At 41.6% G+C, this 288,358-nt stretch overlaps 1 protein-coding gene and 1 long non-coding RNA gene across 27 annotated transcripts; both read right to left on the bottom strand.

Moving 5' to 3' along the window:
- Positions 1–67,070: 67,070 nt before the first annotated feature.
- ELAVL2 (ELAV like RNA binding protein 2) lies at positions 67,071–215,372 on the bottom strand. 25 transcript variants are annotated; one of them, XR_005600711.1, is made up of 10 exons: positions 211,867–211,984; positions 201,872–201,990; positions 139,178–139,293; positions 136,560–136,803; positions 106,573–106,676; positions 79,936–80,089; positions 76,277–76,502; positions 74,957–75,076; positions 70,285–70,323; positions 69,699–69,783 (listed from the first exon to the last, which is right to left on the bottom strand). XR_005600711.1 is itself a non-coding variant. In XM_039545423.1 (9 exons), exons 3-9 carry the CDS (start codon positions 139,253–139,255, stop codon positions 69,453–69,455), a joined length of 1,176 nt encoding a protein of 391 aa, XP_039401357.1. In that variant the 5' UTR covers positions 139,256–139,293; positions 201,872–201,990; positions 215,227–215,372; the 3' UTR covers positions 67,071–69,452. The 25 variants fall into 25 exon arrangements, 24 of the variants coding, with proteins under 24 accessions (XP_039401357.1, XP_039401371.1, XP_039401368.1 ...); XM_039545423.1 differs by lacking the exons at positions 74,957–75,076; positions 211,867–211,984 and adding an exon at positions 215,227–215,372 and having other exon boundaries at positions 67,071–69,783; XM_039545437.1 differs by lacking the exon at positions 74,957–75,076 and having other exon boundaries at positions 67,071–69,780; positions 136,560–136,800; positions 139,203–139,293.
- Positions 215,373–224,636: 9,264 nt separating this feature from the next.
- On the bottom strand, positions 224,637–240,694 carry LOC120408467. Of its 2 annotated transcripts, none has more exons than XR_005600713.1 (4): positions 236,742–236,770; positions 233,652–233,781; positions 233,151–233,259; positions 224,637–225,092 (listed from the first exon to the last, which is right to left on the bottom strand). It is a non-coding gene; the product is annotated as an uncharacterized LOC120408467 (long non-coding RNA). The 2 variants fall into 2 exon arrangements; XR_005600712.1 differs by lacking the exon at positions 236,742–236,770 and adding an exon at positions 240,560–240,694 and having other exon boundaries at positions 224,654–225,092.
- Positions 240,695–288,358: the final 47,664 nt, after the last annotated feature.

The following is a 288,358-nucleotide window of genomic DNA, read 5'->3' on the forward strand; positions in this document are numbered from 1 at the left end:
GTGCTACATGTGGTATATACACATAGTAAGTGTGAGTCCCTACCTTGAAGGGCTTATAATCTAATCTAAACAGACAAGTCAAGCATAAGATAGGAGGAAAAACGACACACAGCAGAGAAGGACTGTTCCAAGGCCACGTCTATACTTACCCGCCGGGTCGACGCGGCGAGTTCGACTTCTTGAGTCGAAACTATCGTATCGCCTGATCTATATCGATAGTTCGCGAACTAGCGAAACTCCGAACTCCGTACTCCACCGCCGCAGGAGGAGTTGCCGAGTCGACCTTGGAGCGCGCGAGTTCGCTTCCGCGCGTCTGTGGGATCAGTCATTCCAACTAGGTAGTTCCAGCTTCAGCTTCCGTTCACGAGCTGAATTACGCGTTCGAAGTTCGGACCAGTGTGGAAAGGTGGTGCCAAGATCACAGACCACACAGGGAATAGAACCCAAGTACCCTAACTCCCACTCCAATGCCCTTTTCACTGCCTTATTAAACTCTAGGCTTTTTCTGTATGGGAAGGAAAGGCAGTGTGAAGAAGCTAAAAATAATACTGCATGATGGGAAAAGTGTGCATGCACACATGCCTTCACACTTTGCTGTCTAGACACTCCAATCACAAATAGTGCATTTCACTACTATATTAATAAAATATGCACTTACCAGGTAGGGTGACCAGATGTCCCAATTTTATAGGGACAGTTCTGATATTTGGGGCTTTTTCCTATAAAGGCACCTATTACACATACATCTGATTTTTCATATTTGCTAGCTGGCTACCTTATTACCTGAACACTTCAAAATCACTTTGCAAACATTAGGCAAACTTCACATTATGAGCCAACTTATCTGTACTTATTTAACAGAGAAATGAACTGAAGCAGAGAGATTATGGGATTTACCAAAGGCCACACAATGAGTCAGTGGCAAAATCAATAGTAAACCCCAGGAAATGAGTTCCCAGTTCCTGTAACCAGTAGACCCAATTGCCTCAAAATGGGAAATCACTTTCTATGGTTGGAATTTTCCAGCTTCAACTATGAAGCAGCCCAACATGAAGTTACCAAGGGCCAGTTTTTAACTACTTGGAAACCAAATGAAAAGAGCAGAAAAATCTCTTTCGTTATTGCAGAAGATATCTAGGTTGAGTGAAGCAGAACACTGGTAGGATATTAGGTGACTTAAGGCAATTTGGCCCTAATCACCAAATTATTCTTCTTAAAGTAGGAGGAACACACTGAGGATATTTCTGCTTTAAATATTGTATTACTGGGTGGAATTTTGAAGCTTATTGACTGTTAATGTAGCATTAAAACAAACATTGATGCATCTGATTAACAGCAACACAGACTAATCATTTTTGTTTTAAAGGCTCACTAGCATTAATGCATATAATACTCCTCCCACCACTGGCTTTTTGGTCCCCTTTGTAATGCTAAATATCAATGCCAGTTTTTGAATTGTGACTCTTTAACTAGAAAGAGACAGCTGATGTTGTAGCTTGCCATGGTAAAATATAAGAGCCTGAGTTCCTCGAGTCATAGACCTTTTTATTCAGCCAATAACTGGGTAGATCTAGACCAGATCTACTCCACAACATGCTATAAAAACTCCACAGCGCCCAAGCTGTACCACGACACCTGTTTTTCTGTATATAAAAGCCAGGGCCAGCATGGGGGGGTATCAAGGGCAACTGCCCGGAGTGGCAGGGCCCCACACCAAAGGGGGTACCACAAAGCTAAGTTGCTCAGGCTTTGGCTTCAGCCTCGGGTGGTGGCGCTCAGTGCCCCGGGCTGCAGTTCCGTGTGGCGGAACTTCAGCTTTCTGCCCTGGGCTCTAGTGAGTCCATGCTTGGCAGACCCCTTGAAACCTGCTTGCGGCTGCCCAGGGGGCCCCAGACCCCTGGTTCAGAACCACTGATCTAGACTAAGTTGGGACCCAGATTATAAACAAACACATACAGGTCACCAAGAAGTAGGGAATACTGAGAGTATATATAGAAACCAACTCTTCCTTTTCTTACCTTGTGTTTACTTCAATGCCTGGAGGTCTATTATGGCAAAATTAAGTTGTGATTGTAGTTCAACTTACCATCAAAATGTTTAAACAAGATTTTACAGTTATGTACTTTCTATATCTATGAAATATATTGTACCAGCTTTTCCACATCATTCTCTCTATCTGCATACACATTGAAGCAATATTCCATGCACTAAAAAAAATTTGTAATGCACCTTTGACCACCTGCAATCGCCCGAATATCCGTCTCCTCTCCCCAAAACTTAAACACTTCAAACCCCAAGCTGCTGAAAACAGTTGAAAGACAGAGACAGAAAAGAAAGTCAGCTTGTCACTGAAATGTTGTTTCCTCCTTTTCCTAAAACATGGAGAATCCCCCTCAAAAAATAAATCACTCTTGTCCAAAACCCAAGGATGGGCAAAACTCCATTCTAGGCTAGTGACATCTTTTGTATACATATAGGTCATGACTATGGGTATGTCTACACCACAAAATTAGGTCGAATTTATATAAGTTTTTTTAGAAATCGTTTTTATACAGTTGATTGTGTGTGTCCCCACACAAAGTCCTCTAAGTGCATTAAGTCGGCGGACTGTGTCCACAGTACCGAGGCTAGTGTCAATTTCCGGAGCATTGCACTGTGGGCAGCTGTGGGTAGCTATCCCACAATTCCCGTGGTCTCTGCTGCCCATTGGAATTCTGGGTTGAGATCCCAATGCTTGATGGGCAAACACAATGTTGTGGGTGGTTCAGGGTACATATCAGGCCCCCCTCTCCCTTCCTCCGTGAAAGCAACGGCAGACAATCGTTTCGCGCCTTTTTTCCTGGGTTACCCGAGCAGATGCCATACCACGACAAGCATGGAGCCTGCTCAGCTCACCATCACCATACGTCTCCTGGGTGCTGGCAGATGTGGGACTGCATTGCTACACAGCAGCAGCTCATTGCCTTTTGGCAGCAGATGGTGCATTACGATCGGTAGCCATTGTCATATTCCTGGGTGCTCTTTTAGCCGACCTCGGTGAGGTCGTTCAGGGGCACCAGGGCAGACATGGGAGTAACTCAGCCAGGCCATTCTCATCTTCTGCCGAGCACCCAGGAGATGACGATGGCTAGCAATCGTACTGCAGCATCTTCTGGCGAGCAGCCAGGGGATGATGATGGCTAGCATTCGTACTGCACCACCTGCTGCCAGCTTAAGATGTAAAAGATAGATGGAGTGCTTCAAAACAAGAAATTGACCAGGCAATGTGCACATCATGCTGATGAGCTCTGCATGGTCACCTGTGCTGATCAGCTTGCCATGCTGTCCAAACAGGAAATGAAATTCACAAGTTTGTGGGCCTTTTCCTGTCATAGAATCATAGAATCTCAGGGTTGGAAGGGACCTCAGGAGGTCATCTAGTCCAACCCCCTGCTCAAAACAGGACCAAACCCAACTAAATCATCCCAGCCAGGGCTCTGTCAAGCCTGACCTTAAAAACCTCTAAGGAAGGAGATTCCACTACCTCCCTAGGTAACCCATTCCAGTTCTTCACCACCCTACTAGTGAAAAAGTTTTTCCTAATATCCAACCTAAACCTCCCCCACTGCAACTTGAGACCATTACTCCTTGTTCTGTCATCTTCTACCACTGAGAACAGTCTAGATCCATCCTCTTTGGAACCCCCTTTCAGGTAGTTGAAAGCAGCTATCAAATCCCCCCTCATTCTTCTCTTCTGCAGACTAAACAATCCCAGTTCCCTCAGCCTCTCCTCATAAGTCATGTGTTCCAGCCCCCTAATCATTTTTGTTGCCCTCCGCTGGACTCTCTTCAATTTATCCACATCCTTCTTGTAGTGTGGGGCCCAAAACTGGACACAGTACTCCAAATGAGGCCTCACCAGTGCTCAGTAGAGGGGAATGATGACATCCCTCGATCTGCTGGAAATGCCCCTACTTATACAACCCAAAATGCCGTTAGCCTTCTTGGCAACAAGGGCACACTGTTGACTCATATTCAGCTTTTTGTCCACCATAACCCCTAGGTCCTTTTCTGCAGAACTGCTGCCCAGCCATTCGGTCCCTAGTCTGTAGCAGTGCATGGGATTCTTCCGTCCCAAGTGCAGGACTCTGCATTTGCCCTTGTTGAACCTCATCATATTTCTTTTGGCCCAATCCTCTAATTTGTCTAGGTCCCTCTGTATCCTATCCCTACTCTCCAGCGTATCAACCACTCCTCCCAGTTTAGTGTCATCTGCAAACTTGCTGAGGATGCAGTCCACGCCATCCTCCAGATCGTTAATGAAGATATTGAATAAAACCAGCCCCAGCACCGACCCTTGGGGCACTCCACTTGATACCGGCTGCCAACTAGACAAGGAACCATTGATCACTACCCGTTGAGCCCGACCGTCTAGCCAGTTTTCTATCCACCTTACCGTCCATTCACCCAGCCCATACTTCTATAACTTGCTGGCAAGAATACTGTGGGAGACTGTATCAAAAGCTTTGCTAAAGTCCAGAAATAGCACATCCACTGCTTTCCCCTCATCCACTGAGCCGGTTATCTCATCATAGAAGGCAATTAGATTAGTCAGGCATGACTTGCTCTTGGTGAATCCATGCTGACTGTTCCTGATCACTTTCCCCTCCTTTAAGTGGTTCAGAATTGATTCCTTGAGGACCTGTTCCATGATTTTTCCAGGGACTGAGGTGAGACTGACTGGCCTGTAGTTCCCTGGATCTTCCTTCTTCCCTTTTTTAAAGATGGGCACTACATTAGCCTTTTTCCAGTCATCCAGGACCTCCCCCGATCGCCATGATTTTTCAAAGATAATGGCCAATGGCTCTGCAATCTCATCGGCCAACTCCTTTAGCACCCTCGGATGCAGCGCATCCGGCCCCATGTTTTTTCTCGTCCAGCTTTTCTAAATAGTCCCAAACTAATTCTTTCCCCACAGAGAGCTGGTCACCTCCTCCCCATACCATGCTGCAGAGTGCAGCTGTCTGGGAGCTGACCCTGTCTGTGAAGACAGAGGCAAAAAAAGCATTGAGTACACTAGCTTTCTCCACATCCTCTGTCACTAGGTTCCCTCCCTCATTCAGCAAGGGGCCCACACTTTCCTTGACTTTCTTCTTGTTGCTAACATACCTGAAGAAACCCTTCTTGTTACTCCTAACATCTCCGGCTAGCTGCAACTCCAAGTGTGATTTGGCCTTCCTAATTTCACTCCTGCATGCCTGAGCAATACTTTTATACTCCTCCCTGGTTATTTGTCCAATCTTCCACTTCTTATAAGCTGTTTTTTTGTGTTTAAGACGAGCAAGGATTTCACTGTTGAGCCAAGCTGGTCGCCTGCTATATTTACTTTTCTTCCTACACATCGGGATGGTTTGTTCCTGCAACCTCAATAAGGTTTCTTTAAAATACAGCCAGCTTTCCTCAACTCCTTTCCCCATCATGTTATTCTCCCAGGGGACCTTGCCCATCAGTTCCATGAGGGAGTCGAAGTCTGCTTTTCTGAAGTCCAGGGTCTCTGTTCTACTGCTTTCCTTTTTTCCATGTGTCAGGATCCTGAACTCAACCATCCTATGGTCACTGCCTCCCAGGTTCCCATCCACTATTGCTTCCTCTACTATTTCTTCCCTGTTTGTGAGCAGCAGGTCAAGAAGAGCTTTTCCCCTAGTTGGTTCCTCCAGCACTTGCACCAGGAAATTGTCCCCTACACTTTCCAGAAACTTCCTGGATTGTCTGTGCACCGCTGTATTGCTCTCCCAGCAGATATTGGGGTGATTAAAGTCACCCATGAGAACCAGGGCCTGTGATCTAGCAACTTCTGCTGGAAGAAAGCCTCGTCCACCTCATCCCCCTGGTCCGGTGGTCTGTAGCAGACTCCCACCACGACATCACCCTTGTTGTTCATACTTCTAAGTTTAATCCAGAGACTCTCAGGTTTTTCTGCAGTTTCATACTGGAGCTCTGAGCAGTCATACTGCTCTCTTACATACAACGCAACTCCCCCACCTTTTCTGCCCTGCCTATCCTTCCTGAACAGCTTATATCCATCCATGACAGTACTCCAATCATGTGAGTTATCCCACCAAGTCTCTGTTATTCCAATTACATAATAATTCCTTGTCTGTGCCAGGACTTCAAGTTCTCCCTGCTTGTTCCCCAGGCTTCTTGCATTTGTGTATAGCCACTTGAGATAACTCGCTGATTGTCCCACTTTCTCAGTCTGAGACAGGAGTCCTCCCCTCTTGCAGTCTCCTGCTTGTGCTTCCTCCCGGAATCCCACTTCCCCACTTACCTCAGGGCTTTGGTCTCCTTCCCCCGGTGAACTTAGTTTAAAGCCCTCCTCACTAGGTTAGCCAGCCTGCTTGCAAAGATACTCTTCCCTCTCTTCGTGAGGTGGAGCCCGTCTCTGCCTACCAATCCTTCTTGGAAGACCATCCCATGGTCAAAGAATCCAAACCCTTTTCTCCAACACCATCTGCGTAGCCATTCGTTGATTTCCACGATTCGACGGTCTACCTGGCCAGTGCATTTGAGTTGAGAGTGCTGTCCAGAGCGGTCACAATGGAGCACTCTGGGATAGCTCCCGGAGGCCAATACCATCAAATTGCGTCCACACTACCCCAAATTCAATCCGGCAAGGCCGTTTTCAGTGCTAATCCCCTCGGAGGTGGAGTAAAGAAATCGATTTAAAGAGCCCTTTAAATTAAAAAAAGGGCTTCGTCGTGTGGACGGGTCCGGGCTTAAATCAAGGTAACGCCGCTAAATTCAACCTAAAATCATACTGTAGACCAGGCACATGACTATGTCATATCTATTATGTATGTGTGGCAAGGCTTGAAATAGGACTGCGCTGCGTCCGAGGGTGCTAAAGGAGTTGGCCGATGAGATTGCAAAGCCATTATTCTCTGAAAAAAATGGCGATCGGGGAGGGTCTGATGACTGGAAAAAAAAATAATGGTGTTACAGCCATTGGAAAGAGGAAATTTCCATCATCCCAATAGGACACACAGCGCTCGCTTCTTCCTCCAAAAGTGCCCGAGACAATAGACTTTAAAATAACTTTTAGCTAATTAAATTAGGTTCTAAAAAGTAGGCCATTTTTAGAACCCTAAACAGTTAACACTTGACACCTCAGGTAGAAAAAGACAAGATATAGTTTTATCTAATGTATATTTATATATAGCTGTATATAATTTATATACACAGACACAAAATTGAATTAGCAGCAAGGGAATTTGGAATGCTCCATCATTTATCTATTGCAGGGGTCGGCAATCTTTTAGAAGTGGTGTGCCGAGTCTTCATGTAATCACTTTAATTTAAGGTTTTGCGTGCCAGTAATACATTTTAACGTTTTTTGAAGGTCTCTTTCTATAAGTGTATAATATATAACTGAACTATTGTTGTATGTAAAGTAAATAAGGTTTTTAATTTTAAATGAAGCTTCTTAAATATTTTAAACTAAAATGCAGAGCCCCTCGGGCTGGTGGCCAAGACCTGGGCAGCGTGAGTGCCACTGAAAATCAGTTCACGTGCCGCCTTTGGCACGCGTGCCGTAGGTTGCCTACCCCTGACCTATTGTGATGGTAGTCTCCTGTCTTTCCTTGATGTTATTTTAACATCTCATTTTATAGTAAGAGTATGTGTTAGCCACTTAATATTTTCTCATGCAAAAGTTATTTTCTTGCACACTCAGCCTGCATTGTAACTGCAGAATTCTGTCTCTGTACATTATCAAAATCTCCTTTTCAGCAGATTCTTGCTCATCATGCTTCATGTGGCTTGTACGATACCTGGCAAATAAATATCTTCATGTTAGTTCAATAAAATAATTGCAGTCTTTAAAACAAGTCTGCAAAACTAACTCGTCATAGTGACAGAATTCTATTTAGTAGTGGCGAGAAAAAATAGACTAAGCCAACAATGAGGTAAACAGGAAATGAAGATAAAGCTGCCCTCTTGCTAAAGAATACAATTTTATTCAACCAGAAAGGAATGTTTCATTACCCTAGTTAACTGAATTTACATTTACCTTTTGTAAGACTTATGTTTTCCCTAGCTACTCAATTTAGTTCACTAGATGTGAGATAACTGAACTCTTGATTCCTTAAAAATCTTTTTTATGGAAACATACAGGACTATCTTCAGGGATTTCAGTGATTTATTCTTTGAGCTTTTAATCTGTCTTTTCTTAGCTAGGTTTGGTTCAAAGAAGGCTGCAAAAAAAGGTTTATGCCAATTTAGCAAGAGGAGAAAATGAGTTACTACCAGCTGCATCAAGATAGACTATAATAGCTCCACATGAACTTCTGTGAGATCAGAGGCAAGTGCTACACTGTTGATCAAATAAGATCTGAGCTTTTCATACGCACTCAGAGGTGCTAGCTCTAGCTACACCTATCTTTTACACAACACTTAAAAATAAATAAATAGAAGTGAGTGTGCTGCTTATTAAGATTTCAGAGTTGATGTGTTGGATGTGAAGATTACAAGTCAGGAAAGAGAAACAAGAGTAATAAATCTTAAAGTGAGGCACTAGATTTTTTTTTTAAATTGCTAACAAATGAAAGTCTCACTTCATATGTTTAGTTACCGTGGCTTGTCTAAGGGATTCTGGTTTCATCAAGAAGATGGAAGGTAATCATCCCTGCATGACAGTCACCTGATAATTGCAACAATCTATATAACAAAATATAGGCGATCAGAAAATTACAAAATATAATTCTTAAAAATGAGACCAATTTAGCATAATCTATTTACATAATTTAGATTAAATAAGAAAATAATATATATGTTTGCTGCTAAGTTTAAAAGAAAGTCAAACGACTGACCTGGTAGAAGTCACGGGCCAAGCACCTAGAACCAGAGGTCTGTTGAAATACTAAACTAGTTTTTGACAGCATAGCCCCTTCTGCAGTGGCAGAGAGAATATTTCTTTATTTAGTCAATTAGTTCAGTTCAATAACTAGTTCATTCAAAGTTAAGAAAACACTGGGAACTGAAAAAGCAGGAAAGCTTGCTTTCCTGTTTTATCCATAATTAAGAACTAGGTGTGAGAATGAGATCTACTAGTTCTAAAACTTTAAAGAATATGGTGCTCAGAAAATCAGTTCAATTCACTAAATGCAGATAATACTTCCTCTGTTTAATAAACCAGTTAGTTTCAAATACAAGATGTGTTTTGGGTAGTTTTATTGAATTAATATAAAACCAATTGAAAAGCTCTGTTTTGTGCATTTTTAATTAAAATCAATTTTCCATCCAAACAGAGCTTGAGACACATCACAAAGAAAAAATAAAAAAATGCATCCTTTGCCATTTTGTAACATATTAAAAATGTAAACGTTAAGATTCTGAATAAATGTAAGTTATGCTATATAATTGCTTAAATAAATGGATATAGAGAAAGTGTATCATCCTGGTTAATAAAAAGGGGCACCAAATTTAGTGCTAAGCCTATATTTAGTTGTAAATCAACATGTTTTAATGGTTACCAATCAATGTCAATCAACCTTTCTTTACGAAAAAGATTAAAAAAGTAAAAATTTAAATAATTGATTTCAATCTTGTTTTACATCAAGGTTTTCTGCTTGCTGATTTAAATCATGATTAATATTGGTAATTTGAGTCAATCCACCCCATTCTGAAGTAAATATTTTTCTGACTATTTAAAGTTCTATATTGGCAAAAATACCTAGCGAAAGTTGCAAACAAATGACTAAATAAATCCATTGCTTTACATATTCCATATTCAATTTACAGATGCAATGCACTCTGAAAGCATTCAACATATTTATATTTCTGTCATGGAACCAGCCACCATCAAAATCCGCAATTCATTTTAATTATTTCATACAAATTAAAATGCATCATTGAACCAGTAGCTGGATGAATTATCAGGTCAAGCAGCTAATATATCGTTAAATTTTATGGTTAATTCAAAATTATTATAGATCATAAATATTCATGATTAAACTGTGCCAGTTAATTTTCAAGCATAACCATGGATACAAACAAGACAAAATTTGTGAGTATTTATGGACAAACACCTACATGATTACACTAGCATTGTTGGGACCATTCAGGTAAACAGTACGTGATGAGATTGGCTTTACAAAAATGCGACCAAGAAAAATTTTTTTTTAAAAAGGACCTTACATTTAATGTACAAAAAGATACCTTTACATAAGGCATGTGTCACCTAACAATTAAATTCAGCGTATGTAGGAACACCACATCAGCAAAATACTGAGGAAAAAAACAAAAGCCACACATCAGAAAACAAACATACTCCCTGTCCAAATCCCTTTACCGTCAGCTCTCCCCAGAATCTCTGACATAAATATGGCTTTTGCATTGTGCCCAGAAGGTTAGACTTGGCCTATTTGGGGCAATGCAGGGGGAGCTGCAGAAGCCTCACAACACACCCTGACCATAGCCTTTTATAGTGAGTTGGTGGTGGGGCAAGTTAATTTGAATGCCTCTGCTGACCACAACAATGGTAGTGTGGCATGGTCAAAAAGGCTCTCTTAGGTAGGTATTATGGCTTTGATTTTCCAAGCAGTCCAAAGGAGTTAGGTACCCAATTACTGCAGACTTTCAACAATAGTTGAACAACTATTTCCCTTGATCCCATTTGAAAACCCAGTCTAAAAATCTGGCTCAAAGTCAGGTCAAACTAATGCATGAGTTTGAGTTAAGTGTGAGAGACTCTGGTTCTGAACAGTGTTTTATCTCCCATATTTATATAGTCTCTCTCTTTTGTATCAAGTGCTTTGTAGATCACAGAAGGGCAGAAAAACATCTTACCTACTGACATGCAGCCACAACAGATCATAACAATAAATAATACAGAGTAAACATTATCAGCCGTAAACAGTTATGCTTAATTCTTAGGTTGAAAAGTTTAAAAGTCAGTAAGTTGAAATGCAATTGCTCTCTCAAGTTATTTCCTACTAAGATTCATCTCTAGATTTATTTAACACTTACTTAAAATTCTACTCTTTTCAGCATCTGGCAGACTGCAGACATTGGGTCTAATTTAATCAGAAGAGCACAGCTCAGCTTCAGGCCAAGATGGCACTTGGTGGGGGAAGCTGAGAGCTTTCACACGTTTGTTTAAAAAAAAAAGTACATCTGTTCCATTCTGCCCTTGAACTTTAAATCTTTCCCAGTATTATTCAGGGCTCCATTGGCAAAGTGCTGGCAGTTTACACAGAAGTAACACAGGGGTTAATTGGAGTATAGGATTCTTAACTGTGCATCCCAGACACATTTCCCTTCTTAAAAAATTGTATGTGCTGTAACTGGCAAAAGATATTCTTTAAAAAGAAGTGTCCTTCATGTCAAACACACAGCTTGGGTAAGTTCTAATTTAATTAATCATAACTTCAGAGATCAACCATCAAGAATAGTAGCTTTTGAGGACTGCCCTCCTGCATTAGTTCAGAAGGCTGTTATTGGCTAGAGCACCATTACCTAATCTGTCAAAAAAAAAAAAAAAAAAAAGATTTCCCAGAAATGTGGAAACATCTTCCCACATTGCAATGAGTATCGTAGGACCAATTTGTTCATTTTCCAGTCATTGAACAAGTTCAGCACATCCACAGGTGTGCTGAACAGAGATGAGTTCTGCATTTCCTTTTCAGCTGTTCACATGTAAAACTCTTCAATGAAAAACAAGCTCAGGCACAACTTTTTGTATTTAAGTGCCATTTTTTAAGGTGATACAGACTAAAGGGAAAAGAAGCACTCTGGAAGCTCTTCAATATGACAAACTACTAAGAATGAGCCATTTCACTTATTGATTCATTTGAAAACGTAAAACATACTGTGGAAAACACCAGCAATTGAAAAAGAAGAATTGCTGTACTTGTAAATCAAATTCATTCCACTTAAGTGCTCCATTATCTCCCAGTTGTGCAAAAATTGAAAAGAAAAGTTACTGCTTTTAAAGACTAATTTGAATCTGGACCTTTCAGCAGTATGCTCAATGATTTATAACACTGATTGAGTTCAAGTTCTTACAGCTTTGAATGCCAGAAAGTCATTTCACCCCTTTCTAATACTGGAACAACTGGGATAGTGTTTTTTAAAGTAATGGGAGAAACACTTAGTTCCATGATAGCATAATGTCTCCTGTAAGCCTGGAGAAAGCTGATTTTGCATTACATACAGTGCAGTAAGCTTATATAGGAGATTTATATGGAACACAAGAAAATGGATTACAGCAAGATAAAGAATTAATAGCATGGAGGGATTCTAGAGGCAAGCCACAACAGTGATTCAGGTAGATACTGGAACACCAACACAAAATAAATTAATGTTGTGCAACTTACCACAGCACAATCCCCCCACTCTCTCCCTTTTCCCCCCTACCTCTGTATGTGAACTGAATAGCGATATTTAATATTTTGAAACCTAGAATTAACATTAGCAAAGCCAATAGGTTAAAATTGATTTAAATTATTAAAATACGATGCTACAAAAATTAAGAGGGATTTTTAGTTACTCTTAGTAGTATTAACTTAGGACATTTAAATTACAATCCTTCTGTAACTGACGCATGCATATTCTTTAAAAGGGTATAATCATCTGGATGTGAGATACATGGATTTATGCCTTTAAAAAATTAAGTATGGCTTACAGTTGGCACTCCCTATGCATAATATTTTAATAGCAAGATTAGATATCTATGTTAAAGTATTAACAGCCTTTTGTTGCACTAATGCAATTTTGCTAAAAGCCAACCCTCTCAAAGTTTCCAGTTTTTCCTAGATTTGATTTTCCACCATGACATGCTACACAGTATACAAAAGCAAACACATTTTCTTCTTCTAGATTCCTACAATGAGGCCACAACTCTGCTGCCATGAGTTACAATTCACCACCACAAAACAGACTATAAAAACTACAGACGCTAGACTGACATATCATGGAAGAAAACCAGCAACAAACAACACTCCTCAACTTACATAATACACTTCACCAAGGACACAGATACTATGGTATGCCCCTCTTCACCAGTATCTTGAGTACAATTACAAGTGAGATTGTTTGCTTTTTTAAAGCAACTTCCAAGCACCTTTTGGCTTCAACGGCATCAGAAAGGTCACAAAGACCAGTCTACTGGTATCTTAAAATTTGCTGGCTAAAACCAGATTTTAGGGTTTTAAATTTTTTTGTGCATGGACAAACTTTTTTATTCTGCCAAAAGTGTTTAGGATCAAGGGCTAGATGTGGAGTTTCCTTTTCCCAAATGGATTGGTTTGTTTCTGAGTTTATCATCTGCTTCCACTAATTTCCCCTCTCCCTTCAGAAAACTATTTCTAATTTATATTACTCAGAAGGGAAGAAACACCACCACTGTCTACGATAAAAATATATTAAGGGCAGGTTAATCTGTTTACATTTTTCCTTCTTGCCTGCATGCAATACGGCAGAGATGTCTACCATAACTGACTATAGCAATAACATTGTAAAACCTTGAAGTTGATCCATAAGAAAGACTTCCCTAGAAATACTGCATTCATCTATAGCAAATACTGTTTTCAGTGGCTGTGTAATGCACATATGTAAATATATTCTATTCTAGGCTTCCACGTCTATTTGAGATGCATCATACACTGCCTTCTACATCATGTGCCCTTCTGGCTTTTTCCTGCATGTTACTTTTTGTACCATCACTAGACAGCTTTATATCCATTTTCAGGACACAACTTGAATATTAAAAATTCCACAATACCAAGACTGCAGTTTCTCCCACACATCATACTCCACCAAAAGACATTTATGTGAGGATACTATTAAACATCTCAAAGAATGCAAGTCTTCCCAAGTACTTTCTTTAGGTTGAGATCTAGGTAACTTCAAGTTTGTTTGTGTGACAGGAGGACTGATCTTGTAAGTTTCTGGGACACAAGATAACGTCATGACTAATCTTTGCATTTCAACTACTGAGCAAGATCTGCGGTGTGAATTTTTAATCACAGCTATGACAACAAAGGACATCCTGGAATGAGACAGTTACAGTTGAAGGTAATCTTATCCTCCTGGTCAAAGAAGGGAAAAACTAACGTAAGCTATTAAATACCATATTATTTCAAACCATACATGTTTTAAATACATCTTGGGCCAATTATATTCATATACACAAATATAAAAAGTTAAAATACCACAGTACATCCTTATAATGGAAAGTTAACTTCAACCCTAGCTGTAGACAGATTGCAATCCTATAATACTGTACATTTACAGGAAGTGGGAATAAAAATGTCAAAGTCCGTTATTGTAGAGATCCTGTGAGAAAGTTCATCAGGGCTACTGTCCTTCAACTCCCAATTTGATACAAGGTCCTCTCACAAAGAGCATCTCCCTCGTCCGAGACGTCAGCTGCCCCTCCCAACATGATCCTTTCACTAGACAGGTCAAGCTCTTAAATACAGAGCTACAGATGGGATTATATACCCTGCATCAAAGTACACCAATGTCCTCAGGCATCTTGATCTGAGGCATTTTGAACTGAAAAAAGGTAGTATATTTTATTTATTTTGAGAACTAAAAAATACAATTATATGTTTCATTTCTTTTTTTTAGGCTGACTACTCTTATTGAACCACCACTGAGAATAAGAGGAGTGCTAAGTGTCTTCTTAGTGTATAAATAGCTGAGCCAAAGAGACTAACAATAGGGCTTTGCCATTGCAAAGCACAGCAAGACAAACAAGGGAAGCTGAGGGTTTTCACTGAACTCCTTGTCATCACTAAGTCTGGATTTCCTAATAAGCAATTCATTTTGCATGAAAATTAGGAAATCTCAGCTTCTTGCTAGCCAGGAGTTGCAAAGAACGAAAGCAGCAATTGTGGAGATGCCAGTAAACATGCCGAGAAAGCAATGGAAAATGGTAGATTTAAGAGAGAATTCCAATCTACATGCAAAAAAACCCCAGAAACCAAACCTAAAAACCAAAACTACCTCCTTGGCAAGGAAGTAGATTTTGTGTTATTAAATAGTGCAAAGAAACAGAAAAATGCAAAAAGTTAAAGAGAAAATGGTTTTCCTCCCCTACATATACAGCACTGCCAGCTTAAAACCTACCACAGTCAATTCATGGACAGAACAGGAACTTCATACATTTATTGCATCTAATCCCATCTCCTCCTAAAAACCAACCATTATTTATTCCCTGATCTGCATTTCTGATCAGTTCTCTATATTAGCATGCTACTGTACAGACAGAATCATCTCTCATCTGGAGAGGAAGTATTCTACAGTAGCTTATTTTGCCAGGGGGAAAGACTTGCTGAAGAGGGATTCAAGCTGCTTTTCAACTATATGTCAACATTTAAGGAATGATACTGCAGCAGATTGACAAACATGCCCACCTTCACTGAGACTAAAAACAGAGCAAAAATGGTTATAGTGCAATTACTGCTGACCAACAAGATGACCCAGTGTATTTACAGGAAAATATCTACTGGTTATCCAAAGTTAACAAAAATCAACTAGAAGACAGTGTTTCACATAACAGAGTAAATGAAATTTCTATAAATATATCATCTGCAAACCTCTCCCCAATTTACCTTCCTACAGCAAAGGGAATAATGAATTGCTCTGTAAAATGGAGCAACAGAGTAGAGAGAAATAGCTTTATTAGCATCTCTTTTTAAATTGCCACTTAAAAGCATAATTTAGCTTCCTGGTGCACTATCATTCATGCCACTGGCTAAAGCACAGGTCTGGGAATCAGGAGACCTTGGGTCTATTCTCTGAAGTGCCACTTCCTGTATGATCTTGAGCAACTTCTTTAGCCTCCTCTGTGCATGAGCTCCCTATTAAACAGATGGAGATAAGTTGATTAATAGATTTCAAGGCCAGAAGGGACTATTGTGATCATCTCTTCTGACCTCCTGTACATATCACAGGCCATCAAACTTCCCTCAAATAATTCTCAGGATATCTTTCAGGAACACATCCGATCTTGATTTAGAAATTGCTCATGAATGAGAATCCACCACAGCTTTTGGTAAATAGACCCGATGGTTAATTATTCTCACTGTTAAAATTTACATCTTATTTTCAGTCTGAATTTGTCTAGCTTCAACTTCCAGCCATTGGACTGTGTTATACCCTTCTCTGCCCGATTGGGGAGACCATTATGAGATATTTGTTCCCCACATAGGTACTTATAGACATCAGCTGGTATGCCATCAGGACCTGGTGGTTTATTGTTCTTCATTTGTTTAGTTGCTTTGCAGATATCCTCAGGCATTGGTGGGTTGGAAAGAGAGTTTTCCAAATTGTGTGCTGAGGGATGGAGTCGATGGTGTTGTCAATCGTGGTTGATTCTCGATTTAGAAGCTTTTGGTCCTGTTCCTTCCAATGCTCTGATTGATGTGTCATCTTTAAGAAGGGTACTACCATCTTTAGACCTCAGAGGTGCGAGGCCACATGAGCTTGGTCTGTACAGGGTCTTTGTCTCTCAAAAAAAGCTCCACAAATCATATCTGTCAGCAAATGTTTGGATTTCTTTTGCTTTGTCCTCCCACCACTTGTTGTTCATTTCTCTGATCCTCCTTTGAACTTCAGCTTTGAACTGATGGAAAGAACTTGGTTTTGCTAGTCACAGAAAGCTTCTCTCTTCTGGTCCAGAAGGGCTGTAATCTCCATGTTGTCGTCAAAACAGTCCTGATGATGGCAGGTAGCAAGGCTGCTTCAACACTTGTGTTGTCATTTCCAGGTGTGCGTATATGGCCAGCTTTTCACTGAGGAGTGTTTGGAAGTTCTCTTGGTGCAATGAGGATTAAAGTCGTTGGATGTTGTATTGCTGTCTGTGTGATTTGGATTGCTTTCTGTGTTTTTGGTGCTATCCTGATGGACATGACTGACCTCACCAGGTGGTGGTTAGTCCAGCAATTGTCAACTCCTCTCAAGACACGGGTGAAAGAGGCCTGCACGCAAGTAGTTTAATGGGCGGGAGCTGATGTGCACCAGTTGCAACACAAATCTTGGCAGAAGAGGCACCTGTGTCCCGTAGCAAGGAGATGCAAGATGACCGGGTTTTCTCCTCCGTTGCAGCCTTCGTCCGCCTTTGCAGCTGTTGAGATGTGATCCTGCTTCATCCGCCTATTCTGCCACTGATGTTTTATCCTGGGTTGTGTTGTGCTAGGCTGCACTTTGCCTGGTACCTCACCTTCAACCTTACCACCATGGGTGACCCTACCAGGAGTACAAGACTCCAGATGGCATCACTCTTAGGGTCTTAAGTATATGCAAGCTTCTCCACCACCTCAAGAGAAGTACTGAAAGTGTGGGGAGAAACACTAACAAGCTTCACTTGCTGCTACTCAAAATCTGGCGCACTGAAGAAATCCCTGCTGTCTTACGTAATGCTAACATCAGCACCATTTTCAAAAAGGGAGACAAGGTGACTGGGGCAACTACCAAGGCATTGCCTTCCTCTCCATCGCTGGAAAGATTCTTGCTAGAATCTCAATGAATTGCATGCTCCCTCTTGCAGAGGAAGTACTTCCAGAGTCCCAGTGCGGCTTCAGACTATCTCAAGGCACATCCGACAGAATTCACTGTGCCAGTCTTGCCTTTGGCAGACTGTCTCACTGGGTGTTCAACAATCATAACATCAGAACACACACTAGACTGAGTTTATAAAGCGGTGGTAATCCCAACTCTCCTCTACAGCTGCAACACTTGCGTGACCAACATAAAACACCTGAAAAACGTAGAATGCCAGCACCAGCACTTTCTTCGGAAGATCCTCAACATGAAGGAGGATCATGGTGCTCATGTCAGTGTCCTCACAGAGGCTGATAACTTCAGTGTTGAGGCTCTGATTATCTAGCACCAGCTGAGGTGGGGCGGGCATTGTGTGTGCATGCCTGATGTATGCTTACCAAAACAACTGCTGGATGTCCACCTCATCAAAAGAAAAAGGAAATGGGGAGGCCAGAAGAAACGCTTTAAAAACACACCCTCAAGATAATCATCAAGAGATGTGGCATCAACACCACACACTGGGAGACAGCAGCCCAGGATAGGGATAATTGGTGAAGACTTGTCACAGAGGGAACATCCACTTTTGAGGAAAATCGCCTTGCCCTGGTCACAGAAAAACTCCAGAAAAGAAAGGAAAGACAACTGTCACTCAGCAATCATCGTCCAACCTTGTCTTCCCACACCACTTGCGATGTCTGCCAACAAGCCTGTGGCTCAGGAATCGGACTCCTCAGTCACCAAAGAACTCATGAAAAATAAAACCTGCGAAAGATCATCCTCAACCTTGAGGGATCACCGGCAACAACTTATGGATTGTACTCCACTCTGTCTGTTACAGCTCCATTTTGTTTATTAAAGCTGTCCCCTTACTCCATTTTGTTCTTGTTCTCCTCTGTGGCCACCCCTCCCTGGCTGTTAAGTTGTTTACCAGGGCCTCTGCCCTTCTCAAAGGGAGGGCCCCTTAAGTTGTTTAACAAAAGCCATTGCCCTTCTCAAAGGGTTGGCCACTTGTGCTAAGTGGGACCACTGCCCTGTTCAAAGGGTTAGTCCTGTTATCACCTTGTTAAAACCTGGGCTTGGTGTAGGGTAGGCAATGTCCAGAGCTGCAAGACCTATCGTGTTTTTAAGATCCTGGGCATGAGTCATACCTCTGGGCTCAGGACTAGTCCAAACATGTCTTGGTGGCTGCCTGCAGTTTTTTTTTTCTCTGCCTTCTCTCCTACCTGTAAGAGGGGGAGCCAATCAGAGTTACTGGCGGGAAGCTGCCAGGGTTTGCCTTTATAAACAGACATTTTTTGAACAGACTTCAGAAAGGTTCTTGCATTGCTGCCTGGTCTGATCAACCAGGGGTTCTGGGGGTCCTTTCTCCGCTCTCGTTTTATTTTTGAGCGTACCCCCGTTTTTGAACCCCCCCCCCACGAAGAACGAATTGCTGCCTGAGAGATCTCCTGATTATCAAGATTGTACCGAGCCTTCTGATGTGCTTGCTGTTTCTGCCTCTGCTGCTGCCTTGTGGGATGGTAAGAATCCCTCTGTGAAACTTTCTGTACTTTTATTTTATTATTTTAGCTGGTGGCTCTGTCTCCCCAGCACACAGACTCAAGCTAAACCTTGGTCTGTGTTTTAAAACCTCTCTCAAACTCTGTGGCACTCTGCCACTAGAAGTAAGTTGGTGCTGCTGCTAAGCTCTGCTTCTGTGGGCTTTGCCCTGTACTCACGGTTTTCAGCTGTATCCACTGCTGCAGCCACCTCCCTTGGCTTCCTTGGGAGCTGTATTCTGGGCACATACCACTCTGCCCTCTGTAACTTCCCCATAGCATAAGGTGCACCATAGGTTTTGTTTTTTCTTTCTTAGTTTGATAAGTCATAGTTTGTTAAGATTGTAAAGCTTGTAAGTCTCACCTGCCTTGCTATAGTTCGTTGTTTTGTTGCTCCATATAAGCTGCTTGTCATTTTATATAAGTTTGATTAAGTTAGAAGATAGATACGGTTTTTGCTGCCTTTTCCCCCACGTCTGCATCACCCTCTGAACTTCCCCGAAGTCCTTGCTGCTTAAACTTACAGACTGCTTGTTCTCTGTGTCTTCCTAGCCTGCTTGTTCTCTGTGTGTCTGTGTCTCTGTGCTCCTACTGCCAAACCTCAATTGTATTGCTGAAGTCTAGCACAAAACCCCATTGGTTACTTTTTCCTCTCTGATACACCTCACATTCTACATTTACACCACTGTGACACATTTTACCTAAAATTGTTATTTAACATATTTTTCCATAACTGTTAGTTGGTTATATGCTGCTGTGACACACTTTTTACATAGAAATCGCTAGCTACCTGTTACAATTATACCTCAGTGTTAACTGATTACCCACTGTATTGTATCCTACTGTGTTGTACCCCACTATTGAACCCCCCTTACTGTTCACCAAAAAGGAACCCCTCCCCAATTGTCTACCTTAACAACCCCATACCCCTCACTATTGAATTTTCCCTGTTTTTGTATTTTCTTAATAAAGTTTATTTTGCACCCCACCCGTGTGGTAATTGCTCCCCAAGATCCCATATACCTGCTGGCAGGGACACACTCACCCCTTATAACCTTTTCTTTGTTCAGCTAAATAGATTGAGCTCCTTGAATCTATCACTTTAAAGGCATGTTTTGCGTTCGTTTAATGATTCCTGTGGCTCTTCTCTGAACCCTTTGAATTTATCAACATCTCTACTCCTACTCAAAATTCCCTACTTTATTCATCTAAGTATTGCAGTAGCCGTTTTGGCCACAGCATTGTGCTGGGAGCTCAGGATCAACTCATTATAGTGTGCCCCTTCATGTAAATATGGTCTGTGTTCTTTGTTCTTAGATGTATACATTTAGCCATATTAAAAATACAGCCTTTGCTTGCACCTTACTTACAATCAATCCAGATTGCTCTGTATCAGTGACCTCTCCTCTTCATTATTTACCAGTCCCCCAATTTGTGCATCATCTGCAAACCATCAGTGATGATTTGATGTTTTCTTCCAGATCCTTAATAATGTTAAGTAGTGCAGGGCCAAGAACCGATCTCTGTGGGACTCCATTAGAAACACAGCCATTTGATAATGATTCACCATTTACAATTACATTTTGAGACTTCTCAGTTAGCCAATTTTTAATCCATTTAATATGTGCTATATTGATTTTATATCTTTCTAGTTTTTAAAAAAATCAAAACGTCCTGGGGTACCAAGCCAAAGCTTTACCAGAAGTCTAAATATATTAGATCAGCACTATTACCTTTATCAACCAAACTCGTAATCTCATTAAAAAAAATCAACCCAGTTTGACAGGATCTATTTCCTATTAGCATAATTATATTACTCCTGCTTTAATTTATTAATCAAGTTCTGTGTTAAATCGCTCCATTATCTTGCCTAGAAACAACATCAGACTGACAGGCCTATAGTTACCCGAGTCATCCTGTTTACCCTTCTTAAATATTGGCACAACCTTAGCTTTCTTCCAGGCTCCTGGAACTTCCCTGGAATTCCAAGACTCATTGAAGAAAAAAAAAAATCAACATTAACAGCTGAGTGAGCTCCTCAGCCAGCTCTTTAAAACTTTTGATTACAAGTTGTCCAGACCTGCTGACAATGTCAAACTTTAATAGATGCTGTTTAACATCCTCCTTAGATGCTAGTGGAATGGAAATGCAGTAAACCCTCATTATAATGTCCTTTCCAATAGCAAACCTTGGGCTACACTGAATGTGGTCTCTGGATCCCACATCCAGCCCCGCCCACTGTGGTGGGGGACAGAGAGTTCCTCCAGCTCTGGGGCTGCAGTGGGGGCAGAGAGGCTCCTCCAAGCACTCTGCCCCCGGCTGCAGCCCCAGGGTCAGAGGACTTGGTCCCCCCCCCCTCACTGTAATGAACCCCTGGCTATACCAAACAAATGGCTTGGACCCCTAGGGGTTCGTTATAGTGAGGGTGTAATTTTGTGTTATATGACGACTACATCTTCTGTTTTCTTCCTAAAAACAGAACAGAAATAGTTATTGAACACTTTTGACTTCGAATTATTAATAATCAGCAGTTTCAATCTAATAACGGACCAATACTATTGCTAGGGTTTTTTTGTTCCTAATATTCTTAAAAAAATTCCTTCCTAACTCTGCTTGCCATAGATTTCTACTTGTGTCCCTTCGCTTGCCATATCAATTTTCTATAATTCCTAGCTTCTGAATTATATTACTATCAGTTTCCCCTTCGTGTGTGTGAGTGAGAGAAAGAAAATATACCTTCCTTCACTTTCCCTCTAAACCAGTTAAATAAAAAACCAACCCAATATAGCCTCCTTCCTCAATTATAGCTGTGACATTGCACTCTATAGGATTTTATAAATATATGCTAATGAGTGAACATAATGCAACTGGAATATGCTTCATGCAAGAGGTCTCTTGCAAGGTATTATTACAAAGTTTATAATCTACTGAGTGATCATCCCATTTGTATAAAGGCACCACTCTTGTATCTGAAATTAGAAATATGAAATACAACTCTGAGGGCCTATTGTAATTATGCAAAGTGTGGGCCATTAATAGTGGTTTGGAATCTTGATGACTCCCCTTACCCAGGACAATTGACTGCAGATGGATCTGTTTTACCTGTAAGTCTTCCTGTATACCTGTGTGCTGGCAAGGGGGCAATGAAGTCTTGCAGTGACATGTGATCATGTCACCTGAACTGGAATCCATCTTTAACCTGGTGTCTTTCCATTGAGAAGAGGGGGTGGGAACCCAGAGAGGGACAAAGGATTCCCACCTTATGCAAAAGATATATAAATGGGTAGAACAGAACAAAGGGAGCAGCCATCATGAAGAATCCCCTAGCTACCACCTGAGCTGGAACAAGATCTGTACCAGGGGAAAGAATTGTGCCCAGGCCTGGAAGGTGTCCAGTCTGAGGGAAGAAAAAACAAAAAACACACAAAAAAACTTACTGAAGCATCTCTGAGGGTGAGATTATCTGTATTCAGTTTGATTAGACATAGATTTGCGTGTTTGATTTTATTTTGCCTGGTGACTGACTTTGTTCTGTCTGTTACTATTTGGAAGCACTTAAATCCTACTTTCTGTATTTAATAAAATCACATTTTACTAATTAACCCAGATTATTTATTAATACCTGGGGGGGGGGGGGCAAACAGCTGTGCATCTCTCTCTATCAATGTTATAGAGAGTGAACAATTTATGAGTTTACCCTGTGTAAGCTTTAGACAGGGTAAAACGGATTTATTTGGGGTTTGGACCCCATCGGGAGTTGGGCCTCTGAGACAGGAACACTTCTGTAAGATGCTTTCAGGTAAACCTGCAGCTGTTAGGGGAGGTGATTCAGACCTGGGTCTGGGTTTGCAGCCAGCTAGCAGGTCTGGCTTAAACCAGGCAGGGCACTGAATTCCCACACTGGCAGGAAAGCACGGGCAGAGGTAGTTTTGGCACGTCAGGTGGCAGAGTCCCAGGGGGGTTTCTGTGATCCAACCCATCACAAAGGCTCTTGGAACATCTAGTAACATATTAAAAATTCCCAATTATCATTACCATTTAATTCAGGTGTGATTTCAAAGCACTTTGAGATCTTGACTGGCAAGCATTTAAGGAAGACCAATAATTCCATTATATAATCTGTTTTATGCCCTTTTACACCCCTCTCTTACCATAAAAAGACTTATTTGGCTGATTTGTTGACAAAACTGGCAACCTGAAAACAGTTTGAGGAAAAACTAGTTTATTTTCCTATTTCTATGAGTAACAATAATGCAGCTTGTATCACTAGGACTGGCGATCCTTCCCTCTGAATGCTTTGTAGCGACAGACGCACTGTTAAATCGAGGTTAAGTGTAAGAAACAGTCAGCTAATCTTTACTTCACACAATTCTGGTGCTATATCCATTTCTGACTGACAAAGTAACAGCTGCACACATTCAGTAACTACTGCATTTCATACAACAGCTTGCTTTCAAAGCTTCTCTTAAAAATACCATTATACATCCATGAATATATACCATACTATCTGTGGGTTTAAAAAAAGGTTTTAAGCATATGTAAAATATTTTTTTCCCTGCTCCATAGGGCACAACCTAAGCAACACACACAAAAATCTAACAGGTTAAAGGCCATGTAAAAAGAGTGCCAAACTTTAAAATCTCTTAAACACCTATTTTTACATAGAGAGCATATTCAGACAATATAAGTAAATACTAGAGCTGGTAGAAATATGGGAACATTTTTCATGAAGATTTACATAGAAATAGTGTTCCTGTTTCCCATTCAAAAGTTTCAAAACTTAAGTTTTTTGGCCAGCTTTTGTGTGCGCGCGTACACAAATCGAGAGCCCCACTAAAAATTGGTTTTGGTAATATAGGTAGAACTGATTAACAATAGGTGTTAAAGTGGTTATCGGTTCTATTTATATTACTAAAAACTATTTTTAGTAGGGCTGTCAATCATAGTTAACTCATGTGATTAACTAACAAAATTAATCTATCGCAGTTTTAATCATTCTGTTAAACAGACTATCAATTGAAAGTAAATATTTTTCACCTCATACAAGTACTGTAGTGCAGTCTATCGTGAAATGGCAACTTTCAAATGTAGATTTTGTGTTACATGACTGCACTCAGAAACAAAACAAAATGTAAAACTTTATAACCTACAAGCTCACTCAGTCCTATTTCTTGTTCAGCCAATCACTAAGACAAACAAGTTTGCTTACCTTTATGGGAGATAATACTGCTTGCTTCTTATTTACAATGTCACCAGACAGTGAGAATAGGAATTCACATGGCACTTTTGTAGCTGGCGTTGCAAGGTATTTAAATGCCAGATATGTTAAACATTCATATGACCTTTCACACTTTGGCCACCATTCCAGAGGACATGCTTCCATGCTGATGCTCATTTTAAAATAAAAGTGTTATTACATTTGTGACTGAACTCCTTGAGGGAGAATTGTGCATCTCCTGCTCCCTTTTACCCGCATATATTTCATGTTATAGCAGTCTCGGATGATTCCCCAGCACATACTGTTCGTTTTAAGAACACTTTCACAGCAGATCTAACAAAAGGCAAAGAAGGCACCAATGAGATTTCTAAAGATAGCTCCAGCACTTGACCCAAGGTTTAAGAAACTGAAGTGCCTTCTAAAATCTGAGAGGGATGAGGTATAGAGCATGCTTTCAGAAGTCTTAAAAGAGCAATACTGTGATGCAGAAACACAGAACCCAAGCCACCAAAAAAGAAAATCAAACCTTCTACTGGTGGCTTCTGACTCAGATGATGAAAATGAACACGCATCAGTGCGCAATGTTTTGGATTGTTATCGAGCAGAACCCATCATCAGCATGGACATGAGTCCTCTGGAATGGTGGTTGAAGCATGAAAGGACAGATGAATCTTTAGCACATCTGGCATGTAAATATCTTGCAACGCCAGCTACAACAATGCCATGCGAATGCCTGTTCTCACTTTTTGGTGACGTTGTAATTAAGTGGGCAGCATTATCTCCCGTAAATGTAAACAAACTTGTTTGTCTGAGCGATTGGCTGAACAAGAAGTAGGACTGAGTGGACTTGTAGGCTCTAAAGTTTTACATTGTTTTATTTTTGAATGCAGTTATTCTTTTGTACATAATTCTACATTTGTAAGTTCAACTTTCATGATAAAGAAATTGCATTACAGTACTTGTATTAGGTGAACTGAAAAATACTATTTCTTTTGTTTACTGTGCAAATATTTGTGATAAATATTAAGCAAGCAGTATATACTTTGTAATTGAAATCAATATTTTTGAAAATAGACAACATCCAACATATTTAAATAAATGGTATTTTATTATTGTTTAACAACGCAATTAATTGTGCGATTAAATTTTTTTAATCGCTTCACAGCCCTAATTTTTAGTGACATTAAGGCTGTATCTGGACACACTCCATACCATGAACATATGAAATAAGTTATACAGAACTCTTTCCTTCTTTCTACCTTCATGCCTCCAATGCTGTAGATAGCTCACTCCATAAAGCTTCCATAAAGCTTTCACTTCTACCTCCAGATGCCAGACCTCAATACCTCAGCTTATCAAACTTGCACTCTAAACACACAACCTTAGCAATGACCTTTGTTTTTGAAAAAAATTAGATTTAAAAAAACAAGACAAAGGCTCGAGGTGACAACTTAATTAACCATAGAATAAATACAATTGAAATAAGTCTCAGCAGCATTTAAATGAGTTCTGCAGTAACTCTTCCAGCCAGATATCTACCCCTTTATCATGAAAAAAAGCATACCTTTTGACTTCTCCAGTTACCCTATCAAACAAGTGTCCATAGCAGTGCCCTGGAAGTCACTGAATCTGGGCTATTTCAGACCACATTTTCACATGAACTATATCAGCAGATCAATATATGTGACTGTCGCATTTTCCATGCATTTGAGAAGTTATTCTGCTCACTCATACATAGCTGATATTCTAAGAAACAAAACATGAGGAGCAAGCAACAATATGAACAAAAGAACAGATCCTATAGTGCTTTAGATTACTTGCACAAAAGTTTATGTTGTGCGTTTTGACATTTTAAAGAGATATTTTAAAAAGAAAGGTTAAAAACTAATCAAACTGAAATCTGTAATGCAACCTTCATAATTGTGAGCTACTACTCCACCATAACATATAACCACACACACCACCTATTGTAAAAGTAACAATTTATATTATACAAAAGAACTTAAATAGTGAAGAGTACATTGAATTTTTAATTTGGTTTACTTCTTGCATGTCCTTCTGCTCGGACAATGAAGACGACTATGCTAGTTTCACCCATGTTTGTATTTTCTGCAATGGCAGGGTTGCGGGTAGCACAGAATGTATTTAAACAAATCAAAATTTCCATTGGAATAAAAAACAAATTGGGACTTTTTTTTAGTCTTTGCCCCAAAATTTTGGGGCAGTGTGTGTTGACTAGGTCTTTAAAAAAGCACAGATAAAGGTCTCTCCACATGCACACTTTTAACCTTGTATAACAAGTGGACATATGGACACGTTTTGGTTTCCTATAACAAATCCAGTTCCCCCCTACCTCGCATGCATAGATAGGACAACTCAAAATAGGAATGAGTAAGTCACTTACTTTGTAGTAACTGGAGGTTCTTTGAGATGTGTGGTCCTTATCTGTATTCTATTGTGGGTGTGCATGCACACTCCATGCACCTAGAGTCAGAAAATTCTTGCAAGCAGCGTCTGTTGCTCTATGCATGCACTCTTGCTTTCTTTTACACCCTCAGTCTGAGGCACAAAGGGCAGAGAGGACTGCCCGCGCCTCTAGCTTTTTTTTTGTTGTGGGGAAGGGGTTGTCAATCTTAGAATGATCTGATGCAGAGGGGAAGAAGGGTAGGTAATGGAATACAGATAAGGACCATACATCTTGAAGAAACTCCTGTTATTACAAGTAACTTACTCCTGCTCTTCGAGTGCTGGCCTGTATGTGTAGTCACCCACAGTGGAATAACACACAGTACTCAAGTTGGAGAAGGGTGAGAGGATGCAGGCAGTAGAGCCATTTGATGAGTCAGTGGAAGAGTCCTCTACTAGAGCATAATGTCTTACTATTGTGTGGATTGAACGCCGTGCAGCTGCCTTGAAAATGTGAAGTAGAGGTACTTCCTGAAGCGGCGCCACTGATGTCATTTGTAGCATGAGCCCTTACCACAGCTTCAGAGCAGAGGTTTTATGTATTTTTGTGTTGAATATTTCAGTCACTAGAAAAACACTGAAGTGTTATGATCAAACCTATCTTGACCCTGCAATCAGTTCTGCATAGGCTGATGTCCTGAGCCCACAAGGAAACCCCTGGACTTTAAACAGAACTCTGTAAAGAGTCGAGAGAGCAGCCTGTGTGAAGTTCATCTACGTCTAAACGACATGTTATGTAAGGTGGTTCTTGAAACAAAAAATACACTGTGTATTATTCAAGCCTAGTTTGTTTGAACTAAAAGAAGGGTGATTAGGGGTTGCCTGAGCAGCACTGCCAATCCCAAGGTTCAAAGAAGTCATGTCAGCACCAATCTACACCACACATCCCAGACACAAAAATTACAATTTCCATAGCTGGGTCCTGAGCACTTTTGGTTTCTGCTACACTTCCTACAAATTGTTAATGGGGAAGAAATTGTTGACACATACCTTATTCCTTTCTCTTCCTGCTTTCTGACTAATAAGAACCCAACTTCCCCAGTCAGGGCAAACTTAACTGGCACCACATTGCTGTATCAATTTGCTCCCCACAGAATGACCCTATGAAAACAGCCTTTGGTAGTCAGATATTTTCAAGAGTCAGGAAATAAGGTTGGGGTCAGGGAGAGGCTAACTAGGTCATATGCTATGCCTCTGGTGTTTCAGCAACTGAACTCTAAGCCGGATACCCAATAATTGCATTTTCTTGTCTTTTGCAATTATTTTCCTCCTCTCACTTGGTGCATTTGACTAATTTTGTCATAAGAAAAAGCACTGGACAGAGTTGCCTTTTAAATGGCCTCTTCTTCCCCACCAGGGAAATAGATGTCGTCTCTTTTCAAAACACCCTCCACAAATATAAAGGAGGGGGGTGAGAGGGATACAGCATCTTGGTAAAATGAAAATTTTCAGATTAACATATTTTGAATCCTCCTCTCACCCCACCATTTTTCTTCTCTTTCTAGGGTTAATAAATGTTTGAAGTAAATGTTAATAAATGTTTGAAATTGTTTCTTGTTTTGGTAGTACAAGCAAAAATTAAGCTTCTGGCAACAGAACTCCAAAGTCTTATTAATGTTGTGGCAGTACAAAAATGGAGTAACTTAAAAACTACAACATCCTAAACCCCTATTATAGCCCTGTAACAGGGCACTACTGGTCTGCACCAAGAACTTGCGGCTTTTAGAGAGGTATATATATTGTTATACACACAAGCATATATCTACTCATTAGCCAGAAAAAGTTTGTTAGGATTCTGATTTTCATGTTCTATAGCATAACATTGTCAACAAAGTGAATAACCACATTATGTTATCAGCATTAGGCTCCTTCTGGACACAGATTCAACAATGCATTGTTTGAACTGTAGCTTTATACTGCTCTTTTGGAAAAGCAAATTCAGACGTCATTTTATAACAGTGGCATCTTTGTAATAGCTATTATAGTGTCCTGAACCAGAGTCAGCTTTTACTTCTATATCAATGAAAATATTCCTGTTTCAATATGGAAATTTGGTATAGTTCCAGATGTTTTAAATAAACTACCATAAATCTGAACTTCTGGAACTTGGTGTGGACTCTGATCTGCAAAAAAATTTAGGAGAATTATAAATATCAATGGGTGACCATCTCTTTAATATATCAGGGAGTACATAACTCCAAAAGAAGGGCAGGATCTTTACAACACTGATTAAGAAATTAGAACAGATTTAGGAATTGTTCAAAGCATGAAATCTCATGGCTGGGCAAAATTGCATTTGTCAAAATGAATCTCAACTTTAATAATTTTTCTCTTCCAAATGCTATCAGTCCTTCTCCCAGGGAAGCTTCTTGATGATTGGGAATCTATGATAAACAGATTCATTTGGGGACACAAGCAGCCAAGAATCAAACTGGGTACCCTAGAAAGCCTTGGCAACTAATGCCCACAGTTTACAACACTGAATTCAAGGCTAAAAAAACCAAAACAAACCTCTTGGAAGCTTTAAGATCTGGGCACATATCAGTATTAAAAGATAGTCAATTATTCAGAGACGCTACAATCAGATTTGAAGAGATTTAATAGCTTGCAAAAGATATTAAAATGCCACTGTACCAATACCTTCAATTGAGAACATTTTCAACTCAACCTTCTTAGAAAGATAAAACTTAGAAAGTTGACAGACTGAAAAACTACTACTCATCACACCTATGAAACACAAGGGTCTGATTTCCATCAGATATAAAATTTTAAATAATTATTTGGAAGAAAAGACCACATTCATTAAAAGTGAAATGTAGGCTTGGGTATAGAAAAGTATCAGGAACACTGGCCCATGTACCTCAGTACGCACACTCAAAAAAATAAAATGTTATAATCCTTGGCCAGTGGTACCTACCCCACTGTCCACTCTTTGCCTAACATTAACATCTATGGTTTAGGGACGTGAAAATGCTGGAAAAAGACTAATAAAACAGACTAATTTCTTCACATATATGTGGACCTGTCCAAAAGTTAGGAACTCCATTTAGGAGAAGATGGATTGCCAGCTGTCAGATAGCCCATTGGTGTTTTTCGTTTAATTTGCCTGAAAATTCTGCATCATATAAAACCCACAAAAGAATGGATTATCCATCTGTTAGTTGCAGCAGGATCGCAGTTGCAAGTTGATAGGAAAAAAAAGCCACATGACTTCCTAAATCAACTGACTAGTTCCAAAAAGTATGGGAAATACTAGCATTAGAAAAGCCATCAAATCAGAATTCTACAGGGAAGAAGGAAAAAGTATGCTTATCTAGAAACCTAGTAGAATTTGCTGGGAAAGAATCATCCGCTGCCACAAAACCTGAGAGGACTGAAGACTTTCTTTGAATATTAAGGATGGGAAAAATATGTTCATTTGATATCTTGCTACTTGGCCACCATCCTAAATTTGCACATTTCTGAAAACCAGTTTATGTACCTGAACTTGTATTCTATTTTTTTTTTATTCTTTGTGGAACTGTAAAATTTAGTTATAAGAATGTTTTTGTGACAATTTATTGGATCTGTTAATAAAAAATTCAAATAATTCCCTCTTCTACATCTTCCCCATATTCTACTTTTTTGGCCATTTACATAGGAACTGGTCTGTTTGGACCAAATTCTGCATTCAGACAAAGGAATATATTGCACACTGATTTTAAATGGAGTTATATGAGCACAGCTGATAGCCAGGTATTAGCGATGATTTTATATATATAAATCTCTAATAACTGGCTCTCAGGCTTTTATTTACACACACACACACACACACACACACACAACAGACAAAGCATGAAGTCATGTTTTCTAGACATTCTGTAACTAGTAAGCAAAAACCATGCATGCTCCTCAGTGCTAGACATCTCCCACCTCTGAATTATTGAAACAATCAATAGTTTTTAAAATGCAAAACAGACACGGCACGCTTGTCAAACACCATACAGCACAAATGTGGTCATGAAATGACCCTTTATTTGTCACTTAGATGTAACCTTTGCATACTTTTCTGGTGTGCGTTCTCATTTAATAATGGATGAGAAAAGCTGGGTCAGAAAACAGAAATGTCTAACAGTTTTTGAGTTTCAATTCCTGGCTTTCACGCATCCCTCATTTTTGAGGCTGAACAAGTTGACAGGTTCTACTAAGAAACTAAAGCAATTTTTTTCTTTTCTTGAAATAAGGAAGATGTTGGTCCCTGAGCATGTTTCGCTGAATATATGAAGCAAACACACATTTGTCACATTCAGTGTCAACATCTGTTGCACAAGGTCAAAAAAAAGTTAAATGCAACAGACACCCAAAGCATCCACATTCCCTCTTAGTTCACGCACCCGCCCTTCCATTCCCTCCCTCTTTCCTCACAAAGGCTTGAGATTCACAGCTGAAAAATGATTTTAAGCACAGATTAGGTGTACCCTTCATCCTTTTAGGTTACAATAAATCAGTTCTGTTCAGGCAACAATGCAGTCCCACCTCAGTTATTGCTTTCCCCCCCCCTTCAATAAAATACCTAGAAGAACTTGGAGTTAAAAAAAAGAGGTGTTTATATACTGTGTAAGAAATATCTTTGGTGCCACTTTGTAATTAAAAAATGTGTCCCTAAATGACTTTGCAAGTATATGAACCTCTGCAGTCTCCATGTCTCTGAACAGATGCGTATGAGGCTCAGACTATTCAAGGATAACCAGCAGGCTTCTGCTCAGATTCTCTCTCCCTCTCTCTATAGATAGAAAGGAAATCTGAGCAGATATATTGGGGGGCGGGGGGGACGGGTAGAGGGGGTAGAAAAGAACTTCAGGAAGTAACAGGTGATCAGTTTTTGGACAGTAGTTTCTTAGGTAGTTATATTCATCTCCCCAATTATGGCAGGAAACTGTTCACATGCTCCAATTTGTGCTGTGAGAGAGAAAATGGGTGGCTTATGGGAACCATAATTTCTAGCACAGCATGGATATGAAATCAGAGTTTAAGATCAGAAGGGACCACCAAATCTACTCTGACCACCTGTATATCACAGGACACCAGCACTACCCAGCATCCAGACACTAAACCCAACAATGGAAATGAGACCAGGTAAATGAGATCCATCAGAGACTAGACAATGATGTGCCACAGGCAGAGAATAGGACTACCAACAGATCACAAACTTGGTTTCTACTATCCCAGGCCTTTCCGTGGTTCACACAATTATGCCCAGAAACTAGTTGGACAAATATCTGAAAAGCAAGCAAAGCTTTGAATGGCTTAAAGCTATGAAGATCAGCAGCTAGAACAGCGGTGGGGCAAACGTTTTGGCCCGAGGGCCACATTGGGGAATAGAAATTGTATGGCAGGCCATGAATGCTCACAAAATTGGGGTTGGGGTGCGGGAAGGGGTGCAGGTTCCATTGAGGGTGCAGGCTCTGGGGTGGGGCTGGGATCGAGGGGTTCGGAGAGCGGGCGGGGGGATCAGGGCTGAGGCAGGGGGTTGGGCATGGGGAGAGGCTCAGGGGTGCTTACCTCAAATGGCTCCCAGAAGCAGTGGCATGTTCCTTCTCCAGCTCCTACACGGTGGCATGAACAGGCGGCTCTGCACGCTGCCCCATCCGCCGGCACTGCCCCTGAAGCTCCCATTGGAGCGCTTAGGAGCTGGAGCGGGGCCATGCCGTGGCTTCTAGGAGCTGCATGGTGCAGCCCCTGACCCTGGCTCCCCAGCAGGAACTCACAGGCTGTAGTTTGCCCACTCCTGAGCTAGAAGGCTAGAGAACAAAAGCTTTGCTGACAATTTTCTCAACACGAAGAATGCTTTATGCACAGGTGACTCTGCTTGCGACTATCATTCGTTGTGCACAAGTGAAGTATTGCACTCTATGACTCCTTGCCTTCACGCTCAGCTGCTGAAGTCATTCCTCAAGGAAAGCAAGAAGAGAACAGGAAATGACCTTCTACACCCTTCACCTTTAAAAAAAAACCACCTGAACAAAAAACTATTTCAGAAAGTTCTGGAAGAACATTGCCTTTTTTCCCTGTTGTTCACGGCAAAGCGTGCTATGCCGACCTTTTAACTCGTGCTGAATGCACAGCACTGGAACCTTAACTAATAGAAAAGCTAATAAGATTTTGATATAGACAAATGAATCTATATGTTGAAGCTAGACAAATTCAGACTGGAAGTCAGACCTACATTTTTAACCTTGAGTTATTAACCATCGGAACAATTTACCAAGGGTCTTAATTTAAAAATTCAGTGATGGAGAATTCACCAAGATTGGATGTTCTTCTAAAAGATAGGCTCTGGGAATATTTTGGGGGAAGTTTTAGGGCCTCTGCTGTACAGGAGAGCAGACTAGATGACTGCCGTGGTTCTTGTGGCCTCGGAATACATGAATTTAAGCACCTTGGAACCAGGCTATAAGAGGGGGCGCATTGTTTTAAAAAAAGCCTGTTTGATCAATGATCTGAAAGGCCCAGAAATGTGTTTGTACCATCCTCCAATTGTGCCTTCCAGAATCTTCCCTGGCTGTCCCTTGGGTACGTTTCAGAAATGGAGCACCATTTGGATCACATCAGTGAAAACTGCTGTAGACCTTCCTTTAAGAACATCTATTTGGGCTTAAAGCCCTTGGGTTTGGTCTGACAGTTTAGTTTATAGCAGAGAGAGCTGGAAAATTGGTGTTTTTCCCTGAGAAAAGTTCAACTTTTTGTCAAAAGAACAAAGTTTTTAGCTGATGTTAATGGGAGTTGAGACAAAATCACCTAGTCTTGCTTTGAAAAATTCAGTCTACATCTAACTACATTAAATCCACAGATATGAAGTGTCTTGCTTAACCAATTACCAGTCACAGGTATGTCATTCCTTCTGCTGAGTGTTGATACTTTGTTTTCTTGTTATACACCATACCCATTTTACAGATTACTCTTCACTCTTAGGAATTGTCTGGCACAATGAAGGAGAAATGTTGAAAGATATAAACCATGGTATTACTTTTGGATATTAAAATAAGTTGCTGAAAAGGAGAGATCCATAGTAAGAGCAAATAATGAAATAAAATCCTTGAAATGAATCAAACTGAAAAAGCCTCCGATAAGAAAAGGATTATGGAAATGCGTTATACATCATTGCCATCTGCTGGATACCAACGGAAGCAATAAAGAAACATGAAATTTAAGGGCCCACTTGGCACATGTTCAATAGGAATTAAAAGGTGGCCCTCTCCAATAAGCCCTGAAACTAGGGTATACAGTAGTAACTGAGGTCACCATGTGCTAAAGAGAGCTGACTGAACCCAACACAAAAAGCGGCAGAATCCTAAATGCGACCAACACCCAGACTAACTGTGTGGCAAGAACTCGCCTCAACCCAGCAATAAGAAGAAATTATATTAAAGTAAAGAAAGAAATACAAACAACTGTAGGTTATCTTGGTAAGTCTATACTCTGAGACCTCAAGTAATCATATTTTGGATTTCAACTCCTTTATAAGTCCGAGCAAATTGCCCTAAGAGATTGAAAATAATTGTTTTAAGCAATTGCTTTTAATATTCTGCTCTTGTCCATTTTGGACCAATCTATTCAAAGAGATGCAACAACACTCTTCAAAGTACCTGAAAGACAAATGAACCCTTGCAAGTGTGATAAATGTGTTAAGTGCTAAAAAAAATTAAGACTTGTTGATCTTAAATAAATGTAATAAGAAATCTTGGTAATTTGCATTGTTCTTTGATATAACTCATTACCAAAATTAGATATGCTGTTTGGCAGAGTCTGATGGTATCACCCTCTGTTGCGTGAAAAGGAAGGTTATACTTGACTTCCACAGTTCTTGATGGTGAACATTTACAGTGATACACACTATCTCTGCCCTTTAAAAATACATCAGAGCATCTAGATAAAGCGGAAGTACTGACTTCTACAAAGAAAAAAGCCCTAAAGTGTTTGATGTTTAATAAACAAATTATGCTAGCAAGGACTCTCCCTGCAATATATATATGTTAAGAAGAAAGCTTTGAGCAGGAATGAGAGACTGTGTGTCTGATTCTGAATGTGACTGCTACATCTGTTAACAGTGCATTTGGTTAGTCTCCCTTTGTCACTTTTCTGAAATACTGAGAAAGAAATGCAGATCCTTTGGGCAAATGAAAGAGAGGTGCAAATGAAAATCACACCTTCCTGTCTCATTTTGGTATCACTTCTTGTCTGGATAAACAACACAGTCTCACTTGCCTATTCATGGCAAGTAGCCACAGTTAACACTTATGTTAGGGATCAATCACAACAAATTACAGTTAAGTTTCACACTGCACCATATGGAGGCAGACTTCAGCATAGGAGGAAAAGGAAAAGGACCTCAGCTATGTTATGGATTTGGATCAAACAGGTTGGTTATTTTTTGGAATAGGGTCTCTTCCCCCCATTCCTATCATGAGCAACTGTGGTGTGGAGAAGAATCTCTAGCAGTGGTGCTTTATCATTTGTGACAGCTTATTGTAGATTGTTATGATCCAAGAAGAGAGCCTACTACTTTTAAAAAGGGTAGATTCAGTTGGCAATAAATTAAACAAACAAAGCACTTGCAAGCTGGAGAGCTCGAAGTAAGAGGTTTGTATTTAAAGTGGGCAATCACATTTAAAACACTTCGCCTTGTATGTATATTAGTGGGTTAATGAAATGCCATATCCCCAAGAGAACTCTGACCCTGAGGTCATCATAGCACCCCATTTTGGACAGCACACGAGACATTCATCTTGAGACACCACATGGCAAGATGTGTGCTTAATGAAGCAGACATACATATGCACAGACTTGATGTGCTAAATGCCCAGCTATGAATTCAATACTTACTATAACTAAAAGCATGAAAAAATTGATTTCAACATTACATATTACTATTTACAAAGCCATGTCTAAATATCTTGTGAATATTTAGCCTGTATATTGTTATTTGCAAACCTCATGCTACATAATTAAACAATAATTTTCAGAGCACATTGGTATTCAAAAGATATTTTGAAAACCCCCACTATTACTGAACTGCCAAATTTTAGTTTGTGTTTGGAGTGAGCATATCTATATACAATGCCCCTGTATATGCCAAAGAACACACATACTTAACTTGAGAGGCACAAAAATTTGTGGTTATGATGTAGGTCAGCGGCGCTCTAATTTAAGGTTTCGCGTTCCAGTAATACATTAACATTTTTAGGAGGGCTCTTTCTATAAGTCTATAATATATAACTAAACTATTGTTGTATGTAAAGTAAATAAGGTTTTTTAAATGTTTAGAAAGCTTCATTTAAAATTAAATTAAAATGCAGAGCCCCCCAGACCGGTGGCCAGGACCTGGGCAGTGTGAGTACCACTGAAAAATCAGCTCGCGTGCCGCCTTTGGCACGCGTGCCATAGGTTGCCTACCCCTGATGTAGATACTTGTTAATCAATTACATTCTAGCAGAGTAATCCTTAGTATTTCAGAGCACCTCATTCATGCTTCGTAGAAAGCTAGTCAATGTGCTTCATACAAGCCTGATAGCAACATTTCTCATTTATAACATATGAAGGAAATGGTTCTTACTTGCAATTTAGATTTCTGTTTTTCATTGTCACCCATCTGGACGGACTGGTTTTAGATCAGTCCAATAGACCAAGCAGGCAGCAACATCAATGACGATGACTCCAATTGTTCTCCAAGTTCTTGCTTGATGTTTTGGGCTTCAATAGAGGAATAGGGAATAAGAAAGAGTTGCAGTAGACTATGCATAGGTAAGAAGAGTGTATTAATCAAGGTATGAAACACTCTGTAGAGATACCCTTCCTCTTAAGGTAACATTAACAAATGTATTAACTTCTGCAAAATCTCCAGTTTAAGAGAAAAAGGGATAAAGTTGTTGTAAAGCTAAAAACCACCCATAGTGAAGCTTTATTCTATGTAGCTAAAGTACAGGAAAAAAATTGTACCTTCAGTTCAGATGGAAGTAATTTGAGCAACCAGCTTTACACTGTAGCATAGTGCAGACCATAGAGGGCCAATTTGCTTAAGGCTTCAGCTACTTCCTTGAGAATCCAAACGTAGGCTTATTAGAGTTAAAAAAAAATCCCATCCTATAATATTCAGAAGAGGCAGAGGAGTAACTCCCAGGATGACTTGAATATCTCCCTCTGGCCAGGAGACCAAAGCCACTGATCATTCCAAAGGAACAAGCCTTTGAACCACGTTAACAAGAAAGGTGCAGAAGCAACCAGTGCCCAGCTTACACTGCTCGAACACAAATTGAAATGCTGCCCACCAAAGAGCGATTGAAACGCTAGTGCTATATTTGCTCCTTTTGTGCTGGGCTGTGTGGAGCAGGCTATGTGCTGATTCATCCTGACAAAGCACTGTTGTGACAATCATCCACCCTCTCCTATCACAAACACATGCCCGTTCTGGACTCTCAGTTTACAGCCCATACATCTTTAGGACTAAACACCCCAGCTGGCATGGAATAAGAATGTGGGGCAGATGGGTCACAAAACGTTGCACACTGAATCTTGAGTTAAATGTTGGCAAGTCCCCTGGGCCCTTTATAACCTCACCTGACCCTTCAATCACTGGCAGCTCCTGATGCTTGGTCTCTCCTGGGGGTGCCAAAAATGCAGAGACAGAAAGACAGGAAAAACAATTAAAAGTGAGGAGCAGAGGCCACTTAAGACTAAGGGGGGTTCCAAAAAAGCAGTAGCTACCACATCATTCCATTCACTCTGTATGGCACCTTGTCCAGCCTGGAACAGGCTCAAGGGGCCAATCACTTGTCAATAAGATGAGAGGAGCCACAGCACCACACTGGTCATGTCTCCTCTTGTGGCACAATATTCTTGTATGATCCTGCAATGCTGAAAGTCCTCTGCCACAGGGATAGGAGGAGAAACCGTACCAAAGGACACAGTGTCTCTAGTAAGGGAAGTCCCAGCAGCAAAGGGGACTTGCGGGAAGTGGATGATTAATGATGTGGGACTTTCCTTCTTGCTTTTATGACAACATGGCCTAAAGTGATAACAGCTGCTTGCTGTTCTCAAAGATCATAAGTGGATCGTAGAGAACAGGCCCAAGAGAAGGGCTGCCAAATCTTGGCTCAGCAAGAGGAACCGCATCACGATCTGGTGGGATTTCTTGTCCACCTACACCTGCAGATATGACCCTGGACTGAGGGTGACAAATGCTATTGCTGGGAGCTCATCTGCACACTTTATCCACAATGAGACAACATCAATGGGCTGGACATGGAGGCATCATCTGGACCAAAAAATGATATGAGAATGGTAAATGCAGCAGAAAAAGGGGGCACAGTCATCACGTTTATAATTAATGTTTGTTGAAAGGAAAAGTATGCTAGACAACTTACAAAGCATTTACCAAATAAGGAATTGCAAAGGACAGTAAAGAACTATATTTAAATAGAGGCATGAGGGAATGTTTTAGAAATTTAGCTAAATACAATTTGTAAGATAAGTTCATGGAGGATGGGTCCATCAATGGCTATTAACCAGGATGGGCAGGAATGGTGTCCCTAGCTTCTGTATGCCAGAAGCTGGGAATGGGTGACAGGGGATGGATCACTCGATTACCTGTTCTGTTCATTCCCTCTAGGGCACATGGTATTGGCCACTGTTGAAAGACAGGATACCAGACTAGATGGACCTTTGGTCTGACTCAATAGGGCCGTTCTTATGTTCTTCGGGATCAATTTTGTTTTCTGTCATGAGAAGGGAATTGTAGTAAATAGCAGAGGTAACTAGAAACAAGCATTTCTATTTGCTGCATTTGTGTTTTGCATGTCCAGATGGGTTTTATCTTTTCAAACACACTTTTTGGAGTATCCAGAAAAACAAGGATTTTTTTTTTAAATTTTGTCAAGTCTAATTGCTGTTGGCACCTTTATTACTCTAGCCAATTTGCTGACAAAACTTGGGGTCTTTCTTTCAGATACTTGTGATGCAGAACTTCCTAAGTGGGTGAAAGAAGAAAGGATCCACTTATTCCCCCAACTCTCTTTAGTTTTCTCCTTTTAAGCAATGAGGATCAGTTCTCCAACCATGATTTCTCCAAAGAGTGCATACCAAAGCAAAGCGTACTTGATTGATAGCTGTCCTCTGATATTTTTTTCCTATTTAATCATCAGCTTTACAAAAAGAGCCCTGCTCCCTGCAAAGGGAACTCTGCTCGGAGCACAGTACAGGATGTGAAAGCCACAAGTCCCTGTGTGTACACACGAGCCTGCATATTTTATATTGTATGGGGAGCTGATGGTGCCCCTTAATTAAGGTTGCCCAAAAATTGTGTTAAGATCTTGTTTTCAGTTACATGCAGCCTTGCCAAACATTCAGCTGTTTGGGCTGAAATTTTCCATGCCAAGTGTCTGCCTCATGCTGAATTATTATTATTATTATTTTGGGGGTAGGGGGGAGGAAGGTTCCATCGAAAATGGCTCCAGCTGTTTCCAAGAACAAGTTTAGGAAAAATACATTCTTTGCCCATGTTAAAATCCTTACAAACTTTTCACTGAAAAGCTCTTGAGCCCCCATGCTTTGGACTAGGAACTTGAAATTTGATGGCGATGGTGTTGTGTGTGGGAGAGGATCCAGAATTTGCCTTTTGCAGTTCCTGGGAAAATTTGCTCAAATTTGTCTAAGTTATAAAAGACCCAAAAAAGGGTCTCAGTTTGGATATGCTCAGTAGAGACTTTTTTTTTTTTTAAAACAAAGAGTTCAGAAGCTAAATTCTCCAAAGATTCCGTCTATACTGAGAAGGCTCCATCCCCTCACAGCAATTCTGTTCTGAGTAGACTGCATGTGCACCATCCTCACAGAGCAACTGGGCATAAGCCATCCTGGTGCACAAGGGCTCAGGAGGACTTTTCCTTCAATTTCTACTCCCAGCAATGCGGGGCAGGCACCAGAGTGAGATAACAGTGTTTCTTTGTTCTCAAGGTTCCTGTTGCTGATGCCCAGGCAGTAGGGAGGGTTAGGAAGAAGCTAGGGTTGCAAGGCAGGGCAGACAAGTCTAACTGCTAGAACACCCCGCCCCCCACGGAACCTGGAGTTGAACTTATAATTCTCTGCTTCCAGTAAATAGCTGTGAAACTCAACATGCATCATTCTCCCTCTAGTGATTGGCCTGTGGAAGATAGCCTACTACTTCAGGTTTGGTTTTTTTAAAATAAACAAATGAAATTACTTTAGTGCTCTTTTAAAGTAATTTTTTAATGTTACAAAGTTAAGCATTCACATGAGAAAATGTTAGAATTAATTCAGCTCCACTGAGCATATGAATTATGATAGTCTAATTATATGATCAGACTTGTTTTTTCAGGACGCCTGCCTCATTCACTGTAAAGGAGGGACCTATTCTGGGGATGAATCAGGGCTCTAAGGAAGGAGGATGTTGGTTGTAGGACTCCTGCCTTATTTACTGAAGAAGTTGGATGGCGTGTAGTGAACAAGGCAAGGGATCACAGTCCTATGAGTAAGGCAGTTGAACGCTAGCCTGGCGATGGTGAATAGTGGTATGAGCAGTGTTCTGCTTTGGGTCAGTAAATTGAGGTTAGATTAGATTGGCAGAGTGGCACTGGCGGTGTTGTACAAGTAGGCGTGAAGCACAGAACCACTTCCTCACTGTTATACAAATACCGTACATACCTTTTTTATTGGTAAGAGAATTTTAAAGGTATTAGCCATTTCGGCAGTGTTCCACATTCTCCACACAGAGAATATCTGCTTAAATAGGAACAGTTTGCTTACTGACTAAGAGAAGCAAACACCGCAAACTGTGACCAATCCAGATTAATTATTCCCCCCACCCCCCTTCCCTGCCCAAATGCTAGTAAATTGTGGTGGTTAAAGTGCGAGATGTCTTTGTAGAATAGGGAGATTATTATTTTTCCAATACTTTAAAGGAGGGAGGAGGCCTTCATAGAAAGTGAACCCACCTGATAATCCTCCTTAGCATTTTGGTAAAAAAAAACCAATAGGCAGAGAGTAATCCTAGGAAGATTTACACTGCAGTCATCGCCATACATTCAAAATAGGCCGTGTCCCCCATCCTGTCCCACAAAACCAAGCGTATGTCTTCTAATAGATTGTCATTAAAGGATTTGACCTTGCATCTAAACTTCCTCTCTGCCCCTCTCTCCCCAGTGCCTCCTGAGGCCATGAAACAGCTGATCTGGAGTAGGCGCAGGGAGAGATCAACATATTCCATGTCCTCTGAATATAGGCTGAGGGTAGGGTGATCTGATTTTTAATGCACCAGTTCCAGAGATTGACCGCTTCTGCTTCTGAATTTGTTCCCCCTTGTTTGCTGCTGTGGAAGATGGTGGTGCTGTTGTCTGACGTGATCAGGACATGAGATAGAATGAGTGGAAGGATGAATTTACACGCGTTCTTTACTGCTTGAAGTTCCAGAATATTGAGGTGCATACTGAATTCTCAAATATCCACATCTCTTGGCTGGGACTATCAGGATAAGGTTCATGGAGTGACAGATCAGTGAGCATACAGACTGTAGCCATGTCTGAAGGCAACGAAGGTGAAGTCTCATGAAGGGGGTCATGTAAATGCATGAGGCCATGTGGCCAAGTACAGACAAACAAGTCTTGGCTGGTACACAACAGTTTGTGATGTGAGCTATGACGACATTCATTGCCTGAAATTTGTCTGTGGGCAGGTATGGCCCATGCCATGATGGAGTTTAAGGTAGCCCTGAAGAAGTCCAAAAATTACTTGCTATGGAGGATCAACTTCCCAGTGTTGACGCTGACTCCCAGTGAAGAAAGAAGGCTGAGTAACAGAGATTGAGGTGTGGGCTTCCTGGTTGGACCTATTGGCTAGGAGCTAGTCAAAGTATGGAAAAACAAGGAGACCATAATGCCTGATGTGAGCCACTACTATGGAAAATACTTTGGTGAAGACTCTAGGAGTGACAGCCATCCCAGAGGGTAGTACACTGTATTGGAAATAGAGGGGCCCACTGTAAACCTGAGAAACCTTCTGTGGGTGGAGTGAATATTGACATGGAAGCAAGCATCCTTCATATAGAGAGCCACGAACCACATGCCTTTTCCTAAGCATGGAATTATGACTACCAGTGTGACCACGCAAAACTTGAGTTTGTAGATGAAGTGACTGAGGACATGGAGGTTGAGGATTGGTCCCAACTGCCTTTCTTCTTGGGTACTAGGAAGTAAATCGGGTAGAACCCTGTTCCTTGATATTCCACAGGAATGTGTTCTATTGCTCCTTATCATAATAAAAAGAGTTCACCTCTTGGGGGAGAATACTGTTGTGAGAGTGGTCCCTGAATGGGGACAGGGAGGGCGGTCTTGGATGAGGTAGCATTACAAACTCAATTGTATAGCCATGGAGGATGAGATTCAGCACCCATTTGTTGGTTATCACACTCCAAGTGCGGAAAAAGAATGGTAAACCACTCCCAAATGGAGCTGAAGGATTGGGAGGTGTCAGGGTCAGTAGCTGGCAGCTCTCGAGCTTAAATCAAAAAAATCTCTTAGGTTGTGCTTGGGTTTGAGATGCTGAAGCCTGAGGGGAGGGAACCCAGGGAAGCAAAACCTTCGGTGTTTGTGTGGCAGTTCTTATGGTCACTGTTGATAAGTGTGGAAACCTGTACCTCGGGCAGTGGAACTTAAGTTTCAGGGCAGGTTTGTAAATGCTCAACGAGTGAAGAGTAGCCCTGGAGTCTTAGTGTATGCAAAGACTCGTATGTCTTCTCGTTGAAGAGTTGGGATTCATCAAAAGGGAGGTTCTCAGGGGTGTTCTGGACATCTAGGAAAACCAGAAGCATGAAGCCAAGACACTCTTTGCATCAGGATGGCTGTAGCTAGAATCAGCCATGGTCACTGTGGATAGGAGGGCAGTTCTGGCTATTAGTTTCCCTTACTTGACAAGGGTCTCAAAGCAGGTAGGGTCTGGCTATGGGTGACTATTAGCAAATTCCTTGGATTTAGTGTAATTCAGGAACTCATGTTGAGCCAACAGTGCTTGATAATTGGCAATCCTGAATTATAAATTGAAGGAAGAGAAGACTTTTCTCCCCAGTATATCTACATGCTTCCCTTCCTTATCCGCAGGTGTAGATAAAGGGTATTATTGCTTAGCCATCTCTGCAGCAGCCTGAACTTCTAGTGACTTCAGAGCTTGGAGAACAGGAATTCCGAACCTTTGGCCAGGACCTAGTAGAGTCTCTCTGCTCTTTTAGGGGTGGTGGTACATGTGATGGGGTGTGCTACGCTGTCCTGGCTGGCTCCAGTATGACTTTGCTGATCCGTAGTGCTATTTTTGTTAGTCACGAAGTGTGAAGAATGTCCAGAAGCTTATACTGAGAGTTCTGGATCTCTTCCAGTGGGGTTTGTAGTTCCCCTGCAATTCTCCATGAAAGATCTTGAAATTGAAGTCTTCTGGTGAGGAAGGGCATGATGCAGTAACAGCTTTGTCCAGCAATGAGGATGGGAATGTAGCACGTTCCGGTGGGACCGCTGGAACTGGGATATAAAATTCTTCCTCCGCTATCAGCTCTGTGGACGTACTTGAGGGATCCCTTGGGGGAAGTGGGGAAAGCAAGTTGCAACTCCCTTGTGGTCTGGGTAGGCTCCAAAGGAGGATACTGAAATATTGGGGTTCTGGGCGCAACAAGTAGGATCAACAGGAGGTCATGAAGGCCCCCATGGCATGGCTACTAGTGGCTCTGGAGAGCAGGGCCGGCCTTAGGGGGTGGGCCACTTGGTCAACCGCCCAGTGGTCAAGGGGGTGCAGAAGTGCATGCTTCAGGTGTAGTATCAGAAACTGCTCCTGGATGGCAGGGGGTGCTGCATGGGGGGGCACCCAGATTTCTCCCTGCTTCCTCCTGGGAGAGGACCTGGTGGGGGTGGGGAGAAGTGGAGCGGTGACACACAGAAACTGCTTAACCCCCACCAATGTTCCTCCATGCTCTCCGAGGGGTCTGTGAGGAGGGGAGTGAGGAACTATGCCCATGGGGGCCAAGGACACCAAAATACAAGTTTGCCCATGGTGCCATTTTCCCTAAGGCCAAGAGGGTGAGTAAGTAGGAGTTCATATGGGCTTGTCAGTCTCCATTATAGTACATAGAAGCAGTTCTTCTCCAAGCTCTGATTCGTTGGAACAGGAACAGGCAGAGACTGGTTCCAATGGTGGTTCCATCGGAGATGATGGAGAGGTGTATAAAACATTAGAGAGGGGTGATGGACCCCATACCATAGGCATATCCTGTGGCATGAATAGGAGTTCCCTGGAAGTGGAGGGACCTGATGGAGAAGGAGACTCTGGATACAGCAAGGTAAAGATGTCTTGGGGTGCAGCCACAGATCCAGATCTCTCTGGTGCAGAGGGCACTCTTCCCCACCCCCACTCGCTGGTACTGGCGCTGAAGTCTTCCCCTGTGCAGGAGGGTCTCTGGCACCCTGAGACTGCAATACTGACAGTTTGCTGCCTGGAACCACTGGATCCCACTATTTATGGGTCCTCTTCTCAGGCCTGTGGGCCTTAGAACGAACTACTTCACCTTGGGCCGAGTTGGTGGAGGGAAATATCCAGTTTCTTGGACTTGGAGGAAGACTTAGTCCCATACATATGGGAGTGCTTCCTAATCTCCTGACTGGGCCGCACCAGGGGGCCTGTGAGAGTGGTTCCACCAGCACGGGAACTGGACACAGTAGCAGCAGGAAGCGTGCATCTCACTGAATCAGCCTGGTGTACAGAGGGGTTCCCCGACCTGAGTCTGACTGTGGTCTCGTGGCCATTTCCATGAGATACTTCCAGAGATGAAATGCTCAGCATTCTCAGGTACGGCTGGGGAAGAACTGATAGATACTGCACTTAACTGCAATGTGAGCTTCTCCCAGGCAGAGGCAGCATTGGTGGTTGTTGCTGGTAAGAGGCAGAGTTTGAAACCTGGAGTTCTGGGCATACTGGGGGAGAGTAAGGAGGGGCGTAGAACAGGGAAAATACCCAAACTCTATTCTACCTGTAGAAATTAGACAACTACTAAAACTAGGAAAAAAAATAAAATTATTAAAACTGCAGATAAAACTATTTACAATTGTAATTATTAGAATTGTGTCAGAGACAAGGACACTACACTAAAGGTTCCAACCCGGACCACACGGCGGTAAGAAAGAACTAGAGATTTAGTCAGTCCTCCCCACATTTTATCACCTTGAACAGAAGCACTAGGGGAGTCAGGACGCATGCATGGACCAACTGAAACAACTTTCAAATTCTCTGATTCCAGACACACAGTGGGATACAATAGGGACCATCACTCAAAGAGAACCTGTATAACTACACTATTTTAGAACACAATACATTTGCTTTGCATTTTATGAAAATACCACATGCGAATATGCTGTACTGTAGATTGTAATAGCTTAATTTCCAAGATAATGTGTGCTTTCACTTACGCTGTATTCTCTGTGGATTCCCCCCCCACACACACAATGTGCAGCAAGAAACTCATGATGAGATGTTAAACAATTATAGACTTTGAGCAACTGTAGATCTTCTCCGCTCTTCACACACTAACTTCCAAATGTGTTTCTCTAAAAGGCAAAATCACTTCTTGCTGTGATCACAGCCTGTTTTAAAGTATACATTAATATTTCTGTAGCTTATTAAAGCAATGCTTTATAAAATGTTTAACATTTAACAGTGTTAGAACGTCCACACTTTATGAATGTTTAATTTCAAGATAAAGGAGCACTGAATCACAACAGACATGACAGCACCCAGACTTACCAGTCCGTGTATGTGGAAACTAGGACTCTTGAAAGATACACAAAAAGTAAAATTAACCAACCCATTTCAATACAACTCTCATGCATTTTTGATAGAAAGTGGAAAATGCTCATTTTTGGAGCATTACATTTTTGGTTCCTTGGTGCTTTATCTACCATGACCTTTCCCAATTGTGTACACTTGCCTCGTTCCATCCTTTTGTGGAGTTTAATAAATACTTCATAGAATGTAAGAGAATAGATTTTATGGGAACATATTCATCTCAATAAGCTTTAGTCATTTTCTCTATCCAGATAAAGATGCCAGAAGATAAGCCATTTGACTTAAGTGTAGCTTCAAAATAGGAAAGTTACTGTAATTGCCTTGTTGGAAGAAAAAGAGGATGAAACTGATCACAAGTTTGAACTTATTATTTTTGCTGATGGACGACTATTGAGTGATTGGTTGTTATTAAGGTCCCCCCCATCCCAATCAGTTTATAGCTATATAAGTATTTTGGTTGGGGGTTAATAGATCTGTAGCCTCTGGGATGGAAAACATTGAATATTTTTTAAAATAACTGATTTAAGTGGGACTTTTCCCAAGATGATCTCACTAAAAGACAACGTAAATCAAACCTGACTGGACCGAGGTCATGACTCTAAGATAGGCTGCACACCTGAGAGGTGCTACAAGGTTGCTTAAGTGAAGTTTCTTAGTTATCAGTCAAGGGTAAGGCTGAGAAGCTTCTCTTTTTGGGACAAGACGACATTTAAGGGAAGACTCTCCTAGACTGATCACATTGTGGAGAGGAAGACAAGATACTGACAAAGAGGTCACTCTCCAATCTCTGACCAGTCTCTCCTTGCATCTGAAGAACTACTCCTAACAAGAAATGTTGTGCCAGCAAACCACCGCCATCTGGCCTGTTTGACTACAATTCCAGCTGTTACTCGATAGGAGTCCAGAAGACTGCAAGAGCTAAAGATTTTGCAGACTCCTTCTGATCTTATGTAGCTTCCTCCCCCCCACCCCTTTTTTTTTTTTTTTAAATACAAAGGCTGGGATGTCTCCCAGTTCATTTAGTTTTAGGCCATGAAAGTGAAAGTGTGGCTGTGGACATATGTGAGTGTTAGCACCCATGAAGTCCATATGGGAAAGGTTCCCAAAAGACGCACTCCCCAGATTTAAATAGCCCTAAACACCATCTTATAAAATTACTCATTGTATTCTGTGTTCTATATCTAAAAGTCCTAAGGGACAGATTTTCACCTGTAATTTCTGGTAAATAAAAGTTGTCGAACTTATACTTATCAAGACTGCACTGTTAAAATTTGCATTATAATAGCTGTGGTGAGTTGGGCAGTGGGAAGAAAGGATTAACCACTACACAGGAATTGTTATAGAAGAAGGGTATTTATAACTGGCTTTGAGGTTTTGGTCCAGACTTTGGATAATAACTTGGTTTCAGTATTAAGTTCCTTGACCAGCTTCAAGTTATACATTCAACTGACTCTGCTAAAGTTGTTTGGTTGGGATTTGTAACCAAATGAACAGCTACCTTCTTAAAATGTATAAGGATTATTTTTTGTACTAGTTTGAGGATTTAATTCTCATCGAATATTGAGCCTAATTTGTTGCTTTCATAGGTGCACTGCTTGATTCTTAGTGTAGTTTAACAATAGCAACAAAGCTTGGGTGTTTGTTTTTTAAAAGTATTTTTATAAAATTTTCAATATCTTTTTTTTTATGTCACGTTTCTTGCAGTAAACAATGTGGGTCCAGATCCTTTGAGGATCTGGGTGGATACTGAAAAGTACTCAGCTCCTCCTAGTTAGCCTCTGGTTCTCAGAGAAAGTGACAGATGTATTTCGCTGTGTTCTTATTCTGGATGGTGACATTTCAGACTTTGCTATGTGTGATATGAAAAAGTTACAATATTATAACTCACTCTCTTGTTTGGTGGAATTCCTTTTCCATTTTTTTTCTTTGAGTGTTAATAGGGAAATAAATTTCAGAGCATTTCGAGAAATAGATGGGGAAGGACACTTTGTAACTCAGATGTTTCTTCTTTGAGATAGCATGCATGGGGGCTAATTTTTACTTTTAGCTCACAGGGGTCTACCGTCGCCTCTGTCATTCCTTCAATATCTCATACACTAGTTTATTTCACTGCAAAAGTGATATGGTGGTTATTGTAAGTAAAACCTAGCACTTGTACATTACTTTCAAATCATTCAGTAAGTCTCAATATCCCAGAGAAGCAGAGAAATAAATAACACCCCCATTTTACAAATGGGCAAACTAGAGCAGAAGTTAAGGTGATTTGGGCAAGACCGAGGGGAGTTCATATCAGGAAACCAATCGCACCCAGTCAGAAGAACTTCCTCCCTTCAGCTAGCAGCGTGGCGTCACACAGCTACTGGTCTTGAGGGTTCAAAGCAACTCTAATTCTTCCCAGGGATTGAGGTGTGATCCCTCCTCACTGTTCCAGTCCCCTTGGGACCACGATCTTAGCCACTGAAACAGGATTCAGGAAACTCCAGGAATATGATTGACCCTGATGACCCTCAGGATCACCAGTCAGTCAAGGAGTATTTGCCTTGGGACTGGAACCACAAGAACAGAACAAAACAGAGGCCTCCATGGTTTCTTTTTTCTTCCAGAAGAAGATATTTGTGGAGCCTGACAGGACTTTATGTAACTATGCAATCATATTGCATATGGCAGTCTGTCCACATAAGATCAGGCTGCTTTATCACTCCCGGTAGGTGGAACCCCAAAGGTGAGTTAGTGATCATTTCAATATGAAAAGTTTCCATCGAAAGATGCAGGCTGACTGATTTGACAGGGACTCCATTTACCCTCTTCTAACTCTTGGAAAGGGTAACCTGTAATTTTTTCCCCATCCACTATTCACTCCCCTTTCTCTGCCCACAACCTATCGAGAACTTAGCACTTTAGTTGCACAATTTTTTAAAGTAACTTGTTAAAAGTCTTGTGACTAAAATAAAGTAACCTGCATAAGGGAGTCTGCATCCTGACTCTCATAACTAGCAGGAAGTTAAGCTTCACAAATAATCTTTTCTTCCACTATTTGGCTTGTGGGTGCAAAATTGGAACATTATCCCTGCCTACAATGAAGTTAACAAAAAGGACAGATTTATACTCAGTATTGCAATCGCAGTAAAAATTAGTTGACTATACTGAACTCTTATAAGCCCTTTTGAAATGGAACAGTCTAAATATAAGAAATCTTACTGATGTAAGAAAAAACATTAAGTAAAATTGATTAACCCACTTACAGGGAAGAGGATATTGACAAGTGAGTGTGAGCAAGCATTTCCATTGTTTGCTCTATTTTCACTGAATTTGTGCTCAAAAGCACTAATCAGGATTGGGGCTCTCTCTGATCAACTGAATTTGAGCATCTTGTAACATTTAAACTGAAAAGTGGAAAAATTGTTTTCCATGCCACTTCAGTTGTGAGCTGCAAATTCTCCTCTGCTGTGCCGCATGAAAAAGCAGGTCATACACAAGGTTCATATTTCCCTTCACATGAAAGGGGAACTTTTCCTACCCACCAATGGGTTTTGTGCAGGTGCCTGTTCATCAGTCTAGTTGCTTGGCTTCCTTCTGATGTCTTTCCCCAAACACAGACCTGTTCCCACTGAGCGCTCCCCCTCTTGCTGCTAGCTTCAAACTCCCAAGTCAAATGTCTTCCATAAATCTTGAAGACACAACTAAACTCAGGTTAAGCATTTCACTATTCAAACAATTCTATATACAATTTACACTGATTAGAAATTGGCCTGATGTATTTCTCAGATTATTAAATAGAAAGTCTGTGGAAAAGGGAAACAGTTTACAGTTGAGAGAAAAAAAATCCTTTCTAATCTGTTCCATTCAATGCTCTAACCAGGGGGCTTTAAGTAGCAGTGCTCCCTGGCCTGTATAACGGAGGCAGAACGTGACAGCTTTTAGCCCAGGCCTGCCAAAGATGTGTCTGTATCTGCAAACATTGTCAAGATTAATTTCAGGTAAAGCATATTATGGAACTTCAAGTGATGCTTTACCCTAATGCAGCAGCAGCAGTCCTCTCTGCCCAGGAGATAAAGTCTACGTGCTCCCCCTTCTGTTAGCCATGAATCTTGTAGAGAAGAACAGCTTTGAAGATCTGAGAGAGGCTGTCCTTAACTTATCTTCATGGTAGGAAAAGGGCCATCAGGCAGACCTTGGAACCAAAATAAACAGACCAAAGTTGTGGCCAGAAAACTGTTAATTATAATATTGTCTGCCATTAGCCTAGCTCTAAACTTGAGGGTCACATTACAAACAAAGGCAGGAGACTTAAAAACAATTTTCTCCATCTATGGGAGAGTCAAATCCTTAATATAATATTGCAGCTAGATTAGGAAAGTTTGAGAGGCACAAGAACACAAGACCAGACTCCAAATCTAAGAGCTTTGACAGCTACCTTGTATTGCTTATATATATGTTCATACTGCAACAGACAGGAATTCACACTAGTTCAATATCCTGTCTCTGAAAGTGACCAGGACCAGATGCTTCAGAAGAGGGTTTAAGAAACCTTGCAGGCAGGCAGTTTAGTAACCTTCTCACAAGAAAACTTTTCTCTTGAACCCAATAATTAGTTTATGCCCAGAAGCGTGAGCATTTAGATCACTTACAATAGTAAAGAATTTTTAAAAATTTGTAACTTATCTATTTAAAATAAACCATTCTTTTTTAAAGCCTGCTAATATCTTGGCCTCATGGTATCTTGTGGCAAGGACTTCCACAGGCTTACCAGTGCACTACAGAAAGGATTTCTTTTTCTGGTTTTAAATATGCTCCTTTCAATTTTATTGAATGCCCCCTTAATCATGCATCATGACAAGAATTAATAAAGTAAATAATTTGTCCTATTCTTTAAGTCAGATGCATAAATATATTGATATCTGGCATATGGCAGCCAAAGGATACAGTCAATTCTAGGATATATTACTTGCTAGCTTTAACTGAATGAAGGTTTGTACAGATTGATGACCCTAGACAAGGATAATTTTTGCCTGGCTGTTTTCAGACTATACCTTTGTCAATTTTTTTTTGGAAGGGGAAGAACATATTGGCTCAAATTAGCTGTGGGCATTATTCACTAGATGCTTTGCTCTGATCAAGCTTTGCTTTTTTATTATTCCATTCCTTCTTATGCCCCTCAGTTCTGGAAGAGGTTTCTCTAGGCCTTAGTCCCTTGTTTAATAATGGTACCATTTGAAATGCTCTCTTCGGAACTTCTTCCTTTCCTGAGGAGGTTGCTCTTGCCTCTTTGTATTGGCTTGACTTTGAGCTTATGGAGGGAACTGTAGATCCTGGATAATTTGTAGGCATCTGCTGGGGCTGGGTTGCTTTAGAAGGGGAAGCTCTGGATGTGTCTTTTGCTATCTTAAACTTCAGGGTGCAATGTCCATTGGGAACGTAATGGTTTTTTACCTCTCTTGATGAAGCCATATTCCCTTTGGATCTGCTTGACAGATTTAGGGGGCTGAGAAGAGAAAGAACTAGTAGGTCTAAGGGAATTGAGTCAGCTAGTCCAGGAAATACAAATTGGAAGAACAGCTGTTGGGCCTGAGTGGAGTGGGGGCTGAGACACATGCCTACTAAAGGAAGAGGGAGTAAGGTGGATTCGATTGCCCCAGTTCTCTTCCTGGACAGCTGGAGCTGCTGTGCACTCTGCCTGCTTAACTGGGGGAGGATGTGATGGGTGCAAAGTCCCCCATAAGCACAGACAAGAGGAGAAGGCAGCCTCAGTGCCAATAGGCCTTACAGCAGAAGGCAACATTAGTTAGGAGAACAGGGGAAGGGGGATGGGAAATCTCTATTCACCAAGGAAAAGGAGACAGAATGGACATTGGGGAGTTAAAGCAGCTACAGAGGGAGGCATGTGGTTGTATGGCCTCTGGAGAAGTTATCAGAAAGAAGCCCCTTTGTCAGGCCAGCAAAAGCAAAAGTTGCACACACAAAAAACCATAAGAATTAGTCAAATGATCTATATTCCACATATACTAATATTACCAAGGAGATTATTCAACACAACCCCCAGCTGTTCACCAGAAAATTAACATGCAAAGTGACAAATTAAAGAAACATACAGGAGACTTATTGAGCAAACAGCTTAGTGTCTTGCAAAGAATCACTGGGCAGAGGGAGAGGAGGCTGTTCTCTGAATAAAGCCACACAGATAAGCCATTACAGCACACTGCTGTGTGACATGAATTCTGCTTCAACAAGTATAAACAAGGTGTTCAAATGATTTCGAGGATACTGAGCCAATGACCACACTAAGTATTTCATTTCAAGTGCACCCTCTGATTGCCAAGAGCCTCACTGATGTAGAATACTCCAAAGAATTACCCATTTAAACAACTCCGATAGAATCTAAATGCACACGAGGCTTTTTTGTGATCTCTGCTGGAGTTTATAGTATCTAACAGCTGCGACTATGACTGTTCTAGCTAATTGCTCCCAGCAACAAAAAGAATAAACAATCACTACAGGAAGGAGACACTTTGCCAGTGAAATATTAATGCATTTTTGAGCAGCCAGAGTTTGTCTCAAGTCTTGGTTAAAGTTACACTAATGGTAAAAAGTTTGCAAGTGAAAAGAAATTCCATCTGAATGGCAATCTGTCCTTATCTTGGGGTTTAATACTGCTTCTTACAGGGGAAACCTCTTTGAAGGTGGCGGCTTTGCAGTGTCTGTGGACTCTATTTGCCTGATCTCTGGAAGCTTGTTCCAGATCCGCAGAACGCTTTATCCTCCGCTCAAGGGCTGTGTTCTGAACTTGGATCTGAACTGTCCCAAGCAAGGAGCGCTGCCATTGTGATGGTTCACAGATGGAAATTTGGTCTTTAATGTAGCTGGGCTTTCATCCATTAGTTGCTTTAGCCCCTTAAACAGGCATTGGAATATGACAGAACTCCAGTGGAGAGTCTTGAGCACAGGCCTGATGTGCTCATGGCAACCTAAGCCATAGGGAAGGTGACAGCCACATTCTGTACTAGCTGTACGTGCTTCACATAAAGTGAATCACTGTAAATAAAGTCTGGAGGTCACAAATGCACTGAGGCAGGAGCTGGGAAGTGGCTCTGTCAGGGACAGACATCATGCAATGGTCTGTATGGTGGAGGAGAGGACACCTTGCCTCCCTTCCCTGCTCACAGGGGAAGAATGAAATAAGTGAGGGACACTGCAGCTTCAGATGTCTATTGTTGTGTTTTTTGTCCTGTGCATGATTGAGAGTATAAAAGTGTCACACCCTGCAAAGGATGCGTGCATGTGCGGATTGCTCCACAAAAGCTACATGCCCCTGAGAAAATTAAACTGTAAACCAGAAGCTTCACCCCTTTGGGATAGAGTTCCAGAAAATGGCTGTGCAAGAAACTGGGGCATATCCCAGTACTCGGGGTCAGCACTAGCAGCAGAGACCTTGGGCAGGTGGGCTGGAAAGCCCCATTTCCAGGTAGAGATTTGTGACTGAGAACAGTGCCCAGGAAATATGCCAGAGAGAGGCCAAGTGGAGGAACCAGTGCTATAGCCTGCAGAGGGTCTAGAGGATAGCCCAGGGGATCCAGAGCACAGAAGCTAGGATTCCCCTCACAGCAGTCTTAGTGGGTGGCCAGGAAGGAGAGCTTGCCAGGATCCCTGAGAGATGCTACCTGGTCATCCAAGCTTGGTGAAGAATCAGATATGATCTCATGACTTTACACCACTTTCAGGAATGGAGGCTGGAGGCCTTCAATGGAAGGTGGCGATGTCTTTGCTAGTTCTTTCAAAAGTTTCCCCTTTCCAACCAGCAGCACTTCAGTCTTGTTTTAATTCAGCTTGAGTCAGCTGTTCAACCAAGAGCTAATTTCTGGTAGGCAGTCTGACACTTTGGTAGTGGCAGTGGTTGCATCATTTGAGAATGAGTGTCATCGGCATAGTGTTTGTAGCTAAATCCCTGGCATCTTGCTGTCTCTGAGTGAGCGCATGTAAACACTGAGGACAAGATGGCATTACATGGATCCCTGACTGACCATACAAGATGAGGGTCTTCAGAGAAGAGGAGCAGTTACATATCACCACTCTGAGTTGATCAATGGTGATTACAGTTTTGTACTAAGTTACTGATGTCTTGATCTCGTATTTTTGTGGATTTTCCTCATAGGACAAGTTGAAAACCTAAAGAATCGAGTGGTCTGCGGAACAGACCAGCTTTGGTTGGTAGGCTCCAATCTGTGCCTGTATGAGGTGGTAGTCTCACCAGATCCTTTGTTTCTGAAGGGTACCAATTGCTTAATATCATCATATATTAAATAGCACATTTTAAATGCATTTTCCCTACCACCAGATATTAAAGGGCTTTGGGGGAGAATTTTGCTATACGCATTTCATAAAAAATCCACTTTATCCCAACAGCCTGAAAGGCAAAATGTCTTTGCATATTAGGCTGTGTAGTGGAAATGGGCATTGTGATTTCTGAGTGCATATAGGGTTTCATTAAAGTCTCCTAAAATATTAGCACATGCCAAGCGAGCATGCTCAGCTGTTATTTCACTGTACTCAAAGCCTACTTTGTGCTTTATAGAACCTATATACAAGAGCCATGTTTTAAAAATACACTCCATCTCCTAAATCAGTGGTTCTCAGACTTTTGTACTGGTGACCCCTTTCACATACCAAGCCCCTGAGTGCGACCCCCTCCCCTTATAAGTGAAAAACGCTAATAAATTTACCACCATTATAAATGCTGGAGACAAAGCAGGGTTTGGGGTGGAGCCTGACAGCTAGCGACCATGTAATAACCTCGTGATACCCTGAGGGGTCCTGACCCTCAGTTTGAGAACCCCTGTCCTAAATCCTTTAGTCCCAGAAATAAATGACCTATTTTCAAAGGAGCTAGCATCTTCCACAGACTTTAATACATTTACCAGCTAAACGTCAGACATGGCAAAACATGCGAAAGTAAACAAAAGTGGGATGCGTGAGAACACACGATTACCCTATTCAGTCATGTACACTATTATGGTTATATCAAGAGTTAGCAACCTTTATATTTAGGTTGCCTGACACTCCTTTATAAGAGATTCCTTTGGTATTTTGAGCAGCTCACATTCTATTGTTTGCAGCAGGCCTTTGAAATATATTAGAAAGGAAGTTGGGCATAGGTGACAACGGAGGAAAGGAGAGAGCTGGGCCAGGACCAGTTTCCTCCTATTTCTCCACTGGACTCGGCATACGACACCAGCAGCCCCACGTTCTGGAGTAACAGTAGAGCTATCCAGATGGCAACAGTTCCATTCTGCAGCAACCTTTGAGATTTCAAAAAGTTTGTTTTCTTTCCACCATGGAACGAAATCAAACCTTTTGAAATATTTTTGCAAAAATAGAAGTCTGTCTGTAGACTGGTGGTTAGGGCACTGGCCAGAGATAAGGAAGACCCAGTTTCATATGTGATGAACAGTGTTCATCATAGATCACTCCAAGTGAGGGACTTGCAACTTCAGTAACCAATACTATTTTTGTATATGATTATAGACACACACACACACACACTTTACAACAGCTTAAAAAAAAAATTAACTCACAAAAAGTCCCTACCTTCAAACTCTCAAAAAGGCCTTAATCCAGTTCAGTCAAGTTTTTAATGCTAACTACTCTTGCTATATCCTTGTCTTGTTCACTTGCATTTTTCCCCTCACCCATGAATAGGAAAAAGTAGTTCCCCACAGTCTGTCATACAATTGCTAAAGTGCTTTTGCTCAAACTTCCCTAGCATGCCAAGAAAAGGCTACATTAAAATCATGAAGCATAAAATTAGTTGCCTTACCTACGATCTTATCACTCTGTCACTGAAATCCACTGAGCAGTTCGTAGATTGACTTAACTTTTTCCACCTTCCCCATGTCAGCCACGAAAATGGATTATTTTTTCACCTGGTGAATTGTACCTGTTTCTCTATTGCCAGAGAAAAGAATGAGAGGTCTAGACAGAAGAAAAACCAAGTTAGACCTTGAAACTTCAGCTGAACATACTCCCCCCAAAAAAGATAGTGAAATAAACAGATTCACCATCTCCTCTCATATAACTATGGAAGAGGAGTGTGACGCTTTGGAAAGGATGCAAAGTTCCCATAAACACACCCATAGAGCACCAGATTTCTTCCACAATTTAGTTCTGTGCAAGTGGTATTCACCACCCTGACCACATGTGGTGCATATAATTGTTTTTCTAGGCTGAGAGTTTATGACAAAAAAGGTAAAGGAAACAGACTGCCTGGAGTGGAAGGCTGTATGTCTCTTGGGGAATGAAGCTGAAAGTTACGTAAGACACAGCATCAGGAAACAAGTGGAAGGTACGGCTGGCATCATGGAAAAAGTGACTGACCTCCAAGACACCAGTAATGGCCAAAAAGAGGGCAAAAAATGGTAGTTAGAAAATACAAGCACACTTCTCTAACCCCAGTGGCCAGAAAATTGATTCAGCATAAACATATAGTATAGTACTAAATTGATACTAAGGGACAATGGAGCATCCGATTTGGAAGTGGGGGGGGGTGTCTTTCAATGATGCTGCTTTAAAAGACATGCATGAAGCAGCAGACCAGAAGTGAAATGATACGACACCTAGCAATGAGACAGGCACTTTCAGGAAGACAAACCATCATGAAAACAGTCTGGTAGGAAGTCCAGTATTTTTGAAAATAACTGCAGCAAGATCATCATCTTCATACAGCAATACTACCAGGTTCCTAAACCCTGCTACAAACCAACTATTAATGGTTTTCTGGATTTGAGAACTAAGTCAGTACAGAGAGTAACCACGTACCAGGAGATGACAGACACCTGGCCGCATAGAATCCAAACAACGGTGTCCAGTCTGGGTTTGTCAAGGGGCCCTGATGAATGAGGTCCTGAGAGAGAGACTGTGCAGTACCATAATGGGCATGTGATACTGGCATCTATTTAGGAAATCAAGGGTAGTCGAGCCAGTAAAGGCTAAGGATTAATTAAGTTTGATCCTGGCTGATCTTTTTGGGGGACTCTGGCTATAAAGAACCAGCTGGGAAAACAAGAGCATTGACTCCTAAAAGTCTATGGTTGTCAATTCTAAGAGCAGAATTTGGTTCTTTTTTGGGCTGGATTACAAACAGGTCCACTTGGGGAAGGAATCACACTTCAGTGCTATCTAACTGAAGATTTGTTAATACAGATGGTTGCAAAACAGGATAATTTCACATAAAAGTTTCATCCCCTTTTCCCTCCAAATCCAAAAATCAAAGTTCAGAACATTTCTACCAGCTCTATTTGTGAAAACTCTCAACCAGTTTACAGCAGCTGAGCCAGTTTGCCTGGCTGCTGATCCTGAAGGAGATACATGTACATAAGAATGGTCACACTGGGTCAGACCAAATGTCCATCTAACCAGTATCCGATCTTCCAACAGTGGCCAATGCCAAGTGCCCCAGAGGGAATGAACAGAACAGGGAATAAAGTGATCCATCCCATCCCTCATTCCCTGCTTCTGGCAAACAGAAGCTAGGGACACTATCCCTGCCCATCCTGCCTAATAGCCATTGATGGACCTATCCTCCATGAAGTTATCTAGTTCTTTTTTTAACCTCTGGCAAAGGAGTTCCACGGGTTGACTGTGTGTTGTGTGAAGAAATACTACTTTGTTTTAAACCTGCTGCCTATTCATTTCATTTGGTGATCCCTAGTTCTTGTATTATGAGAAGTAGTAAACAGCACTTCCTTATCTACTTTCTCTACACCAGTTATGATTTTATAGACCTCTATCATATCCCCCCTTAGCGGTCTCTTTTCCAAGCTGAAAAGTCCCCATCTTATTAATCTCTCCTCATACAGAAGCCATTCCATACCCCTAATCATTTTTGTTGATTTTTTTGAGCTGGGGCGACCACATTTGCACACAGTATTCAAGATGTGGGTGCACCATGGATTTATATAGAGGCAACATGATATTTTCTGCCCTATTATCTATCCCTTTCTTAATTATCCCCAGCATTCTGTTTGCTTTTTTGACTGCCGCTGCACATTGAGTGGATGTTTTCAGAGAACTATCCACAATGACTCCAAGATCTTTCTTGAGTGGTAACAGCTAATGAGACCCCCATCATTTGATATGTATAGTTGGGTTTATGTTTTCCAATGTGCATTACTTTGCATTTATCAACATTAAATTTCATTTGCCATTTTGTTGCCCAGTCACTCAGTTTTGAGAGATCTTTTTGTAGCTCTTCACAGTCTGCCTGGGTTTTAACAATCCTTAGTAATTTTGTATCATCTGCAAATTGCCACCTCACTGTTTACCCCTTTTTCCAGATCAGACCCCTGGGGGACACCACTATTTACCTCTCTCCGTTCTGAAAACTTACCATTTATACCTACCCTTTGTTTCCTATCTTTTAACCAGTTACCAATCCATGAGAGCATCTTCCCTCTTATTCCTTCCAGCATTAATGGTCCTATCTACAGGCAAAAGCTTCATTTTTTTTTTAAATCAGGAAGTTTGGGAAAAGGTAGTCAATCATTGATTAAGGGACTGTTTCTGCAACACCACCACTCATGCTGATCAGCTGATGGCAGTGGTGTACTGATGCCCAGGGATGGTATCAAGGAACTGCTTGAGGAAAAAACCTGAATGCTATCAAATAGCTTCAGGCAATACTATGAGGCCAAATGAAAGATTCCCTGAGATGGGATAAAGAGCTATTTCTTGGCTTAGAAGAGATGAAGTCTCCATCTTGACATGAATTTTGTACACAGAGGTAGAGAAGATGGACACAAAGCTCTGGATCTTTTCATCTTTGTGAATCTGAAATAAAAACAGTTTTCTTTAGGCAGAATCACATTTACTCTAAGGGAAAGGATATTTGCTAGTCATCCAGAAACTGATCTTTTCACACAGCCCTGAAGGACAGGAAAGGAAGGAAATACTAGAGGGGTTAGCTTTTGAAAGCCTGTGAGAAGGCATTGTACCAGAATCCAAAGAACAACTGTCTTAAATGGTACCAGTCCAGTTTAAAAAGTTATTGAGCTTTTGTTCCTCTGGTGGACCTCATCCAACACTGTCTTACAGAAAACCCTCTCTGTGGCAGCCCTCAAAATCTCGTGCTGGGAAAGGATATTCTGGTGGATGAGAGAATGAAAGAACACCACAGGTGGATTTGGTACTTAGATCTGGAGTGGTGCCAAAGTGACTGGAAGCTTTTGAGTATCTTGACAAAGAATGGTTGGACATCTTATCAAAGTCTAAACCAGACAGTCTTTGTTCTGAATTCAGATAGACACCATTTCTACATATTTCTTTGAGACAGAACACTGAAGAGAAGATGGATAATCTGGTTGACAACACAAGAGGCCGAAGCAGAAAGCCAATGCCACTTTGATAGAATCCATCTCCTTTTTAATCTCCCCATTTTGATCCCTATGGAATCTTCTGAAAGTAAAAGAAGAATCTAACTCTAATCCATTTTCACTTGATATGGATATCATCCAAGCCTTCACAGCATATGAAGAAAAGGAAGAAGATTCAAAGCCCCTTTTAAAAAATTTTTTTATCTTCCACCCCATAAAATCCTTTGTCAGACCAACTCTGTCAATTGAGATCAACATTTTTAGTGCCTGAGTGAGATCAATTCTGATCAAGATGAAGGAAGGATGAGTCAAACTTTTGTGACAGAACAGAACTTGGTGGCTTATTGAAAATGGACATGGTGTGGTTACATAGACCCAATTGATGGACTTCGTCATGATTGGACCACTAAGTCAGTGATTTTCTCAAGCATGCAGGGAAAAACTGATCTGCATTTCCTATGCCTCAACTTATGGGGATCCTGGGCAGGGAAAAGTTTGGTTGCTGGTTCAGTTATCTTGAGGAGGAGTGGGTCAATTTTATTGAGACCTTTGTCTTCATTAGGAAAGAATTGACCCTAATCATCTAATTCTGAGTGTTTGTCACTGGAGGAAAGTTCCTCTTCACAAGCGAAGGATGGTGGTGAACACTTCTCAAACACAGGGGAGTTCTCTGAAGAGGTCAGGTTTTCTTGGGGTGGAGAGGGCATTTGGAGCCCGTCAGCTGAGAATCCTAGAACGGCAGGAGAGCTTTGTCCTTGATACATAGGCAGCAGGGTGAGGAAGAGCTGTCCGAAGAGGTGGAGGACCCCCCACAACTAAGCACATCTGCATGGTTTGGATTTGCAGGAAACTAACCAAAGAGTAAGCCAGTGCAGTTGAAGGTACATGAGCTATTGAAATAGTTGATTACTTGTGGAGAACTGTCACTGAGCAGGAATATCCTGGAGGAAACTCTGAGCAGCAGTCTGGGAGGAGACACCAAGGTTCTGATGCAAAGGCCCTCCCCAGAGCTCTGTAGCAACAGGAACCAGCTAATATGACCGCCTGAGGTAATCCCCACAGAGCCCTCATTTATTTTCACACTGAATAACTTGAAGCTTGCTGGAGCCAAGAAAGAGCAAGAGATACAACCAGGGAAAGTGGAATTCAATCAGGTACCTGTTGACTAAAAGCCACAAAAAGAAAGGCATCCTAACAGACATGGATGCTTCAAGATTTTGACTTCAATCTAAAAAGAGCTCCACACCAAAAGTCATCCATGCAAAGCTCTGGATTCATGCATTTAAAAAACTGAAGTTTCTCTAGGTGCTTACACTATAAATCAAAAGCAGCAGCATTTCTTCCACACCTATGTCCTACCACACTTTATCTAATTACTAGTCAACAGACCAATACAATTTAAAAACTCCTGGCTACTTGCTGGGAGTTTTTAAATTGACAGTCATCTCATCCTCTGCTCTCCACCAATGCCCCCTCAAACAGACTGGCTTTGTACCACACCCACAAGGTCAGAGACTTGTGCAGTTTCAGATGGGGGCATGAGGAGAGCATTCCAAAGGGGTCCTCTGGCTTTTCTACAAAGGTAAATCCAGTTCAAGTGCCCTTTCCTGATCTCAACTACAGTTGTGTTTCACGACGCAAGGAGAGATTTCTCAGGTGGGAAGGTCCCAAGCTACTGCATTTAGGACTTTTAGGTCAAAGCCAACATACCTTTAATTCCACTTGCTAGCCAGAAAATAGTGCAGAACCTGGAAAGAAGATTTAATGTGCTCACTTCAAGAAACCACAAGTTATAATCTCTGAATTGACTCAGGTGTAGCCTCATGTACAGTACATTGCAGTAGTCCATCTGAGAGGTTGGAAAGGAGAATTATGATGGTATTGTCTTTGTCCAAGAATGGGCTCCTGTCTAGATGCAGGAAAATAAGGCAGTCTTGGTCATTGCTGCCATGTGATCATCCATCAGCTAATAAGCGTGTAGCCAAACTTGTACAAAACCTCTCAAGACACATTTTCAAGCCCTCAACCCAGCCCACCACCACCTCAAGATTATCTGGCTTGAGCTTTCATCATGCCCCAATTGCACCTGGACACTGGGAAGTACATCTGCAGGTACTCTCTGGATTGGAGGAGATGGAGCTAAAATGCTGGTATCACTAATACATTGCATTATCAGCATTCTGAGAACACTTCAGTGGGAAGGCATAGGCTGAACTCTAATGGCCTCATACACACATTCAATAGAAAAGGGTGACTACGTGGAGCTTTGTGGCACCCCACGTTACCCCATAACACCCTCTGGATCTTCCTGTAACAAAAGGCCAAAGTTACAGAGTACAACCCAATCCACTCCCAACATGAACAGCAAAGCGCATCAATACCAGATCATTGCTCATGGTATTGAAGGCAGCTGAGAGACCAAACAATCTCAGGGCTTCTCTACGCAGTGCAGCAATGCACAGCAGAGGCATGTAATTGTAGAGCACTCTAAACTATTGTGCCTTAAGTGCCCCGTGTAGAAACTGCAGATGCCATCTAAACAGTTCAGAGTGCGCATTAAACAGTACTGTTTCAAATGAGACTACATCAATGTGCAATAGGTACCTTTTAAAATGCACCAGCAGGGTCTACATGGGGCCAGTTAACAGTGCAACAATTTAGAGTACTCTAAAATTTACACCCTCTGATGGGCACTGCTGCATCATGTTGACAAGCCTGCATTATGTAGCTTAATTTTTGTCTCACTACACTATGAAGTTTCATACAAGTGTTCCAGCACCAGTACAAGTGCATACACACCAGATCCTGGCAATTTCTACATCATGTCAATCTTTGCTCTGAGCAGTGTAAAACAGCAAGATCTCAAATATTGCCTTGCGTTTCTAGGTTTATTTAAAATTTACTGCCAGACAACATTTTGGTAGCTTCTGTCAAATAAACATATGTTTGGTTTTAGTTCAATTCTTAGCAGACCCGTGTCAACAACAACTGACCTGGACCAACTTGCTAAGCAGGTGGGCATCTGCACTATGGGTGGATTGTTTCTTGGGCATCAGCACCTTTGCATTGCTCATAACTCCCTACAGTCTGCTCAATGTGAAGCACGTTGTGAAGGGGTATTACTTTTACTGGAGAGGAATTGTGGGAGAAACTGAGGGACTAAGGTGGGGCGGGGGGGAGATGGAGTGAGATTTTGAAGGGAGAGAAAAGAGGGACGTAACACAATATAGTTAAAGGAAGAGGAACGACGCAATAGAGAATAGTGAGAGGTGCAATAGGCATTACATTGAAAACACAGGAGAGAGATCCACCAAGATCAAAGACGGGGATTGGGGGGGGAGAGAAAGGAATGAACATGGAGTGCAGAGTAAGGTTACAACAGCAAGTGAAACAGTTAAAATTTTCCAAAGATAAATGTATCATCATTGGAAGCAATTTCCTATATGTACTGGGTTTTAAATTGCAAGAACTGAGGACATGCCTTCAGAATCTATCACATCACACCAAAGGGCACGGATTTTCAGACACTTCCCTGGGAAGGAACACCCAGAACCCACCTTCAAGAGTTCTAGCTCTTTGATCCTCAACAATTGACAGCAAAGTGGACAGGGCATGCACGAGAGACAGGTTCTAGTCCCAGCTCAGCCACTGACCCGCAATATGATGTTTGCAAGTCACTTCCATTCTTTATGCCTCTTTTTCCCCCCACAACTTACCTCACTGTCTACTTAGTTTGCAAGTTCTTTGGGTCAGGAACTGCCTCTTACTATGTGTTTACACAATACATAGTACAATGGGGCCTCTACTTGGTTGGGGCCTTTAGGTGTGATCTTAAAACCAGGAACATTATCTGTGAGGAAGCTTAAACTGACACTCTTTGGCAGATAAAGTGCTTCCCTTTCAGCGGGATCAGCCCATCACATTTTACAACAGTGAACTAAATATTTTTTAAACTAACTTCAGAAGTAAAGTTTGTCTGTACTTTGTTTATACCTATGTGAAAAAATAGCCAAGGGGAAAAAAAACCCTCAAATTTCTATTTTGGAGATACTAGAAAGTTCTGCAACAAGGCTGAGGTTGTGGAAACAAAGGTGGATACTGCAGTTCTTTGTAGTAAATTTGAAACATAGATCAGTTTGAGAAAGCAACTGATCCAACCAGGTCTCTGGAGTAAAACTTTTCAGGCAGAAAATACAAGCTGTCAAATAGGATACACAAGCAGCCTGAAGTGAAGGATGTAACTAAACTGTTTTAGTCCACCAGAATAGTGCCAATGTTAATCAAGGACAGAAAAATAAACAGTCTGCCACTTGCCTTTCACTGACCACACTTCGCAACTGCGTATCACAGCACAAAGAAATTTAACATTCTAATAAAAGAAAGCTGCTCCTTCCTCAACCCTACAGCACATGTAATTTTTAAAAGCATGTTTGGAATGATTTTTGTCTTTAAAAAATGAGTCAGAATGAAGATCACAAGGAGTAATGAGCCAATCTTAGTCTATTCTTTTAAAATATTGGTTTAAATTATTATAGGGCAAACCTCAGCAGCCACACACATGAAAATTGTCTTGGGAAAAAGCACAAGACTTCAGCAGATAAGTGATGTGCCTAACCTTAAGCCTGTACTTATGTTTCTTTAAAATAATTTAAACATAAGCATGTTCTTGTCTCAATTTAGACTATATAATATTGTAACTGAATCAGTAAAAAAAATCACTTCAGATTATAAACAGGCCAGACAAGCTAAATATAAATTTAAGCATTCTTTTTAAGCCACACTGGTCTTGTCCTTGATAGGAACAAAAGGAGTTTGGTCTTAATTCCCATCACAAACTGGAAAGTCAGTAAACTGTGATGTTGACTAAAGTTACATGAGACCACATCATTTACGTTCGGTTGTGAACTGATGTAATGCATATGAATTACAGAACTCCGTTGGGCCAGATTAAAATCAAATACAACTATAGAAAATTGACGAGTATCAGGGGGAAGGAAGAGAAGAGGACAGGAAGTCATGAAAAGTGGAAGTACCAGATACAGAAAAGGAAGTCAGTTACTTTCTATTCTCAGAGTAGTAGGCCACACTAACATAGATGTTGTAGTAATAGTTACCAGAAAAGCAGCAACAAGATCCCAGCAGGTTTGATAGTGTTAGTCTAGATCTTAACAACATTGTCAAAAATGAACGAATGCAAAAAGAGCTGCCATCTTGAAGTCATCAGTAATTTATATTTATTGGATTTTACACAGTTCCAACTCGTTACTGTTAGTAGTAATAAAATTCTAGTTATTTTTGGTAAAAGCTATTCACTCTGAACGGAGAAAAAAATAGCACCTTACCACGTACTTTTAAGCACAAGTCCCAGGAAGGTGACGCCAGGAACAACTAAAATCTATGGAACAAAACAGTAGAGTGGGAAATAGGACAAGTTATTCAGATTTGATTTATCTTAACTGTAGGATTCATTCCATGCATTACCACAATGCAGTCTACAGTGAACACTCCACATATGAAGCAGTGTGTTTTCATGATTAATCTTCTGTCAGCAGCCATGAAATATCACACTGGAAGCAGTCAGATATCATCTTGGTCATTCATTAAACAGGCTGAAACAAAGGATTATTTTTTCAAATGAGCTTAATGAGGAATTCAAGGCAAAAATTAAGTTCTCTTGTAGTTCTGAGAGCTCTGTTTATTAGCAAGTTCCAGGTGATTTGTTTTATATTCTGGTATGGTTATTGGTCCAGCTACAAAAGGTGCTACTAAATAAGTCTGGCAAGGACAGCACCTCACACTGGAAATAAGTATATAATTTTAGCCCTGAAGGAGTTGGAACCTCATTTCTGGCAAGTGGCTTTAGTTTAGAACTTGATTTAGATTCTCTCTCATGATAGAACAAGTAAAACTGTGGCAATTTTATTGTTAAATGCCATTAGTTTATTGCTTTTCAACTCAGTGAAAAAGTGGTAACAAATGTTGTACATCAACACTATTTCTAAATATTCATAATCTATTTCAGAGCATAATCTAATATGAAAAGCATGTCCCAAAAACACGGCTTAAAGATTCTCAACTTCTCCAGCACATTGGTAATAGGAGACAGCTTTCCATTCCTAGGTCATCATTTCAATCCTATAGCTGTTTGGCAGTCTATATGAAATGCATTTATAGTCTCAATCTAGTTCCTAATAGACAGGCACCCACATTACAAGAAGTTACGCTCAGTTAGCCATCTGAGAAAACAAATGCTTGCTTACCACTGGAAGCAATACTCTTCCAGACTAGAGCTTTGGAATAGAGATGGTAAGTTTGTCCCGCTGCTGGCAACTTGTTTCAAACATCTATATGAGACTGCACATGTCAATCACCAGCAATTAATCTGCATTTCTTATAAGTACTAAATCCATTCTGTAAGTCTCCAAATGTTTTCCTGGATCTGACATTTTAATTATAATTGTAATTTAATTTTAATTTTTCATATTGCAAATTCATGAACAAGGAGAGATTTACCAGGTGTCTGCAACAGAGAGTCTAGCATAAAGTGCTGGCATAAAGTGCTGAATAGATACACAAACTATATTTGTCAGGTATATTTAATAAATATTATACTTCAAAAGTTACTGCCCCCCAACTTTATCCACAAAACAATTTTTGCATCTCCCATCCTATTTCTCATCTATTACAAAACCCATTTCTGTATAACCTCACATAGAACTTTTAAATTTGTTTAATCCAGTTATTAACACTGCTAATCAGAAATGCATTGCTGTGAACTTCTGAATGTGTTTGCCCAAACGAAACATTCTTCTGTAAAACTGCATTTATAACAACTGCACAACTGGTTGTGTTCCCAATTGCAAACTTGCTTGTGTACATAGCCCTTGGAAATACAAGTATATAGTATTAAAACAGGTATTCGTATAAATATATTTCACATTATTTATATATAGTTTAACCTACGCAATAGCTTCATTTAAAAATATTGGTTGGAGTGGAATATAGAATGAGTATTGAAGTTATCTTCCAATGAAAGCATGTAACTTGAAACCATAGGTTTTCCTTTCCCCTAGTGTGAAGATTTGTCCCTGCTGGGACTTGAACTCAAAAAAGCAGCAACTCAACCACTTGAGGTTAAAAAAATAAAATTAAAAAAAAAAAATCTCTCTATTTGCTTTCAGGCCTAGAAGCTCTTGCATCCTCTTTTCAGGCCTCCAGCCACTAAAGGATAGGATTATTACATGAAAGTCAGTGTGTACACATTATTTTAGCTATAGCAGATTAAAGCTTTTTCTGACACTGCAGTTATGGATTAATGTACACAGATGCCATCTACTAATATCTATACCTAACTCTTCCCCCACCACACCACACCCCCACTTGAACACACAGAATATCAAAGCAGCAGCATATTAAGAACTCATGCCATATGGTTATGCATCTCAAACACAATGAGAGTAAGTGGAAAACCCAGGTGAAAGCAATTTAGGAATCTAGTATGAAAAAGAACTGCAATGATAGGAAATTTCTGATGCTCTATTACAGATGTTGGATGTTCAGGGAATGGAAGTGAACAAAATCAGTGAGATTAGGAGAGAGGGGAAGAACTTTAAATACTAATTGGGAACTGTCTCCACAACACATACACTAACAAGAATGGTGGATGAATTAGAAATGTATAGCCCTGGTTTTGGATACAGGGGATAAGAAGATTAATACTGTAAAATAATCACTAAAATGACACTGCCTCTACATGGTAAACTTAGTTTCTTTTCAGGGTTGCACTTATCCAATGTGTGCTTTTGAAATGACATTGATTTAAGCTATCAGCTTGCTACTATATATATATATATATATATATATTTATTTATTTGTTTTTTACAGACTGGGCTGAGTTCTGTCCTCATTTACACCAGCACAAGCTAAGAATAACTCCAGTAAAACCAATGGAGTGATTCTGGATTTACAGAGAGCAGTATTTGGCTCAACTGTTTTCACCCCTTGCTGAACAACCTGTTCACTAGAGGAAAACCTTTCACCCAATGAGAAAGCATAGCCGTTAAAGCAGAGAGAAAAAGTTAAAAATCTGCTCATCAGACTGTCTTCCCTTCAACTTTGTTTATTGATGTACTGAACATGAAAAAGTACAAAGGATCCAAACACAAAAGAAAACATGTACAGCCTCTTAAATACTAAACAGAATATATTTTCTATTCCAACAGATGTGAAGTAATACTGTACAACTTCAAATAAATACCAGCCTTACATTTTATTAAGTGCTCTGATAAACACTGTAAAGTGAAGCCCAATTTACATGCCTTCTCATCAATGCCTTTGTTTGCTACAGTAGTATAGGAAAGAAGCATGTAGCTACTGTTTTCCCCATATTGGAAACTTTATTTTCTAAAGTATATACAAGTTTTAATGCAGAGGATTAGCTTCAACAATCTAAGTGCACCTAAGAATGAGAGAGTGCTCAGGAAGTCAATTGAGTTTTGAATAGCATTGAGTGGGTCAGCATGAAAACTCGCTTATTCACTTTAGCGCGCGCTTCACAGTATATGTACTGTACTATACTGAAAATTTATAACTACAGTCTAAAAGAATAAGAACCAAAAGCAACTGCAAAGATAATGTACAACTATGTTATGCATAGCACATTGCTTGTTCTAAGGGGAAGCATATGAGCATCTCAGTTTATACAAAAAGCAGGACGTAACTATACCGTATAGTTGTCAGTGCATCCTGGTGAAGGCATTATAGCCCTCAGCTTTTTAAAAAATTTATTATAAGCTAGATGCTAATCAGAAAATATTTTGTATTTTTTCTTAAATTTCTTCAATACATGGTAAAGACTTATTTCCCCAAATAGTGATTTAAGCATCATACAAAGTTAAATTTAATAGTATACAGGTATTTATGATTTTTGTATGAAAAATGTAAGGAAATTTGTTCAAATCCTATGGTTATACTCATTTTTACCACAAACATATTTATAAACAAAAATGTAGCATCACCATAAACAGCTGAAGCTAGACTATCTACAGACAAAATTAGCAACAAATCTGATGCACTGTAAATTCAAGTCCTCAGGACAATGAAAATGAATAAGCAGACCTCAAGTAACAATGTTAATGCCATTTACAAAGGAAAAAACTCATACGAAAACATTCAAAATCTGAACATCACTTGGCAATGTAAGTCAAAAATAAACCAAAACCAAAATTAGCTGAAAGGTTCATAAACGCAAGGTCTTATTTACATTACACAAAGCTCAGGTGTTAGCCTTGAACGTAACTTTCAAAATACTTTCAAATATATCCAACTCAGACTGCTTTTGCTGATTTGCTGCAGTGCAAACCATGTGCAACGTCTTTTCTTAAGACAAAACAATTCTTCAAACAATACTGCAAGTACATCACTAAACACCATGAGCTCTATCTGAAGGGAATTCTTTAGGAAGAACAGATTTTTTTCCCCCATCTCTCGGTAATTTAAATTTCTTGCCTGCTCATATATTTTTTTTTAAATTTTCATTTGTTTCAAAATCACAAATTAATGTGAGCCACCTATCACATAATAACCAGGATGATCAGAGATTTCACTGATGATTACAAAAATGAAACCAACAGTGTTTCCCATTGATTCTACTTCTTAATACAAAGGTCTCAAAAGTATTTCTACATCATAAATCTTTCTAAATTTTCCCCCAACCATTGCAAATTTCCTGGTAAGTTTTAAAAGCTCACTAGGTGTCATATGAAGAGATTTCTCAAAGTATTCAAGTCAAAATATTTGTTCCAGGACCAGTAAAAAGTTTCTCCAAATTTTTCTTTTTTATAAAAATAGAAGCTTTTTTTAAACCCACATCAAAGAGGCTCTTATCTCTTTGGCAAGGTACTGCTTTACGAAAAGTTCTCCAGTATTCTTACAATAAGCTTTTATTATAATGTACCCCCCATCCCCAACCCAAATCATAATTACAAAATAAATACTGTTTATAACTTTATAAATAAAATGTAAACTTCAAAATACTTTTCTTGAACAGACAAAACAGCAATGCATTAAATGTAAATTAAACACAAAGCTAATTAGGAAAACAACATAAAACAACCAAGTTAGGGATTACAACACAAAGCCTCAATATTTACTCACAGGTTCAAGGCAGTTATGTAAAAAGAAAAGAAACTTCTTCCCTTAGCTGAAACATTTTAAAAGGTCCACCTTCTTCAAAGAAGGCAATAGAATGCATTGTGACAGGTAAAAACCCTGTACCTCTTGTCCATATTCAAACATAAAAGATATTTAAGAAGTTTTAATTCAAATACTAGCAATAAAAAAATCTCACATATTCTTAGGATGCTAAGTAGTCATTTTATCCCCATTTCAACACTGACTTACAAAGACATTTACTAATGTATAAAGTTTCTCTTAACTTGCCTTTGTTGTATAGTTTTCATATATAAATGGATTGAGGATAACTCATTAGGCTTTGTGCGTTTTGTTTGTTTTAAAGGAGACCTGCAAGACTCTGTCCCCAAGACGGTATCCATTCAGACTGGCTATTGCCATGGCTGCCTCATCATAGTTTGTCATAGTCACAAATCCAAAACCTTTGCACTTGTTTGTGTTAAAGTCACGGATGACCTTCACATTGGTTACTGCTCCGAAGGGTCCAAACATTTGCCACAGAATGCTCTCATCTGCATCAGGTGCCAAATTGTACACAAAAATGCACCATCCTGTTCCTGCATGTCCAGGGATATTAATTCCGGCCAAACTGGTCATTCCATCAATGGTCATTGGTGAAAACCTACTAAACAATGTGGGAAACAAAGAATCAAGAATAAGAATAAAAGAGGGGCTGTTTACAGTCAGTTCCCCCCAAAGCTATTTTTTAAAGCAAATATAAACTATTCGCAGTTTGCATGAACATTCCAACCAAATTAAATTTAACACTGTAAGTTGCATTCAAAGTGTACAGAGACTATGCACAATGCTGAATGGCACTACACAAGTGAGGAACAGTGTCTGGCTAGAAGAAATAAACATTTAAAAAAAGAAAAAACCATGCCAAAAACTTGAGGATTAATGATAAAAAAATCAAGAGGAATTCCATGGAATAGATACAAGAGGTTTTCCCTTTAGTGAACGATGGACTGAAATGAAAACAGTTTCAGTTGAACATCTCGACATGCAAAAGGAACCCAACATAAACCTTAAAAGGAAAAAAAGTATTTACAATACTCCAAAATACTTTCTCTAAGGAACTAGTTTGTTGGAAAGTTATTATCAACCTAATATGATTCTTTATTACCTCTTTACTCCATAAGCCATATTGAGCAGATTGTCCAACCTGCAAAACATTTAGCAAAGTATTCAGTCTCTGGATTTTCTCCTATTCTTCTAAGGAAACTCAGTATCTTATTGCCAGTTTCCTTGAACTGTATTCCACAGAATGTGTATGCGAAGTCTGAAAGCTGCTAAGAACTGTGACATATCTTACCATACATGACGGGGTTACTGCACACATGCTCTCATTTCCATCAGGTAGTCATGTGTGGAAACAAGTTTCCAGTCTCCAGATTAGTGTAGAAAGTTAAGCAGTCACCAATGACCACAAGCTCACAGGAGTTCTCCAGAAAAATCAGCTTTCATATAAGATTCAGCTCTTAATTGAGAGACACTGATACTATGTTGATGGGGAGCACAGACGTACCCAGACCAGTGTATATTTCTCTATTATTGACCGTTGTTAGAAGACTTCTCAAATTGTAGAAATAAAAACATGAGAATATTGAACAATTTTAATTCCACTGTTCTTGTCTTACCGAAAATTTATTTCCAATGTAGTAAGGCAGACTTGCTATTAGCTTTATAATTTTTCCCCAGAATTGTTAAGTAGCTGTGTTAATTCCTTCTTGCCCAGCTGCAAGTCTTTTGATAAGTGGAATGCAACAAATGCAAGGATGCCAGAGCATCCTTGAAGATTTAAACTTATGAATTAACTAACCAACCATGTGTTTCTCAAACAGTGAGGCTCCATGGAGAGACTCCGACTTCCTTCTAGGAAAACTCATGCATGCCAAGGGGGAAAAAAAACCCAGAACATTCCCTCTCTTACTTTACAGTTTAGGACGCTACAAAATATGAATTGCCTGTACATTCAGTAAAAAGGGAATGGTCTATTTTTATGCTGAGAGAGATGTTAAAAAAATCAGCGAACAAGAAAAAAAATAAGTAGCTGTCCTAGTTCACATTAGGAAATCCATGCACAGTGCACTCTTTTTAATAAGATGACCAAAAGATATGCTTATATTGCGAAGTGCCTGAATAATGCTTATAATTCAGGCAGAAAGGCAATATAATGTTTGTATCAACATCTCATTGAACACCTATTTAAAGGGAGGATGAAGGTAGGGTAACTACCCTCAAAGGGCAAAGTGAGGTTTCCCCTCCCAATGTACATTCAATAATTTTTCTCTGAGACTGTCAATGAGCACCATTTATGAAGGTGTTTTGTGATGGGATCATATCCAATAGAACATGGATTGCGATCACCAAAGCATGTCGCGCTACTGAACATTCATATTGCAACTTTTCAGTATCTACTCACTTGAGTTGATTGAACCAGTAATCTAAACGTGAAATCTCATACTTAATCTAGAGAGTCATTTATTCTGGACACAGGGTATTGTATTTGAGCTGCCATAAGAAAAAAAATGGGAGTCCCAAAGAAACCTACCCCATCAGCGCTGTTCCTGAATAGTAAAACATCTGAAATACTATCATGTATGTTATATAGTTTTCTGAAAACTTTAGAAAAATCAGTATACTCCAAGCTTCTTCTCTGCAATACACGGAGCTATGATCTTCCTAGAATATATTAGTCAAACTACTTCTAAGAAAGATTACTACAAATGCAAAACTTTGTCCGTTTAATATTTTTTCTGTAATAAAACCAACTTAGTACAGCAGTTGAAAAACAACAGCAGGTATGTCCTAGTAGGTATTATAATGGGAAAGAAAAGGAGGCTCGTTGCTTGCTGTAACTCAAAGCTAAACTCAGAACTGAACAAATAAAATTAAATATTTTCTAATTATGAAGACTAGATCCAAGTCCCCTTCGAAAATAATAAATTTCACTATTACGTCACCGCAGTTTGATTTCCTATTTCCAACTTTCAGTAACTCAGAAATTCTGATCAGCAAACATTGCTGTACATTTATATAGTTTTCTGAAGCACAAAACAGAATGAGTAGCATAATTAAAACATTTATTTTAATTTCAAACAAAGCTACAGCCACTTCTGGTGAGGATAGGCTTTTTAACATGCAATATGCTAGAGAGCTTGTTTTTTGCCCACTCAGTACTTACCCAAGAACCACTGGTCATGAACTAGCATTTTGTGATCATGGTTGCTTTAATTTATGACTGGCACTCCAGTAAAACCAAAGGACACAACAATTAAGTACTTTATATTTATTAGTGTCCCTTCCCCACTCATACTTCCTGTACAATACACTTCTCCCACCCCTTTATCATACTGTGAATTCTTTTAAAATGAACTTACAAAACCACCAAGACAAGTTTTCCAAACATGGGCACCTAAACAGTTTAAATTTCAGAAGCATTTGACACTCACCTCCTATGTATTTCTACTGAGAGCTGAAAGTGCTCAGCACATCTGAAACCCAGAACCACTTATTTGGGTGCCTTAAACTTAGGTACAAAAGTTAAAAACTGCTCTAAACCTTTAAAAAAGAAGTCAATCTATTTAGGCAGAATTTTAATCTGATATTTAATGTTGATGGAATTTTTCCATGACAGTGGTCCCCAACCTATTTGTGGCCAGTAGCACATTCATGTTTTCAGAAGAGTGTGGCGGGCGCCAGCAATTACTCACATACAGGGCCGGCTCCAAGCACCAGTGGAGCAAGCATGTGCCTGGGGCAGCACATGCTACAGGGCGGCATTCCATCCATTCTGCAGAGTCAGAGTGGTTTTATTTGTTTTTTGGTGTCAGTTCTGGGCAGTGCAGAGAGAAGCTGGAGAGAAGCCGCGAGGACAGAGAACACTGGCGCCCGCAGTCTGCAGCCCCAGAGTACTCTGTCCCCAGCGGGCGCGAGGCCGCGGCTTCTCTCCAGCTTAAGCTGTGGCCCTGCGCCTGCCAGGGACTGAGAATACCGACACCCGCAGTCTGCAGCCCCGGAGAAACCAGAGAGAAGCTGCAGCACCGTGCCTGCCAGGGACCAAGAACACCAGCGCCAGCAGCTTGCAATCCTGGAGTTCTCTGTCCCCGGCAGGCGTGGGGCACACATAAATGCCCCTGCGGGCGCCATGGCACCCACAGGCACCACGATGGGGACCACTGTTCTATGATAACGAAGTTAACAACAAATTTAAGGTCAACCCTCAGTAGGCATCACCTCACTGAAGGAAAGAAATTTACCACATAAGGTCTGCTCTACATTCAGATGTTGTACTGGTATAACTACATAGGCTAAAAACATCACACGTTTTAGCCAATATAGATATATTGTTATAATTGTGTTCATACTAGGGGGCTGTATTATATGCATGAATAACCAGTATAAAGGTAGCTTATACCAGTGTAGCTTATTCTCCTTCCTGCGCAGGAAAGAAGCCACACTGTTTAAGCACATTTATACCAGTATAACTGTATCCACCTGAGTGGGTTTGTACCAGTATAGTTATACAGCTGTAGTTACAGCAGTATTACTTGTTTGTGCAGACATGGCCGAAGTAAGGCTTCATGCACTGGTGAGCTTCACTTAAACTGAGTTACAGGCCCTGGATTCTACAGTGCTCCAGTGCACCAGACTGGAAATTCAGTGAGAGTTTCAGATTAAATTTAAAAACAAAGGGACAAGATTTTCAAGAGTGATTTTGGATGCCTTGATTTCTGGGTACTCAACAGAACAGTTCAGAAGGGCCTGATAATAATCAGTACAACAGAATATCCCTTGTGTTCTTCAATTTGAAATATAATTAAAATTTTATGTTGGCCATACATTTTCAGCATACTACCAAATTGTTTATCAAAAACCATGCAACTGTACAGCAGAAGCTATTTGAGGGAAGTTTATGAGAGATATTGGGGATTATGGAACCAACATATTAGCTAGATGTTTTTCGTGAAGTAATCAACAAATGAAATAAGAAGAGCTTATATAGTACAATAATGTCTGCTATACAACTCTAAGATGTATAGAATGGATGTAAAAATTATGACAGCTTAAAAGTTAACACCCTTTTGACAAGACAGCATGTTCTGGAGGAATGAGTCAGAAGGCCCCAAATTCTAACCCTGCCTCTGCCATTGATTCACTGTGTGTCCTTTAGCCAGTAATTTCACTTTTCTGCCTCACCTTCCCCACCTGTAAAAATGGGGAAGACCGTACTTCTCCATCTAACTCAGAGCTTGAGATTCAATTAGTATCCATACAGTGTTTTGAACACAATTACAAAAAAAAAATACTATGCCTTATGGTTGGGTATGATAGGAATTAATATTTCCCTCACAGCAGTGGTTTCAGGCTGCTTTCAGACACCAGCAGACATCACTGCATCTGTTTGCACTCTTTCTGCAACCATATCAACTAGGAAGATTATTTTATATTAAACCTGCAAAATTATGTTCCAGGGTATCAGAACAGGATAAATTCCATAGCTGTGGAACACATGGGGTCCTTTAGGGAATAGTAATGCTGGCATATCCCTATTATTCACATAACTAGATTAAAAGACTGGGACAGACACCATGATCGCTATTCAAAAGCTAGCACTTACAGATACTACACCATAGTATTAGAGATACCTCAGTTATAATTGCTATAATAAGAAAATAGACTTTTTAATGAAAAAAAATGTACCTAAAATAAGAATGACTCGGGACTTTGATGGCCAATCTTACCAGAAGGTGCTGAATGCCACAAGACAGAGGCCTTGACAGCAAGTTATTTACCTCTGTTTTCGGGTCCGCAAAACAACTCCCCCATGATCTTACTTCAGCACAGTGCATTCTGGGATGTGTCGTCTTAGCAGTGCAATTTCCACTCCTGCAGTCAGCACTGGAGCAGGCAGTCTGCATATGGAAAAAGGGCAAGTCTATTTTTATTCAATATTCAGCGGTTTTCTGCAGCTTAGTAATCTTTTTATACCCTAGTTAAGGAAATCCACTGAATACTGAATTAAACCAGTTACCCTTTCCCCTAAGACAGACTGCCTGGTCAGCACTGGAGCATTACTGGGCAGGGGGGCACTTCATGTCACCAGCACCAAATACCAAGAGGTTGTGGAGCTGTATGACTGTAGTCACTGGTGAGCTGCTTAGCGGAGATGTAAATAAACGTTTAGAATGTCTGCCAAAAATGCGGTCTGTTTGTTTGGGCATTCAGCCTTCTAGTGAGTGTGGCCAGCTTGCAGCTTTTGTAACTGTGTGCACACTTTTCAAGGATCTATCAGCTGGTCCAGTTTTTACTTAGCAAGAACAAAGACTGTTTTTACTGTATATTTAAGCTTTCAATGTTTAATGCATGCTAGTCACACACCCCAGAAAAAAAAAAAGGGCAAAAAAATCACTGAAAGAAAAAAACCATTGGGTTTATGAATGTAGATAATACAGTATTTGTTTCACTCTCTTCTCACCATCTGTCCTTTTCGATACACTAAATATCACCGAGAAACATTTATGGCTGTAAACTCAAAAGCATGGGGGAAAAAAGATCCACAAAAGTACACACCACGCAAGATGTGGCTACATTTTCAGAATGGAAGTGTAGGGTCAAACAAGGAGATGTATGGCGTGCAGAATTTAGATCTCTAACTAGAAACAAAAAAGGTAAGTGAAAAGGTAGGATAGGGGTTGTGTTTTGGCTGTGGCACACCATATGGCCAAGGAAGAAATTAAATTGTCTAAACCAACATTAATTGAATTGACTTGCTTATGAAGTCAATAGTACTCTTAAGAAATTAAAGTAATTTTAAAAATCATGGCTCTCTACCCATGCCTGCTTGGGAAAAATATCCTGGCTTAACACTAAATGTTGCTAATTAAATAGTTTACTAGATATTTAGACTCTGGTCTGGTTAGATGGCAGTGATTTTTTTTTAAATTGTTCTGCACCATGCATTTGAAAGACTTTCAAAACTATGAAGTCTCTTATGAAGGGCGGGGAGGGGGATCACTTCAGGAGGAGAATGGGGCAGGAGGAAACAAATGGGCAGGCCCATGGGAATTCCAGAATTCAATGGTTCAGCCATAAACGTAACATATTTGACTTACCTAAAGCGTTGAGCCTGCTGAGCTAGAGGTCCTGGATACCTTCTGTTTGGAGACTGATACAGCTGGGAAAGGATGGCCTGATTGGTTTTTTGGCTTGGATTGTTAGCAAACTTCACGGTGATTGGCTCTGTGGCACCTGGAGGCTTCTGCCCATTCAAACCTTTGATAGCTTCTTCTGCTTCGATCCGCTTGTCAAATCGGATGAATCCTACACCTCTTGATACCCCTGCATTGGATGAAAGAAGACACGTTGATTGATTAATTCAGGAGACTTGTAGGAATGCCCAACATTAGTAAGATTAAATGTAGATTTACAGGTTATTATAAACAAGGAACTTCCAGCAGCAGAGATTCAGTTCTGGCAACAAGTACAAAATGTGACTTTTCTAATATTACCCAATCCAATCCTATCAATTACAAATACAACAGGCCACACAGTACACCTGAGCCAGTTTGTATGCAACGGAGATTGGGGAGGGGAAAGGGAATTCTAGCTGTGACAGGATTCAAGCCGTTGGGGGAGGGGGAAATCAGAAGTAATGTTAGTTGATTCTAGACCAGGGCGGGCAAACTTTTTGGCCTGAGGGCCACATCGGGTTTCCGAAATTGTATGGAGGGCTGGTTAAGGGAGGCTGTGCCTCCCCAAACAGCCAGGTGTGGCCTGGCCCCCCCACCCCCTATCCAACCCCCCCGCTTCTTGCCCCTGACAGCGCCCCCAGGACTCCTGTCCCATCCACCCCAACCTCCTCTTACCTGTCCCCTGACCACCCTCAGAACCCCCACCACATCCAACCCCTCCTCTCATTCCTAACTGCCCCCCGGGACCCCTGCCCCATCCAACCACCCCTTCTCCCTGTCCCCTGATGGCCCCCCACCAACCTATCCAACCCCCACGCCTTCTTGACTGCCCCCCCGGGACCGCTACCCCCATTCAACCTCCCTTTTCCCTGCCCCAACCCCTATCCACACCCCTGACCATCACCAGCCCCACCCCAAACTCCCCTGCCCTCTAACCACCACCCCTTACTGCGCTGCCTGGAGCAGCGGTGGTTGGCGGCAATACAGACATGCCACCCAGAGCAGGAGGACAGGCAGCTGCGCTGCCTGACAGGAGCCAGCCACGCCACTGCACAGCACAGAGCAGCGGGTCAACCCGGGCTCTGCAGCTATGCTGCCCCAGGAGCTCGCAGCCCTGCCACCCAGAGCATTGCACCAGAGTGAGCTGAGGCTGCGGGGGCGAGGAAACCACAGGGGAGGGCCATGGCTAGCCTCTCGGGCCAGGAGCTCAGGGGATGGGCAGGAGGGTCCCGCAGGCCGGATGTGGTCCGCGGGCTGGGGTTTGCCCACCTCTGTTCTAGACTTATCTTTACCTGGCACTTTGAAGAAGACTTCAGAACCAGCCATACAGTAGACTAGATAAGGAGCAAAAGACTAAACTATTTTTTAATTAAAATACTTGTAGTAATGTCCCCCCACTTCCTGCCAGGGTGCACTGGAGAAAGGATGCCTACAATCATTGTGCCATGTTCAAGACTGAAGTACAGGTTCTGGGTTGCAAACAATGGGAATTTCTGCTATTTTAATTTTCAGAGTTCACGTTCCTATAAACTTGATGCATGATTTCAATATTTCACTGCACAGCATTTTATCTCCCTCAACAAAAGCCTATTTTCAGCTTTGCTTGTCTATAGATTATTTAAGATATATTGTGGAAGGGAGGTGGCGAAATGGAAACATTTGGTGCAGGCAGGAAGCAAGGCGGATACTAATAGTAAAAAAAGAGGGGGAAGGTCTAAGGAGCACATTAAACCTCAAACAAGTGGCTTAAAATGAATTTAGTTTACTTGAACAAATTAACGTGAATGGGAGGAAAACGGCAATTAATCATAGGCCTATTGCATTTTGTTTCATCAGAGAAAGGACAAGAAAAAGTTAGAAGTTTACCCACAAGCTTTTTCTGAAATTATTTTTAAAAGGAAAAAATATTCTATTAACAATCAGTGACAACTTAACATCAAAATGACAAGGAACAAGAGTAAGGAAGTTTAAAGAGCGGAATGTCACAGGCTCAACTTTGCATTTATCTGTCAGTTTGTGTCACAACATTATTATTCATATAATTTTGAATCTAACTCTTCCCTTTACCTTTAGAATAGTGTGAAAAAAATACTTAGAAGGCTGCATAATACTTCTCTAGGATGAAAAACAGTTTACATTAATTCTTATGAGAATGTGTATTTAGGGTCTACACCCTAAATACAGTGGGAAGAACTACACACTGTATATTTATAAATTTTACAAGTCTATTCACCTGTTTGTTTTGGTACCAGATCATACATGCTATTTGCACATGAATACTCATGAGAAATTTAACAAGTATTTTATTTAGTGGATTGTTTTTAGGGCTTGGGACTGGGAAACTGCATATTCTAATTCTGGCTCTACCACAAAATTCACTTGGGCAGATCACAACATGCATCTCTCAGTTTTTCCAGCTACAGAATACCTACATGCAATTGCTCACTAATTATTGATAAGTTTGCACACACTATTATACATAAAACATACTAAATTTGGTGTTAGAACTTTGTTGAAAGCGTGAGTTTACTTTTATTTTACAGCTAACTTTATATCCTGTTTAGAGAACAAATTAGAAAGGTCAAAAATGTTTCTCCCCCACGATTTGGTCAAACTACTCTGACATTATAGTTGGAATTTCCATCCATCAAACTGACATTATGGGGGTTAGTGGGATTAGAAAGGAAAAACAGACTTGAAATAGACAGGGGAATGGAAGGGACTAAAAGGATTGAGAGGAGAATCCTTTTCTATGCCCCAGCCCTTGTTGTACATTGTTTAATTACAGTCCATGAAAACATCACCTTTTTAATTTGATATTTGTTGCCAGCCTTTACAAAACAACTTTGGTGTAGGCAGAAGATAGACTACTACCGAAATTCAAGTCAGCCAGTTGAACTGTCATGAGTATACAGAAAAATTACACATACTGTCCAAATCAGACGAGTAAAAAGATGCCATTGGACATTTTGTGGCATCCAGCCTGTATCAGAGGCACATGCAAAAAAAAAAAGTATCTAACCTACCAGAGTTCCCAGTTTGCTTTTAGCCTGTGCTAGCACTGCTAAGTACAGAATTTACCTGCTCCTAAGGATCTCGAATTCATATTCTTCTATGTGCCCATAACAGATGATGCAACCTTGAAAACAGTCTTAACAGCAATTACCAGTTCGGGTCTTGTGTAATCCTAGCCTGAGAGAACTAGCTGTGCATTACTGCATAAAATTTTGCTTTTTATAAAAAGATTGTTTATTAGCATTTTATAAGGAGCATGGGGACTATTTTCACACAGCAGCTTGGAAATGAAGATTATAGCAGCTGTAAATTTATTACAAGCCATGAAACAGGCTTCAAACCTGCACCTTCAGGGTAGAAATGACTCAGGCTGGCTCACTACACTCCACAATCTATTTTTGTCCATGCATATTTATGAACAATTCCAGCAGAAAATTGTATTTTCTGGCCCACATATACCTTTGATATGTTCTGGAGGCAAGTCTGCTGCCTTGGAAGGTGGAATATTTCACAACCTGCCAGTCTGAGAAAGTGAAAGAGGCAGTGCAGAGCAGCTGCCTACTTACCAGTGACTTGGTCAACTAGAATACGAGAAGTAATAATGCGTCCGTATTGAGAAAAGAGCTGCTCCAGTTCCTTCTGGGTCATTGTTTTTGGAAGTCCACTGACGTACAAATTTGCATCTCTGATAGAAGCTGAACTTGGTCGCGCATAGGAAACCTTGGGAAAGGGAGGGTAATTCATTTAAAAAAAACCTACTCAGACCATGATTGAAATGGGACAAAAAAAATTGTGCCTCCCACTTATTCAAATGACTACCAGGTAATTACAAAAATACTGCTCAGTGAGCTAAAATTTATTTCAAATGTTGCCTTAAGTGTCAAACAATCAAAAGAACACCACAAGGCAAAGGAATAGGATTTACTGAGTACCTCAAGCTAGTTAAGTTGTAATTTAAAGCCATATTCCAGAGCAAGGGAAAAAAGTTGTGTGTGAATGGACACTTAAGCCAGCTGTTGGAATAAAAAGTGCTCTTTTGACACTAGTTTAAGCCCTTTTCTGATGAGATTAAAACAGAAAAATATCCTATCAGAAAAATCTGTTCTATTTTTATCCATTCATTTCAATCTCCCTACACACTAAAAATGCAAGAATTAAAGTTAGCTTTGAGATCAATGTCATACATGCCTTAAGAAAAGCAATCCAACACATTAGCAGCTTTTCTACTCCAGTACTGAGAGTGTTGTCCTGTTCCTCTTGCACATTTGTCTGACTCCCCCAAATAAAATACGGCACTTATCTGCGAGGTGAGATTCCCCGAGGCACTTAAGACAGGAGTCATTGGGATCTCCTGTTGGCATCGGCTTGTGACAGGCCGAGCACGGTTTGAAACCCGGTGAACCGGGCATGGGCCCCGGCACCGGGTGCGGGGAAGGGGATAATCCCCGAACCCCTCTAACTATATACACTATGTTATGAACTAATAAAATTAACTACAACTATAGAAATTTGAACTATACACAAGAATTAACGAGAGAACTACGAGTAGCTAGGGAAGTGGAGATCAGCTAAGCTGCACTCCACTGTTCCAACGACCGACACGGGCGGTAAGAAGGAACTGAAGGGCCATTGTGTCAGCAGGGGTATATATTCGGCGCCATGGCGGCACCACTCTAGGGGGCGACCCAGCCAACCCACCAAATGTTGCTAGGGTAAAAAGCTTCCGACGAGCGTGCACACGGCGCACACACACCTAATTGGAATCGATATGAGCAAGCACTCGAAGAACTACTCTATTTTTAAGGATAAGTAGCCAGGGTGGGTGTATGCCATGCTAGTTTTTTTGCACATTTTGAAACAATGCTAAGGTCCCACAACCAAATCTGACTGATAGTCTAAGTTCTCCAGATTCTCGGACATCAGATATTGGGAAATTCTAGCCAGTAGTACTTTAAGAAGGACTACTCAAGACACCGAGCTATAATGGGGGATAAACATTTCTGCCAAGGTTTTCAGGACTATGGCCTAAAAATCAGGCTCCTAAATCCTTAAGCCCTTAAAGCAGCAGCCTGATTTCCCAACATGCTAAGCATCCAGCGCTCCCACTGAAGTCAACATAGCTGAACTGTCACTTTTATCGCCAAAAATCACATTAAAAATCAAAAGTCTCTACAAACAGGGGACGAGGGGCAGAATGTATCATTTGACATCTTTCCATTTATACTGGCTACAGAGGTTACATTTTATCAGTCTTGATGATCATTTCTCCCCACACCCCTTATCTGGCATTTATCCAATCCAAAAGAACTTTATTTCCATACAGCCCAGGATCTCTGTGACAAGACTACAAACACAGCTACTCATTAGGTATCATAAATCAATGATTTTTAAAGTGCCCACTAGGAGCTAGACTACAAGGGAGACTTTAAGTAACACTACCAGCACCTCAGTCAACCAGAAGTAAACAAACAGTATTCTCATTTTGGCATATAGAAAACGATCACATTTTGCCAGCTAGCTGGAACCGGCAGCAGTAAAGATTAACTTTTATTAAAATCAAAACAAAACATTTCACTGATACTTTGGTCAGTTACTACATACCACCAAATGAAACAGTTTGCCCATTTGCATTGGTGAGGGCAAGCCTGCGAGCAGAAGTTTGTGCACCTTAAAAGCAGAGTTTGTTAAATTCTAGCATTAGCTTTCCATTCTTGTCACCCAATAACCTCCATAGTGATAAAAATCTCTATGGCAGTGGTTCTCAAACTTTTTTTCGTGGTCCACTTGAAAATTGCTGAGGTTCTCGGCAGACCACTTAACGATCTTTCCAAATGTTGTTTGTAGCGTTAGCTAACTATTGTAAAGCGCTTTGGATAAAAATGCAATATTAAAAAAAACCCTTAATAACTAGCTTTTTTTGTTCTACAAATAAAAGCACACAACTCCTATTTTAATATCAGTAGTCTACCTTTCTAATGCGATGGATGTGCCCTCTCTGCACTGCCGCAGCAGCCCCCAAGCTGGGGCTGGGAAGGAGGAGGGTCTCCCCTGCCACAGCAACCACAGAGGTGGGGCTGGGAAGAGAGGGCCATCTTTCCACAGAAACCAAAGCTCTGGAGCTGGGAAAAGTTGCCTCTTTCTCTGGCCGTCACAATCCTGCATGTCCCAAATCCCCCCCACCCCCTCTTCTCACCCCACTGCCCCCTCCCACCTACCCAATATTCTCCCCAAGGCCACCACCTCACCTTACATGTACGTCTTCTCCAGGCACCTAATTAGTGGAGCCACGCCTGCACGGCTCCACTAATTAAGTGGCTGGCCCTTTATTTTCTCATGTGCAGCAGCTCAGACGTGCACCTTAGATGGAACTATCCACGGGCCACCTGAATGGAGCTCGCAGATCACTGGTGGTCCATGGACCACAGTTTGAGAACCTCTGACCTATCGTATGTCCATGTAGGACTACTTTCAAGCATCTCCTACTGCACCGAGTATTTATTGCTAGACATTTCACATGGGGAAAATGTCTAGAATGTCTGTAGTCCTGTAACCTGTGCTAGTAAGGTAATCGAAAGGCATCAAGGCTACAGTAGTAAAAATTGATTATGATCATGTCACAGCATTAGGTAAGGTCGGTTATCCACGGCGTAGGTAGAAATTTTACCAAACCAGTTTACAAATGATTTAAACTAGACCAACAAAAGAGTAGAGATGAGAAAAGTTGGGGTAACAGGCACTTCAGGCACAGATTGTTCATATCATACATTGCAGAATTCTTGTTTCTTAACAGCCCCACATAGGGCAGATGAAAAATTTAAGAAGTTGCTATGGAAAGTTAGTGTATCAATATGAGTGGAACAGAATTACAGATAGGAACTAAGCTGTACAAGAGTCAACTTTATATCCATTTTAGAGGAATGGAGGTATGGTTTTTATTTTGGGGTGAGAAGGACACGACTGAAGTATCCTTTTGCCATATTTACGGCACCAACCATTCACTGCCTCAGATGCATAACTGCCGAGCTGGGGACAGTTATTATAATTCGTAACTGAAGAAATCTGTGACAAAAGGCACTGGACTGTGAACCCAGATACCCTAATTCCATTCTTAGCCTTACTGTAGATTTACTGACAACTTTGGCAAGTCACTTGTTTTCTCTGTTCTGTAACTGGAGAGTGGGGACACTAGAAGGATGTGAGGGGAAAAAAAGAAGAAGTGTTTGTGAAGCGCTCAGATACTAACTACTGAGATGTGGGCCACGCAAGCAGAGTCCTGTGTTTCCTGCAGCCACAGAATTTGCTGTGAAATTCACTACTTCAGAAGCTCAGCGTTCATTAAAAAAATTTCTAGCTCTCATGGTAACACAAAGAGTGACCCAGGCATAAGCTATTAGAGGGCTGGGTTCTGGAGGTTGTAGAGCGGCTGGAAGAATAGCTCGTAGGGGACACATTTTTTGGCTCCCGAGGACAGCGTTATATTCGGTAGAGATGTACTACAATACTAGACATATACAGAGATGTTCTATCCAAAGTAGCGGCTCCATACCAAATTTAAAACTACAGGTGAAAAACAAATTTTGTCTCTCGCCTGCATTGGATCCATTGCTCTAGACAGACACTAGCACTCAAAGGAAGTAGCAAGCAGTGACACATCCATACACTATGTAGGGAAAGAGTAATAAAATAGTCTAACACAAGATAAGTCACTACAAATAAAGGAAAGAGGTGACTGAAGGTCAGATAACATCTCCCACCAAGATGTTTCTACAAACCATAATTAGCCCAACATTTATAAATATGTTGTTAAGTCTATTCAATTAGCTTTGAATTCCAGATATTTCTCTGTCTCTATAAATAGACATTATTTAATTGTTTATCTACTGCCTGATCCACAGAGAATGGCAATTCAATTTTGTACTGCTTAAAAAAAAATTATGCATTGAAGACCAGGCAGCACTTTTGCACGTACACTTAACAGAGCTGATATTTCTCCACCCAAGACACTGCACAGTGCCTGAATGAGGGAGTTTGTATTCCGATTTGTTTGTAGGCTCTGGCGAAAAGCAGAATGGCATTATTGGTTCCAAAACAAAAAATAAAATCACTAATAGCAGTCTTAAGGCAATGGCATCCCTGCTTGCTACCTCCATGGTAATCATGGGAGGGGATGCAACTCGGCCTCAGATGCTAGAACTGCCTTTGGCTGACACCTCTCTCTTCTCTCAACATCCTCAATTCACATTGCTGTACATTAGGAGGCAACCGAGCGGCTGGGTACAGGAGCAGGTCAACTACAGAACACTATGGGGGAGGAATAAACACTGGGTGACTAGTAAGGCGGATTTCTAATGCTAAAGGCATCTGTTTCAAGCCTACACTTCATGCTTCCCAAGTGTGAGAAAAAATGGGAGGTAAACTAGTTTAATAGGAGAAAGGAATCCATACACAAGGCTCAGAGAGGGAAGAGGAGATATGCTCTCTGCCATGAAAGCAGACATACCAGGGAAGCTGTGGATGTTTAGGCAACATGGCAGCAAGATGATTTTTCAGTTAAAATAAAACCATGTCTGTCTCATTCAACTGAATTGGGTAGAAATACACATTATTTCTGTGCAGAGCAATGGCACCAATTCAGAATAAGGTTTCACTCCCGTTCTTAAAGAAACACAGGACCCTAGTTCTCTTTTATCCTCCCTACCAGCAAGACAAAACCACCACAAAGGAGTCATACACCAAGACCCATAGGACAATATGCCCTGTTTGTTACATATCTCAGATGCATTTTTTTGTAACAAGAAAACCTATAGTTACATTTCTAAAAAGTACTTCCCTCTTTCATCTATCCTTTCCTCGTTTCCCTTCACATTACAGTAGAAAACTATTAAACATCTGCCAAAGTACAGTATCTCTCTTTTTCTGCACCTTTTTGTCTGACAGAGGCCTGGTCTACACTGGCGGGGACAGGGTGTGTGTGTGGGGGGGGAACCAATCTAAGTTATGCAACTTCAGCTACGTGAATAACGTAGCTGAAGTCGACACTTAGATCTACTTACTGTGGTGTCTTCACTGTTGAAGTCGATAGCTGATGCTCCCCCCCTCGATTTATCGCGTCTAGACTAGACATGATAAATCAACCCCCGCTGGATCGATTGCTGCCCATCGATCCAGCGGGTAATGTAGACAAGCCCAGAGACTGACTAGTGAAAGTGTGTTCTTCCATGCTCAACTGGTGGACCATTACTTTTCTATTTGTGCTCTGTGGTTGAACCCTGGAATACAGGTTTTGTTTGAGGGGAGGAGAGAAGAGAGGGGTGGATACAAATTTTAATCAAAACTCAAATTCACATAAACAAACGTAAGTATCCTTTTCACTGGATTAGCAGGACTAATGCAACCCCTTTCATATAAACTGTTTGGGAAAGAGTTGAATTGCATAGAGGTCTTGTTTCACCTGTAATTCTTACAAGCTGGCTTCACTGCAAAAGTGAAGAGCATTTGGGCCATAAACAGCTATCAAAACTGAAAAAACCTGAATGACACGTCCCCCTTCATCTAACCAATTATTAACAGAAAGCTACACAGGAGAGAGCAGCAGTGAAATGCGATCTTGTATCAGACTACCGACAGAAATAGTGTTTAATGCTTAAAGTGTGCAACATTAGTGATCTATTCACAGAAGTCAAAGGAGTCATGTTAAGGGGAAAGAGCAAGAGTGTTAAAAAAAGGAAGGAAGGAAGGAAAGGACAGGAAGCTCAATTATAATAGAAAATTCCTAGTAACATTATGCCAAACTGATAATTTATGCTTAACAAAACTAGTGCTCCTAAAGAAAAATTCAAGACTGTCAGAGAAAAATAGAAGGGACTGGTATCTACAGATGGCCCAACTCCATTGCAAGAGGCATTTGCTTACTTGGGGATTGCTAATTAGTTTCTAAACCCTCCTGACACACAAAATCCACAGAAACTGGTTGCTTTACCTACGGTATGGTAACTAAAGTACAGTGTCTCCTATTCTTTATTCCCACCCTGCATCTCTTCTCCAGGCTTTCGTTAGTACAGTAATTATTTAACTATGATTCTATATGCAGTCCATTCGTGCAATCTATATGCATTGAATTAACAGCTAAAAAAATTACTTTCACAGCTATTTCAACAGGTGAATATTTAATGGCTAAAGATCAAGGTTATGCAATGTCAAAACCGCTCAGCACACAATCTAGAGTTGAGAGGCAGCCAGAAAGCCTACAATTTTAATATTTAAAGATGATACACATAATACAACACTCAACACATTGCTACTCTGGAGACACCAATTTAAAAACAGTTTTTACTGGAATTTTCCATTATCCTACAAACTGCAGCGTAAACAGTAAAGACAGTGCCTCTTAGAAAAGCAGCTCTGAAACAGTGGCTAAGGAAAGACAGCAGCGCTATGTATTTTTACCTACTTTTTTAAAATACTAACTCTCCAAATCTCAGTGACCAATGAAGAAATTTATACTTTTCTTAAAAATAATCCATTACTAGATTTCAGCTTTTTGTCCTCTATCACAAATTACTGCTGAAAAAAGAACATTGTCTCCACAAATGAAGAATTTCCACCAGTTCCTTGGCACCAGTAATTACCACAGCATACATCTCAGTGCTGTGGTAATCTATGGCAAGTCCATATTTTCGGGGGGCGAGGGAAGAGTAGTTTATCACCTGAAGACACTTTTAGAAGCGTTTCTTAGAATCAACAGGGATTCCTTTTACTTTTAAAACTTCTTTGCAATTTCACTTCTTTAAAATTGACACTCTTGGATCCTGTGGTGGCACAATTTATTTAAAATAACAAATGTATATCCATCAGTCTGAAGACACAAATTGACTCCAGACTGAAATTTCTCATAGATGGTATCTGTTTAGGAATAATTGCGAATTGACTTTGAAAATAGGGACAGGTACATGCTTTAGAGACGATGACAAAAGAAGCAGATTAATCAAAACAAAGGGGTTGAGCATTTCTGCAAGCCACACAGATATTTTATGAACTCCCCTTTCTATGCCAGCTCAACAGAAGGCAAAGAAATATTATTTAATATGGTTACACTGTGGTTTTCAAATGCTATTCTTATGACAGATTCTTTTGGTTCAGATTAGGAGTACTTAACCGCTTGGATACCAGGAGTCAAGAACTCTTCCTCTGGGACTTTACTACCAGTAATGAGATGCTGTAGCACTAAGCAGAGAGAAATTCAAATCCCAATTGCCATTAAACAATTTAATATCCTCAGAACTGGAAATGATGATGAAGTTTGCTGCAATTCCATTATGAATGAGCAAGTCCTCCCTGCCGCCCACCTGAATTTTAAAAGTTGTGTTTTCCAGCATTCTATTTGCTTTAAGCCAGTGGTTTTCAACCTTTTTTCCATTTGCGGACTCCTAAAAAAATTTTAAATGGCAGTGCAGACCCCTTTGGAACTCTTAGTGTGCATACCCCCCCGAGGTCCAGAACCACAGGCTGAAAACCCACTGCTTTAAGCAGAAAATCTTCCATATCTCTATCTCTATCTATATATAGAGTTGCCTTGTTAAACACATTAACTTTGATGAATCTCCAAGTCAGAAGAGCCAGTTCACTCTAGCATTTGTTTTAGCCAACAGTGCATAAACTGAAGACACAACAAATTAGATTTCCTTCTGTAAAGAGTTTAAACTCAACCTCTGCAAAACTAGTGTGTCGTTTATTAAGTGTTACTTAACACAGTTCTATTCCGGAGTGTAAATTAAATGAATACTAGACCCAAATCTACTATGTTCCAACACAGACTTGTGTTTACAACCAGCACTGCAGTGGATCATTTCCATCAAAATATGAACCAGAAGGATCAAGGACCAGTTCCATCTTTTAGGAGACTGTCTTGTTATTTTAGTTTGGTGCTCATTAAAAGGTACCAGATTGACAAACACGGACAAATGGATTGAAGGCTTCCCACACTGTCTCACCAATGTGTGGGTCAACTCTGACTTGACAAGGATCACCTCTGAGATTGAACAGTTTTTCCATGTGCAGTCACTCTCAGCATAAAGACTAGGGACCATCAATAAGGGTCCCTATTAGTATCACTTATGCCCATCAGATAGCAATGATTTGAACAGATCTGGCTACACAGAGATGAGCTGTCAACTATCCTTCCATCGAGGAAGAGACGATAGTATACATTGCTACATGGCTCTTTGGGGGTATTAGCCAAAAGCTCTACGGTCAGGCTAAGGCAGTGATTGCAAAATGTAGTGTATATGGGCTATGTTGCAGTTGATATTTCATTCAGTGCACCATGTCACAAAAACAGGGATAACTTTGCCTAAACTGCTGTCTCTTTACACTTGGATCAGCAGCCATGTTATAAGGGTCACATGGTTCTTTGGTTCTCTTACCAAGTTGTGCATGAGCAGGTCTAAGTGGAAAATTCAAAGTTGGTTGTGTTGCCAACCATAGCAGTTAAGAGAACAATGAGCTCCTAGACCAAGGTGGATACATTTGTACTACCCTGGGCAAGTCCCTATTCATCTTCTGTATTATACAGACCAGAAATAAATTTGGATAAAGATGTGCAAGTTGATCTTATCACTGGTCTTTAAAGTGTTCCCAGCTGAAAATAGACCAATCAGTGTACAGTTTACAGAACACTGAGGTTATCCCATGAAAGATCTAACAGCTAAAGGATCATTCCTCAGAGTGCAGAATCTGTTTGACCCAACTGTCCTGAACACATGCAGCCTATTGCGACTCTAGATGAATGCCTACCCACTGAAAGAGGTTTCCTGGTTTCTCCCTTTATTTAGTAACAGCACTGTAGCATCACTGCAGGATATGTTTACACTGAAGAGGAAGCAAAGCTGGAGGCTGGCACTGATTTAAACACTCACTCTGTAGGCAGGATCTCATGTGATACTTTCTGAAGTTTCTGGTCGCACACTGGTAGAGGAAGTCCAGAACTATTCCTGGTATTAAGACTTTGTACTAAATCATGAAGTTTTCCGTTGGCCACTTGGCGTGTTTTTTTTTTGTTTTTTTTAATATAAGCATTCCAGCATTATTCCAGAGACCTCAACTGAGAGCAGGTCTCATTCTCCAAGGCAGGGTTCAGACAATCCCCACCTGAAGACCTCACAATCTAAAGGGACAAAGTGAGGAGAAAGCAAGTATCCCCATTACACCAGTGGACAATGGAGGCTCAAAGATGACATGACATGATTAAGGTCCAGCTGGAAATCTGTGGCAAAGCTGGGAACGTACCCAGATTTCATGAATCCCAGTTCAGGTAGCTTAACTACAAGACCATTCTATATCTGTCCTGTATGGCATAATAGCAAGTCAAAGAAATGCTGTAATTCTCACATGCTAGTGTATCAAGGGGGGGATTCAGATGCAGGTCAACATCTCTAATGACGTCTCAATTTTAGGACTGCTTTGTGAGCAAATCCTATGCATTGTGAAAGGAAATCTGAACCTGCCTGGGGAAAGAAAAGGGTACCACATTGCAACATCTATGTCTGGATGAGAAAGATACAGATGAAAAGCAGTTGCTTCAAGAGAGATGAGCCTAATGAGATGCACCTGCCAAGGACTAACCTCTCGTCAAGCAAATCATCTCCATCTGGAAAGAAAAATACATCCATCCCCTGGATGTGAACAGACTACTGCAATTCATTCTACCTCTCGCTCAGATGGATACATGGAGGGGCTAAAACCCACATAGAATGCAGTGATATCTCCTGGGAAGGACAGACGCAAGACATCACACCATTGCTTCACACACACAGAGCAGGTTGCTTAATTCCTTCCAGGTGTAAGTTAGCATCCTTCAATTGAATTCCAAGGATTTAACTTGACCATGGAGTGTGCTATTTCAGGGACCCAAGAAGAGAGCGGAGCTTGTCAGACAACAGTCAAGCCCTACGACAAAAGCGATCAAGAAGTAGGTTCTATGCAGTGGGACCTCAACCAACATATATAACAGCCTATTAGAGACTGAGTCAAAATCCCCAAAACCTATTGTGACAAAGCTCTGTCCTTGTCTCCATGGGTCCTGCGTTTCCTGATGGATTTCGCTAGCCTCAGAGCTCACTGTGACCCTCCACTTAACCCTTCTCTTTCTCAGTAGACTGTGACCCTTGTCTCTAGCTATTTTCATCATAAGCCAGTGAGGGAGGTGAGGAGAAGCTATCCTCCCTCATACAGTCTCTGCTGTCTCCCAGTCTCACTGATTAATCGGGGGGGCGCAAAGAGGGGGCGCCCAGGCCTGCCCTCTACTCCAAGGTCCAGCCCAGGGACCCTAATAGTATCCGCTATGGTAGCTGACCTTTTAGAAACAGGACACGTACAATTCCCTGAGCAGCCCCCACTTCCTCAAGGCCTCCTTCCTTGTGCCTGGTATGGTGTGTACAGCTCAGTCTCTCCAACAGCACAACTTCTCACAGCTCCTGACATGCGCACCCACCAGACTAACTGGGAGGCTTTTAACTAGTTTCAGCCAGCCCGATTGGCTTCAGGTGTCCTAATCAACCTAGCATCCTCCCTGCCTTCTGGAAAGCGCGTAATTGGCCCCAGGTGTCTTAATTGACCTGGAGCAGCTGCCATTAACTTATCCTGGTACCAGGGATTTATTTAACCTGGGGCCAATATATCTATCTCCCACTACTTTTCTTTAGCCATCTGGCCTTGCCCCATCACATTATCTAAAACAACTTTTGGTACTGCATCTTCTACCACCACCACAAGAAAGCCAGTGCTTCCAGTTTCTCACAAGTAGTCCCCAACGTCTATACCCGTATGTAACTGATGTCTGCTAAGCACCATGCCAGGTTCCTGCTCTTTGGAAGTCTGTCCTTCAGTTTCTATTTATGGTATCAATACAGTGGTGATTACAGTGCACTTCTAAATACCTTGAAAAGAGGAATGATCCCTGCTTTCACCCTTCGGATAATTCTCCACCTGTGAGTAATTGTGAAGATCTGTTTCTTGTAACCAGAGAATGAATCCACATTCCCACATGACCTTCAGAGTTCTGAGGTTGCTAATGTCCTATGGCAATAAGTGTCCATGATGAGCACGTAAAAAAATTATAGGTAGGCTCCCAAAATACATACACATAATTGACCAGGCAACCCGTGGTAAACTCTTGGCATGTTGTTAAGAACCCAAATGGAAGAGCTTTTGGGGGGGGCAGAGGGGAATTGCAGAAGATGCACTCTAGAAGCTGTCTGATGGAGATACGCAGGTATGCTTAAGAGTTTGACACAAGTAAGTTCCTTGGATGAATGCTGACTACAGTTGAGGTCATCCTCTTCATCCAAAAAAAAAAAAATCTTGTAGTTTGATCTGTCAAGAACCTTTGAATCTAGTGCAACTTTGATCTCCCCAGTGGTTGGTCTGTGGACAACCTGGGATAGAAGCCCAATTTGACAGCCTTATTTGTGTAAAAGTGGCTTCTTTGAAAAGGGAAGCCGAATTTCCTCTTGCTCCTGGAGATAAAAAGAGATTTGCTGTTTGGCCTTTTGGATTCACTTCCTTATTTCTTCTGGTGGAGCATCCAACCCCAGGACCAGAATGACAGTCATGCTGCCACTGAAAAATGTCTCTTTCCAGGCAGTGTGCTGTGAGTTAACTGTTTCTGCAGTCATTGTTCCCCCTTCAAGGTGTGAGGACGAGTCAGAGAAACACAGTGCACTTGCCTAGGATTTTGATTTTCTTTTACTTCTTGAACTTTCTGGAGGATCTAGTGTCATTACCAGGCAGTTATTATAGGACAATAAGCTCTTTTAGGCACCTTCTGGGTCCCTTTTTCCAAGATTAACATTCCTTAATTTCTGCAGTCAATAAAGGAATGGGAGTGGTCAATCTGACAAATATTGGCTGCTGCTTAAGTGAGCCTGGTTGTGAAGGACAGAAGAGATGCCCATCTGCTTGTCAACTGTCAGTAACATTCAGGATAGAACCTCAGTGTGAGCTTGTGGGAAAGGGGAATTTCTGGGCTTCAGTTCAGATGTGGCAAGCGAAGGAGTTATCCCCTGTAAATTTGATTTAGGTTGAGATTTCCTTTTCTGACTTGCTGTGATTTACTTACTCTAATCAGTAGTCAAAAGGCAGGAGATTAAGATTTGGGTTTTCGTTGCACTACCTCTCCTGGGCAGTCCAGATCTACCAAGATCAAGAAAGGCAGGAAAATAAGGGTTCTTTCAAAAAGAGGACCCTACACAACATACAAAACCTAATTAAATAGACACTTTCCTCTCTGAATGTGAACTAGTTTTTCCTCAATACGTTGTTAAAATACTAGTTCAAAACCCTAGATATTTAGAGAACTCAACAAGTTAGTCAATTTAATCTGATATATTTTTTAAGTTTCTTGGTACACGTTCTCTGTGCAAACAAATATAAAGCGGCTTTAGTTCCCCAGTGCTTTTAAATTTAATTTTTGTCTGAACGGAGGTGCCACCTCCAACACCCCTTCCAGAATGGTAGGCAAGGGCGTGGTTACTTTTTAGAAGGAAGCAGAGATTAACCACCAACCCACTTATCCTGCCCCACTGATTCACTCAGTTTCTGGAATCAGTCTTTTCGGAAATAGGAAAAGCTATTCTCTTCCTGGAACTAAAAGATTACAAGGAAAAAATCCAAATAACCCAAAGAAAATATACACTCACAGTGTTAAGGCTGTGAGAGAAAGCAATGGGTGTGCGGGACGGGGGGGACAAGGAGGACAGAAGGGATACCATATACACTCCCAAAATCCGGCCACAAGACAACTTGCAGGAATATGCCATACTTAAGCACATGCTCTATACTTCTATTGTCACTGCAGCCATGCTAACATCGTGTTTGTGAAATGTACTGAAGATAGTTCGTGCCCACCCCCCCGCCCTGGTCATCCTTTGAAAGAAACTTTGTTTACTGTGGGGGAGGGTCCTAAATGTTTTTAGATTAAAAGGTCTTAGATATAAAGATGTGACAAGGTACTGCTGATGTTTGAAAAATGTTATTAAGGACTTCTTATATATAAAATATCTATAGCCTCCTATGAGCAAGAAAAAAAGTCATGGGCCTCTGCTCCACAGTAGACCAGGTCTGCCAAGAAACCTTACCCCAAAGGTTTCCTCACCCCAAAAGCATTTACCATATTAAAGCAGAAGGTTCTACTGCTGGAATAATACAATAGTGTTGAATGGCCCCTGCTAAAATATTATTAAAACTGACTCAGTTGCAATTTTTTAAAAAAAGGGGTGCCTCTGAATAAGCATGATTATTTCCTTTCTTTTTATGGAAGGACTATCATTTTTGTAGCAAGGAGTGACCAGATCAGTTGATTTCCTCTTGTATAATTTGGCTGCAGAATTTGATTTTCTTAAAATAATTTCAAATAGCAATGTTTATTTTTAAGCATTTTCTATTTAAATTTTCACACTTGCAGGAAATTATGGAGGAGCCAGACAATTATTCAATGATGGTAGATGGTGACAGTTTTAATTAACTTTTATAAAGCTTTAACTTTTTGAATTTCAAAATCACATGTTAAAATATACAAAATAAACATCCTTAAATCAAACTCTAGTAAGTTCTCAAGAAGCATTTTTCTTTGATTATCTGTAAATGTTGATCGGGGGAAATATTTTTGTCTGTGTGTGGTGAAATTGATGTTTAATAGAGGTAGTATTACTCACATACTTTGGCATGGACTGAAATGGCCATGATTGTATGAAAAAAAAATAAAGCAGTACTAATTAGACCTAGAGAAGGATAAAAACTCGGGATCAGGAAGAACAATTCCATCTAGGGAACAACCTTCCATTTAAAAAAAATAATACTAATTTAATTGGCATTGAGAGAAACCAGAATGACCTGGTGTCCATCAGCTGAGAAGACATCAATCTGGTAGTGTTTTGTGAAAGAATGTCCTGAGGATCAGATTCCATCCTGCAAATTGTTACATGGTGTCCTCTCTTGCCCCAGGAATTCAAGGTACTTCTCCTCCACCCTCAAGTCGACTAATATATTTCTTGGGGGGAAGGAGTGCCACCAGTTGAAAGCAGACTTCAATTGGTGGCTTTAGGGCACCTCTAGCATGACAGTGAAATTCCACTCTTCCACCAATTACTATACTGTGGATATCTGAAACTATTTGAAGGGAGTGAACGGTGTACTTGTAAGGATGTAGTCGAGATTGAATCAGAGAAATGAGGTCTGAATCTTAAACCCTTTTTGGAAGCCTTCAAAGAAAAAAAGATACAGACGTATTTCAGAAACCAAATGGAAAGAATTAATGACACTGCAGGCATACTAGTTAATCAGATTCTCAATTCTTTTGCATGTCCCAGTGTCATAAGTAGTTAGTAAAGGGTTAAAACATAGTGCCTGGTAGACACCTGACCTGAGGACCAATCAGGGAAGAGAATTTGAAACTCCTAGGAGGGAACTTTTTCCCTCTGTTTCTGTGTGTGTTGTTCTTAGCCGTTTGGAGTTACAAGAGTCCAGATGTTTTAATCAAGTCTGCTACAACTTTCCATCTTCCTGAACTAATTTCTTCTAGTCAAAATAGTGAGTATTAGAAAGGTACTTTGTGTCCTCATCTAATAATCCTATGTTTGCAATTCTGTGTGTTTGCTATTGATTATTCTTAATTCTGCCTGTATTGTTTGTACTGAGAAGGAGAGAGGATTCTCTCCAGAACTTAGCAAGGTTATACCCTATGAGTGTCCAGCTTGGACTCAGAGATTCTGTATTTTCTTGTTTTTCTTTTAATAAATTCTTTTTATAAATATTTGATTAAATCCCTCTACTGTGGATACAGGGGGAGGGGCTAAGAAACTCTCTCTTGGTGGTGAGACAGACTTATCTCCGGGCAGAGAGGGGAGGGGAAAGGTTTCTCTCTCTGTGAGTTGATCTGTGTTTCCCCAGGGAACGTCTTTGGAAAGAGGCAGGGGGAAAACAGGGGTGTCCCGGCCCACGTAATTGACCGGGTGGTGGCGGCAAAAAGGGGACCTACCCTAGGATTTTAGGGTGGGGGGATACATGCTGGTCCTCAACTTGAACCCCCCCAGTTTCAAGTGAGGGTAAGACCATGACACCCAGTTTTTAAAACCAGAAAGCCATCAGGTCTTCAGAATAAGAATGTTGCTCTCAGCTCTTCCTCACGTTTCAGGCTGTTAGATTACTTATTGTCCAAGTGAAAGGACATCCTCTCCGTGCCTTTCTACCAAAGGAACTGGAAATTGAACAGTTAGAAGATCTAGCAAACACACTCAGGCTCATGAGAATTTCCTATTTGGATGACCAGGTAAACTGATCAGAGACCAAGGATTATGTGCAGCAAGGAGGACATGTCACAGACATAAGAAATTCCACATTTGAAGAAAAAAATCTGCAAACAGAAAAGATGCAAGCATAGCCCAGGAACAGCTGCTATACAAGTGACCATCATTCCTAACAGAAGGCACAGAAAAGCAGATGCTGCAAGATACTGAGAGACCTCAGTAGACACTGAGAGATCACCTCCGAGACTGAAGAGAAAAAGACTGAGAAAACGGTTAGTCTAGGAAATATTTCCCATGATAACTTTATTCCCTAGGTTATCCTGAAGTGGGTTTTTGGATGTACTTTTTGTTATTCTAGAATAGAGTTTTTTCCCTACAGGATGATCATTTGATGACCTGTGCTACCCTGAGTGTGCACAAGACATTGAGTTTTATGGACTGGGATGCCTTTTTCTTTAGTGGGCATTTTCTCTGGATACAGTCCAAGGATGTTTGGCCTTAGATTATCTTTTGGGAAACGAATCTCCAACAAGGGAAAAAATAGGTTTCCTTATTCATGCTCAATCATCTACCCTAAGAGCTGCTAGAGAGATGCTGTCCCTGCTGTGAGGCAATGTAGATTAACAGATTTTTAAAACCAGAGGGACCATTATGATCATTTAGTCTAACCTCCTTCACAATACTGGGCATACAAATTACTGGGCAAAATTCTGCATCAATGCCAGCATTCTAACTCTGGATGAACTAGAGAATATTCATTCAAAAAAAGATCTCAATTTAAAGACTTCAGTGATTAAGAATCCACCAATCCCCTGGTAATTTGTTCTGATGGTTAATTACCTTCACTTGAAATCCTGCATCTTATTTCCAATCTCAATTTGTCTAGCTGCCGTTTCCAGCCACTGGATCCGGTTGTGCATTTTGCTGCTAGATAAAGGGCCCTCTACATCATCTCCCCATGCAGGTGTTCCTAGGCCATGATCAAGTCACCTCTTATCCATACCCTTTGAGGGGGAGTTTAAGCTTGGGAAGTAGATTTCTGGGAGGAGCAGCAAATCCTGACAATGAACTCAGGCTCACGCTCCAGCACTCCCTCTTAGATGGTCTGATACAAGGGGTTTGAGGAGGGAGGGGCACTGGTACTACAACCATCTTGTTTCCAGCCTGGGCTATGCCATAATTTGGGCAATTTACTCAAGAATTCTGATGGCAGCAGTCCTGATTGACATGTAACCAAACTGTGTAGGAAAACTGGAGATACTGCTGGGGGGGGGGGGGGGAGCCAGCTCCACGGGGTCCTTCAGGAAGCACTCAGTATAGAACATTCTTCAGCCAAATAAGGGAGCTCACCAAGTTTCTTAAGTAAAGCGAGAGAAATTAAGTTTAGAAAATTAGGAGACAGAAGCTGTTCTCCCTGACCAAAGCACTAAACTGGGATCATGCACCACAGAAGTAAAGCAGGGGAACATTTAGAACAGGGAAGTACTGTAGAATGGCCAACATTTTGCACAGAATCCTATGCAAGGAGTTTGATAAATTACAAAATCCTGCACACCCGAGAAAATATCAGTATGCAATTCAATTGCTGCAGGACAGCGGGACACTAGACCCCAGACTGGATGACTCCCTCCTCCCCCTTACCCACTCCAGACTGGAGCTGTACTGAAAAGAAAGAAACGTTCTAGTGCAAAGGCCGTGAACTCCCATCCTCTGAAGTCTTTCCCCACCCATGCTGCAAAGACCATGTCCCTGCTACTGTTGCCTTCAGAGCAGCACCAAGACATTAAAAGCATTTAGCAAGTTTCCTTGGTGCTCTGAAAGCTGCAGAGAAAAAGAAAACCTCAAGATGCTTGCCCATTTCACACTCCTATTACTGCTGCCAGTCGCTTACTGCATATGGATTTTTCCCCCCTTTTTACACAGTAGAACCTCAGCATTCTGAATACCTTGAGACTGGAGGTTGTTAGTAACTCTGAAACATTTCTAATGCTGAACAAAACATAACCCTTCTTTCAAAAGTTTACAACTGAATGTTGACTTAATACAGCTTTGAAACTTTACTACACAAGAAAAAACGCTGCTTTTAATCTTAATTTCAAAGAAACAAGAACAGAAACAGTTTCCTTACCTAGTCAAATTTTTTTTTTTTAACCCCTGTATTTTCTTTTTGGTAGTTTACGTTTACCACAAATACCGTACACTCTTTGCTTCCCCCCCTTTTCCCCACCTTTTTTTTGGTCTCTACTGTTGCCTGATTGTGTACGTCCAGTTCCAAATGAGGCGTGTGGGTGACTGGTCAGTTTGTAACTCTGAGGTCTTGCCTATTTATCTCACTCAATACATTACTTCAGAATCATGCACGAGGCAAAACAGCATATTCAATGCCAATGATATTTAACATTCCTTAGGAATGTTTTTACAACCTATGAAAAGCATGCAATACAAACCCTTATTGGGTTGATAATTAAATATTGACTTTGGGTATCTCTTAACAAAGACTTTGACAGCCAGAAGTCCATTAAAGGTTAATCGACTTCACTCTTTCAAGAGTTTTACTTTTTAAGAAACACATCCATATTTTACTATAATAAAAATGTTGAAGCACCATCTTTTACGCAGAAAACAGAAATAACGGAGTTAAAGCTAATCTAGCCAAGTCCTCTTATCCTTGCTTTTTGGCTTAGCAGAAAGCCAAATCCAATTTAAGGATTTGTTTTTAGGGGGTAGGGAAGAGGAAGAGGGGTTGGTGTTATTGACACTATAGTAGCGAGGTTTTTGCTTTAAATTGGTATAAGATTGCTGTGCAACATCAAGCATGTACAGAGGTTTTTTTATTTTAAATTAGTGATACTAGTCCACTTCACCATGACTGACTGGTTATTCATTCCATCATCTTGGTCTCCTGGTCTAACAGTTCTGCTGAAGTGCAGAGAGCTTCTCAGACAAGGAGAAATGTGCCCCTCAGTAATCTGCATAGGCTGTTAAGCAGCTGCGCTGACTAGCTCCAAAGGGAATTCTACCTGGGAGGATAGAGACTGAGAAACAAAGACTGTTAAACTGTGTATATTGCATATATAAGGACCTTTATAGTAAAAACTGTGGAACTTCCTAGGAAGAGTTCTTGCAAATTTTTTAAATTCAGTCTGACAAGCTGTTTTATTTTGCTCCAAGTGATTAGACATTGTGGAATAATCACATAGCTTTAGAAAAAAGCAAGAGTTTACAGAAAGCGACAAGATATGCATTCAAAACCAAGCCTTCCCTTCAAAATACTATAATACAATATGGAAAATGCCCAATTTAAGCTGGTTAAATAAAAAAGTCACTCCTGAAGACCTTGTGTGTTAAGTGTCAGCTCAGAGCAAATTTTACCCAGGGATGAAAAAAAGAGGAGGGGTTTAAAATGGAAATGCTGTCAAAGCTTTAACTATAGCATAGCAAAAAGACTCTATAATTACCATTTATATAACTCCTGCAGAAATTTTAAGGAAAAACACCTTTACCTTTGTTCCAAGATAAATTGTTCTACTGCTTCAGATCTGCAGAAGCACTTCACTTTATCTTGAGACTACAGTCCTGAGGTATTTAATTACCCTGTCAAGACCACTAAATGGTCTGGCACCATGCCCTTTCCCTCAATCTCTGCTGATTGATAGCATCAATAAAATGTACTTGCTTTAATTAAAGCTCCAAATAGGATCCCCTTTTGCCACTCGCTAGATCAATGTTCTTTAATACTGGAAGAACAAAATACAAAAGTGAGGAGGGTGTCTCTTCCTCACCTTCACAGTTCATTTGCCTCCAGTGTCCTAAAGGAGCTTTTACACAATAAATACATATCTCCCAGTTCTCTTGAGATAGTGGTTAATGGAAAAGATCACTATTAAAAGCTTATCTACCAAAGATTCCTTCCTGTTAATATTCTTCCACAAAGATGAACAGGTCAGACCCGTGAAGAGCAATGCCACTGGAAAATACCCCTCATTGCTACATGCATTCAGCACTAGAAGTCTGCCAAAGAGAAGTTAGTGGAACTGTGTACTAGTCACATTCTTCATTGTAGTCTATAAAATGCTTATCAACTGTGTTTAAAACATTGTCATAAGCAGGGGATGTTCTTGGGCAAGCAATAAATTATGGTACAACAGTTATTTTAAAAATAATTACTGTTGCAAAATAGGATAATGGTTCACAACTAACCAAGTATTGCTACTGAATGAAATGAGGTGCATGCCATTAAGTTACATAGCAAACTATTTCAAAAAGGTATGCATACCTGTAGCATGTTCCTCATCTCAAGTCTCCCTTTACTATAGAACGTTATTTCTTGGCACTCAGATGAGAAAGTCTACAATGGTTTGCCCGTTTTACAGTTTCAATGTTGCATTACATTATCTTCCATTGTTGGACAATTAGTAAGTGATAATACCAAAGGAAATCTTCACAACACAAGCATGGCCCAGAAATTTGGAAAGTTAACTTTCTCCCAACTTCTGCATGAATGACACTCCATTTTAAGACTCAGGATTTTTTTTTAATATATGCAAGAGCTATGTAAGAGTGGGAAGAAAACCTACAGATTTAATACTTTTGATTAAATATTTCTTAAATCTATATTCTCTTGACAGGTGATAATTACTCTTGTAAACACTTTAATAGTCAATCAAAAAAATGTTTCTTCTAGGAATCATGTGAGAAGAAATGTTTAACCAGCCTTTGCCCGGGTAGAAATCAATTGCTAACTTGCAAAGAAGGGCAGAGGTCTGGAAGCTGTATTTGCTGACAAATGCTGTACACAAAGAAGCACTCCAAATTGTTCTACTTGTTACTCACCCAGGATTAAGAAAATACATGTCTCAATGACAATGGTGACCTCAGAAAATCCCACGCCTAGTCTTGAATTTAAGTGAACTCTGACGTTCAATCCATCTCACACTAAATGGTTAACCTTTCAATGGTATCTTGCATTTTAGCCCCAATTCAACCTGAATTGGCATGATGGGGAAAGGAAAAAAAACACAAAAACCAACTACTGGTCCCAGTGGTATTTCTGTGGGACAGAGGTTCCCCCCACCCCAGGATATCATCCAGGGATCAACTTTGCCCATCTCCACATGCAAGCAGTTCACCCCCTCCACGCAGTGACAAGGTTAAGTTGGATTAGCAGTGACAAGGGCAGAAGTGTTCTTTCCCTCTTTCCCATCCATGACACCTTAAACTACAGGCAGTTTCATTTTTGGCATCGGGGGGTAAGTTGTCTGCTCTAGACCAGAAACACAGCTCTGTGACAATTCACTAGGGCGAAAGAATTACATTGTCTGCACCCTGCTTCGTAGACAGGGCCTCGCCTCAGACTTTCAACCTAGTCAGAGTTTACCTCAGAGGTCTTGCAATTTGGTACGCTTTTCTAGGTAAACATGAACATAAATTGTTCTTCAGCTTCTACCTTGGATCTAACAAACCCAGTAGAAGCCACCACTGGAGATACCTGTTCTTATTCCAATGTTTCTTGGATTGATTTGGTATGCAGGAACAGAATTTCCATTTCAGGAAAAAGTCAATCCAAGACATATCTGGCTTCCCCATCTTTATTTCACATCCGGACAAGTCCATCAATTTTTGGTCCATTAATACCTTCTACTGGCATCTTTTCAAAACTCATCAGTAATCTTTCCCAACCAAGGAGTGAATACATATAAGCAAGTGGGACCAAGTGAAGGGCTGAGAAAGAGAGGAGGGACTATACTGATCACCTCAGTCAAAAAAGTTGAAGATTTCCAGCTAGCTCATTTTCTATTCTAATACAGTAACTCACTCAGCACTAAAAAGGTTCCAATAGCAGTATCTTCCAAAAATGACTCAGATCACAAAACACCTTCTATAACACACCAAATTACAATTTTATGATCAAACTGTACTGTTAGATGAATCTAAGACCTCAAGCTGTGATAAGAGTCCACATACATCGTAAGATCTACAACTGTCAACTATCTGAGGCAGGGATTATCTTTTTGTTCTGTGTACGTAGTGCCTAGCAGAGTGGGTCTCTGATCCTGGATGGGGGACTCTAAATGTTACCACAGTACAAATGTAGATTTTTTCCTATTGCCAAAGGTCAAATGAGTAATTAAAACAATGAGGGCAGCATAACACAAATTTATAAAGCTGCTGTGATTACCAGACTGGGTCTGAAAACATGACTGGATGAATGAAAAAAAGTAAAATATTTTGCAAGTATTTTAATAAAATCATTCCTACAATTTTTTTTTAATAATGTTGGAGTTAATTGTATTTGTAAAAAAGTGGCAGCCTGATTTTGTACATGTTGCAGTATGAGCAAGTTTTCAAGCACATCTTCTGCTGTAAGAAAACAGTGTTAGTAGACTCTCCTAAAGATTACAGTATTAATGGTGGCTAGTGCTAGAGGTGGGAATGGAAACCACAAGTTACAGATGCCCAATCTCGTGCTCAATCCATAGTGCCATGTGGTAGGTACACTACCCTCCAAAATGGACTACTTTCACTTTCATGGTGAAAGCTGACAAGTGTTGATCATTTCACCAGACCTACTGCAAGGTAGACCATTTCAGGGGAAAAAATGGGCAAAGGAAAAAAAAAATAGCTTTTGCAAGTATTAAATATTCAGCAAAAAACACTGCCATTTCCATGTTTCGCAAATTCAAACAGGCCCATCGTGTCACAATACTGTGTTCCAGCTCTAATCACAGCCTTATTTATGGGAGTCAAACAAACAATGAGGGATAGCCCCATCCTTTCCCTTTGAAGAGGAAGCGTGTAAAAACTAAGAGCTATTTCCTAGCTGATGTGGGAAGCCAGTGAGGAGCCAGACAATTATTGGAGAGCCTGTAGCAATTCACTAAAACCTTTCTCGGAACACCAAAGAGTAGGTCAGGGAAGAAAAGATTCTTTTCACTCCTCAAGCCCAGACATATAGGTATCACAGAACTTTGCTGTCTCCGAAGACAGCTCAAACCTTGCAAATCAGCATCTGAGCTGACCTAGGATGCAGGATTTCCAACAGATCCTTATGAAGGGAACATACAACACTCCCTTCTTGAGGCAAAATGCTGCCCCTCCTCCCCATTATGTGAAACTCCCACTGAAGTCAAGAAGAGAATTCAGCCCTTAATGGAAAAGATATGAGCAACACAGACAGTTTGCAAAACTAAGGGGAAAAGTAAAAGTTAATTTCAGTGCAACAGAAGGTCTCAGCATTTTGGCATACCGAGTTGGACTGTGTTTATAAAAACGCCTAGACATGCTCCTTACAAATTTTGAAGAAAAGATCTCAAGCTCAATGATCAAGCCTAAATGTTTTTGTTTCTCTTAAATTCAGTATCCAGGTGTTGGCTACTTTTACAATTTTTAACTCAATGCTACCATGTATTTAACCTAGCAGATAGAATGTATTGTGTGAATGAGGGTGGGGGATGAGATACCAGTGTTCCATTTACTGCGTTTTTGCGCTTTCCCTCCTGATAACATCTCCTTTTCCAGTGCTCTTCCCTTCTCTGCCCAATGACTATCTGCAAGGTGAACGAGGATTCCATACACATTAGAGCTGTCAAGCGATTAACAAAATTAATAGGGATTAATGGCAGTTTTAAATCACAATATTAAATAATAGAACACCATTTATTTAAATATTTTTTGGGTTTCTCCTATATTTTCAAGTATAGGCTCGAGGCCCAGAGCTCTGGGCTGGGGCTTCATGCCCTTATTTGTTATAATTAACGCATTAATTTTGTTTTCAGTCACAGGTGTTAACTGATTGACAGCCCTAATATACATACATACTGAAGGAAGTTACTGTCAACAACCTTGGGGGATCATTTTGATTTTGGATGTCTGGCTTGAGTCACCACATGTAACATACTCTTCTGACTCGCAACTCAGTGAGGCATTAGTAAGACAGACAACAGCATTCTACGCAGAACTGTTTTACTGGGGCAAGAGGTGTGCCACAAAAAACGCACATTTAAAAGTTCACAACACCGTCAGACCACAAAAAAGTTCCTTTACTTCAGGGACACAATCCAAATCAAACAAAAAAAGAAAATATCTTAAAAATCTGCAAATTCCTTGGGACATTAGTCCCTTCCTCCGGTCTTTTTTTGATCATTTCAAGAGAAAGCCTTTCAAGAGTCAAAACCTCTGCTAGAGGAATAAAGTTATGTCTTTCATGCTAAAGCATACCTCAGACACAAATACATGTGTTTAACAGGATATAGACCAGCAGCATTCAATAAAATTTGCAGATCACTATTCATTTTAATAAATCTTATAGGTTAGAGAAAACATGCCCTGCCTTTTCCACCAGGAACAATCTCTTTGCCTCAAAAACCTTTTTAAATGTCCCAGATTCACTTTTACATTTAAGCCCTTTCACAATCAAGTCTGACCTCAGTAAAGGGCAGAACAGGCTACATTTAGTAACTGAGCTCTGAAGTCACTAACTAAAGCATCATTGTCTCTAACCTGAATGATAGTGAGCTGGATGACAGTTGCCTTTAGACACTATAAAAAGACTAGAATATAGTCAGCAAATACAAGGATGAACAATATTTTACTGACACAAAGTATCCTTGAGAGATTAAACACTTCCTGAGAACTTATCCTGTTTAACCTGTGTTCCCTGGCTTCTAAAGCCCAAAATACTCAGAAGACCCTAGGATGTTAGCATCCTTCTGACTGAAATAATTCTACAGAGACTGAGCAAGTTAGGACAGAAGTTTAAAGGCCTAGAAAATATGACTGATGAGGGAAGACTGAAAAAACTAGGGTTGTTTAGTATGGAGAACAGAAGAGTAAGGGGGGCCTGATATCAGTCTTCAAGTACATAAAAGGCTGTTATAGAGAGAAGGGTAATAAACTGTTCTCCTTATCCACTGAGGAGAGGATAAGAAGAAATGGGCTCAAATTGCAGCAAGAGAGACTTAATGTCTAACCTAAGAAAAACTTCCCAATTCTAAGTGTAGTTAAGCACTGGAACAGGTCACACAAGAAGTTTGTGGAATCTCAGTGATTGGAGGTTTTTAAGAGCAGGTTAGAAAAACACCTGACAAGGATAAATGTAGGTAATACTTATAGATTCATAGATTCTAGGACTGGAAGGGACTTTGAGAGATCGAGTCCAGTCCCCTGCCCTCATGGCAGGACCAAATACTGTCTAGACCATTCCGGATAGACATTTATCTAACCTACTCTTAAATATCTCCAGAGATGGAGATTATTTATTCCAGTGTTTAACCACCCTGGCAGTTAGGAACTTTTGCCTGTGTTATGAAAATATCCACTTGCTATTAACATCATAGACACTTGGGATCATTATTCACAAAAGTTAATTCCCTGTTTTGCAACTTAACTGCACACAGAAACATTAAGAAAATATTATCTAAACATACCATAAGTAGCTGAATGCAACAAAACAGAAACTGGAAAAAAACAAAAAAACCCCCACAAAAACCGTAAAGACTACTAATTAACATTTCAGCTAATTCTTACAGAGAATTATTTCACTCCCTTTTAGCATGTCACCAGTCAGAATTTTCACTTGTACTATGATATGCCAGAGTGTAACTTTCCAATGAGTACCAGCAGAAAAATGGAAAAGGTATTAGATATTATTAAAATTTGTTTTTCTCCATTTTCTAATATTTTTATTTAATAGGTAATTATTAAACTAATACTTCATAGAGCTTTGAAGATGCAGTGTTACGATGTATAAGCATTATTTTTATATCTTGTAGGAGAGGATATATAAAAAGAACGTTAGAGATCAGTACTAAAACTGACAGGGACATCTCAGTAGTACCCTGCGCAGACACAAAATTTATATCCATGGATGCAGATATCCAGAGAGCTGCAGGGTTAGTCCTGCCTCAGTGCAGGGCGCTGGACTAGATAACCTACTGAGGTCCTTCCCGGCATACATTTCTAAGATTCTATGAAAATAAGTGTTCGAGAGGAGCCCTTGAACTTTAGGAATAAAAGGACAGCTAGCCTCATTCTTCCCCATTCTTGCCCCTAAGCTCTGAAGGCACACAAGTGCCACCATAAACTGGTTTAGGTGATAACACTCGGGGAGGGGAAGATTGCTCCTCAGGATTACTTCTGTTCTTTGCAGAACTGTAAAACTGTATTGTGGCTTGGCCTGCTTGATAGTATTTGGGGCAAAAACTGAATCCAAAATACAATTGGAGGCTGGCTGTGAGTTGTTGGACTCTTAGGGTATGTCTACACTGGAGTTAAAACTCATGGCTGGCCCATGACAGCTGACTTGGGCTAATGGGGCCTGGGCGAAGTGTCGACATTCAGGCTCAGGCTGGAGCCCATGCTCTGGGACCTTGCAAGCCTGAGTCAGGTGGCATGGGCCAGCCGCAGGTGTCTAATTGCAGTGCTAGGGTTTTCCTTACTGCTCTGGCCTTATTCATTTCAGCACATTTTATTTTAAACGGGTTTTCCCAGGGACACACCAGTGACAAAGTCTTCATAAGCAATATACATATTGCACAGAGGGAAAAAAACAGGGAAGTGGTACAATCTCTCCAAACAACAAAACCTTTCAGAAATACAGTATGGCATATATTCTAATGAGGGAAACCCCAAAATCATGCAATTATGAGGAGCCATTTCTTGGGTAAAATGTCAGCAGGCATACATCTGATATGGAAACAATTTGGCACACAGTCTAAGTATCTTCTGTTCATGTTAATGCCGGGTTACTAAATGCACTAGTTTATGAATATAAAAAACATTAGTGTTGCCCGTATCAGAAAGCCTAAGCCACAGGTGGAAAGGCTGGAGAACATACTGTGGTGATTAATGTCACAAAACTTAGACTTCAATCTATATTTTCCTCAAGCTAGAATTAGCACCACATACTTTTATTGTTTTGGTTTGAAGTCTCAATCCGTTCAGCGTGTTGATAGCCTTTTCAGCATCCTTGGGGTCAATGTAGTTCACAAAGCCATAACCCAAACTCTGTCCTGATTTGAGAGAGAAAAAACAAGAAAAAAGAAAACTGTTAGTTCTGCAGTAAACAATAAATGAACTAAAGCATTTAAGACATACACCAATATTCTGCACAAAAATACTCTGCGTACGAAAAAGGGCTGCCTGACATACTGATTATTCAGCCACTTACTGCTCCTATCAGTTCTCTCCGACCGCATTAATGTTTATAACTTGCTCTTCTACCTTCCCATCGACTGCCCCAAGTTTAGTGCTGAAATCACAATACTCAGTTTAATTAAGAATTTGAAACATTCTTAGGAGAAATATGATCAGACTGAGAGGCAGGAGGAAATGTAGGAGCTGCTGTAAGGTTAAAAGAGAAATTAATACTGTGAATTTTGACATATCACCAACTTTCTCCTACACTCAATTATAGAACAGTGATGAAATTCTTTGATAGCATTTAAAAGAATAAATGTTTCAAATGGATTAATAATTAGAAAATCCCAATTTCTGAACAAAAACCAATGACTTACAAAGTTATAAAAGCAACCTTTTTATAAGCTAACCTCCTCTTCAGATATTTACTTAGTGTATGAGCTGTAGGTCTTTAAACTGGTATTGCACCACTTCAAGGCTCACTTTAACCTATGTTCAAGCTACTCTACTGCATATAACTGAGCATAAGCTAAGGGTATCTTCATAAAAATGTGTGACAATCGGGGTTTTTTTGGCATCTACGATGACTATTACACATGGGAAAGATGGGCTTTTCCAGAATTTTCAATACGTTTTGGTTCACTGAACAGCTTAGTAGTAACAATTGGATTGTATCCCATTACATAGCTGTAAAGGAGGAATTACAGACCAACTTTTTGAAACTTCAAATCCTACAATATACCACCATGAAAGTTAGTTGCCAGGACTGCAGCCTTTTTTTTTTTTATATAAGGATTTTATCTATATGCATGCGCACAACTAACTATGAACAAGAAAAACCTTAACTAGCTTATGTTTAACAAAAATAAACATATTTCTAATCGTCAAGAGCTTTACGAACACTAATTTTCAATAAAGCTGTAAGGTAGCTGTTTCATTTTAGAGATAGGGAAATGAGGGTTAGCTATCAAGGTAAAAAAATTTGACCTTTGGATCCCCAAAATTCGGCACCTGGACTTACATGTAGACACCTAAGTGGTGGTGCTGTCAAAAGGTGCTGGGTACCCAGAAGTCCCACTTACACAGTATTAGCCAAAAATATGAAAATAGAATTCCACTTCAAAATATTCTGAGATTTCACTTTATAGCAATATGAACATCTTAGAGATTAATATTATATTAGCATATATGTGTCTGTATACAGCATTGACCAAAGAGTAGCAAAACATTCATAGTTCTCACAAAAATCCTAATCATTTCAATGGGACAACCAAAGAACACCCACACAATTTTCCGTAACTTTTCGAAGAAAAATTCTCATACTTCATAGTACAGTTTAACACTGGTCCATTCAGTTAGCATTCAAACTAATTTCTTACCAAAGTGTTAGTCAACCTCAACCAAATAAATAAAATCCAGCTATTGATAGCATGCAGGGATTTGTTTATACATAGACACAATCATCCTCAAAAGCACTATTTTGTTATGGCCTCTGAGCAAACGCCAAGTTAAATGTGAGACCTTGTGTACATTATATGTGGATTTTATCAGGGGGTGGAAGGAGGGTTGAAAAGTTGAATTTCTTCTGGACTGATATGAGTGGAAAAAACTGTTACAAGGTCCTTCCTCCCTCCCACCACAAACACTGTTTGTGAAAGTGTGTGTATGAAACCGACATCCCTATTTGGAGGGCCCTACCAAATTTACAGTCCATTCTGATAAGTTTCACGGTCACGGCATTTTAAACATGTGAAATTTGACACTGTAGGGAGTTGTGGGTGCGCTGGGGGGGAGGGGCTTGTGGTACTGCCGCCATTACGTCTGCACTGCGGCTGGCCGCAGCACTGCCTTTAGAGCTGGGTGGCTGAAGAGCGGCAGCTACTCGCCAGGCACCCAGGTCTGAAGGCAGCACCACTCCCAGCTGCAGCGCAGAAGTCAGGATGGCAGTACCATATCATGCTACCCTGACTTCTGCACTGTGGCTGGCAGTGGCGCTTCCTTCAGACCTGGGCTCCCAGCCATCAATGGTGGAGCTTCCTACAACCAGGAGAGGTTCCCAGAGGTGGCTCTGTCCTGGTCCCAGGAGCAACCTATCTTGGGGAAAAGGAAGTCCCATCCCTCCCCAGCCCAGCCCAGCCGCTAGATCCCAGTGCACAGTAGGAGCCCTCGGCTGAGATGCCACCAACCCTGTCCTCCCCCGCCTCCAAGTACAGAGCTTGGGGGTTAAAAAGGCCTTGGGTTGGCTGTCTGTGCTCGTGGGGGGTTGGCCACAGAGCCCTGGGCTGTTGCCCATGGCACCCACCCCATAAGGCCAGCCCTGTCCCCCCCAAAAGTAATTACCCCTCCCATACCATGCCACCCTCACTTCTGCCGTGACACTGCCTTCAGAGCTGGACTCCCTCTCTCCAGCCATCCAGCTCTGAAGGCAGCACAGAAGTAAGGGTGACAATACCACAACCCTTCCCCCACCCCCCACATACACGCACCCCCTATAGCCAGATTTCACAGTCCGTGGTGTGTTTTTTATGGCTGTGAATTTGGTAGAGCCCTACCTATTTGTATTACTGTAGCACCGAGAGGCCAAAGGAATGTCGCTGAGCTAGAGACTGCTGAAACAAGGAGCAAGAAAAGCCCTCCCTGACCCAGAGAGGATTTTTTAGAAAAAACAAGTAGATGAAACAGACAAACATCGGATGAGGTACCAGGAAGGCGGACACCTTCTACATAAACAAAGTCATTTCTCCATCTGCCTAGCCACAGAGTGGCTTAGACTACTGGGAGAGGCATGAGAACAGATAATATAGAGCAAGTCTTGATACAGAGGACTGTTCACTAAATGAACTTCAAAAGCTATGGTGGGGACAGATTAGAAAGGATGGTGCGAAGCTGTGGTCCAGCTAATGCAATTCTACTCAGAAAAGTGAATGAAAATAGTATTGTGATGTTCTAAGCTTCCATATAAAAATGTTCAGCTTACAAATTGCCACCCCCGCAAACTTGAGATCTTATCGACAAGCCATGTAGAAAACAGATCTGTTGATTACCATGTAAAAATGAATCACTCTTTCCAGTTTGTGTATGTACAAGTCAGCAGCTTGCCAGCTTGAATGTGCGCAACAACATTATGAAATAAAGGTAATACACAAGTTCAATATGCATCACACCAAAGAGTCCTTCACACCAGCTATGCTTGTCCAATTCATACTGACATAGTGTTACCCACAAGGTAGCTTTGCTATGATGAATTGCAGCTGATCCTAACTCAAAAACCGACCTAATATCAAGAAAACTGCTGTCCATAACAACCAATTCATTCCAAAACCCATCTGATAACTAAAAAGAATCAACACAGTTCATACAGTAGCCCACTGCCAAAGAAGAATATTTAGTATTTAGACTCCCTCTCCTTGAGAGGCTATTGCAAGTATCGGAGGGGTAGCCATGTTAGTCTGGATCTGTAAAAGCAGCAAAGAGTCCTGTGGCACTTACACACTAACAGACGTTTTGGAGCATGAGCTTTCATGGGTGAATACCCACGCATGCATCCGACGAAGTGGGTATTCACCCACGAAAGCTCATGCTCCAAAATGTCTGTTAGTCTAAAAGCGGCAAAGAGTCCTGTGGCACCTTATATTTATTGCAAGCTACTCTCATAGTAACATAATATAAATGAAATTCCCTAGTCAGTGATTATAACAGAGCCAGACCTCTGCTTACAACCTCCGGGAATGTTAGAAAGGAGGAGGCGAGGAACTGTTCATGTTCCCTCCAAAAGTGGGAGAATTTTGGACACTTAATAAAGACAGCTTAACTTATTTTAAACTGGCTGAAAAGATGGGATACTCAGAACGGGAGGGAGGGAGGAAATGCTGTAGAAAATGAAAGTGAGCACATCGAACACTCTTTCAGGATGTTAAGGAACCCCTGAGGAGTGAAATACTTTTACTGTTACTTCGACAGGTTCATACTTACATTAAATAGTGTCTAAACAAATGACAAGTTTTTTCTATTAAACCTTTTAATAAGGAAACACACAATTTAATCAATTTATTCTTTATTAAGAACAAGACAGTGAAAAGCTATGTATGAGTTTGCATAACTATAATCTAATTCCAAAAATAATCTTATCCAACAAAAAGCAAAACCAACCAGACAGACAGGAACAACCATGCAAGTGGATAACCACAAAAGATTTACGTAATTATAAAATCAAGCTGTGCATGAATAAGCTGGTTAGCAAAAGTGAATAGTATGTAAAACCAGCAGTGAAAAAAATATCTGAAATTGGAACCTGTAATACACATGTGGTTACCTAATGCCTCTCCCAAGTATATCTAGGTTGGACATTCCAATGGCAAGTTTTACTTTGCATTATTTGGATTACAGTACTACGTGCTTTCCACACCAAAATGGAAGGACCACAGAGAAGCAGGTCTGTCTCTGTTCACATGGGAAAAGACAACATGACATCCGGAAGCAATCTCAAGTATCTCTCTAGAACTTCGAGACTGTTTTGTGTTTACTATTCATACTTCTCTTAAAATAAAACTTCTGCAGAATACTGAAACTCGGAGGCCTAAAGCAAAATTAACTTGCACCAAATAAGGCAAGCCATAGCCAACATGGTTAGTCAAAGAGCAAACAATCAGTAAAAATCATCTTACCACCATTTAACAGTGTGATTTTTTACAGATATGAAACACAGAGGGAGGGCTCCAGAACACTAAATATTCCAACTAAACCAGATTCACAGGAGTGGTTGCTACATTTATGGTGGCCTCAGAAGGTGATAGCCACCAAGCTCTGATCATGAGCTGATGAACATGTGTAGGAAGAACTACGTCACCCATCTGAAGTGCAGGCCTCTAAAGGGCAAGAGATACGTGGAGCCCATAGAGTTCTAACTCACTGGACAGATGAGGAAGCGACACGTGCTCCTGGTGTCAAGCAGTCATATGGCAGAGTAATATCTGGATCTTCACCCCTCTGCCACTCCCATCATCACCTGGAGAAGTTCTTACCAGTGGAGTCTTAAAAAGGAGTAGCATCAGAAGACTCACCTGCTTATGCATGTTTTATACTCCCTCTTCTATTTCCAGGAGCATGGATGCCAATTTCTCTGTCAGCCACTTGGCTCTTCTAAGAGTTACCAGCAGCATTTAACAGAGGCACCTAGATGATGGTCCAGATAAAAACCCTATCTGTAATAACACCTCAGTTCCATGTTGTTTGTGGTCAACCTGGATACAAAGGGAGGCAGTCTAAGGAGGAGTCAGTTACAAAGGCTGCTGCCAAAGAAATCTCATGCAGAAATGACTTCAGGTATTAGGTTCTTACTGACAGGTCCTTAGACAGTGAAACCATCCTGGTTAGAGTGTCAGACGTGAAGGACTGGCCTCAAAGAGCCATGAAGCTGCCTCACTTGTGGTAAAGTGGTTCATTCCGCTCTCTGGTCACTCAGATCTTCAGGAAAAACTTCATTAAGCAGAGGACTTAAGACTTTTCTGCACAACCACTATGCAGTAATTTGGAAAAGATTATCTTGAACTAGCTGCAGATGTAGGCTAAGCAAAGCCACCATGAAACGTCCTCAATCCAAGATCCCAGTAGTTTCTATGTCAGGAGAGTAAGCAGCTGAATTTCTAACCAAGTACCTTGGTGCATACTGAAGTTAGATCTGTATGGTAACATGCATTTGCCAGAGTCAAAATGTCACTTGTGCCCACCTCTTTTCACATCCTTATGTGTAAAATCAAAGTCTTATGTAATGCTGGCGAAAAAGGGGGATGCTTACTTAACCTTCAATTTCTCAAAAAACTACTGAGAATGAACATAACAGGAAGTTAGGAGTGCTATTACCAACCGAGTGACTGACAGATACAGCTAAGGGCATTTCTTTTTAAATGTATAGCACAATATACAAGATACCAACTCAGGCACTATATCTCTTACTGAAAACCCTAGCATCAGTATTTCCTGAGTTTTCATTTTTAACTTTACATTACAGTTATGTTTTCATATTTGATTTACAGCTGTCACTGACAAATGGAGTAATTGGTTACAACTACAAGCACCATTCTACTTGATAGCAAGTGTTTGTGGCTTTCCAGGACCACTGTAAAAACATTTTAAAAACTTGTGCTTTTAAAATGACCTTGAAGGCAGAGTTAAAAAAACTTTCGTGCATTCTATCCAAAGCAGAACTTGAACATGCGTTCCAAACAGAACTGGTGATAAAGTGGTGATATGTTAAAAAAAAAAAAAAGTACCTTCAAAGTTGTCAAAATTTTGAGGTTTCAAGCAGCTCTAATTCCAGATTTGGCATCATACACTTCATAATCAAAAGTTCAGTTAAAACAAGGAATTATTTTTTTTGAGCCAGCTGCTTGAAGGTTATGGTTCTCTTCAGAACTCCTCCCCCAGCTCTCAAAGGAAATTACTTGCTTAAGATCTCATAAGAACTTTCCCAGATCAACCAAATAGGTAAGTTTCAGAGAGATTCAGTATCTATTGAGCAAGACTGAGTTTACCGCCTGTATAAAACAGAGACTTAAGTTCCAGCAGACAGTAATGCTTCTGAAGCATTATGGCTAGTATTTACAGATATTTCACTTCCCTAAAAGAGAAAAAAGTCAAGAGTTACAAGTGTTTACAGTGACATGTTTATGAAGTATAGCAATCTCACTCTGAACTTTAACAGTCCACAATTCTGTGATAAACCTACACAGGCTACGGAAATCAGGAAGTCATCTCTCACCTAACGCACACCATTCAGCTGCGGAGAAAGCAGTACAACCCTGTATGTGACCTATAGTGTATATTGCTGACTAAAGCACAAGATCACAGGCAGCTGGCTGGGTTTACTCAAATTGGTGCCACTTCTGCACAGGAGGATGGTTCTTTTCCTCTGCAGCTGCTCAAACCCAACAGACATTCTGTTTTAGAGATGGAGAAAAGGAGAGAGCCAGAACTAGGTGCCTCTTAAGCCAACCAACTACTGATTTGGTCCCTTTGCATTTTAAGTGTTTAATCTTCAAAATCTGCACAAATCTGCATCCTTGTTGAAGTGAGACAGACTAAAAAACTACTCATGCTGAAGAGGTCCCTCTGCATCAGGGTTCAGGCAGATGGGAGCAGCAGTGTGCCGGAGATCTGTTCATTGTGCCAATGTCATACTTATTCAGTTTGCTGTCCATTGGCATGGGACTTTTCATGCACTCTACGTGACTCGCATATGTAAAAGACGACTTAAGAAAAGCTTATTCATTTGGGATTTTTTATTTTCCACTGTAGGTGCACATTTAAGCATAAAATAGCTGTTACTCGTATCTGATAGTTTTATTTATATGTGCAGTGGCAAACATTCATTAGATTCATTTTGCCATTTAAAAAACCTAATCATAGAGAGACCAACAGCACCTCCTGTGTTTTGGTAAGCACTTATTCATGCCAAGTGACAAGGAGTCTCATTGCTTTCAGTAGGACCACTCACCTAAGGTAGTGCGTCTTCATCTTAAATAAGGGCTGTACAGCAAGCCACTAGAGACTCAGTCCCCAAGGAATTTCAAATTGCACTGCGACCTTTCAGTTACGCAACTTCCATCTGTGAGCAATACATGTATAACTTTACAAGTGAACTAAATACTTATACAACATAACCAGGGGGAGTTCCTGCATTAGAGAGGGAAAGGGTCATTGTGGGTAGAGAAGAAATCTGACTCCTCCCCTGTTCATCTTCCTTAAAAACAGATACAGAACACCCACCCCACACCACAGAACTCTGAGCAGAAAACCATTCTAAAGCAATACATCTACCTTATTTTTAAGAGCCCCCCCCCCCATCTCCAGGCAGGTTGGGCACTATGAAAGTTAGACCATGGCCCAGAGAACAAAACATCTGCTAACTAAAACCTGGGAGAAATTTTATCTAACTTAAAAATGGAAAGCCCTAATGGCGAGGTGATCAGCAGAAAGACATTGCACTGCACAAAGAAGTGTGTCACTGAATTTAGAGAATCCAAGAGATGACTCTTAAGATTTGGCCTCTTAGGAAATAGTTCCTACCTCTACAACAACTACGATGAAACCAAAGGGCAGAGACAGCAGAGACTTTCAATCTGTCTTTCCTGGGAGGGAAATACAAACAGATGTTCAACACCCCTGGCCTCCGTTAGTCAAGGGCTGTATCAGCAGAAGCAACGGCTGTAACTGAGGAATTTGGACAAATCAGCCAGACACTGAGTATCAGGTGATCTTGCATAGCAGTGCAGTGATGTCAGAGGGCTGAACTTAGATATACCAGAATCTGTTTTACTACAACATGTGGGAAAGCCAGTATTTGTTGTGACCTTCATGGAGGCCAATTAGGATTCCACTATAACGAAGGCTGAAACAAAGCAGAGTAATTCTACCAGTGCAGTGAAACAGCATCCAATATATCCATTTAATATTCAAGCAGACTTCTTTAAATCACTTCCCATCTTGAGGGCTCATTTTAATGAATTACATTTTCACCACATTTTGTGGAACTAGTATTTATGACAGCCCATCTCAAGCACGAGCAGCTGAGATGTACTTTATAGAAGGGGTGGGCATGGCGGAACACACCACTGGGGCTTGATTCTGTAGCCACACGGACAGAAGTGGGCCCTTGCTAAGTATTTAGCCTCAGAAAGATGAGGAACCTTAAAACTTATGACTGAGGGGAGAATCCCGACATAAGGTTATTCATGTTTGCACAAAAAGAGCCAATTTGTTTATGTTTTGAAATTGCTACTTTAGGTTTCATTGAGCCCACCCTATCCCCAGGTCAGCTACTATCACTTGACTAAAAAGGACCATTTTAATTTAATGTTGCCAAGGTATTTTTGATATTTCACTCAAAGCTTAAAAGTGTGTGGGGGGGAAGGGGGGAATCATTTGAGAAACTGATTTAGTAGAGTCTGAGATTGCATTTTTTTTAAAAGCAATCACACAGCTATCTACTGAATAACGACCCATGAAAAGCCTATGCACATCAACCAAGTCAGCAGTTTAATCAAAAATGAAGGGGAGGATAAAGAATAGACAGTACTTCCTACTTCCTAAACATTAAGACGACAGTGCAGTTTTTGCCCATGTCTGTAAGCAGCTGCAAATAAAGAACCAGTAACTTCGTTTATGGTATATAAACCAGTGAAGAGTGGAGGGCTGGGGCTGGTGGTATAATAATATTCAGCCTTGCGGTAACGTGCATGTGCAAGGGATCCACTATTGTACCTTGAGTGTTTTTGAGGGTTTCTCTCCTTTTAAATCATCCAAGTACTGATTCCGTAGTTATGAAGAGAAATCCCTAACTGAACCAGTTTTACCATGGCAAAGTTGTCTCGTAAATGATGGATTATAAAAGGAAACCTATTTAAGTACTACAGACATGGCTATAGGAGACTCACAAGCCCTCCACTAACCAATGGGGCAGGTTTCCCCAGTGAGATGCCATCCACAGAGAAGTTTAGTAGTCAATGGCACAGGTGACAAAGGATGCATGTTGTCCATTCTTAAAATTCTCCCATTTAAAGCACAAGCAATATAGCTGAAGGTAGAATAAAGCATCGTGAACAGACAACAGAAAGCCATTTTCCTTTTTTCTTCCAGGGACAGAACTTTAAAGTTTTTCTATAGAAATAATGGGACTCTAGGGAAGACCTCTACAAACTTAAAAGTTAAATGATTCTGTGGCTGCTTTTGGCAAGAACTGCTTTCCCTGCTGGGGGTGACAGCTATATTGCTCTTGTAGATGTGATGCACCGTTTAATTATTTTATTGAAAAGCTGCTCAAATTCAAAATACGGGGGGAGGGGGAAGGGAAGGAGTGGAGGTAGTTCATTTTAAAAAAAAATTAAATCCCACATACCTGAAAGTGAGGAAGTGGAGTAAAAAAGCTGTAAGATATATTTACTCATTCTTTAGCAACATCCAGATTTTGTGTGTCTAGTTCGGGCCCAGCTAAATAAATCAACAGGATGGTAACTGAAAACAAAATGTACCATTACACTGAACTGCACATTTATAGGATGCTCAGCTTTTTGCACCATCTAAGGCAGCGTTTCTCAAATGCAGCCACCAGGGGCTTTCCTGGTTTCCACTGCCTCCTGGGCTGTTTTTGGCGTTTTTGGGGGGTTTTGGGGGGGGGGGGTAAGCCCCTCCCTGTTGCTCCTGGATGCACCACCTTGGTGTTGATTGCTGGGGCTGCTCGCAATGGTTGGGCCCTACTCCCTCTATGGAGACACCTGGGGCACAATGCTGGAGGACCAGGCAGCCGGTGAGATCCCCACATTCCCAGGGGCAGTGGGCTTCAGCCCCGCGTGGCAGGGCAGCAGGCTCTGGCCACAGAGCTTTGGGCTCCAGCACCCCACTGCCTTCCCCCCCCACCCACCCCATTGCCCTTGCCTCCCCACATCCAGGGCTTAATTTGTTCCCAGGCTTGACAGGACTGAATAAATCTACTGTGAAAAGCGCTACTTGTATGCTTGTTAATATCACTTTTCACAACAGACTTACTAGTTAGCAATAAATAAGTTACAACATTTGGATGTGTATATTTGTTTTTCCCTAAAGCTAGCTAGCTAAATATTTTAGGAAGAAGTGTGAGAGCGGCCACCAGCAAGAGCTGTTGGCCGCACGCGGAGGCCACCAAAAAAATTTGTCCTGAGAACCCCTGATCTAAGGCATTTGCTGAATTACTGAGTGCTTGAAAGCAATTACTAACCAACTCACTCCACTTGACCATGGTTTATTTCTTCAACAAAACCTTCCTGGGAAATGGGGGTGGGGGGGAAGACCATTTCAATTTATTACCATCTCATTACCCAAAGTGTTTGTAGCTTACAAAAGAAGTAAAGGCAGTATTCTTTTCAGGGTATTCATCTAAATACATTAGCCTCTAAAAGAGCCTTCAGGCCACCTTTCTAAAACCTAGAAAATCTTTTCTTGAACCAAGGTATGTACTTACACTCACCTGCACAGAACAAGCATATCAGACAGACAGCACCTACCTTAACATTGTGACTATTTGGTTTTCTAGAGTCTCCATCTGCCATTGTAAGATTGTCCCTATTATACATTTGCTAGAGTTTTGTCCTGTCAAGTTTTAAGTGTGCAAATCAACAGGGCACTGATTCCCTTGGGAGTTTATCCAATACATCTTACCTGAAGTTTTTTTTCCCTCTGATATTCAGCCTGAAGTTTCCCTCAAGTCATACTAAATTACAATTAACCCCTTTTAACTAAGCTGAATGCCACCTTTTCCTTGGTTATTTATGTGCAAGTTTAAGTCACTGGATGGGCTTCTACAATTATATTTTAGAAACTCAAAATCAATAGTGTTTGCACCCTTCAAAATATTTGCAAGGTACTGCCCTCCCTTTGACCTCTACCTGCACTGATTCAGCCACTGATCAGCCCTTGGCATTTTTAAGCCACTGCATTCATGCAGACCTGTTCTAAGAGTTTCTAACCACCACTCATTTAAACCAGCACCTGATGCTGCCACAAGCAGTAATACATGATGGGAGACTAAGAAAATGACACAGTAGCCAAGGCCAAAATCACTTGGGCATGCTATACATATTTTACTATTGAACTCTTTCTGAAAACTTATCTCACCAGCCCTCTATCATTTTTATTGCTCATCTCTAAACTCCCTCCAATTTCTCAGGTTTTCCAGAAATGCAGTGCCCAGAACTTAACTCATTATGTCAACGAAGCCACAACGCAACTGACTAGACAAATCCTACTTGTAAACCACTAACACTGAACAGGCCTTCCCCACCCCCAGCCATATTGCACGGCAAACTGATGTCAACCATCGAGAGAGAGAGAGAGAGAGAGAGATTTGCAGGTTTCTTCCCATAGAATCTGTTTCATAATGTCTCCTGCCAGGTGTTACACTCGGCAGATGTAAATTTCTATTTTTTTACCTCTGATCTCATACCTATATTGGGATACATCTGACCCAATTTCTTCAGAGCAAGAGCACTTCAATGGAACCGTTAAGAATTCCCTGTAAGCTGCTACAGCAGATAAAGATGAGTGGTTGTGTGGTTATATACGTGTATACACACAAACGTTACTTCACCTCCCTAACGAACTGCTTGATATAGAAGTCTGTTTTACAATTTTTCTTCTAAGACCTGTCCACAGACCTTTATGCAAGGGTTGGATCCCATCCTTGTAGTCTTTTGAGACAACTAGAACCATCGACCGGTGGCTGATCATGGACGTAGATGTTCTAAAGCTAAAATTATTAACATAGCTACCAGGTGAACGTTGGATCAGGGAGCTGCTGTACACAGTTCTGTTACTGAACATGTTTCAACCCAAGAACTGGCAGTTGCTTGGAAGAAATACACCTACAGGTCTTCCAAGGCATTTTATTCCTCATGGTCAGAATGTCTCATTTCTGACCCAGGTAAACATGTCTCCATGAACTCTCTGCCCCCCAATATCTGAAAAAACACACACACTTTTATAGTGAAGCAACTCCAAAAAAACCTATGCATCTAGAACCACCTTGTTTAATACCCAGACAAAACTCAATCAATTTAAAAACCTTACTTCTAACTTGAAATAAAAGATTAGACCGTTTCTGTTGTAAAAAGACAGACTGAAAAATGAGAATATTCAAACTAATGAAACAAAACTAAAAAATAATCACAATAGAACAAAATCAGCAAGAACGGAACCCAAAAAGCCCTTAAAAAAATAAATGTGCATAAAAATTGCATCAATTTGGGGAATTGTTATATGGGTATCTCTTAATCTTAGTTTTAGAAATATAGCTAATTTTTTTAAATACAGAGTATGAAAAAGCAGGAAATAGAAGTCTGAAAAGCTGGAGTTTTTAGTTATAAAGAGAAGCAGCAAGTCTCAAATAAGTTAGAACTCTGCTGGTTTTCCTCTAGCTTTGTAAGTTGTCTTTTCTAATAGAATAACTCCTTGAAGACCGGCCAGCCAGTCCTTGACTGAAGGCAGATATTCTGATCTCCAGTGAATATTAATGCATCTTTTTGCCATCAGTCATGCAATGTTTATTTTACACTGAAAGTTTTACTTTTAATAAATATCAAGAAAAGCCAAGAGATTTGGAGCCTCTGCTATTTTCCAGATAAAATACTGTGAGAAGGACAAGCCAAGAGCATATGAAGGCAAGCTACTACATATAGTTTTGCATTTCTCTCAATACAGGGTTAAAACTTTTAAAATAAAAGTGTCAAACTCTGAAAGTCTTCACAGTTAAGGATTCAACACTGACCTTGACTCTGTCCCCTCAGCTTTGCTTATGGTACACGTATTGGTGGAAGAGCCACACTAATTGCAAAAAGAAAGACATTTACACAAAAACAGGACAGATAACAATAGGGCTTTTTTTTTTTGGCTGTAAGATTCTCTTGCTTATACTCATCCTTTGATCTAGGTCATCCATCAGGAGATCTCAGGCATATCTTGTGCTAGGTATTAGGGAATTGTGGCCTGTATCTTCAAGGTGCACTTGGTAAAAACTTGACTGCTGGCTTCTGTGTGAAACAGTGTGCTCTCTGACCAGTATTCAGAGTGTGAATGGGTAACATTAGGTGGGACAGATGGATGATATCTGCCATGCAAGCCAAGGACTCTCCAGTTTTGTGCACTAGTCAAAGGGCTTTTCATTGGAAAGGAGAGTAACTCACAGCTCAAGTGATATAGTATTCGTGGAGCAAAGGGGAAAGTGAACAGTTGGGTGTGAAATTCCTGTGTTTACAAGTCGGATTTCACAAGAGGTTTACCAAAGAAAGGGGGGGTTCTCATTTCCTGACTCAAATTTTATTTTATAAAACTTAATGCCCTCATGCAGCTATCACCGGTGCCTATGGAGAGGTGAGTGGTCATATGCTGCTGCTAGCTCTCATTGTTTTCACATAGGACAAGTGAAAAGTTTTATGTGGAAACTGCTTTGATGGACAGTGCTTAAAATAATTCAAATGCCACAGTTTGCTGCTCCCTGTCAAGGAGTTGGTCTTGTTTATATGCACTCTTCATGCAGCACCACAGAAACTCATTATAATAATCTTAGCTATGTTGAAGTTAATACTGTCCTGGCTCCCATGCACTCTAGAGGAGTTTAGACTTCTGGAGTGGATTAATCCCTTGCTGGGATTGAAGTGAGTTAAGACTGAGAATATTCTGTCCTAGTCTAGTTCCTTATGGACCTTGAACACATAGTGAAACAAATCAAATGCAGTTCATTCCACTTTGGAAGTCTGGGTAAAGCACATCTGACTTCACATATCCAAATCAAAAACTGTCAAGTGTGCATGCCACACTAAGACACTACTCTCCAACCTTAGTTACTACCCCCTTTCTTTCCCACACAGACAGTAAGTCCTCCTATGCTTTCCCAGTCATCTCACTCAGCCTTCAACAAGCCCCCTCCGGAGTTTCCTCAGAAAATAAAATGGAAGTCATTTGCTACCCCAACAAAGTCTTTTTAATTTAATAATGCTCCTTTTAACAAGCTCAACTGTCGTCTGCTAATTATTCATACAGTTGTTAGAGCCAGCAAACATATCCTGACGTCTGTTATAATCACTCAAGTACATTTAAAGTACTGGGTTCGGACACTCAAACTTTGTTTTTAACCCCATATGTTGGTTTTCACCTCAGATATTCTGTTTCTAGCCTTCACCACTTTTGTTATGGCGCTGAAACTAACATTAGCAAGTTATGTCCACTAAATGCATAACTATTCGGGGTTTGAGCAAAATTAGGCTCTGTAATCCCACAGCCAAATTAAATTAGGTTCTTGATGACATTTAAGACAGTTCTGTTAGCGTACAAGGAGGAATAAAATCTAGCTCACTCAGCCACGTTACCTATTCAGTGCAAACAGTGAAAAGCAGGAAAGCATTTAATAAAGTCAGATACATACACAGAATACACAAAAGAAGTAGATACACTGAATGAAGCTATGCCATTTTTACATTTCAGATTAGAGCCAAACCCAAAGCAAAATGTGCATCTCCTGTGAGAAAATAAAATGACATAAGAACGACCTACTGGATCAGACCAAAGGTCCATCCAGCCCAGTATATCCTGTCTACCGACAGTGGCCAATGCCAGGTGCCCCAGAGGAGTGACCCTTACAGGTAATGACCAAGTGATCGCTCTCCTGCCATCCATCACCACCCTCTGACAGAGACAAGGGACATCATTCCTTACCCATCCTGGCTAACAGCCATTAATGGACTACTATAGAGGCAACTTTTGTGAAAAGCGTAATTATAGGAGAGGATTTCAAGATCATTACAACACAAGATGAATTTTCATATTACATCCCAAAAGCTCTGTAGTTTAAGAATATCCCAAAGTGGTGAACATTAGAAATGTAGAGTAGTCCAGATTAAATCATCAAGACCAGTAGTGGTTGACAGCACACAAGGACTGAGATTAACAGAGACCAACATTAAGTTTAAATGTTTCTATAATTTGAGATTTTAAGACATCTGACAGGCCGATTTTAATTTAATATGAAACTTAATGAGGCCCAGGACCCAAATTGTATATTTAAATCAAGTTCTTTCCCCCATCCCTTTCATAAATAATATGGGTAGAGTTATGTGCACAGCAGCAACTTTTTCATCCTTAAGACATCCCACATGATATGGAGAACCAACTGGGATGCAGTATTAAAGACTTGTTCTGCATTTTACAAATTTAACAGAAAAGGAAAACTAGATAGTAATTGGATAACTAGCAACATTTTTACAAATACAAATTTAAGGCACTCCAAAAAAACCAAGATGTTTTGGTTGAACACAGCTGGACATGGACACAAAATCAGAAACCCTTTGCACTAAATTCTTTCTTACAGAACAAGGTTTGTCAGCTGTTTAATACAGCTACACCAATAGCAAAAACTTTTTAGGATCCTACACAGCTAAAAGCTATTTCATTAGACTTCTCGCAAATATCTCCGCTTGAAAACGTACTCACCTTTGCGGACATGGGCTATTACTAATAAAATCCCCATTATTACATCTCAGGGGTAAACATCTGAAAGATGTACAAGTCAATAAGATTGCTAACCAACCCTAGGTAGACTGTATTGAAATAGAAACCTCATCTATTACAACTGCATTCCCTTGGAGCTTAATCGGACAGCATGACTATCTTGACAGCCCAGCAATAGTCTATGCAAATCTGATCTTTGATTACTTTTCTCTTTAAAAAATAAGCTGCAGAGTTAATACTTACACAGAAGGATGAGCTATGATCACTAGCTACATGCTGCAACAGAATATTTTTGCCCAAGTTACTAGCAATGAGAACTCCTCAGACTAATGTGTCAGATATGAGATTAATTTGTCCAAATGACAGGGACTTTTGGCATGCATGTCAGGGGTGGGAGAAGAGAGGCTTACAGTACTGACAGTTTCCAGGGATTCCAGCATCGCCAGAAGCATGTTGACAATCTTTAGACTGGAGCCTCTTCCACACAGTCTCCATAAGTTATTGAGGCCATTCTGACAATACATTTAAATGTATTTCTTTCGCTTAAACCCTGAACTCTGCAAGAGTTAGTATTTCCCCGAAGACTCAACGTATTTTCCATTGGTACTACGGAGGAATGCTAGAAGGAAAGCAAACTGGCTTTTCTCCAGCACAAAAGCTCTGAAATTTCCCTTATTTTATCTGGTATCTTTAAAGCAAAAAAGAAACACCCATGATCTAAAGAAACCATTTCGAGTGTAAGAAATACTGTAGTTATGAAATCACAATCACAGTACAAGATTTTATATAGGTGGTTACCTTTTGGGTTGCAATGTTTCATGGAGAGCTCTGGAAATCTAAAATGCACCTTTTCTCATCTTCAAGTGTTCTATCCACAGCAGGCCCAAAAGTAGTAATACAGGATATTGGCCATCATAAGCCTAAGCACTTATCCACATAAACATTTAGTTCCTGACAAGCTGGGGTGTAAAGCTCCCCCTCATCAGCCTGCTGTGCACCAAGCATCCCTGTGGACCTGCTACTGTGCACTAACCGTTCCAAAAAGTGTGCTAGTTGGTCCTGCCACTGTGCACTAACTAGCACACTTTGGAACGGTTAGTGCACAGTGGCAGGACCACAGTGACGATGTGTGTGGCAGGCTTATGTGGGGGAGCTTTACATGAACTAAATACAATACATCCGATCACTCTTTCAGGGGGAGGTGCGAAGTATGAGAATGAGTTGTGGTGATAAACTGCACAGCAGCATTTCAAAATATAAAGTTAACCCTTGGATAAAAAATCATAACGACATCTAGAAGAGTAGGAACTTGATTAAAACCACTAGGGTATGCAAAAAGTGTTACTGTCTTAAGACAGTGCTGCTGTTATTCAGTACTCTAGTAATACCTGGTAGCCCCTACATGGGAACCCCTCTCATCCTGAGAGAGACAAGAAATTCAGCTCTCTGTATTGAAAGTCCAAACTAAAGCTGAGGGGGTGAAGAGGTGACCTCTACATCCTATTGGGGTCTATTTTTTACTTACTTTTCCCCAAGAGACTGCAGTTCATGCTTCCAGGAGGATGGATGTTTGGGCTGAGTTCTTGTGGTTTTCCTAAGCTGGTTAGAGCATTTGAAGACAAACAACAATTTCTGATTCAAACAAGCACACTTGTTTTCTTTCCAGCCCCAAGTCATACATAGTTCCAACCTACCACAAGCGTCTCTGGAGCCCTAGTAACTAGGCACCATCAACAACTGGACAACAGATAATTGCAGAGCCTGTCATATTTTGACTCCTGGACTTCAAGAAAAAAAGACTAGAAAGTTGCTAGGCAGGACAATCTTCAAGACATTGTGTAGGCATCACCTCTTCCCTACGAAAAAGGAGAGGGAAGGAAAAACGGCAAGAGAGGACTGTTGTCTCACTAACCCTTTTAGCAGAAACTATAGCCAGTAGAGAATCTCTCGACAGACAGAGAAAGGAAGAGCAAGCGCAAGTTGGAACAATTTAGGACGACAGAGGAAATTAAGTGTCTATCTGGAGACCGCAAACAAGACAATCCAGAAGAATCACAAGGAGTGCATATGGCGGATGGGTGGGAAAGAGGGAGACAAGAGTCTGACCAATAACCCAGGGCTCTACACAAGACCGACAACAGAAGGTTGAACAAAACTAGCAGTCGACCACAACTCGTCTCATCTGTCCTGTTAAGGACAGTAACACATTTGCGTATGCCCCTCTTATGACACCAGGAATAAAATGACAAACAAGTGTCAAGTTTTTTTACTGGATAAAAACCAGTACCTCTAAAATACCACCTTCTCAAACCACTAGTTTAGGGCTTCTGTTTCTAGGTCAGAATGCAGAAGGGATCTCTGACTGAAGTTTGGTACATGAGCAGAGAATGAGGTTGTCCCAAATGCATTAAGTCTGCAAAACAAGCCCACCCAGTCACTTCTTGAGCAATAAGAATTGCCTGAATTATGTTTATTCTTTGTCATTCAAGTTTAGAAGAACTAGAAGAAACATAGGTTCTCTGTAGCTAACAGTGTAAAGGTGCTCATATGACTCCCTATCATTTCGGAATTTGTGTTGACTTCAACGCAGCTCTTCTATTACTGTGTACCACCATTGTCAGGCTAGATATCTGAATGCACTGAGGGCACAACGACCCTGGCTGAAGAAAGCTGACATTTCAAGCTGTGAATATGTTCTACACTTATGCCAGGTAGCTGGCTCATAGATGCTGAAGATGTTCTGCCAAGGGTAAGGGAAAACTGAGTTGCTTCTTGACCAGGTGTCAATATATAGCTTGTTTGTTGAAACGGGTAGTGATTTAGAGGTTTGCACACTGCTATTTTGCAAGGAAATGATGGAAGCACTATGCCTCCCCTGTGTTTCAGAAGGTTGATGGAATTCAGTTTGAGAGTACTTTTTCCAAAGTCATCTTTGGGTTTCTTACAAATAAAGCAAATTGGATTCTCTTGGGAATGTGTGTGATGAGCAGGAATGGAGTCCAAAAGGAAAAAAAAATGAAGTTACGCAGATTCTCCTGCACAGTATTCTCATGTCAATGTTTCTCCAGCTGTGGGACTGGATCCCCAGACAGATCATGCAGTTGGAATTACAATGTGAAGTTCTATTTTTTCCCACACTAACAGAAAACATACAGCTAATTACATGCAGAAAGCAGCTTCCAGAAGAACTGCAACGGGGCATTTCAGAGGGTGCAATTATTTCCTGCTAAAATATAGTGAAATAACTATGGCATCTCAGATGCAAACAGAGATTCAAGTCAGCACTTATCTAAACAACAACGATCTCTTTTGTTCCGAGACAAGCATGTGTTATAGTTGCAAAGAGGATACACAAGAAGGAACATTTTTTGTCAAGCTGACTCTTGAACCAAATGGGTACGTGAACATAGGGGTGGCTCCAACAAGCTTGATCTCCCCCAGTAAGTATGCTGTATTTTATATATGAACATTTACAACTACAGTGGTTTCCATTTTATTCCCCTTACCACAGATTTGTGATGTTTATTTTTTCCCCAGTTTAATTGCTGCAATTATTGTTACAAGAAAAATCACAATCAATAGTAATACATTAGCTCTGCTTTGACATCTCAAGAAGCATCAAATGAGACACAAAACCAAGAACAAGCAATTATTCAGATTGGGGAAGAATAAATATGTGCTGCTCTGTAGAAAGGAGAATCTTCCCTATAGTAAAACAGTCTTAGCTGTCTGAAACAGTCTGCTGAATCTGCTCTAGTGTTTTGAAATGTGTTAAATACGAAATCCAATGAGGCCATGAGTATTTAATAAAATGCTCAAAAACATAGGGGCTACGAATAGGGCTTCTCAAACCTTTATCCTATGTTGAGTTGAAATATTGGCCATATGCTCATTCTACTCAAACTGCATTAGAATGCTATTTATTTTTCTTAATTTGCATTATCATAGCACCTAAGAGCCCTAGTCAAGGACCTAAACATTTTCATGGGTGGGAATCAGGTTCAGAAGAGGAAGAGAGAGAAACCTACAAAAATACACAGCCAAACTCACATGAGACCACAGATCAAATATTGAAAATTCAGTATTTTTGTGCTATTCATGCCAGGGTTAGACACAGAATGCATTGACAGCTAGTGTCAAATTTTTCCTTCTTCCAGCACAGTACAAGTACAAGCCCCAAACAATGCATTAGAGATAAGCCCTTAAATTTAATGCTGATTTCAACTCTTGGCTCCATATCACTTAATGTGATTAGGAAGAATAAATCTATTTTAAAATAAAATGTGGAATGCAAACCTCTTTAGGTTATGTAGTAGTAGAGACTAGTGTCTACTATGGTTAAAATTTCTCCATGTACATAATGGGAAAAAATGGTTACCCTACAGTAACTTCGGATCTTTTGTGTGTGTTGTCCACATGCATGTCATTTCTGGTGACTTGCATACAGTGATCCCAAGCCCTGGAGGACTGTGGTTGGAGTCTATTGAAAACTGCTGTAAGTCAATTCTGTCAGAGCTGGCATTTAATCTGGAGCCCTCTACGAAGGACTAGCACTGGGTGAATATGTGACAAACTCCAGGTAGCTACTATGCAAATCTCCAAAAGTGAAGTGTCCCTTAGCAAAACTGCAGAGGCTGATTAAGCTCTGCTGGAACAGATACTGATCTGCATAGGTGGGTCCAAGCGATCTATCAGATAGCAAGTTCTAACGCTGTCTGAAACCCATTTTGTATGTGGCTACAGGCTGACATTTTACTCCATTTGGCAAAAGCCAGAAATATAGTCTAGCAGAATTCCTGAATGGTCTCAGTCTGTCCAAATGGTAAGAGCCCTGACACATTCAAGGTATGGAATTTATCTTCTCCTTCATTAGTATGAGGCTTAGGAAGGATGACTGGCAAGCTGAATGCCTGATTCAAGTAACATTCAGCAATAGCTTTAAGCAAGAATTTCTAAGTAAATCCATTTATTCATGTCTGCATAATCAGTCATTTAGCAAAATTTTCAGAAACCTTCATGATCCATCACTAACTTGGAGCGCTCAACAGCTGATCTTCCAGTTATCTGCTGTACACTATCCATCCATTTCTTGGCTGGTTGTCCCCTGCTCCAATGACCCTCTACCATTCCTTCTGTAACTTTCTCAAGGTTATTTCCATCTCTATGCTGAATGTGACCAACGTACATTAAATCTGCATCTGTTGATTTCTGACACCAGGATCTGCTTCTCTCCAATAATATATTTCTAACAGGCATTCATTTTTTCCCCTGTACAGGAGCTATGCAAGAGTCTTCACCGGCACCATAATGAAAAAGTTTCAGTTGTCTTCCCGTCAGCAGCATTAACTTCCCATGATTCTCATGCATAAATTGCTATGGAAAAAGAGTTAGGTTTTTCACCAATTGCACCTTTTCACACTTCAAGACGACACAATTTTTACAGTGCTGGAGGTCATGCGTCCCATGAGCCTGACACACATCCTGACTGATGTCTTTGGCCAGGTTTGCAGTTGTACCTCACCATTCTGAGGGTCTCAGACCCTGTACAGTTGTAGCTGCGCCTTTACTGCTGTATAGGCCAATACTCTTCCCCTTCCCCCCATTAATTCTATGCTTGAAGTAGGGCAAGCGTGGATTTCTCTTTGTTGATTCTGACCTCCAGAGTGGCAAACATTGAGCTATGGGAAAATATGGATCTTGTTTCCTCAGATAAACTGCCACCACCACCAGCCACTTGAATATCCCCAGAGCCACGGAGAGTCTCAAGGGAAGCACTTTGGACCGATGAGGAGACTTTGCCACCAGGAAATATTTCCTGTGGGAGAGGTGAACTGCGATGCGCAAATAGGCATCTTGTAAGTAGGAGAACCATGAACCCATCTTGAGGCTCCAAGGTAGGAATTCCCGATGATAGTCACCATACTTGAAACAGCTATATTTGTTGAGTTGAAGATTCAGAATGCAATGCCAATCCGCTTTCTTCTTTGGTATTAGGAAATGAGTAGAATCCCCAGCTCTGAGCTCTACAGCTCTGAGCTACAGAAGGGAGTCCACTTCCTTTCTCAGCACTCGAGAGGAGTCCATACCCTGCTCCGCATCAAGGAGAGACTGGAACTGGATGGAGTACCCTTTATGCAGTATCTCCAGGACCCACTTTTCAGAGGTTAAAAGGGTACAAGCCTCCTGATAAGATGGTTCCAAAACTGAGGTGTGTGGTGGGAAGGAGAGAATGCAGAACCTTGCCAGGCCCAAAAAATTGAGGGCAACATCTAAAGACACACATGCCAGTATCTGCCTTTCTACCACTGAGTTTCTCCCTAGGCTCCTATGGAAGACTCAATGAACTGACACTCAGTCCCAGTTCAAGAAGTCCTATTTAGCCTGGCAGTTCTACTTTAGTAGTTCAATATGCACATTTGTAAACTGGCTGTGGAATGATGTCTTTCATCCCAAGAGGTCAAGCTTTTTCAGGCCTTTGTCCCATGGTGTTGGCTCAGGCAGTACCTGTTGCTTAGGCCTCTTGTGGATCAGTCACCCCGATACACACATTGGAAGACTGTAAAAATGCTAAAACCTCTTGGATGAGCGATTATCTGTCTGATGTGGGTGCGACTTAGGCTGGAGATTGCCATAGAACCAGCTAGGGAATCTAACAAACCTTCATTTATTGGTACTGACAATCCACCAGGGTCAGAGCAGTTTTACCTCTTCAGGAGTTTGTTCCATTTCCAGCAGAGTGAGCAGGAGAATTTCTAGGGTATCCACCATCTGCCATAAGAGTTCCTCAAAGACATAGTAATCAGGTTGGGTTGGAACAGCCGGGTAGTCGCTTCATCTGGCAAAGATGAAGTCACCATAGAAATAGGTTGGTTCTCAGCTTCCTGCACATTATCTTGGTCAACATCTTAGTTTTGGAGGTGTGAAGGCTGAACTAATTGACCTTCCTGGGATATATGAAGGGAAGGAGACCTAGGTCTCAAGATACAGCCCTTCTGTTGGTATGTATTCCACATGGGGCCCAAAACAACCAAAACTGTACTGGACAGGGATAAAGTGCTGCAGGCCACAGGAAGTATCACAGGGCATTGCTATCAAGTGGCCTGATATTCTTATAGGGGTGTGCCCTGAACTACCTAGCCAAGTAGGTCAGTTTGTAGGATAATGAATGTGGCAAACATGTGGGAGGAATCTCCTCAGATACAGGAGGAGGAAAAAAGTCTCTTCCTCAGGTGGAGCCATTCTTTCAGGCATTCTAGACAGTCCCAGAATATCTTGGATCAATAGTGAGGTATAAGATGCAAATGGTTCTGGAGCGAACAGATTCTTAATGGAGACCAGAACAGCAACTGGCTGGTTTACCACCATTCAATCCTCTGTACTATGAGCCTCATGGATGCTGAGGAGCATTGGTTCTGAAGTTATTTCTTCCACAACTGGAAGCATGATTGGTACCACAGAGGATGGTGTGTGGGGCTCTGATGTCAGTACTGGAAGTCTATGTACCAGTTCTTTCATTGCTGAATGCTGGGGCAGAGAGCTGTAACACTCATGGCACCATGGCAAGCACTTCAGTGCCAAGTGGGCCAGTACAGGGTTTTACAGTGCTGAGTGGCTTGAAGGCAGCATAGCAGCATGGGTGAGGAGAAAAGCTTCTTTGAACAGCATTGAGGTTTTTCTGCAGTGTAGAAAAATCAGTGGGATCTGTTTTGGGCCTAAAACTGCCTCCTAGCTTTGATCTCCTCTGTACCAGTGAGCCATTTATGTTGCTAGTCACCCTAAGATCAGGGAGCCTTCCTTCCCCTTTCCCCACAGGAGTGGGCTGAAGAGGGAGGGACGTCCCTCTACTGACTCTGAACTCAACACTGAGTGAGTCCCATAGCACATGGTGAATTACCAGCACACCAGAGCACTCACTGAAATGGTCTACTCCGGTTGGCGGTTTTCTCCCATCCAGGAACCAAAGAGGCCTTCACAGGTGTCTAAGAGAAAGAGGTTCAGGCACTCAGAGCATGTGTGTGGTATATGTGCTTACAAAGGCTAAGAAGAGGTATTTTGAGAGTGTCATTGATGAGAATAACTGCCTTGCAGAATGGATAGGATTTGTATCCTGGAGACTCCAACAATTCCACATAACAGTGGTCAAGTGGCAGGACACTTCCAAGACTTTCAGGGTGCTTCCTACTTTTTTTTTTTGGCCAAAGGGCTTAAAAGGTGAAATCTAACTGGATAATGTAACTAGAACCCCAAATACAACCAATATGCAAGGCCACAACTGTATTGTGCGGTTGGCGGTAAAAAGGAAACGAAACACAGTTGCAGACTCCCTGCTCTTTATACCCTTAGCTACAAGGCATCAGAGGGTATGCAGGGCACTGGCACAGCTCCAATGGACAGTGCTATTCAAAGAGATTCCTATCTCATGCTCACAAAGTAGGACACTTGGACAATCACTAAACACAGATACGTAACATGCCAATACAGATATCTGCTATTGCCCGATACTTTGCACACAAGATCTCCACTTAAGAATTTGAGGTTTCTTTTTTAAAGAAACTATTATATAGCAACACAATTCTAACAAGCTGCACAGAGCAGAAATAGGTCATTTATAAAGTGTCCAACAGACAAGTGCTCTTTCAGCAATGGAGTTTGTAAAATGCTAGCTGCTGTAGCTCTGTGGCCTTTCGTTTTACTAAAGTTCCAGTTAAACAGCACCCACTAAAGCAGAGTAACAACTATGAAGACAACTACATGGAGACATTATGGTGAATATATGTGGATGTATGATTTAGCAGTAAGGAGCAAGAAAAAAAATCCCAAAAGATACTGCATAATGCTTATGCAGATTTTAAGCTTATATTTTCCCCCACTTGCACTCCTTTTTGCTTGCTCCCCCAAAATGCACAGGCCCTGCTAAATTCAAACAAGGATCAGAGAGCAATTTTAGCATCCTTTTCCCTACCCCCCAAGGGACAATAAAAATCCACAAACAGATTGAGTTGAGATGGAGGATGTTAGTGAAGAGTAAGCTAGAATGTGAATTTAAAGCACATTAGTTCTCCACACTAATTCCCTACGTGGGCATTCTTAACTGTGCACTAGAAGTGCCTTTGTGTGGTTTTGCTCAGCATACTTTAAAGTCAGAGTGTCCACACATAGCATTAATGAGGGATAGCAAGTGCGCTTTAAAATTTACTTATTCCACACTACCTTCCTAACGTAGACAAGCTCTAAGTCTAGCCTCACCCCATTGTGCCTTGCATTGGTATTGTAAGCGTTTCCAAACTTTGGGCTCATCTGGGCTGTGACTCACACAACACGATTTGATGCTGACCAGTTGGTTTGGGACATACACAGGGCCTAATCTCAGTCAGTCGTGAGAGCTTGTAGTAAAGTTTAAGCCTGTGTGCCTCAAGGACCTGCTATTTTTAAGTCACTGGAATTTCAGGGCAAAATTTGAGACTTCAGCCATATAACCCCAATAAATTCGGTGTTTAACTTTGGCAGAGTTTAGCACTAGGTGAGCCTACCAAACCATTAATAGCTTTTCACCCTAATCAATGTATTTCTCGTAACAAATAACGTGCTCAATATTTTAACTGTATCTATGGTGGGAATACACAAACAGCTCACAGAATACATATGAAGCTAGCATATAGCATAGCTGAAAAAAGCAGGGGTGGACGGGAAACAGGTGGAGGTAGTTACTAGCCAAGAAGAGGAGTACAACAGGACTGCAATAAATACTGTATCCCAAACGGAAGGCTGTTTGAAAACAAAATGTATTTTTATTTTAGGTCCAAATGGCTTGTGTGTAAAAAGTATGGTTTTCACCAGTAAACCTACCAAGACCAAGATTATGTACTGTAAACTCAAGATTAATCATTTTAAACCTATCTCCCCTTTCAGTGTTTGTTCTCTTCTTAAATAAGGGACTTTACACAGCCCCTGCCTTTCACTACTTGGGTACATCTGGTATATGGCTACTGCCAATTCTCTCATGACATGCCAAGCAAAAATCATTAGCGCAGCAGTGAGGGACCGTCAGGATTTCTAACTGGTGACTCTGCCTACTTATTTGAAAGGAGGTCCATCCCACCACCCAGCCCAGACTGCCTAGTTTACAAGGGAGTGACATTCCCATGCCTATGCAGTAACAGTAGTTTATAAATCAGGGTTCCCTGGATTCTGCAATTCTATGGCTGCAAAATTTAAAACACTGTTTCTAGTCCATATACCAGTGGAGATCAGTGTTCCCTCTAATTTTTTATGTCCATGTGTGGAGCTGAGGGGTTCAGAGTGTGGGAGGGGGCTCAGGACTGGTGCGAGAGTGCAAGCTGCCCCGGGGCTGCAGTAGGGAGAGAGAACTGCCCCCAGCAGCTCAGGGACATGGCAGAGTCATCCTTCCCTGCCACAGCCCTAAGCCCCTGTGCAGGTCTTAATAGGCAGCTACACGGCCACCCAGCTTAGAGGGAACTTAGGTGGAGATAGCACTGAACTCAAGTGAGCATGCAGCAATCCATCCAGTTTGAGTCTCTGCACAGAGCCTAAAGTAAGATAGATGTTAACAGCCCCATTCATCTTTCAGTGCTCCATGGACTCAGCCATTCTGTAGCTGTAGAATTTGGCATTTTTCCAATATATCACAAAACTCAGTGTTTCTGACATGGAGTTTGTTAGCATCCAGCTGGAGCAAAATGACATTTACTATTTTCTTGCCCAGACCTTACTGCTGCCACATCTTGTCACAGACAGACTTTAAGGTCAGAAGGGACCTTCATGATAATCTAGTCTGACCACCTGCACATTGCAGGACACAGAACTTCACCCACCCACTCCTATAATAGACCCATAACCTCTCTGGCGAGTTACTGAAGTCCTCAAACCATGACTTAAAGACTTCAAGTTACAGAGAATCCACCATTTACACTAGTTTAAACCTGCAAGTGACCCATGTCCATGCTGCTGAGGAAGGCAAACCCCACCACCCCACACACACAGTATCTGCCAATGTGACCCAGGACAAATTTTTCCTGACCCCAAATACAGATATCAGTTAGACCCTGAGTATGTCAGACCAACCAGCCGGACACCTGAGAAAGAATTCTCCGTAGTAACTCAGAGCCCTCCCCATCTAGTGTCATCACCCACTACTGGAGAAGGTTACTGCTAGCAGTCACAGATTGCCTACAGTGGCATGTAGCCAGTCTCATTATACTATCTCCTCCATAAACTTACTGAGTTCAGTCTTAGCCACTTGAAGTTTTTTGCCCCCACTGATCCCCTTCCAGAACTTCATTCCTCTGATGATTAGAAACCTTGGCCTAATTTCAAGCCTCAATTTGTTGATGGCCAGTTTATATCCTCAGGGATTCCCAGTAACGAGGAGTTAACTGACTTTCAATGCACATTCCCTGAACTTCCCCACGGAGCTAGGCAGCAGGAGGTCAAGGACCTGAATGCTAGACTCCAGCCTGCAGCCAGGGAGGAATAAGGGAGCTAGAATAGGCTGGCCAACTAGGCTGACAGGAGAAAAGCAGCAGCGGCGGCCCAAAGTGATGAGCTATTGGCAATTAGTATTTTGAACCCAAGTCTTAGTGGCACATATGTGGGGAGGAAGGAAGGGAATGCAGGATATTTCACAGCGCTAGAATAAGTTAACATTGCCATGGAATTGGGTCCATGATGCAGATTAGTCATATAGATCAGGGGTTTATTATAGCCAGTCAGTACTAAGCTGGAGGAAGGCAAGCCCAGCTGCAGTAGGGATGCTCTAGGCAGATGCACAGGTACAGTGTGATGCTGGGAGAATCCTCTTTTCCTCAACAGCTCCTGGCTGGCTGCCAAGAACCACCAGTTCCCCACTCCAGCAGCAGCTGTAGCACGGCTGCTGTCGGGTAAAATGCCTGCAGAGATCCATGCCATTGGAACAGCGCAGTCAGGAAGGAGAGCATGCAATCAGTGCAAATGGCACCTGGCCAGCTCTCAGCAAAGGTGTGTGGATTTCTTTCCCATATATTCATGCTCATGGGCTACAGGTGCCCTCTAGGCATCAGCCTGACATCCCCATTTCCTGCTGCAGTCAACACGGCTGCTACTCTGAAACCTGACAGCTAGGTGTGTGTCTCTAAAGTTAACTTTCAGAATAAAACTGGTCTCTCTAAACGGGATCTCTGCCTTTCTACTCTACAATGCTCTTTATTATTAGAGCTGGTAAAAAAATGGAAAAAAAAAAAGAAGGTTTGCCAAAAATTTGAATTTGGGTCAAAAAGAGTCTTGATTTGCAAAATTTCTACCAGCTTTCTTGATCACTTAGAGAAGCCTCCCCTATCAAATCAGGAAGTCAGCAAATGGAGGTTGGGACCTTACGGAAAGTTCTCTTTAAAAACCACAGAACATCCAAGACATCTTAAGAGCCCCATCTGTAAATGTACTAGAAATATGTAACTGGGAAAAAATGATTTAGCTGGCAATCTCTTGAAAAAGCTGGGTGTGGAATACTCAAAAACCTTTATGCAAACAAACAGGCAACTCATTGAGAACTGGAAAGTTAGTTTTATAAAGGAACTTCATCTAAAAATGTCAACTCTAGCTAAAGCTTTGCTACAGCCATTGACTATTCAATGCAGTTTAAATACCTCTAATTTTGCATGCATTTTGACAGCTGGCAAAGAGAATGGGATGAGATCAAACAAACTTTGTAATACAGATCTTTGTTTTGTTATTTAAATATACATATACACATCATCCAACACTCTGCTTAGAACAGGGGTTCTCAAACTGAGGGGTCATGACCCCTCAGGGAGTCACTGATTACGTGGGGGGTCATGAGCTCTCAGCTCCATGGAGCTGACATCCCTGGGTCCCCGTTACATTAAATTAACCCCCTCCCCCCATTTTTAATTTATAAGGGGGGCACACTCAGAGGCTTGCTGGGTGAAAGGGTCCATCAATACAAAAAGGTTTGAAAACCACTGGCTTAAAAATACTCCGAAAGTTAAAGCTATACCCCTGGTTATTAATGTCTTCATCCTGGAGACATGTGTGACCTGTGCAACAGAACTGTTCAACCTATGCTAAACAAAAAGCTAAATGAAAGAAATGCTCCATTCAGCCTTCAGTGCACATTATTTGCAACATCTCTCAGCCAGGACAGACAGATAGCATGCATCAAGGAAGCTGTGTTAAAAATATTGCGATGCGAAGTTTTATTTTCCACCCAAGAGACTGTAGCGAGTCTGACTGAACAAGGATTCCATCCACCCTTTTCCCCCACTGAAAAATAAGCAGCTTCAGATTTATTTAATTTATCTCATTGGGCGGTGGGGAAGGAGAACTAAGTTGTGCGGTTCCATCTGCTGGGCTTAGTTCAAACCAAGTTCAAACTGAGTTAATCAAAAATACCCGACAAGTCAATGACGTACAGTTATCTATTCTTTTCATATCTCAATATCCTTTCCAAAAGCCTTTAATGTCGAGCTCAGAAAGCATTCAAAGGCCCCGTTAGCATTTATATTGCTCATCTACCAATTGGATGAAATGCAAATAAAACGCATTTAAAATTCTTCGTAAGTGAGAATACAGCACAGCTAATATCTTCAACCTAGCAATATACGTTCTGCTTCTTCATCTGAATCCCATAATTCACAACAGCTGGATGTGATGCAAAATGCTAGTTTAAAGAGCATATTGCGTGTATGTGCATATGCAAAATTATAGTTCCAACATACCCGTTATTTTGTCTCTTACAAGCTTGCAGGACTCTATCTCCCCAATGCTTCCAAACAGACTCTTCAGCTCTTCTTGTGTCATGTTTTGAGGAAGGTAGTTGACTATTAAATTGGTCTTGCTGTCCTCTGTGTTCCCAGAGTCAACTGGCGATGAACAGTTGTTGTTTATGGTGGTTGGACCATTGGCTGTGTTATTGCAAGTTGGTCCATTAGACAGTTGTGTTTCCATGGCAGCAATTACCTGCTAAAACAGAGAAAATAAGAACTGTCAGAATTCATATTTCACAATCTATTAGAGATTCCAGCCAAGAATTTAAAGACTTGTCACTATGCACAAGAGATTATTTCCAGGCTTCCAATAATGCCTCTACAAAAAGGAATTTTTAATTGTTATGCAGGTAAGATGTTTAGAAATGTAAAGGCAAATAAGGTTGTTGCTAAGGTATTTATTAAGGGTGCTTCTAGAAAGTGTTGTCAAAGAAGTTAACCACAGAAAAACTTAATTTTACTACACACAGAAGCAATCAGCCTTCCAAGTACTGGAAATTATATCAACACATTTTAACCAGTTACTAAGCACTAACATTGTTAACAGTTTACAACTGAGCACCAAAATAGTACGGGATGCACTTAAAAAAAAACAGCATGTACTCTTTTGGTTACTTTTCCAGTATTGAAAACAAGTTTAACAATATTTTAAGACTACTTCTGATGAACATTCGAAGAACACACAATTCATAATCCCTATTTAAAGATGTTTAGAGAGACACTGGAAATGTTGGGATGGAAACTGGAACTCTTCTTCCTTGATGATCTAAGGCCATCTTCTTCTGCACCTCTGGTCAGTAATAGCTTTTAAATAGCACTCAGCATTCCAATAGGCTGATACCTACAATCCCCTGTCTCCCTACCTCTCAGCTCCGCGCCCCCCCCCCCCAATCAAAATACATAGCTTAGTACTTACTGTACTTATTTTACTCATAAATGAGTGATTATGGTACAGATTTATTTCATCCCAAATAACTGTATGGACAACTCACAGATGCAGAAGAGGTCATTAAAGAGTCAACGCTTGCCTAAATGATACCAGAGATCTATTCCAACTAAGTGGGATATTAGATATCCACTGCATGGTAACTATTGGCAAGACAACTTTTTAATGCAGCCACTGTATCCGAGACTTAACTGTTCTATACATTTACAGAACTAGCTATACAGGACAGTTTCCAATTCTAAATACAATGTAAAAGTTGGTCAGGTTTATTATCTAATAAAATATAGGTTCCAACATTAAAAAGACAACCCTAAGCACAAATTACAGAACACTTTTTGAAAGATAATTAGTGCTCAAATCTAACTTTATGCTGGTTTCAAAGAGGACATGTCTCACACAAAAACCTTATTTATTAAATCTGCAGCTTAAGTAGCCAAATTCTCTTATGAAGTCAACTGTTTTCAAAGCCTGGAAATTTGATTTTAAGTGAGTGAAAGTGTCTTCAAAGTCAGAGATTTAAAGCCCCATGAAACAGTTGTCGGTTCTGGTGGTTTTTTGTTTTTTTAAATATGTTACAAGTAGGACAACTCCTGTAGAAATACAGTGTTGCCCAAGAGGTTGCATTTGGTGCAAAACAGAAAGCAGGAATAAACATTTCTTTCCATTTAAAAAAATGGATCCAGTTTTGCTGAAGCAGCAACACTAAAGTAGCAACATTTTCTTCCCTCCTGACAAACTCCTGTGGGTTACCCTGGTCCTGGAACTGTATTAAAATAAGCCTGTGTCAAAAGACAAGAAAGTAGCTGAGGCCAATTAAGACAAAGTTACTATTCAAATGTTAGTATATCTGGTGGATTCGGGTAAGCCAAAAATGCTGCATTCTGACTGAAGCTCACTGGGTTTGCGTTTAAATTTTGAAGTGTTCATTGATCAAAATTAGCAAGGACAACAAACAAGCCTCACTTAATTGCACATTTTATTTTTATGTTCAGGAGGCAAGAATGAGATCCTAAGCCAACATTCAAGTGAACAGCTGCAGTAGCCTGGGTACACTGAAATTGCAACATTTCTCAGCTATAGGACCATCTGCTCTGAATCAAGTGATACTAATATGTTATATTTTACAAATAACGCATATTCCATTGATAGGTTCAACAACTGTTCACAGAATATCAAGCAAGTCTTTGAGCAGTTACTGAGTAAGTATTTTTTCAGCCAGAAAAAAATAGTTTTAAAGGTAATTTACAATTTTAACACAACTTTTAGAGTAGGAATTGTAAATAACTTTAAAAAAATTAGTAACCAAAAAAATACAATGTACAGGTTTTAAAGATTACTGTAATTTAGTATTCAGACCATACCAAAATAGTTTTATTACAATTATATTCTTCAGTTATCCCTTGGACATTTTAAATTAGTACGAAAAGCTATTTCTAAATAGAAAGAAAATCAATGCGGTTTAAATTTCTACAGATCACCGTGTTAAAAAAAAATCATAATACACTGTTCTGGGCCCTGACAAATAGAGATACAAACTATGTTTAAACATGAAAGCATATACAGTAGAAATTTAAGGGTTTGGTATGGCCTCAGCACTATTTTAACATGTTAAAAAGTAGCCTACAGAATTTAAGAAAAATCCCACAGACCCCAGTCCAAGGCTCTGCTGCCCACGAACCACTTCTAAGCAGAGAAGCCACATCACACAGTCTGACTGCCATGTTAGTTTGGAGTTGCCGTCTGCAATATGGACACAAAAAGTACCGTATGTTAGATTAGCAAGATAATGCAACAAATCAGTTTGTACAAATTTACAGTAATTGTATTTATATTCCAAGCACGTCCATGCAGTGTGGTTTAATTGAATTTGAGGCAATTCCAATCTAATCTTTCCAAACTTGGTTAAAACATGTTTTTCTTACATGAATTGTGTTTGTTTTTTAAAACAGCCTAATTTAAAGGTAGTACAAACTAGTTACCTCTGCACCTAGCCTGGAAACTACCTTAAAACCACACCATATCTAAAAGGAACCACACCACAACATGATTTTTTTAATCCTGTAGCAAGGAAGCGAGAAGGAAGGAAACAAATGAATCTAGTTTCAATTAGAATGTAAGATGGTCGCATACCATTTAAAAAAAAAAAAGCTCCATTACACATCCATCCCACCCAGGAAGTCACAACACAAGACAACATCGTGCTCTGCTAGAATCCAGTCTATTCTTAACTCTGGAACGTCACATTAAAAAAAAAAGTGAGTTAAATTATGTACAGAAGCTTTGCTGCTTCAGTTCAGCATGGATTTACTTACAATAGCCCTATTGAACCAGTTAGTAGACTGTACATAGATAAAGAAGCAGAAGAGTCAACCTTTTTTTAACTGGAATAATTGGACCAATAAATATCAATGTTCAAAGTAATGCTTGAATAAAGGGTATTATTGTCCCCGAAGCAAACCAACTGATTTTTTTAAATATGCAAACTGCAAAACCCAGCAGGATTTGAAATTAGCAATGCTAGGAAGCCACCAACATAGGTAATGGCCATTTACAATGTATTGCAACTTGTCCAGATATTAAATACAGCCACAATCTTGGCATTAAAACAAAGCAGGAGACTGCGGCTCTTTTGCCACAATTTTGGCTGTGCTAGTCTAGCCCAACTTCTTTACTCTATTCATATTTGTTATCACAGGTAAATCCAAAGATTGGTTAACCCAGCTACAGCCATAAGCAATTCAGCTTTTGGAAGGTTGTTTTCTGCACAGAATTTAGAACACAAGGCTACTTAATTTTAAGTAACCCATGATAGAGCAATTCTGATTTTCCTTTATTTCAGTTATAAAAACTTAAAATAGTTTGCTTGAAAAGTTAAAGCTTATAGTCGGAGTTGTACCAGTAGTAAATATTTAGTGTTCCAATTTAAAAGCAATACTTGTATCTCCATATCAATTACAGGCTTAATCTTTGAAGAGGCCATTTGAAACACTGGGTTAAGATAAGGCTAGAGACAAAGAGGATACTACATAACTCAATCTACCATGCTGTAAATCCTACCCTACAATGACCCATTTGCAGACTGAAGAGCAAGTTAAAAGAATAGTCACCTACACAAGAAAAGCTCAGTGTAATTCTCAGTTGTTTTAAGCATACATGCTCCATTTGATCCAGACAAACCTGATCAAGAAGTCTTGGAGGATATAGTTGTGTCATATCATCCTGATTTACAATAACTTGTATTCTAATGCACTACAGTTCCAAAAAACTCACTAAGTTGACACAGTTGTGTCACAGAAGTAGGAAACTTTAGGATCTCATCACTTCTAAAGATGATGTCACATGCAAAGAGTTTTACTTTAACCATAGGAAAAAGTTACATATTTTGAGTGATCCCTCTTCAGAAAACTAGTTTTCTTAACGCATGCTTTCTTTGGTGGTAGAGATGCATTACATAAGCTTCTCACATGACTTTATCATTGGACAATCTTTTATGCTAGCCAATAATTGAATTACCAAAACAATTTCTCAAAGACAGATTTTGCTCTGCCACCTGTTTTACAATTTCACTCGTTACCACCAACCCCGTTATACACACTGCTCCAAAATCTTAAGTTTCCTGGAAGTATAAATCAAAATTAGCCTTTGCAAAGCCACCAACTTTAATGAATTTTTAAAAATCTATTAAAGTTCTGGTTAGAGAAATGGCTTTTAGTTCCATTTTATTGACTAGTGATTTCCTCTCAGCTCTTCCATATCAACATAATATTTCTAATTAACACCCATTTTGAAGCCGACTACACTTTAAGTTGACCATTTCTTTAACATTTCTTTCAAGTTTTATCCCAGCCCCAGATTCCCCTTGGGAAAGGTCTTTGGTTTTCTATCATCTTCTATTGCTGTGTAAGAGACCCACAGAAACAGCAGAAACTAACTTGATCAGGGGAAACCAGCGATACAGACTATGCCGCATTAGATGCGCAAAGGAAACAAGAAAAAGGGACAAACACTATCTAAGTCTCTCAAGTTATTCATAATCAGGCAGGGTGGTTAATTTTTTTTTTAAATCAGGTTTATTTTAAATACTTTTTTAAAAAATGAACCTATTTTAAATTAAATCTGAAATTATGATCACCTATGCTAAAGGTACCATTTTACTGTAACCTATTTAATTCATTTAAGTTAAATTAATATAGAATATTCATGCAATCCAATTTGTTAATGATTTAAAGACAAATGTCAGACCACTAGACTGGTCAAAGTCACTACCTAAGTACAGTTCCAGGAACCAGAGTTTGTTGAAGTGTTAACCCAACTTTTGATAGTAACTTTTGCAGGTGCAGAGATAATATTTTATTCATTTGAGTTTATTCAGCTCATTCAATTCAACTGGTTCATTCAGAGCCGAGAAAGCAACTGAAAGTTGAAAAAGCAGGAAAGCTTTCTCTTCCGATTTATGAAAAAAATTAGAACCAATAGATCTCAACCTGTCAGAGCTAAAGTCCAGGAGGGCACAATGACCAGAAGGAATTGGTACAATTCACTTGTATTAAAAAGAAATCAAACTTTTTTTTGAATGTATCCAGCACATTTAAGGTAGTTCTATTTAACTAAAACAATTTTGAAGTGTTGTGTGTTCATTTTTAATTGAATTCCAATTTCCATTCAAATATAGCTTGACACTAACAAAAAATAAGAAATGCATCCCTATTTTTTAAACACAAGGATAATGTAAGAATTAAGAATATGAATGATTAGCTATAACTGTTTAAATAAGTATATATAGATATAGTGTGTCATCCTGATTTGCAAAATAGTACCAAAGTATTCTCAAAAGGCTGGTACAACCTCTCTCTTTACAGAAAATAAGAAATACAAAACGCAAATCAAGATTTTTAAAATCAAGATTTCCTGCTCAGATTTATATCAATTATAATTGATGAATTACTGTACTTTAATTTGAATCAATTCACCCTGTAATCAGTTCCATTTTAAAAAACCGAACACTTGATATCCTTCAAAAACAGATCCTAATATTGAGGACTTGGCTGAAACTCAAATCGAGCTGATGCCAGTAGAATGAGACATGCAACCAGAAGAGATAGCAAAGATATCAGTCCACAGGAGTTGGGATATTCAACCACCATTAGTAATCTGACCCAGGAGATCTGAAAGCCGACCCACTCTGGGTCTTAAATAACCCAGATTTCTTGACCTTCAGGGCCCATTTGTTCCATCTGGCCTTTGAAGAGAGATAGGGGGAAATGGAGGCATAAACTAGTGTAAATATCCCCATCTGGCTAATGTTATACTGCATGGGAGAAGAGTGGACATAACTGCACTCCATTTTGTTTTGGAAATATTAAGCAATTGGCACAGTGACCAGACCTTAAGTATGGGGCTTCTTCAATTTAGAGGAAATAAAATACAGAAATTTAAATTAAAAAAATACTTGGTCCTTACTACAGTTTAAGCCCAGATGCACAGCATCTTTTTCCTTCGGACTCATTTTAGACTACAACCATTGCCAACTCTGGTGGTAGTCTAAAGGCAAAATATGGTTGTGAAAGTTTACTAGCATGCCCTTTCCTAAGGCTTTAAAAAAAAAGTAATTTTACTTGCAAAGTAGAGCAAAGTGCCTAGCACTAGATTTTTGTCAAGTTGCCAAATGTTTGTTAAAAGTACAATTCCGTCTTGCGCTCTTCCTTCGTAAACCAGTCTTCGAGGATATTATTAAAAAGAAAGCAGCCCTTCACATCAATACTCAAATGAAGACAAATAGTGAAAGACAAATACTGGTAATTCTAATCCTTCAAAGCACAGATAATCAAAAAATATTTAATGGTGGTCTAAATCCTGGGTCCTTTGTGATGCTGCAGATGCACAGCATTTATTTGTGCAGGTCTATGAAATCAGTTAGAGAAACAGGATAGGAATTCAGCCTATGCAAAGAATACTATGGGAAGAGTCCTTAAAAATATATTCTTTGTGGCTACAGGCATATATGAACATGGCAAGGTCCTCCCAGAACCAACAGGCTTGATTCTCAAGTCATGGAAACAAGGGTTGGTAGTGAAGGAAAGACCAAGAAGGGGCGCGGGGGGGGGGGGGGGGCACGCAAATCCTTAAAAAGAACGGACCATGGTTCAATCATTCTCCATGCACCAGCAAACCCGCCTGGGAGGAAGTGACTCGCTTGTGCTAAGCAGACAGAATTACCTCTCACATCTCATCAAGTATGTGGATGGCAGAGTATGACAACTACAGCAATATAAAAAGGTAGGTAGCCCTAGTATCAATCATGCTTAATGGGAGGTTTGCTAGGAACTTAAATAAGGGAGAATATCAAACTCATAGCTGAGCAGCAGCCTACGGTTTTGGCACCCACCAATTCTAGTGAGGCACAGTAATATAGTTGACAGCTCTTGTAAGTTTTACTGGGCTAAGTGCCTCATGTCCAGGATCTTTATGGTTGTTTCGTCAGGGCCCAACGTAGAATGTCCTTGTTCCCCGCACACAGCCCCAACTATACAACGGGGAAATTTTACAATCTGTGTATAACAGCCTGTAGAAGAGAGGTAAGCATGTGTTATTTTTATTGTCACCCACATGTGCTGACCACCTCACTAAACAAAAAACTACAAAGTATTTGGGTTCCTTAAAAATCAATCACAAACAAGGAGGGCACGAGGGGAGGAAGAAGGTAAAAAAATGCTGCAGCTCAGTATGTGCTTGTTGCAAACAAAATAAAATCAGTTTTTTCTTAATTTGTAGGTTTTGCTGCATAGACTGAGTTTTTAGGAAGATCTGAATGGGTTAAAGGTGGTGGCTAGACAGACAGAGCATTCCAGGTGGGAGCTTAGAAGAAAATGGAGACAGCAGACTACCAGTGTAAAAGGTGGAAGGGTAGGGACTGTGCTTAGGTCAGCAGCTGAGTGACTCCGGGCCTTAAAACAAAGGACAAGTTTGACATTTACACACAATAATGTGGGATGCGGTGAAGAGGCTGATCATAGGGGGCAAGCAATGATTATTTGGGCTAAAGATTTTAGCCCAGACAGAAAGCAGCAAGGTAACATAGGGAAGTTCTTGGGGAAAAAAAGAGGAAACCTGCACAAAAGGGATCATAAAGCAAAGAAACATTTAAGATTTTGAGAGTTCTCCACCTACAGAATTAGGAAGAACCCGCAAGTGCTATGGAACACTCAAAAGATGAATTGTGCTAAGTAGCACAATACTAACACTGATTCTATGTTTGCAGTTCTATGCATCAGTACCAAGGAAATATGCAAAATAGTTAAGGCCACATTAGTAAAGGAAAGGAGGAAGAAAAGGATTTATAATCCCGAATGCAAGCATCTGCAGGGAACAGTGAAGAGGGATACCAATAAACGTTTCCATATATCCATTTAATAAGCTTTAGAAGTGAGCAAGAATCCTTGGCATCGGAAGACAAATGCAGCTGGCATTTCTAAAGCCTGGTGCATGAGAATCAATGATATACTCTAACGTCTCAAGAGCAAAGTTAAAAGGAGAGAAAGCACTATAAAGATTTCCTTAAATACTAACAAAATAAGCACAAAGGTAGGAAACCCAGATTGGATATAATAAAATCAAGTTATCACCCAGATGCCATCCAGAAACCATGAATATAAAACACAGAAAGACCAAGGAACAGAACTAATAGGTGATATCAGCAATCCTAATATAAACCTGAACTTCACTCTGGGATATTATGGTATCAATTTTTCTAAAATAATTGTTTCTCTGAACAGCCTATTTCTGAGCAATTACGAGGATAAAAACTGCTCAACAACGTTCCTATACATATTTCTGCAGCTCAATAGCCCTTCGTCCTAAGTAACAGTAGGACAAAGTTGGCTATTCCCACAATGGAGGAGAGAAATGAGACCATATGAGAATGTAGAATAGAGACACTGAACTTCAAGAAGGGAGACTGAAGTAACCTAGAAAAACATTGAAGAACTAGAGAAGATTAGTATTGAATATCTGCATGGAGACTTGTGGGCTCAGCTATTAGAACTGCTTAATTCCCAAAAACAAGAAAGCATCCGGAAATTAAATGTGATCAAATGACATGGTATGAACTTTAAGCCAAAAAAGACTGAAACCCAGTACAAGTGATGTGAATGGGATAAAACATTCTCTCTAAAAACTTTGGCAGGTGAAAGACATGAAAAATTTTTGCCTTTGGCTATTCTTCAGAGTCAAGTAATAACTCAAGGACTCAAGTTACACACTTTTCCTTATTGGAGGGAAAACTACTGATGTGAATAGGAATTTTGCTTGCACAAAAACTACAAGGCTGCGTAAGCAGGCAAGTTTGTGGAATCAAAGCTAAGGGGCATGGAAGTGAAATTCCCCCACCCCCAATGAAGTTGGCTTTCTGCAATGATTCATTCGATAATCTGAACCTCTTGTTTGAACTTTCTAACCAACATGAACAGTCACTTGCTTCCAACATTATTTTCTATCCCAAATAAACTATCATTACCAAGGTTCCTTCAGATGGATTTTTCCTTGGATTTTAAAAGCATGATTTGGGGTGGGGGGAGAAAATGAACAGACCGTAAAGAACTATCTGCTCTTTATAACTCTAGATTACTTAGTGTGTCATTGCAGAATTTTACAGAGGTAAGCAAAGTCTTCTGTTCTTACTCATCTAATAGTCTCAGTCTAGACAATGGCTTCTGAACATGGGTGCCCCCTTACTCCCCAATTTGGTATGGAAAGGCCTCTGCAAAGCAAGAGCACTCAGCTCCAGAAGGCCAAAAGACACCATCTACACAGGCTGACACCAAATATGTACAAAGACAAGGTGGGTGAGGTAATATTTTATTGGATCAACTTCTGCGACCCGAAGAAGAGCTCAGTGTAAGCTTGAAAGCTGTCTCTCACCAAGAGACGTCAGTCCAGTGGAAGATATTACCTCACTCACCTTGTGTCCCTGATATCCTGGGACAACACGGCTACAACACTGCATATACCAAAACATATAATACTTTGTAAAAAGAGGTATGTGTGCATGTATGCAAGGAAGAACCACTGAATCCATTTTCCCTTCAGCTAATAAGGTGGCCACCGTACTTGTAAAGTGTCCTGTGAATGCTATTAGGGAGAAGACTGGTGACTTTATTTGTGGAAATACAGGATTTGATCCACCATAGAGGTGGTTCTGGAAGACTCTTCCAGGCCATAATTAAGATGTTTTTTTTAACCTGGACATGTACTGTGTAAATAGAACTTGGATATCTAGCCATAGCCAAATTATGCCAAAACCTAAGTCCCCACCCCACAGACTACAGGTCATTCTTCCATTTGGTAATGACTACCCAAATTCTGTGCATCAACTCATCTTCCTTGTTTGTATGAAGAGTGGGGGTTAGAGGACTCTGGTTTCAGGTCCTCCCTCAGTGAATAGCTCAAGTACCAGTTTCAGCTGCTCCTCAGACATTTCCGGAAGAGCTAGAGTAAGGGTATGTCTACACTACGGGATTATTCCGATTTTACATAAACCGGTTTTGTAAAACAGATTGTACAAAGTCAAGTGCACGCGGCCACACTAAGCACATTAATTCGGCGGTGTGCGTCCATGTACCGAGGCTAGCGTCGATTTCCGGAGCCTTGCACTGTGGGTAGCTATCCCATAGTTCCCGCAGTCTCCCCTGCCCATTGGAATTCTGGGTTGAGATCCCAATGGAAAAACAGTGTTGCGGGTGATTCTGGGTAAATGTCATCACTCAATCCTTCCTCCGGGAAAGCAACGGCAGACAATCATTTCGCGCCCTTTTTCCCTGGATTGCCCTGGCAGACGCCATAGCATGGCAATCATGGAGCCCATTTTGCCTTTTGTCACTGTATGTGTACTGGATGCTGCTGACAGACACGGTACTGCACTGCTACACAGCAGCATTCGTTTGCCTTTGCAAGGTAGCAGAGACAGTTACCAGTCATATTGCACCGTCTGCCATGCCATTGTAAATTGGCGATGAGATGATGGTTATCAGTTGTTCTGTACCATCTGCTGCTACCATGGGTGCTCCTGGCTGGCCTCGCTGAGGTCGGCCAGGGGCGCATAGACAAAAATGGGAATGACTGCCCGGGTCATTCCCTTCCTTTGTTTTGTCTAAAAATAGAGTCAGTCCTGCCTAGAATATGGGGCAAGTGAACTAGAGAACCAGAGAGCACAGCTGCTCCGTGTCAGAGCCCCAGAGATCCCGCAGAAATGATGAGCTGCATGCCATTCTAGGGGGTGCACCTGCAACAACCCCACCTCCTCCCCCAACCCTTCTGGGCTACCGTGGCAGTGTCCCCCAATGTGTGATGAAGTAATAAAGAATGCAGGAATAAGAAACACTGAGTTTTTAGTGAGATAAAATGAGGGGGAGGAAGCCTCCAGCTGCTATGATAGTCCAGGCAGTACAGAATCTTTTCTTTAGACATGAAGGTGGGGGGGGCTGATGGAGCTCAGCCCCCAGTTGCTATGATGAGGATGGTTAACAGCTGTTCTGTACCATCTGCTGGGAATGACCAGGAGTCATTCCTATTTTTACCCAGGCGCCCCCAGCCGACCTCACCGAGGCCAGCCAGGAGCACTCACAGGATGATGACGAGGACGGCTATCAGTCCTTCTGTACTGTACCGTCTGCCACCGGGGAGGGGAGGAGAGAGGATGCTGCGGTTTAGCGCTGCAGCACCCCGTCTACCAGCAGCATGCAGTAGACAAAGGGTGACATTGAAAAAAGGCGAGAAACGATTTTTTCCCCTTTTTCCTTCGAGGGGGGGAAGGGTGTAAATTGATGACATACACCCTGAAACACCCGGGAAAATGTTTTTGACCCTTCAGGCATTTGGAGCCCAGCCAAGAATGCAAATGCTTTCCGGAGACTGCTGGGACAGTGGGATAGCTGGAGTCCTCAGTACCCCCTCCCTCCCTCCATGAGCATACATTTGATTCTTTGGCTTCCTGTTATGCTTCTCACGCAGCACTGTGCGGAGTCCCTGCTGTGGCTTCTGTCTATCATAGATTGGAGATTTTTTTCAAATGCTTTGTCATTTCGTCTTCTGTAACGGAGCTCTGATAGAACAGACATAATCTGACATGGCAATACCGATTTGAGCACTACTCCCCTCGTCGGGGAGGAGTACAGATATCGGTTTTAAGAGCCCTTTATATCGATATAAAGGGCTTCGTTGTGTGGACGGGTGCAGCATAAAATCGGTTTAACACTGCTAAAATTTGGTATAAACGCGTAGTGTAGACCAGGCCTGAAATGGCTGCAAACCTGGTCAGTTTCATGGTCTTCCCCCTCCCCCGCCACAAAGTTCCTAGTAGTAGAAGTGAAAACTGAGCAAAGCATTTCCGGTTCTCCCCTGGAGCTTGCAAAAGCTATGAGCAGCAGAAGATACAAAAAAGAGTTGTCTGCAAACTCAGGGCAGCAGCCTACTGGTTACACACACTGTTGACATTTAGGTGCTCACCTTTGCAAGGCTATTCTTTAAGATGCAGATGTAAGCACTATAAACTGAGTTTGTTAACAGAAGTTTAGGTTTTGCAGAAGGCAACGGTATTCATGCAGTAAAACTTCTTACATGCCACAGGGGAATAATTTTTCAAGCCCTGATTCTGCAACCAAAAAAAAAAAAAAAAACCAAGAATGAAGCAGCTGGAACTGCTAACAATATGCAAAAAAGTATCAGGAAGTGACACAGGGCCAGAAGATAAAGCAGAGAATTCACAGGAGTCCTGAGTGTCAGGTGCCACAGACTCCAACTGTAACCAATTTAATTTTAGAAGGGAAGAATTAAATACCTGTTATTACTGGGACTTGAGTATTAAAGTTCCAAGACAGACCTTTGCTCAGTGGGTCAGCAATGCAGACAAGTTACCCATCCTCATCTTGTTACAGGGGTCTCCTCCCTTGTAGGGTGAAGAAATCAGAATGCGGAGGGGGGGAAAACTTGCCTTCTCCCAGTGGGAAAATGAGAAGCACTGTACCTAGGTAAACTACAATCCCTCAGGAATTGACGAGAATGAAAAAAATTCTACATAACTCACTGACCCAGATTCTGATTTCAGCTTTGTTGAAAACCAAAGTGGAAGCTAATGAAACCCAAGTACAAGCCAATGGGGATGAGGCACCAGATCAACAAGTCCTTTAAAATCTCTTTTGAAACAATGCAAATACTAGATACAAATCTAGTCCTGGAAAAAGGAAAAGGAGGATTTAACCTGCTACAACTAATTTCTAGTCCCAAGACAATTTCCTGTGACCACACACAGTACATAACCACTCAAATCTCTTGGCCTTCTCACTGAATTAAGAGCAGGTTGATTGCAGGACCTGAATGTCTGGATTTTACAAAGTACTATCCAGGAGGGAAGCAAATTCCTAAGCCGAGCAGCCCTCACTAGTATCACCCTGCCGGCAGCCTCTTCCCCTTTATACAGGGAAAAGATTAGCACAAGCAGCTAAAATGTTTTTCAGCTACCATACAGAAGAAAGTGAGGAAGATGGGAGTCAAGAAGCAGCCCTCCTGGTTACAAGACTTAGAAATAAGAGATTCCATTCGTCTGGGATTCAGATAAAATTGTTATTTCTTCAAATTGTTAACCCCATAAGATAAGTACACAGTCTTGTCTGAGAAGATTTACATCTAGCCCCTCAACCATGCCCTAAACCCCGTTAGGCTGTCCACTTCCCTTACGAACGCCTTCACAATGCTTATAAAGGGTCTTCACTCTTGCTTAACAAATTGGAACGCCTATGAGTGTCCTCAGCAGAACGGATCTTCAGACAGAAAGGAGTTTAACCAGCTAAGAGCAGCCCTGTCAACTCTTAGTAGGATCTGCAGACATGGTTCAGCCTCAGGATTAATGATGCTGAAGACTGTGGACAGATCTGAAAGAAACAGCCTGGATACCAAGTCATTTGACATCAAGCAGGAGATTGGTCAAGAGACTGTTTAAAGTGTTTTTTAAAAATGTGCACCAGTTTACTACATTTAGGATACAGATGTTAAAAGGTTACATTCTAGATATGAGTATATTATAATAATGTTTTACTGAAAAAGGCCTCTTAGGAGGACCTCTAACAACAATGTTTTTGGAAGTTAATATGATGCTATAGAAAGTAGCCTTAAAAGTAAGCAAAAATGTAGAATATGGCCAGAGAATCCCTGACGTGATAGACTGATAACATTGTCTTGACACCATAGGGAATAAATTGGTATAAGTCAAACGATAGCTAAGTCTACTATTTTAACTGCTAAACCCATACCTTTCAGGAAGCCATTAGAAAGTCAATTTTAGATTTTTATTATATTAAAAAGAGAGTCATTTCTGGAGACACTCAGACTTAAGTTACTCTGCATTCATACATTATAAAGCGACAAATGCACCGTTGTAAACACCACTCTTAAATAAAAGGAGGATACAGACTATTTTCCCAAGAAAGTTATGCCCAAGATAAATTTTTGGGCGCACCTGCACATGAAAGGATAAAGACAAGACCTGGGTCTGAATGAATCCTTAGGCATGACTCTGTAGGCGATAGCTCAAATATACATTTCACAAAATATGGTTTGATGGTAAGACATACATATGCATGAAGGGAAACTACACACAGTAGATATGTGAATTATTTGAGAAATTACAAAGTACCACCAGAGAATAAGATACACAAGGAAAACAGTGAATAAAATGAGTACATCAAAAAAAGTGACTAAAAAATTTCAAGTTCTGAAATTCTGCAAAAAGCTATGTTTGGGGGAATGTCACAGTAAGTATCCATGACATTTTTGGACCTACTATACAGTAGAACCTGAGTTACAAACACATCAAGAATGGAGGCTGTTCAAAAGGTTATGATTGTTCTTTCAAAAATTTACAACTGGACATTGCCTTAATATAGCTTTGAAACTATTATGCAGAAGAAAAATGCTGCTTTTAACCATCTTAATTTAAATGAAGCACAAACAGTTCCCTCACCTTGGAAAGTTAATATAAAAATCCCTTTAACAGTGTACATTTAACAGTACTTGCTTCACCACCAACCCCCTCATCTCTGCTGCTGCCTGATTGTGTATTTTGGGTTCCAAATGAGGTGTGTGGTTGACCTGTGAGTTCGTAACTCTGAGGTTCTACTGTACTTCTGAAAGCCGCCCCCTCCCCACAAGGCTTTAAAGCTAAACTATTTCCACAGATGGAGGGGAAAAATGTATAATAGGGAGGATTAGAAACTGTGCTTCTGCTCAAGCAGTACAAGAATCAGAAGCCAATTCTCAATTTAGAAAGAGAAATACTCATTTTCCTTTCCCCTTAGACATTCGGCTACTAAAGGTGAAACACAAAGTAAAGAGCATTGCTTTTGCCCTTTACTTTTTTTGATGCATGACAGATTCAAAATTCTCCCCTCCACGTAGCTTTCCAGCTTGCTTTATACATTTCAGATATTAAATTTGTATTTCTCTCATTGGTAGAAGGCTCTGCAAAGATCTTTGGAATAAAAGAGGTCATAAAAGTCCGTAACTTGAGCTGCAGCATTTTCAGTCCCCAACTGGGGCAGAGGTATGCTCTTTACACTGGAGACACTCTAATCAGCATTCTCTACCTTGTCCTTCATTTATGGAATAGGAGAGCTGCAGCTTGGTTGATAGCCTCATGTAGCTTCTGCTCTCTCCTTTAAAGACCTTGTTCAAGATCAAGTAACGGGAGGAAAACAACAACTATATTAGGATATTGTCTAGGTAGGCCAGCCTCTTAATCCAGAATTCAATTCCTCTTCCTCTGAAGCACCGGGCTCTGGCAAGAAACTCCACAATGGATAATTATGATATGATAGGAAGTTCAGATACTTCCTAATGCCCAGAAGCCCTTAGGAAAAAAACCAGCCAACCTATTTGTTGTCACTGAACAATCCAGTTATCAACATCTAGTCCTTTTAAAAATCCTGCTAAACGCAACCTAAAATGATCTTATGGCAATGAATTCCACAGGTTGATTAGATAATTATTTCCTTGTGTCAGTTTTAAATTTTCTGTCTTAACTATATAGCTGATGTCCCTTGTTCTTGTATTATAAGAAGTGTGTTTTTACTGGTATTTGTCCTGACACATCTTCACCATGCCATTTATTACGTTGTATAGCCCTATCATGTTCCCCCTTATTAGTCTCCTCTTAAAGCAAAGAGTTCAGATCTTTTCAAGCTTTAAAATGCCACTATCTTTGCCTATTCCTAAACACCCGCACGCCTTTGAGATAAGGGACCAGAAGTTAATAGTGTTTCACGAATACATACCACTGATTTTATATGGTGCCCTAATATTTTCAGTATTGTTCTCTTTACACATCCTAATCCCTGTGCTTTATTTAACCTCTGCTTCACATTGAACATGTATTTCACTGAACTTCCCACAATAAAAAACCCAGCACTGAGTTGCTGCAGTTAGTTTAGAAGAAAGGGCAGGAATATAAAATATAATCCTCCACTTTCTCCTTATTGCACTGCCAGAGAATAGCACAATAGACAGCTAGACACTATCAATCAGCTCTGGAGCAGAGATTTTTAAAAAATAGGTTCAAGTTATGCTTCTAAATCCATATTTTGGAGCTTAAATAAATGGCCTAATTTTGAAGAGTTCTGAACACTCAATAGCTCACTTTAAAAAAAGGTTGGCTTTATACAACTATTATCTGCAACAATATTGCTAAAGTTTGAGTTTTCAGGTTTAACCCTAACACCCGAAGTGCCCCCAACACGATGGGGCTTCCATTTTACATAAGGTGTTTGGCCAATTGGCAAATCAAAGCCAGTTCTGAATTTCAGTGCTGGCTGCAAACCAGGGTGTAAGTAAAGTGTCTCCCACTTGCCAAAATAAATAGCCAACGACACCACAATAAGGGATTTCCTTAACTCCTACTGCTGCTAGCAGAGCCCAAAATTGTACATAACTAGCCTTAAAAAGTAACAGCATCCAATCTGAGTAAAGCAACATGACTGAAATGGCAATAAAGATGTGATTTGAGAATGTCAACTGACTAAGAATTAAGATTAAAATGAATATTATATCACTTAAGTAATCAGATTCTACAGAATCACTCCAAAAGACTCTTTAAATAAAAGTAGCCAAAAAACTCTGGTTTCTATTGCTCTATTTCACTCAAATATTCTTAAAACAAGTTTATCACTGAAAGTTAAGATGGCCCATTTTCTAGAGTTATTCACTTGCTTGCTTCAAAGAAACTGATCACCGGCTATTGTCAAAGGAGTTTTTCCTCCCAGCACCCAGAGCAAAGTATTACACAATAAGACACATTATGGAATGATTTTCAAAAAAGTGCTCAACATTGCCTGAACTTTGCTCCAATCAAAAACTTAAGGAGAACAGAGTTAGACCAACACAGAATGCGTTTAGAAAGCCAACCCTTTTGTCTTTCTCCATTGTACTTAGCTATGCTCAACAATGAAAAGCAGCCACAAATCCTAGATAGTTAAACACCATAAAATCCCTTCTTTAGAGACTGAGTTTTGTCCAAACACCTTTCTCCCAGCTCTTCAGACAAATTCACATTTCTCCCATATTGTGGCTGTACAAGGATTTTTCCTACTCATACCACACTGTGCAGATACTATTGCTTACTCACTCCATAGGGAGAAAGTTACCTCCCTATCCCACCCCACATTTCCCCTACAGCTCTCTAAAGGAACTAGGTTAAAAAGATGACAGACTTAGATACAAGACAAAATGTATAGATAATACCGTCATCTACTAATCTTGAGAATGACTGAAGTATTGTGCTGATGCTATTCAAACACTTCTTCACCACGCTTATTAATCTTAGTACTGTGCCCTTGTTGGTCAACCGGGCAAATGCCTTCACAAGTCTCCCAGATCCCAAATCTCAGATTAATCCTTAAATTCAGATTTGGCCTTCTTTATAACAGTTCACTAAAAGTTATGTTATTTGTGTTAGCACATACAGACTCAGGTCCCACTATGCTGAGCACTGTACTAACATTTAGCAATATGCTGTCTCTGCCCAGTATTTCATGCAAAAAAGTACCCTTCTGGTAAGGAGAAAGAGGTAGCCGGTATGAAGCCTGATTAGGATACAAATTTATCCATTCATTCATAATCAAATGTTTCCACACAGCAACAAGTAACCTATTTCACGCTATAAAAGCGGGCTTAAGTTAAAACAAAAAAACCCGAACACTTACCTTAGTCTTTCACACCTCCCAGAGAAGACTATTTTGAGTTATCCAAGATTATGACTAATTATTCCTACCATTTCTTATAAATGGTTTCAACAATCTTCCTAAACCCCACTTTGTTAATGCAAAGTTACCAAATCCTGTATGAGATGGAATGTTTTATATCTTCCTCTGAAAGAACTGGCACTGTCTGAAATGACACTGCCTTGGACAGAGACTACGTGTAGTGTTAAAAAAAGTCATGAATTTCTGCAGCAGGCACACACAATGATTAAACAGACATTCATTTGCACAACCTGGAATAACTGCCTCACCATACATTGTTTTCTATTTCCCATCCTTTTAGACCTATCAGTTACAATAGCGTACCAGGACTCTAGTGGGAGATATGGGAATAGAACCTAATGCAGCAGGACCTTTAACAAGTCACTCCGTTTGTGCCTCTGTATCTCAGTTTTCCTGCCTTTATAATATGTTTTATAGGGTCTTTCATCTGAGTATTCTGGAGCAGAGTTAATTTCTCCTAATATGAATAAGTGCCCCTTAGTTATTACTCTCAATTCCCACATGTGCATTTTACCCTTACATCTGCACTCTCACAGCTCAATAACCCTTCCATAAGGCAGTGGAAGTATGTGTGAAAGGGAACCCCATTAGTGGTCAAATGCAACATCCTGCTCCAGTCTTCAGTTCTAATGGGACCCATTAGTGCTGCACAAATAGCACTTACTTTCTCCTCTAAATCCACGAGCGTCTCCTGCTGGCTGACCAAAGAGAACCGATAACGATCCTCGAGGACCAAGTTGGGACTTGTGGCTAAGCACCAACACAAAAAGTGGATCATGTATTTTGATGTTCCCCTTTAACCGACAAAATGAGAATGCTTTTCTACACTTAAAAAAAAACCACTACACCTATGGCTACCAAAAATGCTCCTTATTTGTAATACTGAATGTGTGTATGCTTACTGAAAACCTCCATGCTCAAATGGAGTTTTCTACAATTTCACCTGTCTTATGGTCACATGCTCAATCCACAGTCGTTTGCACTAAACGCTGACTTCATAAACATTCTACCGAGCTTTGGTCACCATTACTGTAACTTAAACCAATGAAGAATCTCCTACAAACAGAGATTCTGCCAAACATTATCTACAGTTCCTTGCCTGTGTACCACCCTTCCTTATATATGGAAGTCAGGTTTGTTTACTAAGTACTCCCATTAGAAAGAACAATTTACTAGTTTGTCTTAAATTTTGGTAACACAATGGAGGCCATCAAGTGCAGTTTTTAAACCTCATCCCTCCAAACCACGTGCAAGATTGACAGTCTGGGAAATTGGACCTTTCTATCCACAAAACTGCTGCAATACAACACATGGGCTACCAAGGTAACCCTCTCACACAGCCCTGTCCATGTCTCAAAATACTATTCCAGGAGAATATCTCTAGGGATGACAACAGTCCTCTGTCCCCACACATTCACTCCTTGGCTTGCTGGATGAGGCTACCAGCTGTGATGTGCTCTGAACAGATAATCTTGGAAAAGGAAAGAGAAGAGAGGCAGGTGGGAACTTTATTTTAAAAAAGCCTAGCTTCAACTCACTGACATACTGAAATAATGCGTACCCTCCCTCTCATTGCCTTCACCATCTCAAAGTACAGCTAGGAACTGGAATTTAAAAAGTGAATGTGTGTCAGTGGTTTGTACTGTGAATCTCCCAAGCTACTGGAAAATGTATAAGGAACTTTGCCAATACTAATTTGTTGACATCATATCAGTAAGTTTGGCTACTACAAAAGCCAGAAAGGGTACGTTCAGACATGTAACAGATTGAGAAGTCACCAAGGGGGGGCGGGGAGAGAAGAAAGGGGGGCAAAAATAGGGAATATTAAAAAAACTTTGCTAGTATAATATGAAAATTCATATCATTAATGCTCTGCTTAATTACTATATCCTTTGACTGATTGGAACTATTGAGTGCAGAATCTCTCAGACCAGAAACGTTCACAAACATTCTAACAGAGGGCATGAAATAGGCTATGCTGGAGGTCTCTGGCCTATCTTATTGTAGAAGTCCCCCTTCTAAAAATAAACGCTCTTATTTTCCCACCTATTGTAAATTTGCACTGATAGGACAAAGTCAAGATACCATTTAGAGCAGTAAGAATGTGACTGCCAGCTGCTATTTGACACACATTCTATTCTATATACCTGTATCATTTTTCTGGGTCTTGAGAATCTTGTTTTGTTGGCATTATATACAGCACGTGGGAAGTTGAGTTTTTTCTTTTGTATAAGTATGTTTGATAGGGCCTTTTCTTTCTTCAAAACTAGTCTGTAAGTTTATCTTGACTGCAAATTTGTTCCATTTTTCATAATACATGTACTTTAACCACAGATTGTTCGCAGTGTGGTAGCCGTGTTGATCGCAGGACATTAGGGAGACAAGGTGGGGGAGATAATATCTTGGAACAACTTCTGTTGGTGAAACAAGCTTTCAAGCTACACAAAATAAGAACTCGAAAGCTTGTCTCTTTCACCAACAGAAGCTGGCCCAACAGAACAAGTTACTCCTGTCATGCTGTCTAGAGTGGCTCAACTGTGAGAGGATCTACCTTAGGGCAGACAGTCAGAAAACAGGACAGACACCCCAAACCGGTGGGAATGTTCTTGAATAAAAAAATTCACCAAGCCAGTAACAAATGTGAACTCCTGAATTACTGTAACAGCCTTACCATGGAGTCACAGACAGTCCCCTTTACACTCTCCAGTGTCTCTTGCCACCCAGATAAGCTGGACTTTGTGATAAAAGATCAAAACCCAAAAAAACCCAAAAGTCACACCATACTCCGGTTTCTCCCGGTCCCAAGAGACCGGTCACTTACCCCTTATCAACTGGTACTCCAGGCAATGCTGGCAGCCAGTTCTAATCTATAGTAAAACTAACTAAATGTTTATTAGCCAAGACAAGGAAATGAGTTAAGAGGTTAAAGCAGTAAAGTAAAGGTGAATCATAGTTTATAATTCCAAATGGTGGCAGTAATGTAATAAACTACCAGGTTCCCAAAAGTCTTTTTGAGGTACCCATATTGTTTCTGGGGATCTCTGCTTTGCATCTGGTACACTTCCCCTGTAAGAGTCCAAACAGTCCAGAGATCCAGGATCTTTTCTTGAACTCATACCTATAGCTTCTTCTAACAGAAAACAAATTGACAGCGTCACTACCCACATGGGCTTTTCTTTTGATGCCAGAGCGAGGAACGCATTATGAGCCTTTGACTTCTGTTCACTACACAGAATGACAACTTGCTTTGTATTGAGCACTTTTCTGTTGAAGTTCTTCATTTGCATTCCACTAGGAATCTCCCTCGTTTGATGGGTTATTTAGTTACAGGGGTATACACAATGTAAATGCTACTACATTACAATGGGATATGGATAAATGAGAACACTGCAAGTATACGTGTATTCGGTGTTTAAAGTATCGCTTTGATTTGTACGAATATCAAAGTAACATGACCTGGGGCTCCAGCATCACAACCTCACCCACCTGTAAATCACATATTAATTGTGAGACTGTGCCAACATATGGGGATATGAGTCTTATCAGTAGCGCCTAGGAAATTTAATAAGTGTTCTTAGAAACACCACAATACCCTTAAAAATCATAAAGAATGACAGACTGAATCAAACTGTGTAGAAGGGATTCTGTCAGCAATCTGTACTTTAAGTGGTACAAAATACCTTAGCATGTAACACCAGGCAAAGCGACACCAACTGCTACATGTGTGTAAAGAGGCTTATGTAGTATTAGTTGCTATGGGAACCACAATTTCTTCACTTGTTTAAAAGCACAGTCATTAATAGAACATTAGTGAAGTTGGATTTTCTGGGAGGAGATGGGACTTATTTAGAAAAAAACTGACTACAAAAAACAAACAGAGTAAGTGCAGCTGAAAATGTACGCAGTCACAAGCAAAGTTAGCAGGAAGAAACCCAAAATCTTTGTAAAATTAAGGGGAGGGAGGGGGGAACGACAACCAAATCATCAGGAGCTTCAGTCCTTCTGAACTAAGCTTAAGAGTTTCACAGGGTTGAATCCTTGAGCGTCCTGCCTACACACAGGGGCGGCTCTACGTTTTTGGCCGCCCCAAGCAGTCATGCGCGGGAGGCGCCCCGGAGCCGCGGGAGCAGCAGACCTCCCGCGGGCATGACTGCAGAGGGACCGCTGGTCCCGCGTGGCTCGGCGGGACCTCCCACGGCTGCGGACGGTTTGCGGGTCCGGCGGCTCCGCTTGAGCTGCCGCAGTCATGCCTGCGGGAGGTCCAGCCGAGCCGCGGGACAAGCGCCCCCTCCGCAGTCATGCCTGCGGCAGGTCCGGTCCTCCCGGGGCTCCGGTGGACCTCCCGCAGGCATGACTGCGGCAGGTCCGCCGGCCCAGCCTGCCGCCCACCCCGGCGGCAGGGAACGCCCCCTACATTTTGCCACCCTAGGCACCAGCTTGTTTTGCTGGTGCCTAGAGCCGCCCCTGCCTACACAGAAGCAGAGCTGCAAAAGAGCTCCAAGCAGGATTTCCACTTCAGGCAGGAAGCAAAACAAGGAAATAAGATAATGTCAGAGTAAAAAGAATGAAGGATAACCCATGCCAAGCATACCTCTTAGTATTTTAAACCAACTGGAGGACAGCGGTCGCCGCATGTACAGCATGTCAACACTTCTATGGAGAAGTTACCTGTAAGAGAAGCCCTGCAAGATTATGCCTGGGCTGGACAGTTTTCATGAGTCCATTCACCCAGCCTTGAATAAATGGACAGTGAAACTGTTTTGCTTACCATAACTCATGATTAACATGATTTGACATTGCCAAGTAGTTCTTTCATAACTGCAAGGAGCGAGTTACTGAAAGCATACTACCAGAACTTGGGTTAGAGATCTGACTGTAGAAGCTCATTAAACCTCCTCAGAGGCATCTTCTCACAATTAACATTTGTAAGCCACTATATGGATTTACACTGAGGGAGTAAGAAATTTGAAAACAGAGCCAGAAGAGAAAGGATCCTACACATGCAGATGCACACTGAGGGAAAACAATTTACAGGCAACACAAAATGGCCTTGATTCTCCATGGAACTACATACAATCAAGATCAGATTCATGTTTTTGAATATTTAAAAAAAAAAGGCACTATATTCATCTCAGTGAAAATAAGTGTTCATGATCTGCTGACAGATTTGGACCACAGCTCATCTAACTGAGGAAGACTGGTCCCAGACACAAGAGGTTTCTTAGTAGCAGAAGTTGCCACACATGGATGGAAACATTACCAGCATCCTGAAAAACAAGAGAGTCTAAGACGCAGCCAGAATGATTATTACTCAGTCAGCATATTCTCATCAGCTGCTTTGCACAAGAGGGAAAGATGCAAGCTATGTACTGAGAAACTGAGATCATCGCTTTCTAAGCTTTTGAGTCCTAATTAAGTTTTAAAGCTGGAATAAGACAAACTTCAAGAGTAGTATTTTTGTTGTCGGCACTGTTTCCGTTTGCCAGGTAAAGTCTTCCTGGTGCGTGAGTGGCAGATCATTTGAGTTCAACTGGCAGAGATGTACAAGGAAGCCGACTACTTCTGATAGAATACAAATGTCCTCCAAAAGATGCTTTGTTGGATTACATATGTAAGCTAACTCCAGTTTACTGCAGCCATTACTGATGGACCGCAAAAAGGGGACAGAGACACTTAATGCCAATCAAAAGCAACCTACAGTTCAGAAGCTAGTATCCATTATCTGGATAACCTTGATTTTTAAATCAGTCCATCCTGAGATCAAGTAGATAGGGAAATATTATCTCTTTGGGTAGGTCTACACTACATTTAGATATTTGTGGACTGCAAGGACTTGGGCTTGCAGGGCTTGGGCTATGGGGCTGTTTAATTGCAGTATACATGTTGCAGTGTAGACATACCCTTTGTGGCTTTGAGATTGTTACTGAAATACTATGTTTGGTTCTGGTTTCAGCCCTTCACAAAGGATACTCCAAAAAATTGGAGAGGATTCAGCTTCTGAACTTTAGTGTTTCCTCCTTGATTTAAGTCTCATTTTGCATTTGCACTTTATCACCACAAGGAGAAGTTCATTTTCATTGGTTGTGATAAGCACTAACACGTTGATTTGCAACTAAAGGATTTACATGGAATTTGGTATATTTTGCTAGCCACAAAGGATACAGTGTATTTATACATATTTAGATTAGCAATTATATAGCTAAACATACATGTGTTCAAGCTGTAATTTTTAAATTGTTTTAAAATATGCTAATGACATTTATTTACTAGGTAATTTCTTACACATAATTTGCATCAGACTGCATTTGCATGGAAATTGGAATTCAATTCTAAGTGTACAAAAATAGCCTTTTAAAATTATTAGTCAAATAAGGCTACCTTAAATGTGCTGGATGCATAAAGAAAAAAGTTTATAAAAATAAATGAAAAACAGCACTAATTTATTAAAGAAAAGAAATATTCACTGTTGGTGAATTCAGGTTACTCCTGGTCACCAGGAGCCAGATTTTCAAAAGTTATTTAGGTGCCTAAATGCAGGTGTGCGCCTGCTGGGTTTTCAAAAATGCCTAAGCAGGTTAGGTGCCTAAATCCCACTGAAACCAATGGGAGTGGAAATCAATAGGAGTTAGGCACTGTTGAAAATCCCAGTAGTCACCTGCAATTGTAGGTGCCTAAATACCGTTGAAAAATCTGGCCCCACATCATTCAAGTTGTTAGAATTAGTGGTTAAAAACCAGGTGGGAGAGGATGATATCTTCTAAGTGGAAGAGAAAAAACAAACTGATTTTTTTCCAAAATTACCAGTCAGCTTCTCAGCTCTGAAAGAACTAGTCCAAATGAAGAAAATATTCTCTCTGCAGCTGCTAAAATGAAACCAAGAGTAATTAAAGGAAAAATATTTTCTGCTCAACAGAAAGTACTGACATTTGGAAAAAATGTCAATACCAGCATTTAATCCATTGTAAAAAACCCTGAAAATACAGAAGTTAATGAAGTGCCTGACATTGTGACACTTATAAATCTTGAGTTGGCTGCAAAAAAGTTAAAGATGTTTTCCCCCGATTCTGTATTAAATTTTTTAAAAAAAGCAGCTCCCTTTAACTTATTACAATCTAATTGCTAAATGATTCAACATTAATCTATTAAAAAATCAGAGAGTTAGGCTTTAACACAGGTGGTCATAATTTCAATTTTAATACTAAACAGATTAAGTGAAAAACACAAATTTGTTTTAAAATAATTTTAATCCACTCTGCTTGATTTTCCATATTAAATATACCCAACGGTTGCATTCACTCTTAGCTACAGCACGGAGGCATACAAATCATCCCGTTAACCCTTAAATAGTGACAGAACATTAGCTTTTTCAATGTTTCTGGAATTTCCTCAGCATTCCATAATTATCAAAAAATCAACATTCATGCAGAGACTTCCTTGGCCAATTATTTTAATGCTCTTAGGTAAGAGTTATCCAATCCTACATACTAAAAACATTAAACAGATGCTGTTTTACATCTTTGTTATTGCTGGAATAGAAAGTATTTCATTATTACAGAATTACAAGAGTACAACCTCCTTGTTTCCAAATACAGACAAGAAATATTTACTGAACACTGCCTTTTCTATAAGCAATTTTACCATCTCGTACTAGGTTTAGAACAATATAATTACTAAGATTTCTTTTGCTTCTAATAGATTTTTTTTTAAAATGCATCTGACTGTCCTTAATCCTACTGGCAATAGATTTTTCTTCACTTATCTGTAGCTTCCCTACACTGAAGTTTACATTTGTCTGTAAAATGGTGCTTCAAGGGATGCAGCCAACACAGAAAGTCATTTTCTTTAATTAGTTTTAAGCAATATTTAAGTCACAAAATTGGAAAGTCATAGGGAAAGAATTACTTCTTTACCCCCCCATGTTAACTCTGTACATTTGATAATATTTAGGGTATGCAAGTTTAACTGTTTCATTCTTGCTCATCCGTACGGTCTCATGTTCCAGCAGTTTGCTTGTTTTCTAGACAGTCCACTTTTTTTACATTAAGGTTCTCAAAGATCACCTGGAATTGGATAAAGCCTTCCTTAAAGAGACACATTTTAAAAGATGCACAATCTTTTTAATAGTGTCATCAGAAACTTGCACTGAATTGTATCAAACCCAAAGAACTCAAGCTAGCATCCTCATTTCAAACTTCCAGTGTCATTCCCCCTCCCCCTCCCAAACAAAAAGGGTCAAAAGCAAGACTTTGGGGAATTGAAAGTCAAGTCACACATCACATGGAAATAGAGATACGACATCACTCAGAACATTAACGGGGCCATTGAACATGGTCGACCAAATACCTAAATCCTTAAGAATTTTGCATGCATTCAATTAATACAGACTTTTCTTCTATGAAACAGTTTTAGAAGGTCCCAAGCCAAGTAATCTTCGCAATAATTTGCACCTAGGGAAGATTCATCTACTAAAAAAAATGGGTTCCCATCTTATAAAAGAAATGTGTAGAAGTCAACAGGAGTTGCAGGCACATAGCCCAACAGGTCAACTGAACAACTGAGCTGTAAAAGAACCTACTGTAGAAGAGAAGTCAAGAATTTCTGATCATTTGCTTACAGGAACTTGAGCTAGAAGTGGCTCAGTCTGCCAGCTAAATCAGAAATCCATTTGGTATATACTAATTTTCTTATACAAGCCTCTGATTTTTCTAGCACATTACAAGCTGTTAACTATAATTAGAGTATAACGGCACAGTTGCTGTGTTTTACTATACAATCCACTACATAAGTGGATTAGCTACAAGGCTGAAGGTATTATCAGGGCTCTTATAGGAATCCCTAAAAAAAGATGCAAGAATCTTGAGGTGGAGAGTTTTGCATTTACTGAGGCAGGTGACAGAAAGCAGTATCATCAGCCTTCTATTGATAGGCCACAAAGAGTAAGTGGTAAAGTGATTCAGCTAGTTGAGAGGGTACACTCAAAATGTAATTGAAGAAAGTGGCATAAATTATTTTGTAAACCTATTGTAACTGAATTACTTGACCCAGAAACCTGTACCAGTATGTTTTGACCTAGTATAGTTATCAATCCACTTGAGTAGTCTACTCCTTATACATGGTTCCATCCAATTTTCAACAGGTAATTCTGGATGACTCAGCAATACAGAGGCTGTCATTAATTACAGTAGGCTCAATGCAAAGAAGAGATTTTCTTCTCTATCCTCTCCTCCAATCAAACTTTAACCTAAAACCTTGGTGCCTTGAGTATAAAGATGTGCTGTGCTGCAGCTTCCATGTAGAAGTAGATGCAAGAAGTGCTAGCGCTACTATAGAATTTACTAACAATGCCTCATGGGGGGCATCTCAAAACATCAAGCTTATCCAGTTCACTTAGCAGACATCCTAGTATATAACGTTCATTTTATGGTAAATTTCTGTGACCTACATTACCAAGTTTTTAAACCAAGTATAAAATTTACCATTTTCACTAGCAATGTTTACAAGCTAGCGATTGCAAAAGAGAAAGGTGTTAGATACCAAAATGAACACACACAGCTTCTGGCAAGAATTTTCTTAAGTTAACTCTTATCTAAAGATCACTGTCTATTTATACACATGCAAGCTTCATTACTGAAAGGAGAATTCCAAGGGTCTGGCTGGGGAATACACATAGAAATGAAAGGTTCCATATGCCACTAAGCCCCAACTTCGAAAATAGTAACCATTTACAGTGACTAGTGACATGGTCTAACGGTAGGATAGCCTCTATACATTGAGTTGGGTGGCCTTCCACTAGTTTCTAGCAGATAGGTTTCTACACACCCAAAGTTGGCTCTGGGCTTCTGTCCCCTCTTGCCACCGCCCTCCCACAGTTCCTGCTGCAGCTCTGGGCACCAAGCTTGTGGCTTCCTCCCCCAGCAGGGGATTCTGCTCCTGGCGGCTAAAGCTGGGCAGCCCGGGCTCGGGACCTCCGCCCCCCACACACACACACTCCAGCCAGGGCTTGGAGCAGCCTAGGCTGAGGGCTTCTGCTCCCTGTTGCTCCAGCTGGAGCTCGGGGTACTCCCTACGGCTCCAGCCTGGGCAGCAAAATACAATCAGCATCCTCCAGCAGCATGATTTACAAGGTGCTCTGTCCACTTGCTGAAGGAACAGTGGAGGGAACAGTTTCTCCAGTGAGAACTGATTCAGAGATGAAGCAAGTCTCTGAAACCATTGATCCACAAGCAAGCCATTCCACCTGATAGACTCTCTCTGGCAACGGAAATAGCAATCTGGCCAAGTCAAAGATCACAAGAGCACATGTTAACACTACACTCAGACACTAAATCTGGTTTCTCAAATTGCTGGCGACATCTCCTGAAAGGAGCGGCGCCAATGATGAAAGTATAGGAATAAGGTATGATGCCAAAACCCCTACCTCACGCCATGGCTGCCACCACAACCACCCAGGTTTAAATGAAGGTGCCCGAGACTAAAAAACATTTGTAATGTAATGCCTCAGGGGAGGCTGTCAATGGTTTTCTTCCTTGCTTTTAGAGAGATTTAAGAAGGCCATAATCGGTGTTCTCTATGGTGGGCTATGCTTTGAGAGGGTCACAGAACTTCCTTATTAGCTACACTCTTAACTCCTCTGACAAGATCCTTATAGATTATTCTCATGGCGGGGGGGGGGAGAAGAAAGGAGACTTCCAATGGCTCAGCCATGAAACTAGGATAAAACTCTGAATTCCAAGAGAAATTGTGTCCTGGAATCATCCTCTGTTGTGTCCAGGCCCCCACTTGAGATGGCCTAAAGCTCAGCTGGGGGCTGTAGGTGTCCAAGGACATACTGACCAGTAAAGGTGGAGGAAAAAATGAATTGCTGCAATGAAAAACCAGCAATAGCAGGAGGTTGCTTCCACAGTGTGTTTTAGTCCACAACTCCATGCCGTCTTAACACAAAAGAAAGAGTGTGTTCTCTGTAATTACCGCTGTTATTCTAGCTATTGAAACTTCACAAGGCTTCAATACTTACTGATGGGCTATATAAGGATAGTAGATAAAGAGAATACATGTGCTGCATCACTAACTCCCATGAAATCTACCCCACATCTTCAGCATCACACACCCAGCCATTCTATGTGCAGAGATTTGGTACTTATCCTTTTCTTTTGCCTTTTCTTGTGCACCAAGGAAAGGTAACTGGCAGCCTCCTCTCTGTCCCACCATCAAAAGAACTCTTTCCACCACTATTCTCCTCCCACTCCATCTTCAAAATGGTCTCAAATACACTATTTTTCAAACTTCCATTATTGAAGCACATAGAAACAAGTGATTTTGTGTAAGATAAAAATCTTAAGGAAGTTCTAAGAAAACTGGACATCCAAGACAAACATTTAGAGCAGTCTATTAGTAGGTGTTTTGAAGTACAGCTCCATCTCATCTTCTGAAGTCCAGAAAGGTTTGATACGTGCTCTTCTAGACTTTTAGAATACAGAAAGTGAATGATATTTCTGTTAGATGTCTTTCCCTCCACACCACTTTTCAAAACCTGCTGAAAGAATAGAGGACTAACTGACTTTCACTGGCTATAGCAAGCCAAATGCCTTTTCACTAAATGCGGATGTTTCGTTTCAGCTGAACCACAATACATTTATCATCTAAGGATAACAGTATTACTCCAACCCAGAGAATCACTGTTCAAAGTTTTCTGCTCATTCCCCTGCTTCTATGGCAGAGAGGACAGGTAGCTCTTTCACTGAATTCCACCATGCTCTACTGTTGGCCATGCCTCAGAGGGCACTGTGCTAAAATCTCAGAGCTTGGCAACGTTTACCTTATGCCTTTGTGAAATACCAAAGTATAGAGGTAAGTGTTTAGTCAGTGACATGCTGAAAAGCAGTATTCATACCATCCTATTTGCATGTATTCTTGCTAGGTTAATAGTAGAATAAAAATCCTACAGCGTAATCCCATCTCTGTTCTACTCTACCACCCCATAGCCTGGTGATTTTCTACTGGAAAACATCTACTTTCAGAGCAGTGTCCACACCTCAAATTTATAGGAGAAATACTAGCTCTACAGTTATGATCTAAGTGTGGGATTTTTTTTTTAAATCCATTTTGAAAGCCAGAGGCAGTAGCCTTTTTTGGAACTGAAAGTTATTAAAAAAACAAAAGCAGCAGCTTGTGGCTAGAACGTGATTTCAGGTTAATATGTTTGACACTATGTTTAAGATTCAGTCTGACAAGCTATTTTATTTTTTTGATATTGCTGAAAAACACCCTACAGCACTTGATATCTTATGACCAGAGGAAGGAGGAGCAGGCTTCTCTTAGCTAGTCTTACCTACTTATTGCCCAACACGGAACCTCACCTGGTACTGGTTTGAGAGAGATGCTTTCTATTCCAACATTATAGCCCTTACAAGTTTCCCCACCTTCCTTTGTCCTCTGTCTGCATATTCTTCATGAAGATGAAGATTCATCTTCAAAACAGTTACACTCTTAGTTAGGTGATCACTAAATTCTTCCAAGTCGTTTGCTTTTATTCTTATCCCATAAGCAGAACATTTTTCAGCCTCTTAGTATTTCCCATTCAGGAACAAGCCTCCAGGTGTTTAACACAGAATTTGGTACACCAGAGAATTTAACTAGCTCATTTTGTAGTATGACACCCTGCATTTAAACAGAATTTATCAACACAGCCAAAAGCATTTTACTTCCTTTGCTGCCCAGACAAAATAAAGCTTCATCTTGTCTAAAGTACCCCAAAAACAGTTTACTGAAATCAGCTTATAGAGTAACTTTTCATTTAGTAGATATTCTCTTGCCACTCCACAAGCTTCCATTTACAATGAACCATGTTTTGCCATCCATTAGCTCAGACAGTGTTGATAAAGGATGGCTTGAATTACACTACACTTCCTCCCTCACCCCATTATAGTCTGCTCACAACATGAGCACCATTGCCTGCCAACTACCAACTCTTACTTTTGAGAGCATATGAATCATGGTTATATTTGTAACAGGTACATGAAGTAGAAAATACTAAGTTCTCTGCAGCATATCAAACATTTTATTTCTACGTACACCTCTACCCTGATACAACGCTGTCCTTGGGAGCCAAAAAATCTTACCGCATTATATCGAATTTGCTTTGATCCGCCGGAGTGCGCAGCCCCCCCCCCCCGGAGTGTTGCTTTACTACATTATATCTGAATGTGTGTTATATCGGGTCGCGTTCCATCGGGGTATGGGTGAATTTAGCAAGATGCCTTTTATTCCATTTTCTAGGCAGTGTGCCAGCTCAACTTCAGGTCTGTGCATATTACACAGAGTCTCAATAGAGGTCAGAAGTATTGAGGATCTGGCACAGCAAAAGCCCCCCTGGATATTTTAATAGGCTTTCCCTCCCTCCCCCAATCTACTACTACCGATAAAAAGGACATGCCCCTTTCTTCTTGACCTAAACACCAGAATGAACATAAACCCCATCAAATAATTGAGTACCCTAGCAGCCTCACAAACCATCTGTTTATTCTGAAACTTGTCCCTTAACTTTTATTTAAAAAGTGACAACTACACACACACACACACGTACAAGTAAATGGTCCTCAACTGAGAAATGCCCCTCTGTACGAAGCAATTCAGTTAAGGATGGATGTGCGCCACGTAATTTAGCTGATCACGTGCCAAGGAAGTGATCACAATAAACAGGAGTGGATTACTTTCGTGAAGATGTAAGAAGGGGCCCTGATAGATTACTTCAAAAGGCCACCCAAATGTTCAAGACAGTTCTGAGTTGGCAGTAGGATGACCAGATAGCAAGTGCAGAAAAAAAAATTTTGATGGGGTGAGGGGGTGCCTATACAAGACAAAGCCCCAAATATCAGGACTGTCCCTATATTATAGGGACATTTGGTCACCTTAGTTGGCAGTTTACTTAAGTTTGGACTTCATCTTTACTTACCCATGCCATATTTACACGTGCAGCTAGAAGAAGTTAGAATAAGTTTCCTTTGTGGCTTGTTCCACATAAGCATTCCTATAAGTTTAGGAACATGACACTGTAGAAAGCATGTTAGTGCAACCAACAGCCATAAATTCAGTCCTGACAGCAGACTGTTGTACAAGATGTTTAAACTTTCACTTAGAGTATAAGTAGTTGGAGCAAATACAGTATGTAGCCTTCAGACAGGTCTTACGCAATGAAGAAAGAGGAGCCAGTATCATGAGAGGATTTGAATAAAGTTTAAAAAAAGCTACAAGAAAGCCATAGTGGTTTTCCTAGAGAGTCTTTCCACTCCTAAGAAAGCTGTTTACCTCACCTAAAATTTTGTAAGTGATGTATCGGGAGGATATGGGAAGAAGTGTAAGGTTTGTTTTCTGACCCAATACTTTGATTTTCCCCAGCATAAATCCACAGCTCAGAATATGAACTATAACACATGACCAGGTCTATGCAATTCAGCAAAACAGACAGTTTCTTTTTAGGAGAGAAACTATAAGCTGTTCTTCCTCAATCAATCCCCCCTTCTCCCCCACAAAAAAAAAATGTTTCCAGAGCGGAGGAGACAAAACTACCATCAAATTTTCATTGAGTCAGTACTGTGATATTTTAATCCCATACAGAGGTTCTCAAACTTCATTAGACTCCGCTTCCAACAAAGTTATTAGATGACCCGGTTTGAGAACCGCTGCCATACAACATTCCCTCTTGTTTTGACTTGATAACAGATAAAAGAATCCCATGCTAACAAAATACAGACTATACAACACAGGATAGGGCATATGCAGGACAGCGGATCCCTAAAAGTACTCAGTTACTGGTAAACGAGTTTGGCCTCTCTCCTGCACTAGATCCGTTGCTCTGGACAGAAGTCAACACATGGGAAGTAGAAAGCAGTGATAATTCTCCAACTGCCATATAGAGGTGGTGGTAAGATGTTGCATTTTTTCCATTATTTCTTACTACAAACGAAGGAAGCTGAGCTAAGTGTCAGTAAGTAACCCTTCTCTAGGAAGCCAGAATTAAAACATGGAGTTGAGGGAGAGTGAATTCAATTAGCATTGAAAAATATTACTAAAAAACTTCCTAGGAGAAATAATTCTCTCCATACACACACATTATCCTGAAAGCCTCTTAGAGGAAACTAAAGAATCTGTTGCACAAAAAGGAGAGCAACTCAAAGTACTAAATGCTTAAGAAAATAATTGAATGATGCATTAGTCTTACAGGTTTCTTCTAGAAGCAGGCTATTTTTCCAACCAATATGTATACTGTAAACATCTGGCTCCAGGGTATGAAACAAAAGGTTTCCAGATTGCTAAACAGACAAAATGCAAAGTAGAACTTGAGGATTAGTCTGATCATGTCACAACCAGCAGCCACAGAAAGTATCAGACTTCTTCTACAGATTAGCATAAGAGCTATTCCATTCCATGAAAGTGGTCTGGCGACGAGGAAAGCCGTCTTCCATGACAGGTAGAGCAGGGAGCACGTGGCCAAGGGCTCAAAGGGGGCTCCCATAAGCTTGGCTAGAACTAGGTTCAAATCCCAGGATGAGGTAGGACGCCGCATCGGCGGGTACAAGCGGTCTAGACCCTTAAGGAAGCGGGAAACCATTTGGTTGGAAAAGATGGACCGTTCTCCTACAGCCGGTCGAAAGGCAGACACTGCGGCCAGGTGTACCTTCAAGGAGGAGACCGCGAGTCCTTGTTCCTTAAGGGACCAGAGGTAGTCCAGGATCGTAGGAATAGGGACCACGAAAGGATTAAGGCCTCTCTGATCGCACCAGAGTGCGAAACGCTTCCATTTCGCGAGGTAGGTTGAGCGAGTGGAAGGCTTCCTGCTTTCCAGCAGGACTTGCTGCACTGCCGCCGAACAGTCACGCTCCCCGTGGGTCAATCACGCAGGTACCAAGCTGTAAGATGGAGGGACTGTAGGTCCGGGTGGCGGAGCCTGCCAAAGTCCTGCGTTATCAGGTCTGGCCATAATGGGAGGGGAATGGGATCCCGTACGAAGAGCTCGAGCAGCAGAGTTTACCAGTGCTGCCTCGGCCAGGCCAGAGCGACGAGTATGAGGCGGGCCCTGTCCCTCCGAAGCTTGAGTAGCACCCGATGTACGAGTGGGAACGGAGGGAAGGCATATAGTAGGTGATCCGTCCAGGAGCAGAGGAATGCGTCTGACAAGGAGTCTCGGGAGCGACCCTGGTAAGAACAGAACTGGTGGCACTTCCTGTTCTCTTTGGAGGCAAACAGGTCTATCTGGGGAAACCCCCACCTTCGGAAAATTGTGTGCACCACATCTGGACGAAGGGACCACTCGTGGGAGAGGAACAACCGGCTGAGATGGTCGGCCAGCGTGTTCTGCACTCCTGGAAGAAAGGACGCTACCAGGTGAATCGAGTGGGGAATGCAGAAGTCCCAAAGGAGCATCGCTTCCGTGCAAAGCAAGGAGGAGCGGGCCCCGCCCTGCTTATTGACATAAAACATCGCCGTCGTGTTGTCCGTGAGCACCGCCACACAGCGCCCTTGAAGATGGGCGTGGAAGGTTTGACACGCAAGGCGGATCGCCCGCAGCTCCCTGACATTGATATGTAGGGAGAGCTCTCGGGGCGACCAGAGACCCTGGGTGTGTAGGTTGCCGAGGTGTGCCCCCCACCCCAACTCCGAGGCATCCGTGGTCAGGGTGACGGACGGGCGAGGAGGGTGGAATTGGACTCCGGCACACACGACCTCTGGGTCCAGCCACCAGTTGAGTGAATCGAGGGTCGGTTTCGTGACTGTGACTACCATGTCTATGGGGTTGCGGTGCGGCCGGTACACCGACGCAAGCCAAGTTTGAAACGGGCGAAGGCGCAGCCTCGCGTACGTAGTCACGAACGTGCATGACGCCATGTGGCCCAGGAGGCAGAGGCAGGCTCGCACCATTGTTGTGGGAAAGGATTGTAGGTCCCAGACAAAGGAGACCATCGCCTGGTGCCGAGGTCGAGGGAGGCAGGCCCTGACCAAATTGGAGTCCAGGACCGCTCCGATAAATTCCGCTCTCTGTGATGGAGCTAAAGTGGACTTCTCGTCTTTATCAGAAGTCCTAGGCGCTGAAACAGGGCTAGGATCTCGGCCATTTGACTTGCTACCAGTTGGCGGGATGGCCCGCGTATGAGCCAGTCATCAAGATACGGGTACACGAGCATGCGACAACGGCGGAGGGCTGCAACAACCACTGCCATGCACTTGGTGAAGACCCACGGCGCCGTGGAGAAGTTGAAGGGTAGCACCGCAAACTGGTAGTGCACATTGCTGACTACGAACCGCAGGTAGCATCAATGGGGAGGGTAAATCGCGATATGGAAGTACGCGTCCTTCATATCGAGGGCGGCAAACCAGTCTCCTGGATCCAGGGAGGGAATGATGGTCCCCAGGGTTACCATGTGAAACTTGAGCTTGAGGGGGTATCTGTTGAGCTTGAGGAGGTCTAGTATAGGTCGTAGACCTCCCTTCGCCTTGGGGATTAGGAAATATCGGGAATAAAATCCCCGGCCTCGCATGTCGGTTGGCACCTCCTCTATGGCACCCAAACTCAGAGTCTCAACCTCTTGCAAGAGGAATTGCTCGTGAGACGGGTCCCTGAAGAGGGACGGGGAAGGAGGGGGTGAAACAAACTGAAGGCGGTAACCAGACTCTACCGTGCGCAGTACCCAGTTGTCCGTTGTTATCTGGGACCACGCCGGGAGGAAGTGGGAAAGACGGTTGAAAAATAACAGGGAAGGATCCGGTGAAGAGACTGATGGGCCGTCCTCGGGCATCCCATCAAAAGGCAGACTTAGGCCCCTGAGGGGCTTTGGAGGGCGCTTGGGACTGGTTTCCCCGGTTGCCCGACGGTCTCCAGCGGTTCACCCTGCCTCTGCGCGGATTATCAGGCCGTGGCCTGGCCTGATTAAACCGGCGGTACGGCTGCTGCCGGAAGGACCTCCGCTGGGTAGCTGGCGTGTGCATGCCCAGGGTGCGGATGGCGACTCGGCCTTCTTTAAGAGTCTGAATCCTCGAGTCTGTTTTCTCTGAGAAGAGGCCCTTGGTGTCGAAGGGCAGGTCCTGCAGAGTGTGCTGGACCTCGGGCGGCAAGGTGGAAGACTGCAGCCAGGAGATTCTTCTCATGGCCACTCCCAAGGCCAAAGTTCTAGTTCCTGAGTCTGCCGAGTCCAGAGAGGCCTGGAGGGAGGACCAGGAGGCTTTCTTGCCCTCCTCAATAAGGGCTGAGAATTCCGGTCTGGAGACTGCTGGTATCAGCTCCGTAAATTTAGAAAGGGACACCAAGGTGTCATAGGTGTAGCGACCAAGGAGAGCCAGCTGATTGGCAATCCGTAGCTGGAGGCCACCAGCCGAATAGACCTTCGGGCCCAACAGGTCCATCCTTCGTGCATCCTTGGATTTTGGCGCCGGAGCGGATTGCCCATGTCGCTCCCGGTCATTCACGGACTGTACTACTAGGGAGTCTGGAGTTGGATGTGTGTACAAATACTCGTACCCGCTAGGGGGAACCGAGTATTTCCGTTCCACCCCTCGAGCGGTGGGAGGGATGGACGCCGGCGACTGCCAGATCATATTGGCATTCTTTTGAATGGTCCGGATAAAGGGCAGGACCACTCGCAGCGGAGCCTCAGCCCCAAGGACTCTGGTCACCGGGTCATTGTCCTCAGCGACTTCCTCGACAGGGAGGTCAATGGCCTGTGCCACCCGTCGAAGCAGGTCTTGGTGGGCCCGCAGGTCAATCGGTGGGGGGTCCGATGTCGATGACCCCGGCACCGCCTCATCCGGTGAGGAAGACGAGGATAGGCCCTGGCCCATGGCTTCTGGAGGTGGTTCGTCCATGGGGTGCGAAGCCTCCGCGTCTACGGGATGCTCTGCTGCTACAGGTGGCGGTGGAGCCTCAACCGGCGGTGATGGTGACCGTGGCGTCTGGCACCCTGTGGTCGGAGGTCCTGGGTCGCTGAAGTAAGGGGACCCCTTGAGCCTCGTGATAGGCCCAGGGGGTCCAGAGGCCCCACTGCTGCGGACCGTGGTCCTGCCCTTGGGGGTCGGTCTGGAGATCACCACCGCTGCCCACTTGAGAGGCGACCGAAGGTTGGTGGGAAGGCCACAGCGGGGCAGAGGCGCTCAGGGACTGCGCCGTCGATGCCGCCGGTCTGTCCCTGGACAGTGCCGGGGATCGGTGCCGGTCGTCGCGGTGCCGGGAGCGAGAGTGGGACCATCGACCGTGCGGGTACCGGGAGGTCGACCGCGATCTCGACCGACGTTAGCGGGAGCGACTGCGTGATGACCGGTACCGGGAGCGGTACCGGGATCCGGACCTTCTTCGGTACCGACGGTCGGGAGACTGGGACCGGGATCGTCTCCGGGAGTGCGACCGGTACCGCGACTGCGACCGGCGCCGAGATGGAGAACGGTACCGGGAACGTGACCGGTGCTGGGATCTGGATCGGTGAGAAGGCGACCGTCTCCGTGATCAGGATCAGGACCGGGAGTGGGAATGCCTTCTGTCTCGTCCGTCAGGGGAAGGAGGCCTCATGATGGCCGGTTTGCCCACTGACTTCACAGCCCACACCGGCGGCGCCGGGGGCTGGAGACACGGTGCCTCTGAGAGCTCTATCAGCTCTCTCGCCGTCGAGAATGTCTCTGGCGTCGACGGGAGAGGCAGCTCGACCGCGATTTGCACCGGGGAGCAGGGCGGTACCGGACTCGACGGCTCTTGTGGCGCCAGAGTCGACGGTACTGTGCACGGTCTGTGCACCACCACAGTCTGTGCCGGAGGTGGCTGGGTGAGCGGTCCTGGTGCAGGAGGCCGTCTGCGCCGTCTTGCGCTTCCTCGCCGGAGAAAGGGACCGGTGCCGGGGCGCCGGTGCCAGCTGTAGCTTTTTAAGAGTCTCGGTACCGGACCGGCTCGGGACCGCTGGTGCGCTTCGCACTGAGGACTGTTGAGCCGCTGGGGTCGGCACCGTAGGGCTAAGTGCCGATTCCATTAAGAGCTGCTTTAGCCTAAAGTCTCTCTTTTTTAGTCCGCGGCTTAAGTGACTTGGAAATCGGGCACTTATCTGCTCGATGGGACTCTCCGAGGCAGCGCAGGCAGGAGTCGTGAGGGTCACCAATCGGCATGTGCCGCTGGCAAGCCGAACAGGGCTTGAACCCCGGTGCCTTGGGCATGAGCCCGCACCGTTTCGGGAAAAAGAGGGGCTAGCCCCCCTAATTCCTCTTAATACACTAACTAACTTATTTAACTATTTTAACTAACTATATACAATAGAACCAGAGATATGCTAGGGATGTGGAGGTCAAAGGAGCACTCCACTGTTCCAGTGGCCGTCACGGGCGGTAAGAAGGAACTGAGGAGCGGACGGGTCGGCTGGGGTATATATCTAGCGCTGTAGCGGCGCCACTCCAGGGGGCGCCCAGCCGACCCACCGGAGTTGCTAGGGTAAAAATCTTCCGAAGAGCCGTGCACGTGCGGCGCGCACACCTAACTGGAATGCATAGGAGCAATCACTCGAAGGAGAACAGGGGTCGGCAACCTTTCAGAAGTGATGTGCCGAGTCTTCATTTAATCATTCTAATTTAAGGTTTTGCATGACAGTAATACATTAACATTTTTAGAAGGTCTCTTTCTATAAGTGTACAATATATAACTACACTACTGTTGTATATAAAGTAAATAAGGTTTTTAATTTTAAAAGAAGCTTCTTAAATATTTTAAATTAAAATGCAGAGCCCCTCGGACCGGTGGCCAGGACCCAGGCAGTGAGAGTTCCACTGAAAATCAGCTTGTGTGCCGCCTTTGGCACGCGTGCCATAGGTTGCCTACCCCTGAGCTAGAACGTGCTTCAGCCACAGATTGCAGCATGAGAGGACAGAGTGCTAGGATACACACAATATGCTGGATTTGAAACGAAACAAGCCCATTGCAGGCCAGGCAAAGAGACATTCCTTGAAGAAATCCAAGCTAACTTCCACAGGGAAAGAAAGGAGTAATTTTAGCAGAGGCCTCTTTGAATAACTCAAGGAGCCCAAAAAGTAAACTCTTACTAAAGCGCCATGTGGGAAGCTTCGAGCACTGGAAGTTAGGAAGAAATGAGAAATCTTTAATTAGGTTCACAATATTTGAAATACTTTACAGAATTCCCTGCTTCTCAAGAGAGAAAACTGCATGTTATTGATCACAGCTTACTAACAGTACAACTAAAGTCTGGTTTTGTACATTTCCTCCTTGGCTTCTACCTCCTGCTTAGCAAAATGACCATTTGGTTAAGATCTATGCAAGAATCTCCAGAATAAAAGGTCTAATATGCCAGCTATTAGATCATATTGACTTATCTGTTCAGCAATGTCCTGCCCAGGAGATCATGGCCTAGAAGCAGAAATACCATTCTCCAGTAGGATGGAATCTATTCAGCCCATACTAGGGGACATGCTCTACAGCAGTGGCTCTCAAGTTTTCCAAACTACTGAACCTCTTTCAGGAGTCTGATTTGTCTTGCATACCCCCAAGTTTCGCCTCACTTAAAAACTACTTGCTTACAAAAATCAGACATAAAAATACAAGTGTCACAGCACACTAATACCGAAAAATTGCTTACTTTGTCATTTTCACCATATAATTATGAAGTCGGTCATTTGGAATATAAATACTGTGCTTACATTTCAGTGTATATAGTTTATAGAGCAGTTTAAACAAGTCATCTGTATGAAATTTTAGTTTTGCTAGTGCTTATGTAGCCTGTTGTAAAACTAGGCAAATATCTAAATGAGTTAATGTACCCCCTGGAAGACCTTTGTGTAACCCCTGGGGTAGAACCACTGCTCTATGGCTTTTCTCCCCTGGCACCCTTTGCTTGAAGAAAGGAGTTAATTGCTCTGCCCATGTAGAATACAGCAAACTTGTTCCATAGTGTTTCCAACAGCTGTTGCAGTAGACCTGAGCTGGATCACAAACTGCCATCTAAAACTTCCAATGGCAAGAAAGGTAGATTTCTAACAGAAGCTGGATTTTTCAAGGAGGTTAGGGATTTGCCTCTGAAAAGTAGGTCTACACATTTCTATCCAAGAAAATAGCCTGTAAATCATCCAGGACATGAGGCCTCAACACTCCTGATCTTCAAAACAGGTTACTGAGATCACACCATATTAGACAACCACTTAAACGTAATGATATGCCAGATGCCCCTAGATCCTTAAATTTAAGTCTTTCTGCCACAGTGTAGAAAGGCAAATGGGGCAGGGAGTGGAGGTGAGGAATGGTGGTGAGTCTAGAAATTTAACTTCTATACTATGGCATTTGGAAGCCATTTGGCTAAGTGTCAGTAGCCCAGAAGTTGAAAGTAGCTCTCTTTAGGGAATCCTAGAATAGCCAATTCACCTTATGCGAGAAATGTCGGAGGAGGTTCTGAAATGATTTGTGTCTTGCCAGAGTGCAACCCTGGTCCCAAATAGAACTGCACTGACAAGCACAAGCAAGCCACATGCAAGTATCAAACAGATTTTTTCAATGTAAGTAACTAATGTCTTTCCAAGGAGATGACCAGTACATGCACCTTGGAACAGTGTCATCTTTAGGGATTTATGCGTTCTGTTTGTACTTGAAAGGGGATAAGGTAAGAATTAGAGGATGATCCCGACAGCAAAATATGTTCCTAGTGTATTTCTACACTACTTGGATAAAGAACTATATACAGATAGCATCAACATTTTCAGCAGTAGCACTTAGAATCAGGCCAGTCATCAGGGCATCTCCCAAAAGGAATCAGAAGTCTCCAGTTGGGAGAAGACTAGGCAGCAAGAAACCATCAAAGGAAGCAGCCCTCAGCATTCGCTTCTAAGCCTTCCAAGAAGGGTAGTCTTCTGCCAACTATGGAGGAATGATCAAGCAGCATCCTGGAAGCTCTTCCCCTACCCTGACTGGAATCCAGACAGTGAATGAGTTCTCACTCCACATGGAGAGCACAAGAATGGAAAGGTAATAGGGTAGGCTAGGCAGTTAGGAAAACAGGCACTGATAAGTATCTCCCTGAGGCCCAAGTGATAAAAAGAAACAGCTATGGTGGCAGTCTACACAGGTTCCTGCTACTGAACTTCCTCACAGGCTTTTTTGAGAAGATGCCAGGTTCTGGCAGGGAGCAGACTAGCAGTGTCTATTCAAAAACTTCTCTGCTGCTGTCTCCAGAGCAACCCCAAGTTATATGCCAGGAAAGTGGAGGACTAGCTCACACTGCAGGCACAGAGATTCTCATGAAGTGATCACGTGGAAGCCTACCTTATTGAACCCCAAGAAGGACCCCAAACCCTTTGTGCAGCAAAGCAGGAAACCACCTATCGCCAAAGCAGGCAAGTAATTGCTGAACACTATGGGGAGAGGGTAGGTGAGAGTTTGGTAAGGGAGGGCTATATATTGAGGGCAAACCTGTGATGCTAAGGGAACTCTACTCCACGCATTGCAATTCCAAATGCAAAAAAATCTTAGATTCAAAGTGGTTCTCTTCCATTTTTATTTTTTAAAAAGAGCTTTCCTCCATAAAACAGGATCACCAGTCTTCTTCCCTTGATGGGCGCAAAGACACCAGCACAGCAGTGGTCAGCTCAAGCTTCACAGCAGAACAAGCTTTCAGTTTGCAGAAGTCTATGAGATTGGCACAAAAAGCGGTGAGCAGAAGAGCCCATCATTTCACAAGGCTGATTCTTCCATATTTAGACTTACAAGCCGGTCTGGCAGAGTTGGTTTTCAGCATTAATGGTACAATGATATACAGAAAACATCATGATGTGATCAAATCTTGTTTAAGCCACATACTAGAAGACCCCTTGTGTCGGGATTCTTACTAGGCTAATGTCTTTTACAGCAGCTGGGGGTTCAATCTTTTGGATCTGCTTCTGGATAACGGCTGCCTAACAAGTTTGAAGCCCCTCCACACACCCTTCCCATCTGTTTACCTGGAGAGTAAAAAAGCTGGGACCCTTCAAAGCCAGGTACTCCTGAATGCTATGAGCAGAGTCTGCTCCCCTATTCTTCCTCCAGCCCCATTCCTACTTGGAGGAGCCTGGATGGTCTCCACTCATCTCACCACACCATCATAGGTTTACCAGATAGCAACTGTGAAAAAATGGGACGGGGTGGGGGTAATAGGCACCTATATAAGGAAGTCCCAAAAATGGGCCTGTCCTTTAAAAATGGGACATCTGGTCACCCTACACCGTCACTCATCATAGCCTTGTATCAACTAGTAATTTTCCCTGTCAACATTCCTGGGCCTGCCTCTGCTCTTGCTAGCAGCAACAGCACTGCACTTGTTTGCAGTCTCAAGCAGGACGCACTGTATAGGTTCACATCTGAGTTGTTCTTTACAACCATAAAGATCTAAGATGCTTTTTTGTAGGAAACAAAAAAGTTTTGCAGGAATTAGTGGCAAAGGTCTCCATTGATCAGTAGCAAGTGGATACTTTCAATCCCTGGAGGAGATGATGAAGCAGAATGTTTTGAATAGCTGAAAGATATTAAGTAATTTTATATGAAAGTTTCCCTTGTCTTTTTTTTTTTTTTAAATCCCGAAGACCTGTTCAGGCAGTTTAAAAGGCAGGAGTATGAGAATACCCTTCCACCCACTATTAATCCTCAATTTAGTCTTTATTTCTGTTATTCTTCAAAATAATGTTAGGAAACATTTGATAAGTAGTACTACAGGGAATTCAGTAGTCTGGCTGTTTCCGTCCAAGGAGATACAACATTAACCCTGCATTTAAGTTAGACTAGTTTATGCTTTCATCAGCTGTGTCACCAAGAAAACATTCATTTACAGGTGTAAGTAGATGTTCCAATGGAGAAGAGAGACCAAACGATACTCTTGTTAGTGTAGCATCTTCATCAAGAAGCCTTTCCCCTGCACAATCAGTATCCATTTGGAGAATCATTCGATCCACAGCCCGCTCATAATCATCCTTAAGACACTTAGAACATAAAGGACCAATTCTCCTCAAAAATAAGTCAGTCATTTAAGATAAATACCTTACTGAAAGCTGAAGTTATCCTGATGAAAGCAGAGTGTTGCCAGGATGCAAAAAGCCATCTTCAAAATTTTTTTAAAGTTTTAAACATCTCCAGGTTAAAAGACAAAACTGAAAAAGTATTCTGAGTGTACTAAAAAACAGTAAGAAAAAGATTCTCTCTCTAAGCACATTATAGCAAACAGGAGAGATCAGAACAGCCACACTGGGTCAGACCAATGGTCCGGCTAGCCCACTATCCAGTCTTCTGACAGTGGCAGGTGCCTGACGCTTCAAAGGGACTGAACAGATGAGGTCAATTATCAAGTGATCCATCCCCTAACATCTGGTCCCATTTTCTGGCAGTCAGAGTCTTAGGGACACCCAGAGCATAGGGCTGCATCCCTGACCATCTTGGCTAATAGCCATTGATGGATCTCTCTTCCATGAATTCAGGTATACTTTTGGCCTTCTCAACATCCCCTGGCAATAAGTTCCACAGGATAACCATGTGCTGTGTGAAGTACTTCCTTACATTTGTTTTAAAACCAGCTGCCTCTTAATTTCATTGGATGACCCTCCAGTTCTTGTGTTATGTGAAAGGGTAATAACACTTCCCTATTCACTTTCTCCACACCATCTATGATTTTACGGACCTCAATCATATCCCCTCTTAGCTGTCTCTTTTCTATGCTGAAAAGTCCAAGTCTTTTTAATCTCTCCTCATAGGGTAGCTGTTCCAAACCCTTAATCATTTTTATTGACCTTCGCTGTACTTTTTCCAAAGTCTAATGTGTCATTTTTTGAGATGGGGCAACCAAAACCGCACCCAGTATTCAAGGTGTGGGAGTACTAGGGATTTATATAGTGTCATTATGATATTTTGTCTTATCTGTCCCTTTCCTAATGGTTCCCAACACCGTTAGCTTTTTTGACTACCGCTGCTCAATGAGTGGATGTTTTCAGAGAACTATCCACAATTATTCCAAGATCTGAGTGATAACTGCAATTTAGACTCCCAACATTTTGTATGTATAGTTGGGATGTTTTCCAACGTGCATTACTTTGGATCAACACTGAATCTAGTCTGCCATTTTGGTGCTCAGTCAGAGTTTTGAGAGATCCCTTCGCATCTCTTTGCAATCTGCTTTGGACTTCACTATCTTGAATAATTTTGTATCATCTGCGCATATACACACACACACAGCGCTTCATATATTACATGCATGTTTGACAAGATTGCTTTCAATGTCAATTGTTGTAGGTACTTCTACAATAAAAGCTAGCATGTACGAAATCAAACCAGCAATACATTTACTCTGGTATTCTGTGTCAGAGCAACCAGCACCAGATGCCTCAGGAAAAAAAAAGCTGTAAAGAAAGAAACCGTTCCTCGCCCACTGGGGGAGTTTTTATTTTCCCTGAGCCCTATCATCAGTGGTTGGCTGATGCCCTGAAATAGGATTTTGTTTAAAGGGACAGAATCACCTCATTCAGAGTTTACCTCATTTTTACACCTTTGCCTCTCCTTAAAAGTGTCCCCTTCTTAAGAGTTTAAAAGGTAACTTGCAAGATGCTCTCAAAGCCAGCCTGTCAGAGGATGTCACGAGAAAGCCACTAGAGAAGACAACTACAAATCTAGGGCCCCTCCTCTGAGAATGGACAACTCCCAGATATAGCTGGCTGGGCAAACAAGCACCTCATCTGATCTTTCCTGGTTATACCCACAGCCACCCAGATGTTCACCTCTGCAGCAAGATTCCAGAGTGGTTTATTGGTCTCTAAGTCGTACACATTACTGCATGCAAACAAGCAACCAGAGCAGAGCATGGTGTAATGCAATCTTGATGAGAAGCATGTCTAGCAAGAATCTCTGCATACTGCACAAGATGCAGTCTCCAATAGTCTACAAGATGCTAAAAGTGAAGAGCGAAGAACAAAGTGTAGTAACTCAAATCAAGGACAGCTATGGCAAGGCCTGCATCCAAAAGCAGAGGTCAGAGCCTTCAAGCCAAGCACAGATTCAAAGTCTACAAAAGGGGAAGTTGATCACAGCGATCCCATAATAGCTACCGTGTAATAATATTCCAGAAGAGAGTAAGCGACCTCATTCTGGAATAAATTACTCTGCTTCAGTCACTTTTATTCCAGAATATAGTATTGCACAGGGGAGTTATGCTGGAATAGCTGACCCAGTTAGCGTCCCCCGTAGAAATGCCCTAAATTACATCTGTCAGCTGGATCCTTGACTGCTTGAGCATGCAAGAGATCCCCCGGTGGCACACCTATGTAACAACAAGCAAATTCCCCCAATCAGAGCAGAATTAGTCCTGTACCTTAAAGCATTTTTTCCCTATCTTATCCAGTCTCAGATAGCCCCGAACTAAGCACCAGTCTCAACCGAACAACTTACCCATTGCCTATCTGTACCAGCCAGGCTGAAGGAAGCAAGAGCTAAACAGTGCACCACACACACTGTCACTAATCCTCTTAAGAGCCCACAGTACACACTGAACAGCAGAAGTAACAGAACCCAGCATGAGAGTTCTCAAAGATGAGCAACTGTCCAATATTACACCCTAAGGACTTATTCCAAAGTGGTTCCAAATACCTTGGCTAGTATCTCCAATTATGCCACCACCATCTTATGGCCTAGGGCAGTGGTCAGTGGCCCATCAGGGTAAGCTGATTGCAGGCCGTGAGAAATTCTGCTGACTCTGACTGTCCGCAGGCACAGCCCCCACCCCTCCCGCAGCTCCCAGTGGCTGTGGTTCACCATTCTCAGCCAATGGAAGCTGCGGGAAGTGGCACAGGCTGCAGGTTGCCCACCACTGGCCTAGGGTATTGAAGGTACCTGACGAGAATTAACGGAATCACAGCAAGAATACCCAATCATCCATCCCTCACTAGGTCAGTCAGCAAACACCACCAACGTAATAGCTGCAGCACAACCAAGTAATAAAAGGCCATATTTGGCTGGAGTGAGAAAATAGAGGAATCCAGTTATTGCTAGAGTTCCCTAAGCCCCACTTGTTGGCAAAAGTCAACAAGTTTATCAGCAAGGAAGTGATTTTGAGCCAGTGTAAATTACTTATCTCACCTCCATAAGAGCTTTCCCCCCTTCTTAAAGGACGCATTCACCTTCATCAACCAGAAAATGGCGCAGCTCTAATTTACAGGTTGTAGCTTGAAGTTCTACCATCATCGCTGGTGGTTCATGAAATGACTGCAGCGAACTAGGATAGAGCAGCTACAGCCGATTAATTCAAGAAAGATCTCATTTTCATGTGCTTATAGCACAAAGTGACTGAAGAGCAATGAAAACATTTCATGCTTATTCCAAGTTTTACTAAAATAGCTGAGGAAAACACTCATGGAAAACACGCTGGCAGAGTTAACCCACGTTAATTTAAGTCTGTGCACATTTACATAGGGATCATCAACTAACTATTTCAGAAGGTGGAGAAAGCAACCAGGAAAGAGGCTGTTCTAGATTTGATTTTGACAAAGAAGGAGGAACTAGTTGAGAAATTGAAAGCGGAAGGCAGGTTGGGTAAAAGTGACAATGACATGATAGAGTTCACAATTAAGGAATGATAGGCGGGAAAACAGCAGAACCAAGATAATGGATTTCAAGAAGGCAGACTTGAGCAAACTCAGTGAGTTGGTAAGATCCCATGGGAAACAAATGTGGAAATGTCAGAAGTGCTAGAAGACTGTTTCAGTTCTCATCAAAAAGCTTAGTAGTGACTGGATGTCTAATATAGTGAACTCCAGTGAAGAGGAGGTAAGATCTGAGGGTAAAATAGGGAAAGAACAGTCTAAAAATTACTTAGACAAGTTAGAAGACTTCTAGGATATATTTCATCAGGCCCCGGCTACTTGAATACTCAAGGAGCTGACTGAGGAGATGAGCTATTAGCCATCATCTTCAAAAACTCATGGAAGACAGGAGACATTCCAGAGCACTGGAAGAGGACAAATATAGTGCCAATCTATAACAAGGGGAATAAGGACAACCCAGAGAATTACATACCAGTCAGCGTAATTTCTGCACAAGGAAAGATAATGGAGCAAATCATCAAGCAAGCAATTTGCAAACTAGAAGATAATAAGGTGATAAGTAACCATTAGCTTGTTTCTGTCCCTCTCATATTCTCCTATCGCTTTGCCAAAAAGTGCAGCGCAGATAAACACAATGGCATTTACTAGGCAGCAAGCTCTTGTGGATTGGGAGCTGAACTCCAGGATTCTAGTCCTGGCACTAGCATGCTGTTGGCCTAAAGTTAAATCACTTGACCTCTGCCTTTTCCTTCATTTGTAAAATGGAAATAATGTTTATCTAACACATGTTGCAGACGGACTGCAGTGTTTTCAAAATGCGAAGTGTTGCAGTGCTCTTGAAGGTTAATCAGACAAAGCAGACTGCTTAGTCGCACCTAGAATAAGACAATCACGTGACAACACACAAGTGGCTCCAGCTCCTACTTACTGGTCAAACAATCACAGGACATCAAGCCAATGGACTCTGTTGCATGCCTCTAATGCTGTATTAGTGCTAAAAAGTGGACATCACCTGCCAATGCAGAGGATCTAGTGCCCATTTGGCCTTTTTTTGCCATGCCTTCATATGGTTAAAAACTTGAACAAAATTCTTAAGTTACTCTGCATACAGAAAAGCAAGCTTTATTATGCCACACTGCAGGTAAAATGTAATATTAACAAACATTCTTAAATCATAACATCGTAAGTGTAGGATTAGAAGGGACCAGAAGCGGTCATCTAGGCCAGTCCCCTGCACTCAAGGCAGGACTGAGTAATAACTAGATTATTCCTGACAGGTGTTTGTCTAACCAGTTCTTAAAAACCCCCAATGATAGAGATTCCACAACCTCCCTAGCCAATATATTCCAGTGCTTAACCATTGTGGTGGTAAGGAAGCTTTTCCTAATAGCCAACCTAAACTCACGTGTTGCAGTTTAAGCCCATTGCTTCTTGTCCTATCCTTAGAGGTTAATGAGAACAATTCTTCACCCTCTTCATTGTAACCACCTTTTGTTTACTTGAAAAAACATGTCCCCTCTCGATCTTCTTTTCTCCAGACTACACAAACCCAATCTTTTCCATTTTCCTCATAGGTCAGGTTTTTTTACACCTTTAATCATTTTTGTTGCACTCCTCAGGACTCTCTCTCATTTCTCCACATCTTTCCTAAAATGTGGTGCCCTGAACTGGACACAACACCACTCCGGTTGAAGGCTTATCAGCATGGAGTGCAGTAGAAGAATTACTTCTTGTGTCTTGCTTACAACATTCCTGGTATTACATCGCAGAATGATATTTGCTTCCCCCCCCCCCCCCCGCAACAGTGTCACACTGTTGACTTATATTTAACTTGTGATCCACTATAATCCCCAGATCCTTTTCCTCAGTACTCCTTTCTAGACAGGTTCCCATTTTTTTATGCAAGCAACTGTTTGTTCCTTCTTAAGTGGACCACTTTGCATTTGTCCTTATTGAATTTCATCCTATTTATTTCAGGCCATTTCTCCACATCATTTTGAATTTTAATCCTATCCGCTAAAGCGCTTGCAACCCCTCCCAGTTTGATATTGTCTGTAATCTTTATAACTGTAGTCTCTATGCTATTGTCTAAATCATTTATGAAGATATTGAACAGAAGCACAGACAGGACCAATCCCTGCAGGACCTCACTCAATATGCCCTTCCAGCTTGACTGTGAACCACTGATAACTAACCTGTCCAAAGTGTTTTCCAAACAAGTTATGCACTCGCCTTATAGTAGCTCCATCTAGGTTGTATTTCCCTAGTTTACTAAACTCAAGATGTACACATCTACTGCTTCGCTCCTACCCACAAGGCTTATTCTTTGCCAAAAAAGCTATGAGGTTGGTTTGACAGGATTTGTTTTTCCCTACATTAATTATGAAATGAGATGACTATGTGCACGTTCACTGTTGCTCCAGACCTAAAACCTCACTGTTTTCAGCCACACTGAAGTGTGGTGTTGCCACTGGGCCCCTGACCAGCAACTATGCCAGCGAAAATAAGTTTGACCAAGATCCTTTTGAAGAGAAAAATACAGGTCTCATAGGCACCTGTGTTTAAGAGCACAGGCTCAAAGAAATAGGACATTTGGGATTTAGTCTCATCTACCAGCTGATTTTATACTTGGTTAGCCACTCTAGTGGTTTTCCCCATCCATACAGTGGAGATAAATTTATGTGATTTGACAGTACACATCTCATTGAAAACAGTTACAATTATTAGCAAGCACCCCCTAATTTATAGTCACTGGATTACCATACAACTCTCCACTCCGCAGCCTAAAAAGGGTGGAATATAATTACATACATGACCCAAAACAGAAGAGCATTTTGAAAAGTCTGTTCAGAACTTAAGTATTCAGTTTGTGCTAGAAAGAAGAGTACTGTGTTTCTTTTGATGAGCAATCTCTCCTCCTATACCTTTTAGAGATCTGCATTTGTTTCCAGCAGTCAGAATACAAAAATGACATCCTAAAGTGAAAGCAAGACTGCTCTTTGAACGGGACCCTCTTAACACTGTAGTGGAAATTTTCTTCCCTTTCCTTCAGGGAGGCTCCTTTCTGTGGGATAAATTAATGCAGACTTAACCAGGAATCCTAAGATATCAAGTGCTTGTGCTTCAAAGTTCGGTGTAAAGATCTGAACCTTTGGTAAATCAAGTTGGTGTACACACACACACACACACACTCTATTCTATTCTGACATTTGTACCACACACAACCTACAGCCTTGAGGCTGTTTATGACAGCTTCTCAGCACCAGGAGACAGACAAGATGTGTCATGCTTTTACTGAAGCTTCAGAAAGGGATTCTTCATTGGAAGGAATATTAAGACTAGTTTTTGGATAAGGAAGAATAATTAAAACGGGCCTGAATTAGCAAGGCTATGTTGTACACTCAGATCATGGGGGGGGGGGTGGAGGGGGAGAAATCACCCTTAATATTAAGCAACAAGTCCACCACGTTATTAGCCACCACCCACTGTTCTTTTCAGATTCTGAATCCTACCTGTATATTCTTCATCCAATACTGTAGATTCCACTGACATCTCCTTAACATAGCCGAAATGTGGATGTTTTATGTAAAAACAAAGAGGGTTTTTGCCCCTTTGAGTTCAACCTATTCACACTGACTGTCCAATGCTCTACCTAGGTTCTTCAGTGACACCTCCTTCCTGTTCGACAGTCTCCAAGCACCTCAACCATTCCTTTACCTTCCCAATGCCCAGACAAAAGTAGGGGTGACATCACTGAGGAAGTTTTCAGCCTCAATCTCTACTGTAAACATACTGGAGGAGGCTTTATCCAGACTAGAGTTGGTCATATTACTTGATGATTGTTAGCTCGAGTTAACATGATTGCCTGCAATCTTTGTAAGCGTTAACACCGACACTTCACAAAAGGCTGCCCCAGGGCACAAAATGTTGCCAATTCAGCTGAAGCATGACCAGGAACTCTCATTTAATTCAAGTTGAACATGACCAGAAACTCTATCCCACATAGGCCACATTGCAGAGAGAAGAAAATAAAAAGTAAAATCCTTTTGCCTGCATTGCATCTATTCTGTGGATAGACTGAAAAGGTCAGTCTACAGAACTGGTAATCTGACATCTTCAGACCCCGGGAGTAAGATTTCAGACGTGTTTAAAAAAAATAATAAACCTGGAATACAATATATTGTACACAACAGCCACTAAAGTGAAGCAGAAATGTGACAATTCTAGTGTTTCAAGTCATCACATAACTAATGGTTTGCATATCTGAAAGAACAAAAAGGGGTGCTAGTAACGACGAAGGGAGCTGCAGAGAGGAACAGAGATTACATTGCTAGTCACATCCATGAGGTAGTATCCAATTGACAGTTTCTGGGAATCTCTGCAGATATCAGCCCGTGCAGACATTAGCATGGGTGTGAGTTTTAAATACAGATTCATCACATCCCTAAACATTCATATGTAAGCAAAGTTGGAGAAGTAACTGATGCACTGGTGGACGTTAGAGTCGGCATGCTGCAAAGACTCTGCATAGTCACCACCTCAAGCATTTGAGGAACTTAACTACACATTGGAGACAGGATTCAAAAAAGTTTCTCCTAAGTCATTTCCTTATTGACAGGAGCAGTCAGGTGAACAGAACTATGGTAAAACCCCTATAGTTTCCATTCACCCGCCTAAGCCTGATGTGGTTTAATGCAGAGGTTCTCAACTTTTCTGAGCCCTGACCCCACATGCAATAAAAACTCCACGGACCACCTGTGCCACAACAGTTTTTCTGCATATAAAAGCCAGGGCACACATTTGTGGGTAGCAAGCAGGGCAACTGCCCAGGGCCCCATGCCACAAGGGGGACCCACAAAGATAAGTTGCCTAGGTTTTAGCTTCAGCCCCGGATGGTGGGGCATGGGGCCCCAAGCTTCAGCCCCATGCAGTGGGGCTTCAGCTTTCTGCCCAAGCTCCAGTGAGTCTAATGCCGACCCTACTTGGCAGACCCCCTGAAACTTGTTCCAGACCCCTGCTTGAGAAGCACTAGTCTAATGCATATAACTGAGGGTACAAGTTCTGTAATTAGCATAGTCTCATGAGCAATGTGGGTGCTAAATGAAGACAATTTTATTTTTTAGGAAGAGGTGTACTTATAACATTGTATTCACGAGGACGGATAAGAGAATGGGGATGAGAGGTTCGTGCAAACCCCAGAGATGTATTAGTGAAGAAGACGGCTAGTAACTCCGGAAGCTTTCAAAGCAGAACAAGATGAATCTAGCAAGAGACATTTCAGAATGTGAAGAGGAAGAGAAATGTTGATTAGCCGGTGAGGAGCTATGCTCCAGCTACACCCACACAGCACAATAAATCATAAGCACTTCCTAATCAAAGAAGAGCAATACAGCTCAACGGGGAAAAAAAAATGTACAGCACATAGCTATTGTGATGAAGTATGGTTTTCGCAGGAAAGCCATGAAGATTACTGAGACCTCACTAGGAAAAGATGTATTCCAATGCCATTTTCTTTAATAAACCAGTGAAGCCATCATAGTTCATTTGAGAGGCTGACCTTGAACTGAGGTGTTTTTATTAAACTAGGAGACGGTTGTTAAAACTCACTGGACTAAGTTTTTTTTTTTTTAATAAAGAACTGGGACAGGCTTTTAAGCCTAGAGCCTTAAGCTTACATGACTGCTTAACAATACTAAGGGAAGCAAGGGCGATAGTTTGGAGGTACCCCAGCTAGACAGCTGAAATACTAGGGGGAGTCAGATTAATCTGTTCGTAACACTGGACAGTAGGAAGGTTAAACAGCTAGTAAAACAAAATTCTCTGCATAACTCTTGACAGCTTTTCCTATGCAAGATGCTTCTCTCTCAGGTCTTGTAAAGCTCCCTCAGTACATGCTCAGCTGAGAACTAAAAGTCTACTAGCCCGGCTGAAGTGTACCTAGCCTGCATGACCGGGGTGGCTCTCTCCAGGTGAGGCATTGCTTACAATGGGGCACTTCACTGTTCCCTCACTTGTGTCCAATCACAATCAGCTCTGTCTGCTACAAAGAAAGTCAGTTCTGCCACACAAATTCCAACACTAGTTTAATAAGTTCTAGGCTCCTTCCTAAGTAAATTCTGGCCTCCCCCTTCCTTCCTGCTCCATACTCCTCCCAATAAATTAGAACCAGGCCCCACCTACTTCTTTGCAAGGGTAACAAACAGAAAGCCCCTGACCTCCCAGAAATACTTCTCCATACAGGCTTCTCTGCTCCTCACTCTTCTGGATAAAGCAGCAGTGGTTCTAGCCTCCCTGCTTCTTTCTCCCCATCCCTTAAAGAAAAGGCACCACAGTTTCCCTGATCCCAACTTCCACTCTACTCTGTCTCCTTCCTCCCCTCCTGAAGAGGAGCAAGTTGCTTAGGGGCCACACTCTATTTCTTTCCTCCTCCCTCTCCAGTGAAGGATGCAGCAGATCCCTGGCCCAGTTCAGGCCACTACTGCAGGGAAAGGTTTCTACTCACCCTGGTTGAACAGGTAAGTGGGGTTTGCTAAGCCCTCCTATTGTAGCTTATATTCCTGTTATCACCATGCCTGTATTATCCCAAGACAGTTCTGAATGTTATAATATAAACACACAATTACAATACTCACTTTAAGATTAAGGGTCTAGAGACTTCAGAGTATGATGGCCACTACAAACTGCCTAACAGCTGCATTACCAAAAAAAAAAAAGTGTTAAAACCCTACCTTGAGAGACTTTCAGAGATAAAGGATTTAGACAATCCCCATTCATTTATTTAGATTAATCTTAATTGGCTTTTTAAAGATCAACTGTAGTCTTTACAGGACAAACTATTGCAACACACTGACAGTTTGGCACCGTCTACACAGCTGAGACGGAACAGTTCATTAGAATGCATATAGGCAGGCCATTAGCTGGAACTTACTGGAAATGCATTTCAGGATCCTTATTTTTTAAAACGGCATTAGAGGCCGTTCCTGCAATGTGTTCATTCTGCTCACAAGGGATGGCATGCATTCCAAAGTGCTGAGTCAGCATTACAGAATAGGGAAGCCAAGGACTAAACACTCTCAATGCCTAGCAGTTCTAAAACAATTTTAAGAGTTTTACATTGCCTAACTACACACCCTCTACACACACACAATTACAATAAGTTTTTTTCCACTAGGGAGCAGTGTTTCTCAGTTTTTCAAGTTGACACTCCCTTATTACAAGACTCTTTTTTCCCAACCTCCCCTTACCTGTACTGTAAGCCAGTGATAACAAGCCTCTAAAATCTGAAGTTTCAAGAGGTTAACAGAACAGTTATCCTCAAAGTTAAGCATGTATAAGATGGGATTTTCTTTGCTTTGCCTCACAATCCCATTCTCCCACATCTACTCAATTATCATCTGTGATCCTACTGGGAGCGGGGGTGCCACTAGTTACAAAACACTGACCTAAGGCCTCACCTCCCAAAGTTTGTTGTGCTTTTCATAAAGCTAAACAGGATTTATTTTAAACACTGCCAGATAGGTCTCCTTGGTTTTAATACTTTGTGCCATTGGCCAATCTTGCATGGATGTATTTTATAAGTTAACAAGAAACATGCTGCATAATGTTTACACTTGGCACAGTCTTATCAGGCTTCTGGATATGAATCCTACTGAGCTACCTAAAATGAGACCATTACAAGAGAGACTAAAGGCAAATCATTTAATAAGGCAGGGATTATACAAATAGGTTACAACTGGTGCAGTGTGCTTACTGGTAAGCTGTTTTTGTTAAAAAAGAAAAAAAAAAAGTGTGTCACCTCTGAAGTATTATCAGTCCAAAGTGGAAGTGATACATCACCAAAAGTCAGTAAGGTTTTATAAACCAGATCCGAGTGTTTTGTTTTCCTACATTAGTTGTGTCCCCCAACTGGCAGAGGCACGATACTGTGTGTCCTAAGACAAAAAAGCAGGCTAGGCTGAGCTAACTATGGAAGAGTGAACACTCCCATGGTATTACCATTTGACAATGTTATACCCAACCTATTATACTACAGAATCACTAAATGCAGGTAGTGTCACGGCCAAGAAAACTGGGAATGCAGCACATTGATATCATGGAAGGATGGGGAGATTTAGGCCTGTTAAAACCAGAAAGTTGTACCATTTAAAACTAATTTGGTGTAGAAACTGGATCAGTTAGATCAGTGCAACCATGAGCGGGTAGACACTCACTTTTCAGGTCAGTTTTAAAGTACCTGATATCAAAACTTAGCTTAAGTCATTTTCTCCAATTCCACCACCACCACAGATTTTTCTCCAGTTTCTAAACTAATTTAGTTAAAACCAATACAAACTTTTGCTTAAACAAGGTCTAAGACATTAACATGCCTCTGGAAGAGACTGAAGTTGACCACCCAGCTTTTTGCCAGGAGTCCCTGCCTATACTTGGGTTCTTGTCTATGCACTTTTCTTAACAAAAATATCAAGGAAGATGAAGAAGAGAACCTAAGAACCATTCAACCACTCCCCACCCACTCACAGATGTCAACAGCTTTACATAGCTTCACTACAGATGCTGGCTTCACACCAGATGCCAAGCAGACCTGCTCTGATGTGTGGAACTACCTGGTCTGAACACGTGCACCAATTCGGTCTGTAGGCTCGTGTTGGACATCTGGTGTACATCAGCTGCCCTGTCCCAACCTTCAACTAAACCACCTTTCAGGACTCCCAATAAAGGCAACTGACAGCACCTACTGCCTCATGAGTCTCTCTATTCCCAGAATGTTCACAATACAAGAGCAGTTTTAGTGCTGACAGAACTATATGAAGAAATGAAGTTTTACAATGCAAAAATATGCATTTTTGCAAAGCTGAACTCCAAATTGGTTGAGTTCGGCCAAATGAGTCACAGGGCATTTTTCTAGTTCCTTGACTTAGATTACCTTTATTCCATACAGTCAGAAAGGGATTTAACTAGTTTTTCTCAGTAGGATTGCCTCCAGTGTATGGTCTACCTGACCTTAAGGGGGAAAAAAAGCAGCTAATAGCTTTGTACTACAGGAGGGAGCTACACCACAATTTGTGGGACAGAGTTACCAACCACACTCTTTGCCCTGCAGAGACCACCCAGACTGAGAGGACAGAGGAATGCTCATACATGTCTTCTGATGTCATATCAAGCCATCTGTTTTTTTTCCTCCCCTTGATGACTACAATTTTCCCACAGAGGAGTTCAGTAAAGGGTAAGGATGGGGGAAGAAAGGAGACAGTCAGAGGAAGATCTATTGCAAGGAAGTCATGTGCCCAGTCTTTTAATTTACCCTTCTGTAAAGAGGACCAATCTAACTAGGCTGGCACTCTTTGCTAACAAAAATATGGGTAGCTCTGCCCATCAGATGGACACCAGGTGTTCTGCACCCATCACAGCTCCTCTCCTCTAATCAAAGCCTCATTAGTCTAAAAAACCCCACACGACTGAGGTTCCTAACACACACAGCAGTATACATGTTACACAGGTAGTGGTGGGCTTTGCAGTGATATAGATGACAGTGTATAACCAAAATCTCCCCTTCCTGCAAGGAGCCTTCCTCCCCAGCTGGACTGTGCATTGCAACACTATGAGTACTTTCTTGGATCAAACCTTTGGACACGATCACAAAAGGTTGTGCCCACTGTCACATCATCAAGTAAACAGTAAGATGGTTTAGTACAAGGCCATGCCACAAGCCTCCCGAATGACCTTAGCCAAATCATTTAATCTGTTCCTCAGTTCTCTTCCCTTCCTCCCACTCCCTCCCCCAACCAAAAAAATCCACCGGTAAAAACAAATACTTTTAACTCATATCAGAGTTGTGAGAATAAGTTCATTATTTGTGACACATCCATTTGCTATAATGGAACAGAGCATTAAGTAGATGTGTTGCTTGGCTGGCAAGTCTTGTCTAAAAGTGGATACTCTTTCTGTTCAAGACAGCCTTTCCCTCGTACCCAGAAGGTTATGGTGCCCTTCTGCTATGCGTGTAGTCTTCCATAATGCAAGTACAGGTACTTTTTAGCACTAAATAGGCGGTTTCTTCCCCACCCCTTTTGTTTTGGGGCCACTGAAGTAGTGGAGAGCCCCTAAAACTTGTAGTCTGGACTATATTCTGCCAGGATAGAACACATCAGAGGAAAGTGTGACAGGTACTCCTTCAGGGACAAGAGGAATGGAGGCTGATTGATTGCCATAATGGAAATACTGATTTACTTTAGGAATTGAACTAAGCCATAGAGGGGGAAGCATTTTCACTGTGGAAAAGTACAAAGGGGTATCTTCTGCGTAGGGCAGCCAACTGCCCACTCCCCTAAGCAAGGTAAGAGGCACCTTACTAAAAAGCTGGGAGAGAGATTGTTTTTGCACGCAGGGCTTTAAATAGCCTGTCAAGACCAGGTTTAGGCTTCAAGAACAGCCGGGGGGGGGGGTACGGGGAGGGAGGGAGGGGAAAAAAACCACTAACCGCAAAAGTCTCAGCAGCCATCATAAACCTGGTAACAAGAGGGGTCCCAATGGGGGGGGGAGAGAAATGAACCCCTAATATCCCCTCCAAGCAGATGCTTGACCTGTGAGAATGTCTTAAACTTAAGGAAAGCCCCTTTCTCTAGGCACTCGGCAAGATCAAGACTTGAACTGAACATGCCACACTGGAGGAACACTCCACAGTGTGGTAGTACACTCTGATAGTGATAAGCTCGACTTGAGCGTGGAATAGAGTACCCTGTCCAAAAGCCACCCCCTCCCCCACGCACACATTATGGAGAGATTTCCTTTCAGATTCCCTTTCACAAAATGAAGAGAAGTGTCCAACTAACAGGGGCAGCAGCTCAGAGGACCTTAACTAGGGAGAGGGGGCATCCTAATATGCAGTCATTAGGATGCCAAGAAGCCACAGTGATGGGTGCCATATAAAAACCTATATAGCAGGATCAGAACTGCCTCATCAACTTGGCTTTCTTCAGAATCAGAAGGTGAGGAGAAGGCAGCAGCAAGCACTAGGGAGCCTCCACAGGGGAAGCAAGAAAGAATCTGGCACCCACACTCCCTCTGGTAGGATAAGGAAGTGTAGCAGCTGTGGTTGTGTGCGACAGATCAAGTACTCACCCAACACCTACAGACTCCAACAACTGCTGCTACAGTGCCAGATCAGGCTTGATGTCAACTCTGAAGTAATGTGCCTGGTGGGCACTTTGCATGGAAATACACTTCAATATCAGCAAGTGATTACTCCTGCTTGCTGGGAGTGTAATCTGAGTGCAGAAGGAAAATGCAAGTCTCTGCCTTGTATACACCATCTGATCTACCTAGATAGCAAAAAAAACTGACACTTTGTTAGCCCCTACAGCCAGATGAACCCAAATGACCTTGATCTCTCAATTGCTTTAGTTCTCTGTGCACTGCAGAGTAGGCACACACCTTAAATCTGGGTGCCTTTAAACCCACAGCAAGGCCAACTTGCAGGCACACTAGTAATTTGTATTTTAGCTGACCTTACTGCAACTCCGCTTAAGGTACCAGATTATACAGTATGTTCTTGACAACTATTAACTGGAAACTCAAGTGGTAGGTTACCTATCAAAATAGCCACCTTAATTGCTTTCATACAAATTCCAGGCAGCCAGCTTTTAGAGTCTCGCTATACGATGAGCCTTTACATAGAAGAGAAGATTTTTATGAGATGAACAGTGGTAATTCTGAGATCATGTTTACTAAGCTCACTAATTACATCCTTCAAGCCAGCATGGTGCTACAAGAATTACAGAAGCCATCTGATTCCTGGATTTTCTGCATAATCTTACCCAGAAGTAGGAACAGCAGAAGGCACATAACAGGTTCTCTGGTCTGGGCAAGTGTCTCTGTTGCCACCAATCCCTGAACTGGTACATCATTTGGCGGTTTTGTGCCTAAAAACAGATCTACTGACTTGTGAAATGTTCTGGTTATGTGCCAGAACATCTGGGAATGCCCCATTCTGCCTGGTCTGCTTTGCCAATCCACTATGTGGTTGTTTTGCAACTTTGATAGATACCGTACAGATAAACAGGTTCTTCTTTATCGGTATCAATAGGAGCCAGGCCACTAAGGAAAGAGTGGCCCAGTCACTTTTGCAAACAAAGCCTGCCATAACTGGGATGTCTCTCTTCGATGTTGAAGGTATGGATACCATCAAGCCCTTTAATACATTGCAATTCTAACCAGCTGTTACTGTGTCTTCTGTAAAAAGAGGTCTCAAATGCAGCAATACTCCACAAATGGGCTCACCATCCTTTCAGGATGAGCTTATCTGGTTCTAAGATTTGAAGACCATCCTATGATCTTTCTCATCTACCACTGAAGTGATCTGAACATTATTTTTGGTTGGTCACAACAGCAAGCTGGGGGGAGAAGGGGGAGACAGAGGTAAAGGGGAAAAAAGTTCAGTGGGCGGAAACTCCAGAGATGACATCTGAAACTATCTGTACAGGAAGCCCTCGTAACCAAGAGGGTCAGGAGGGACTGGACTGCAGTCTGAAGAAAACAGAATTATCCATGTAGCTTTTGTCAGCTTCTGTTTTCATTCTGAAGATATGACCTCTTTACCTGCACCCACATATGAATTGCTCTGACAGCTATGAGCAAAGTCTTTATCATGAAGTCATGCACCTGAAGTACATGTATTGCCAGCTGCCCACAGGTGTCCACTTGGACCTTGTTTTTGATTGGTGCCTGGATGAGACAGTCCCTCTAAGAAACTAGAGATATGGACCCCTTCTGTTGAAGAACAGCAAATTGCAGCCCACAGACCTCATGAAACATAAAACTGTAAGGCCAGGTAGTGGAAACGGTGCTGATCATAAGTGAAGTGAAGAAAACTGTTGTGGGATGGACCAATATGGAAACTTACCTCAATGTCTGTCACAGAGGGGGAAGACCCTCTTGGGACACTGCCCCATCTGGAACTTCAGTTTTTGCGGTATTTCTGATCCAGAACTGCACAGCTCCCTCTGGATCTCCTTGGCATCAGGGCCAGGAGGCAACATAAGCCCGAGGTGTATGCAAAAAAGGGATTATAGCTTCCCTTATACTGATGTTTTATTTACTTTAAATAAGCACACAATTAGATACTAGGAATAAGAAACAGAATACATAGATCCCAGTTTCATTGTACTGAATACGTGTCTCATGACCCTGTGTTACCTGTTTGATGAAAAGGAGCCTGCTACCCAGTTGAGACTCCAATTCTGAGCAAGTGTACTGAATTTATGTTTGATGGGGAGACTTCCAAAGAAGTCTCCCCAGAATAGGTTTTCCTTTAGTAGTTCCATCTTACTCTGCAGTGTTGGTACCATACTGCTCACAGAACAGCCTCAGAAGGATTGCTTCACCTTGTAGTTTGGCTTGGAACCTTGTATACAGTCTCATAGATATTAAGATTAAGTTCCCTCCAAGATTCCAGCCTTCCGTTTTCCAAAGGTTTTCTTCAAGTATCTTCCGAGGCTGACAGGACCTGCTTTGTGTTCCTGGAAAGCAGCCATTCGAACAGCCACTGCTATGCCTGGCTTGCTGATCACAGCCACGGCTGAGAGAAAAGCCATCTACAGAGACATCTGGGACAAACAATGCAGCCAGGGTTATCGAAAGGCTTACTCACAGCCCACAAGACTTTCCCATACTTGGTAGGAAGTTGAACAAAGTGTGCCCATGAAAGGATTAGTTAAGTCAAGTGAGTGAATGCAGCAGAAGAAACCCTTTGTGAGGAAGTTGCCTCCTAGGCCCTTCTTTACATACATAAGATCGGCCATACAAAGGTCCATCTATCCCAGTATCCTGCCTTCTGAGAGTGGCCAATGCCAGGTGCTTCAGAGGGAATCCATGAATCCACATGACTGTATTGCAACTCTAATGAGACAGAAGTCCAATAAGCCATCCTTTGTCATACAATGCCTGGGTTTTGCTGGGCCTTCTTATGGCTCAGTATTCCTGAAGGAACAGGTTTCTCTGCATTACTCTCTGTCGCTCCTACCTTGACAGCTGGCATTCCTCCCAGGAGAAAGGAGTTTAAGCTCTTGTTTCAGTTTTTTATTTTTATTTTTTAAATGAAATCCAAGGTGTTTCCAAGGGCTTGGGTTCCACTGGATTCCAGCTGAATAAGACTCCGAAACAAGTACTGTGGATAGGATCCCTGGATTGGGTCAGAGTTTGAATGATTAATTCTGATCTTAAGACAGAATGGGGCTTCTTTTTGCCCTCTTCTTCTGGAAGCAGCAAGGTTCCCACCCTTTTCTGTGGCTTTTACATTTATCCTCCTATCCCTAATAGCAAAGAATACGGATAGCAGAGATGGCCTGATTAATTCACTGAACAGCCAGGGGTGTTTACCTCCATAGAAAATGTACCTTCACTTCCTACAAGAGGCTGCTGCTTCTGCTTCTTCAGTGCCTCCATCAAGTCAGAGGCAAGCCCTTGATCCGACTCCCAAAAAGTCCATAATGGAACTTTAAGTCAGTTGGATGAAGGAAGACTGTGACCTAGAGGTACCTTGAGGCAACCAGAGTATGCATGACCCGGTGGATGGGGAAGATTCTCCATGAAGGAGCATATGGTTACACCTCTGCTAACAGGGCATAAGACATGGTCTGCTGGTCAAGAGAATAGGGCTTGTGAGTTCCTTAGTACCATATCAATAGTCCAGTGACCATTCGTTTAGCTCTCTGTTCTCCTTACAGGGCTTTGTATTGGGAGGTGGAGGGGACCTACTGCAGCCAGTCACCAGGCAGTTCATCATTAGTAGGGCCCTACCAAATGCATACCCAAAAAAACCACACTGCAGACCGCGGTTGTTGTGTGTGCTTTTACCCTATACTATGCAGATTTCATGGGGGAGACCAGCGCTTCTCAAATTGGGGGTCCTGACCCAAAAGGGAGTTGCAGCGGGGTCACAGTATTGCCACACTTACTTCTGAACTGCTGCCTTCAAAGCTGGGTGGCTGGAGAGTGGCAACTGCTGACTGAGGGCCCAGCTTTGCAGGCAGTAGCGCAGAAGTAAGGGTGGCAATGCCATACTTCCTTCTCCGCTGCTGCTGGTGGCAGTTCTGCCTTCAGAGTGGGCTCCCGACCAGCAGCTGCCGCCCTCCAGCTGCCCAGCTGAAGGCAGCACCAGTGCCAGCAGCAGCGGAGAAGTAAGGGTAGCAGTACCGCAACTCCCCCACAATAACCTTGTGATACCTCCCAACTCCTTTTTGGGTCAGGATCCCTACAATTACACCACCATGAAATTTCAGATTCAAATAGCTGAAATCATGAAATTCATGATTTTTAAAATCCTATAACCATGAAATTGACCAAAATGGACTGTGAATTGAGTAGGGCCCTAATTATTAGCCTTTTTTGTTTTTGAGCAATTACTCTTCGATTACCCCTTCCTCTGCTCCACTTGCCACACGTTCAGTTTTCTCCTGGTTCATGGAAGAGTGAGTGCAATCCCTCCCTGGGCTAGGTCAAATTGTAGGGGGATTCCCCAGTCAGAGACATACCAACGCTCACTATTTAGTGATATAGGTAAATGCTCTTTATTTTTCTTCACTGCTTGTTTGCCCATACTGGGGTTCAAGCAGGGGCATGCCCATCTTGTGCTGCTAGAATGCCTCCAGAAGAAGAAAAAAATCCAAAAAATAAAGTCATACACCCCACAAGACAGTTTAAAAAAATATCAGCACAGATCCCGGCAGATTAAAGGACAGTACTGTTGGGCTGTATTTTAGTTTAGAAAAGCTTAAATCCAAGAGTCAGAAAAAGATTTGCAGTAGGCCTGCCCATCCCACTTGTGGCAAATAGAATTGTCAGCTTCTTCAGGAGCAGGGATGTACCCATAAACCAAAACCGACAAACTGAGTTCTGTATCATCACTGCAAGCGGACTGAAGATTCACTGCAGGAGGATGTGAGAAAAGTTTATATGCCCTCAAAAAGTGTCAAAAACACAAGGCAGGGACATGGCTATCACACAAAATTCTCCAGTGAAAAGTTCTCTCCATAGATCACCCATGTTGAATCACTAAATCCAGCAAACAAATGAAAATATTTGATAAAGTATGTTTCCTGCAAGCATAGCAGTGGTCAAAAACTCCAGTATGTATTCCCCAACTCCCTTTTTAATAAGCCCTTTTATAAGTCAATGTATAACTTCATTTCATAAGAGCTTTTTTTTAAAAAAAGGTTCTTCAATCCACAGAAATAACACCATGCATGACAGACTAAGATCTACCATCTTGCCCTGCATTTAAATGCAGAGTTACTAGCACTTTAAGCCACGCTTAAAAAAAAAAATTTCTTCTGGAAAAGAAGAGGGTTGGGCACAATATCTTCAGCACACAAGCCTTTCCTTTTTTACTCGTATCATTACTCTGGACAGCGTTCAGAAGTTCAGCACCAGTGCTAGCTTTTGAATCTAATGTACAGACAAGTTTATTGAAATTACAGTAATTTCTTTTGCTGTTGTGCATTCAGGCTTGGATCATGCACTGAGGGTAAGCCAATTAATAAAGGTATATAATGAGCATCAGAATGAAGTTTACAGCGCTTAACTATGAAGCCAGAACAAATACAAACTAGCAACATCTAAGGCCATGTCTACATACAGCAGTTGTTGCAGTTTAACTGAAGGTATGATTTGGTGGGGGGTGGGGGACGTGGAGGAAAATCAGTGTAGTTAAACTGGTGCAAGTCACTGTATAGTCACACTTTAGTTTCAATCTATTCCTTGTCAATTTAAAATCAACTTGAAATGAGTCTAGTTTTCACTGAAATAAGTGTCTACAGCTTTTTGCACCAGGTTAACTAACAAAGTAAGTTTTTAAAAGTCACTCCTTTAAACCAACGCAACTTTTCAGGTAGGTAAGCCCTCACATGAGAGAGGAAAGGAGATTTACACAGGGCAAGCCAATCCTATTAGCTGAGTCAGAGGTTTACTAACTGGTCACTAGTTTTTGGTGCTAACACCTGAGCAACCAATGGCAATATCACAAAATTTAGGTACATAATGATTTTGGCTAAACTGATTATGTTCAGCCAAAGGGTACAAAAACATTCATTTTTGCTTTTACTTATGAAACAGTGAAATTGCAGTTAATTTTAAAAGTTAGAAAATGGGAAAGGTTCCTATAGCAACATTAGCTCATTTTCTGTTTGTTTTTCTTGAATATGATGCTTAATGCATTTATTTGTTCTATTCAATTTATACCACAGATACACAGGAAGTGCAATAGGGCCTTGTTAACACTGCTTTAGGAATGCAAGCATTCCTGTTTCTCAACTTTGATTTTTAAACTGTGCAACCTTGACACTGCATTTAATTTAGTTCTATGCATTTAATTTATAGTTAGAGAAAGCTGCCCATGCTGAATGTTAGCATCTAAATATTCACAAAGATGAATGAGGAGAGAGGAGATGGACACTGCAGCCATTGCACAGTTCTCTACAGTGCCTGGACATGACAAACAGCACATCTGTTCCCTCTGAAACAGCTGTATCTTTAAAACTGCTTTCATTTTTAAGTGAAAGCTTAGAACATGGTGATTGTAAAAAATAATGTGGATTCTGCATCCCTTGTGGGGTTTGCCACTTTTATTCACACTATTTCCTTGTTCCTGTTAAGGAAACATTTTTGGCGGGGGAGACAGGAGGACTATCTATATTGCCTCTTCTACGCAAATGGACCTATGAGCAGCCACAAACCCCTGCATTTTAGGTTGGGCAGAAAGCCTGCAGCTTGGTTACAAAGGCGACTTCAACATCTTTGATTTTCAGTAGAGCTATTGAGCAAACAAACAATTTCAGCCGCTTAATAGCTTTATTAAGCAACCAACTCCCCTCTTGCCCACCAAGATCTTACCTTGGAGTAAATTCATGGCCAAGTACTATTTATATGTCAAATTTCACAGTTTAGCCATTTGAGCTGTACATACAATAGATTTTTCAATAAAAACATTCCCCTTGTCTTACATAGTTCAAAAATGAAGTCTGTGAAAGGATGTACTCCTCAAAGTTGATTTTTTGGCCAGATCAAGTATGCAACATTTCACCCAAAAGTTTAGTTTTGGTTTTTTAAACTATCTAAGGATATGACCAATGGGGGTGGGGGGAGAGAAAGCACACACTCAGTTACCATATCTGCAATACAAGATACAAGGAACAATATATGATTTTTCTAGCAGTTATGAGCATGCAAGAGTCCTCCATTTAGGGGACAGAATGGAAAGTATAAACCAATCTGCAGAATATGCTGGCTAGAGGCACATCAACCTTTAAAAAAAGAGGAATTGTTCTGAAGATTATTTAGCCTATTAATACTACTACAAACTAAGAATCTTATTCTAATTGTTGTTTGATAGCCAGCACTGGTTGTTAAACAATTTTAAGACACTGAAAATTCTTGATAAAAAAATCGTGTTTGCCGCTTACCTTTAACTAGTTATGTTTGCTGATTCAAGATTGGAGATGAATGGTAGATCTAAAAAAGCAAGTAAATCCCCAGATCTTGCTCTGCCTTGAAACTGGACTGGTGCATATGAAATTTAATGCTAATGAATGAACAGAAACAGAGGTCACAACATTAGTTTTTGGCATTTCAAGAGGGTACACAAAATGGATTACACTGAAATGAGAAAAATCCTGCTACAGAACAAGGCATGAATTTACTGAAAATGCCCGTTACTATACAAAAGGCTGCTATATTACTAGTTGCTATGTATACACAGATGTACTGCAACCATTCAGGAGACTAATTATTTCCTACCAATTCTCTCTCTGGCAACAAGGATGGTCAGAATTTCAGCCTCTTCTCCTGCCACCCTCTCTATCACATTCTCCTTGACCAAGAGCAGAGCTCCAAGGTTGCATGCTTCTTCACCACCACCCTCCCAATAGTTGCTGTTCTGCCACTGGGTCTGATGGAGCAATGTCCCACTGAGCTTAATGATTTTTGCAGTCAGACTTATTTGCATCCAACCAATTCCACAAGCCATTCAAAGCTCTTTAACATTCAGTACGTTCTTCTTCAAAGTGAAGGTGGAATCCAGCGATACCAGCTCCAGTACCCCAAATAATAGCACACAACTGAACGTGGCCCGCAGCAGCACTTCAGGGAGGGTGCCTGCAAGTCAGTGAACAGTCCAATAGCCAAAGTAGAGTACAAGGGGACATTTCCACAAATGACCTTAAACAACAAGGACACATGCAACTCACCACCACCACAACACACCACCTAAATTTTGAACTTGGCAACATCCGCATTTCCTCCTAGTCCTCTATATTAGGTTAAAAACAAAACCTAGAACAGCTAGGGGCAGGGCTCAGAAACTGCTAACGGGGGTCTCTGTTCTTCAGAATTTCAGCATACTTTTTTTTTTTTTTTTAAATCTCACACATCACACCTCTAGCTGTTATTGTTGTGAAGACAGACTCAGAAACATGAGCCAAATGCAACAGATGCAGGAAGGAGTTTGCAGAAAGCCCAGAACCATAGCTGAGAGTTGTGAACTGTCCCATTCGTCTCAGTGGGAAATTAACCAGTGAGCACAATTTTAAATGTCAGCAATTATGCAACAAAGAAGAAAGAGGGTCCTAGACCTGCACAATTTACTGACTGACGTCATGTTGATGCCACCAGTGACAGTGTGTAAGATACAATTACTTCACCCACAAATCAAGGAGGTGGCAAGCCCAGGAAACTAGCCAAGCCATGAGACATGTCCGTGTCTTTCCGAGTCATATTTTAAGCATATGCACAACCTACTGTGAGTACCACCTCATTCTAGAAGCCATAGGTTAAGCTTGTTTTGTGTTGGCTGGAAGAATACCATCACATTCCCCCCCATTCCACCCCAATCTGGCCCCTAAACTAGATATGGAGATTGACGATCACCGAAGAGTTCTGCTTTCACATGGTCCATCTCAGAGATGAGCAACAAAGAAATTCAGAGATGCAGGTTCTAAGGTCAGCTGCTAACCTTAAGTACATTATGGAAAAAACACTTTAGTCAAGAGCAGTGAGCCATGTCTATAGTGCTCAGTGCCCCAAAAACAATTCCACTGTTGAGTTTCTCTTGTATATTAAAAAAAAAAAGATAACAAGAGAGACTATTCACAGGAGGCAGAGGATGCTATTTGCAGGACTTGAACAATTTATTGGGCACATCGCTAGCCAAAGCAACAAGGCAGTGTTCCCCTTTTCCTCTCCCCCCAAAACAACCTGGCAGTAAGTACTGTGTACTGTATTTTAACAACTGAAATTTCCCATTTAAAAAAAAAAAAAAGATGAAGCTTCATCTGATATTTGCAGTACAATTAAACCAGCCCTACTAACTCTCTCTTTTCCCATAAGTGGTAAATTAAGTTAAATATTCCAGCAGACGGGCAAAAGCAATTTCATTCCACACAAAAAAATATCCACCATGCAAACTTTGTTAATCAAGGAAAACTGTTTGGACTAAAACAACAAATGAAAAATCGACACTGAATCATTCTAAAGGAAAGCAGCTAACATGGTGGCAATTAGGGCCTGAAGTACTAAGATGTAAATAGACCAGGATGGCCTGAACAGCCTTTCCTAATTCTCCTTAAAATGCTTTTCAAGCATTCAGTTTTAAAATTATCCCAATTTTTGATTTTGTGTATTAAATATTCAGGATACTGTCCTACGTTTCAAAGTAAGTATTAGCTATTCAGTAATTGTGTAATATATAGAAGTAATAAAAGTCTATTTAATATGATGCTGAAGGGGAAAAAAGGGGGGAGGGGCAGGAAGACATCAGCCAGTTAACTGCAGTTCTCACTTCCACGTTTTTGCTCAGTCCAGATCAGTGCTGTTAACTCAGATGCTCAAGGCAGCCATTTGGAAGACTATAGCAACTGTATTGGTTTCCAAAATACAGATGTTTTTACAGAAAAAAAGACATGCAGGCATTTTTTATTATATACAACATCAGATATACATTATGACCCAAGACTCAGAAGAAGAGTTTAAAACATTTTGGCTGGCTGTTTTAATTAGATGCTGATTAAATCTGTGCTAGCTTATAGGATAGATGATTTTGATACACCTCTACCCTGATATAACGCTGTCCTCAAGAGACAAAAAAAATCTTACAGCATTATAGGTGAAACTGCATTATATCGAACTTGCTTTGATCCGCCAGAGTGCGCAGCCCGCCCCCCCCGGAGCACTGCTTTACCATATTATATCCAAATTCGTGTTCTATCGGGTCGTGTTATATTGGGGTAGAGGTGTATCTTTAAAGTTGTGTTTGTTGGTGAAACTACTTCCCTCCCTCACTCCAGAGAAGGTCCTAATGGTGTTTATTGCTTTTCTTTTCAGCCAAGCCATATAAAAGCTCGAAGTGTAAGGAGCACTTTTTAACCCTGAACAAACAGAGGTTCTTAGAACCCTCACTCGGCTTGTAGACACCCAGACTGACACTAGGCAGAAACAGACTAAGCAATTGCTTAAGGCCCTGAGCAGCTCAAGGGGACACCCCCGCCCATTCACTTATTACATGTTGTGGGAACGGGGGCAAAAATATTCCAAATTGACTAGCACTGCCTCTACAGACAGCTGACATTTATAAGCCTTCTGCTGAGTAGCAGCAGTAGCATTGCTAGAGCAAGTTACATCTCTTCAGACACCAGCGACACTCAACCCAGTGAGAGAAAACTAAATCTCCGTTCTGTTTTAGAGATGACTTGCAAAGACAAGCATTGGGTTTGTGGTTATTTTGTTGGTGTTTCTGCCTGAATTATAAAGGCGATGAGATTTTGTATTAATCATTAAATACACACACTAGATATTCAGGTCTGTCTAGTGTTTCCTGAAAGACTACAGAACATTGGAAAGCTACTAGTATGTCACATGATAACTGAACCAATGGAACCTTAGACTCTAAGACTACTCTCCCATCTTTGATCCAGAACTGGCACGGCTGCAACAGTGGAAACACTCATTCAGAGCGGGCGCAGGCAGCAGACCTATTATTTCAGAAGGAGGAGGGAGAAGAGTTAAGGAAGTTTATGGCTCCTTCAGAACCCTGCACAATTCAATTCATGGCAACTACAGTTACAGACAAGATCCAAAAATATAATACCAGTAAAATTTAAGTAAAAATTCCTAAAAAATAGTTCCAAGAGAAGCAGCATATATGGAACATAGGTTCTATTAGCATTCGTTTGGAACGTCCCATCTCAAACGCACACACTTAAGACCCAGATACTGTAACATTTGCCACCTCTCTCTGTATCTTTTACTCATGCTGCTAGAACTCTAGACAATAATGATGCTCATCCCGAGCTATATGTCCGATTTCAAGTGTCATCATTCTGAATGGAAGTATAATAGCTCTTAGAAAATGTTTAAAAACCTAAAGGTGTTTTTGGCATTTCTACTATAAGCAATTTAGAGTTGCTTCATACCACTTTCTCTTATTTAAAGCATAATCAGTCTATAGAACATTTAAAAATAGAGAGGGTCAGGATGAGAGACTGTCAAAGAATACATTTTCTTTGAAAGAATGGGCTGGATAAGGCAAGGCAAGAGAGCAAGTGTTTTCACATGGAACTGGTAAAGTACAGAGCAGGCAGCTGTTTTCTAGATACAGCCTCTGCCAAGGTTATATTGTAAAACCTAGCTGCAGTGGCAACACATTAGACACGAGGATTCCCTGCAAATTTACAACAATGCCTACTGGGCTACTAGTGCAGCTTGTTCTTCAATACTGGCAGTTTTCCTGAGCCTCTCAGCTAACCATCAAAACCCACCTTTGCACAATATTTTGCCATCAGATACTTACTATTTAAATGAAAGCTGCAAAACCAAACAAACTTATTTCAAATTCTGTTGTAAGGCTATACTCCAGTACGATTGTCCAACACTGAAAGCCAATTCTTCTCGGGTACAGCGGTGTAAATTCAGCACTAATCCATTCAAATCCATTACCTTGTCTAGATGTATAGAGATAACAGATCAGAAAGAAGGGAGTTTGATTTCCTGCTTAGGAATTGGGGACAAGGGTGTCAAAAAACCCAAACATTGTTTGGTAGTCAATTTGGATGATACTGCAGTTTGTTCAAATAAATTTGAGCTATCAGGAAAAGAAAGCTTCATGTTTTAAGACAATTGTTTCTCATAAAGATAGCTGTGGTCAGCACTCAAGAATTTTAACCTCTGCTAATGAACACATTAGAACAAAAAAAAAATCAAACATTCCTGATGATGGGATGCATCTTTACAGGCAAATCAAATTCATTCATCAATTGTGTTTTGTTTTGCAGGAATAAACGGTGGTGAACACTGGCAAGAAGAGATCAAAAGCCATTAGTCTGAATAACAGTAAGATTTTGTCATAAGCAACCTTTTACCACTGCAGAGATCAATAAGAAACTTACTATTACAAGTAGGTAAGTGTAATTTTTTCCCTTCAACTCTACCTCTGAAAGAATCTAGAGCATTGTAGAGTAGCTATGCTGATTTGGGGAAAGGAGCACAGAAAGGAAGAGGTAGGTGGAAGAGCACAGTCTTTGGATTCTGCTAGACTAAAAAGAGCCGTTCTTTTACCTTCCCCAACTGATCTATTAAAATACCAATTAAGCTAACTCAGTGGAGGGGGAGGGACTTTTTCACGGTAGTTTAGACAAGTCCTTACTGAGCCAGGAACAAGATGATGATAGGAAATATTTTAAATGCCTCCATTTTTTTTTGTAAGTAATCACCCACAAGGTAAGCAAATTCATACATAAGAAATGTAAGCTTCCCACATATGTATGACAAACTTAAGTCTTTTCCTACTTTGGTGGAAAAGGAGCTGACTTAAAGGCAGTCATTAAATAGGACATCCCTTACTCATGACACCATTTTATACAATTAAAAAAATGGTGGTGACTAAATGCCAAAAGATCACACAGTGCGAGAGGGACTCGCTTTCAATCTGTGTAACAGAATAAAACAGCATTAACAATAAACTAACATGATTAGGCCAGTAATGTGGAAAGATTTATGCAAATGCTAACTAGCATTTTCAAGACTTATCAGTTACTCTGAAGACTAAAGCAATTAAAGTCTTTACTGTGCACAAAAAAAGGATCAACCATTTTGCTGGAACAGAACACACTGGAATTGAGAAGACTATCACTGTGAAGGGAAATGTCAGTTCAAGTATGGCTATAAAAGGCTTTTGAAAGGGAAAATAAAGCCTCAGTATGTCAAATTTTAATGTTAGAATGCATTCCCTTACAGTTTCAAGGTTATTTGCAATTCATCTAGCTTCCATTACTGCCAACGCTACGTACAGCCAAAAAAAGACAGTTACTCTGAGTCACCTATGTTGTGTAGGTCAGATAAACCTCACATCCCTTTACAGTTGCATACTAAATCAGCAGTAGGTCTCTTCTTCCACTGTCTATGAGAAAACAAGCTGCAGAGAAGGTTCAAGGTCTGCTTGAAGTCAGTCACCCCAAATACTTAATCTCCAAAAGGTCTAGGAAAGAGTTAAATGTTGTCTATGGACTCAGATCTCAGATAAAACACCAAATTGAAGCTGTAGTTCAAGTTCTCAACACAATGCCACTGTCACCCCCTTTACTCCCAATTTTAGATGGCCAGAGTTGATTACTAATGGTTTTCTTTGCATCCTCCCATTTTTGCCAGCCCAACGCAAAGAGAAAAATCACACGAGACACAGCTATAATAGATTATTCACTCAATACATCAAAAAGTTATTCTCATCTAGTCATAAAACACCAGTCATTGAACAGATTAAATTCATAACCAGTTACTGAACTGTATAAGGAAACTCTTCTGTGGTCAAATGAAATATTTCTTGTCCAAGTTCTGACTTTACAAGTGTTGCATTCTAGTCTTAAGGTGTTTGATAGTCACAATCTTGAAACATTAAGCAAACAATTTTATTTACTTGTGCTTAAAAAAATGTAATTTCATCTCCACTGATGTCAACACCACATAATTAGAATATTTCACTACAAAATTTCAAACGCCGGTCATACTACATAAAACTGAGCCAGAGTTCCAGGACAGAGGAGAGAGACTCTGAAGTGTGGAAAGTCTTGATGTTACCAGGCATTTTGTCCTCCTATCATCAATTATTCCATGTAAGCCAAAATGGAAGGGTAACACCAGAATGAGATAACATCCATTAAATTAAAGGAACAAATTTAGAAGTGGAGTAGAGGGAATAGTTATGCATTGTGTAATAAGAGTAATATCAGGAACTCACTGCCACAAGGTATTCTTGAAGACAAAAGCTTAGTAGTATTCAAAAGAGGATTAGACATTTAGATGAATAATGAGAAATCAAGCTACATGAAACAGGATAAATTTTAAGGAGGGACAAAGACCTTTGTGTTTCAGGATGTAAACCATGCACTAAAAATCACAGGGGTTAATGAAAAATTCCCTATAAGCAATTTATTCCATCACTATCCATAGTGTTTTTTTGCAGCTTCTTCTGAAGTACTTGGTATTGGGCACTGTCAGACAGGATATTGAACTAATTGACTCCCTGGTCTGACCCAATATGGCCATTCCTATGTTTCAGTCTCAGTATTAGATGCTTGCCTTTACAGATTCAAAACACTGAACAAAGTTTTCTTCACAAATATTCCATTTTTCAGTTTTGGCTTGATGCCAAGCCATCAACTTCCTTGCCTTGCTGTGATTCATTTCTCTAAGGTAGAGGGGTGGGAGTGGTTGAAGAGTAATGAGTCAAAGTTTCTAGAAGATGTGCTAGTGAAGTTGTGCCTCCACAGTTTTAATCAGTTAATAGGCAACAGAAGATGAAAGTCTGCTATTTCCTGTTTAATTAAGATACATATAATCAGCTCTTGTTGGGATGCAGTTATCACCTTGCCTTGTTACACATCACAACCATTAGGTAGTGTCAATTTGGATACACCAAGGTGTAGCGGTACTAGTGATCAGGAGCAGCAGGGCTGAGGCACTTTCTTCCACAGGGTGGAGCGCTGTGATAAACTAAGGAAGCCAGTGCCCCAACTTTCCACATGTTCCTTTCCCCACCCAGGGCCAGCGTCTTTACTTATGCACAGTTCACATTCACTTTAGACTGAAAGGATGAGAACCCCTTGCATATTTTAAATGTGCACGCAGCATTTCTGAAGCATGCAGACCATTGAAGGTGCACAAGTTATTCCAGGGTTCTTCAAGCTAAAGGCAATGCAAACTGTGCACAAAAATAAATGCTGCCCCACGGTGCAAGTAATGATTCCTTGATCTGTATAAGTTGATCCAGGGAGAAGATAACAATGCATCTATTACCAAATTAAATCCAGGAAGAGTGGGATCAGACCTGGGATGGGGCGAGGTAAAAAGAGGTGCAGAGTGTAGAGAGAATGGACAGAGAGGTGTGTAAGAATGAAAGGCCATGTTAAGGGGGGGGGGGTAAGGGGGGAGTAATCCAGATAGAGGATGTTACTACAAAGAAGTGTCCAAATAATGCTTCCAGTCATGGTAGCAGGCGCTGATGCTGAGTTTATCTCAGCTACAACAGATGCATGGATGGAGGAGAAAAATAAGGAAGAAGGGATAAGAGATTCCAGAGAGATTACAGGAAACAATCAAGGAAGGAGAAGAGAAGACAGAGCTAACCAAGTAGTCAAAGGGAAGAAGAGACAGACAAAAGCTATTCAGCAACAAAAAGCACCTCCTCACTAAAAGATTGTGCTGATTCTTTTGATGCAAATACTAAGTACTGTATTACAGAGTGTAGGAACAATAACCAAATACTTTGACCAAGACCTGGAAAACTAAATATTAGCAAAAAGAGGGATGCATTAAAGTTTTTTACACAGGTCTCTCCCCACAGATTTCTGGGAGTCAAATCTTGAGACCTCGTCCCCATGATTTGAAGCCTCCAACACATTTAGATCCTTCTCCTGCCATCTTTCTCCACCTGCGATGCTTGCATATGCCTATCTGAACTTTCTTCTTGGTTCAACGAGAATCCTGAACAGTCTCCAATCCTGTCCCTGCCCTCCAACACAGTCCTATTTTAAAAGATTTTTTTTAAATAGGTTAATCTAGAACTCTTGCATGTCAAGTTATAGCTACATTTCTCTAGCACAGAAAAGGGAGTCAGAAGTCATCTGTATCAATAGCCTTTCACCATCTACTCAAACATTACACTTAATTATTCAACTGATAGGTTCGCATTTAAGCTCAATTGTGCAGAAATTTTAGCAAATGGGAACGTCACCCTTTTTCTGCAGGTTCACTCTTGCATTGAGCACATGGGTCACACCAAGGAACGACTCTACATCGATCCCAAATCAGTCTATTTACTGTAGGCTGCTGTTAATGAGCACTCTCTCCTGCCCCGTTTTTGTGTTTGCTTGTCTACATCATGCCTGCCCAAACTCAGCAATCACAAGGATCTCTTCAGTTTGCAGCCCCTCGACCACCACGCTTAGGGAAAACGACCACATGGACTTGCCAAAAAGCTTCCTAGGAAAAATGGCAGCTCGCATTGCAGAGGGGTGGATGGTGCACAGCAAGGAAAGGGAACTACAGCTCAGAGGAGTCCTTGCAAGAGGAAGAATCCCTCTCTCTTTGTGGGAACGTGAACGTGCACAGAAATTGGCAGAGCAGGCGCAGTGCGGGGCGCTTTAGTGGCCAGGGCTCCGGGGAGATCGGGCGGCAAGCGGAAGGCTAGAGGACGGTGTGGAAGGCAGCGCCCCATGAATAAGATGCATCTGTTCTGCACCTTGGCCGGCCCCTCTACACCACGCGCGCCCTCCCCCCTCGCTTGCCCGGGGATCCCGGCACGCGGCGCCGCCCAGAGGCCCCGCTCCCTGCCACGCCCAGAGCCCGCCAGCCGCCGCCGCCTTTCCAGCGCGTGCGAGCCCGCCAGGCAAGCGCGAGGCGCGACTGCCTCCGGGAGCCTGTCCCGGCGCCCAGCTGCTGCCCTGCCGCCGCCGCCGCCAGTCGAGGCTTTTGCACCGCACGTTGGGGGTGAGGTCCGGCGGCGGGCACAAGCCCCGGGGAGGGGAGCGCGCCCCGCCGCACTTAGCCGCGGGGGTAACGACACGGTGGAGTGTTTAGCGGCTCCTAAGCGGTGCATCCCCCCCGGGAAAAGCTGCAAACAAAGGGCAGCGGCAGCAGCGAGACTCCCGTCCACGCTGCAGCTGGAGACGAGACCACAAACGCTGCGTTAGCTACAGCGCCCCACCAGCAAATAGCCCCGAGTAGCTGGTTTCCAGGGCACGCAGCCGGAGCTCGGTCTTGCAAACTATGAACAACTCAGGGAGCCCTTAAAAAAAAACCCGCATGCCCTCCCCCCAAAAGGGAAACGTGGAGCTTCATCTCTGGGGCAGCAACAGCAGCGGTCCCCACCCGAAAAAAGATTTGCTCTCATGCCCCGCTTTATTTTCTAACTTACTCCGGCCCTGCGTTTGCAGCGCCCCACGCCAGCAAGGATCCCGATCCAGCTGCGGCAGGGACGAGTGGCCTAGGCGCTGGCGGGAAAATAAAAGGAACCCCACCTTGGGCTGCTTGAGTGACACCTGGGAGCGGCCAGTGAGGGCGCCGGGAGCCTGCAGCGAGGCGAGGCGAGGCGAGGCGTCAACGTGCCCGACGGGAAGGGGCTCCGCCCCGGCCCCACATGCAAGCGCGGGGGTAGCACGCTCCCTCCCCCACCCCCGGGCCCAGAGGAATAAGCACCGCCCATAACAACACGAGTATTGCAAAACTGCGCTGGAAAAGCTTCTAGAGCCCCAGTGTCTTGCAGACGTCCCCTAGCTGCATCTTGCATGGCATTGCTGAGCTGATTTCCCCCCTTCCCCCCAAGGGTAAGAAATTATTCTCTTCCCAGCCCGCCCCGCTCCGACCTTTATTTCAGAGGCCAGCTTCAACAGAAGGAAACTTTGCCGATAGTGTTTGTTCTGGGGCGCTTTCATACACCAGTAAACTATTTCTAGCGTGCAATGGGCTTGGAGAGCTGCTTGGTAGCCTGTTCTCCCTGGGGTCCCCATGCCAGAGTCGGAAGAAGAGCTGTAGTGTAGTGTGCAGCCCCAGCAGTCTGATAATCATGGGGTAGGTATTTAGGAAGGAGTCACTCTTCCATCCCCGCCCATTAATAGTAATACAGTATTGCATGGAGCAGGCCCACGCTGTGCCTCTGTACAAACTCATGCCCTCTGCAGTCTGAGTCCTGCTTTAGTCATTAGAACCCAAGCGCACTTCTAGCAAACAACTAGGTGGTGTATTAATTGCACTTGCCCTATGCTGAGTTCATTGTCATTAAACACCTGAGTGCCTCATTAGCCACAACAGATCACCTGCCCATGTGTAGGACTGGGGGGAAAACAGACTCTATCTAAGCAATGCAGTTCAGGGGCTCCTGCAGTCTAGAGGTAGAAGAAAAGTGGGGGTTTAAAAGCAAGATCTCTAGTTTAGCTGTTTCTTTATTCATAGAGGACTGAGATGTGCTTTATCTCTTTTAGAGGAAAGACAGTTTTATGCTGGGGCTCTCGTTATTTTTGCCCCCTTCCCATCCTAGCAGGAACAATTTAATATAGATTTGGAGGGGAGGGAGAGAGGAATGTCACGCTTCCCCCCCCCCTATACTTTATATACAGTATGTTAGTCAAATAGTCAAAAGACCTAAAGCACCCTCAGAAGTCAAGAGGGGCCTACACTGCCTCTATGACTACCTCCATCTCGCTAAAATAGCGCTTTAGCTGGAGTTCGCTCCTTTGGACTGAAATAGTACGCAAATAGTCTCCAGATTGGTCCCTGCTAAAATTTAGATTCCTAGTTGAGTTCATTTCCTGGTTGGAGATAAAATGCACTCTATAGATGGGCTTAGCTTCTAGCAACAGCATGCAGTTAATGGTACTTTCTACAGAAATGGCCTGGGGAGGAGGTGTTAAAATGACTGGATAGTATAGACTAAGCTCAAGGAGCTCAATGTTGGTCTGTAAGATGCACTTTTCAGCTTCAGGCACATATGCCACTCCACCCTCGCAGAAGTCTTTTGAACTGCGATATTTGTAAGCTATAAAACCAGCAAGGAGACACAACCTCCACCTCTCAGTAACAGTCTTGTCTCATAGATCTGCTTAATACTAGTCTACAGCTTCTTTCCTTCAAACCTCTAGCAATCTGGATACTCTTCTTTTGAGGGAATATGTTTAGCTAGGCAGAAAATAGGCTCCAGTGAATGGTTTTAACTGGAAGGGGATAGTCACATCCTCAAAGCTAAGTACAAGTACTAAATTGTTGAATATTCCTTTCGCCCCCCCCCCCCCCACAACAATAAAGCTAGCTCTGTAACTAATTAACTAATTAATTATTAGTTAATATACCGTCTCAACACCGATTTCACTACCAAGACTGGGATGCCGAATGAAGGAACGTGCCCAACTACCAATTTGTCACAGTTGTATAGCTCTCGTGATGGTTCTTTTCAGATGTGCAATAGGTGGCTACGTAGAAACGTGATGGGCATAAATTAAACAACAATGGCAATGCGTGGTCCTGTCCTTTACCACGCTGCAGTGCAATCCTTTAGCGGCTCTAAAATGCCGCCTAATCACATCGTTTAATACAGGTCAGGAAGGAGGCTGAAGATACCGGGCAGCGGGGCACCCTACTAACCCCCACCCCTGCTATTACCACCTCATTTTGCTTCTGCCACTAAATGTAAACTTCTCCCAGGCAAGCCAGACTTCCCCGCGGTTAGGTTTCCCCTACGCAACCATCGGGAGGCTGCTTTATCTGAAACAGGGGCAGTATTGAAGTTAAAATTGAAACAAGCTCGACCAGCCAGTTACAGTCTGGACCAGCAACGCCTCCCATGCTCAACCATTTTTCTCTGGTGGCAGCCTGACAATAGCTAAGAGACGGGAAAGGGGGCTCAGGCTGCCGGGATGGCTACAGGGTACTTACAGGGAACGGCTTTTTCAGCGATGGAAGCTGTCGCTACTGTAGGACCACGGACAGTGGTTGGCGTCTCCCTCTCTCTGTCCTTGCCAGCTCACGCCTTTCCACTGCCTCAATACGAAGCATTTTTAGCTTTCCCAGAACAAAGGGACTCTTGTATCCCGCATGTAGACTGAATCCTCCCCATATAAGGCTTTTAATTTTCACTCGAAGGTTTGAAAAATAATGTTTCGCCCTATATTACAGCAATTCATTCACCCCAATTGGACCTTGCAGACCTTCTACCCAGTTATCAGTTCTGACAGCTATTTACCCCCAGCTAATCACACGGGCTGCATGTACTTGGTCCAGACCACTACAAATGGTATGCGGTAGCCTACATGCCGTCTCGCATCCCTTCAGAACTGACAAAATGCTGTTGGGCTAATGCAATTAGACTTGGGGTCTTATCCCGCCTAATCTGCAAACGTAGGTTTATCTTCTCAAAGCGATACTCATTCATTCAGCTGCATGATGTGGGTCCCTTCAGATGTTTTACGCGAGGGATGCATTCAGAGTTAGGTATTCTTATTATAAGAACTTTAAACCACGATCTAGCTAGTTTATAGCCTAGGCATTGAATATGTACATCTGCTTGAATGCAAAATAACGTATATTTTCTCCTAGTGGTCTTAATATTGCCAATATTTCCAGGTATTTGTCCTAGCACACTGTAATGTACATGAATTGCTTTAAAGGAAACATAAGCATATGTAATAGATTTAATTCTTTACTGCATGCATCCTACGCTTTCTGGTATTTGATTTAGACGGTGTATTAGCTATCGAAACATTAAAAGAATCAAAACACAACTTACCTTTCTCTCTTCAGCTTAAAAAAAAAGTAACGTTGAAGTTCTCCCAATACAAAGGAGTAAGAAGCAGATGGATAGTTCGCAAGACAACACACAAAATCTAAGCTGTGGACAGTTTTAAACAGAAGCAAATAAAATGAAAATGCTTTCCCTCCCAATAGTCCAACACTTAAAAAAAATCAGGAAAATTAAAAGGGAAAGGAAAACTTAAAACAAGGAATGTGAGCAGGCTAGCCTCCTATTGCAACACAACTCAACAAAAAAGGGGGGAGGGGAGAGAAATAAAGGAAGGAACAAAGAAAAGAAGGGATGAAAGGACGCGTTACAAAGACGGTCTCTTTCTCTCTGTCTCCTTGTTTCTTTTTAGTAGCTCGCTACAGAAGTAAAATGCTGCATCTCTAAGTGAGAACAGAAATAAAGGGGGAGGACGTCTTAAAAGGGAGGTGGACTGGATCACACAGATTTATAGGAACCGTATCACCCAGCGCTCCTCTGCTTCCGCACCAGTGTGTGCGTGTGTGTGTCTGCAGCTGTGCCAGGCTCCCACCTATCCCGGGCGCCACGCGCGGAAGTATACGCCGAAACCCGATACAACGGAACCTGCTGGCAAGCCTGGGCGCCGCGATTGGTGCGACGGGGTTCCTCTGGCGCCGCCCTGGCGCAACGGCCAGTCTCGATTGGCTGCCAGCCGGTGTCAATCTGCACACTCGATGGAGTCCCGTTTCAGGGTGGGTTGCACCGAGAGGTACCACGCTCAGCACGGGGGCAAGGCGAGAAAATAGGAGACCCGGCGCAGAGAGCAACGTGGGATGGTTCTGCTTGAACTATCAGAGTTCCCCGCGGGCTGCAATCTTTATCCGTCAGCAGAAACCTTGCTGCTGTAGAAAGGCTCGGCACTGTGGGTTGACCGCCGGATCTTTCGCATATTCTTTAACATTAAAATGTCTTGTATTCACCTCTGTAGCTCTCCCTCTAAACATAAAGACAAAAAGAATTGCCTGCGCCTCCGCCTTGTTTCTCCTAGGTCTGTTTTCATTACTTTCTAGTGCTTCGTGATTGGCCTTAGTGTTTCAGTCTTTTTTAATACATTGCAGGGGCTGGGAGGGTTGTTAGCCAACACTTGCAAAGGCAAGAATGGAAAGCAACTATTAGGAAATAGTACTTGCCATTATGTCACCACAGAGTAGGGTAGAATAATTGGACCGTCCTATCCAGAAAGGCGCTGTACAGAACTCGGAGCCTTTCATTTAAATCTAAAAAAATAAGAGTTGATATGGACCACATACTTCTCACGGTCAGGCAAAACATATTTCACTGTTCTGCAGTTAAAGAAGTTTATAGTACTGAGCAATTACTGCAGCAATTTCTCCTCTGACAGTGAAGATTGATATTAATTGAGATTTCCAGTGACAAACATCTATGTGCAGGGGGAGGGAGGCTCTTATTATATCACTCTTCTCTTTCCAAGAGAACACGGTTGTCTTTAAGACCGTTATGTTGAATGGGAGAAACAAGCCTAAATGATATACTTAGACCTCTCATTGCTCATACTGGTCCTTCGTGGCACTTGAACTTACTTTCTGTTTAAAATCCGAAATGCTTCCTAGAACGTATTTGCCTCTTTTCCCCTGATACACAACACGACGCGTATAAAGCATTTACAGTAACAAAGCACTTATGCCCTTCGGAAAGGAACCCCTTTAGATGCTTATTTAGTGCAATCTGGTATTTGCATCCTGCGGGGGGGGGGAGGAGGGGAGACACACACAATGATTGGAAGAGAGCAGTAAAATAAATTAGTGTTCCTTGAGAGTGTCCTTGAATGTTTATAAATGATTAATGGGATGGAAGAGAAACCTGTTTATCTGCCGTTTGGTCCATATAATCGCCATCTCCTATCAACGCGACAATAACTAAGTAGTACATAGGGCCTGATTTTTTTTACATCTCGCCAAACCATTTATATTTTAAATGTATTTGACATCTTTCTAGAACCCGAAGATTTTAGATCATCTGGAATTTAATTTACAGTCTATCACCAACTTTTTGAGACAGGTTGGAACTCCGAAAAAAACGGATTAACTCCTCGGATGAACAAGTGGCGAAAGAGTTGTTCTTGGAACTAAAGAGAAACCTGGTGAGGAAAATTGCCAAGAATTATCACTATGATAAACACCTTCCCAACAAGGCGGCTCATACAACAGTCCTACTTAAGTGATGGCTATTTATAGCCAGTTTGTAGACGTGCATGCATAAATTATGTTTCTAGCAGTTTAAGTTAGTATTCCATAAAGTCCCTTGGGCTTGCACTGTTTTCCACTTTACTTTGGTCTGTGACTGCTCCTTAATTATAGCAACACGTACCCTTTGAAAAAAAACTGTTTAAATGTCTCTAACGATGCCACACAACACCTAAATGTTGGTGCTCTTTAGAATGTGGGTGATGTAATATTGCACACTAATCAAGTTTAGCATCTATATGAGGAAGTCATATTTTGAAAAAAAAATGTAGTTAGTTTGCCAGTTTTGAAGTGTGGGTCATAACTGAGACTAAGTAGAACAAATAAAACGTATCCGTAGTGTATTGGATTCTTAGACAAAACTAGATTTACTTAGTGATTACTTTTTCTTCAGTCTAGATTATGTAGAATGTTGTTGTGTTTTTTAGCAGTTAACACCGTTCCCCAACAGTGTAGCAGCAGTACGTGAGGGAGGAGAAAATAAACCCTATGAAATCTCTGAGCAGAGTCCTTTAATGTATTGGCAACCCCTTTAAAACAACTATTCACCACATCATTAAATAGCTGTTCCTAAATTAAAAGGAGTTTTTAAAGAAAACCCCGAAACTTATGAGATATTGGAAACTAGAAATGTGGCTTTTTTCAACTTTTCCAGGGAATGGAATGAATCTGCCAGAAGCAGGTGCCCAAACACGTCTGCGGTTCAGCCTCCGATCAGAACACTTTTAAAGAAAAGAACAGCCCTGTTGTAATTAATGTTCAATCTTTAGTAATCAAATCCATAACTTCGTACACTAACACTTTTGATAGACTTAAAATCTCTACCGATGAGGCACGCACGTTGGTTGATACAGTGCACTGAGTGAAATTAAGCAGAAAATAGCCCTTAAAGTCCGTGTCTTGTCATTGGCCCTTCTCCTCTCTGATTCGTCTTCAATCACCTCTGTTGTACGCAATGGCAGCAGGATTCCCCCTCCCCCAACAATGAAATACGTTCCCATAAATTATGTATAAATATAAACCTGCCACATATAATATTGCAGACGATGACCTTTTGGTCAGAAAGTCGCCTTCTTTACTTTTTGGGGGAGTCTGGACAGAGCATTGGGTTAAAATGTGTTAGTTGTTAAACTGCCTTTGCATACTTGAAAGCCAAATAACCCCTTTTAGCCACATATTTGTTTTAAGACTGCTTAAAACACCCCCATCCTAGGATTAAGACTGGAGGATACTGTACTGGTGATATAAGAACAAATAGGAAATGTTCTATTTAAACGCTTCAGGGCAAGGGGATGCATTCAGTTTAACAGCTAACTTCTTTTAAACCCACTTCATACTAACTGACTGGTAGATATCGACTCCACTCCAGCAAGCTGAGAGGATCTGATGGGTACAAAAGTCAGACAAAGTTGTAGGGAGCTTGCTACTAACGTACCTGAGTCATTACAAACCCCTAGCCGTCTGCCGAGAACTAATGCAGGTTGTAGGACCATGGACAGAGACAAGCAGCCTCTCACAAGGCTTGTCCTGATCCCTGACACCACAACTGCATTCTCTTTCAAAAACTATTTCTTTCTATATGGGAACAATGCTGCTTTGGAGTTAAGTAAACTTTCTTTTTCCTTTCTTTCCCCGTCTCCCCCCACCCCTTTTACAGCGACCATAAAGAGCATCACACTGAAACCTGCCTATCCCCAAGCAAAAATCCTCAGTCAAATGTGTAATGTCACTATGGGCTTTTATTTCTGCTGAAAGCACTTCTTATCTCAAACAAATAATTCCTAGTTAGTGTTGTTCATGTGTAAAATTGTAAGCCGGCAATCATGCTTTAAAAAAAACAAAACCTCCATCTAAAAAGGCCCTCTTTAGGTTGTGTTTATAGTGCACGCGTAGGTTTTGCTCATGCTATCATAGTAAGAAGCATAAGCATGAGGCGTTCAAAACAAATCGTCAGACTGGTATATCTTGCCTCAGAAAAATATCTGCTCTCTAAGTGTTGTGTGGGTTTGCGGGGTGGGGATTTTTGTTTTGTTTTTGCGTGACCCTATTCAGAATAATAAGATCTGTAAACTGTGTATGAATCTACCTTAGTATAAATAATGCAACTGACGTTGCTATATTTCTTCTCTATTCTATTGTGTAACAAAAAGTCTTAATACTGATACAGCCTATTTCTCAGTGCGAGAGAGGGCTTTTTGTGCTTGGTGGCTTTCTGGAGAGGGTTAAAGCGGAGCCTAAGTTTCGGTTTCTTTAGCAGGAGGTAACAGCAATCACTTGGCTTTCTGCAAGGAAAGATAAATCTTCATCCAAATAAATAAAATAATAATATAAGTAAACCATCTGTCTGTTCCTGAACATCGCTGTGACCTTGTTCATTTTCTACAGTGAAATGGGAAGAGGCAGCTTTCTGCTGCACGACAGTTCTTGTTTGCGGGTAGTTTCTCTCGCTGAAGATTTGGCTTTCCCGTGGTGTGTAACCCACGTTTAATTTTAAAATAATAAGACTGGGCACACCAGCGAGTCAATCGGCTCCATCGACCCCTTTTGTGCTTAGATCAAACGCTCGCACAACAGAGAAAGTGACAGCACCAGGGCACGGTAACAAAGCCATAGTTTGTACCAAAAGAAGAGCGAGGCCCAGAGAGACACCGCAGCCAGAGAAACAGCTGTCTTATCAGCACAGTGCAGAGATGGAGATGGCTCAAGAGGTCCTCAACAGATAATCACTTGAATAGGTTTGCAATGCGCCAAACTTCACGCTTGATAAGACCAACCCAATGTAGAAAGCAGCACAGATCCAGCTCCATTCTGTTTTATCTGCTCTGCAAATTAAGAAATTGAAATTCAGGTGGCGCAGGCAGCATGTTGCTGATAGACCACTAAAGTAAACGGTCATTAGAAAGCTTTCGGCAGAGAGAAATAGGCGTCTGTAACTGGATGTTACTTTAATAATAATTAAGAAATAGCCACCTGTCTTAAAGTGACACCTGAGGGGGTCGGGGGCGGGGGGCTGCCTTTTCTTTTCAGCATTGTCACATGCCCCTGCGTCATTGAACAAACTTCTTGGCTGCGAAATTTAAAGACCGAGTTTATTGCAAAAGACAGAGTCCCAACTCTAACTGCAGAGCTCATTTTAATTCCCCCCTCCTACCTGGGGTGAAGAAAAAGATGCACGGCGACTTAATAAAAACAACCCTCCGCCTGGTATTAAAAAAATGCAAACTGCAGAAGATAAAAGCATGCTTCTGCGAGCACAGATTAATCAAAACTCTTTGCTGAAGGGAAGTGAAAAGGATAGTTCATGAGTTAGCATAATTATTTGCTTGTCACAAGAAAAATGAGCTAGAGTAAGTACTAAGCCATTTATGTAAGCAGCAAATCCCGTTCTAAAATATGTGTGTTGATTGACTAAGGACATCAAATTAGAATACGGTAGCTCCTCCTTGTTTCATCAGGAACGCCTTTAAAGAAATCCCAAGCTTAGCTTTGATTTAAAAACTAAATTGCATGTATGGAAAATGTAATTAAAAGGGACATACAGAGAGCCCATGAGCACAACCGTTTTCATAAGGTAGGGGTGACTACATTTACTTAGCTGCTTTGTGGGTTGGTGACCAAAAGGGTTGAGTAGCCAAACCAGATGCAAGAAATTATCTGATTTTAGCCAGTCTGTCATCCCATGCCTTCCTTGGATAATGTTTTAAAACTAGGTGGGTTTTATTTCTTAACAAAAATAAACTATTGGATAAATGTCTGTACTTCACTGTCAGCAGGCCAATAAAGGCCTTGTCACTGGGGCTTGCTAACTGGAGGGAAGAACAGTGAATATGGTGGTATAATGCTGATATTTTTAACCACAAAAATTTGCCTTTATTCTGTGACAAACTTTGTCTAGCAAGGGTGCATGTGATGGGAGAAGGGAGATTAGGAGGGACTATGGAATCCATTAATTTCTTTCCCCTTTCAACAGAAATTAGGGTGACCATGTCCTGATTTTATAGGGACAGTCCCAATTTTGGGGTATTTTTCTTATATAGGTTCCTATTACCCCCCACCCTGTGTCCTGATTTTTCACATTTGCTGTCTGGTCACCCTAACAGAAATGCTTTCTCATAACAAAGGAGAGAAGCAGTGCCACCCTACTTGTGGAGAGAGAGAGAGGAGGGACCTCAATATTGGTGCACTTACTGGAAACACTTCTATTTTTTATAGTATAGCAGAGAATTCCTCTAGTCAAAAATTTAGAGAGGAGGTGGGGAAATGAGGATAGAATCAACATCCCCTAGGGTGATTGGCTAGTAACTTTTGTTTGTTTTTGGAATACCTGATATTTGGTGCAATGTGGCCATTTTGTTAAAAAGGGCAAAACCACTTGCTCTTTTTAGAAGTATTTTTGTATTAACTCTATAGATAAGTTATTTCTAGCAGGAATGATAGAGAAAGGGGGTGAATGCCCTTTAGAAAATCACTCCTTTTAATTTGGTGGATGTGTAATAAAAGTGTACAGTGAATCCCTATCCAGTCAATCATTGTATGGCGATGGGAGAAATAATCTTGTGTAAAAGAAAGCAATAAAACCCTAAATTAAAACACTTTTTTTTTAAGTTATGCTATTTTCCATCTGAAAATAATAATACTTTTAAGCTCCCCACTGAATTAGGCCAAATGCTGTCACAGCTTGGAGAATCTGGTGAAATTATATTTCTATCATACCAAGAGGCTTCTTCAGGAAACAGGATAGATATAAACTTACTGTAATTAGTACATCCACTCACGGTATTATAGTTATAGAAATATTGACTTAACTGATGGATTTTACTTTTGCAAACATATCGTGTGTGTTATATTTTCATTCTATCTGTTGAGGGAAAAGTGCATGTTACACTAAGGTAGCTTTTTTATTCTGCCATCATTTTTCTTGCTGACAGTGTAGTGCAGTAAAATAGTTGCTATTGCTACTAGAATATTATTGAAAAAATGTCCCTGTGAAGTTTGGACTGTTAGTACACTCAGTAATTAGATCATCTTCAGATAATCAGATCACATGCATAGTAGACGGAATTTTTTTGACCTTCTATAGACCACTTGTTTGAACATATTTCAAACCATTTTAGGTATTTGCTTGAATGTTTTTGTTTTGATTCAATTATGATGATATGCACCCAGTTTGAAATTAAGATTCACAATCAAGGTCTGCATATAATTATGTATTGATGTGGATGTGTGAGAGGTTGAGGTGCATTCAAGTTTCACTTGCTTCTACTGCAGTTATGTGACCTCAGTCTTTTTCTGTAGCATAAGCTTAGTTTAATGGGTGGAACCAGATACCCACTACTGAAAGGGAACACTGAATTTAAATATATTTATGTAGCATTATGTCACTAAATACCCTTTCTTCCTTCGCCTATCCTCCACCTTTTATCAGTTTTCCTTTTTTGATTTCATTTCATTTTTTTCTTCCACTCTTACATTTATACATAAGAAGCCCTCTACTCCAAATACTGTGGAATTAAGCTGTAGTGATTATTACTTGCAGTGATCAGTTAGGTGGATCAAATCTTGTTCTCCAAAAGCCAATTCCCACTGGTGGTGATGTTTGTCCCTCACTTATATTGATCTCTAGGATTTTAGTTGTAAAGGATCAGAGAGGGAAGGATTTCTCTGGTTTTCTTCATAGACAAGAATTTAACTTTTTTTCATGTGAAAATTCTTTACCTGCAGATGATTTAACAATTTATGGGAGTGCAATTTGAAAACAATTTGAAAACAACAAAATGTTGAAAACAATAATTAAATAGACTTGCACTGGCACTAAAATATGTAGTGGAACTTGCTGGGTCTTTGCACAGTAGAAATTTTGCTTCTCTTCAGGGCCACCCAGAGGATTCAGGGGACCTGGGGCAAAGCAATTTCAGGGGCCCCTTCCATAAAAAAAAGTTGCAATACTATAGAATACTATATTCTCGTGGGGGCCCCTGCAGGGCCTGGGGCCTGGGGCAAATTGCCCCACTTGCCCCCCCCCCTCCTCTGGGCAGCTCTGCTTCTCTTGCATACAAAAGCTCATTTTCATGGATCAGAAATTACCCTGTAAGATTCTGAGCTACTTAACTCTCGTTGAGAGGAGTATATAGGCAGAAACTGGCTCATACATTATCATTCAGATTTAGATATCTAAAAGGTTGCCCACTTCGATCCTCAGAATACTATTAGAGTCCATCTATAATTCTGTAGTCAGCCTACTGTAGTTCCTGAATGCTCCATGTTTGGAACAAAGATTATGCTAATATCACCCATGCTGATGCTAAGAAAATGTTAGGAAGTTTTGCAAGTTTATTGGGCTATGCTGGTGCAGCTGATGTTCTATTTTGACACCACATTTCCTGCTATTGGACATCTGGGCAAATGTGCATCTGATACTGTATAGAAAGAAACAACTTCTGCACCAGCCAACTCAATAATATTTTAAAATACATTTTTTCAAAATGTTGTGTTCTATAAAAGTAGAACACTGGTCTGAAGAAATAAATCAGGGAAGAAACAGAAGATTCTCTAGTATTCTTGAACTCTAGCTTTTTTCTTAACTCACTTCTGAGATTTTCTAACCAGGTCATCAAAGATCCCTAGACATTTTTCTCCTATCTTTTCAATAAGCCCCTTGAAATAATGCCAATAGTGATATCCACTGAAGACTGTTCATATCAAGTCTACCATGCCATTCCTCCACAGCTGAATTTAAAATGGTGATTTTTTTTCAGTCACTTAATCCTATATTTTCATAATTGATCAGTGATTTGGGTGTCCTACTTGAGACACCTGATGACCCATCCTCTGAAAATCAGGCCTCTTTATGCTTTGGCATCTGAGAAGAAAGGCACCCAAAATCACTAGTGAAAGCGTAGATATAAATGCACTGGTTCAGTAGCACAAATGCAAATAACTACTTGAGCTCCCTCTCTGTGTGCAGAGAATAACAGCTACTAACATTTACTTGGAGATTTGAAAATTCTTCATTTGAGATGCCATTCTCAGACATGATCAGCAATGCTGTGATTCTAACTATAATGAAGTGAGTAAGTAAGACAGCTGGCTACAAGATAAGGCCTGTTATTAACTGTTAGTTAAATACAATCCTAAAATGTGTGTGATTAAGGATTTATATTCAGTTGGTCTGGAAATAGGTCCTAACAGCAGAAACCCACTTTACGTAGTACTTTTGCCTTAATGCTAAAACGCCTACTAAATTCTCCCAAACAACATTCAGTCACCGTTAGGCTTCAGATCTTTATATCTTTTAAATTTTATAATAAAAGTATATGACATTTAAAGTACCTTCCATCCAAGATTCTGTATATTTAACAACAACAACAACAAGTCTAATAATTTGCCTGAGTTATAGTGAAATGATTCCTTTTTTACAGATGAGAAAACTTGAGTTATAGAGAAGGTAGATGATTGGCTCAAGGTGTTCGACACAGGAACAGTTACCAGATCTTCTGATTTTCCGTCCTATGCTTTAACCACAAGACCATTCTTCCTCCCCAAACTTATCCTTAAAACTATAAGGACCAAATCCACAAAAGGACTAGGGTGTTGCGATACTCAGAACTGTGGCACCTCGCTTTTAGGCACCTAGAAAAACAACAGGAACAACACTGTGATTCACAAAGCCAGATAGGGCCCTAAGCTCCCTGTACAATGAATGGGGAGAGACCGGAATCTTAGAACGTGATCCACAAAAACTAACATGCTAAGCAGGAAGCTGCCTAAGCTAACCAATGGGAGTGCTAACAACAGGGGTGTGTACAAAGACAGGCACCTAACTTTGCTTACAGATCCACAGATGGGAACTTATCTCCTTGAGTCAGATGGCTTAGGCACCTAAGTAGTTTCTTGAGGAAATGAGTTAGGCATCTGCCTAAGAGCCAGAGAAAGAAGAGGTGATATAACTTTTAGCCCAGTGATTAGAGCACTCATTTGGGAGGTGGGAGACCCAGCTTCCATTTCCCCCTCTGCCAGACTGGGGAGAAAGGATTTTAAGAGGGATCTCCCACTTCTCAGGAGGGTACTCCAATCACCGAGCTGGGGGATATTCTGATGTGGGGCTCTGTCAGTCTCTCCTGCTGATGCTGTTCCACTATAGATAAGTAACAAAAGAGTGATTGGAGCATGAGACATGGACAACCCTGAGTCTCCCACCTCGCAGGTGGGTGTCCTACCCACCAGACCACAAAATCATTCTCGCTTTCTCTCTCTGCCCCAGTGACTATTTAAGTCTTTGGGCCAGAGTAGGAAACTGACTTTCCCACATCCCAAGTGAGTGCTCTAACCACTGTGCTAAAAGTTATAAACTGGACACCACCACCATCAGCTCCTCCTCCAGCCGGACTTGATATGGTAGAGAGCCTCTGGGCACACCAACCTGATTGGGCTCCACATGTGAGATAGGAGAAAAAAAAATGTGTCTTCCCCGGTTCGTGGGTCACTCTGGGTGTAGATGGGAGATAAGCATTCGGACACCTAGAGGTAGGCAGCAGTGCATGTGACCAGAGGCAGAAACTTAGATGCCGAGGGAACTTTTCAAGTGAAAACTTAAGCACTTGAAAAACTTAAGAGTGAGTTTAGGCATCTACATGGTTTGATAGGAGTTTTGTGAATCATAGTGGAGCCAAAACTAGGATTTAGGTGCCTAAGTCTTGGGTTTAGGTGCCTAAGTACCTTCATGGATGGGGGCCCTAATATCTCCCCCCACATATGGTGGGCAAGAGGGCATGAGAAAGCTACAGTTCAGGTTACAGGATCACTTGGACATCATTAGTTAGATGCTCCAAAGATCTTGTCAGGGTCTTTCCACAAAAAGAGGGAATGAGAATCTGGTAGCATGCATGTGCCTCTCTGTGTTGGAGAAAGCATTAAGGAAACAGTTAACAGTAAAAATATTTTGAATAGGGATAAATTTCCCCCTGTTTCTTGAGTATGTTCAAACAAGTTAATATTTTCTGTTGGATTTTTTTCTATTTCTGATAGGGTGGTTCAGAGCTGAAAAGTCTACAATGTATTAACTATGCAAATGAATATGGTAATCCACCGTATAATAGGATGTACATGCAATCTACCTCTTCTGTAGGGTTGTCTACTTGGAATAATCATGTTTTCCATGTTTGGAATGGCAGATCAAGAAAAAAAAAGAGTGGTAAACTATGTATGGTTTTCATATAATGAAGAAAGGAATCTATTGTACATCATTAGCAGCTTGGTATCATTTAAATATCTGAGGAAGATGGGAGACTTGGTGGTTCATTGACATACTGCACTAAACTCCAATCTTCTGGAACGTACCCTTGAAGCCTGGCTAGCCTCCAGTGAACTAGTTTCTCATCACAGTCTTTAGTGGACGTTTGTCTGCATCTCCAGCCGGTTTGCCACAATTTGAGGTCAATGGAACTATTCACACTGCTTAAAGTTGAACACATGCATAAGTCTTTAGGGACTTGGGGCTCCAGTCTGTAATGAGTGGAGTTTGAACAGCTATGCAAAGCTTGCACAGCAACTAGCTCAAGCTATGCATAGTGTTAGTCAATGTTACCAATTCATCTAACTGACCACCAAAAAATTCATACCATTTTTAAATTTTACACATAACGATTTTAAACAAATATAAGTTGCACCAAGATCTTTGAATTGGCTACAAAAAGGTGTAGTATAAATGAAGCCTTCTTCAATTTGTCTTTCACTGGTATATGAGAAATCATATATTATTGCCATTCTGAAGTGTCAGCTTTTGTAAACATAAATCAGGTGCCTTAAAACATAAATGGTATTAAAAAAAATGTATAAATTGTTTGGAGCACTAACAGACATTTTCATGAATTACTTTGACACAATGTACTACAAAACATCTTTTTCTTCTCACTATGCCTTCTTTAGATTTCAGATGTACAAAAAATCCTTTTAAATGTTCTTTCATTGTGTAACCCTGACAGTGCCAGTTTTAGACTTTTTTTTCCTGTGCAATTTAATTGCTTTTTTCACCATCATCCGAACTATTGGTTTCACACAGTTGAGAATAAGGCTACTCTATTTTCTAAAACAACTTTTCCCAGTAGATCGTCTAACTTCAGTTATATATTTATATCCTTCAGTTATATATCTGTATATTCATATATCTTGTAGAATCACCTTTAACAATTTTATTCGTTACAGTATTGCAATGAGCATGTTTTTCTTCCTGGAACTGTAAGAATGATTTTTAAAATGTATGGATTTCTGCTTGATTAAATTAAATAACTTTTTTCCAAATCCTAATCAAGCAAGCAAGAATGGAGCAAAATCGGCTTAAGATGAGGTATGTAGTTCAAATATAAAGAGAACTGAAAACTAATAGTGGCAAAGCCATAAGCAAATTTAAGTTGCTTTCCATTTTTAATTAGCTGCTTGTCATGTTGAGAAATGAGATTTAATTCATAATTATTACTAAATATTTTATTCTTACTGTAGGCTCTTGCATAGCTTTCTGTTCATGTTTATTTTTTGTGCATTTTGGAAAACTTCATGCTAGCATGACATTATTTTCATTAGTGACTTGGATCATGGAATGGAGAGTATGCTTACAAAATCTGTGGATGACACCAAACTGGGAGGGGTTGCTTTCACTTTGGAGGACAGGATTAGAATTCAAAATGAGTGACAGATTGGAGAATTGGTCTGCAATAAACAAGATGAAATTCAATACAGACAAGTGAAAAGTACTATCCTTAGAAAGGAAAAATGAAATGCTCCATCACAAAATGGGGTATAAGTGGCTAGGCAGTAGTACTGGTGAGAAGGATCTGAAGGTTATAGTGGATCACAAATTGAATATAAGCCAACAATGTGATGCAGCTGTGAAACTGGAGTGTATAAACTGGAGTGTTGTATATAAGACACAGGAGTTGATTGTCCTGCACTCCTTGGTACTGGTGAGGCCTCAGCTGGAATACAGTCTCCAGTTCTGGGCACCACACTTTAGGAAATATGTGGACAAATTGGAGGAAGTCCAGAAGTGGCTCAAAAATAACAAAAGGTTTAGAAAACCTGGCCTATGAGCAATGATTAAAATACCTGGGTATGTTTAACCTTGTAAAATAAAGACTACTGGAGGTGGGGGGACGACCTGATTATCTTCAGTTATGCTAAGGGCTGTTATAAGAAAGAAGGCCATCAATTGTTCTGCATGTCCACTGAAGTCAGGACAAGTAGTAATCATCTTAATCTGTAGCAAAGGAGATTAATGGTAACAGAAAGATCCAGAGATCTCTGATGGAGAATCTTGTTCCACTGACAGACAACTCCCTTGATGGTTGGGTAGGACTTTATACTTGTTCTCCACCATTAACGAAGGTACCTAGGTACTCTGCTGGCTTTTTTCTCCAGGTTACCCTGGTTCATGCATTATCTGTATCAAATGAAGTGAGAGGGAGGCTGCTAGAGCCTTATGTCTCTGTGGATGTCTTATGCCAAGTTGATTGGTTGCAGCATACATATTTTAAAAATCTCTTGTGCCATGACTGTGGCTGTGCAGTTATTCTCCTCCACCATAGCATTTGCAAAGTCTTAGACAGCAGACTTGTTTCAGTCTGGTAAATTGAGATTGTTTGAGCTCGGTAGTTGATCGGAGTCCCTCCGTTTGTAAGGAAGCTGCTCGTTTTGTAGACAAGATTGATTAGAGATGGGCTGTCTACCTGTGATGGCAGAGCAAGGGCCGCATCGTCTCTGCTAGAATTTCAGTTGATGATGCTCACTGAGGTATGGAGGCGTTGAGAGAACTTTATCCCACAACCTGTGCTTTAGATCCATGTCCTTCCTGGCTGGAGAAGGCCAATGAGGAGGTATTGGGTTCCTTCATTGTAGAGACTGAATTCCTCTTAGAAATGTCAGGCTGCTTATTGCATTTAAGGAAGCATTAGTGCAGCCTTTGTCAGCATCAGGTGATGCTTTATTGAGCAATCAGCTAATTATCAGCCCGTATCTCATCTTCCTTTCTTGGCTAAGACTACAAAAAAAGTTGTTGCAAGAAAATGAACTCTATCTAGATGCTTTCGATCTTCTTAATAGTTCTCAGCCTGAATATAGATGTGGCTTTGGCACAGAAACTGCATTGGCTGGCGATCCCCTCCTGGTGATGGATAAAGTCCAGGTATCTATGCTGATGGTATTACATCTATCACCTGCCTTTGATATCACTGATCATGAGATGTTGACTCTCCTGCAGACCCTGGCAAGATTAGATGCAGAGTCTGTTAAGTGGCTTCATTCTTTTCTCAGATTTAACTGGATAGTTGTGGACAATTGCTTCTCTTCTCAAAGAACTCCCAAGTGGAATGTGTGTATGCACCATGGTGTCATCCCTTCTGTTCCAACATGTATATGTGGCTATAAGACATGGGGTACTGTGTTTTCAGTATGTTGATGACGCCCAACTGTATGTATCCATCTCGTCTAACTAAAATACTGCAGTTCAGCATTTCAGCTAGTGCCTAGTTGAGACTGGAGTCTGGGTGAGAGTGAATTGGATGAAACTCAAACCACACAAGACTGGGGAGATGATGATGGGTTGGGAGAAGCTGTCAGAAGAGAAAGTAGATGTAATATCAGTCCTTTGATTGAGACACAACATCCAGTTTTCAACTTAGGGGGTTATTTTAGATCTATTTGATCATATTACAGCAGTAACACAGTCAGTTTTTCCACCCTCTACATGTGGCTAGGATTTTGCACCATCTACATGTTGCAGCCTTTCCTTTTGGATGCAGACTTTGCCACTGTTGATCATGTTTTTCTTACCAAGATTAGACACCTGCAGTATGCTTCGTATGGGGCTATGCCTTAAAGCCATTTGGAGAGTGAAACTGGTGCAGAACATAGCTACTTGCTTAGTGAGTGGGGCATCTTGCTATTATTACAACATCAGTGCTCCAGGATCTGCACTTGATGCCTACTGATCTCTGGGTGGAGTTTAAAGTGTTGATTATAGCATAGGATCAGCTGACCTGAGGGAGGGACCATCTTCATATGCTACACCAACAGAGCTGGATCCCTCTTATTATAAAAGAAGGGGCAGCTGGCAGAGTATTCTGAGTGAGGGCTGCAGGCTACTTGTTTCTCCCCTACCCTCCTTTTTCTGATTTGGTGACCTTCTGGGCACACTGCAAAAGATACCCGTTTGAGAAGGTTTTTGGAGAGGGACGAGGATGTGCTTCCTGGACTGAGGAAGGGGTAGAAAGGAGTTCCTGAAGATGACTGGCTGAGTTCCTGCTGAAATGACTACTTTAATACAAGAGAACCCCAGCAGCGTTAGTGTGCTGGGCACCTAAAGCCTTAGATAAGTGTCTTTATTTTATGTATTTGGATTTTAAATAAGAAAAGTGAAAATCCATGTTAATTTGTGATTTTCTGCGTATTCCCTGATTAACTCATTGGCACAGCCATAGAAGCCCACTTTTAGGGACAAGGTAGACAGAGAGTACATATGTTTTCCTTGCATTATGAATGTAAGTGCTCTTAAAAGAGGGTGCAAATATTTGCACGTCAAAAACTGTATTATAGAAGGTGCCAAAATCCCTGCAGATGTCACCTGGAGAACTGCTTATGTACTCCAGTAAGGGTATGTACCCTGAGAGTTCCCATATTTGTAATGTAAAGTACTGTAGTATTTAGGTTCGATAGGCTCCATGATGTGTCTATTCCTCCCAAACATCATCAAATATTTAATTTCACTGCACATTTTTTGTAGGTATCCATGGATTTTTTTTCTTAGACACTGGATTTAAAATCTGTTTTACTGAAACATTCTGTACAGACCTATTGGTTTATCTGACTGTAAACTTTTAGACAGAGAATTGACACTCAGAGGATGAATTCTAGTCTCTAAAACTGCTATCATTTTGTTTAATCTCTATCCATATGCCTGCTTTCTCTTCTCCCCTTCTCTCCTCCCTCCACCCCACACAAGTCTTCTTATGGTAACAACTTACTTCCAGCATAGACAAGCAAGCAGATTTCCTAGAAAACAGCTGTCAATCTACTTTACATTTCATCCATTAGAACTGTCCTAACGCCTCTTCAGAGACCCAGAGTACATCATAGCTGTAATACACTCGTCTTTCACTGGCCTATAGCATTAGATTCCAAGCTGAGTCAGAGGCCCTGGTGTCCTAGATGGCAACACCACGAGGTCACTGGCTACCTTTTAGGGTTTGAAAGTTTAAATAAAAATAAAATCTTCCTGCTTTAACACCCTCCTGTTAGCGCAATAAAGTCATGTTTAAATAACTGAACTGGCTTCAATGAACTGTACTTGCCATTTTCCTGCTTCTTAGCGAGATAAAATGGAGATAATTATGAAGTGGATGAGCAGGTTTAATGAAAGCCAGTTTCTTTTGGTATATTCCTGAAGCAGCAATCATCATCTGTTTGGCTTTTGAAGAGCAACAATTATAATCACTTAAAACCCCAAGGGGAACAAAAATAGAATTTAGATTAGCATATAAAATATACAGCTGGATTGGGCAAGCCTATAAAAATCTGGGAAAATCATTCTAATTTGAATGCTATTCAAAAATCACAAGTAAAATGAGTTCAAGAGGATTTTGCATGCTTTTTCCTCTTATTTTTTTTTTTAAGTACATAACATTTAGAGGATTTTCCTAAAACAGAGAACATGGAAACAAGAAACTGGTGCCAGGAAAGGCATTCAGTGGGAACAGGTTAAAGGTTCATTTTCAAAGTAATAGATACAAATGGTGTTGCAAAACATAAGTGTAACAGGTATTAGTATCCCAAAGCTCTGAGATAAATGTACTACAAAATGGTGTTTTATACTTCAGAACTGAAAAAATAAAAATAAAATGGTGCTAAGACATGTAGTTGCACTCTTTTTGTTTTATCAGACAGCTAAGCAGTTATGTTTGTTAAAGAAAACTCAGAATGGCAGCTAATATAGGCCAGAAACAATTTGTCCAATTATTTGTCTATTTGTCCAAATATTTTTAAATGATGCTATTTTAGATTCATTTCTGTGGTCAATACATAAATTCAACAATGAGACAGGAAAACTTCCTCATGTAGAAATGTGTATGTTAATGTGCCAAATACTGTAATACATCATAGTGAGTGTGGTACCTGGAAAACTAGAGTTATTTAGTAAAGAATGCACTGTGAGTCTAATACACACTAGTATAAAATGCATAGCTAGCCTTTGGTTCTGTTCAAACCTGCTTAGAGCTATTTTGATGTGAAAACTAAATGGATAGTTCATTTGGTAGAACAAATTATTGCCATGATTAAGAGTTGCGGGATTGGGCCATTACTTACTGAGTTTTTCATAAAATGACTGTCTAAAGATATTCTGTGCTCATCTAGAATTCTTGTCTGTTGATCAAAAGTTATCACTATGCAATGTAGTTGTACTAAACACCTCCGGGCAGTTGTTTGTTTACCTTCTTCAATGAAACACACCTGCTCTAATTCACCAGTAAGGAATACACATGTACAGAATCTCTGTCTGTCTTTGTACACTGTCTTTCATTGTGGCTGAGCACTTATTGCTGCAAAACCCTTAACTTCTCACCTTTCTGAATGTTCATTAATTTCTCAGCTTTAACACACCAATGTTAGTGTCCTTTAAAATATACTTTTAAAAAATGCACTTACCCATCCTTTCTGGCTTTAAGGTGACATCAGAAAGGGCCCAGCAGGTCTTTCTGCTGGGCTTCCTGAGCCATCTGTTTCATATTCTGCATCCTTTGAACAACACAGTGCACTGTGGGATACAAAGCCCCATCAATTCATGTTCAATTTAAATGTGAAATCTAATGGCCACTCATTTTAAAACAAAAACCATAACTGGAAATGGAGCATTGGCCTAGGATAAGGGGACCAATCAAGTTTTAGTCACCCTTATTCTGTTTTTCAATGTACACCTATCCAAACAGATATTTTATAGCTATATGCAGTAGTGCACCCTTATTTCATGAACATTTTGTTAAATTCTCAGATGACACTCAGAACTGTGCATAGTGTATAAACCAAATACATAGTTTTAAACTAGACTACCCACCCTCCACAAAATAATCCAATGCTAACTCCACCCACTCTGGCAAAAGCCTGAATGCCTAATTTTACCATTCTTCTAATTTATAAATTAGTACTTACTCACAGACGATAGGCCCATTACTCACTGGAACGGATTATGCACGTGACCAAGTATTCAGCATGAGTAAAGGTGGCATAATCAGGCCCCGAGAGAATAATTAGCCTTAGTCCAGGCCCTGAAATTCAGACTCTGTTGCAGGAAAAATAGAAAAAGGCCTTCCTCAGATATTAATATTTAGGTACTGTTAGCCAAATCACCCTAGCTGGTCTCGACTGTTGTAACGGTATGTAGGAGAAATGGCATCTTGCACTGAATACCTTAAGCATAGAGGATTTTATTGATTGGTCATGTCTTGTACGGCTCATTACAGTCTGACATCAACAAATATTCATGTTTAATTCCCCCTCCCCTCCAGATTTAGAGCTTGTCCACACAGGGGGTTATTCCTGATTAACTATTCCTGGTTAGCTCCATGTGTGGATGTTTTTATTTTAGAATAAGGGTGTGTAATTCCAAATTAGCCTAATTCATTTTGGAGACTGATTAAGCTAATTTGGAATAAGGCACCCATTATTCCTGGATAAAAGCATCCACACATGGATTTACTATGTCTAATTAACACTTTACCTTATTCTGGATTAATTTTCATATGTAAACAAGCCTTTAATCAGACCATTGGTAAGGACTAAGAATATACTGGCTTAATAGAATCATAAACAAGAAATGTGAGATCCCATTACAAAAAAGTTCACTTTTTAAAAAAAGGTGGAAACCTTCTATTTCCATGGCTACAAAAGTGGGCATGAATTTGGTCTTTTTCTGGGAGACAGATGAAGTCTTAACTCCGGGAATGAGACAAATCATGACTAAATTCAGCCCAACAGGCAAGAGACTTTTTCCAAAGTTATGAGAAGATGGCTAGCATGCATGTTTTATTTGATAATCCTCTCCGCTAATTAGAATTGCCATGAGTTTTGTCTATACTTTTTTTTTGGTCTTGTCTATAATTCCTAATGGATTCATCTGTATTGGTAAAGCTGTAGTATAGACAAGTCTAACATCTTTATCACTGTGTCACCTAACCATATTATGGGTCTGAAAAGAAAAAAATTAGAGTATAGACATAACTCATATTAGGCCAGCTCCCAGGAATGGTGGTAAAGGACAATAATTGTTGCCTAACTGGCACAGTTTTAATATAAATTCTGCTTAAGAGGTACCTGTTCAACTAGTGTCAAGGGAGTGTGGAGGTGTGAAATTCAAAGCATTGATCTTTTGATATCAGAATTGCCATGTGAAAAGAGAGACAGAGAGGTTGGTAGGGAAGAGAGCTTTAAGTCTTTAGACTTAAAATGACTTCTGAGGGCTTCTCTATGCAGGGAGTTATTCTGAAATAGCTATTCCTCAATAACTGCAAGTGTAGACAGTCTTATTTCAGAATAAGAGTGTCTCATTCTGGTTTAGCTTACTTTTGAAAGTGGATTAAACAAAAATCAAGAAAATTATTCCAGAATAAGAGCATCCACACATTGTGTTATTCAGGAATTGCTATTATGATTTAAGTTCATACCCTATCTTAGTCCAGATTAAGTTTCAAGTGTAGACAAGACCTTATTAGCTGAAAAAGCCACTATAACTGGGATAATATGTGATCTGTGTAAGTAGCAGGCTCTGGTGGATTCTGTATAATTCATAGAGTAATTTAAATCAAAGGGCTATGTGGAATTTCATACTCGTGGTTATCTATATTGACCTAACAAACAATCCAAAGTGTGTGCGCACATGCATCTGTATTCAAACACTCCCTCACCTCCCTCATTCAAACACAGTTACACCAGGAGCAAGAATATATAGAAAGAAATCACAGTACTTTCTCTGCAAGGCCCAGCAAAGACTTTGGTGTGTACTTAATTTCAAGATCTTGCGTAATCCCATTGATTTCAAACACATGGAAAATTTTTAGCAGGATCAGTGCCCAAAGCACTCTTTAAATGGCAATAATATTCAGATCAAAATAGAAAAGTATTGCTTTAGCTAGCTCTCTTTGAACTATTTTCTAAGCAGAAAGTAGGGCATTTGCTTTTTCTCTACTCCCAAGTAAAATAAGATACTGAAGCACATGATTAATTTTAAATGTACTTTTAAGCATAAAAGTAGGCATATACTGAAGTATATTACTGAATCAGGGCCTGATTCATTTTAAAATGTTCGTCATAATGTAAGAAGAACATTAAGGACATTACAACATTTCCTTCTTTAAAGACTGCTAATAATAGATTGTTTTCATTTGCTACTAATATCCGCTTGTAAAAATGTACAAAAGATTCACATTTCAAACTTTGATTCATACACTTCCAACCTTTTTTGGCATAGAGTGAGGGAGTCTAATAAAAGATCAAGTGCAACAAATTAGTTATTGTACTATTTTGATATGAAATTAATCTTTGATTATGGATAGGTCATTGTAAAATGTAACCTTGAAAGGTGTAATAAATCAAGCACCAAAAAAAAGTGTTAGAAATGCATTTTTAGATATGAAAGCATCCATGCCTTGCTTATCCCCCTTAAACATCTCAATGTATAATTATTTTAGAGTAATAACCCTTCAAGATGAAATGAATGAAAAATTGTATTGTTTAAGGTGTTGAAAGAAGCAGTTTAACTGGTCTCATAAGTCACTTATATATGAAACTGTCTGCTTGTTAGCTTTTTCTTTCATAGAGTAAATATTCCATGTCCTTTGTGTATTTTTAATATATACATGGCTAGGAATTGGCATATGTACCTTCACATTTTGATTGTTAACATTAACAACAATCTCAATGTTGTTAACCTTGCTGTTCTACGGACCCAATAAACATACATTAAAATGAATTACATTAAATCCAAAGGGAAAGAATCAACCTGTATATTTAGAGATTTTTAGCTGGAGGGGCCCACGGAAATTCCCCATCTCTTTCTAAATCTTCAGTAGTTTCCCAGTGAATGTGTTTGTATTGTTCTCTCTATTGCCCCATGCTCTGAATTCTCACTTTCTATATTTTGACATTCACATGTAGGTCAGATATGCTTATCTTAGTCTTGGTGAAGTGTATACAATAAAAACTACATAACTTGTTCAAACACATCAGTGGATCTTTGATCTATACCTTACTCTGCAGCTGAAAGATCTGTGCATGAGTTGTCCATCACCTGCCTTTGTGTGATAACACACATATCACCATGAATATTATGTTCACAATCCCCATTCTAATTTTCAGTAGTGTTTCTGAATGAAAACTCATGTGGGCACTCTTCAGAATGGTACCATACATTGTGTTTTGATGTGAACACAGAATTTGTTCTAAATATTACATAACAGCAGGGAGAACATAAGTTTTTCCCCCTACCATTAAATTGTTCAGTGAATTGGATTCTTATCCATTATCATGAAAGATAATCCCCATCAGATTTCTCATCTACTCTCATGATGAATTTTGCTTGTCATTCAGGAGCCCTTTATTTGCAGTTTGGTTTAAATTTGATGTTCTATAAACTCCCAGATTTTAAAGGGTCAGTAGTGAGTTCAGACCAGTAGGACTCAGATTACACAAGGTGGAAGATTGTTTGCTTTTCATTGATACCCTTCACTCCTACTTCCTATCCCAAATATATCAACATACTGTGGCCATATACCCTTCCAGCATGATAAACTGAGGCAGAGCCATTGCTATGTTGATCTCAGGGTCTTCAGCTGATCCACCCCAACCTGGATGGTAGTGGAGGTGACTTAGCTCTCCAACTAGGGCCCATGAAGGTTCCACTTCTGCCCAGGTAACCAAAGTCCAAAATAAACACAAAGAAACCTAAACTGTGCCTTTCCCTCAGGAAGGCCCTAGTAGGCCTCAATCTTCCATGGTTCCTGGCCCCTGCCAGCCTTCTCCCACAGTGAGAGCTCAAGGGCCATTCTCCCTGGCTCAGGTGTCATAGGGCAGAGCTGATAGAGCCCCCATTAACCCTTTTCTGACTTGGGTGGAGCCTGTATACTCCATCACAATACATTGACATGTCAAAAGATGACCTACCTTTTTTCTGCCCCCAGAAAACATCTGCCCCAACAACACTCACATGGACACAATAAATCACACAAAGGTGGTATTAATGGTATTACAGCTTGCTGGTAGAGGGCACTCAAACCAGTACACACAATCCCGGGAAACCATGATCACCACCCCTGTGATAATACTTGGTCTTCTACTAGTGTGTGTACTAGGGTCTTTGATGTTATTACTAGATGCAGGTCAGCACAAGTCAATACAACTTTGTTCCAGGGTGTAATCACCCTGACAGAACTGGCTGGATTTGAACAGGCATTCTAGAAGGACAAGCTCATTGGAACGTTGTCTGTAACCACATAGGTACACACTAGACTGAAAACGTCCACCAGATTTCATGAACTTCCTACCTGGAATGATGATGAGGAAATAGGCTTAACTGTGACCCTTATCTGTATCTACTAAAGGTTAATTTATGCATTTAATAAATAGCTACAGAAGCTGTTTATTTCTTTAATGTTTTACTGTCCTTCTTAGATAACTGCCTCTCTATATAGTGTCTTAGTAAAAGACCTTCTTTTTTTTTAAAGCACCCAGATAATAATGGGAAAAAAGAAGCTGATGAATCCATGTGTGTAAATTACATAGAGAAATATAAATGCTTATAACATCCATCACAATCCATGTGGAAGCTGTAAAAAAGGAAAAGCAATACTTAAAATTGAGTTGGGCCCAAAGTGCTAGGGAGATAGAACCATACTGCCAACAGAAAACTGGCAAAAGAAAATCTCTATTAGATCTATTAGGGACCTGAACCATATCTCATAGAAGTCTGTTGGAGTCTTTGTCCTTTGACTTCAATGAGTTTGGAATCAGACTCTTAGGGTATGTGCTCACTACAGAAAAAGACCCATAGCAATGAGTCTAAGAGCCTGGGTCAACTGGTTCAGGCTTGCGTGATGGGGCTAAAAATAGCAATGTAGCTGTTCCAGCTCAGGCTAGAGTCTGGGCTCTGAAACCTGGTCAGTGGGTGGAGGTGTCTCAGAGCCTGGGTTCCAGCCTGAGCCTAAACATCTACATTGCTATTTGTAGCCCTGTAGTATGAGCCCAGTGAGTCCGAGTCAGTTCTTTTAGGCTGTGAGACTCACTGCTATCCCCAAGTATCCAATAGATAGATTGCCAGATGTTTCACCGTATGGGAATATTAACTGAGCATTCTGACCCAATCATATTTTTTCTGAAGATTAACTTCCTTAGAGCAACAATCAAATATTTATGCAATTCCTGGGGAGCGAATAAAAATGTATGAACTAAGCAAAAAAAAATGTTGAGTTACTGCACAATCCACTTAAACTAATGCTATTAATGTATGCAGTTACTATTTACTGCCCCAAAAGGGGCAGTGTTTGCTTTATTAAACAACAGTTCTTCTTTAAACTGAAGTAATCTTGGGCAGAAATAGTGGTTTACAATTTTTTTAAATGTTTCTTTGCAAACTTCAATACTGTTTTGTCCCTTATTTATGTGGTTTAAATTAGATAAACATTCTGATCACTTTCAGTAGTAGCTAATAGTCTAAAGATATTAACAGAAACAATTATTTGAGGATGACAATTGTCTGCATCCCTTTCAAATGGGAGTGAAATTAATTAGCATTTAATTAGTTTCTGCAGATGTCAGAACAAGTCCATGAAAGTTACTTATCACAAGATGCTATAGGGAAGGGAAAAAAACCCGCAAAACCCCCTAACCCATTTAAGTGCCTTAACATTAGAAAAGTGACTTCAGGTGTCCAGGAATTACTTCAAGAGTGGTTACAGGGGTTGGCTAGAAGTAACTTGTTCATAAAAAATAAAATTCATGTGACCTATTCCTGCTTCACACAGTTGAAGCAAGGGTAAATACTCCCTGATATAATATTTACTTGCATGCTTCAATATCTCCTGTGTTGTCTGAACTACTTTCTACCTACAGGAGCCTTATGGCCACCTTTGTAACCTTGAGACATAATTTCAACATTCAAGGGTGCCGTTAAAGTAACGTGTCAATTTTAAAAAAGGTATGGCTCCCTTTTTAGATAATTTCATCTACCCATTCCCCCAAACAACTGTTGTGTAAACTGCTAATCACAGTCCTCCCCACGGAAATAGCCTGAGACTGTTAAAAGAGCAACTCCATCCCATGACTGAAATGCACTCAGAACACTTTTTTTTAAAAAAGATTAATATGGTTTAAAATCCAATGGGGGGGGGAAGGAGGAGGAGGAAGAAACATTCTAAAATTGTATCTTTTTGCTGGGGCATGTGTTTTAGAAAACGAAGCAGGTGCCATCACCTCAAACACATTCCTCCTGATCTTACAGGGCAGAGAGGATGGAGAGAAGAGACTAATTAGCATCCCATGCCGTTTTCAATACGTTCGTTGCCCCATCCCTTCACAGTTGTGCATGACAGAAGTCGCGCATCATATGGTTAAGGAAAAGTGCCTTTGAGGTGACAGATTCATCTGATAATGAAGCGTCAATTATTGGTTGCGGGAGGGAGGAGAGAAAGGGAAAACAAAAAGACCCGGATGTGCGCTGCAGGCAAGACTGGAGAAATGTTTGAATGGGTGATGGATCCATTGTTCTTTTTGAGCAATAGTATCTTGATCACACATACACACACAGAGGGTCCAATCATCAGGTTGTATTCAGTAAGTCATCGATTCCAGGTGCATTTGAATTCAAGTAGACGGTTTAGCCTGTTCTCTTCTCTCCCCTTCCCCTCGAGTGCAGAAGCAGAATAAGTTTCCCACTCTATCAGCTACTTTAAAAAACCAAACCAAACCAAACCCTCCACCCGGTCATTTGAATTAGAGCTAAATAAGAGTTTCCCTCACCAACCATGTTTCTCCAAAGCAAGAAAAAAATGTAATAAAAAAAGTGCACTTACCACTGCAACCTCATAATGCTTTGTCATGGGCTTTTTTTTTTTTAAGCAAAGAACTTATGAATTTTCAAAACAGCTCGTACTGGGTGCACCGTTTAGGACTGAGGTGGGGGGGAGCAGCATTTAAAGTGTGTCTAGTAATCACACATGAAAAGGAGAGCTGCTTAACCAATCAGAAACAAAGTAAGATAGAACCCCCCTCCCCCAGACAAAAAAGGGAAAAAAAAGAAACACCCACCCCCAAGCAGAGGTAAGTTGAAGGGGGGGCACTATGCTGCCATCTGACTACAGGCAATGCCTGGCTTTTCAAAACCATCATCACACAGTGGCTGCACTGGTGTGTAGCGCAAGGAGTTCAGCAAGAGAAAGGGAGACAGCCCCCTCTCAATGCACTAACCCTGCCACAATCCTCCAGTGATGGATGGGTTTCCTTTAGGAAAATACTTCCAAAGGCGCCCGCGCGTGTATGAACACACACTCACAACGCCCCCCGCGCACACAGACAGGGGAAGTTATTTCTGGAGGCTGCTAAGACGTGGTGCCCTGGGTGTCTCTCCGCTCGCAGCGCAAGAGCTCGGGCGCTGCACCTCGGGACAGCGGATCGTGTTTCTTCCTGCCCCTCGTCCCCCCCTTTTTATGTTTAACGCCGCAGGGAAGTATGCCAGTGCCGGTAGACAGAGAAGCGTGTCGCTCTCAGCTGGCCATGACCCTCGGAAGCGATTCCCCTGCCCAAACCCCGGCCGCCGCCGCCTGTGGCTGGCAGCGAAGCAAACACCCACCCTCGCTCTCCCAGCTGGTCCCATCATTGCGAAGCGTTTGGGGCGAAGCTGGTTCTTTCTCCCCGAATAACCGTGCACCCGCGGCACCCTCCCCCTTTTCACCATCCTGCAGCCAGGCACTATAAAAAGGGACGTGATTCTTTTCCCTGCCCGGGCCAGACCATATGTTTGCTCCAGCCCCGTGCTGCCGCTTTGCGTCTATTAACGCCCCTGGGCAGGGCTGTGAGAGGGGCAGGGCAGGGACTCAGTCTCTCGCCCACCGCCGCTGGGGTTTCTCAGTCCCTCTAGCGAGCTATTGCCCGCAGCGTGGCGGCGGGAGGGGCGAAGATCTGCTGTTAGCAGGTGGGCTGCAGAGCGGGGTCGCCTTTGCAACGTGCTCCCGCTTTCCTCCAGTCACCCCCTTCCCCGCCCCCGGATCCCGCCAGCCGGGCCCTTAGCGAGCAGCGTGCGGGGAACTCCAGTGGCTGTAAAGGGCTCGGCGGGCCGCGTCCTTCCGCTCCGGCGAGAGAGGGAGCAGGTGCGGAGGCTCCGCCGATCGATACATCCATCTTCTCCCACGCAGCCCCTCGCCCCCCTCCTCTCCGCCTTCTTCCCTCCGGCCTCGCCCAGCTGCCGTGCGATCTGGGCAGCTCCAAGGGGCTGCAGGCTGAAGAGAAACCCCCTGCCGCACCCACCGGAGGTGGCCTGGCACCTGGGGCACCCCGGCTTTGCTGCTGACCTACAGTGCGACCGTGGGCAAGTCACCCAGGGCCAGGTTTTTAGGCTTCTAACGATGTATAGAGACACCCTAGGATGGGAGTTAAATATCTAGGTGCCTTTGAAAGTCTAGACCCCAGATCCTTAAAGGCATTTAGGCACTTCAGTGGGAGTTAGATGCCTAAATACCTTTGAGGCTCTGGGCTTAGGTACTTATCTGCAGCTTTAGGTACCTAAATAACTTTTAAAAGATGTCCCTTAGTTTCTTTGTGCCTCAGTTCCCCATCTGTAAAAATGGGGGAATAGTACTTCCCTCCCTCAGAAGGATTTTATAATATATTAACTAATGGTCCTGAGATGCCCATGCTACAGTAATTGGAGCTACATAGACGCATGTATCTTCTAGGCCATACCCCAACCAAAGAACAGAAAACAAAAGAAATTTCAGTTGTTTCCTAAAATGTTGTAAGTAACCCAAACATCATAGTCAAAATTAGCTCCCTCTTCTTGTGTAAAAACCCCTAGGGTTGTTATCTGTTTGTATTGCAGTGGTGCTTCAGAGCCTTGGTCATGGACCAGGACCTCTTTGTGATAGGTACTGTACATACATATGGCAAAAGACTGACACTGTGCTTAGGTCAGATTTGAGTTCTCCCTCCAGGGAACAGTCTTCTATTTTTTTTCCTCTGTTAATCCATTCATGAGAGGAGGAGGCAAACTGTGTTTTTGGAGTGAGGACCAGCATACTCCACGTGCCCTTGGTGGGCGCTTCCTTCCTTCCCTTTTGAGTCCTGATCCAGTATAATCAGGGGTAATGGAGTGATGTTAAGAATTGGAAAATTACTGCACACAGTTTTCAGTGTGTGCTTTGCTCAGTTTCGAAGTTAGGAAATGTTATAAAAAACATTTTATAAATTGTTATAAATTTATTATAAAAAACAGGAAAAAGTTATAAAATAGCTAAGTATGTGTGGGCAGTATGTTGTGTTCCTTATGCTGAGCGTGCATATTCAGCTGTTTTTTAGATGGTCTATCAGGACATAGTCACAAGCCTTGGTTCTGGCGAGCAATCTCTTCTTCTAGCCTTAGTCCCAGCTATGTGGGGTTGGATCTTTGAGTCTTCCATCTGCATTCCAGTCTGTGTCGAACCAGTTCCTGGGAAACTCCACAGTTAATCAAATCCTTTTGTCTGACATCCTCTAGTTTTGGATCTTCTGACCCTTCTTTTACATTCCACTTCTAAGTTTAATGCCCCGCTTCCTATATATTCCTGTGATCTTCTTGGCAAGCCATCTCCTCCCTGCATATTCTCCATAATACCATTTTCTCCCCTTCCACTTTCAGAAACAAATTTGTTCTTTGTAAGTGTGATTTAACACCCATTTAAGTAAATGGAAAGATTCCCACTGATTTAAACAGCAGTTGGATTAGATCATATTTTCTTTAGTCTCATTCCTAGTAATTGTGTAAATAAGGCTCATTCCTGTGGGTTGTCAAGCACCTCGTGGAAGGCAGTGAATTCCCTCAATTCCTATTGACTTTAATAGGAATGAGAACAGTTGCCACTCTGCGAAACTGGGCCCTTAATGCCCTTAAATTCAACAGTTTCATTATCTCTCTCCAAAAATGAGCAACAAATCAAAAGTTGATAATGGCACATCTATTGGGAGTACAATAGAATTTTTTTTTCTTGATTCCAAGACAGATGTACTGATAGATGGATTTAAACATGCACACTGAATGGAGAATATGCCACCGTTATTATTACCGTATATGTTTTCACTTTCTGACTAGGCTCCTCTCGCTTTTTTTTCTTTCTTTCTGCTGGTAGCTCTTCTTGCTTGTTTTTTCCTCTGGTGAATTTAATACCATATTGTGTGTATCTGAGGCTGAGTAAAGTACAAATATAAGATTTCAGTTTTGGGGTCTATATGGTATCTGAGCACTAGACATATTGTGAATTTTTTTTAAATTAAAACTGCCCCCTTTTTGAATACAACTATATCTGCTGTTTGGAGAGTCAACATCACAAATTCAGTGGATTTTCTGCTCTCACAATCTGTGTATTTTTAGGACAGTGATATTTATGTAACAAGCACAGAAAAATTAATCTCTCATTAGCTAGTTAGGCAAAAGTCCTGCCTCCAGACTTTATTCAGACAATGCCAATATGATCATAATGCAATATGCCGCCTGTTTGTGTTTAACTGTATTGTCTCCCAATATCCTTTCTGGAGTGTTGTGTAGCTGTAACTCAGACATATGCCAATGTTTTACACTTCACTTCAGTGTAGCTGAATTTAGCTCATACTAAATGTTTCTAACTCGCCTTCAGACTTGAAGTTACTATGCAGTAGTACTCAACTGTAACATTTAAGGTTTTTTATTTTTTAAATTAAATTCTCTGTGTCATCTTCTGCTCTGTGATCATTGATGATAGTACGTGGTCCTGAGTTTGAAGCCCTTGCCACTGGATAGTTATTCAGTGTAAAATGTTGGGCTTCACCATGGAAAAAGCTTGACACCCCTGCAGTAGGTAACGATGGAATTTTCTTAACTGAAGAGGGAGGAATGGGGCCTGTTTTTTTTCTCTTTTTCACTGTGTGTGTATCTGTGACATATCAGCGGTATTTGCTTTTCTCATCTTCCCTAGTAGCTGCAGATATACTGTACTTAGTTATTGTTCACCCTTTGATGGGAATGCAAGAGACTAGAGCAAAGATAATTACCAAAAATTAGGTATTTTTTTATTCTGAATGGTGCTCAACCTTTAACAGCTGGAGCAACATCTTGTCACTGAATGATAGTGCAGAGAGCTGCAAAATCTTTGCATTGTGACATCCTTGTGTCAATAGATGATGATGTTGCATCACCATTCATCATTGCCGTTGTATATTGATGCTGTGTAATGACATAGTGATGCAACATCAGACTCTCTCACTCTTCTTCCCTGACTCCCAGTGGCGGGGGCGGGGGAAAGAGTCACTCCTCTTCCTGTGCCCCAGGACTGACAGGAGAGATGGTGTCTGTCTCCCCCTTCCCCACATTTTATGCTTGCCAGGGGGGAGGAGGTGCTCTTTTATTTCGTGCTAATCTGGGATTTTATCACAGGTAATTTCCCTGACCTCCTTGCTTTACTGCTTCAAGGAACCAGCAACTCTCAGGGGATAGAGGAAGAGATGAGTGGAACATAGAAGCTGACAGGGAGGTAATATAGCCAAGTAGGGGATTACTTCTATACAGAGGTGTACACATTCCTCCACTTCCACCTGGAATAATCTGGACAGGAAGTGCACTAAATCTGAACTTCTTCCTGTCAGCTGCCTGCACCTTTGCTCTGTGTTTGTTCCCTACATCCTTAGAGAGATGCTCTCACAGGCTTTGCCTTCATTGAGAAAACCAAAGCAGGTGCTAACATGAAAATACAGGAACTAACATGAAAATGCAATTTAAAAATCAATGAACAGTGTGAATTTAAAGGAAAAACTCCGGATGTAGGATGAACTCACAGATTTGAGTGTGGTGGTGGGATACTGTCTAACCAACAGCTAAGCAATGATTTAGAAAAAATTTACACATCCAAGATGTGTGTAAATTGGAGGGTCACATCATATACTATCTTGTACACACTTATTCTGAAGTGTTAACATTTATCATTATTTTACTTAGAGAAATACCTTTGTCTTTCTTTTATCTCCATTTTGGAAATTGTTATTTCTTCTCTACTGTATCCCTCCTTTTTTGACAAACAATTTTATAGAAATGCTCTTCCAATCTAATGTGCAGCATCTGACTATAATCTCATCTATTAATTAGATGTACAGCTGTGTGTCTCCCTTGGTTCCTGCATAACTATTTAAGCCACACCAGAAGTTGAGCATTGAACTCAAATAGGAGCAGGTGTGTGATGAGCAGCGGGACTGGATTTGTTCCTTAGTGCACATATATTGATCACCAAGAGATCCTGTTTTTATAGCACAAGTTAGGCTATTCCCTGAATATTTTTTCATATATATTTTACATGGTTCAAAAGGCTTGATCCTGTTTCCATTGAAGTCAATAGCAACACCCCTTAATAGCCCCTAATTCTGTAATCCATCTTAAAAAAAATACCAAGAGTTGATCCTGCAGCTCCCTTCATGTGAACTCCTGCTGCTGACTTAAGTTGGCATTAGACACAATTACGGACTTCAGGAATAGGCACAGAAAATAGGTAACAGATCGTACCATAAAAGATCAGTGAAAACCAATATTAGAAAAGTTGTCAATCTAGCTATTGCTTTTAAGAATCTATCTTCATCAAAGATCCTCTGAGTAACATTCTATCTTGTATCCAGCATATACGTTATTATTGCTTAGAACAGTGGTTCTCAAACTTTTTTTTTGTGAACAACTTGAAAATTCCTGAGGGTCTCAGCAGACCACTTAATGATCTTTCCGAAAGTTGTTTGTACCATGAGTGAACTATTGTAAAGCACTTTGGATAAAAGTGCTATATTAAAAAAACCTTAATAATTATTAATTTTTTTGTTCTACAAATAAAAGCACACAACTCATATTTTAATATCTGTAGTCTTATCTTTCTAATGCAATGGATGTGCCCTCTTTCCCCTGCTGTGGCATCCCTCAAGCTGGGGCTGGGAAGGAGGACCATCTCTCCCCGGCAGCTGCAGCCCTGGAGCTGGGGAAAGCCATCTCTTTCTCTGGCCGCCGCAGCCCTGTCCCAAATTCCCCCCATCCCCTCTTCTCACCCCACTGCCCCCTCCCACATACCCCTATTCCCCCCAAGGCTACCACCTCACCTTACATGTGCGTCTTCTCCAGGGTTCAGGCACCTAATTAGTGGAGCCACTAATTAGGTGGATGGCCCTTCATTCTGGTGTGTGTGGCCACCCAGGCGCACACCTTAGAGGGAACTATCCGCAGACCGCCTGAATGGAGCTCATGGACCACTGGTGGTCCGCGGACAACAGTTTGAGAACCTCTGCTGAGAAGGTAGTATGCTGAAGTATCATTCAAGAATGCTGCTGGCATTACAGTGCCCTAAAATGCTTGGAAAAATGTATTGTATTGGGGTATTTTTAAACTATACACATAAATACCAGCTAGATCAATATTTTACCTTAATTTTATGGTGGGGCGGGAGAGGGGGAAATTGATGAGCTGACAGAGGCAAAGTCTGCTGAAGTTTGGGATGTGTTCTAAGGCTTATCAAATTTTCCAGACTTCTGAGAAGGGAGGATGTAAATAGATTAAATGGGGGATGGTATTTGTTGTTAACCCTGATGAGTGAGAAGAGTGTTTTAGGATTTATTCATGTTTGAAATGAGAGCGGAGGGTGGGCCACAGCGCCCAGGGTTCCAGTCTGAGCCTGAATGTCGACACTGCAATTAAACATCCCGGTAGCCTGAGCCGTGCAAGCCTGAGTTGGCTGACACAGGCCAGCCACAGGTGTTTGCACAGACACAAACTAGGTTTCTAACTATGATACGCATACTGTGTGAGTGGGATTGGATTCCTGTGGAAGAGCGGCACGCAAAAAAAGCAACAAGCAATGCTGGCATTTACATAACAGATTGGCTGCAACAGAATGCTTTAAAGCCAGGCAACAATAGTGGGAATAATCTGGTAAATGGTTACAAAGTGTAGAGGATCAATACTAAGAGCTGTTAATTTTCATCCTCACCTCAGACCCCAAGTTTGTGATTATATTTAATTCAAAAAGCATATTCAGAGGTAAAACAGCAAGGAGGTGGAATCAATTATTTCTCTATAGACAACAAGAATACCTTCCTAAGCCTGAATGCTTAACTAATAAGGCACTCAGAAAGAGCACTCTTCACAGCAGGTCATAAAAATGGCTTAATTTGAAAGACAATGTGCTTGGCATGCATACACAGTAGTTCCCATTCAGTAACTTATTGTGGTTTCATGTTAACATAATGAAATATTGTACTGTTCCCTCTAGACTAAATTTTTCTTTACCTCCCCAAATCAATAGTCTAATGTCATTTTTGCACTATTCCAGTTGCATTGAGTTTGAGATCGGTGGGTATAAAATAAAGAATCATTTACTAAGTGGAATTTCTTCTAAGTTTGAAATCTTTCTTAAAGTAAAGTGTATCTCTAAAAATGGCCCTGGTGCGTTGAATCCTATATTCTAAAAATGCTTGGTAAGTAGAGCAGGGGGATTCCCATCAAGCATACATTTTTTTAGATTTCAAAACATTTCCCACTTCTGCATCAGGATGAAACTGAGAGTTTTTAAAGTTTTTCATGAAAAAAGAGAGAGACCCCCCCAAAATAGCCAGTAGCTTGTGTGTGTGTTGGGGGGAGTTAGGGTACTCACCTGGGATGTGGGGGACTGATTTAAGTCACTAGTCTGTATTGAGCAGAGCAAGGACTTGAGTCTGGGTTATTTTATATTCTATGTGAGTGCCCTAACCATGGGGCTTTTACTCATTCAGAGGGGGTGTAGTGCTCTCTCTCACCCCCTCCTTGTCTCATCTGGTCCGGACCTGTGAAGCTCTTCTTGACAAAAGTTTTGGCACTACTGATATGTTCCCATGAAAATTTTTGGTTTCAATGACTTGTCATTTTCTAATGACACACTGTTGCATTGGAAAATTCCCAATCAGCTCTACTGTTAAGGCATGTATTCAAAACATAACTTAATTGTCCCAGGTTTCTGCTGCACCACTTCTGTGAGATTTTTAACCTGGTTGTCCAGATCTATCTCAGATAACAAAAGTTGCTGTGTACTAGAGTTCTCATTGAACTTGGATTCTGAGCTTTTCCAGTTAATGTTCTGCTCCCATGTCCAGGATCCCCAACTGGCACTTGACTCTGAAGGTGCTGAACACTTTCCATGCTCATTGAAGTCAATAGGATTTGGAGGTACTTTGTGCATCACAGAGTCAGGCACCCAGTGAAGAATAAAAGTAATCTAATTTCTGATCAGTGGTTAGCTGCACTGCAGTAGTTGTGTAGTCTGCAAATTCTTGCACTCTGTGTCACTGCTGGCCTCAGAATTTGCTATTCCCATACCCACAGGGATAGCTCAGTGGTTTGAGCATTGGCCTGCTAAACCCAGGGCTTGTGAGTTCAAGTCCTGAGGGGGCCATCTGGGGCAAAATCAGTACTTGGTCCTGCTAGCGAAAGCAGGGGGCTGGACTTAATGACCTTTCAGGGTCCCTTCCAGTTCTATGAGATAGGTATGTCTTGTGTTGTCATAATCCCATTAGGTTTTCAGTCCCCCTGAAAGTCTTCCAGCAAAAATAGACCTACTGCCAGCTGTGAAACAGGAAAAGAATCCTTTGCTACTGCCTCAATAGATAGAACATACACAATTATTTTTGCAGTCATCTATGAAAAGTTTGAAGGCAGGGTAGCCTCAGTAAGACGCTGGCCTCTCTAGAACTTGTTCCCTTTATTGGTTTAACGAAGCCTGAGCTTGTTGATGTTCAAAGCATGCTGCAACTGTGTTTGTACAACACCTAACACAGTGAAGTCCTGGTCCATGACTAGGGCTCTGAGGCAGTACAGTAATTAAAATACAGAGTTGCCTGAGGAGATGGCTTGGGATGGGGGAATTCAAGGATAGTTGGGTTTTCCCCAGAAGAGATTCTTGATACCGGTTACTGACACAGAGTCAGTTTCCTATATTATTAACGTGTGCGTGTTGTTGAACATGAACATATGCTTAGAGACTAATAAGTACATTTTATAAATGATGGTGAAATACATTTGTAGCAAAGCATGCTGGTCACGTGTGTGCTTTTTCTGAGGTGCAGGACATGAGTGAACAGGGAACTTTTGTAAAGGATGATCGTTTTTTTGTTTTTCTCTCCTTCCCCCTTCCATTGGAGGCTTAGCCTGCTCTCTTGAGTTAGATACAGTGGCTGAAATTCTGCTATGGATTTACATCCCGTGCCCTCCTGTTGACTTCAATGGAGTTGTATGGGATGCAAGCAGGCCGGAATCTGGCCCAGCATGATCACTACCTGCTGCTGTACATTTTGCTCTGAAGATGCTGTTCAGATGTTCATTTTTCCTACCTACTTTCAGAAATCCCTAGGTCTCTTCTCTTCCCCATCACACGCTGTGAGAGTCTTATTTACTTGACCTAAAGGTTGGGATAGGTAAGTATAGGACACTGTTCTTTTGACTTACATAGCTGATCCTATTTCTCTGTGGCATGGAGGCTCAAGTCAGCCTTAGACAAAAACTCTTCTTTAAACATGGCTTGTATTTATTTGGCTGCGTAAAATCTACCATCTCAGAGATAAATTTACAGTTCAGTGATTCACTTTATCTTCTGTCATGTAATGCTGCATAATGGGTAGTACATACAATGTAAGCAAAGGATCTGTTGGTGCTTTTGATATCTTGGTCAAAGAATACTAATTGCCAGTGATGAGCCTCATTGAGGGCATGACCTCAACTTATTAAAGGTAATCAAAGAACAGTGGAAGCAAAACCTACCTACTTAGCTGTGTTTTGATTGTGAACATTAATGGGCTTATGACTGCTCCTAAATGTAATGAAATAGCTTGATCTGCTGAAGCCATATAAGGCTGCTTCTGCAATAAATACTGTAGTTCCAAACAATTTGGACTGGCTTGATTAAGAACTAGATCAGTGATTCCTATTTACGTTAAAGCTCCTTTCTCCTGCTAGAGACTCTGGACCCATGTTTCCTACTCATCTGTAACTTTATTTTGCTCAGCTTTGTTTTAAAATGTTTGTAGCAGAGATGTGCCATATTATACCAAAATAACAGGATAGTTAGCAAACTGCAGCATCTGCAAAGTGGCAGATGCCAACGTGTTTGCACCACTTTTTTTCACCCACTGTTTTTATTTTGGCTCCTACATTGTAGCTGCCATCCAAACGGATGGTGATAATTCAAAACAACTGTTAAAAAGCATATTTATTTAAATGTGTCTTCATTTACATTGCGTTAGAGTTAGAGTTGGTGAGCGTGTTCTCCCTCTCTGTTTCTCTATGCATAATTCCCAAGCTTAATTAAAAGTTACTGTAGAAATCATCCTGGTTTTTATTGCACAAGAAAAATGACTCTGCAACTTGTACCTTCATAGAGCACACTCAGTCGCCTATAGATATGTCTACATGGAAAAACAAAAAAAACCCCACAACCTCCCCACCCATCAGTGAGCCTCAGAATCCAGGTCTACAGACTGGAGCTCACATTACAGTGCTAAAAATAGTCTTGAAAACAATTCCGTCTCAGGCTGGAGTTCCGGCTCTGAAGCCCAGGGCATGGGGTGGGTTTCAGAGCCTGAGCTCCAGCCCAAGCTGGAACATCTACACAGCAATTTTTAGCGCCGTAGCATGAGCCCCTTGAACATGAGTTTGTAGTCCTGGCCTCTGAGACTTGCTCTCATGCTTTGTTTTTGTTTTTTTTAATTTTTTTTGCTGTGTCGACATACCCCTTGGATCACCTAAGACCTTGTCTACTCACAGAAGTTGTACAATTTTTAGCTATGCTGACAGTTCACACTATACCCAAATGTGGAGGTAGTGATAGCATATTCCCTTATGGGAAAAGAAATAAGCTATACCAGTAGAAGGCACCTTTATACTGGTATAATTGTGTCCTCACTAGGAGTTGTAATGGGATAACTATTTTGGTTTTTAAAAAAATCTACCAGAAATCACTACACAGTACAAAATCTCTATATAGACCAGACCTTAGCCCTAGAGGCACAAAAGGAGACCAGCTAAGCTATTCACCTTCTTACTATCTTTAAGACTGCTAGTCAAAAATACCACAGAGTGGTGACATGTCATATTTGGGGACTGCGCCTGCCATGCCACATTACACAGCTAAATAGATGCCATTTGTTCCACAGGAAGCTAGCGTCAGCCAGAAGATCTGACTTGTGCTGGACCTCAAGATTCTCACATTGCAATCTCCCAATAAACTAGAATATTTATTAGATGTACTTGCCCTTAGCTGAGGAGTCAAAGTACTTTCCAACCACCAATGAATTGAGCCTCATGACACTCCTGAGCAGTAATTGATATTTTCTTCACTTTAGAAATGGAGAAATGATCACAGAGGTGTAGGACCAAATTTTTAGAAGTAGCTACTAGTTTTAGAAGCCTCCGGTTTTGGGCCTACAAACAACTTGAGGCACCTTAGGCAGAAGTGCCAAATTTTTCAGAAGTGCCAAAACCTTAAAACTCCAACTGAAGTTAATGAGAGATCTTAGTGATTAGAACTTCTAAAAATCAGATGAAAGGTGTCTAAACTTGAACACTGAAAAATGAGGCCTCCAAAATCAATGGCCACGTCTGAAAATTTGGGCCTAAACAATTTCCCCAAGGTCACACAAAAGATAAGTAGCATTCTGTTTCAGGAATAGATGTCAGGAGTGCTGACTCCCAGGTTCTTGCTCTGATCTGGTCCAGATGTATACTTGAGTGGAGGGGGGCAGGAAGAGAGAGAGAGAGAGCCATTTGTATACAGATCATCATTGTTTCTTTGGTTTATATGGTGTCTGTATGTGTATATGTATCTATGAAATTTGGATTTTCAAAAGCCCTCAGTTTTGGCCTAACTCTCACTCTCAATGGGAGTTTTAACCACTGACTTCAAGGGGAGCAAAGTTAAGCTCAGGCTGAGAACATTTTAAAATCCTACCCCTGATATTGTTAGGACTATTATTTAGTCACAGAGATACTAAGAACATTTTTTCTGTTCTTGAGCCAGTCAGCATTTTGACCTATTTTATACTGAAATTCAGAGTAGCAATATACCACCTGAGGCTGTGACCTTGTCACGTGTCATAAACTAAGCAAGGCTTAGTCTAGCTATTATTTGGATGGGAAGTCTCAAAGGAACTTCTTGATGATGAAGGAACTGGTGTTAGTGATTTCAGTTAATAATATTCTTCTCTAAGGTCACTGCTGAATTAACGCTCCAGTGTGGTCTGAGGTGACACGTGGTGCTGGATGTACTATCATCCAAACACAGAGAGTTATATTGGCCCGTGGTGCCCATGCTCCACTAATATTCAGGAAGGTGGGCCTGGCTCCACCAATGTTTGGGCTTATATTTCAGAGCTGTCCTGTCCATAGGATGGACTGAGGCAACCTCTCTTGGCCCCATGCTTTGGGGGGACGTAGGGTCCAGGGCAGCCTGAGGAGTTAGCGGAGGGCCTGGCGCTGGCAGCAGCGAGCAACCCGGGCCCAGTCCATCCCGCCTCTTCCCATCCCTGCTCTGACCTGACCCCATTCTACCCCTTCCCTCCAAGCTCCCACCCTGTCTCTTTCTGGCTTCCACCCCCTCCCCCCGAGTGACGCCAGGAGCTGGTGGGGCGAGGCAGAGCGGGGTGGGCTGGGGCCAGGTCACTCTCTGCTGCCAGTGCCAGGCCCCCCACTAACCTCTCAGGCTGCCCTGGACCCCGCATCCCCCTGAAGCATAGGGGCCCAGGGCGGTTGCCCCCATCCATCCTATGGATGGGACAGCTCTGAGGGCACCACCAAACATTATACAAACCTAGCACCCATGCCATCATCAAGACATCCTTTATCATCCTTTTATTATTGTGGTAGAACCCAAAGTTCCCATCAGATTTGGGGCCCTATTGGGTTCTTTTATACTCAGACCCCTTTACGCTGACAGGCATTGCACAGACATAGTAAGACATGATCTCTGGTCCAAAAACCTTGTAGTGTATTTAAAGACAAGACACATCAATTGAGTGACAAACAACAGGAGGGAAGGACAGAGGATGAACTAGGGTAACATATGAAGTTACATAAACTAACAATGTGACCTATGTAAAGCCCATTAAAGTCAATGGAAAAACTTTCCTTTGATTTCAATTAGCCTAGCTAGGATCAGGTCCATGGTGCTCAGCTTTGTGATTTTAGAATATTTTTTACTATTTAAACATTTCCCATTAAGCAATTATCCTTTGTGCTCACAACATCTATTCATTCCTCTGCCTATGCACTGTAAAAGTGGTCTTGGGCCCTAGGTTCACTTATTATTTTAATATTTATTTCCCCTCCTAGCATCATTAACAGGGGCCCATATGTTCCATGATTCTGTAACCCTGGAAACTGCTGCAGAACTCACCCCAGGCTTCAGAATTGTGCAACAAAATCTAACCATTCTTTTATAAATCAAAGGAATTTTATAACTTTTTCAGAGGAGCTGCGTGCCTGCAGCTGCCATTAATAGCTGAGGTACTGTCCCTCTTGGCTCTCCTGCTGGGGTGGTATACCTCCACATAGTTCCCAACATGGGGCTGTGGATTTGTTTCACTTCAATAGAGAGAGGCTCATTTATCCCAGCTGAGGATGTCGCCCTCTCTGTTTACTCATTGTGTATCATTTGAAATGTATTTCACAGCTACAGTGGTTACAGTGCACGGTGCGTAAAGGACACTGGCTCAACACATCTGAAAGGCTTTTCCTTTCTTGGTCACATAGCCTGTCAATTTAATCTGTTGGTTTGTTTCTCAAACTCAACTACATATTTATATTTTGTGGTGTGTGTGTGTGTTCACACTGAATAAACTTAAAACAAAGGGATTTTAAGTTTTTGGTTTGGTCTAGCCTGGTGAAGTAATTACTACATGAAAACTCATAAATCTGGTATAGACAAAGAGGAAAATCTCAAAAAAGCTCAAGTAACGGAGTCTACTTAACAGGCTAATTTTGGATCTGAAAGTCTATCAAATGGCGTGTAAGGGCTAAATGACATTTTATTATTATTACTTTTAACTACAGTCAGTCTCTATAAGAATTACTGATTAAAGAATGAAATGCTTAAAGAATCAATGATTTGTCCCAAACCATTTCATATACCCCTCAATGATAATTGCAGCTGTTAAATGGATTGCAGTTAAATGAATAAGACAGAGAAAAGAATAAATAGCACCTTTTATTGCTTGAAATGTGCTCCTCCGACCCACTAGGCATCAAACTCCCCATCTTCAGCATGAAGTTGGTAGTTTGTATAATGAGAAAAACTTTGCAAAAATGCTGGGGTATCTGACAGTGAAATTGACACAGGAGAAGCTGAGCTCTAGAATCAGTCAATACTGAACTCATTATTAAAATAAATTAAAAATAAAAAGGTGAAAACTGATAAATATACTGAACATTTTATAATGCTTTTTATGTTCTAAGAACTGTACAGATAATAACTTACTAGTGCTCACAACACCCCTTTGAGGTAGATAAGTATTATCCCCATTTTATGGACTGGAAAACTTGAGACAAAGTGGGGCAATGACTTGCCCAAGGCCAAGCAGTGAGTCAGCATGATACTCATTCCAAGTTTAGACCCTCTGATATCTGCTACATAGGAAGAATAATTGTTGTATCAAGATATGTGTGTGTGTGTGTGTGTGTGTGTGTGTGTGTGCATGTGTATATACTTGTATATATTTATAGGACCAACCCTGAAGACCATATTTGGAAAGAATTCCCAATGAGATCTGCGGGAGCTCTTCCTGAATGAGAAATGTGGGATTTTGGTTACTGAATATTTTATTCCTATCCAGTTTCCACAGAGGTGATTTTAAGAGAGACAAGATGGGTGAGGTAATATCTTTTATTGGACCAACTTCAGTTGGTGCGAGAGACAAGCTTTCAAGCTTATGCAGAACCTTCTTTAGGAAACCTGAGATCAACATTACAAGATAGCAGGTTGGCCTTCAGAGTGTCTTTGTAATGAGTTCCAGCCTGCAATTCTCTATAATGGACAGTCTACAGTATTGCACTGTCAGACATAAGGACCCCATGGCCACACCATGTCAGCTGCACTCTCATTATAGAAGCTTCAATGCTTGTGACATTGCAGCACTCAATGACCTCAGTGTTTGGAACCAGATCTAGCCATTTAATTCCCATCATCTGCCGTATGCACTGTAGGTGGAATTGGTCCAAACATTATATGTGATGTTGACAAACAATCCACATATCGCAGCCATAGAGGATGTGGTGATGATGAAGGCATGGTAAACACCAATTTTTCTGATGTCATCGTTGGCTGCCCTACTGTGTTTCGTAACATCGTTGCCAGTCATTGCATCTTGTGAAATGACACTGCCTCGGTAGCAAAATTTGTCAAAAACCTTGAGTTGTACATTATCAGTGGACATAACTGAAGTAGTTATAGCACTGCCTGGTTGAGGCTGGACCATGACTTCTGTTTTTAGACTGATTGTTAAGCCAAAATATTTTGCTGCACATGCAAAGCTATCATTGCACAATTGACTGTCCCTGACATTATGAGCCAATAAAGCACAATTATCAGTGAACAGTAATTCATAGCTTTTGTGTTCGCATGCTGATGATGCAAATTCAACACACCTTCATCCATATGGTACTGCATATAAGTGCCATAATCAATGTCTCTGAATGCATCCATCAGATCAGCTTTAAACATGGTACTAAATAATGTTGGAGTAAGCACACAACTTTCTTTTACTTCATTGGTGACAACAAAAGGAACTGAGAAGCAACCTTGGTCAAGGATTCAAACCTGCATTCCTGCTTGAAAATATTGAATAATGTTGACAAACTTATTGGGGCAACCAAACTTATAGAGGACTGTCCACAGACCATCTCAAATTATAGTCAAAGGTCTTCGAAAGATTAACAAAAACTACATATAGGTCTTGATGCTGCTCGTAACATATCTCCTGAATTTGCCAGAGTGCAAAGCTCATGTCTGAAGTACTGTTCTCAGGACAGGAGCCACATTGGCTTTCAGACCATATCTTCTCTGCATGTTGATGAGTTAGCCGATTTAGCATGACCTGGCAAGTATCTTTCCTACAATGGCAAAGAGTGCAATGCCATGATGGTTATTGCAAGAACCATGATTGCGTTTCCTTTTGTAAAGGTGAATAATGTTGGCATTTTTAAGTTCCAATGGCAAAGCCTCCTGTTCTCAAAACCTTAAGCAGAGGTTGCTGATCAATTCATCATCCCCACATTTGAAAATCTCCGCAGGAATGCCATCAGGACCCACTACTTGGCAGTTTGATATTTTCTTGACATCAGACATGACTGGTAGAATTAAGAGTTTGTTTTCAATTGGAAATTGTTCAGATTCATCAAGCCCTGATCCTAGGGTGACCAGACAGCAAGTGTGAAAAATCAGGACAGTGGGTGGGGGGTAATAGGAGCCTATACAAGAAAAAGATCAAAAAATCGGGACTGTCCCTATAAAATCGGGACATCTGGTCACCCTACCTGATCCTGACATGGTGGATGGGCAGTTCAGAGCCTTATTACAGTGTTCAGCTCATCTTTTCAGAATTTGTCCATGATTGGTCAGCAGCATTCCAGATAGAGGCGGTACCATTAGTTTGCGGGCCATACATGGTCTTCAGCTTATCAAAATAACATTGGGAGTCTTTTTGGTCTGCTGTTGATTGAAGTTGTGCTCAGCTTTTGTTTTTCCACCAGCTGTCCTTCCTGTGGCAAAGATTAGCTTGCACATTACACTTTGTATGTGAAGAAGCCACCTTTTTAATAGATGAGGTTTTATCGATGATCCATAATGTGTGAAGAGCATGCATGGATGTTGCTTTATCTTGGCGTAATTTTCATCAAACTGGTCCTGTTGCTTTCTCTTTACAAAGCCAAGGACTTCTTTAGATGCATTGAACATTGTTTCCCTAAAAGATGAGCAGGTAGAGTCTGTGTTTATTATATTTGACTGAGAAAAGTGTGTGGACAACTGCATCAAGGTTTTTAACAAGCCTTGCACACAGGAGCTCAGGGTTCCTCAGCGCATGCACATTGAGCTTGGGCACTGGAGTTTGATAACATCTGTGCTGTTTTAACTGGGGGATCAGTATCATTTTACATATCACAACTTGATGATCAAACCTCATGAATGCTCCCTGTGTTGCATGGGTAATTTTGACATCCTGACACACACTGACATACAAGAACATAGTCAATTACATGCCAATGTTGCTTTTTACTTTGTTGCTTGTTGAAATATCGTGTTTGGAATGACTAGCTGGTTCTGCATACACTTTGTGAGGAGTTGTGTAGCATTTGATTTCTCTTGCCACACACCATGTTTGCCAATCACTTTAGGCCAATCTTTGTGATTGTGACCAACTCTGGCATTAAAGTCACCTAGGATGATTAATTTGTCATGTTGATGAACTGACTTTATGGCGTTGTCAAAGTGTTCATAGAATTTTTCTTTGATCTCATTAGTCCACGTCATTGTGGGTGCATATGAGCTAATGACTGTTACATAATATGCAGATGTCAAGTTGAGGCAAAGGACCATCAGACAATCTTTATTCCTTTTGGTACACAATCATGTGTGCCTGCAATAGATGTCCAAATAGCAAAGCCCATCTCAGATAGTTGCCTCTCTTCTGCAGACTTGCCTATCCAGTAGAACGTGTATCTGGTACTGACAGCTTCAAGACGGACCTTGCCCAGGAGATGTTTCACTGAGCACAGCTCTATCGATGATGTATTTAGCCAGTTTTCTTCCAATAAGTGCAGTGCACCTTTCAAGCCCACCAGCATCATCAGAAAGAGTGCACACATCCCAGGCTGCAAAATTCAGTGTTCTTTTGTGATGCTGCTTTTAATTGCACAATTGGATGACCAGCTAGTTGCAGCATACTAACATATTGATAGTGGAGTGAACAATATTTAGAGATCCTTTTTTCTCCCTTCCCCAGAAGGGGAGAACGATGCTATCCCTAAAAAGGACTGTTCTGTTGCACGAGGATACAGAGGTTGATGTCAATCTGAGTCAACGAGGAATGACCATCACTCTCACACTGCCTGCGTGCAGGTTTGTGACTAAGGTTCCCCAACAGCATCCTTTTCCGGTCTCCATCGTCACTTCCACATTGCCATAGGACTTTCAAAGAACAGAATGAGTGAAGAAATAGCAAGAAATTAGGACTGTAGACATGCACAAAGAATTGTTTAAAGTGGTACTAGGTTATGCATGACTAGTCACGCTCTTTCGTCTTTATTGGCCAGTTTGTCCACTGGTGCAGAAGGTTGCAATGAGTAGGCTGACAAACAGAGATGCAGCACTTTGGGAGGTGCAGGCAAAACAAGTGACCACAGCCCAGTGCTGGGGCTGTTGCAGCGGGGCTGAAGCTTGCTTGCTAATGCCACTGAAGACTGAAGTAGAAAGCAGCTGCTCCACTGAAGTTCGTGGGCCATGACTGGTTAGCAGGCCGGACCACCACAGTTTGAATACAGAGTATGCCTTCTCCTATACAGCTGGGCTAAGAAGTCTGGTCTATCCCAATAATGGATTGCTTTTTGTCTGGTCCCTACCCTTTAACTTGTCCGCCTGAGGTAGCCCTACCAGGAGTTAAATTCCTACTGGAGTAGCTCTTAGGATCTCAGCTCACTAGCTTTCTCACCATGTCAAGGCGTAACTCCCAAGGAAGGGGGCATAGCTACAAACATTGTAAATGACTGGAAGTTTTTCCAAAACCATTGCTACTGATCTATTTAAAGGTGGATTGTGGGCAACCATTTTTTAAAGCAGGAATCTGAGCTATTTATCTATGAAATCCTCATGTTTCATATTTTATACAACATCTACACACATCAGTGTATCTCACTGCTCTCCTGTTAATCTCTTCTATCTACTATGTGATTCCTACTATGAAATGCAAATCTGCTTCAGTGTAAAGGTAGCAGATATATTCTTGATATATTCATAAAGATTTATAGAACATAACATTATAATATACAGATTTCAATGGTGTTGAACAGGATGGCAAAATTTTCCACAGACAGCTAGCCGATTACCTGGCTCGATCGGTCTTCAGCTGTCGGTAAGACTGCACCGATCACAACACATCCGCCATTCTTCTCGCATTCTTGCCTTTCTTCTCTACGTTCATCTGAAATGTTTAACAATGTCATCTTCCCATCTTCTTGGAGGCCGACCAGGTGGTCTTTTCTGTTCTCGCGGGTACTACTCAGTAATGATTGCAGTCCACCTATTGTCCGTGAACCGTGCTATGTGGCCCGCCCATCGTAGCTTATTGTATCTGCTTTCCATGATAATATCTTTCACACTGCTGCGTTCTCTAATCGTTTAATTTGGGATACGATCCAGAAGGGAAATTCCCAACATAGCTTGTTCCATTGCCCTTTCAGCTACCAACAGCTGCTGTTCTTCTCTCTTCGTCAGTGCCCAGGTTTCACTGCCATACAGCATGGCTGGCAGCACTGTTGAATTGAAGATATTTGTACATGTGGTCTTGTTGATTTTTCCTTTGAGGACGTCCTTGATGGAATTAAATGCACGCTATCCTGCCAGAATCCTTCGCGAGAGTTCTCCGTTCATGTCTTGGTGCATATTAACTTCTTGGCCCAAATACACGTACCGTTCCACTTCTTCAATTTCTTCTCCTGTTACCTTTATTCGGGCTTTTCTTAAGACGTCTGATCGCATGTATTTAGTTTTGCAACGATTCATTTTCAGACTGACCTGACTGCTTTTCTTGTCGAGTCTTCGTAGCATGCTCTGCAGTTGGTTGGTGCTTTTGGCAATTAGTACGATGTCGTCCGTGAATCTGAGATGAGATAATAGTTCTCCATTTATATTAACATCACTCCTCCAATTGATCTTGTTCATAACCATTTCAAGGCAGGTGGTAAATAGTTTTGGTGAAATCGTATCTCCTTGCTTTACCCCTTTCTCGATTTGAGATGCGGAGGGGAGTTTCGAGGAGAGTAATGTCTGTTGTACATGCAGTATTTGCTTCCTTCAACAAACTAATGTACTGTGTATTAATGCCCTGCTCTGCCAGCGCCTTTAATATTGCATTGAACTCGACGCTATCGAAGGCCTTTTCGTAGTCAACAAAAGCAATGAACAGCAGGAGTTTGTATTCTCTCGCTCTTTCTAGGAGCTGGCTAAGAGTAAATATATGGTCGATCATGCTGAAATTTCTTTGAAATCCTGCCTGCTCTCTTGGCTGTTGTTCGCCCAGACTCTGCGAGAGTCGGTTCATTACCACCTTTGTAAAAAGTTTATAGATATGAGAGAGCAGGCAGATAGGGTGATAGTTCTTAAGATTTTTTCACTCCCGCTTCTTGTACAGCAAGATGGTATTTGACTCCTTCCAGCTTGATGGTATTTTTCCTTCTTCAAGATATCGACTGAATCTTAAAGCGAGGGCCTTCCAAAGTTTTTCACCTCCTCCGGAAATCATTTCTGACATTATTCCATCTTTGCCTGGAGCTTTTCCCTTCTTCATCTGGTGTAGTGCGCTTTGGACTTTGCTGACGATTACTGGGGGGATGCGTTCTTCTGACTCTTGGAGCGTTGGGAGAGGGACTTTGATTCTTGATTTGAACAGTTCTGTATAGAAGTCCTTGCAGACCTCCTCCATCCCTGCTCTGTCAATTACTGTCTCTCCAGCCTTGTTCTTCAATGCTGTTACGCTCAATCTATAGTGTGCCAATTCCCGCTTGCATGTCCTGAGGCTCTTGCGTGATTCAGCTGTTTTAAGGAGCTTTTCTTTCCAGAAGTTCTCAGTCATCCTTCAGTTTTTGCCATATAAGCTTGCACAGAATGTTGTACTCAAGGTTGTTATCCGAGCTCCTTTTCATATTTCTCCACTTCTCTGACAAGCTTTTTGTTTCGTTCAAGATTCTTCCCTTTGCCTTCTTCATCTTTTCAATTTCAGCTGCTTTTATGCAACGTCTCAGCTTGTCAGCAAAGATACTATAGTCCTCATCACACTTTTCCATCTGGCTCCAGTCAAACCCAGAAATCATTTTCTTCAGCTTTGCTTCATTGAATGTCTTTGGGTGCTGTTTCCTGTTTGCCATCTGTAAAGCTTTCTTTTCCACTACTTTGCTGAAAATCAACTGTGCTCTAAACAGGCAGTGGTCACTGCCAGTGTTGAAGGGCTGCACCACAGAGACATCTTGAACCATGCACCTTTTATTGACTAAAATATAGTCAATTTCATTCTTACTCTCTGCGTTTGGCACGATCCACGTCCACCTTTTTGCAATCTTCTTTTTGTACCAGGTGTTTGCCACGTACAGGTCTTTCGTTTCTGCCATCGTTACCAGACTTTCTCCTCTTTCATTTCTTTTGTCGCTGCCGTATCTCCCTATGAACTTTTCACCAGCTTTCCCTTGCCCTACCTTAGCGTTGAAATCTCCCATCATGACAGTGTAAGTGGACTTTTGCACGAGGGCTCTTTCGAGCTCTTTGTAGAATTCTTCCACTTCTTTGTCTTCACTTGCACTTGTGGGAGCGTAGGCCTGGATGACCTTGAGGATAGCTTTTGACTCCATCTGAAGATGCAACACATCAATACATGATGATATTAGCTGGCATGATATGACTTTCGAAACCCAATCCTTACTAATGATAAATCCGACTCCTCCAACATTTCTAGCACCATCTCCCTTTCCAAGCCTCACAGCACTTCCATCCTTCCAGTTGACTTCCAACTCCTTCTTTCATCGGGTTTCACAGATACCGAGGATATCACATCTTATCCTTTTCTTCTCCTCCATCAGATGGTTTAACGTTTCCTCCCTCGCCAGCGACCTACAATTGTAATTACACACAGCGAGAGTTATCCTTTTCCGTGTTGGCCTAGCACCTGACATTTTTAACAATCTTTCATCACTCAATTTCCACTCCACCACCGAAGAACGGTTTGATGACATACAGGGAATTAAGGCCCATTTACTCGTATTGTTTTAGTCATTAACTTTAAGCCATCCCACTGGCTAGGCGGGCAGGAATATGTGCCTCCTCAAGCTTAGCTAGCCTTTAACCTCTAAGGAGAAGGAAAACCGCTCTTTCCTCTGAGAGAGCAATCCCTCTCCTTGGATTGGATAGTCTGAGACCTTTTGTAGCATGGTTAGACCTACCAGGGCATATGCCCCACTACCATAGTTGTCAGATGGCCAGGATCACCGCTGCACCACGATGAGGTGCTGAGGTAGGATTTTGAAGCAGTGACCCTGGCCATCTGACAACTATGGTAGCGGGGCATATGCTCATATGCATTTAAATTATACTTTTACATTTTGTTTTGTTTGGATTATGGGTGTAAATTCATGATTCTATAACCAGATACCTGCAGCACTATCAAAGTTCACAGGATGTGGTATAAGAAAATCTATATCTAGTTTGCCTAGATTATCTTGAGGGAAGGATATAATTATCGAAGACTGAAATACCTTTAGGTCAGATTCAATAATAATCCCCTCTAACTGTGTGTGTGTGTGTGTGTGTGTGTGTGTGAAAGAGAGGACTGACCACCCTGCTGACCACAGGCTACTCAAAGCTTTCAAAATCTATAGAGGGGAGCAAGCCCAGTAGCTGAAGGGTTAATACGACTATTGTTTCTGAAATGACACCTAGAAATGATAGAACAATGAAATTGGTTTTTTGCTCTATCCTCTAAAGAGAATGGTGTCTCCAGGCCAAGAATGAGGTGAATTAACACAGCTATGTATAGGAAAGCTTGCATTATGCCTCACTACCTTATCTGTGGATAAAAAGCAATCGTTTTGGTTGCTAAGGGTAGCAATCCCAGGCTTTCCACACAATCAAAAAGTAAGCCATTACAATAAATAAAAAGGAAATGGGCTGAAGGGCTAAAAGAAATGTTTCATCCACTCATAGTATTTACTAAAGCTGACAATTTGTAATGAGTATTGGCAACAGAATAGTGCAATTACTTCTTTACTTCCACTGAGCTGTGGAACTGTTCTCCCTGCAGGAAGCTTTAGAACAGTGAGGTTGGGGAGGAGGGAGGGAAGAGACAAAGAAGCCTATCCTGAATCTATTAGCTGTAATGAACAGGTACTAAGTAGCAGAGAGTAGATGTTATGCCACATAACATAAATTACACTCTAAATGGAATACTCATATTTACATAAGTACTTCCTCAGGCACTCCTAGCTAAGTTCGGGGTGGCGGGGAGGGGGAACATCTACAAAATGCCATTCATACCACTAGGGATAATTGAAGGACTGGAAGTCTCTTTGCCATTATTGGGGTACCAGACGGTGGTAGTTTTAATTTTCAGTTTGAGTTACACACTGTTTTCATATCATAGGGACTACAGTTTCAGGAGCTTTAACTATTTTTTTTTAAAAATGGTATGGTTTTTCTTGGCTTGCTTTAGAATCACAGAAAGAGTAAGCTTGCAAATCTTTTAATAAGGCAATTACATGCAGACAAAGATTAGATCTCATGGCACAATAGATTTTTGCTATATTATTCAGTATCTTTTTGATATTCCACTGTCACTAGACAAAAGCTCTGAATAGTAATGTGACAAGTCTATTCAGGAGACAACAATAAGAGTTTCCTTAATTGTGCTCACTTGTGTGCCACACAAACCCTCACTTAATTTTTTTTTTTGCCTGTTTTGAAAAAGCAGAAAGAAAATACTATTTAGAGGTACAAAAATCACTGTTAAATCTATCTGTAAAATCTGCATTTTGTATTTGTAAAATGAAAATGTTGAGATAGTCAATCACTTAATTTTTTCCCATCCAGCAAAAATCTTATAATCTCATGATTCAAAATGTCAATCTTAATATAGAAATGAATTACTTAGTATTAAAAAAAATAAAGAATTGAACAAAGAATAGAATGTAGAAGAGAGGATGTACTATTTTGTATGTAAATTAAGATTATAAACTCGTATGTAGATTCCTAATGATTTCCTGAAAGGAAAATCCAAAAGGACATGGGAATATTTGTTTTCTACTACAGTTGATTTGGTATATTTCAGTGCAAAGGTAATAAAAATATCACCTGCCTTCTTTTAAAAAAATGCCCTGTATAAGAGCTAAATATATCATTACCCTCATTTTACAGGTGGGAAAACTGAGTCACAGAGTTGAAATGATTTGCCCAAGGTCACACGGCAGGTCAGTGGCAGAGTAAGCAATAAAATTTAAATCTCTTGGATCAGTGTGTGTATTCTTCTATAGATATGATGAAGATCATAGGATCCTCCTGTGGTGGCTAGAGAGGGAAAAGATCTATTAACATTGAACCAATCCCCTTTGCAAAGGCAAGTTATTACTCCAATATTAGATATTAAAATGACTTTAACTAAAAAAGCAAACCATTTTTGGACATCTTTCATGGATTTAGAAGACAGGAAAACACACCAGGAAGATAAATCAATCATGGTGTCATTGAACTAATATAGATACAGAAAATGCAGAAAATTGTATTTTAAAATAACTCGTTTTATTAGGCCATATTGGGTGTTAATATAGCAGTTGAAGTACAAAATTAAGAGTAACATACCAAACAGCTGCTGTCTTTTTAAAGTGATAACCTCTTCCCTTTGGACTCCATTATTTTTCATAGACCAGCTTTATTTAATCTACTAGTTTTCTGTAGTGGAGGAATATCTTTCTACATCATTCTTTGGGCTTGATTTAAGGAAGTACAGACTAATTAATTATATACACTAAGGCTTGATTAAGTTATTTATAGCATTATATTAGGCCACCTTCCCTTATTGGAAGATTTCAACAATCTAAATGTCTCTTTTTGACCAAATATAACCAACCCATCCTCTTCCCCTAAACTTTTATACGATGCTTTTAAAGTTACACTTTTGTTATAGGTATTAAAATCACACACAGAGGGCATGACATTTATTGCAAAAGATCTCAAGTGTAATTTTTCAGCATAACATTCTAACTCTACAGAATGTAATGAATGAATAAATTCTTTATTGACTTTGGCTCAAATGGTAAGGCAACGTGACTAAGAGAATAACCAAATGTTGGCAGAATGAAAGTGAAAAATCAATAGCCATTGATTATTTAAACTCGGAATTTCAGGGTACTAAGGCAGATTTATACCAACTTCAACCCCAATAAGACTGCATTCCATTCAGGTGGGTGAACTGTTCCCAACGTAGTGTATCAGTTATGAATTCACTTTCAGATTGTGTTTTTTAAATGTTGTGAGGAAAGGTGCAAATTACAGGGTGCTCTTCATAAGGAAGATCTGACTTTGCTGTGATTATTTTGCAAGATTCTTCTCATCTCTTGCTCCCCTACCCTACCTGGTACTGTCTGTGCTTGTCAGATGTTTGTGAGGACTGGACTGTTCTGCCTTGATTCCAAGGGATGTGAGAAAAACCCTTCAGGAGTCTAGTATCCCTGTGGTGTGATATTGAATGAATTAGAAGGAGGGGGAACCCAGCTGATCTCAGTCAAATCAGACAGTAGTATCATTAAATTGAAAGCCAGGAGGGACAAGATTGAAAAAGATATGTCACCAAGCTTCTTGCATGCTGCACCTGCCACTTAGTGTCATGTTAAAACTCAAAGCATTTTCAGAAATAAGTAAATAAAAAAAACCCTGGCAGATGCTGAAAGTGATTAAAAAGATTATTAAAAACTGGCACATTGTCTCCACGAAGGTGTCTCTGTCTTTTCCATGCTGCATTAGGAACCTCGGAGCTACTGGTGAATTGGCAGTTGTGGCAATACACAGGCAGCATCATAGTCTTCCTTTCCCTTGCAAGGAAGAGAAAGGAATGCATGAGATGGGAATACAGTAGATGAGCCTGATCAGGGCAATGCCTAGGGCTAGATCCTGAAAATGGATCCTCATGGGCTCATCCTTTCGCAGGATGTAGACTTTACTATCTAGCAAAATGCTTTCCCCCATGAATAATCCCATTGTCTTTATGCAATAACATTTAAATGTCAAAATGTTCTCTGCTTTTCTATTTTTCCAATATTGGAATCTGCAGTAACCACAGCAGCAAAGGCCAGTCTTGTCCAAAAGGCGATAGCAAAATAACTTTCCTCCTCTTACAGCGCGTAAGAATTCCTGATCTAATAAATAATACACAGATGCGGTCAGTTTTCAGATCTGGCACTTTTTTTGGATCTAGTTTCCCCATTTTTGGAGAACTGAGATAGTTACATGGCTGATGACACTAGCCAAACTATTCCTGAAGCTCCTGTTATTTTCTGTATCTTAGATCCTTCCTTCAGCACTTGATGCGTAAATATTGACAATAAAATTATACCCTTTGTTTATAATCCTTTAATCTAACTGATTAAAGCTGTCTCTTATGGTGTAGTTACAGGCAGATTAAATATGGGTATATACTGTACTTTGGAAACTATGTGTAGATTCTGTTAGCCTAACTACAGTAAGACTCCCTGTCTAACAACGTAAAGGTTATAGGCCACATCCTCACCTGATGTGAATCTGCGTAATGCCACTGAAGTCAAGGTTGTTCTGTTGACCGTGGAACATGGTCATGTTAGCCAAGATACATTAACAATGCTGTATTTATGGATGAGGCATCTTACTGATGAATAGCTGTGAATGGCAAAGACTTCCCTGGCACTTCTCTAGACAGAGTTAGACTCTTCCCTTCAGTTAAGTCTTCATTCCAATAGCCTTGAAATGATTTTGGAAACAAACTGTGTATTAAAAACTTGTTGAGTTTGCATTTTTTGGAAAAAATATTTCTATTTATTTTGATTTATAAACCACTTATCCTAGTTCTCTGAGTGCCTTTACAATATTAAAAAAATATACAAGAGCTAAAATAAATTTAATGTCCAACCAGGATTATTCAAACTGAAAATAATTGCCCCCACATATAATATAATAAAATAATAATAATAACAAATTATTAATAATAGAATTCTACCACAATTCCTTCCTTAACAATAATTTTGGAGAAAAATTGGACTTTCCAGCCTGCCCATGGAACCCATGCTTGCAGCTCTCCATCCCCCTCCAGTAGCAGGCCCATAGAGATTTCTGAGTTAGCTATGACCATTGTCTAATAACTCAGGCAATGGAAGATTACATTTCTCAGTACAGAAGTCCTGGGTTCAGTCACCACTGTTAATGACAGATCCACCCAGGAGTTTCTCATTATACCTAGAAGGTTACCAAATCTGGACTCTGCTGGAGTGAGGAGTTGAGATAGTATAGGATCTGTCAACAAAAATATGCTTTCTTTTGAACTGCAAAAGCTCAAGCAGGAAAAAAACCTATATTCTCTCTCTTCTCCCCTGCTCTCCCTCCCCCTCACCTCTGCTTTCTGCAATAGGGTTCTCTACACAGAAGTTTCCTCTATCAGTAAAGCAGCTGTGCTATCACTGCTCAAAGCAAGGAGACATACCAGGCCCTTAACTTGGAGCACACATATAATTTCTTGATTTCTCTAGCTGAAGTTCAGTAATACCAATGATTCCTCCTCATTTTTAACCAGCTTTGTTTTGTTGCTCTCATGTCTCACTGCATTCTGAGTCACTGTCTCAGAAAAGCACCACTCTAATGACAAGATGACTGGTTGGAACCACCTGCAACAAAAGTAAATATAAAGATGAAAGGAAAACATGAATGCTGCCCAAAGAACTTTCCAGAGCAGCGAGGACCCCGAGGATATAGATGTGTTTATTATTTTGTCTAGATACGTGTATTTCTCATGCTATCTAAGTAAAGAGTAATGGGGTCTTAGAATCTCATGCAAAGTCTGTCCACTTATCTGTTGGTTTTCACTATCATGTACCTCTGAAGTACGAGGTAAGCTATAAACCAGAAGGCTCTCACCTTGGTGGGATTCTGGGGAACATCCATGAGCTGCTGGGGAGGTTTGGAGGAGATGGCAATAGTTTTAGGCCCCAGACAATTGGATTGTGGGGTACCCACTGCCAAGAGAGGTATCAGACACTAGGTCTCCACCTGGAATGCATGCCTAGAGGGCCAAAGCCAGAAACAGTGCCTAAACTCTGCTCAGCCTCAGCAAGTTGAGAGCACATTGGGTTCAGCTTCTGGACTGCCTCACCAGCAGGGGGAGCCCAACCAGATATGTAACACTTTGTCTCTGCTAGAGAATTATAGTGAAATATTTCCATCACGGTTTCTGTGCACTGATGGTAGAAAAAGTACGAGCACTAGTGTAGATAAGGCTCTGGTGGCTTCAGATATTTTTATTATGAAGTCATTTGAACACACATAGGAATAAAACCACCACAAGTATCAGGAGCCTGGTCTACACTGGGGAAATGTACAAAAACTTTCCTATTGGCTTTAACAGTGGCTTAGCTGTTCCTTAAAATCAGTGGGAGCAGTAGAGTAGACAAGTTCCATAAGCCTTATGTTTTATCATTTTTATTTGTGAAGCCTGCTAGAATCCAGTTTAATCAATGTGATAGCAAAAATGGAATCCTGTCTACATTTCAGATCCCATCATTTCTAACACTGGTTCAGCTGAACTCTGATCACCCTCACAAAACAAACCTGGACACATTTCCCTACTGGAAAAACATAAGGCAGTGTATGTAAGAAGGCTTCTGGTATTTGGTACAAGAGGATAGGCTGGTATAATGAGGCCACCCAATAATGTCATAATTACCAACTTTGTGGAGGACACATCAAACAGAGACAGAACTCATATTACTGTGTAATCACTAAACAACCCTCCAGATTTGCCTGTGGATAATTTTTCTCTCTTGGTTTATTGGGGCTGTGCTTCCTTTCGCCACTAGGCTGATGCAAGACCTAGTGTACTTAGACCATCCCTGACAAGTGTTTGTCTAACCTGTTCGTAAAAATCTCCAATGACAGGAATTCCACAATTTCCATTGGAAGCCTATTCCAGTTCTTAACTATTTTATAGTTGGAATGTTTTCATTAATATATAATCCAAATCTCCCTTGCTGAACATTAAGACTATCACTCCTTGTCTGACCTTGAGTGGATATGGAAAACAACTGATCACTGTCCTCTTTATAACGGCACAGGAATCACGGCCAATGGGAATGGCGAGGGCAGCGCCTGCGGGTGAGGGCAGCGCGTAGAGCCCCCTAGGGGTGGCAGGGACATATTGGCCACTTCTGGGAGCTGCCTGAGGTAAGCACCGCCTTGAGCCCACAGCCCAAACCCCCTCCCACACTCCAATCCCTTGACCCAGCCCTGAGCTCCCTCGCACACTCAAACTTCCTCCCGGAGCCTGCACCCCTCACTACCTCCTGCACCCCAAACCCCTGCCCCAGCCTGAGCCCCATCCCACACCCAAACGCCCTCCAAGAGCCCGCACCCTGGACCCCCTCCCACACCCCAATCCTTAGCCCTGAGCCCCTTCCTGCTCTCCAAACCCCTCAGCCAAAGCCCAGAGCCCCCTCCTGCATTCCAAACCCCTCATACTGAGCCCCACCCCGGAGCCCACATCCCCCGCTGGAGCCCTCACCCCAGCCCAGAGCCCCCTCCCGCTACCTGAACCCCTCATTTCTGGTCCACACTTCAAGCCAGAACCCCCAACTCCCTGCCCCAGCCCAGAGACACCTCCCACACACCAAAACCCTCACCCCACCTCCCAGCCTGGAGCCACCTTGTGCGCCCCAAACTATGCATCCTCTGCCCCACCCCAGAGCCTGCACCCCTAGCCAGAGCCCTCACCCCCTCTTGCACCACAACCCTGTGCTCCAGCCTGGTGAAAATGAGTGAGTGAGTGAGGGTGGGGGAGAGCAAGTGACGGAGAGAAAGGAGATGCAGTGAGCGGGGGGCAAGGCCTCAGAGAAGGGACAGGGTGAAGGTGTTCAGTTTTCTACAATCAGAAAGTTGGCAACCCTATTTCAGATCAATTCTACAATTTGTCAAAATCATTTTGAATTCTAATCCTGCCTTCCAAAATGCAAGCAACACCTTTCAGCTTGGTGTCTTCCACAAATGTTATAAGCATGCTCTCCCCTTCATTCCAAATCATTAATGAAAATATTGGATAGTACAAGACCAGAACAGACTCCTGGGGGACTCTGCCAGATATGCCCCCCAAGTTTAAAAGTGAACCATTAATAATTACTGTTTGAGTTCGCTCTTTCAACCAGTTGTGCACTCACCTTATATTAATTTCATCTAGACCACATTTCCCTAGTTTGTCATGTGGGACAGTGTTGAAAGCCTTACAAAAATCAATTTATCATATCTACAGCTTCTCCCATATCCAGTGGGCCAGTAACCCTGCCAAAGAAGGAAATTAGATTTGTTTGGCATGATTTGTTCTTGAAAAATCCATGTTGCCTATTACTTATAATCCTATTATCTTTTAGGTGCTTACAAATTGATTGTTTAATAATTTGTTCCAGTATCTTTCCAGGTATCAAAGTTAGGCTGACTGGTCTATTAATCTCTGGGTCCTCTTTGTTCCCCTTTTTAAAGATAAGTACTATGTTTGCCCTTCTCTACTCCTCTGGAACCTCATCAGTCCTCCATGAGTTCCCAAAGATAATCGCTAATATGTTGCTTTGTTGAAGTAATTAAAGTCAACGTGTCCTAATAGTTACCACAGATATCTCCTTTTCTGATAAAAGGAAAAAAAATGGTGGTAACTATATTATCTGTAGTAATTGTTGTTGACAAATGTTGGCTTTTTTTAGTGGCAGCTCCTGTATCTTTAATCTTTGTAACTTCAAAATAATGCCCATCACTGTAGAATCATTAATTATCCATAAATTAGTCTATTGTATCTCTGAAAAAGCCTTCTCAATCACAAAAAGAACTTGAACTGTGGTGCAGCTTTTGAATTTAGAAACAAAAGTTTGATTATGCTAGCTCAGGGCTTCTCAAACTTTTTCATAGTGGAAGATCATGTCTTAATAGACTGTCTTGTGGATACTTCTCATCCCATTCTCAGCCACATTGGCTACCTTTTCTTTCACTCATGGCTATTCATTGCCTCCCTCCTATTTGCAATCATGTAACATCCTTGTAGTAACTACCACAGTAGTGCAGAGGAAAGAGTTTTATTAGGAAAATATTTACGTAAACTTCTTTAGCGGTCTTTGGGGGATAAGTGTTTTACTCTTTTTTGGAAAGTTAATCACTCTGCTGCTTTTGCCCTTCAGTTAATCTTCCTTGGAAACAGAATCATGTGACCAACCAACTCTCCACAGACAGGGGCGGCTCTAGGAATTCCACCACCCCAAGCAGGGCGGCGCGCCGCGGGGACGCGCTCTGGCGGTCGCCAGTCCCGCGGCTCCGGGGGACCTCCTGCAGACGTGCCTGCGGAGGGTCCGCTGGTCCCGCGGCTCTGGTGGACCTCCCACAGGCACCTGCGGATGCTCCACCGGAGCTGTGGGACCAGCGGATCCTCCGCAGGCATTTCTGCGGGAGGTCCACCGGAGCTGCGGGACCAGCGGACCCTCCGCAGTCATGCCTGCGGGAGGTCCGCCGGAGCCGCCTGCCGCCCTCCCGGCAAAATGCCGCCCCAAGTGCGCGCTTGGCGCGCTGGGGTCTGGAGCCGGCCCTATCCACAGACCGCCAGTAAGTGTTCTGCAGACTGCTGCTGGTCCATCAACCACTTTGGGAACATTTATGCTTGAGGCTGCTAAGGTTTGAATCTTATTTCTCTTATAAGATGCATGATACAGGCAGGAGGTTGACATAATGACAACTAAACCATCAGCTCTTATATAATAGCTCAAATAATCCTAACTTGCACAACCCATTACTCTTTTTGTGGATCTGTGAAAGAGAGAAATCTACTCTTATTGTACAGGTCTTCCATACAGTACAGTAGAACTTGATTTTAGGGCTAACCTTCAACATAGAACCATGAGATTTGTAAAGCAGCAAGAAATAGGAGTAGCATCAAGTTTTCATAGCTGTGCTCATCCATAGAAACAAAGAATGGAGAACATAGGAAAACGCTTAGAAAAGCAACTATCCTTTTCTCTCAAATTCTTAGAAGAGCCACTGTGGTCCTGAGGCACTGGGAGTGTTCAAAAAGGGTGGCCATCACCAGCTTGGCATTGAGAGATACCCATCCCCCACATCCATCTCCTCCCCTTTATCTCTCAATGAGGACTGGGAGGAATAGAGCCAGGGATCATGTCCTAGCTAAGGTAATTATATGGCCCCCATTTCCATTGTGCCTGACCATGTCTTACTCCTTAAAGTATTTACCCCTGTGAGATAGGGAAGTGCTATTATCCTCACTTTACAGACTTGCCCAAGCTCACACAGGAAGCCCATAGCAGAGCAGGGACTTGAATGTGGGATTTCTACATCCCTGGCTGTTACGCTAACCACAGCACCATCCTGCATCTCATTTCTTCTCAAAAAGCAACACCAAGCCAGCAATGTCCATCAGTTCTGAGAGATCATGGAGATGTGCACAGATCAGTGACCTGCTGAATATCCTGTTTTCAGTACACTTCTACCTGTTATATGTGACCCATCCATCTCATATAAAAATAATTCCATATGTATGATCTAAACAACATATCTGCTCTTACTAATACTCTGGTTATTTTATTTTAAATAAATGTGCTATATATTATTATTTCACATCTTCCAGGAATGCCTTAAGGCAGGAATTTTGATTTTTGAGTCCTTTGAAGTAATACTACCCTGCACCAGTCACTTGACCTCTCTGTGCTTCAGTTTACCCATCTATGCAAAGGGGGATAATGATACTCACCCTCCTTTGTAAAATACTTTGAAATATGCTAAAAGCAAATCTGCTTGGGAACATGCTAAGTCTGTTTCATTCTCTGCAGCTGGTATTGCTAGGGAAGCAATACTCCCTGCTCCCACTCTCAAGCTCATGCTATACAGCTCATGTCCAGTGCAGATTCAGGCTTGGCTCCTGCATATGAAAGAACATAATACAGCCACTAGGCCATCAAATGGCCTGCACCTTCATGTCTAAAACAACTTTTCTTCCTTGTAGTAGTCTATGAATCAAAAGTTTTTGAAGTTTGCTGTGTGATATTTCTGAGTCTCACCTGCTTCCTCTAGTGAGGAAGACTAAAATTTTATTATTTTAGTGGCTTTTGAGACCCATCATTGTATCAAGTTAAATTCTCTGAATTGGTCGTTGCTTACTCAATGGAGGGTATAACAATTGGCTTAAGGCAGTGCATCAACCTATGAATGTGATCACTGTCTTTTATTTTGGCTCATTATAATGGTAATTATTATTTTCATGATATTAGAAACAGGCCATTGATTATGCCTTAGTCCAAGAATGGGATATTAACTTTCCTCCATCTCCATGAAACATCAGATCTCAACTTTCCCCCCCCCCCTACAAGAAAGAAGAGGATAATTTTATAGATACATATATACATTATAGGTAGGCCTGTTCCCATGTCCATCAAAATCAGTGGCAAAACTCTGAGGGGCAGATTTGTCCCTGAGTTGACACAGGGATGGAGAGAAGATGAATTGTACTTTCCCTGCTGAGAGGTTATGGGGTTTTGCTTCTGGCCCCAATGCAAGCAGCCCTCCATGAACCAATGTAAAGGGAAAAAATTTCCAGGCCTCAGGGCTGCTGCATCCAAGTTTCTTCCTGCCACTGATGAGCTCTCCACCCCTATTAGCCCCCAGAATGCTCCCTGTACTGGAGGTTTCTGCTGAGGAAACAGTACAGAGATGGCAAAGGATTCACTGGGCACTGGTACAAAGTGGTCACAGTGCAGAGGAGAATTCTCCTCTTGTTGTCTTTGATGGGTGAAGTTGTGGGCTCTGTATCTTTTCTTTCTGTCTTTCTAAATGGTAACAGTTACTGTGGTATCTGAATGCCAAGTAGGGTATTGAAATAAACATTTTATTTAAATAAAAAAAAGGAGACTGCTCTTGTCCTTATAGGATTTGACTGCTTACAACTGTCATGTTTTCCCTTTCTTGCCCTCCTGTTGATTCTGTATTTTCTGCTACTGCATAGAGGCTTCTGGATCCTCATGGGACAGTTTCTACCAGACTCTGGAAATGATCACATGTGGACTGATCTCCTTTTGCAGCATGTTCCCTGGGAGACACCGGGATCTCAATGAACAGAAAGGGAAGGTTTATTAAATTTTCTAATAAAAATGGATACGAATTAGAAAATGTGTATTTTGCCAAGGAATGAACTATTTGAACCAGATGGAGTGATCTGCTGTGCTGTGTGATAAAAAAGCAGGAATGCTGGAAATCTAAAAAATGCAGTTCCTCTAGCTCTAGAGACCCAAAAGAAGTAGCAATGTTCTGGGTCTCATCCACCATACATACCTCACCACCCTTCTCTAACCTGTGCAATAAGTGCATGATTGTATAATTGACCTCTCAAGTTATTTACTTCCCTTTTTTTCTACTTTAAGTATCTCCTCTTAAATATGTAGGGCTTTATGCACTGTGGTGGGGTGTGTACCCCCCACAGGCCTGAAGGGAAATGCCCACCAGACAGTGGGTCTGGAGAGACTTTGTTACCCTGGGAGGGGAGGACAAGACAGTGACCTGGCCAGAGGCCAAATCACAATGAGGGAGCACGCTGAGTCATGTGGAGAGAGAGACAGGGCTCACGGCTTGAGCAACCAATGAAACATGGTACCAGACTCAATGAGAGCTGATACCCAGAGCAGCCACAAGGAGGTGCCACTGGCAGTGTGTGAACCCCATCACAGGCACCCTTCATACCCTAATGTATTTCCTGTCTTCCTTTTTTTTGGGGACTACTCAATTATGCCAAAAGAAAAGAGAAATTAGCCACTGAGCCAAAAAAACAAAGCCAGCCCTTCACATTCAGCAATTACCCATGCATCTCTACCACCTCTTCCAAGCAGTTGCAGGACACAATATTCATAGACATTATGTCCCAAATATTGTATAAAGCATACCCTCCTAGCTGATTAGGAGTTCCTAGGGCTCACAGTTCCATTGTGTATCTATACTATATCTTGCTGAAGTGTCTTGTCATTGCTAACACATATCCTTGTACGTAACAGATTACCCCAAGAGAGATTTTTTTGAAGTGTAATTAAAATTAAAAGACACTGCATACCCCACACTTTTGTAAATATTGTCCTGTGCTTATACTAACAAAAATACCCCCACAACCTTTTATTTCTTGTGACTTGGATACCTTACATGTAGTGGGTTTAGTAGACTGAGCAGTAAGATTTATCTGTAGTTTGCAATAAAAAAGGCCCCAATCATACAAACCCTTACATAGGTTTAATTACATACATGCCAGAAGTCCCACTGGATCAAATCGTCTGCTGCTATTAACTTCAGTGGAACTATACTCGTGCACATCACCTGAGGAAGTGGTGTTTAGTTAACAATGTTTCCAACTTTCACAGTATTTGGTACTTTTCTTAAAACCTCAGCTCCTGGAACCATGTTAATATGTGAGGATCTCATTTAAGAAGTTTCTAGCCCTCACGGTTGTGGAGAAAAACTTGAAAATACAATCCCTAAAGGTTAAAATCACTATTGGAAAAATAAAAACACCCAAAGTTACTCTGTTTCAAAATGTCATGATTTTTTAATTGTTGGTAGTGTTGCTGTAGCCATGTTGGTCCTAGGATATTAGTGACAGGAAAGGGCCCCAGGATATTAGGGACACTGTTGTTGTAGCCAAGCTGGTCCCAGGAAAGAGAGAAGCTTTCAAACTACACAGTGCTCTTTTTTAGGCCTGGGAAAGCTTGTCCATTTTACCACCAGAAGTTGGTCTAGTAAAAGATATTATCCCATTCACTTGTCACTCTCATGATTTTTTTAAAGAAAATCTTATGACTTTGTGACCTGACTCATAATTTTTTGAATGCTTGCAGCTGGCAATACTGATAAGCATGTGAAATGTTTGTAGGATTGGGACCCAAGACATCTTATTTATGCAGTGCCTTTCCCCCATAGCATCCTAAGCACTTCGGAACCATGCAGTAAAAATCTGCTAAACCATGACTCAGGGTATGTCTACACTGGCAGAGTTACAGTGCCGACAGTTACAGCACTGCTCAGAGAGTGCTGAAGGGAAACTGCTGTTGTGTGTTCACACTGTCAAGCTGCCTGTGCACACTTGTGGCACTAGCAGCGGTATTCAGAGTGGTGCACTCTGGGCAGCTATCCCACAGAGCATCTCTTCCTCTTCTGCTGCTAAGAGTTGTGGGAAGGCAGAGGGGGTTGTGGGACATCCTGGGTCCTGTCCCAATGCCCTGTGATGCATTGCTTTGCATCCCAGCAATCCCTGTGCTTCCATCTGCATTTGGTGCCATCTTTCAATGGTTTGTGTCCTGCACATCCTGCCTCTTCAGTCTCCAGGAATGGATCCCGCACTGTTGACCAATATGCTGCTTGCTCTCACTAATGAGTGGCAGTGGAGTTATTCCTTAAACCTCAAAGGCAAGAGGGGTTTGACATTGATCTTGCCACACTTAGTAGCTAAGACATGAGATTGTGGCATTTATGGAGGTGCTGACCACAATGGAACACCATTGTGGTGGGATCACATCATCATTCATGTCTGGGATGATGAGCAGTTGGTACAGAACTTTTGGATGAGGAAAGTCACATTCATGGGACTGTGTGTTGAGCTTGCCCCAGCCCTGCGGCACAAGGACATGAGAATGAGAGCTGTCCTGTCATTGTAGAAGCGCGTGGTGATTGCACTGTGGAAGCTGGCTACTCCAGACTGCTACCAATCGGTCGCTATCCAGTTCGGAGTGGGAAAGTTGACTGTTGGACTCATGTTGATGGAAGCGTGCAGGGCCATTAATCGCATCCTACTCTGAAAGACCATGACTCTGGGCAACATATGTGACATTGTGGATGGATTTGCACAAATGGGCTTCCCTAACTGTGGAGGGGCGATAGATGGCACACATATTCCAATTCTGGCACCAGACCACCCTTAGCCACCGAGTACATTAATTGCAAGGGGTATTTCTCTATGGTTCTCTAGGCACTTGTGGATCACCATGGGCATTTCACGGACATTAACGCAGTCTGGTCTGGAAAGGTGCATGACACACACATCTTTCGGAGCTCTGGCCTGTTCAGGAAGCTGCAACTTTCTTCCCGGACCAAAATATCACCGTAGAGGAAGTGGAAATGCCCATTGTGATCCTGGGAGACCCCACCTTCCACTTAATGTCGTGGCTCATGAAGTCTTACACAGGGCAACTTGACAGCAGCAAGGAGCGGTTCAGCAACTGGCTGAGCAAGTGCACAATGACTGTCGAGTGTGCTTTTTGCTATTTAAAGGCCCACTGGTGTTGCCTGTATGGGAGGCTGGATCTGGCCGATGACAATATTCCTATGACTTTAGCTGTGTGCTGTACGCTCCATAATATTTGTGAAGGGAAGGGTGAAAGCTTCACTTAGGGCTGAACCGCTGAGGCTCAGTGCCTGGATGCTGAATTTGAACAGCCAGAGACCAGGGCTGTTAGAGGGGCACAGCGCGGGGCCATAAGAATCAGGGATGCCTTGAGGCAGCAATTTGAAGCCGAAAGCTACTAATATTTATTGCTATGCTCAGGATTGCAGTGCTTATAATGCTAGGAGGTGATTGTGATTGGTGCAGATGATGCACTGTGAAAGTTTAAGAAAATTGCCTGTTGCTTTGCAGGGCTCTGTTTGCTTTCAATTAATGGAATAAAGATTGTTTTCAAACCAACACAATTCTTTTATTAAAAAACAACAACCAGAGGAGAGAGAGAGAAAAAAAAAACCACATTGACACTGCGGGGGATGGGGGAAGGAAGGGTCCCAGGAGGGGGTGGGGTCCCAAGATGATTAAAGATTTGTGTATGCAGTCTTGTCCTTTGAAGTACAGTGCAGTGGGTGCTGTACTTCAGCAGGGCTAAACTGCAGAGGGATGGGCATTGAGTGCAGTGGGTACTGGGAGTCCGCAGGGCTGGATTGTGATGGGGCAGGAGTGGAATGCAAGGGGTACAGACTGGAGCCAGACGGTTGATAAGAGTGTGTTGGCGGTGTCTGGGGGGTGCATGGGAAAGGGTTTTGTGACAGCGGCTGCAGGGGAGGGCGAGTGTGGAACTGTTTGGTTTGCAGTGGTAGTAGTGCCTGGAGCGTGTCCGCGGCTCAGACTAGGCATGTGGTGGTACGTGCATCATCCAGACACAAGCCTGCTTTCTGCAACCCTCCTGACCCCAACGACTCGCTTCAGTGATTCCCAAAATCAAAGCCACTTAAGAGGAGCCTCCTTTCCTGTTTACACTTTGCCAAGCTCTGACAGCTGTGACTGGCTGGCCTCCTCTGGGGTAGAGAAGAGCTCCTGGCTGCATGCATCTCTGACCTCCCGCGTCGTCCTCTGCCTCTGGGTCCCTCTCCCCCTCCACATCCTCGTCCAAGATTTCCTCCTCCTGGCTCGGTCCGCTCCCAACTGGCATGCGAGCCACTGAAATATCCACATTGGCCTTCGCAGTGGAGGTGGCAGCTCGTGGGCGCAGCACCGGAGCAGCAGTTTGCCTCCTGTGCCTTGTGGTAGGCGTTCCGCAGCTTCTTCACTTTGACCCTGCACTGCAGTGTGTCCCGGTTATGGCCCCTTTCTGTCATGCATCGTGAAATCTGTCCGTAGGTAGCATAATTCCTAAGCCTGGAGCACAGCTTGGGCTGAACAGCCTCCTCTCCTCAAATGCTGATGAGGTCCAGCATTGCTCGGCATTGCTCCAAGTGGGGGATCACCTGGTGTGTGGAGCAGGCATGGTCACCTGGAAAGATGCGCTGAGACCACTGCACGTGTCAGAGAGCAAAGAGGAAGGGGGCTTTCAAAATTCCCAAGAAATTTAAGGGGTGGGGCTCACGGTTGGTCATCTGAGAGCAGGGCAGTAGAGTTCAAAGCGATGACCAGAGAGCTGAGAACAGGCATTGTGGGACACCTCCCGGAGGCCAATTGCAGCGCTGTAATCGACCAGGATGTCTACACTGGCACTGCGGTGCTGTAGCCCGGCGCAGAAAGCTGTACGCCTCTCATCCGGGTGGGTTTTTTTACAGCACTGCAACTGCGCAGTTTGTGTGCACTAAGTGGCTTGGCAGTGTGTACACCTCGGGAGTTACAGCGCAGAAAGCTGCTTTACTGCGCAGTAACTTGCCAATGTAGACAAGACCTCAGATCAAACCTTGACAACATCTCCATGTACCCTACTACTGGCATTAGTGCCATGCCCACTTATGTAAAGGTTAGGTTGTTGACCTTTAAATACTGATTATTGTTAGCTATTTTTTCCACATGGCTCTGATCTTGTCTGTTTGTTCAAAGGTTAATGCTAATCTTGAAGCACTTGAAGCTCCAATTTTTGTCATGCTATCTAACAGTTCAAAGAGGCACTCATTTCAAGCTTAGTTTTGTGCTTCTTCCTAATTTGATACTGCAAAACAAAGCCAAGATATCAATAATCAATTTTATGCTTTACAATACTCCCAGCATTTCTGTTCTGCTTCTAGCATGCTTGTGTGCACCAGGGGGGAAAACACCTCTTTGTGAAACCGTGTACCTTATTTTGAAAGAAAGCTGATCAATAAAGCTATTCACTTAAGCCCACAGACGGATTTAAGCCAAAATGATTCATGACGCATGTTAGAGAGGTGCAGCTTCCTATCTCTACAGATCAAATTCCACCAATCTTTTTATTATAACCCCCTATTTTCATAGGTTTGTAACGAGATAATAGATAGGTGGGGATGAGGAACGTTGGCCATATACTGTCTGCCCAGGAGTGAGAAGTTATTTTTTTTACATACAAAACCAACCTTTTAGTGCATTGGGTGGGAGTGTGGCCAAAGTTTCATATTCCCAGAGTTCCAGAAGTAGCTTTTGTTTTTAATTGGAGAGGATAGTTGCTGTTAGATAGGTAGAACCTATCTATCATGTACAGTAACCTTAATAGGCCATTACACTGACACATTGGGCCAGTTCCTAAAGCCTTTAGTTGTGACTTGGGCAAAATCATTAAGTTTATTAGAATTTTTAACCAAAAGCCTGATTTTTACCTAGCTGCTCCAGCGCCTCTTTCCCACCCCGCACAATTAATCAGGGAATGCTCTCTCCTGCTCTTCTCTTGGGTGTTATACACCTGGCAGTGGGAGACATATGGTTCCCCTGTGGCAGGGGATGGATTGTTCCAAACACGTTCAATTGCCTGTAGGACATGATGCAGTAAAGTACATTTCCTCTTAAGAGGCAAATCTGGATCGTTGCTCAGATGGCGCAATGTGGTGATCTTGGAAAGGAATGAGTGTAACTGCTGTGCAAGGTGGTGGTGAGGGGGTCATATAGGTACACCCCCTGTATGGCACAAAGGAATGAAGAGGGGCTCAGAGAGGCTACAACAGCCTTTAAATTGGAGTAACATCCACAAAGTGGCTCACTATTACTCGGCCACATTGAAGTGGAATTCTTCCCTTTCTCCTTAGTGCTGAGATGACCTGCTTAGGCTGGATGCTGCAGGAAAAGATTTTGCTCGTGGAGAACAGCAAGCGCCAAGAGAAGGAAAGGAAAAGTGTTTATTGAAGTGGGCTGGGAGATGCGCCACCATGGTCTTTGGTTATGGCACTAGCATTAGGCACTGCATGTCTGTCTATCAAACTAAAAGGGAGTCAGTTCTCCCTTGAAATGGTGTGCGTAGCTCCTGTGCCTTTAATGGGAACTAGGCAAATGTGCCGAGGAATAAAGAGAGTACCACTGTTTAGGTAGTCCTCATATTCAATAGTTGTGTATTTCTGCCTTTAGCTTCCTCTTGAAGCTGAGCAAGCTTCCCTGACCAGGCAGACTCACTCATGCTAGTGGGGCTCAAGCTAGCATGATAAAAACAGCAGAATGGACGCTGCAGCTCTGGCAGAGATTTGGGCCACCCACCTGAGCTAAAAGCCCAATGGCTCCCCTGAGCTCAGGTGTAGGCCAAGTCTCCGTAACAGCTATGCTTTTATTTTTAGCATGCTAGCTCAAGCCCTGCTAGTGTGAGTCTATCTATCCAGGCTGGGACGCTCCTTCCCATCTGCAGTGTAGACATCTCCTATAGGGGATGAGATCCCTTACAGATGTGGCTGGACTTAGCTACCATATATGTGCATGTACCTCTCTGCTCACTTAAATGAATTTTTCTTGCTATAATACCCATAGCAAAGCTAATGAATTACAATGGAAACACATTCTGCTCTGCCACAGCTATTGTCACAAAGTTGCTGTCTGAAGCAGTTTAAAAGGTATTGCTCCTGAAACTAAAGAGATTTTAATCTGTGTACAAGGGAGGCAGCAAATGGTGAACCTTAAACCAAACTACCCATTTTTTTCTTTTTTTAAAATGTATGGATTCACAGATGCTGCAGGACCATTTTGATCCTCTGTTCTGACCTCCTGAATAACACAGGCCATGTGTTTTACCCTGTGAACTCTTGAGTCTAACTCAACAATTTCCAGTGGAACTAAAGCAGACGTGGAATTTATTTTGGATAGTGGCAGGAGGCAATATGACCGAAGCCTGTCTCTGTAATGTCATCACTTTGACCTAGTGAATTCCCTGGCCAACATAATAGCTTAGTACATATTCAGGACAGGAAGTGACTACTGGGGGCATGCATACTAGACACTTTTCTAAGCCTAGTTATTCAAGTAGGCTGTTCACTGGGAGTCGTAGTTTTGCTCCACTATTTCTACCATCCGGTTCCTCTTGCTGTTAAAGTGGAATGTGTCATGTTTTCATCCTAGACCTAACTTCCTCCCTCTCAGACCTCACATAGATTATCTCCTGTAGCCCTCCAGTGAAATCCTGTGCAGTTCCTGGCACAGGATCAGAGGAGAGGCAGCTTGCACCCATCCAGTCCTGAGATGATCAGGAAATAGTTCAGCCTCCAGAACTGCCTAAGTCCATTGTAGGCTTTGTAGCAGCCTGGAAATATCCAGGGAGTAGGAGTGCCTTGGCCACACCTTCTCATCTCCTCAGGTTCCATCTGGAAATACTTCTCTAACTGATGGATCTCACAGCATGCAAAGAAGGGCCAGGGTAAGGAGGGGCTTTTACAGAGAATGGCCAGACAGCAGCGCCCTCATATGTACCAATGGGGCTTCACCTGGAGTGGCCTTGCTGACCTCACCTGTAGCAGAATGGCACAGGAAGAGAGGTGGCTTCTCAGGTAGGAAGCTCCCAGCAATTTAGGGCTTTATAGATAAGAAATAACACTTTAATCTCCACCAGGAAGCCAACGGGCAGCCAGCGCAGATCCTGAAGCACAACTGTCATGCTTCTGGCAGGATACTCCTCTTTGCGATGTCCTGTCCCTTTTAATGTTTGAGCACTCCCTCCTCCCTGGTGCAAAGCCTCCTTTCATGTTAATTTAATCTTATCTGCCACCGAACCTATCATTTAAAAGAGGATCACTGATTTGAATCCCAAAGATCCCTACAATCCACACAGATTTGCTGTCCTCTCACTTTTATTGATGAAAAATATTGATGTCAGGAATACATTGATGAGATGGAGGGTATAGAGAGAATTACTCACTCAGTCCCACAGCTTTGTAAATCTCTCCTTGAGATGGTGTTTGATGTCCCTCAGTTTGTATCTTTGTCAAATGTTGCATCGTATGTTTGGGCTTCCACAAGCTGAGAGATATATCTGACACTCTATGCTTCTCAGGCATAAACAGCATTGGAACCAACAGCACTGGAAACCAAGGACTGTTTTCACAAAAGGTCTTAGGTGCCTAGCTGTCACATTAAGCACCTAAATCCCAGAGTCCGGCCCCACCGGGATTCACAAAGCCTCCGCTCAGCTGCCACCAAATCTTGTAGTTGCCTAAACTTACTCGGCGCCTACATTTTTGCAGTAAAAGTTCATTATGTGCCTATGTTTCTGCCTACAAGCATGTACACTGCAGCCCCACCCCAGGTGTCCAGATATCTAAGCCCCAGAACAATTCATGAACTGGGAGAAAATGGGATTTCTGTGCCTAACTCACCTCAGAGGCCTAGTTTGGGAAGTTTTATTCAGAACTTGCATTCTGTTTGGGCCATTATAGACAAGTTTACATAAAACAACCAGGAGTGGAGGAGGAGGCCTCCTAGATAACTCCTAGGCCAGTAGTTATAGTACTAATGTTGGACATGGGAGACATTATTTGTCTTGTTCTGCTGTGGATAAATAATGAAAGTAAGAGCCAGAGAGAGCAAGCAGGCATGAGAATTACTTGGCAGCCTCATGGTTAGAGTACTCAGGGAGACCCGCTAGCCCATCTCTCTACTCTGATGACTTTTTAATTTTTTTAACTACAATGGAATAGATTCAACAGGAGAGACTGAGGGAACCCTACATCAAAATACCCCATAGCCCAGTGGTTAGAGCATTCACCTGAGAAGTGGCAGAGCCCAATTCAAATTCAAATCCTTTATCCCCGCCACAGGCGGAGGGGGAGTTGAACTGGGTAATCTCCTACTTCCTAGGTGAGTACCCTAACCACTGCCAGGGCCACTTCGGGGGAGAGGGGGAGTCTGTGAGCAGTGAGCAGGGGTGGGGCCTTGGCCAGAAGAGGCGGGGCCGGGGCCAGCCTTCCCAAGGGGAAGCTTCACTCGCCACCTCTGACTCCCACTGACACCAGACTTGTGCTTCAGGGCCTCTCACAGGGCTGGAACAGAGGTCCAGAGGGAGAGATCTGCCCCAAAGGTTGGAAGTGTGACACAGTTCAATATTACCTCTATAATCAGGGCCACTTCACCTTTGTGTGCACAATCCCAAATGGGATTGTTTCAGCTTCTGCCAGCCTGTATAATACTCTCAGAACTATGTAACCATTTTAAAAAGAAAAGTTATATCTTAAAAAATAAAAGGAAGTGAAATTTGCAGCACTCTCTCCCAGCTTCGCTCACAGCTGCAAATGTAAATCATGGCTGCTGATATGCAAGATATGTTCTCTCTTGTGTACACCACAAAGAAGTTCTTATAAAAGCCTTTGTTGTAAGACAGAAATAGCTAATTTTATCACATTGTTCTGGAAAAAAAATATGGAAATGTAATCTAAATGCATTGTATCCTAACGCAGAGAGCCTTTGAGGAGAATAAAGGTAAAATGTTTAATGTCCTCTATACTCTGTGCCTGCAGCTACACTAGCAACAACATTCCAGGATGATTTTCTGGACTAGCCAAGCATAGTGCAGCATCATACCCTAAACTAGGGCTCATTTGTGAGCCAACCTGTACTACCCAACATGGGCTCACAGCGAGGGAGCTGGGGGACACGTTGCCAGTGCTGCTATTCCACTCCTGGATACGTGGACGGGGAGTGAATAGAGGCTTGGTTCCGCCAACCCCAACGCCATGACTCCAGTCAGCACAGTTGAGTGGCATGGAGGGGTATAGAAGCAGCTCTGGGAAAAAGAGCTGACATAGACTGCTTCTTTCCTGAAGCAGGGACTGTATTATGCCTGAGTGAGGATTTAGTCCATAGGCTGCCCTTTATTCAGGTGCCAGTCTAGCCCCTAATGACTTGCAAAGAGTTTCAGGTTCCTGCGAATTTGAACTGTCGTGGCCTGCCCACAATGTCATTAAGGCTTTTATCCTAAGTGATGACAGTTAATTTAGAACATAGCAACGTGTGTGAGTATTATTCCACCCAATGGCCATTACCCTGCATTTCTCAGCACTGTATTTCATTTGCCAGTTGCCTAGCTTTGTTAGGCCCTATGGAGTTCTTCTCAGTCTTTTCTGCTCTTCATAAACCTAAATAATTTTGTGTCATCTTCAGACTTTGCCACCTCACTGTTGATCACTAGAATAGAAGGAATCAATTGACTCAAACAGATTATTTGTTCATAATATAGAAACAAAACAAAATTACCCTTAGATGAGACTTTGGATGGTAGGTTTCAGTTCACAAAAAATGTTTAGGGCTACATTATAAACCCCTGAGCATGATTTGTGTTTCTAATGAAAATGCTGAACCAGATCAGTTAAATTTGAATGGTGACTTCCTACTGCTGGGAAGCTGTTCTTTTAATTTTTCTAGTTTGTCAAATCTCTGTTGACATATATCGTGCTGCAAAGACAGAGTCTGTGCCCTGAGAAGCTCACGGTACAGCCTACAGTGGTTTTGTTTCCTATATTTCTGAAAAGTTGCACGTCATCTAAACAATGTAAAGTGCCACCAGATGCTATGGTGACGTGGACCTCTATAAATTCCCACCATGAAAACAAAGAATAATTTAGACTGGGAACATAATGAGAAAAGACAGCAAATCAGATTGCAAGGGGGATGTACAGCAAGAGGAGGTGTATACCAGTAAAACGTGAGGTGAAAATGGCCAACAATATTTGGCTAATCTGTTACCTGAATGATTCACTCATGACTTAAGAGTACAAAGGGCATTATACCATCCGACAGCTAGTGGGCAAAGTGAAAGTTTATGGTCTCAACTCATTTCCTGGCAGGCAAGTATCCATAACATAAAAGCCCAATATTACAGTGGAGAGACAAGGTCTTCTTCAGGTCTAGCTCTGTGTAGGTTCAAAAGCTTCTCTTTCTCATCACAAGAAGTTGGTTCAGTAAAAAAATGTTACCTCACCCACCTTGTCTCTCAAATAACCTGGGATCAACATGGCGACAGCACCACTGCAAACAATCTTACAGTTGGTATCCTCATTGGAATCTCGGCAGAGTAGCCAACGACTGAGTGGGTCTTTACCCCTCCTGACACAGAAGCCTTCTGGTGAGGACACCACAGAGGAATGTGGCAAAAACTTGCCTTGCTGAACCTGTTTTTGTATAAAGAACTTTGTATTCCAGGAACGTCAGTGTAGCCCTGTTCACAAGAGCACCAAATTATCTTCCCAGGGAAAAAAGGACATCACTTTAGCATAAGCAAGTCCTGCATTATTTAGTATTCCTTACACTCAGAAAGACAGAACATAGAGGCGTATAGCAATTCTATTCTCCTTGAAAGAAGTGTAGCAGCAACATGAATTTAGCTATCTTTATCTGCACAGTAATTCCAGATCCCAAATAATCCAGTCTTTCCATCCTTATTCCTTAATACACTTACCATGTTTCTGCTTCATATCCCCATATAGACCAGATTGAATTTAACGAACGTACGCACCGAATGATAGCTGATTCTAATGTGATGTGCAGGAAGTTAAATCCAATCACAGTTCTTACGGTAATGGAGGTGGTAAAGGTATACAGATCTCTGTAGAAGCAAAGAGATTAAATGGGACTAGACAGTTCCTTCAGCTATAGCCACTAGAAAGCTGCAATACCTTTTTTAGATATGTTGCCCCCAGCGCCCACAGGGAATTTTAATAAACCAAGAAAGCACCGTAGTCAAGCAGATGCAATAATTATGCAATCCCTCAAGCTGTTAGATTCAAGTCAGGAACGATGTTAGCTAAGACTCTTTATTTTGCATGACCTTCCCCCTCCACAGATACTGTATTGACCATGTACATCCCGGAAACCTGTCGATTTCAGCCAACAATAAAAACAAAATAGAATCAACCAACATTTGAGTAGAAATCTTTGAAAACAAGACAAAATGCAGTCAGTGGCTCTGTGGAGCATACATGCCAAAAATCTGAAAAACATTTGATTGAACATCTGTAGATGAAAGCTGTGGACTAGTAGTTCCCCAGGGAGGCTACTATGGCCAGCATCTGATGGTAACTAACAGGAGACTGCAGCTGGAGCCTTTGCTAGCTCTGTCTGTAACAACCCTTCTATGTAGGATGGCAGGATTAGGGATAAGGCTAAGATAATGGAATTTGTGCATGCCTGGTCTGATTGCTCAGCCTGACCAGAGCATTGATATCATTGTGACAGCTGCTTTCTCAACACCCTCTCCCTGTAGCAAATGGTGGGCCAGTCTGTCAACTGCATATGTATATTTAGCAGAGACATATTGGCAATTAAGAGAATGATTCACATTTGTTTTATATATGGGTAAGTAGTTTAGGAAGTATTTAGGCATAGAATTTAAAGGTTTAGGATTGCTGACGTAATTCGTTGTGATTTAGCAGGATTTTGTTTCTTTTAGTAAGGTAATTGAAATGATCACTATATTTAACATTGGGGTGCAGGTTGTGTGTGTATGTATGTATAACTATACACACCTTTGACTTGAGTAGCAGCTTCTAGATGGTCAGTAATTTTCAGGAGCTAACCATATATTTAGGTGCTCTAATAGAATCAGAGGGTTAGAAGGGACAGCCAGGGTCATCTCGTCTAACCCCCTGCCAAGATATCAACAGAGGAGCCCAGCTTTCAGCACCCACTTTTGAAAACAATCGCCATATATTTTGTGTGTCTCACACACAGATCTGAGGTGTAGGATAGGCAATATTCAGTCCTGGACCAATGACAGGTTGCAGGTTTAATATCTACTCCTGGGGGAATTCTGTGCCACTGCGCATGCACAGAATTTATGTCTCCTGCAGATTTCATTGCTTCCCCACAGAAAAATGACTTTCTGACATAGAAGCAAAGGTCATGCAACCCTCCCCAGAAGTATGTTTTGGGTGCCCCGGGCAGCTGGCAGAGAGGTAAATCACTGTGGA

This window comes from Mauremys reevesii, linkage group 6 (assembly GCF_016161935.1).
Source record: "Mauremys reevesii isolate NIE-2019 linkage group 6, ASM1616193v1, whole genome shotgun sequence".
Classification (NCBI taxonomy): domain Eukaryota; kingdom Metazoa; phylum Chordata; order Testudines; family Geoemydidae; genus Mauremys; species Mauremys reevesii.

Bases quoted from the DNA above. Each gene is read 5' to 3' on its own strand.
- ELAVL2 (XM_039545423.1), bottom strand. From the start codon at position 139,255: ATGTGGCTTCTCTGCTTAGAAGTGGTTCGTGGGCAGCAGAGCCTTGGA. The intron at 76,503-79,935 runs GTAAGTAGGCAG...CATCCAATGCAG, and splicing joins TCTAGTTGACCAAGTCACTG to GGGTATCAAGAGGTGTAGGA. The intron at 69,784-70,284 runs GTAATAAAGAAT...CACATTGTTTAG, and splicing joins ATGGCTTATGGAGTAAAGAG to TAGGTTTTCACCAATGACCA.